General features: G+C 43.4%; 8 protein-coding genes and 2 long non-coding RNA genes across 15 annotated transcripts; 5 read left to right on the top strand and 5 right to left on the bottom strand.

Annotated features, from left to right (window-relative positions):
- Positions 1 to 319: 319 nt before the first annotated feature.
- Positions 320 to 16,552, bottom strand: SLC25A20 (solute carrier family 25 member 20). The gene is made up of 9 exons (XM_054978477.1): positions 16,357 to 16,552; positions 12,117 to 12,209; positions 11,079 to 11,206; positions 9,191 to 9,281; positions 7,043 to 7,160; positions 6,663 to 6,735; positions 5,322 to 5,431; positions 2,646 to 2,770; positions 320 to 1,752 (listed from the first exon to the last, which is right to left on the bottom strand). The coding sequence occupies exons 1-9, from the start codon at positions 16,477 to 16,479 to the stop codon at positions 1,690 to 1,692; spliced, it is 924 nt and encodes a 307-aa protein (XP_054834452.1). The 5' UTR covers positions 16,480 to 16,552; the 3' UTR covers positions 320 to 1,689.
- Positions 16,553 to 20,500: 3,948 nt separating this feature from the next.
- LOC129328891 (uncharacterized) lies at positions 20,501 to 26,951 on the bottom strand. Of its 2 annotated transcripts, XR_008596905.1 has the most exons (4): positions 26,865 to 26,949; positions 25,911 to 26,069; positions 21,070 to 21,112; positions 20,501 to 20,858 (listed from the first exon to the last, which is right to left on the bottom strand). It is a non-coding gene; the product is annotated as an uncharacterized LOC129328891 (long non-coding RNA). The 2 variants fall into 2 exon arrangements; XR_008596906.1 differs by lacking the exon at positions 25,911 to 26,069 and having other exon boundaries at positions 26,865 to 26,951.
- Positions 26,952 to 27,001: 50 nt separating this feature from the next.
- ARIH2 (ariadne RBR E3 ubiquitin protein ligase 2) lies at positions 27,002 to 70,134 on the top strand. Of its 3 annotated transcripts, XM_054976020.1 has the most exons (15): positions 27,002 to 27,166; positions 34,035 to 34,381; positions 47,064 to 47,131; positions 49,860 to 49,923; positions 52,407 to 52,554; positions 53,690 to 53,811; positions 61,011 to 61,120; positions 62,075 to 62,192; positions 63,577 to 63,627; positions 63,742 to 63,763; positions 63,998 to 64,149; positions 67,152 to 67,295; positions 67,910 to 67,978; positions 68,987 to 69,070; positions 69,640 to 70,134. In XM_054976020.1, exons 2-15 carry the CDS (start codon positions 34,133 to 34,135, stop codon positions 69,709 to 69,711), a joined length of 1,473 nt encoding a protein of 490 aa, XP_054831995.1. In that variant the 5' UTR covers positions 27,002 to 27,166; positions 34,035 to 34,132; the 3' UTR covers positions 69,712 to 70,134. The 3 variants fall into 3 exon arrangements, with proteins under 3 accessions (XP_054831995.1, XP_054831996.1, XP_054831997.1); XM_054976021.1 differs by lacking the exons at positions 27,002 to 27,166; positions 34,035 to 34,381 and adding an exon at positions 35,953 to 36,024; XM_054976022.1 differs by lacking the exons at positions 27,002 to 27,166; positions 34,035 to 34,381 and adding an exon at positions 44,034 to 44,049.
- A 5,666-nt stretch (positions 70,135 to 75,800) lies between these two features.
- P4HTM (prolyl 4-hydroxylase, transmembrane) lies at positions 75,801 to 115,164 on the top strand. Its single transcript, XM_054977229.1, has 9 exons — positions 75,801 to 76,118; positions 81,149 to 81,230; positions 90,831 to 91,021; positions 92,273 to 92,369; positions 97,737 to 97,899; positions 109,286 to 109,471; positions 109,941 to 110,031; positions 110,598 to 110,721; positions 110,889 to 115,164. The coding sequence occupies exons 1-9, from the start codon at positions 75,801 to 75,803 to the stop codon at positions 111,104 to 111,106; spliced, it is 1,470 nt and encodes a 489-aa protein (XP_054833204.1). The 3' UTR covers positions 111,107 to 115,164.
- Positions 115,165 to 118,076: 2,912 nt separating this feature from the next.
- On the top strand, positions 118,077 to 130,381 carry WDR6 (WD repeat domain 6). 2 transcript variants are annotated; one of them, XM_054978529.1, is made up of 10 exons: positions 118,077 to 118,298; positions 119,328 to 119,463; positions 120,476 to 122,927; positions 124,402 to 124,497; positions 124,886 to 125,002; positions 125,162 to 125,280; positions 125,644 to 126,124; positions 127,355 to 127,708; positions 128,395 to 128,500; positions 129,112 to 130,381. In XM_054978529.1, exons 2-7 carry the CDS (start codon positions 119,328 to 119,330, stop codon positions 126,096 to 126,098), a joined length of 3,375 nt encoding a protein of 1,124 aa, XP_054834504.1. In that variant the 5' UTR covers positions 118,077 to 118,298; the 3' UTR covers positions 126,099 to 126,124; positions 127,355 to 127,708; positions 128,395 to 128,500; positions 129,112 to 130,381. The 2 variants fall into 2 exon arrangements, with proteins under 2 accessions (XP_054834504.1, XP_054834503.1); XM_054978528.1 differs by having other exon boundaries at positions 125,644 to 127,708.
- A 315-nt stretch (positions 130,382 to 130,696) lies between these two features.
- DALRD3 (DALR anticodon binding domain containing 3) lies at positions 130,697 to 159,548 on the bottom strand. The gene is made up of 14 exons (XM_054978233.1): positions 159,509 to 159,548; positions 141,587 to 142,098; positions 139,748 to 140,046; positions 137,764 to 138,041; positions 137,417 to 137,475; positions 137,211 to 137,333; positions 136,839 to 136,909; positions 136,293 to 136,351; positions 135,685 to 135,767; positions 134,908 to 135,031; positions 134,209 to 134,267; positions 133,466 to 133,579; positions 132,676 to 132,744; positions 130,697 to 131,777 (listed from the first exon to the last, which is right to left on the bottom strand). The coding sequence occupies exons 2-14, from the start codon at positions 141,914 to 141,916 to the stop codon at positions 131,658 to 131,660; spliced, it is 1,788 nt and encodes a 595-aa protein (XP_054834208.1). The 5' UTR covers positions 141,917 to 142,098; positions 159,509 to 159,548; the 3' UTR covers positions 130,697 to 131,657.
- A 17,590-nt stretch (positions 159,549 to 177,138) lies between these two features.
- Positions 177,139 to 186,662, top strand: NDUFAF3 (NADH:ubiquinone oxidoreductase complex assembly factor 3). The gene is made up of 5 exons (XM_054975241.1): positions 177,139 to 177,263; positions 180,824 to 181,016; positions 183,911 to 183,977; positions 185,633 to 185,733; positions 186,320 to 186,662. Exons 1-5 carry the CDS (start codon positions 177,184 to 177,186, stop codon positions 186,428 to 186,430), a joined length of 552 nt encoding a protein of 183 aa, XP_054831216.1. The 5' UTR covers positions 177,139 to 177,183; the 3' UTR covers positions 186,431 to 186,662.
- A 2,022-nt stretch (positions 186,663 to 188,684) lies between these two features.
- On the bottom strand, positions 188,685 to 216,100 carry IMPDH2 (inosine monophosphate dehydrogenase 2). Of its 2 annotated transcripts, XM_054976281.1 has the most exons (15): positions 215,878 to 216,100; positions 208,840 to 208,888; positions 208,419 to 208,520; positions 206,561 to 206,635; positions 205,478 to 205,684; positions 203,806 to 203,893; positions 202,917 to 203,116; positions 200,519 to 200,609; positions 198,202 to 198,297; positions 197,689 to 197,760; positions 193,334 to 193,477; positions 191,456 to 191,600; positions 190,966 to 191,109; positions 190,057 to 190,140; positions 188,685 to 188,993 (listed from the first exon to the last, which is right to left on the bottom strand). In XM_054976281.1, exons 1-15 carry the CDS (start codon positions 215,973 to 215,975, stop codon positions 188,972 to 188,974), a joined length of 1,617 nt encoding a protein of 538 aa, XP_054832256.1. In that variant the 5' UTR covers positions 215,976 to 216,100; the 3' UTR covers positions 188,685 to 188,971. The 2 variants fall into 2 exon arrangements, with proteins under 2 accessions (XP_054832256.1, XP_054832257.1); XM_054976282.1 differs by lacking the exon at positions 197,689 to 197,760 and having other exon boundaries at positions 215,878 to 216,098.
- Positions 214,416 to 240,882, top strand: LOC129327533 (uncharacterized). The gene is made up of 3 exons (XR_008596841.1): positions 214,416 to 214,582; positions 215,344 to 215,430; positions 240,795 to 240,882. It is a non-coding gene; the product is annotated as an uncharacterized LOC129327533 (long non-coding RNA).
- Positions 219,478 to 256,742, bottom strand: QRICH1 (glutamine rich 1). The gene is made up of 10 exons (XM_054976280.1): positions 256,656 to 256,742; positions 246,052 to 246,384; positions 240,199 to 241,218; positions 231,963 to 232,140; positions 231,378 to 231,532; positions 230,592 to 230,706; positions 229,692 to 229,800; positions 228,781 to 228,932; positions 226,933 to 227,023; positions 219,478 to 220,352 (listed from the first exon to the last, which is right to left on the bottom strand). Exons 2-10 carry the CDS (start codon positions 246,361 to 246,363, stop codon positions 220,160 to 220,162), a joined length of 2,325 nt encoding a protein of 774 aa, XP_054832255.1. The 5' UTR covers positions 246,364 to 246,384; positions 256,656 to 256,742; the 3' UTR covers positions 219,478 to 220,159.
- Between the last annotated feature and the right edge of the window lie 6,147 nt (positions 256,743 to 262,889).

Raw genomic sequence — 262,889 nt, forward strand, 5'->3', positions numbered from 1 at the left:
GTCCCCCAAGCTCCCATTCCTGCAGGGAATTAAAAGTTCAATATGTAACTTGAGCAACAGATTATCTTACAGGCAGCAATCCGCATTAATCTACACACACTGGGGAGGCTGGTTACATCAAAGTCTTCCATCTTCTGTTGTTCCCCTCTGAGAATCTGGTCTAGAATTTAAATACCCAACTATCTCAGTTTTAGTTTCCATTTAGAACATATCGCTGGCCATCATGAGTTGTTCTTTTTAAACAGATACAGTTGGTCTCTACAAAAAAGCGGCAAGGTTCAGATCTCTGTAGCAAAGCAAGTAATATGAAGAAGCAGTCTAGCTGAGAATCAGCAAACTTTATTGAGTCCTAAAAAAAACAGGATATCAATTCATCCCAGTGAAACATTTTATAGACTGATAGTTCTGTCTCAATTCTTTGTGCACTGGATGGCTTCAGTTTAAAAAAATATGATTGCATGTAATAAAGTCCTTTTGAGGCAGAGCTGCAGTGAAAACAGAATTATTCTGAAGGCAGTTATCCTATTTCAGTCCTCTTCAGCTTTAGAAGCAAGTTTTAAAATTCCTCCTCGCTATGAAATCCTCATTATACAGCTATAGATACTGCATGTACCAGAATTTCTCATTTGGCACTTCAAACATACCATGTAGTTAACATGACACCAATGAAGTTGTAGCTCTGGAATACATCAAGTTCCCCAGAAAGCACCTACTAGAAGATTTTAGAGAAAGGGGGTGGGGAGAGGGAGTATATGTTACAGTTTGACTGCTCATTCCAAACCAGCATGGGAATCTGCAAGAAACATTCTGTCAACTATCTCCTTACCTCTCTAGTTCACCTGTTTGAGATTTTCACCATATACTACATTCAAGGCACATAACCTTCAGTGATTCAACTACCCAGATTCAATGGCTCCCAAGCTACATTTCACTGGGGTTCAGTCCTTTCCACCCCCCTACATTAAAATTTACATGCATAGCTCAGCATACAACATGGACATGCTATCTGACTGTGGATCATAACATCAAGACAACCAGTGGAGACTTACAGTCAGTGTCTGCCTGTGCTGTGTGAGTGCCTCAAGATGAATGGGACTTGCACAAGAGCACTTATGCTTCTGCTTGACTCCCATGCATTTCAGTGGAGCCTACCCCTGAACACTGGGAGCAGACAGTACGCAATCTATGCAAATCTAATCAAAATACTCTTCTTACAGTGGTGCAAGCAATTAAGTATTAAGTTCTATCCTGAGATTTAAATGCACAGTAACTTTCCCCCACCTCCCTTCCCCAAGCTTTTTGGGAGCACCCCTTACTAAAGAGAGGGGAGGGGGAGAGAATCAGAAACTTCCTCTTTTGTTTCCAAAGGAGGCAAATGAGAAAAGAACTCACTTCCTATTAATAGCACTAAGGTTTTTGATTAGCAGCATTACCCACTGTGGTAACTTTGGGTTCAGAAGGCAGGTTGTGTGTCTTGAACTTCTCTAGACCTCTGGATGGGAAGAGGCTCAGGATTCCAAAATGGCAACATAGCTCCACCCAGAGGGTGTGAGTAAGGCAAGAAAGGTTATTAGAAAGCTAGCCTTTTCTAGAGCTTATTTCATTTTATCAGTCCATCTTTTTCCTCACAGGTAGTTGCATTCTTGCTCCTGGTCGTTGATTTCCCTTTGGAACACCCTCTACTGGTCCTCAATATCCGGGTACAAGCCAGTTTAGGAACTTCATGGCAACTTCAAAGCCAAGGAAACAGGCCTGGAAGAAAAGTGAGAAGGGCTCAAATGAGGTTAGTAGTTGATGAGGACTGGGCAGGTCTGGTTTCAAGCCCCCCACCCCACCCCAGGCATGAAACTCTCTAGGTGACCTTGAGCCAGTCAATCCTTTTCAGCCTAATCTACCTCACAGGGTTGTTGTAAGGGTCACTTGGAGTAGGGGAGAATAATGAACACCACCCTGAGCTCCTTGAAGGAAGGGCATGATAAAGATGTGATAGATATAAATGACTGTAAATTTAGCATGGGACTAAAAAATCCCCATTGAAGGCCACCAGTACTGAGAAAGCAGTATTTAAAAATAGTTTTATGCTTATTTCTTCTTTGCTTAGCATCACTGATCTTTAATGGGGTACAATGACAGCTAGTATGAACTTAGTCTGTGAGATGACAAGTGGTTCATATAAGAAGCTTTTCTTCTTTTTGGTCTATACAGTCATTCATCCTACGAGCATTCCCTTCAAAATCAAGAAGGTCAGCTGCGTGTTTAATAACAAGATGGAAACAGCCTCTCCTTCTCTGGGGCATCAGGAAGTGCCACAGGTCAGACTGTTGAATGGTGCAAGACTTACATTCCCATCAATATTTTCCTTGGGATAGCTTTGGAGATGGAGGAGCTTTGGGTTTCTTATGTCACACTTGGAGGAGGGGGAGTCAAAAGACTGGCTAGTAACCCTTGCTTTGTAGTGTACGGCTTGGCTCGCTTCCCTGAATTTTGTAATTCTTGCAGCATGCATAAAACTGAATTGTGCAAATTGATTTGATGGAGCTGGGGGTGGATAGCCTTCCTTTGCAAAATGAATAAATAGTATCACAAAGCTCCCCCATTCCAATACTGAAGCCCCAGAGTCCAACTAAAAGTCACAGCTCACTTACAGCATTGGCAGGGAAGGCCCTGATCATCACAGCGGTGAATCCCTTGTAGAGAGACATCACACCCTCCTCTCGAAGAAGCTCTCTCAGGACATCTCGGAAGCCATTGGGATACTTCCCTGGGGGAGCTGTTGAGCAAGGCAAACAGGAGTAAAGTTAAGAGTTTATCACCTCGTGAACCTCAGCCATCGAGAGGCCCTGGACAGGGAAGCCAGCCTCCCCCCGCACCTGCAAATCACTCTGTCTTTTCTGCACCTCACTATAGTGCTCTAAATCTGCTCTTGAGAGATCTGTTACTGAGGATGATAATGCTACGCATTTCTGCCACACCATCAATACACTAAATCCAATACAGACCATGACACAAGAGATTTGGTACTTGCCAGAGTGCTTGCACATGTACATCAGGCAGATAACAGAGGAACAGAAAGAGACAAAGGACTGATACATGAGTAGAAGGGTACAGGTGACAGGGTAAGAGAGGAAAGCAAGGCTGGGATGATTCCAGGAAGTTTTTGTCAAGAAGTGTGTCTGGGTGGGGCACTCAAAAGGGGGAAAGGGCACTTTTCCTCAAAGAAAGGCCCCTAGAACCAACCACCTGTGCAGTGAGACATTTGCTGACTTAGCCAAGCAAACAGCAACTCCTTCTGGATGAGCTGCTTGACATACCTGCAGCTCAAGTTGCCCTGCAAGACATCAGCATAAGTGGGCAAAACTGATAAACTTTTTGAAAGAAACAGATGCCTTCAGCTGTAATGGCGAGAACCAGCCAGCTTTACAAATAAATCTAAAAAAAACTTCTAGACCCCACCACCCACACTCATTGAAACACTCTGCCACACAAACCAATGAAAGCCATTGAAGGCCCATGGATAGCCTGCAAGAATCAACACTTCTAATTTACAAAAGCTTCCCAACCTGCTGGACGGCCATTTTGGACTTGACACAGCTGACCAGACGAGTGGATATTTACGAGCCCTGTCATGCGAATTGGCCCCAAGTTTGCCTCTAAAAATGCTCCACAAAGGTCTCGTACAAAACTGCAAAATGGTAACGTATTACACTTCAGCACAGATCCTTATAATATCTGGAGTTGCTGGAACTGCTGTTGGTAAGGAACAGGGAGTTGGCACATTCTAGTGCAGTTGCAAACCTGAAAGATCGGGCTGCTAGCTCTGGATTACCATCAGATCTACTGATGCAGATCTAGCCTTATCTGCTACATGTAGGACCTTTAATGAACCTAATTAGTTGACCAGCTGCATCCCTTCTTGGAAAAATGATGTTTAACTGCAGTCTCCAAGGCCTGATCAGATCCAGCCTTGATTACTGCATTGCATTTTACACACGGCTGCCTTTGAAGACACAGTTTGGAAACTTCATTTAGGGCAGAAGGCAGCAGCAAAGCTTCTGGCATGAGAATACATTTGAAAAGAGCTGCACCAGCTGCCAATTTGTTTCCAAGCACCACTTAAACTGATGGTGCCTATATTTAAAGCCCTGCATGGCCCAAAGCCGGTTTGTTTTAAAGGCTGCCTTCTCCCAGAACCTACCCTAGCACTAAGATACGTGCCTGAGCCCCCATTCACCAGGTGAAGCGGCTGGCCACGAGGAACAGGGCCTTCTTGGTGGTGGCACCATGCTGACAGACCTCCCACCCTGCAGCTGTTAACCTGACAGTTTCTCTCTGTAATGCTTCAGGTGGCAGGTGAAAACACTTCTTTTCTCAAGCCTTTGATGATTAGCGTTTCCTCCTCGCAGCTGTGTTTCAATATGCAGTTCTGTTTTAATCATGCTGCTGTTTTGCTTTTTTTGTTTTCTTCTACTTGCTGTTGTGTATTTTACTGATAGCAATTTCTCGGATGCTATTCTGAATTTTTCATTTTACTTGCTGCTGTTTTGTATTTTAATTGCTGTTCTACTGATTATATAATAGTTACCTCTTTTTTGCTTTATTCTGCATCTCAAAGAAAGTTGACTGTTCAGAGATGGTATAAATTTTTTTTTAAAACACACAGCTAGCAACCAGAAGGGAAGGAGAGACAATGAGAATGTATTCTGTGCTAGCAGCCATAATGGGTTAGAAAAACTGATATGCAGCAGAGAAGGATGCAAGATTAAAACCAGGGTCTGCCACAGACTATTGCACAGGAATGGTGCTCAGAGGAGCACTGAGGAAGACATCAGCAAACCGATTCTGCAAAGGATAATCCCTGACTTTGTGTTGTTCTCATAAGAATATAGTGGTCCTAACCTCAAAAGAAAGAATATAGTGGTCCTAACCTCAAAGGAAAGACAACAAGGCACAATGCCAAGGCAAAAGGCCACTGATGTTGTCAGCCACATCCTTCATGTTAAGAAAAGAAGCACGGTCACCAAGGCAGTACGCCAGTTGTTTTAAACACCACCCATAAAAAGAATGGGTCTGAAAGAAAAGCTTTAATCAGATAATGCAACTTGTGTTCATGATGGCCAGTTTGAAGCTCACCAGATGACCTTGGACAGGTCCTAACTTCAAATCAAGAAAGCTGTTCTGAGGATAAAATGGTAAAAAAAATATCTCTCTCAAGCTCCTTGGACAGCAGGTGATATAAGAATGAACACGAGAAAACCAGAAAAGCCCATCTTCAACACTACTCCTGCCCCAAGAAATCTTTATTGGAGTAACAGCTGACTCACCTGTCTGGAAGCGGGATTTCAATACATCTGGTGGGATCCCAACAGCCCAGTTGAAGATCCCTGCCATGCCACCAGCAAAGAGAATCCTGGGTACACTGAGATCACTGACACTGTAGAAAGCATTTTGTTAAAAGAAAGACAACAAGGCAAACACTCTTCATTTATGAAGGTCAAAACTTCTCAGAACCAGAAAACTAAAAGACACTAAAAATGCTACAGACATTTAAGTTGTACCACCTGATTTGTATTCAGCATTAAACTATCCACAATTGCATGCAACTATAATATTTATATTAAATCATTATGCTGGGATTTCTTTCCCCTTCACATGGATTTTTTTTTACAACGACTTGGGAAATGAAATGAACAAGAAAAGGAGCTAGGAGAAGGGAACAGAAATGAGTAGAAGGGTAAGAAAAGACACAGGGAACTGACATACTAGAAGCATGTAGGCCACTGAAAGCCCCATTCAAAAACACCCCACTGGTTTCTTTCTTAGCTTTCAAGGAAACATTGCTCTGCAGATATTCAAATGTTTTTCTGCATCCATTAAGTTTACCAAAAAAAATTAATCTGAGTTTCTCATCATCCAATTCTGGAGTGTACAGTTTGCTCAAAATACAGATAGTTTAAAAGATGGGAAAGAAGCTATATGCTATCACAGTAATATTTGTTTCTCAAAGAAAGAAATATGAAATCAATCTTGACCGATTTGACACAAAAGCATCCAAATGGACTGAAATCAAACCTGACAGGGAAAAACAAGGCAAAACTTTTGAACAGCTTCTTAAATTTGCTGTTTGTTAATTTTGTTTCATAGAAGTATTAGCACAATGGAACAGTGCTCCTTGCAGATATCTCAGCTGAAGGGATGCTGCCATTTAACCATCCGGTCCATGGCAAATGAAAAGATGATTTAAATAACAGCCAACTGGCAGCACCATCACTGACCCATCTGAAAACTGATGAAGATGTGACAAGAAACTGCAGCACTACAGTTCCAATTTATTTATTTTTACTGCATTTCTAGTTGATCTTTCTTGCTGAGACTCCAGGTGGGTTGCAAAATATTTTTTAAAAATCAATCAGCATAAGACATCCAATAAACAATGCAACAGAACTGGGACACTGAAGCCAGTAACTGACCAACAACCAATGGAGTGACTGCAGAACAGGTGTGATATACATGCCAAGTACTTTGATCCCTAGCAATACACTATGTAAATGCTGAGTATTATTAATGCTACAAAGAAATCATCAAGACTAAACAGAAATTTAACTCTCAACAGCACAAACAAATATATTGGACGCATCTGTGGGAAAGCTCAGTGTTCTACTTACCTCTGCCCTTCAGGTGTCAAAATATTTTTCAGCCATTCATAGGTCATGAAGTACATCCCACTGGCTGGAACATCTAGATGGTTAAGGAAACAGAGGCACACTCACACTTAGAAGAGGCACAACCAAGAACTGCTGCAAAATTCTGCCATGAGGGAAAGCACTTGCCATAAGCAGCATTCTGAAAATGACACAAAAGACTGCACTGGATCCAGCAGTTAGAACAAGGGAGGTTCCACTTTTTGACTAAAACAGGGGCAGGGGATGGATGGGGAGGGAGCAAGCAAGCAAAGAGAACAATCCTCTATTCCTCTGATACAAAAGAAGCTGTCCTGCACCATTTTATTACATGGGAGCTTAAAGAACACTTTTCCAGCACTTACCTCTCATGAGAGTTAGCACCGTTCCTTTGTATACACCTCGAATTCCGGCTTCGCGATACAGTTGTTTGGCACAGTCCAAAGGCCCTCCATATTTGGCTTCACCTGAGGCTGCCTGGATCTGAAAGAACCATTTTCTCATAACTGTAACACGGAATGTTTTTCAAATGTCCCAAATTATTTATCAATCTAATTTGGTGAGAAATAATTCTGTAAACTTAGACCACTTCTTCAGAAGCATCCTATGAGACATAAGCCACAGGAGTTCAGGTGATGATTAACCAAATGGTGGAAATGAAATCAACAGATCACCAGTAACACTTGCTCCCCCCCCCCCCCCCCCCGTTCCTTAGCTTCTATTGGTAAACTTTTTGACAGTCTAACCCAGGGCTTCCCAACGTGGCACCTGCAAGAACTTGCACAGGGGCCTACCATATGCTTCAGGAAATTAGGAGAGGCCATTACGTAGGCAGGACCAGTGACTGGCTGCCTTCATATAAGTAAAGGAACTTTTGATCTTGATTGTGTATTATCCCCACCCCCTGGTCTTCTCTCTGTATATCCTCCCTTGCATCTTTGGTTATCTTCATCTTTGTGTGTGTGTACAGTAAGGAACTTGCTACTTTAGAGCCCAGGTTCCAGTAAAATGGCTGAACTCAGGTCCAGAGCCTTTAAGTATTGTTGGGATTCTGGCCTAGTGCAAAAATGTGCTGGCCAAGCTAGTTGGTAATACCTGCAGAGCAGTCTTTTTCCCCTAGAGATTCAACCTTGGGAGACACACACTCCAGTTTTCCCATATAACTGAAATGCCAGTTGACAGCTTTGCCCTGATGGATTCTTAGCTCACCCGGTCACCTTCTACTCTGTTCTAGTCCATTCCATACCATCATGTTTGAGAGAGGTTGCAAACTCCATGCTAGCATGTTGTCTCAGCATACCTCATGCCACATGGCATAACAGAGGGCTCACATTCTGTAAACGGATGAGAAACAACTAAAGATACCAGCCAGAGAAGCTACGTAGCTAGCTCTGTATGTTTTACTAAGGCAGATTTTAGCTAGCAACAGTAAGGTTTATTGTTTTACGTATGTTGCTTGTGTTTGAGCTCTTTATGCTTTGCCACACTCCTTAAGTCAAGAAAATGATTCTTATTTAAGCCTGTGTCTGGAATCCATAGCTTGAATGTGGGTGCAGCCAGTGACTGAAAAGTTGCATAAATTAAATGGACAGGTGCTTCCCTCCTGCCTGATTGTTCGAGCAGCTGTTATCAGCAGGAGGTTGGGGAGACTTGATCATAAGTCCCCATTGGGCTTCTTCCTTGCCTGTGTGTGCATTTTTATACTCCACATCCTCTTGTGTGTACGTGTGCTCAGATCTATCTCTTGTGGCAGCCATTTTGTAGCAGTGCCGACCACCCTACCTCAGAGTTCCAAAGGTGCCCACAGGCTAAAAAATGTTGCCTCAAATCTAACATTAAAAATATACCAAAATTACATAAATTTATTAAGAAGCATATATACAAACTAAAATTAAAAATATTAATTTTTAAAAAAACTTTACAAGGTAAACCATATAAAATACATGAGATTAAAATATTACATATATAAAAATGGATGACCCAATGATCAATAATAAAAACATCCTCCTCCCTTTTTTCCTTCGGCCTCAAATCTAACCGCAATAAAAACAACTTTTGGGAAGAACATTATCTACAATCAGAATCAGGTGCAATATCACCTCCTTTAGCAGGCTGGCCTTGGGGACCTTCAAAACAGAAGAAACCGGAAATAAATAGGCATGCTAGTTATATAACAGGCAGTGAATGGTTATAATAAAGATATTCAGATAACTGAAGTTTGATTAACAGGATTGCTAACTGGTGGGTGGTGATCTTTCGCTGAAGCAGAGACACCCAGGGCCTGCAAAAGCCAAGGGATGGTTCCTGAAGTTATTTCTTTTCACATGCCTGGAGTAAAACAACTCTTTCCTCAGCTGCGGGAACAATTCTGGGAAGGAGGAGAGAGGAACTGTTCTTTCTTACTAGATGGGGCCTGCATAGCTGTGAGGGGCATAGAAGCTGGTGGGAGACTCTGATCAAATATGCTTTCTGGAAGAGAGGATGGATGGATGGCTTCCTTATGGCTCTCTTACCTGTAGAAGACATTTGATTCTCTCTCCCGGAGCCATGATTGCAGTGGTGAACACCCCAGATAACATGCCTGCTGCAAACAGCTGAGGATACCTACACAGGAATGGCAGGTCATGAATCAGGGAATATTCATGGATGAGCCAGAAGCCGCTTGAAGCCAGCTGGGGAACCTTGGATCAGTCGCAGCTCTTTCAGAGCTATCTCAGCCCCACCTACCTCACAGGGTGATTGTTGTGGGGAAAATAATAACATACTTTGTAAACCACTCTGAGCGGGCATTAAGTTATCCCGAAGGGTAGTAATTCAATTGCATGTTGTTGTTGTTCTTCTTCAAAAACCTTCCCAGATCACCTTACTAACAGTGCCATCCAAAGCAGATTTACTCAGAATCCTGCTTAGGTCTATCCATTTGGGCTTACTCACTAGAAAATGTTCTTATGATTGTACTGTAAATAGAGATAGGCACGAACCCAGAAAAAAATGAACCAAGCGGTTCGTGACATTTCACAAACCACGAACTTTCACAAACCTGCCCCGGTTCATGAATCGGCTTGTTTTGGTTCGTGAAAATGTCACTTCCGGGTCAGCAAATCGCCACTTCCGGGTCAGCAGGAGGTCACTTCTGGGTCAGCAGAAGGAAGGTCTGCAGGAAGTCCATCCCCTGTTGCCTAGGAAACTGATTGATCGGCGCCAGGCTGTCTGCAGTGACGAACCGAAAAACAAAACAAACGAACCAGCCTGAAGTTCGTGGCGGTTCATCAGAATTGGGATCTGATGAACTGCTGGTTCATGAACCATGAACCAGCCTGGTTCATCACGCCTGCAGAACTGACACTCTTTTTTGAGGTCTGGTAGGGGGAAATAGAGGTAGCTCTACAAGGAAGGGGAGCAAGGGATGGTGAAAGAATGGGATTTCCCCTCTTCCTTGAGTCTTCACAGCTCCATTTCTTCTAAGAACTTAAGAGCAGCCATACTGGGCCCGATCAATAGTCCATTCAGTCTATCTTTCTATTTCTCAGTGCAGAGGGCGAGCAACCCTTGAGGTCTTCTGGGGCTGGGGCTGGACACCACATAGCTCTCTGTGACTCCATGCAATGCCATGATGTCACTGCTGGTCGTGAACCCAAAAGTGATGTCATACATTGCTGGGATGCTTTAAATAAACATTTTAAATATATATATTCCAATAAGATCCATGATCCATACCTCAGCTACTCATATGTGCCCTATATCTCTTCCTGCCTTTATAAGGAACATTTGAATGTACAGTTTGAGCCACAGTTACTCAAATTTCAGTTCCACTCAGAGCAACAAGCCTCCTTCCACATAAATATGCTTGGTCAGGCAGCCTAATCCGATGCAGACTGACTTTGCAGCATGCCCCACTTTTTTCAAGAAGAAGCCTTACCTAAGGTAAGAATGCACAGGACCAGACACTTAAGACCACAGTTTTGTAAAAAGAAAAGCCATGCGTATGACATGAGTGTGGTCTCTCCAGAACAGTCGGGGCTTAGCACATAAATGAGATTCACATGCTCAGACTCGCTATTAACAGAAAGTTAAACAGCCTCTTCTTATGTAACACACATACCTTACTCACCTAAAACATGCTTTTTCCTAAACAGACACAGTTTTGCCTGGGAAGAGAATCCAGCAGCAACAACCCACATGGTGTCTGTTTTTAGCCAGTGCAATCAGTCCCACGCTTCCAGGAGCCTTAAAACTTGCCAAATTTATTCATTTTGTTAAAAAAAATTATATTTATAGCAAGGGAAAAAGAATACAGCTGTTGGCTGCAGTGCCAAAACATGTAATTTTTTTTTTATCACAGCAGCCTGGAAGCCTCAAGAACACTTTCTCCGAATGCTCTAAACCACTCTCCTCACTCACGTCAGAATGTCGTCAGGGGTTCTCTGCTGGAGTTTTTTGCCCAAGCCAAATCCGAAGAAACATACAGCAAACATGGGGGTCACCCCAAAAATTGGAGCTGCCATGCCCTTGTACAAGCCTCGGACTCCCTGGAAGACAAAGCAAGTCAGTGGATTACTTATTTCCTGCACTGCTTCACACACACAGGTGGCACAATGTTAACCAACGTAGGTATCAAAGAAAGACACTGTACAACAGGGATTCCCCAACGTGGTGCCTGTAGGTGCCATGGTGCCTGCCAAGTGATTTTATACAGTGAGCAGGTCCAGGTGGGCCGTTTGCCCAGAAAGCTTCAGATTGGCTATACAGATTTTTAAACATGTTGCTTTGGCAGTAGCTGCTACCACAGCACAAGGATCTTCACTATTTGGCTGTAGGTAAACTGTGGCAAAAATTTTGTGACTGATTCTGCCTCCTGCAGCAGCCATTTTGCCGCTCTCCTCACCACACTGTATCAGAATTCCAAAGGTGCCCGCAGGCTCAAAAAGGTTGGAGATCCGTGCAATATAAAATACCCTCAATAATAGTCAGATTTGTGTGAGCAGGTACGGTACTTGACTACTTCATTCATCTGTAGCTGATATGGATGCAAGGGAACAAACCATAGGTGGTGCTTAAGACAAAAGTGATGATTATGGTCTTCTGCAAAAATGGAAGTGTTTAGTTTCTCAAGTCACGAGTAAAAAGGGTCCACCATGGTTCCTCCAGATTCGTTCATGTAACAATAAACCATGATTTCAGCATGTTGAGCACAATTTTTTTAATCTTTGCAAAAAACATTCTGGAATCCACTAGGATTCAAAAGCCTTCAAAATGTTATTTCCCTTTCAGACAAGAATTCCAGTTTTAAAGATTTGAACTTGGGCCATCTGGATTGATAAGTCCAGAATACTGAGTGTATTGTGGGAGGTATCATTCCTACAGACTTTCATTCCAATAAGGTGCAAGAAGAAATAACATTTCCAACAGGCCAATACATCTCAATTGATGCAATAATACCTCTCGAACAAGAGTCTTTTTGAAGCAGTCAAAAGTCCCAGAGTACAGTAGAGACTCTCCTGGCAATGGTTTTGGCTGAGTCTGTAGTCTGACCTGCAAAACAAATGGAGAGGAAGGTGCAAGGAATAAAAACCTACTTCCAAATCCCCTTTTAATTGAGGGGATTTTAACACCATTTTATAGTGTGCTTTTTAGCCTGAAAACTGTTAGTTACTCAGTGATTGATGTTTGTTATGCTTTGGGGTTAGATTTTAATTAACAGCTTTTAATGTTTTTATTATGTTTTATTTTGTAAGCAGCCTTGGGAAGCTTTTCTGGAGAGGGGGCATAAAAATAAATACAAGATTTGTGACATATGTAAGAGCCCTGTGGCGCAGAGTGGTAAGCTGCAGTACTGCAGTCCAAGCTCTGCTCACAACCTGAGTTGATCCTGGCGGAAGCCGGATTCCAGTAGCCGGCTCAAGGTTGACCAAGGTCAATCAAATGAGTACCCAATTTCCTGAGGGTTAAGTATAGATAACTTGAGGAAGGCAATGGCAAACCACTCCGTAAAAAGTCTGCCAAGAAAACGTCATGATGCAACGTTCCCCTATGGGTCAGTAATGACTCGGTGCTTGCACAGGGGACTACTTTTACCTTTTTTGGTGACAAACGTATTAAGAAATTGGCTTCAGGTCATGATAGGCCAGATACTCTTCCACAGCCCTGATTGCCCCTTTCAGTCACACTCTCCCTATCCCCTCCCCATTCCTAATCTTTTCCCATCGCACTCCTTAGCTGGAGAATGGCAGCAGCTGGAGGAGGGGAGAAAAAGTGGCTAGTGGTAATTCTTATGGGTGGCATTTTACTTATGTTATTTATATTCCGCCTTTCTCACTGAGACTCAAGGCGAATTACATAGTGTGAGATTAGTACAATTAGTGGCAAGGACAAGGGCAAGCATTTCCATACAGTGTCAAGAACATTTCCATAAACAAGGGTAAATAAATACAGTTTCAAGATCATTTCCATAAACAATGTCATGGGGTAAAAGAATATAAATTTACAAAGATATAGTATTATCAAGGATCTAGTATGGGGTTGAGGAATTGCTGAAACAGAACATAATCAATTCTAGGACTTACATTGAACAACATAAAGCACAGGTAGTATATAGGAATACATATTTAAAGCAACAAATAATATGTAAGGCATCATAATGGTGAAATCTATGGTTTCTAACTCATTTGGGGGATTGCGTAATGACAAGGCTGGAGATGACCCTCTAAGAGACGGATAACATAACTTTCAATCAAGGCTGCTGTGGGCAGTATTCCCCCAAACTTAGACCTAGGTAGTAAATCTTACTCAAACTGGGGCTACTGCAGCACAAAGGTAAGAACAGTTCCCAATTTGCTCCCGTCACACTCTTCTAAACACAGTTATTGATCAAGTTAGAGTACAATGAACAAGACATCTCAATGCTTTTTGCTAACTGTTGTTTGGAAACAGAATGCTATATCATCTTGTAACCTAATGATTGACAGACAGGATCATATAAGGGCAAGGATAAACCATTCTTCAGCATTTTCTTTTGTCTGCTAGGCAGCAAGCACTTCTAATGACCAAATAAAGGGAAAACATTTATTAGAAAGCATGGGCTTTTGGAAAACAGGATTAATGGGCTTTTATGCAAGCCATAAATGTGTGAGGAAGGGAAAGGACATTATGAAATGGTCACTACTCCTAAGAGGCCTCATGATGTGACTCTGTGCAAACCAATTCAGTACAGTTCTGGACCAAGTTAAGTGACATTCTAACCCAAGAATTTCTTTCACCTGGATCAAGTTTATTTCTTTTGTCTGTATCTGTTTAGGTTGCATAAGTGGTTTTGGTTCTGTATGACATGGGGAGAAAGAAACAGCTATGGAAGATACAGCTTGAAAATTCTACTCAGAGCCCTTCCCTCACCTCCAATTAATAACTCTCCTTACACTTTCAAAGATCTGTCTTTATTACCACAGAGGTAGAATTTTGCACTTTTAAAATAAAGTTTTAATTCTTAGGAATTTTGTGCCCCATTCTAAATTCTTCTGTTGTGCAGAATACACACAGAGACGTGCAATTCCTAACAGCAGACCACACACACACCCAATTAATGCTACTGTGATGAATTGCACTGTAACAGGTCAGTCCTGTTCTCCCACTACTGCGTGGAGAACAAAGGGGAAAAACAGGAACTACCATCCCAAATCAATTTCACCAGGTAGCCCATCTGTACAAATGGACTACCTGGTTAAAGAGCCTCAAATGCAATGCTTGAGCACATTATTTGGTAGGATATTTTGCTAGAAAGCAAGATATCTGTGTTACTTTGCTAAACCATAATCAATCAGTAAATGGGATGCTGCGGAAAGGAAACACCATAACTTCTGGTCAGAAATTTCTGAATCCAAAGGAAAATATATGAGTAACAGTGATGAAAGCAAATTGCCCAAAAAAACCCAAACAAAACCTATAAAGATAAGGGTTTTGACTGCAAAAATCAATGGAAATTGCTTTTTGTCCTCAGTCTCCCATCATACGCCAGGTCAATCATTTCACCATATGTGTCATACAGATAATTACATCTCAAAGAGGTGCTCTTGGGATCTGCTTTGCCATTGAAGAATGTGATCTCCACAAGGATTCATTAATTAGTCCAAACTCAATCATCTTCCAGAAATATCATAAAGAGGTTTTGGAGGGGGTAGCTAATTGGTGGCGGTGGAGGGAAAGCTTGATGAAGAAGGTTAGCTGAGAATTTAATCAACATGGAATTCTTACATTGGTATTTTATTGGTCACACCTGTTGAATGTACGTATCTCACCTTTTTCGCTTTTGCCTGCAAGTAACATGCAAAAGCAAGCTAAAGAGAAATGGAAAACCATAGGAACAAGGCACATCTCTACACTACAGGGGAAGTCTTTACATGAACGTTCAACAAAAGGCTACAGTCCCATAAGCACTTGTGGCATGAATTACAACACTGCCATTCGATGTATTGTCGAAGGCTTTCACGGCCGGAGAACGATGGTTGTTGTGGGTTTTCCGGGCTGTATTGCCGTGGTCTTGGCATTGTAGTTCCTGACGTTTCGCCAGCAGCTGTGGCTGGCATCTTCAGAGGTGTAGCACCAAAAGACAGAGATCTCTCTGTCTTTTGGTGCTACACCTCTGAAGATGCCAGCCACAGCTGCTGGCGAAACGTCAGGAACTACAATGCCAAGACCACGGCAATACAGCCCGGAAAACCCACAACAACCAACACTGCCATTGTCCCACCAACATTCCATCTCTTTTATATGGGAACTTTGGGAAATGTCATATTCAGCCACCTGGTGCTAGTTTAGGTGCTATGCTGGCAGAAGTTCAGCCTAGAATGTACTGTACAATACTGATAACACTAACACCAGAACTTTGCACTACGGAGCTTTGACGAACAAGGGAAACTGGTTTCGAGGAATAGCCCTCTTAGCCTGCTCCAGCAAACACAAATAGAAGTCCATCAGCACTTCAAAGACTAACAACATTTATTTCATCTTAAATTTTCTTGACTTAGATATACTTCACTTGATGTATTGGAATATTTTATTTTGCTGCTATACGGCTAACTCCAGTCTAACCTGTGTAGGGCTGTACGGAGGATTGTACTGTAACTGCATTTTTAAAAATCCTGCCATAAACTTTCAAGGACTAGAGCCCACTTCATGATGCATGAGATAAACCTTCACTTGGAAGATATTTCTATACAAGGTTGTGCAGGGAAATAAGCAAACATCTGTCAATTCTAATTTCTTCAAAATAGTATGTCGGCAGTCCTAACTTCTCCACGCGATGCACCATGGGGGCTGTAGTTCTTTGAGTCTCTCCCCCGCCGCAGAAACTCCTTTAAAAAAACCATTCATTCAGAGAACCAACTGGTAGCCTCTTTAAAAGGCTAACAGATGTATTTGTGGCATCCGCTATCGTACACTCGAGCCCACTTGCACACCGTAGTCCACGAAAGCGGATGCCACCAATACAAGCAGTAGATTTTAAAAGATGCATGGCCAGGCTGAGAACTACCACCTCGACTCATCCTGGGTTCCCCTCTGCGCAGTGCGTGCCGGGGCTGGGAGTTCTCCAAACAGCCTGGTTTGCTCTCTTTCCCCCCCTTCACAACCCGCCGCGCAGTGCATTTCGGGGCTTGTAGTCCCTCCTACTCAGCCCCTCTCCCCTCACCTTGATAGTGTCTAACGGGTGCCCAACGAAGACCAAACAGACGCCCCCGAAGCCTCCTGCGAAGAAGTTCTTTATGGGGCTGATGGGCGCCTGAGGGGGCCTCTTCTGCGCTTCTTCTGCCATGGCTGCTCCAGCAGTGAGACCGTCCCGTCCTGGTTGCCTCCCGCCTATCTACTCCGAGCGACCTTTACCCTCCTTCCCCCCTCCCTGTTAGGCTCCGCAGAGAGGAGACAAGAGAGAAACCTAACTCGATAGAGTGGCCGCAATAGTTCCTACTTCCGGCGCCACTCGCAGTGTTTATTTACCGTAGAGTAGCAACACCCGCCCTTGGTTTCCGGTGCACAGACGAGAGAGTTAATTTGAATTTCACGCCAGTTGCATGTCGTGACTCTTGTACCCTGGGACATCTTTTAAAATAATTTTTAAAAATTCTTCATAGCTATTTTTTTTATTTATAGAATGTAAAATATAAGCATTATATTGTTTTACTGCATTATTCTCTAATATTGTGCTCCAGTTTTGTTGCATTGTTTTTAGTTGTGTCAGCTATCTTGAGTCTTAGTGAGAAAGGTGGACTATACAGGAAGGAAGTAGAACCCACTGTGTGTACCTGCTAAAGTGAGTTCTAATCCACAAAAGTTTATGTATTTTGAAAATTTTTAAATTGAGCCCCAAAGCTAGCATAGTTGAGACGACATGGATTTAAAGTGCCAATTGCAGCAAACTCCTCTTACTCTCTTAGATCGTTGCATTTTGAACCAATGGAAGTTTCCAGGCTGTGTTCAAAAGCAGCCCTACATACATCACAATTGTCTGATCTGGGCATTTATGATAGTGGATGGATGTGCTTTGGCTGCCTCCCTGGAATGAAATGGGAAGAGAGAGAACAGGGTACCATAGGGTACCATAGGAATCAAAGTCAGTACAAAACAGTGGCTCTAAGGCCCATTCCAGCCGATCCAGAAGGATACTATGGTCAGTTAAATAATAATAATATTATATATTATTTGTTTATTATTATTATAAATGAAAACTACCAAGGAGTGCAGAAGAACTAGCAGGGATGCACTTCATTGACCAGCATAGATCATCCATTGAACACCTCTTCCCTTTAGCTTCAGCAGCACACTTTTTAAAAAATCGTTGGTGAGTTCTCAAAGCAATATTCTGATGCAAGACTATGGACAAAGGAGACCAAAGCCCTGGTGCATGTGCGAATCCCTGCAAATGCATCTCTGGAACGTTTGGTATCCAGCACTTTCAGCAAGAAGCCCAAGGCAGTAAACATGACATTACCCATTCTATCCTTACAATAGTATGGTTAGGCTGAGAGATCCTGATAAACCCAATATCGATCAGTGAGCTTCATGGCAGAGGGGAGATTTTTTTGGTCTAAATTACTCACTGGCTCTATGTCTATTGGATAGCTCTGAATCTAGGACTCACTTTTTTATCTTCATCCCCAGCCATAACAGGTGTGACAGTTTATAAAGTTTTTTAATGTAATGATCCTGAGAGTCTCTTCTTCGATTGAAGCCATAGAGTTGGGGAGTGTATATGAAATCTGCTTTCCTTCCATGATATTTAAATGTGTTGAATACCAGTCTCAGCATGAGAAAAATTATCAAATGTCCATTACTTGTGCAAGACAAAAAGGTTAGACACTTCAGCTTTCTTCCTGTTTCAGTTCCCAGTAAAGGACTGTCATTGGCTTCTGTGATATATCACTACCCATGTGAAAAAAATGAGCTCACTCTTCTACTTAAATAAACAGCAGATCCCAGAGTCAGAATCCTGACAAATTCCAACTATTTGTTGGCTGGCAATGACAACAGAGGAAGAAATATGGTGAGGAAGGGTTCTAAAGACTATCATGGGTATCTGCTGCTAAAAGGCCTTAAGGTTGCCAGAAAGGGAAGGATTGGCTTTGCTTGGTTGACTTCCAGCTAGATGTAGTTCCAGCTAAATGTAATGGTTAAAGCATCTAGGAGACCCAAGTTAAATCCCTACTCTGCCATGAAGCTCACTTTCATGGGCCAGTCACTTAACCTCAGCCTAACCTACCTCACAAGATTGTTGTTGTGAGAGCAAAATGAATGAGGGGAGATCAATGTACACCACCATGAGCTCTTTGGAGGAAGGGCAGATTTTTTTTAATGTAGTAAATGAGCAGGATTGAGGATAGGGCTCAATTTAGGCCTGGGCTCAACCCCAGCATCTGCTTGCAACATTTGCATGTATTTATTTAGATATTTATACACTGGTTTCCTCTGCAATCGGGACTCATATCAGCTTATATCATTGCTTAGCCTTGGATCATCTAAAGCAGGCATAAATAGGAGGCTTTCTGAATATGTACAGTGCTCTTCCTTCATTACTGAACAACCACAACCAATGCACAGATACCATTTTATGATCCGGGTACAGACTTTCCAGGACAGAGCTTGTGGCTTCCCAGCATTGCACATGTTCTCTTTTTTGAAATAACCCATGTCAAAATATTCATGATAACTTGTTTTATAAGTGAGACTGGTGTGTCTCCAAAGGTTTCCTCTCTGATGTTTTTCCACCTATGAGTGCTAGGCTACACTCTCCAGCTGTGATATGGTTTTGTTGTGTCTTATTCCCAGGAGTCAATAAGGTGCTGCTTACAGGCTCTGAAACGGATATGCTGTCATGACTTGGTACAAAGAGAGGGTATGTTTTCTCCCCTTACCTCTGGAATCTCTGTTGAGAAATGGAGGGAAGCATGAGACTCCTCAGACCTGGCTTTCAAAACAAAGCTGAGCAGCTGGGAGGCTCCCCAGTTGCCATTCCACAGTTTATCTCATCCATGTCACATTGGTAGTTGGTAACAGCAGGAGGATCTGAGCGTGGGCAAAACCCCATCTGCTCTCTTTTCTCTCCCTAGATTTCCAGGAAATGTTCCTCCCAGCAGCTGATATTGCTGCAGCCCACAGCTTTTAGAGGGATGTCCCTGTAATGAGCAAATAGTCTGCTTCCAAGCACTGAGCTGTAGGTACAAATGGCTTTGCTCAGCATGCTAAAAAAAAGATGATTAGAGATTATTGAATTAAATATAAAAGAAGACAATGAAAGTTTAGTTAAAAGAGGGGATTTTGACAGCTAGGTGCAATTCACGCCTTATTTTTAGTGGGTTTTTTCCCCACTGCAGTAGCTATTTCAAAGGCAAAGGTGGATAAAGACTTCAGATGTTACCAGTAGAGCCAAATCTTATTTGGGAAGGGGCCACAATCCTATCAACATATCAGTATGAAAGGAAGAGCATGGAAATGTATGTTGTCCTAATAATTTTAATGTTATGCAAATAGGATGTTTTTGTAAGTGAATAGGATTGTTATCTGGTGCAATGTTTATTGTAGGCGTTGTCTTGCTTTTACAGCATTCTACCTTTGTAATCCACTTTCTGCACGGTTTTGGGTGTATCTTGCCTTCGTTTGTTGTTAACATTGTTTTCTAATTCTGTGGATTGCAGTGCAGTCCTATTGCATGCTTCACTGAATGTCTTACGTTGTCTGATAGCATTGTCTTGATATTCTGTAATCTGCCTGGAGTCCCAGCAAGAAAGGCTGGGACTCCAGGCGGATTATTTAATTTATTTATTTATAATAAATAAAGTAAATAAATAATAAAGGACTAAGGTGATCACATTAATACACCCCAGTGGAGATTATTGTAAAGTCAGAACAAAAAATATCTAAACAATGGATAAACATCCATTTGGTGGATGGTCAACCTGCTGCACATTTTTGGTTGAAGGCACAGCTAGCAGGGTTTCATGCTCGCCTGGACAGAAACAGTGCAATCCTAACCCCCCAAGCTGCGCCATCGCTCGTGCACCAGTGTAAATGGGGCAGCACTGGACGGCACCCTAATGACTTTCACAGGATAGTCCCACCAGTGCCCGAGCGTGGCAAGGCGAAATGTAGCGGCCCCTGGGAGGTCCCGCCCACTGTTCCCGACAACCCCGCTCACACCAGCCAATGGCCACACCGAATGGGGTCTGCTTGATACATTTGTAGGGATGTGGGAGTGGAAATGTGTGATGGGGGTGTTGGGGGAGGGGCTAAGGACAAAGTCAGGCATGCAAACACAGAATTTTGTTGTTTTTCAACTGGTTTTATTAAACTGGAAAAAGCGCCCTTGTTTCTAGGCTGGAAAGGGAGCCAAGGCGTTTCGTACAGCCCTCCTTCTTGCTCCCAGGGGCGAGGCTGAGATGTGGACTGCGGTGAGATATTGCTTCCTGGGCTGGATCTGCATGTCACTCGCAGAGGGTTGGGGGGGGGCGGGGAGGAGCGGACATGCTCGGGACATGCCTGCAAGAAAAAGACACACATGTGGGCTTTGCCTCGGTCCACGGCCAAGGCAAACCCCACACTCCAATATCTGAGAAGATGCACATAGTAGAGAGCGGCAGTGGCAGCGATCAGCTGATGCGAGACCGTCTGGCGAGGATGCATTCTGCCTTGGGGTGCTTTTACCTTTAAGGGAGGAAACGAGCTGGTAGTTACAAACACCTGGTCAAGAGTAGTTTTCGGGGCAACTGCCTCTGGGGTGGGCAGGGGCAGCCACCATCCCCCCGTCCCCTGCCGAGCCTTACCTGAAGAGGCTAGTGGTCAGATGGGTTCAGGGGATGGGGCGGTTAGTACTAATCAGCGGGACGGGTTCACCGTCGCCCCATCTCCTCCTTACCTGTCAGCGCTCCCTCACTTCTGGAACTCCAGAGTCAGGACACCTGCAATGAAACAGGAGTGGCTGCTGTTAGTTAGCCAGACATTCTGGACTTTGCCCTTCTTCCCTTCAGCGAGTGCACAGTTCTCCAACTTTTCTCACAAAGTCCCCAAAGTGCACTCAGTGCCTGCCACCGTGAGCACCCTCTCCCCCGCCTCCTGTTCAAAGTGGCCACGGCAAACAGCAAACGGGCAGAGCTTCCCGCCATGTGCTCACTTACCTGAAGAGTGTGGACGGCCCTGGCCAGATGTTTTATAGGGTGCTTTTGCGGGTGATTGGGTGCGGGGAGGAGGGCTCGTCCACATCGGGGGCGTACACTGATTGGTCCCCAGGATAGTTCCCATCCTATGCACCTTTGGGCCACGGGGGCGGGGCAGAGCACTCGGAGAGGGGGGCCGAGTTTTCGCCATTCAATGGGCGCCTATGGGCTACACCTTCTTCTTTCGTGGCGTAGCTCTTTTGCGCTGCTGTGGGCATTCCCGCTTGTGGAAGGGCTTAGGGAGCAAACTAACTCTGGCCCCGCCCTCCTCCCCGCCCCCTCTTGCGCTGACGCGGGGCTCTATGCCGCTTCTCTGCCTCTGCCCGGCCGCCTCTTGCTTGAGCTGGTGCCAGCCCGCCAGTGCTGCAGCGCCTCGTGCCACCGCCGACGGAAGGCTATTTACACGCACATAAGAGTCAGTTGCATCGTCGCAAGCCTTAGTTCGGTTCCTAGTCACTTTCCCCGCCCCCGTTAGGATTGCACTGAAACAGGTGGATCCACAGTTCTCCCTATGGTATACTCAACCCTAAACTCCTACTTGCCTTTCCCACGTTGCACTCAGGTTCCACACCATAGTAAGATGGATAGCTTTATTTCGTACATTGGACTTGACTTAATTTAAAAATGTAGAAAATATTACATGAGGTTGTCTTTTAGTTCATAATCAAAGAGCTGAATGCCCTTAACGTTGTAAACTTCTGCCCTCCTCTTCTTAGTCCCTTGCCTCCCAAAATATCACACCCTGATTTTCAATATTCTCCATCTGTGCAAGTGATATCAGTTTCATGGGCCTGGACCAACCAAGCACCTGAAGGAAAATTGGGAAGCTTGTCCTAAAATTGTAAGTGACATAAATAAAATTGTCTTTTTTCCACAGAGAGGTCTCTTTGTATTGCAAACACCTCTGTGCCAAGCCTCTGTTTTCAAAGTAAACTGTGAAAATAATGAATGTGACTGTGTAATTGAAAATGTAAGTGACGTCTCTAAAAAGGCTGTATGATACTACCTCCATGGTTTCCACTTATGATTCCTTCCAGTTATGATGCCTGTTGCCCAAGTATCTATCCCTGCCATCACATATTATCTGTTTAAAAACACACAAACACAAAACCTAATCCAAATAATGGGGATAGGGGAGTGCCCTTAAAAATATCTGATCAGACTACATATTGCAACTGGAGCAAATCTGGGGAGTAAGGAACAAATTGGCATTGATGATATTGTAATTGTTTCTTTCTAAAAGCAAATTCAAATTTTGGCACAGAACTTGATTCTGTTTCTTAATATTATGAATACCCTCATAGATTACATTCTAAGTATTATCTGTGTCCAGAAGACAGAGAAAAGTGCAGTGTATGAATGTGCTGTGCTGACATTAGTTGGCTGGCTCTCCTTATCAAATGACAGCTGCTTATTATTTCCAAACTTGCTTTCAGGATTAACCCAGAATAGCATATTGCATTTGTCCAGACCGGAAAGAATGAATCAAAAGTTTATGAGAACTCTTCCTCCATCTAGTGGCACACCCTTTGCAGCTTGTGGTTGACCTGGCAATAGCGGAATACAAATTTGAAATTTTTGTGCTTCAAAGTGCCAGATTTTGCCTCTGTCAATGATTATTACTGAGGCACCTTTAATTTTCTGTCCAGTTAACTTATGCCTTCTGGCATGCTAGAGAACTTCAGCTGCTGGAGCTGTCAAATTAAAATGGGGAACCAACAGGTATCTTAGGTAGCTTAAAGGTTACCAAAAACGTCTATAGGAGTGCCAGGATTCAAAAAGAAGTAGCTACGTTAACAAAGCTTGTCTAAAACACATTCAGGTAGCTAAAAGCTCAGCAACAGAACTGTTGCGCTAGTTCAGGTCTGAAACAAACTGATAATATTTCCAGATGACTTATATGGAGAAACTCTACTTAGGATTTCACTGTTAGCCATGTTAGTCTGTAGCAACAAAATAAGAGTCCAGTGTCTCTTTAAACACTATCAAAATTTATTCCAGCATAAATTTTCACAACTCACAAAATCTTGTGCTGAAATAAATTTTGATAGTTTTAAAGTTGCCACTGTATCCTTGATTTATTAAACTGATGCTAAGATCTTCTTCCCAAGCCATGTTCTCTTGGTCCCTGCTTAGAGCGGTGAGGCATGTGGCAACCTGAGAGACAAGGGTTTTTTGGTAGTAGCACCTTGCATTTGGAATGCTCTCAACCATGAGGGTCACCAGGTGCTTCTTTGCTGTCATTAGGTGCCAGGTGAAAATGTGTTTTCACCTAGGCTTTTAAGGGATTCCATATTTAAAATCTGTTTTTGTGGTCTGCTTCTAATCTAAGGGCTGTTTTATGAATACCATTTTAGGCTGCTGGTTATTTTATATTGTTTTTATGCCCCTGGCTTGTTTTATGATTGATAAATCTTATATTAGTTTTATGATTTTGGTATTGTTTCTGTTTTGTGAGTTGCCTCCAGAAGGTCTCTAGAGAAGCAACATATACATTATCTAAATAAATAAAAACAGCAGTTATAAAGCTTCCTGCCCTTAGTGAGAAACCAAAAGATTTTGTAAGGGGCTTAGATCCACCAGAGTTTTTCCATAGGGGAAAGGATTGCCTGCAGAGTGTGACTTTAACCCCGCTCCCACAGCAGCCCAATATTCCCTCCTAAATCCTGCTCCTGGGGGACTGGAGACCCCCAGAAACAAGATTTCTGGGGACATTCCAGACTGCTGCAAGAGAGGAGAGACAACAGTCACATTCTTGGGGGGCAGGGAAATTCCTCCCAGCTGTGGAAAAACTGGTAGATCCAAAGCAAAGAGTCTGGAGCATTTTATGGAATGCATTCTTATCTTGTGTGGGGCACCAGCCACAACTTCTGAGCTTAATTTTGGCCTAACCAAACTTGAGAGTTTGCTGTGTGGCTGAGCATTCCAGAGAATATCAGCAATGGTGGACGAGCAGCCTTCCTAAGCATCTGACCTGCTGTGTAAAGTTGGAGTGGCAGGAACAGGCACTAAAATATTTTTGGAGGGAAAACTCTCACTCAGCCCAATGTCACTGTCCTCACAATGGTAGCATGTATTGATTCTAGGATTAACTGAGGACTACTGCCCATATCACACCAAGTACAGCTGTGAAAGAGGCCAAAGAAATATTTATTGTTTTGCCAGTGCTTGGCACTGTTAACAGTTAACCAGTAGCCACCCTTGAGGCAAATCATTATGGTATACCTGAGGTGCCCTCTCCCTTCCCTTGGTAAAACCCATTTGTATACTTTTCCGCCCTTACTATCAAGGAGGAGGACAGAGATTGAAAACAACATGAAAAACATTTAATTTACAGTGAGGGGAAAGTAAATGGGGGATGTTCGGGACCAACTTCATACAAATGTAGCCTATTGAGAGATGGAGATACAGTTACTGAAGGGAGAACCCAGCAACTGCCAGACTATTGTGGGCTCTAAAAGTTATTTTCTTTCATGGGTTTCCTAATTGTTTAAATTATTTGAGAGCCCTTTTAAACAGCAGACCCCATCCTGCCCCATAGTTTCCAAATAATCCTGAGAACCATAAACTAATGTAGGCTAGGCCACCACACTAAATAACCCATCTTCATCTCAAAAGATGAGCAAGATCCCCACTCTGTTTAAAGAACTTCTACATCTGATTTCCACCTCAATTTTTCCTCTTCCCTTAACTCCTTTACTTCCCTTTTCCCTCCAAGGGTTCTGAGGGCCCTAACTGGCTATTGCTGGCTTCCTCTCCTGATCACCAAGGTACAAATAGGACTGACAGGCATGAAAAAGAGGGTGGACTTATCTTTCTCCACCATATCATTTCCAATCCTCTCATCATCTTTTTGGGGAGTCCAGGAATTTTTTACCTGTGAAGTTTTGACAGTGGCTTAAGGCTCATGCCTTCTTAATTGCAGCCCATTTTTTTTTAACTGGACTTCTTGAGGATGTACATAAAGCTCACTTCAACACCGCTGTTATTCTTCCACATGGCATCTAAGACCTTTTTTTGCTTTATAGGGCCTTCCAGTGATTGTTGGTCATTGTTCCAGAGTTCTGTATTGGATTTTAGAGTTGCAAACTTCCAAGCAAAGCTTGAAGATCTCTGAGAACAAGTGATCTCCAGACTACACAGATCAGTTTCCCTGGAGAAAGTGGCAGCTTTGTAGGATGGACTGTATGGCATGACATCCCCACTGAGCTCCTTTCCTCCCCAGGCTCAGCCCCCAAATCTCCAGAACTTTCCAAACTCAGAGGTAGCAGCCCTAGTTTTAATATTATTGCTCAATTGTAGGGTATGATTGAGTCTTTTTTATAGTATGATTGTCTTAACTGATTATAAAGCACAGTGGAAGTGTGGAAAAACATTTTAATAAAGAAAAAATAAAATAGCAGTGTTAATAGAAATAAACAGTAGTCTTGTGCCCCCTTAAAAAAATAACCAAATGTTATTTTATATTGACATGAGCTTGGATCCAGCAGAGAGATTTCTGCAAACAGGTGATTTTTGCTGATTTCTCCGTCTTGTAACTGACCTCCAGCTGCCATGCCAAGCTCTTCCTGGAAGTCTCCGTTCACCTAAGAGTAGCATTTCAGGGGGCATTTCAGGCTACATTGGGATGGGGGAGACAGAAATCTCTTCTGTGTATAGACATCTCTGTTGGGTCCAAGCCATGGTCTCTTTTTCTTTCTTACTGGAGCAAAACAGTAACAAAAAGTGAGACAACTGGTTTGAATTGCACGAGGAAGAGGCTGCAGTTACTAACAAAGTATTGAACGACACAACACATATTGTTAGTTTATTTTTCTTAGTTCTTAGGTGCAAGTATTAGATCTTAATGCTGATATTTATATTCGGGTCCAATAGCATCTTAAAGACCAAAAAGGTTTCCAATACTGAGTATTAATAAATTCAGGTTTTTTCGCAAAAGAAAAAAAGACGAATACATTTAAAGTGCGACTAGCCTCGTATTATTTTTGTTGCAATGGACTGGGCTACATCTCCGGAGTTACTATTTTAACAGAAGTACCAGACCGCCCCCCGCCCCGGCAGTTCTTTCAGGACTCCTCATCAGGCCCTGAGGATTATTTTCAGGGCTATTTCAGCGGAAACTGGCCGGCTTAAAAAGCTCTTGTGTCGAGAACTAAGCGATCTTTTTCCGCTGGGAAGCGCTGCTGGTCTAATTACAGCTGGGACGCGTGACCTCTCCCTCACCCATAGAACTCGGCCACTTAGTAGGAGGAATTGAAACGGACTCATCCAAGCGGCTTGAAATAATATTATGGTCGCCTTTCCATTCTTCTCTGCTATCCTTTGCTGCCATTTATCGCTCACTTTAATGTTGTTTACAAAAAAGGGGAAGCTAGTCTCATACCACCTCGGCACCTATCCCAGGTAATGGTTTAATCTAAAACCTCGTTCTCACTCCCCCCTATCTGAAAGTGGTTTGCGCCAACAGTTCTTTTGCTGCCCGCCAGCCTTTTCTCACCTCCCCCTTTAACAGCTCCTCGTGCGCGACTGACGTTCTATCCTTCGTCAGCTTCCTCGCCCCTCCACTTTTCCCTCTATCCCGGCGGCGGAAGTGACGCCTTGAAGGAGGCTACGGCTTCCGGTGCGCAGCCCACAGTGGCCCGGCTAGAGATGGAGGAGCCTGCGGGGAGCTGATTTTTCTCCCCCCACCTCGACTCTTCGGCAGCTCCTCCGGCTTCAGGTCCTGGCCCTGTTGAAGACCCTTCTGTCCCTTGGCATCTCGGGGGCTTCGGCCTCCATACCGTCCTATCTGCACTCCGGGTGAGCGCTGAAGAAGAGGGGGAGAGGAAAGGGCCTTGTTTACATAGAGGGGGAGGACAGAGAAGATGCTCCCCCTTCCTCAGAATGGGTGGCTGTAATTAAGAATCAAAGCACGTTGTAGGGATGGTCACTTTCTCTCTAGACCCAAGTGTGTGGCAGGAAGGGGAGAGGGGCCTGTCGACCCCCCTCCCCTGTCAGTGCCAGTGTGGTGTAGGGGCTTCTTATTGGGCTTGAACCCTTGAAGCTGCCTTATACCGAGTCAGACCTTTGGTCTGTCAAGGTCAGCGTTGCCTTCTGTGGTTGGCAACGATATTCCACGGTCTAGGGTAAAGGTCTTTCACATAATCTGCTACCTAATGGTTTTAAATGGAAATGTTAGGGATTGATTTTGGGACTCTGTTAGACATTCTGCTACTGTATCATAGTTCCTTCCCCCAATTTGTACGATCAGATTCTCTCCCTGCACTGACCTATAAATGAAATTCTCTGTCTTGGGCAACTCATTGTCTCTCAGTCCAACTTGTTAAAGAAAATTTGTCTTGTGAGGTCTTCTGAGCTTCTTGGAGGGGAAAGGTGGTAAATTCTAGAAGTGGGTGGAGAATACTGGCACTGAAGGTGCTGTTTTCTATCCTGTACTCCCTGAATGTGATAGGTCAATGCTACCTCCTGATGTAGGCACAGAATGATCTCTTGTATTATAACTTAAGTAACAGGTGTTGCATGTGCTTGTTGACTAGAAGCATGTAAGTAGTTAGTTGTGTGTAAGTTGTAAACTGCTGTGGGAACTGGACAATTGAGGGATTTACAATCTGCAAAGAACAATCAAGTTGGTGCAAAACCAAGATTATATTATGCCACTGATTTAAGACTGACTCAAATTACACAAAATGTTGAGCAAGTGTTTTGAGAACTGTGTACTGACAGAAGAGGTCTTTGAGGGTTAGGAAATAAACACCTGGCCACAGAGTGGGGTGAATGGAAAGGTGAGGATTTTGGCTACTATTCTATGTATGCAGGCAACAGTGGGGAGGGGGGAGAGGCATTGTAGACGTGATAACGAAATTTGTCCAGCCTGATGCACTGATCTGCCCTCTTTCTTAATCATCTTTTCTATCTCTTCTTCCTCATGCTCTCCTTTTGGAGACTGTTTGCACTGTTCGGACCCTAATTTGCACTCTTAATTAACTGCCTTGCCTTCTTATCCCATGTTCACAGCCTGCCCCTTAAAGCTATTTCTGCACTGAGGGCCTGTGTAATATTTTATTTCTAGCTAAACTGGCAACTTTATTTTCCTTGTGGAAGCTAGGCTGCTAAATATAGACAGGTTTGCTACCTGAACAATTGGAAGATTTGTGACATTCTCTCTGCTTTTGAACAGCTCATCCTGTCAATGTAACAGGTTTCATTGAACAGATATATTTGGGGGAGAGAGATCTTCCAATTGACAAGGAGCCCCGTAGGGACAGGGACAGGGACAGCCCTTCTAGTTTTGTGCTGAAGTGAATATTTTTTTTAATGTATATGATTATATCCACCACTTATCTGCTGTCCAGTAATGGATAGCTAGGTATGAAGGCATGCTGTGTCCACACATAAGTATTACATTCCTCACACAATAACTGACACTTCTTTACTCATCATCACCATTGTTTGGGTTCACTGTATAAAATATAGTATGTGGGCACAGTATTGGTTGTTAAACTCATCTTAGACCATTTGAGCTTTAAAAGTATCTAAAGGACTGCTTGCACCCCTGTAAGCCTATGAACTTGCTTGTCTGTTAAGTCTTTAGTCAGATTACTCCCCCTCTTTTTTCTGCTCTCTTTAGACATTTCTTGTACTGGCTTTTACTGATTTTATTGATACGAGTTTTTAAGAGATGACGTTAAGGCTGATGACTTGTTTGTGTTGTTTTAGTACAACTGGCAGATAAATATTATACACACAAAAATAATGAGAGCTAGTGTAGTAGAGTAGCTAGTGTGGTGGACTAATTAGGAGTAGAAATAATTAAAGATAATCATTTAATAAACCCTTATTGCTACATATCCTGCTTTTTTGGAGTAAAATGCTTAGATTTTGAAGTATCTTTTTGCTAGGAGATAAGGGCTGTTAAGCTTTGATATTTCAATACTTGTTCTGCTCTAGTATTTACATACTTGTTCTTCCATTTAATTAACACTCTTTCTTCCTCCCACATATTTTCATGTCATCTACTTCCTCTGACAATTGCCCTCCCCGCCTTCCCACAAACGTTTGTGTTTGCCTTTGAAAAGTGGCTATGAGGTGGGCTGTTCAGCAATATGTTGGGATTGCAGGACTACTCTTGCAATTTTTATAGTGCTGTTCTTGATTATGAAAATCAACATTCCACTAAAGCATTGCATGCTTGAATAGCACTACCTCACATGTTCTCATATTTTAGTCCAGTAGTTTATACTGCAACAAGTAGTAATAAAATCTAATAATAGGCCATTCAGCTATGTCTCCAGATGAATGTTCACTGCTATGAGGAAAGAGACATGTGCATGAACTTAATGTAATGTTATTCACTGTGGATCTCAGTGTAACTTTCTAACAGTGTAATCCTGTGTAAAATGTAATTTTGATGTAAATCCATTGAAATTAGTGGGCTTAGATTGGAGAATTTGTGAATAGGATTGCACTGTAACTCTCCCATAAACAAGGGGCATTTTAAAAGTTAGATGAAAAATGGTTCTTGGAAATGGTCTCTATAGTGCAGTTGAAATATATTGTGGAGATAGGGTGGGGTTTTTTCCTCATTTGAGAGTGACTTTATTCTTACTGACCTGGTCAGGTACTTGGGATAAACAAGCTGGGGAGGGTAACTGATAGTGGAAGCAGGGGGAAAGCCTGGATGAGTAGACTTCTAGGCTGATTGTCCCGCCAAATATCTATATGAATCCAGTACATTTTGGACATTTGAGGAAATTCTGCTATGGAACGATTATTAGGGGTCAATAATCTCAATGTATTTAGCTTCTGATCCTCATTTCCTACTGCTAGAGAAAAATAACAGAAGTTATAGCAGGACTTCAGAGAAATTGCAAATGTTTTTGAGTGAACCACAGATTTTATTTTTATTTACAAAATTTATATCCTGCCTTTCTGCTCAATCTGGGTCACCAAAGCAAAACTTTATAAAACCTATAAAAACAAAAATTAAAATACATATAAAAACCTCACACCAGCAATTAAAACATAGGGCAGGAAGGAGAAGTCATTGAGGGAACTCCATACAAAACTGCTCACTGGTGGAGGACAGTGATAGAAGGGAGCAGACAAATGTCTCTGTGGTGGGCGTTCCACAATTTCAGTGCCATGACCAAGAATACCTTCTCTCAGGTTGCCATCCATGTAACCTCAAGGCAGGGGCACCCAAAGCAGGTCCTCACTGGATATTCTTAGTGGCCAGGTAGGTTCTTAGGGGAGTAAGCAATCCTCTTTTCTAAACAGTGAATTAAATGTAATTGCCATCTGTGCTGAAATTTTTGCATGTTCTGTAGTAAATGCATTTGATGTCAGAGTTAAGAGAACCTTTTTTTAACCAAGTTGCTAAAAAAAAAACATGATAGCTGACTCTGAAGATGTCGGTGCATCAGGAAACAAAAGGTGGGGAGGAGAGACAAAGGTTGTACATAGCTACGTACAATTGGACAAGATAAATAGAATAGAATCTGGCTTGCATGAAAAAAAATCCTGCCCTCTCTTTATAACTAAGTGGATGTATTATGTTCAACATAAAATAATACAACTCAAAAGTTGGAACATACATTGAATAAATAACAAAATGGGTTTAATTTGATTTATGTCTTATGGGAATTTTTATCCTATCTTTCTGTTTGTCTGAGTACTCATGGAAGCTGATAATTGTTTTTATCGAGTCATGATATTTTATCAATCTGCAAAAAGCTGAATTAAAAACACCATGGATTTTTGAAGTATTGGACTTTTAAATTATATTCTAGGATGATAAACACCAGAAAGGCATTTGCCTTGAGTCACTGTAATAGTTCAACTTATTATACATCTTGATGAAATTTGTTGGGAAATATCTCTTGATGTTCTGTGCCCTTTTGGTCATACTCATTCATTTACATTATCTGCAGCACATGTATCTCATTAGTTATTTATGCTGCATGTACTTATGTATATGCAGGTTAGCTATACCACAGTATTTGTAGTAATTTGAATATAAATATTTTCTTTTTTATCGTATGTAATAAAAAACTTTATTAAAATTACTTATTACCAAAAACATAATACCAGCATTACTGTGTTGCTGTAAATATGCCCCTACCGGGTAGTTTCTACATTGTATTATTTATTGCATGTCCCAGCGGTTGATTATATTGACTTATACTACGTAACCCGCCTTGAGTCTTTTTGAGAAAGGTGGATTATAAGTAATGCAAATAAAAGTAATAAATTTTTCTTAATCTTCCAGAGTCAGCTTTTCCTTTGAGTCTCTCCCATATAAAATCACTCCATGATTGGTTCAAGTAGGCAAGCCCCAAATCAATAAGAGGTAATTGAATTCTGTAGAGAAAGGCAGTCTATAAATGCTGTATAACAAATGTATATAGAATAGTCATCCTGTGCCACTTCATGACATTACTGAGTCTCATCAATGATTTCCTAGCCTTGTTGGTAAAAAGATAGCGGCTTTTGCTGGCTAAAGCCATTAATTGCTTATATTATTGATGAGCAGCTTATAGAATGTATCATTTGAAGTAGTCATTCAGTAACTAGATGTCAGTCTTGCTGTCATTTGTCTTGATAATACCTGTATGCTTTGAAATAAGTTTTAGAGGCAAAATAGTAAGATGGCCTACTTTTACACTTTCCAACTTTTGGATGCTGGGTGTGTGTGCATGTGTTATTAGCTCATGATGGTTTGCCTTTCAGCCTCTGGCATCTAAATTGGGTTAAACATGAGCACACTTCTCAGCTTTGCCATTGAACTATTGTCATTTCAGCCAATTTGCTTCCTCTTTCTGAGACAGACAAAAGTGCCTCTCACGAAGGTCATGAGAACTTGAGTTGCATACTTTGAAGGTATGAGGTGCCACAGTTACAGCACAGTGTTTGTTGAGTGCCATTAGTTACACAGTCACAGTTCTCATCAAGAAAGATTGCTTTCTTGGTAAGATGTGGTGAGAAAGTTGTGGGATGGCAAACTGGTAAAAGAAGGTAAGTAGAAGTAAATAAACCGTTAGTAAAAGAAAGGTAACACTGTGATACTGCAGGGTGGCAATTTCAGTAAAATGAATTTTGGAGGAGGAAAGGAGGATCAGTTAATGGTATTAATTGGCTTTATATATAGTCTGCCTTTCTCACTGAGACTCAAGGCAGATTGCACTGTGAAAATTGATGCAAGTCAATAGTACAATAATAAGCAATATAATAAGACTAGGCAGCGATGTTGATGAGTGGTAGGCAGATGACTTGTCATGAATAGAGTTGCATTCCTCCTGTGCGGTGCAGTTTGTCTGCCAAAATTGGTTAGGACACCAACTATTAACACAGCTTGGGGTGTTCCTGCCCTGCTATTGCTATTTGATATGTCAGGGGCAGCTGAACACTCTTCTTCCAGCTATGCCTTGTCCTCAAAAATAAAAACTTAGCCTTCATTTAATGCATTTTGGTATGCTGTAGCTGTCTCTGAAAATTGTTCAGACACCTCAACCAGTTTAAAGTGCCATGGCTAACCTGTTAATTTGATCCGAGGAAGGGGGCTACACTATTTTGAAAGGAGCTGCATTGGTTACTGAATACATTCCAGTACTATTCAGAGTGCTAGTTTAACCATTACAATCCTAGGCAAGCTGAAGGGAATACCTTCTCCCTTTCTACATGTTGAGGAAACTGCTGTATGGATGGGTTTGCCTCCACTGGATGTCTACTGTGTGGCTTACCTGAACTGGAACTTTCTCAATATTGGTATCAATCACTATTACGATCATCAGGGGCCTGTCTTTGAGTGCTCTCATCATCTGAGGCTAGACAGGTAGCATCCCAACAGCAAGACCTCAGTCATGGCACTAAAATTATAGGATTCCTTCTATCCCCCTCAATCGTTGTCTTCTGCCAGTGGGTGCTGGTAGGTAGGTAGGTCGATCGATCGATCTTGCCCAAACAAGTTTGTCTCTTACCTTTGTTAGAAGGAAAATAAAAGCTGACCTTTTTAGAAGGGTCTTTTTCTCTGTATCAGGTAAATGAATTGATACTGAAATGCTGGGCTCTTACAGATGGAGCTTTATGTTTTTCTGCTCCTGTTGGTCTGTAAAAACTTTAAAGTATTTCATATGATGTTCTTAATATTTGGAAGTCACTTCTACAAATTTGTAAGTACAGGTTTTTTAAAAAAGAAAAATAGGACACACACACACACACACACACACACACACACACACACAAATGGAGAACTGGGATGTTGTACCATTTCATTTAAAATGTCTGTGATCCTTTTCACAGAAGAGTATTTTACAGCCCTCTTCCCACTTTTAACTCTTGTGTGGTAAGCTATAGCTTTGTATGGAAAAGTAAAGACTTATCAGTAGACAGTCAATGAGGAGAGGTTTGTAGCTGCACAGTAATTTGAGCATGGATTCTTAAACAATTTAGGAAGTAGGAATAATATGGCTGCTCTTGGCCTCTTATAAAAAGGGGCTCCCGGGCTTCCATGTGTATGAGCATCACAGCTTAATGTTATAAATTGAGAGGGAGTCCTTCCAAATGAAAACTGCAGCTGTTGATGTGCATACACTTTGTGGGCATGAAAATAAACCTGTTCTTTTGTTTTTGTTCCCTTTGTCTCATCTCCCCCCCCCCCCCCCAAATTTAGGAGGCAGAAAAGTCAGATGAAGTCAAAAGAGCGGTAAAGCGTGGTGGAGGAAGAAACAGACATTGCTCTCCTGCTCTGCAGTTTGGCAGAGCATTAAGATGTCCGTGGACATGAACAGCCAGGGTTCTGACAGCAATGAAGAGGACTATGATCCAAACTGTGAGGAGGAGGAAGAAGACGAAGATCCTGGGGACATTGAGGATTATTATGTAGGCGTGGCAAACGATGTGGAGCAGCAGGGAGCTGATGCATTTGATCCTGAGGAGTATCTATTCACTTGCTTGACTTACAAAGAGTCAGAGAGTACCCTGAATGAGCACATGATCAGCTTGGCCTCTACATTAAAGGTGAGCAGCACTGTGCCATTTGGCGAAGGCAAGCCTTTAAGGCTGCAAGATATGAGAAGACAAACGTGAATCGCTCAGTCAGTTATCAGAGCAGTAAGTGACAAAGATTCAGAAGTGTTTTGGATTAGGAGTAGGTTGTATTTCCAGTGTCACTGTAGTGTTCACCTCCACATATTGCAAGCGGGTGTGTATGGTAAGCATATCTTTTTTACAGAGCTGCTCTTTGAATATAAAAGCTCCTTAATATCCATAGGTAAGCAGAATGACCAGGGGTTGTTTTTAGCTTATTCTTCCATTTGCTTACTGTCGTATATGGAATCAGCTTACAGTTAAAAAGGTTACTAGGCCTCAGTTGTACAGGTAACTCAGGTGTAATGTCAAATGGGATTTTTTGGGTGTGACTTCTATGGCTTGGGTTAGTACTTCTTCCTTATAGCTTTTAGTTCTTTCCCATGGGCTTTGATTTCTAGTAGTAGTAGTTGTAGTAATAATAATAATAATAAACATTCAATTTATATACCGCCCTTCTGGTCAACTTAACGCCCACTCAGAGCAGTTTACAAAGTATGTTGTTATTATCCCCACAACAATCACCCTTTGAGTTGGGCGGGGTTGAGAGAGCTCTAGAAGAGCTGTGACTGACCCAAGGTCCCCAGCTGCCTTCACTTGGAGGAGTGGGGAATCAAACCCGGCTCTCCAGATTAGAATCCTGCTGCTCTTAACCACTACACCAAACTCCTTACCTGTAATACTCCTTCTTTGCTTTTTAAAACCTTACCAAAAGGCCCTATAAAATGCAGTATTGTAACTGGAATAAATTATAGTTCTACTGAAAATGCATAATGTGTTTGACAGACTGGTGCATTGCCCAGTGAGCTGAAGTTTCAAATACTTTTTTTTTTCCATTTATTCCCCATGCATCTTTTCATTTATTCCCCATGCATACATCTCTCTCTCTCATATGCACACAAGCTGTTTTCATCCTCCGTTTCCCCTTCCGGGTTAGGACCTATGCAAACCAAATCAGAGGAAGAAGCAGCCACTGGGAATGGAAGAGAGGGGTCGTTCTCTGTGCTTTCTATGCTGTCCTGGGCAATCCCTCTGAACAAACTCCCACTTTTGTCCATGCATGGAGAACTATCTGGGAGCCATACACAAGGCAGAATATGGCCTTATAATAAAGTCATTTAGGAAATTGGCAGCAGGGATAGATAGTTTATGGTCCTAATGGTATCCATTGCTTACATAGACAGGATAACATGTTAAGTTTTCTACTCTGCCCACTTGTGCAGAGCTGAATGTTTTATTGGATTCATGAATGGTTCCATGTAACTTAAAAGCATTTGTAATTCTTAGCATGCGATCGCTATCACGTTGAAGCAGTGTTAGGATCCCCCCCTCCCTGCCACCCTTTATGTCGAGCTCCAGAAATCACAGCCAAAAGGAAGCCCAAGATACTATGCAAATAACTGGATCTATTTTAGTTCACAAAGTGAGTGCTCAGAGACATGTAACAGAAGTTCCAGTTTGACAATTGGATATTATGTTGTGTTTTTTGAGGGGGAATAATCATAGACTTCAAGAGAAACAGATCAGAGCTCCCTGAAACCCTATCATTACCATGACAAATGGCTTGTTTAGAGGTAGGTGCTCTTGCCTCCTGCTGTATGAATGACTAATTGTTCCGGGGCGGGGGGGGCAGGGGGGAGGCAATTTCTGTGTGCAGTGAACTGAAGAAAGCAGTAATCTCCTTTGTTTAATACTGCTTGGGCAGTAGACTTAAATCAAGAAGCCTGTGAGCCCTATTGCTCTAACTTGGAGGAGAGAAACAGAGGTCTTGGAGAAGAGTTCAGTTCTTAAGCTTGTGCCATATTTGGCACTTGTTCCAAGCCACCTGGCATATTCCTAACATGTGGTAGTGACTTGCCATAAGTTTGAAGCCAATAGTGACTATTATAGCTAAGAATGTCATATGCAGAATCAACATCAGTTGCAGTCTTCTGAGGTTTTTATTAATACTTGAAACTTGACTAAATCTCCACCAGGCAAAACTCCTTGTGTCATGTAAACACACTGACCCTGATAAATTCTGTGAAGCTTATCAAGACACTGTTAAGATACACATTCCCATTCTCTGAGTGCACATTTAGTGTCTGTTGTTCTTGGAAATGAAAGTGAAGCCCTAAGTGCTCTGGGGCCGTCTATAAATCCATGGGCACATTCCATTGTAAAGGCCACCGCTTCATTGTGCCTCCTCCTCTCTTAATAGTTGTCTCATTTATTTTGCTCGCCCTAACCATCCCCAGTTTTGGTTTATCTGGCTTTGAGGTCAGTCACTTTTTTTGAGACCTGGCAGATACTGTCCTTCTCAAAGATAGTTTTGACAAGCTGTGTTCATCCTCATTCTTACAGACTAAAAATCTGTGCCACAGAAGAAAAGAGGATGATCATTTCTGGTAAAAATGATGTTGAAAGAAATCTGGTGTGAAGAACTTCAGCAATTCGTACCTGAGAGGATACTATATTATAATATCCTTGTAAAAATTTTCAGTGTGGCTGCACTTGGAATACTATGCTCAGTTCTGGTTCCCTCATTTCAAAAGGATATTACAGAGCTGGAAAAGATGCACGAAAGAGAAATCCAAATAATTAAAGTGTTGGAGCACCTTCTTCTGTGTGAGGAAAGGCTCAAGAGTTTAGGGATTTTCAATTTAGAAAAAAAGATATTTAAGGGTGGACATATCGAGGTTTATAACATTATGCATGGATGGTATGGAGAACACAGATGGACAGTTGAGGGAAATTTCTGCTTCCATAGTGCTAGAACTCAGGTTACCTAGTGACTGTGAAGGGAGACATCCTGTGCCAAATCAACAAATGAGGGTTAAATCTTATTAAGGATTTTGTTGATTTTTTGTAGTTGTTATATATATATTTCAATGTATCTACAGCCACAATTTTAAAAAAACCTGTCATTGGGGTTGATAGCTGTGGCATTCAGCTTGTGGAGTAGGAAACAAACTCCAGTTTGCCCAGGTTCCTGTATTCAGACATCACAATGAACTGGAGCTTGATTCAAGGTTTCCCAGAACTTGAATCTTCAGTTGCATGGGGAGAGATGAGCCCAGCATCAAATTCTTTTTCTGTCTGTCATGGAGAAACCTCTGTTTGGCCATGTCACCTGAAATTCTGGTAATTCTTGCAATATATAGAGAATGTAGGCCAATATTATCCATATGTTACACTTGAGGAGGCTAAAAGAGTGTTTGCATGCCCATGGCTACCCACACCTGCCAAAGATGAGGCTTAAATTAGGGATTTCTTGTTGTTGCCCTTGGTTTCTCATGTAGTAGGTCTGCATGTTAAGTGTCTTGTTCTATACCACTGAATATACATTATTGAACATGCAGGCTAGTGTTGTTTAGGCTGTTTTGGAACAAGATGGATTACATTTGGGGTGTCTCCAAAATTTTTTAGATACCATGCAGGGATGTAGAAATAGCAGACGTTATGCATATGTGTACAAGTGTGTGTTCAAAAAAATAAAGATGCTGCAAATTCTTAACACATTTTGTGTGTGTCTGTGTGTATGGTGTCTAAACTTAGAGGCAGAGGTCTGGGTAGTAGAGGCAGACGAAACTTCTTTTGGCTGTGAAGTCCTTTGTGTCATTGCCATTCTTCCCATACTTGTGTGTGTGGGTGCCGCAACAGGACTACGATCAAAGCAATTCCTTTCCACCCACCCCTTTTTTCTGCCCATGGGCGTCCTGGGGAAAGTTTATCCTTCCTGCTCTAATTGTTCCAATGGCCTGTTAAAGAGAAGGTCTCTTGCAACAGCCAAGTAATATTGGTGTTCTTATGGCCAGTACAGTAATTCTGTATTGAGCCATTTTGATGTGTTTGTTTTTGCAAATGTTGCTCATAGGTTTTTTAATCTTGTGGAAAAGGTGACCACTGGAATCCAGTAAAAGGTCACGGAAACTTTGTTAGTGGTTCTTCAGTGCTAGCAGTTGGTGCTGAGGGTGGGTGGGTTGAAATATTAAAATAGCAACTGAGAATTAAAAGGGGAGGGCTACCTTGCAATTTGGATAACAAAATGTTTGCAAAGGTTATATACTGTAATTATCTGATGTGGCAGCATAACATTTTTTGGTCATACCAAAAATCTGTATGGTGAAGAGAGTTCATAAAGCAGCAAAATATTTCAGAAGCATTCATACAACTATGAATTAGCGTGTAGTGGCAAATATATATAGAGAGAGATTATGCTGTTAGAGTATATTGCTTGATTTCTTGGGTCAGTACAGACAGCCTCTAACTTCCTTGCTGCACTTCAGCTGTATTATTTCTGGTGCTTTTCCTCTGATCTGCTTTAAATGGTGCAAGAAACGCACTGGGGCAGAAGATGGATCTAGGGCTGGCTCGTGGTAGATCTGCTGAAGCTCCCGACTCAGGAACTATAAGAAATCCAGCACTTCTTGGCCTAAATGTAGCTCTTGGAGTAAGTCTAGTCATTTCCTTATATTCTTTCCTGTGAAGTTCTCACCCCTGCAAGGGATGGCCCCTATGGCCAGGACAACCAGTCTAGTTGGCTGCATTTTAGCTACATCTCTCTATTAAGGTCATAAGTAAGAATGAGATATGCATTGCTTTGGTTTAAAATGGTCAACAGGAAGAGATATTCACTTATTCCTCTGCTTTCTCACTGTTAAAATAGACCTGTCATTTGTGTGGCATTTTTAGAGTTTGATGTATAGAAACTCATATGTGAACTTGTACTTGTACAGGTAGATACCACAGTGTATATACCTTGAGTGATGTTGTAGGTAAGTGGTGCCACACTTTGGGAAAGCTATTTTGCAACTGGCTTTGACTGGTGGACCTTGGAACTCTGGAAAACAAGGAAGTAGATCCCTCAGACCTCAAATCTGGCCATGCCTGCTGGCCATGCCTGCTATGTGCATTAGGGACTGAAACCATTAAAAAATTGGGATTCCTCTTCACATTAGTGAAAACATAATGAATGTGGATGTGCACACAAAGCATGCTGATATATTCTATATGTAGCCTCACTTCTGCAATAGGAGGAATTGTATTGAATGTTTAGTAGCTGGCTGTTTAATCATGTAGGTTGCTAAGCCTAGTATCTCATGCTTCCACCAAGGACCTGAAGGCAGCACACATAAATCTGTCCCCGGTTTACCCTCAGGACAACTCTGAGAGGAGGTTATTGGACCAAAGTAACCCACAGAGGTTCGTGGTGGTTTGAACATAGGTCTCCCCAGTACTAGTCTAAGACTCTTTTACACCACACTGTCTCTCTTACATCGATAAAAATTGTGACTGCATGATTACAAGGCTTAAGGTTTTTATGGGAACCCACAGGAAAAAAGCTCTCCCCACTCTGACAGTTAAGGTTAAGATGTGATATGTGACTGGGAGAATTCCCTAATAAATTCTTATGGTCTAGAGCATGAGTGGCTGCTCTGTCTTCTGGGTGCCAGTTTGGGAAGCAGAACAATTTGATCCTCTTGAAGATGGTCAAGCTGTATAATAAATTGCCGTATTCTGGAATAAGGAGTTTACGAGTGTGCAGCAGATGTGCGTAGGTGGTATAAGGTCATCTCTGGGAGAAGATAAAGCAGATGATGAAATGTATGAGTATCCAGAGGGTGGGAAGATATAAAAGTTCCTTGAATCTAAGTGAGAAAGGCAGACTGTAAACGAAGTAAATACCTAAATGTGCTGCTTGGATGGTTCCCTTGAGGAATAGATTGGCAGTGAGCTTTTGCTGCTCTCTTGCCTTCCGCTTATGAAGAAACCACTGAGTAAATATGGTGAGCCCACTGTGGGCTAACTAAAGGTGCTTCAGGAGCCAGACCCACTTGCCTACCTTGAATCTAGACCAAGTCTTGACAAATTTTCTTTGGCTCCAGGAGCGAGCCCAAAAATTCAGGTGCCAGGCTCATTTTTCAGCCTTCAAGGTTTTGTATGTTAATAATATTTTCTCATTATTGCTACCATAAAATCTTCTACTAAGTACTTCTCAGTTTCTCACCATTTTATTCCAGTTATATGACAACAGCATTGTAGTACATAAATAAATATGAAGGGATAACCCTGGTTGTCATCATAATAAAAACCTCGTAATAAAATCATTGCTGAAAATTCTGGGTACTGCAATGAAATTTCCTAGGTGCTTTGGTGACCTGGTTTCTGGGATTTGTCAAGCCGTGATCTAGACAGTTGTTGCTACGTTGAAGATTTAAAAGGATCTGACCTATTTAAAAGAAGTCTCGTCTCTGGAATGTTGTATCAGCTTACATAAAAGTTAAATTAAGTGTCTCATGTGGTAAAGAATTAGAATGTCTCTGGTCTGGTTTGGCGAGACTTAAAGTAGCATTGCCAGAAAAACCTAAACCTCTTCATGGAGAATTCTGTGCATTACGCAATTGTGTTGCTATCTTACAAAGAGTCTTTTTTATGTTGCTTGGTGCCACTCATTTGACCAAGAAATGAGCTCCAAATACAGAAGTCGGTTTAAATTATTTTTCTTTCTGATTTTATGAATTTGTAGGAAGTTAAAAATCTCCTCTCACTGCTCCTTTGCAGGCTCTGTATGGCAGGGGTGGAAGAGCATCACAAAATTGTTGAAACAATTGGTCAACATATTTGGGAGTTTATATTAGTAGTTCTACAGCTGAGCTAGAAAGTGAGTAATGAAGGCTGTGAAATACAGCCCGCAACATTTGAGTTCAACAACCTGTTAATCACCCAGAGAGTGGGGCCAAATTGAAAAGTGTGTGTGTGTGTGTGTGTGCGCGTGCACGCGTGCACACATGCACGCACTCAGGGAGAGGGGTGATAAAACTTCATGTTCAGTCTTCTGCAACTCTGTACTCTACGTATTCTTCAGTCTTAGGGCAATTAATTGCCCTATAGTGGTTCAAGGCCTTCTCCCGTTCTTTTATTTTATGTAAATTTCAGTATGTACTCCTGACAGTGTTGGGCTCATTTTTACTCTATTTGCATTGAATGGGAAACTGAAATTAATATATAGACTAAAACTGACAAAATTATAGTTTCTTAATTTTCTTATTCTTAACTTGCTGTCTTTGCTGCTGTTCTGTTCCTGTATTGCTAGTGGGAAATACTTAAAAGTTGTGGGGTGCTGCTGGCGTTACGATCAGTGTGCAGTCCCCAAAGTTTTGATTTTTCTGTCTCATTTAGGGGGGAGGTGCTTTGATTCTGACATAAGATTAGTAAAATACACTTTTATTTGGGCAAGGGTAAAACAGGAAAAGCCGTTCTGTGTCTTGTGAAGTTTAAACTGATTTTTTAAAATATTGGCATGCAGTTTTTTAACATGGTAATGTCAGTCTGGATATGTTGTCCTTTTGTGATAAGTTTAAGAGAAAAGGGGGGAGGTGACAACTTGATATTTCTTTAGCTTCTTTATTTTACTTCATTTATATCCCACCTTTCTCCCCACTGGGGGCCTGAAGTGGCTTACATAGTTCTCCTCTCCTCCAGTGAATCTTCACTTCCATATATTAGGAATGAACTTTTGGAAATCCTGAAAGCAGAAAAGAACCAGTAGTTTTTCATGCCCCCTTTTAACCATGTATTATTTACTGCTATTGCATTTGAGAGCACCTTTCTTATCTTGAATGGTATTTTTAATGCAAGTGTAATAGTTAAGAGTTTGAGATGTGAACCAGTCAATCCTGTCCTGCTCCAAGTCGCAACCCTGAATTCACCCTCAGTTTCAACTCCCTGGGGCTGTTAAGTCTGTGTCTTACTCCTGAGGAGATAAGCTGTCAACTCACTTTTCCTCACTGGGTGCTTATGGTAAAAAAGAGGATAAATTAAAGATGCCCATTTGGGGCTGCTTCTTGCATACATTTTTTGCACGCATTTCTGAGATAACATATGCAAAGCACTTTAGGGACTTCAGAAAAGTACCCTATGATGCTGGCTGCCTGGTTCAGTATATGTTTCCTTGAAAGAAAAATCCCACTGGCTTGGGTCTAAAGCTCATCAGAGCTTTTATGTCCCCCCTCCCCCTCTGTAGCTCCTTATCTCTTGCCCTGAAAAGTTAGGTGATCCTTGCAAGGCATATGATGCAGGGAGCTGTAGGTGAGTGAGGGGAAAGAAACTTACGACTATAGGCTGGGTAGTCTGTCTCTGCAGTTTGAAGATAGTAATAGACCTCACAAGGTTATTGTAAGGCATATAGAAATGTACTTGAAGGCTTAAAATACACTCCTCAAATGCTTGTTGTTAATTTGCAAAAAAAAACACACACAGTAATATGCCCATAGGGCAAATGGGAAGCCTCTATGCAGAGGCAGCAAACCTCTAAATACCAGTGTCAGGGCCTCGTCTATGCCCTGTTGTTGGTCCTCCAAAGCAACAGTTGTTGCCTACTGTATGAAATGGGATGCTGGACTACATGGACCACTGGTGTGATCCAGCACAACTCCTCGTATGTTGGAGGAGTACCAAAGAGTCCAGTAACACCTTAAAGACTAACCAACTTTATTGTAGTATAAGCGTTCGAGAATCACAGTTCTTGTCATCAGATGCAGTTCTCTTCATCACATGCATCCGACGAAGAGAACTGTGATTCTCAAAAGTTTATGCTACAATAAAGTTGGTTAGTCTTTAAGGTGCTACTGGACTCTTTACTATATAACAAGTTTGTGTGTGTTACCCTCTCTCACCATTTTGAGTCTGGCTGGTCTCATTGGTTACAGAGATTTCAGCAGTGTGTGGGGGAGCGGTTGGATTAATGCTAGTGCACACAGATTAAGTATGAGGAACAAGTTGTTCTAAGGTTTAACCAGAGATCCTCTTTCAGTCCCCAGTCTAATTTAGTACACAGCGAATAAAGTGCCTGACATCTGCTTCCTAGAGCTTGTTGTGCTTCTTAGTCCTGAAATGCACCTTTTCTTCATGAGTGTCTGGGATGGTGAGCATCTGCATACATGTGACCAGACTGGTCCTACACATTCATGGTATAGAAATAGCTGCCACACTGACCGTAACATTCTCTTTCATGACACCACACCTTTAGGTTCTTAAATGTGAGGGTTGCATGAGACATGCAAGGGTGTTGGCAAGTGTTTGGACTTTGCAAATGACTGGATTCCTCTGGAAGACTGGCTGAGACTAAACAGATGCTTTTTCTGAGAACCCAAGTAGGCTGTAGCTGAAAGAAAGAGCGGCTCTATTCCTATACTTTGGAGCTGCTAGGTGCACCTCCTGCCTGCGATGCCAGATACAGTGGAAATGATACTGCAATGGTTCTTGTAGATTTCTGCCTATTCATCTACCAAAGATGAATAGTATTGGATTCAGGGAGAGTAAATTTGGAGGTTAAGAGGATGCATTCAAAGAATTAAAAACTGTATCGGACCTCTTGTACTTTATTACATTGTGACCCCACTGTTTACCTTTTTTAATGCCCATGTATAATCTAGGAAGAGAAGGAGCCCATGTATGTGCTAGGAAGAGGAGGAGCCACTCTCTCCAAACCTGCTTGCACTACAGAAGAATCTTTTCTGCCACTAAGCAACAGCATGGCTTAGAATAGTGACAGTTCTGGCATGCCGCAAAAAGCTTGTGGCTATGTCAGCCTAGCATAACCTGGACATATTTGGCAGGTGAGCAGTTATTGGGTGAGGGGATACCTACTCTCTTAGTTTTGATGACTTTCAAGGGCTCTGTGCCATTTTGCACATAATTTGCAAGTAACCTTTCAGTGCTTTCAATGTGCAGTGAATGCTGGTATATGTGATTGCCAAATGACAGCAGCAAGTGTAAGACTGGAGGACATGACTTCTTTTGGGAGAGAGGCAACAAATCAGTTTCCTGAACAAAAACAGCAGACCTTCTGAAAGCTGTTTGTGTTTTATAGGCCACATTTGGCTCTTTATTTTCCATAGGTGTACTTCTATCACTACAGCTGTTGCAGAATAAGTGTCAGTTTAAAGGCTATGACAGAATTCTGCAGAATATTGCAGAAAGGAAACTTGCTAGATGTGGCCTTTGAACATATAAGACTTCTCCAGAAAGAGATCCAATTATTTTTCTTGTATATAGCTTTGACCTTTCTCGTGTCCTTTTACTATGTTGTAATGCTCCACAAGTCTGCCACATTTCACCATGTTAGATCTTTAAAAAAAAAAATTGTACATCTGCAAATAAATGATCCTAACCTTTGGATTTGGAACCAATGAACAAATGTTGTGTTTGCCAAAACTCTTGTGCAGGCAATTGCACAAGCTGAAACTGCAATTGAATGAAACTGCAATTGAATGGTGTGGAAAGGATAAATGTATATTTTATTAGATCCCAGGGAAGGCTTGGGGCAATGGATCCCTCAAAGATTTCTGTCTGGGACTATTTTACCTTTGTACATGATCTTGAAAAGTCAGGTATAAGCAGTAGGATAGCATGGTCTCTGTATCGCTCTGAATTGACCAAGAGAGTGTCACTTCAAAACCTCAAAATGATCTCTTCTGACTGGGTGTCCCATAAGAACAGTTGTTCTGCCAGAGTTGAATCAAACTACAAAGTCGCTGGGGTACTTTTCTACAAGACTCGGTCTTCTTCCATCCAAGGAGACCACAGGTACTTCCCCGCCCCTGCATTTGTTGCATTCCTCCAGTTCTTCCTTTCTCCAGGTAACAAAAAGTATGTGTGGAAACATAAGTGTGACTCTTTTTTTAACCTGTTAGTAGATGTAGCATAGAGTAGAATGAACCCTTGCTGTGTTCTGTACTCCCGCTGGGCCTAATGAGAGGAAAGAAGAGCCAGTTTGGTATAGTGGTTAAGAGTGCTGGTACTGTAATCTGGGGGACTGGATTTGATTCCCCACTCCTCCACTTGAAACCAGCTGGGTGACCTTGGGTAAGTCACAGCTTCCCGGAGCTCTCTCAGCCCTCACAGGGTGGGTGTTGTGGGGATAATAACATAATTTGTAAACCACTCTGAGTGGGTGTTAAGTTGCCCTGAAGAGCGGTATATAAATCGAATGTTGTTGTTGTCGTCGTTATAAGATATCAAATATTGGAATGAAGGTCACCCAGCCCATCTTGCACCAGAGCCCAGACTGATTCTAGCTTGCAGTACTTTCTTGCTAATCAATTTCACAGTCATCTGCCTACTATGAGAACAGCTAATGCCCAAGTCTGTGCTTTCTTTGCACTCTGCAGTCAGCGGGATGTGAAACCTTTTGTATCAGTCTCGTGGTGCCCCAAACACTTAAATCACTTACTATTGACTGCTTAATGCTTTTTTGGCTGTAATGTCATTTAGAGCAAAGGAATCTCCAACAGGGCTGTTATTTGTGCCAAGGGCATCAGAAATGCTGTACACTGAGCAAATGGTGTAAATTAGTTCAGTTGACATTGTTGTAAATTCTGGAGGGAGAACTGTTCAATAAGATTATTAAAAAATCCCAGAATGCTGTTTGTTTGTTTCATAGAGGGATGGAAGAAGGCAGAGAGACATTGTAGTGAGCATTGGAGATGTTTGTCCTTTCAGGTCTACCCTTGACAACCCTTGAAAGCCAGTGGAAAGTAATGTTTCAATTTTGTAAGCTATCTTGAGTCTCAGTAAGAAAGTTGGACTATAAATGAAGTAAGTAAATAAATGGAACTGAGGCTCTTTGGAGCACCAGAGTACTGCTTGGAATGCAGAAGGTCCCAGGTTCAATCCCTGACATTTCCAGCTAAAAAGGTTCAGGTACGTGGTGTGAAAGACCTGAGTGCCTGGAGAGCTGCTACCAGTCTGAGTAGACAGTACTGATCTCGATGAACTAAAGGTCTGTTTCAGAATAAGGCATTTTCATGTCTGTTCATTTGCATGGTGACTTGCTTATGTTCCTTTTGGGGAGGGGCTGCAGCTCAGCAGTGGAGCATTTCTTTGGCCTACAGAAGATACCTGGTTAAATTTTGTCATCTCCATTTAAAGGATCTGGCAGTAGGTAATGTGAAGGACCTTTACCTGAGACCCTGAAGAGCCGCTGCCAGTCTGAGTAGATGATACTAACCTTGATGGACCCATGGTCTGATTCAGCGTAAGGCAGCTTCATATGCTCACATCTTGTGTTTACTTATGGGTGCAAGTAGCCCCTGTCTAGAGTATAGCAAATACATTCTTCTACAGTGGATTTGGCCAGATTGAGGAAGCGTGTTAAAATTGGAACTATAAAAAGCAGGAGTTTCTTGTTGCTCATATTTATGATTGCATTCTGGTGCCTTCCCCTGTGTGTGCGTCTGTGTGTGGAACTGCTTTACTTTTCTGCTAACCCTGTCCCTCACTGCTTATTTTAAATCTCAGTTATGGTCAATGCCTCTTTTGACTAGCTGTGCCTTTTCTCAGCCTTGGGTTTCTTTGTTGTGCTAGATTTAGGAGGCTGAAGTGAAGAACGCACAACTCCAGCTACTTGAAATGTTTTATGGTCACATTAATGGCCTCTGTCCATGAAAATCTTTAATAGCATGGTTGGTTAATGGGGAAATTATTGATAGAGAGAATCAATGTCTTAAGGATTTATTTTACCAGTGTGAAAGTACAAATTAACTTATGTGGGGAGGGTGATATGGACCTACATCTCTCAGATTTTTTTTTAAAAATGTGCTCATTTGTCTATTTTTCCACCCTTCTCTAGGTATCTCATGCAGTTGCTAAGCTTGTATTAGTTAGCTACCACTGGCAAATCTCAGAGATTTTGGAAAGGTAAGCATATGTTTGGATCCTTTCCAGTGTGGTTTCAGGCCTGGTTATGGGACTGAAGCAGCCTCAGATGCCCTAGTATAATAAATAAAATCTAAGAAATAAATAGTGGATGACCTGCCCCGGGAGATGGACAGAGAAGTGTGACTCTGTTGGTTCTCTTAGACCTGTATCGTTCATGACTGCCTTTCTAGGCTGAGACTGGAAGATACCATTTTGCAGTGATTCCGGTCCTACGTGGAGGGTAGGTTTCAGAAGGTGGCATTGGGGAACTGCTGCTGTGCTTTTTGGCCAGTGGTGTCCTGCAAGGCTCCATCTTGTCCTCTGTGCACTTTGACATCTACATGAACCCACTCGGTGAGGTCATCTGGAAATTTGGGCTGGGTTGTCACCAATATGCGAATGACACTCATCTCCATCTTGTACATTCTGCCAATCCCAGGAAGGCTGTAGAAACCCTGAAGTGGTGCCTGGAGGCAGTTTTGGAGTAGATGTAGGCTAATAATCTGAAGCTTAATCCTGACAAGATTTAAGTGCTACTGGAGAACAGAAGATCTGACTCAGGATTTAAAATGTCACCCATTCTGGATGGGGTTACACTCCCCTTGAAGGAACAAGTCTGGGGGTACTCTTGGACCCAGGCCTACTACTGGACAAGCAGGTTGCAGCTGCAGCAAAGAGTGCTTTATTAACTGACTGGCCAGCTGCAGTCTTTCCTGGACAAAAAAGATCTGACCATTGTGGTACATGCTGTGGTTACATCAACATTAGATTACTGTAGTGGGCTCAACGTGGGGGTTGCCCTTGAAAAGTGTTTGGAAACGAGCTCGTACAAAGTGTTGCAGCCACGATGTTGACTGGAGTGTGTCGTAGGAACGTTATTGGCCCATTTACACTGGTTTTGAGGCACAATTCGGGTTTATGGCTTGGGACCAACATCCCTGAAGGACTGCCTAATCCCATATGAGCCTACCTGACCACTGAAGTTAACTTCCAAGACCTTGCTTTGGGTGCCCGTGCTTTCTGAGATGAGGCTGGTGGCAACCCAGGAAAGAGGCTTTTTGGTCATAGCACCCAAACTGTGGAACTGTCTCCCAGGGAGACTCGTCTGTCTCCTTCTGTTGCCATCTTCTGCCAGTGGGTGAAGACCCTTTTTTTCCATTTAGCATTCCTTCAGTGATCCCTCCTTGCCCTATGTTTTCATTGTTGTTTTTATAGTTTTGGAACGTGTATTTTAGCTGTTGTTTCAATTGTTTTAATGATGTGTGTTTTAAAATTTAATTTTATTTGGAGGGGTTAATTGGTTTTAAAATGTGGTTTTATTATGTCTGTTTTTAATCTGTTAGCAGCCTTTGTGGCTGTGATGATTCAGACGTGGGTCTAAATTTATAAATAAATCAATGCAAATTTACCTTTAACAGAGGCATCTGTAGACTATTACATGTTGCACTGTTGGAAGTGTGGGAAAAGTATGTCCCTTTTCTCAAGCCTAAACTAGGCGTGTGCTGTAAATAACCTCTTGCTTGGACACATGCAGCAAGCAAAAACTGCACCCAAGGTGATATTGGTTCTTTTTTAGAATTGCAAATGATTTCAATAGGCATGTTTGTACAGGGAAGCTAGTAAAAAGCTTTGCAAGCTGGTAACTTTAGTGAATCTCATGTTAATTCAGTAAGAATTAAAATGATTGGCATAGGTGCAATTGATCAAGACATTTGGTGAGTGACTGACAATACTGCACACTGCTGCTGGTTATTTTCCCCTATATCCTAGAGGAGTAGTTATCCTTTTCTGTGAACCCCTTGGCCCAGTCAGACGTAGTGGCTAAATCAGTTCAGTTGTTGGGGCTGCCCCTCTGGCTCCTGCACCCTCTGCTCCTCATCTCCCACTTCTCCTTTTGTGTTCCATTTCTCTCCCTAAATTCCTCTTTGTGGCAAACTACAGTTCATCATGATGTTCAAAAGGGCCAACCAGAACTGGAAAATCAGTTCAAACTATCCCCCCCCCCAAATTCTGCTTTGGAGGCTTGGTTCAGATGCAGTGATGACCTGTGGGTTGACAATAGCTAAATGAACTGACAGGCAGGGAGATCTTCAGGATCAGTCACTCCATTCTCCTTATACATTTATTGTATTTAATTTGGTAAATGATAGTTTGTCCTGAACATAGAACATAGAATTTACTAATTTGTGGCAACGTGCAAAGAAAGGAGGAGGGGGATCCCAAAAGACTTCCCCCCAAACCATTTGGTCTTGTAGCAGCACACCATTGTTTAAGTCTAAACCAAGTCCAAGATTTTTGCTAACTAAGGTTTGTCTGATATATTAGGGTGGTGGTGGCTGCAAACCCGGGCATCAGCTAGAGGACAAGGGGAGGGGCAGGCAGCAGTGTCTGTGGCCCCGAGAGTTGAGCTTGGTTTGGTTGTCGCATCTTAATCTGGCTAATCGTTTTGTGAAACTGGTGTGTGCTTGAGAGTAAGTCTAGAAAGCAGGACAATGTTCCTGATCCACAACAGATTACAAATATGAAGGTTTGCTGTGAGGCTTGGGCCAGAAAAGGAATTTTTCTCAGACACATTCCACTTACAACGTGGGCATATAACAGTGAAACTGAGTAAGATTGTGATCAGCATGATGCTTCCCGTGAAAATCTGGAGTTGCATTTTGATTTCATAAATTGTCCCATCATGGTTCCCGCTTTATTGACCTAGAATTTTTTTTCTGGTTTTTAGGCACAAATCTAATTCTGCCCAGTTGCTAGTGGAAGCACGAGTTCAGCCTGCCTCATCCAAACACGTAAGTAACTGGCTATTGTGGTGCATTTGGTACTTAACTAAACAAGTAGTTTTATCTGAAGACCAATCCATTTGCCTCATGGTCAGCTTTCTGCTGATTTCTAATCCATGCCACATCTGTGTACAAGAGCATTTTTCTCCTGGACACTCAGCCAGACCTTTTGAATTAATTTGGATCTTTTGGGGCTTGATGTCTGAGATTTTGACTGAACGTAAGCCTTCAGAGAGATCAAGCAAATACCTTTGTCACTTCTCTGAAACAGCAGCTAATTTTACTGGCATGGTAGCCTGGATTTAAATACACTTGCTGTTGAACATTTAATAGTTTGATCTCTGGCCTTGTGACAACTTTTGAAAGTAATTACTCTGAGCTGTGGATTTGTTAGAGAATGGCTTATTAAGCCAACATGTCTGAAAATAGGTAGTTTTTTCCCCCATGGAGGCAAAGCCTCCACTCCAATCGCCAGCAGCCATCTTGTCAATGAAAAGTCTCAAACAGCCTATCCTACACCTGCCTCTTCCTGTAGCCTCTGAACTGGCAGCTCAGTTTTCTGTAGAGGTTTCCTTTCTCTTTGCATCCTGCAATTTTCAGTATGAAATATTGCTTATAATCTCCAGCAAGTAACTTAGATGTATTGACTGCATTCTGATGTCATGAACAAATATTGGTTTGTGATGAGAAATAGCCAGGGAGTTTTCTGTTTGTGCACTCCCTCTCCTTTTTTCCACTCCTTGCACACAGTTGAAAAACTGTAGGCTCTCTGGCTCTAACCACAGTTTATCGTTATGTCCAAATCAGCTGAAATGACAAATAACAGTTTGTTCTCTCTTAGAAAACCTGAGGTGTAGACAAGAGAATAAATTGCAGTTTGTTGTTTTGCCCATTCAGATGTCACGGAAAACTGCATAAAACCAGGAAGTCCTCAATTTTCCAGCCATGTGCAGGGATAGGAGGAAAGCATGCATGAGTTGAACTGGCAGTTGAACATGGCTCTATTGATGGCCATGAGCATAGTTAGTTTTAAGAGGGAATTGGAAAGATTCATGGCCTCTGTGTATGGACATTTCCTTTAGCTATGGTGGCTAAAGGAAAATTCCATATACAGAGGCAGCAAACTTCTGAGTACCAGTGCTTGGAGGCACCACTAAGGAAGGCATTGGCTTCTGTGCCCTGCTTGGCCCTCCAGGGCAACTGGTTAGCACTCTGTGCTGGACTAGATGGGCCATTGATCTCATCCAGCAGGCTGCTGTTATTTTAGGACTTTCTGCCTGTTCTCATCAGGAACAAACCAAGTTTTGTTCATGACATTGGGATGCAGCCACTATTTTGAGACCTCTTTCACAAAATGTGGATCACTTCCTCACATCCAGATTAACTGGGTAGCCTTTTAGTAACTGTTGCAAAAGTCTAGTTTCTTTTTGCCATTCTGCAAACCTCACAAACCAAAAATCTTGTCACCTGTGAAAGCAGTTTGTCGTTATGCATTTGTCAGTAGCTAGATTTGGGTCCAGTGGCACCCTGGAGACGAATGTCTCTGAAGAAAGGAGCTCTGACTTTGAAAATCGTGTCGGTCTCTAGAGTGTCACTGGACCCAAATCCTGCTGTTCTACTGCAGACCAACATGGCTACCCACCTAAACTACTTGTACTGGTGTCACAGCAGATCACGGAAAGGTCCCATATAACTTTACTGTGCAAGTTATGAAGAAAAGTCTAGCAGTACGTTAAAATAGCAGCAGCTCTTGAATGCAGAAGCCTTTGTATCTGTTGCCACTTTAAAAAATGGTGAATGCTGTTCCCTGGCAGTACATACACAGTAAGGTGGAGCTGGACTAAATGGATGTGTACAGCCTTAACGGGTGTCATGGGTGTTAATTTTAAGATGCAGGATTGCAGCTAAAACATAAGGTAACAAAAAGTGTGTGTGGAAACATTATTTATTTATTCAATTTATATAGCGCCTCTCCACATAGTGTGACTAGTTGCTAATAAACATTTTTGGTCAGTTCATATCATGGATTGGAGGATTGGGAATGAGCCATGTACTGTCCCCCTCCTTGCAGAGTACATCTGCATGAGCAAACTATGGTTTGTGTTTGCTCTCTGAACCAATGGGCAAATGCAGACCATAACTTGCTGGCTTAGGTATAACTTTCTGTGTTAAGTTTGCTTGAATTTCTGAGATAAGTAGATCAAGATGGGTAGCTGTGTTAGTCTGTCTGTAGCAGTGGAAAAGAGCAAGAGTCCAGTAGCACCTATAAGACTAACAAAATTTGTGGTAGGGGATGATCTTTCGTGAGCTGTGGCTCCCCCCCCCCCAATAATTTTGCTACTGGACTCTTGCTCAGATATGTAGTTACAACTGTTCCAGACCTTTCCCCACAAAATCACTGAGCAAAATAATGATAGCATTAGAAGTGTTGCTGGGATTCATTTTATTCTTGTTGGTAACCTTTGATTCCTGCCCCGCCCCCATCCTCTCAGGCCATGGTACATTCCTCCCAGCACTGTGCAGTATGTATGCAGTTTGTCCGGAAGGAGAACTTGTTGTCTCTGGCTTGTCAGCACCAGTTCTGCCGCAGCTGTTGGGAGCAGCACTGTACAGTACTCGTCAAAGATGGAGTTGGAGTTGGTGAGTTTAGTACAAAGGAGCGCATTGGGGCCTTTGGGGTGAACTGATCCCCTTCCTGATTCTCCTTCCCACGCACTGAAAACCTAGCCAATCTCAAACCCTTAACATTGAAAAATGATTTATTTATTTATTTTTGGTCCGCCTTTCTCGCTGAGACCCAAGGCAGATTACATAGTCAGTACCAAGGGCATTTCCATACGGTATCAATGACATTTGTCAAGGACATTTCCATAAACAATGTCATAGGATTTTACAAAGACATAACATTAGCAAGGATCCAATAGAGATTTGAAGAACTGCTGAAACAGAACATAATCAATTCTAGGACTGACATTAGAAAACATGAAGCACAGGTGATATATAAGAGTACATATTCAAAGCAAAAGATAATATGCAAGGCAACATAGTGAAGTCTGTGGTCCCTAACTCATTAGCGACGCATCTGAGACCCCTTCCCTACAATACAGTCCTCCTATCTGAGTAAAAAGACTTTTTGAATAATTTGGTTTTGCATCATTTGCGGAAAGCCAGGAGAGTGGGGGCTCTCCTGACCTTCTCAGGCAGAGGCCGTTCCACAGGATAGAGGCCACCACAGAGGAAGCCCATGTGTGGGCTGTTGTTGATTTTGCCCATGCACAGGCTGGAAGTTTCCTGGCAGAGGCTCATATTTTGATGGTCCAGGCAAGGTCGGGGGGGGGGGGGGGTTCCAACAGAAGTTTGTTTCTCAAGTTTCCCTCACTGCGTTGAATGTTTCGTAAATCCACAGTAAAGCAACTGTTCTACATTTATGTTTCAAGCGGTTCTGTAAATTATGGAGGGTTATGTGACTGGAGCTAGTCCAATGCAGCCCTCTCTGTAGCCTACTAACTCTCTTTTGCAGATTTATTGCCATTCTTCCATAGGATAAACTAGCCCCTTGCCCTCTCTTCAGTTCACTTTGCTTAAAGCTAATAATGTTTTTTGCTAGTAGAAAGCATCTGATGATAGGTGTCCAGGCCTAGCTTTCACAAAATTCTGCTAAATTGCATGTTGGGAATTTAACTCTCTTTTGGAACTACTATACACCTCTGTTTTGCACTAGTAATGTTGGTAATGACTTCACTTGTAGCAGCTTTTCTGGGTTTCATTTTAACAGGCATCTCCTGCATGGCTCAGGACTGTCTGCTTCGGACGCCAGAAGATTTTGTGTTTCCACTGCTACCTAGCGAGGAGCTGAAAGACAAATATAGACGCTACCTCTTCAGGGATTACATTGAGGTACTGCTTGTTTATATATCATGTGTTCTATGCCAAGTAAATGAAATCATGTGGGTTCTCCCTCTGAGGCGGAGGACATCTTGGGTTGTTTCCTTTTGCCCAATCAGGGAGGCAGGAAGTCAAAAAAATAGCTCTTCCTCTTCCTCTTGGAGCCTAGGAACGCCCCCTTGTTCCAGTTCTTTCCTGCCTCCAGGGAGAGCAGTTGTGGCTACAGTTTTCTCTGTCAGCCCACAGTCCTGTCTTTTTTGTCTTCTTTGTCCTAGCTCTAGTTTTTTTCCTTCCCTCTTCCTCTCTTATTCTTCTCTACTCTACCTTTCTTATCTCTATCCCTCCCCCCCCTCTTCAACTCTTTTTTTTCTCTGGGCCCAAGTCTATCAAGACGATGGAGTCCAGGGACTCCGAAGATAGCTTTATGGAGGGTGAGGAGGGAAGCTCACCAACGGCCGCATCGGCGGCAGAATCGGCTGCTGTACCCGGTACCGTCTTGCCGCCCAGGCTTGAACGGCATCCCGGCACCTTTCCGGCTGCAAAGCCGCGTACTTCTTCAAAAAAATTGCGACGCAAGCAGAAGGACTCCCAGGCATCAGGGCCAGTCGAGCAGGCCACCAGCAGCCCGTTAGATGCAGCCGCGGTTTTGGCGGGAAACCAAGATGGCGCCCGCGCCGATTCCCGCGCGGCTCCCAGTGCCGCGGTCGCCAACCTCCAGCCGGGAGAGTGCCCTGCAGGCCCTTCTACAGTGACGTGGCCTCCGCAGTCGATCGGCACCGGAGCCCATGGGACGGGTAATGTACAGGGCGACCTCGGTTCCCTCCTGAGAGGCGAGTTCATGTCCTTCCTACAGACCATGCGGGAAGAGATTTTTCATTGGTGCCAGCCCCCTCCCGAGGCAACAAGCCAGTCTTCCTCCCTGCCTCCTTCCCCCCCCAGTAAAGTGCGGCGTACATCCTGCCAGTGGCCTACCAAGGCAGCCCAAAAAGCACACCCAATCCCGGCCAGAGATGGGGATATTGTTGTGGGGGGGGAGCCTACTCTGATAGCGAGGAGGGTGAAGAAAGGGAGTTCCTTTCAGAAGAAGAGGAGGAGGAAGAAGTCATTATGCCTGACCAGTCAAACAGGCTGTTTAAATCAGAGGACTATCCATACCTTCTGAGTAAGGCTCTGGCTGCCCTAGAGCTTCAGGAGAAACAAGGAGGGGAAGAGGCATCTAGTGGTACCAGTAGGGGTTCTTCAAGACCCAGAGGGTGTAAAGAATTTTTCCCAAGGGGTGATACCCAGGAGAAGGTCTTCCCTTTTCCGGAATATTTTGAAAGACAATTAAAAGCAGAATGGGTCTCCCCTGCCTCTAGCAAACAATGCTCAAGCGCTCTTAAAAAACTGTATGCATTACCTTCTTATGCATCTGAGCTTTTACAGGTTCCTCGAATTGATGCCCCGGTGGCGGCGCTTCAGTCACCTGGGCTGTTGTCGGAAGATGGCCAAGGCTCAGTCAGAGACAATCTGGATAGGAAGGCGGAAGCGGCACTCAAGAGAGCGCATGAAGCAGCAGCCATGGCGATTAGAGCATCTTCCACCGCGTCCATCGTGTCCCGGGCGGCGGTAGTCTGGCTGCGCAAGTTAATCCAGCTGCTACCTGAAAATCAAAAGCGTCTGTTAGAAGGGGCTAGTAGAGTCTTAAAAGCAACCACCTTCACGGCAGATGCTACTCTGGATGCTCTCACCTTCTCGTCCAGAGCCATTGCCTCTGCGGCAGTGGCTAGAAGGCTTCTCTGGTTGCGCGCATGGCCAGCTGACATCAGATCCAAATTTATCCTGATGGCGTACCCCTTCCAGGGGGATAAACTGTTTGGAGATGCCCTGGAAAAGGTTCTCATCGAGACCAAAGACAAGAAAAAAGCCTTACCCAAGTCGGTGAGACGGTATGACAAACGACCCTTCAATAACCAGTCCTTTCGTACACACCATTCCTTGGCGAGACCACGTCCAGATACCAAACGGTCCTCCTGGAGTGCCAACAAACAATCGTTCAAGAGAGCTAACTTCGGTTTCAGGTCTAACAGACAACACCAACAACGAGGGGAAAGGCAGGACTTCGACTCCAAAACTCAGAAGTCCTGACTCACGGCCGCTTCCGGTGGGGGGAAGACTACAGTTCTTTCTCCAATCCTGGGTGGACTCAAAGGCGGATGCCTGGACACTGGAAGTAATCTCAAAGGGTTACTCCATAGAGTTCAAGTCGCACCCACCGGATCGCTTTCTGTCATCCCCCCTACGCCGAAACCCTCAAAGGAGATCCATCACCTTAAACGCGGTACAACATCTCCTGAACATCCAAGCAGTCGAACCTGTACCTCGTCAAGAGCAAGGCTCCGGTGTTTACTCCCTATTCTTCACCGTGCCAAAAAGAAACGGAGACTGGAGGGCCATTTTGGACTTAAAGTTCGTAAACCGTTTCATAAAGCTGAGGCACTTTCGCATGGAGACTCTAAGATCTATCGCGGAGTCACTACGACCCAAAGAATTCCTCACCTCCATAGACCTCACAGAGGCATACTTACACATTCCGGTTCATCAGGCCCATCGCAGATTCCTGAGGTTTCATGTGAATGGTCTCCACCTTCAGTTCAAAGCCCTCCCATTCGGACTTGCCACAGCTCCCAGGTTGTTTTCCAAGATCCTGATCAACCCCATCGTTCGACTGCGGGAGAGGGGGATTCATATCCATCCCTACTTAGACGACCTGCTACTCAGAGCAAGCTCCAGGGAAAAGGTGGCGGCCGACACACAGACCACTGTTCTCTTCCTGCAAGCGCACGGTTTCTTGATCAACTTATCAAAATGTTTTCTTCAGCCTTCTCAAAGACTGCTTCATCTAGGAATGTTGGTCGACACCAGGAAGGGTCGTTTTTACCTACCACCGGAGAAGATCCAGAAAACCAAGGAGATGACCGCTCTGGTGCTGAGCCGCAGCTCCGTTTCTCTGATGTCGCTCTCCAAGCTGATGGGAACCCTCGTAGCGAACTGCGAGGCCCTGGACTGGGGCCGTCTGCACACACGGGAACTCGTGTCCTTCCTCAGACCGTTCCAATCTCTTATTGCACTAAGATGCGATCGACAACTCACAGTGCCCTTGAAGGTCAAGTCCAGCCTCAGATGGTGGACCTCAGCACCCAACCTGCGGCGGGGGAAGTCGTTCCTCAATCCTCCCAGGCTGCAACTATTCACCGATGCCAGTCTCACCGGCTGGGGGGCAGTTCTGGAAAACCGACCTGCTCAGGGTACGTGGTCTCCGGAAGAGACTGTCCTGCCAATCAATCTCCTGGAAGTCAGAGCCATTCGCCTTGCTCTCGCTTTCTTCAGCCAAGACCTCGTCGGCAAGGATGTTCTGGTACGGACCGACAACGTCTCAGCCAAGGCATATATCAACCATCAGGGGGGCACTCGGTCCCCCAAGCTGCACAGAGAGGCCATGAAGATCTTACACTGGGCGGAAGCCAATCTCCTCTCTCTGCAAGCCGAACACATCAGGGGCGTGACCAACATTCAAGCGGACTGGCTCAGCAGGCAGTCCATCCACCCAGGAGAGTGGGCACTCAAGAAGGAGGTTTTCCATATGATTGCGGAACGTTTCGGGACACCGATCATGGACCTGTTTGCCACTCCTGCGAACTGTCAAGTTCCGAGGTTTCTCTCCAGGTTCCTGTTACCCCCAGGCAGAAGGGATAGACGCTCTCTCTACTCGGTGGCCCAACGGGCTACTGTACGCCTTTCCACCGATCCCGGTTCTTCCCAAACTTCTACGGCGGATAGCGGAACGTCAAGCGGAGGTAATCCTAGTGGCTCCATGGTGGCCTCGGAGACCCTGGTTCTCCACGATACAGGCACTGACGATTTCCCCTCCGATGCAGCTACCAACGATACCAGATCTTCTGCATCAGGGCCCGGTGTGGCATCCCCATCCAGAATGGATGTGTCTGACCGCGTGGAGATTGAGAGGCAGTACCTTACCAGATTGAGGTACCCTCCGCAGGTGATCCTTACCCTCCTGGCGTCTAGGAAGAAATCAACTATTAGGCTATATAACACCACCTGGAAGGCCTTCGCTCGCTGGGCTAGGAGGAAGAAGGTTAATCCTCTGCGCCCGTCCATCGTTATGATTCTGGACTTTCTCCAGCAGGGCCTGGAAGCTGGACTCAAGCCGGCCACTCTCCGCAAGCAGGTAGCGGCTCTGTCTTCGGTCTTTCCTGTCCTGGAAGGTTGTCGACTCTCCCGGCATCCTCACATCCAACGCTTCCTCAGGGGTGCGACCTTGCTAAGCCCCCCAGTTGTTCATCGTTTCCCTACTTGGAGGCTTCACGTTGTCTTATCGGCCTTAACCAGGCCCCCGTTTGAACCTCTCCATTCAATTTCCTTGAGATGGCTAACCATCAAGACTATTTTCCTGGTAGCTGTCACGTCAGCGAGGCGGATCTCGGAACTGGGGGCTCTGTCAATCAAGCCCAACCTGTGCATTTTTCACCGGGATAAAGTGGTTCTCAGGACTGACCCCACCTTTGTTCCCAAATCCTGTTCCAGATTCCATAGGGCTCAGGAGATCAATCTGCCATCCTTCTGCCCTAACCCTTCTCATCCTAAGGAAAGGGACTGGCATACCCTCGACGTTCGTAGAGTCCTCAAGTCGTACCTATCTAGGACTGAATCTATCAGGTGTTCCGACTCGCTCTTCATCAATATTTCTCCTCCCAACCAAGGGAAGAAGATGTCCTCGGCAGCCATTGGGAGGAACATTCGGTCCTGCATCATGGAAGCGTACAAGGCGTGCAACAGAGACGTGCCTCAGGGAATTACTGCTCATTCGGCGAGAAGCGCGGCAACTAACGCAGCATTCCTCAAGGACGCCTCCGTGGAAGAGGTTTGCAAGGCAGCCACCTGGTCATCAATTTCCACATTTGTCAGACACTACAAAATGAACATTTTCAATTCAGCGGACGCTGCCTTCGGAAGGAGAGTTCTCCAGCACGTGATGTTCGACGGGGAGCCTCTCCCACCCGGAGAAGACTAACTGCTTTGGGAGTACCCAAGATGTCCTCCGCCTCAGAGGGAGAACGGACCTTTGGACACTTACCGTGAAGGGTCCTTCTCCTCTGAGTGCAGGAGGACATCTTGCCCCTCCCAGGCTCCCCCGTCTCCTGTTACTCCTCTCTGATACTTCCTTATAAACAACACCTCTCCGGCTGGAATTTCCTGTCTCTCCTTCCGCTCTCAACATGCCGCAGTCGTTTTTTCTCACTGTTTTTTACTTAACATAGTTCTGCACACCGACTAAGTTTTTCCTTTTTCGGGTCGGGTGCAAGTATTTTCTTCTTGAAAGTTCTAGTATTTGATAGTTTTTTCTTCTACTGCTTTGTGGAGTCACCAGAACTGGAACAAGGGGGCGTTCCTAGGCTCCAAGAGGAAGAGGAAGAGCTATTTTTTTGACTTCCTGCCTCCCTGATTGGGCAAAAGGAAACAACCCAAGATGTCCTCCTGCACTCAGAGGAGAAGGACCCTTCACGGTAAGTGTCCAAAGGTCCGTTTTCATGCATTTGCATAATTTATCTCAGATTACTGAGATTTCTTCAGATTACTTAAAGCATTTTTTAAAATAATGATTAGTGAACTGATGAAAACAGGAAAGTGTAATCATAGGGCTTTGGAAATTGTAGAGGTAGGCTGAGAGAGAGGAAATTATGTAGGCTGTACCCCTGACTACCAGAAGCCCGGTCTAATTTTTTCTTTTGTTATTGCCAATTTTCAATAGAATGTCCTATTGAGTTCAGTAGAACTATCAGTAAGTAGGTGCAGGATTACAACCTTAATACATAATTGGTTGATAATGGTTTTAGTATATGTGCTTCTTAGCATATACACTACTGGTAGTTTGGCTATCTTTTAAAGTAAGAGCCGTTTTTAGATTCAGCTTTTGTTCAAGATACGGTTCTGTAATGAAAGTCTACTTTTTGACTTCTATTTGTCACTACAAACCTTTCATCAGAATGATTATTACAAAAAACTGACACCAGTATCTAACCAGTACTATTATATTATTTACCTTGGGCAATTTTACCTAAACTTGGTGTCCCCACAATATCAACTATTCCCAAATTTTGAACAAAATTCTAACCTGTTTTTCCTTAGGTTTTCTGCTGAAAACTGCAGTCTTCTCCCTAAATATCATTGGATTATTGTGCCCAAACAACACTCCCCTGAATAAAAATCTATATAGAGGTGTGATAATTTTAAGCACATCGCTTTGCTGGATCAGAGCAAGGGCCCATCAAGCTGTGGTGCCCTAAAGGGGTGCCTGCGGTAGGCTGTAGGGAAAGGGAATAAAAAAAAGAGAGTGGCAGAGAGAAGAGACTTTCCCTGTCAACCACAGCAGGTATTGGGGACCCAGGGGACTTTGACAGCAAGATAGCAACCTCTGAAGGATAATTAACCCTTTATTTCCTGCCCTGAGATATCAGGGCTGTGCAGGCTGAGTTCTTTTAAGTCCTTTTGATTACAAGGGAAGAAAGTTAAGCACATGTTTAACTTTCCGTTAAAAACTGTGTGAATTAAAGGTGCTGAACTCAGCCTGGATTATATCCTCTGTGTGTTTGCAGCTCCAGTAAATTTAACACTGTCTGAGGAGTTATGAAATACCTTGGTTTAACTACTAATGCCAGCTTTGTTTGATCAGTACAACATACAAAGCCTTCCAATATCTTATTTTCCCAAGGTTTATTTTTTTTAAAAGCAAAAAAATGCATTTATTCCCTTTTCAAAAAACTCTGCCTTTAGTGACATGCAAGAACATCAGTTAATCCCTTGCCTGCAGAAGAGACATTATATCTAACATCCTCCTCAGAAAGAAAAGTTATCTTAAATAAACGAACATCACTTTCAGCTAGAAGAAAAATTGTATCCGGGATAGTAAAATGGTAAAGGCAACCATGAACTAAATTAAACACCTAAGTACATTAAGAAGCTTTACAGGTTTTATAAAAGCTTGCAGAGACTTTCTTTGATAAGAATTCCAGCAAGGGCTTGCATTTGGTCTTGGCCAATTTTTGATCCAATGAGAATGGATGGAGCTTTAACACATGGAAAGAAGGCTATAACTGTGTTTGTGACTTCTAGAATAGTTTTTAATAGAGCTTTTTGGTGTGTGTGTGTTCCAGAGCCATTTCCAGCTGCAGCTCTGTCCTGGTGCAGACTGCCCTATGGTCATACAGGTACAGGAGCCCAAAGCCCGCAGAGTACAGTGCAATCGATGCAATGAAGTTTTCTGGTAAGGAAGTGAAACTGTGTATTGAACTAAGTATAACAAGAAGTATTCTAGGCTTGGGGTTTCCTTAGCAAGCTAATTAAGAGGAAATAAAATGATACTCACAAGGTACCCTAAGACAATAGGAAAGCAAATAACATGTAGAGTTCAGAATGATCATGTCAGATGATCATTCTCAAGGCTTCTTCTCACATCTAGGTGTGTGTTCACACTTGGCAGTCTTTTGCATGACTGAAAAACCTTTCCAATAATGATATGCACAGCTACCTCTAAGACAAACCTGTAAATGGCGGAATGAGATTGTATTATAAAGCTATGACTCCTAGAGTTGAGTTGGGCTACCTGATAGCCAACCTGTTCTCCTCCCCACCAAAAAAAATAACTTTCATGGGGTCTAAAATGCACAACTGGCTTTTCACATAGCCATTTTCTAATATTCTGTCTTCTGACATCTGTGTTCTGGTTTCAGAGGAGAAGAGAAGAGGTAATTGTTGCAAAAACAAATTTCAGAACTCTGGACTAAGTTAGCTAGAATGCTATCATCTGCAACTGGAACACATTTATTTGTCTGAGGAGCTCTAATTCTAAAAAAGCATTGTAGCCCTGCCACCTGCCTCTTGGAAATTTGACCCAACTCTCTCCTTGGCAATTTCATCATACATTGCTCACATGCATTTCAAATTTATCTTTGCATACAAGGGCTAGAAACTTGCTTTTAGGTGATTTCATATTTTATCTGAAATGTGAGTGGGATTCTCTGGACCCTAGATTGCGTGTACAGTTATCAAATTATGGATTTGCATGAGATACAGACAGACCTTCCACTGCACTTGCATAAAATGGTAGAGGCCACACAACTCTGCATCAGAAGTGCCTCCCTTTCATACTTACAAAGCGTGATTTAGTCACATGTATTAGTGTTCGTGAAAAATGGGCCTGTCTTTCTCTTTGCTTAAGTTTCAAGTGTCGGCAGATGTACCATGCTCCCACAGACTGTGCCACCATCCGGAAATGGCTCACCAAATGTGCAGATGACTCTGAAACAGCTAACTACATCAGTGCTCACACTAAAGATGTAAGACATGGAGCGGGGGGTGGGGGGCGCTATGGGAGGTTTCATTTGTAACTTTGACTATGCTGAGAGATTGGAGGAGAGTCATGCTGTATTTAAAGTTTCTCATTTAAATCTAAAATATAATGTTAAGTTGCCAACAGCTACTTTATATGTAGTATTGTACTTAATATTAATAGGAGACTTGATATTTCAAACAGTATATCCATATTTCTGTCCTTCCTTTCCCTCTTTTGACTTCTCACTCATCAACCAAGCTAATTAAGTCCAAGCTTTTCAAAATGGGTGGAAGGGCGCTGTCAGTTGCTATAGCTGGCATTGGTCTCATCTCTCCCTGAAAGACCCAATTTTTTTTTTTTTTAGTTCCCAACAATTTTCTAAAGACCAAATTTGTTTGTCTTTAAGAGTACTACTTGGCTCAAATTTTGTTCTACTACTGCAGACTAATAAGGCCACCCACCTGGAACTATATCACAGACAACAAGACCAGAATCTATTAAGTTGTTCAGATGAACCTCATCAGAGCTCCTGTCCCCTTTCCTTTAATGTTCAGCTTGGTTTGAGATGTAAACAATCACTTAAACACAAATAAATAATGTAAATATCACCCTCATGGAAAGAAAAAAAACTTGTTGAATTATTAAGTAGGATGGGAGAAGTATAAGGACTGATGTAGAAGGTAAAAGGGAGACCAAGTATGATTGGGCACACCCTGAGTAATGGAACTAATTCAAATAATTATCGAAGGTAAATTTGAAAGAAGACAAGCAAGAGACCCAGGATTGCCCTCGGCACCAACAGTACCTGGAAACTGCCCCCCCCAAACCTCCTCAGCCTTGGAAATACATTGCAGCCATGTTGCAAGGTTCTTCCTGTTTTGGAGACCTTCCAAGTTAAGGTACACCATGATGGCATGGGAGAGTAGAAGAAACGAAGAACAACCAGCAGCCAAGTGGAACCACAGCAACATAAGTCAGTTGGGAATACACGTCAGTGGTTTTGGAGATTATCACTGTGGAACTGAGAGTGGAAAATCGTGGGGACTCCATTTGCTTTTAATTGATCGTGAGGAAAATGGTGCAAACTGATAAGAGTTCACTGATGTCTGGCTTTTAGGTTTTTTGAATTGATGGGTTTACTGTTTGACTCTTGAGCTGAATTGTACACTGGATTTTTATGTTAGCCACTTTTAGGGACCTTTAGCAGTTGTATAAAATTGATAGCCATGTATAAGTTGAATGAATGAATAGACTGAAATACAATTATGTAAAGCCAGTTAAAGGAAAAATCAATCTGGATCTGAAAAAGTCTTGCACAAGATATCAAAGGATGGAAAGGTTTTAAAAGGATCTAATATATTTCTCCCTCTCTTTTGTTACCTCCCCAGTGTCCCAAGTGCAATATCTGTATTGAAAAGAATGGTGGCTGTAATCACATGGTAAGCTATTCCTGAACAAGATCAGGATTCCTTTAAAAAAGTTCTTCACTTGCTGGCTGAAATCTTTGTTTGCTCCTTGCCTAAAGCCTTCTCGTTCTTTCTCCTCTCTTTCAGCAATGTTCTAAATGCAAACATGGTAAGTAGACAGAATTAAGAGGTTTATAGCAGAGGAGGGAGGAAGGGCAAGGCTTATCTCTCTTTCTGCTTTGAACACAACGCTGATGGTCCATTGAAGCGCTCTTAACAGTTAACTGTGTACAGCGACCTCTTGAGTAGGATTTTCATTTAATGTGGGGCAGGGGATGGGGTTGCTTTTGTTGCTTTTTCATAAATGTTTCAGTGTAACTTGTGCTTTCCTTTGCAATAACAGACTTCTGCTGGATGTGTCTGGGGGACTGGAAGACTCACGGCAGTGAATACTACGAATGCAGTCGGTACAAAGAGAATCCTGATATTGTAAACCAGAGTCAGCAAGCACAGGCCAGGGAGGCCCTTAAGAAGTACTTGTTCTATTTTGAGAGGGTAGGAGACATCTCCTTGGCCAGAGCCAACTGTAGCCTTTTTAAAATGCCCAGCCTTGTGCAAAGGTCAATGTGAACAATGACTGTGTGAGAAACTGCATGCAATAAAATGTTCTGTGTAGTCACAGTAGTTTCAGAAGTCAGTGTTAAAGGCCTTTAAGTCCGTTCTTCCAGATGTAGGCTCCTTTCTAGAGAATCCCTGCCAGAAGTGTCGATGAGAGTGTTTCTTTATAAAGCCCATAGCAACAGCTGAATTGCCTGTGTTATGCAGTAGAATCTTCCTACAAGGCTACAGTTTGGATTCCCTTGCACCAAAAATGCTCAGCTCTTCATAGCATGCAGTTCTTTCTCCGGTGGTCCTAGGAGTGGGGCAGTCCTTACTTTTGGGATATAGCTCCTCCTCTCCAAAGGCAGGGTCAGTCAGCTGATTTTGATCCTGGAAGGGAGGGGCTTGTCCCTGGAATCACCAGTCTTTCTGGCCCTGCCATCTGAGCAGGACATCTTCAGCAACGCTCTGCAGAGCGCAGCAATCCCTTAAAAAAAAAAACTCACTACCTTGATATATATAGAGATGTGAAATTCCACTTGGGCAGGACTAAACAGTTTTTCACAAGTCTGGGACGCTAGTTGTGTATTTGCAGGAAGTCCTCCTTGGGACACAGAGTGTCCTTTTCTTGGCTAAGTAGGTAAAGCAGAGGGTACATAATTCTGGCACGTCAAGCCAGATGTCTGGGGATGCCCATAGACGTCAGGGTGCACTCACTAAGGGAAACAGCGACACAGGCAGCCTATAAATCCTTTAGTCATTAGAAACAATCGATAAGGTAGTCACATGGAAATCAATATATTCTCTCATCAAGAAATATAGGATAGATAAGTTGTCCTCCCCAGAGACAACCTTCAGCAGGAGGGTGCTACAACACACCCTCTAGGCCTGGAAGCCGGACTACCCACCCTGGGGCACACTGCTCTTGTATGTCCCAAAAGTAAAGACTGCCCCACTCCTAGGACCACTGGAGAATGGAAGATTTGTATTCACTTACCATGAAGCTTCCTTTCTCGATGGTCCAGGAGTGGGGCAGTCCTGCCCACCCGAGTTGCTTGTGGGGCGACTTCTAGGATTGGATGAAGAGTTAGGACAATAGTCTTCCTCTCAGTGGATTCAAGGGAGGGACCTTTCAATTTTTTTTTTAAATGAGGGGAGTTATTATTTTCCCTCTTGGTATCGTGATGGGAAGTCAGGGCTTGGGAACTGACTGGTGATTCCAGGGACAAGCCCCTCTCCTCTGGGATCAAAATCAGCTGACTGACCCTGCCTTTGAAGAGGAGGAGTTATATCCCAAAAGTAAAGACTGCCCCACTCCTGGACCACCGAGAAAGGAAGCTTCACGGTAAGTGAATACAAATCTTCCATTCTAGATTGTTTACTTATATAAGAAATACCGAATGGATTCACAAACACCTGCACTCCTGTTGTGCCAGTAAGGTGTGTAGATATATGCTTCTTCCACATCAGTGAAGTTTGGCATAAAGCCTCAATTGGGTGAATGTTCTCAGTATCTGGAGCATTACTTGATGCAGTACTTACACACAGTTCCTCTGAGTACAATCAGCTTGCATTGGGAGCTGTACTTCAGTGTTTTTGTGCAGACGTCTTTCTTCACTCTGGTATCTGTGGTCCCTTTAAATGCCAGCTATTTGATTTAGAATTGTTTACTTTCAAGGTGTGAGGTTCTGCTATTGAGTTGGGAAAAAAGATCATATTCCTACCAGAGGTGATTATCCTTTCAACAGCTGTTGCGCTGATACAGCAAATTGGAGGAGGGAATTTTGTACAATTTAGGGTTTTGGACTATGATCTGGGAATCCCCAGTTTGAATCCCCACTCTGGCATGGAGGCTCGCTGGGTGACCTTGGGCCATTCACACACTCTCAGCCTAACTTACCTCACAGGGTTGTTGTCAGGATAAAATAGAGGAGAGGAGAACAACATAAGCAACTTTGGGTCCTTATTGGTTAGAAAGACAGGGTATAGATGAAGTAAAATAAAATAGGAGAAACATGGATAAATGAAGTAGTAAGCAGAGGATCCCATAAGGAATCTGTAAGATTGAAAAGCAGCCACTGTCAAACTCAGAAGCTTCAACAGTCACCAGCTTTTAGCTTTCATGTTTTCATCCAGTCCTTCCTTCAAGACTCAAGGCTTCATACAGTTTTCCTCTCCTTTCCCCCCTCATGTCAATCCTGTGAGGTAGGTTAGACTGAGTGCGTGGGTCTGGCCTACAGTCACCCAGAGCTTCTATAGGAGGTTGAGTATTCAAATCTGGATCTCCTCATCACTCTAACATTCTGGCTCTGGTTTGTAGATTCTGCCTGTTTGTTTCCAAATATTACCAACATAACAGTGTTCTTGTTGTTAGTTTTTGAGAATTTTTACTGTGAATAAGTAACTGATTAACATTAGTACATTTTAATTGAGTTGTAAGCTAGAGTGAGGGCCTCTTATGGTTCAAAAGTGGGGTGTAAATTAAAATACAGTAAACAACGAGAACTAGAAACTTAATTTCATGAAACTAGACTGTGATCCTGCTAAAAAAATCACTTGGCATATCTGAGCATAATCTGAACTTTTTTTTTAAAAAAAAAAAAAGCAAAACACAAATGATAATGTTTTGGAAAGTTGTACAATATGTTCTAAAACATACCCAGTTTCATCAGCCATTTTCCTCAGAGATATCACAAATACAAAACAAGACTATTAACGCAAATAGCATTGTCTTACCCTTTCAGAATCCATTGCTAAAAGATAATGGGGTGGTATCAGATAGGGACTGAGATGTCATTGAACTTCAGTACAACTTGCCTCTTGAGATGCAGAGGCTTAGAATAGCTATGTGCTTCTCAGCTGTTTTTTAATTGATCTGGTGGACTGAACCCCAGCCTTTTCCCTACTCCTAACAAAAGATTGAACTCTCATCTCACATCATTTTCTTGCTTCTGCAGTGGGAAAACCACAACAAGAGCTTACAGTTGGAGGCCCAGACGTACCAGCGAATTCAAGAGAAGATACAAGAACGGGTGATGAACAACTTGGGAACATGGATAGATTGGCAGTATCTACAGAATGCAGCAAAGCTACTTGCAAAGGTGGGATTATCTGGCTTATTAGCTCCATAGAAGTTTTTGTCAGAAGGGTGAAGAGGGGGTTCGGGGGGGGCAGGCAGCTAGTCATGGACTGTATTACAATGAGATGCTACCCCAGAGTTTGAAGGGCCACCAGGTGCTTGGCAGAAAATGCAAACCATTCCTAAGGCTGGTTTGTGTTTCATAGCACATTGAGTTGATCTCTGCTAGAAGTCCAGAATTTATATTAGAACATTAGCCACATTGCATGCACGCTCTCTCTCTCTCTTTCTCTCTCTCTTGGCTTTGGAAGGGATGGAAAAGAAGCATATTCTGTAATTTTCATTGTTAATGCAGCCTGCTGAAGCTTTAGGGCTGATATTACAAGCCCTGAAAATCCCCAAGTACTCCATCGAGCCATTCAGTATGCTTTAATGGGCATGATTTACCCCCACCTCCCCCTACCATATTGCCTGATGCTACTGTATAGCACTCTGGGCCAACATAGCTGCTGAAAGCAGATGTCGTTTTTTAAGGATTAATGCTGACAGTCCACCATCCCTCAGCATTGCGAGAAGGGCATGTAGATAGTCAATGCCAGCATGCATCCCAGTCTTTCTTTTTCTCTTTTATTGTAGTGTCGTTACACGCTACAGTATACATATCCTTATGCCTACTATATGGAATCTGGTCCCCGGAAGAAATTGGTAAGACATATGACTCTTATGCTTGCTGGCATCTAGAGTTCCAAAGGAACTGGGCTGGGAAATAAAGGAGCCCTGGCCGTATGGCTTGGGTGGGTTGTTTCTGAGAATGGCGCAGAGGCGTATGATGCGGCTGACTTCTGGTGAAGTTAGTTTGTCTTGCCAGCTGCCTAGCTGAGTGACCACTCAGGAATTGTCTGTTAAACGTCTCTCTTGAAGAGAGAGAATACAAACATAATAGTAAAAATCAGTTTGTTGCAACCATCATCTCCTACCTGAACAGAAGAAGCTCACTATTTCAGGTGTGACCTGGTAACTTTAAAAAAAAGAACTTCCTAGTTGGTGATCTTCCTGACCTCTGCAGAGCTGAGTAGCAGCTGCTTTCCATCCTTATTCTTTTTAACAAAAACATTCATTTTGCCAGAAGAGAGGCAGGAAACACAATGAACTGAATTTCACTATTTAAAAAAGAGCAAATGTACTCCCTGTTTCACAAATGTGCTTTTGTTTACTGACCTTCCAAACTCAATACTTTGAAAAAGCAGGTTGAAACCTGAAAGTGACTAAGTGTAGTCCTATAGAAAGAAAATATTAAATATACATATCTAGCATGTAACAGCCCTGTTTCCCTTTTGAATTCAAAAGATTCTGTTAGTCTTAATTTATAAATCTTTAAATTTCTGGTCATGCCATTCACGTAAGAACCCATGATGGGTGTTCTCAGATAAGCAGGGAAGAGTGATGGTGATTGGGATCTGAACTCACTTTTAAGTTCAACACCTTTCCGGCATGCATGTCAGTTCAGACCAGATGTGACAATTCCTCATTCTGGTTTTCTGAACCTCTGTCTTGGCTTGCAGCTTCTTGTTCCTTCAGAAGTACATTTTGACTGTGAGCAACAGTAGCAGCAAGATGTTTTTCTCAGAGCAACAAACTGGGGATGGGCTGAGGGTGGCATAAGCCGCTCTTTCTATCTCTGTTTTCCCAACAGTTTGTTCTATTTGGTTCCAGTTTGAATACCAACAAGCTCAGCTGGAAGCTGAAATAGAAAATCTCTCATGGAAAGTGGAGAGAGCAGACAGTTACGACAGAGGGGTGAGTAACAACCTTTGCCCAGCCCTTTCCCACCTAATCTTTCAATTCCATTCATCCAGACAGTAGATCTCAACCAGTCCAGTGTGCAAACGGAGACATAGTCATTGAAATGAAGGAAAACATACACAACTCCTGAGGCCTCAAGGTCTCATTTGGACAGCATTCAAGAGAGACAACATAAATTCTTTAAACGGTTCGCAGAAAATGCTCCCACTTTTTAAAAGTTGCACTTGACTTTGACAGCCAGGGAGGCTAGAAATAGACTGATTTTAGAGATCAGTTTTAGGCCTCTGCAGGACTCACCAGCTACATGCCATATTCAGCAGCCATTGAAGTGATTACCGAAGAAAGACTTTGGGTGTAGCAAATAAGCCCTTATGGGGTTCTTACATTGCATTCATGCTTCATCTGGTGCTAGAAAAGAGGCGGGAGTCACCCCCTCCCCCATTTCTAGAGTTTCTCTCTCTCTAGTTTTTTTGTTCATGTAGTGTGTGAAGATCCATTCCTTTGCCAATTCAAAGGAGAATACACTTGGTTCTATTTCTTCTTTCTCTTTTCCCTCTGCATAGGACTTGGAGAATCAGATGCACATAGCTGAGCAGAGGAGGAGGACCCTGCTGAAAGATTTCCATGACACATAAAGTAGCAGGAGACATCAAGGCACGGGGTGAGAGCAGAGAGCAAGGTAGCGGCGACAGCAGCAGCGTGAGAAACTAGCTCCTCCCCCTCCACAGAGAAGGACTGAGGACAACACTGCACCCTCCCCTTGCAAACCAGACATGAGCTAGCACCACAGCTTCTGTTTTTTTTTCCCCCTCCTTCTCTTTCCGTTTTTCATTTCTGCCAGGCTGGAGTTCAGATGTGGGCACCTTTTCCTGGAACATTTTCTTCCCTGGTTCTTGGGGTTGTTCTGGGAGGAAGTTCTAATTTTCCTCCTCTAAATGGTTGTTAATAGTGTTAGATCATTACAGACTTGTGTAATTTTCAACAGTTGTACAATTATACAAAACAAACCCTAGAATAACACAAAACCCTTTTTAAAAATAAATTGGAATTGGACTGTTTCATTTTTGATAAGCTGCTTGTAAAACTAATGGCTTATTTCTCTTCTATTCATCCCTCTTTCCACTCCTCCAGTCATCTTTTGCACTGGTGATTATGAAATATCCCAACTGGCTTTCTGTTAGCACCTCTTCTGTGCACTGTTTGTGTTGCTTGGTTTGTGACTGCATGAGAAGAAGAGTGCCTGGGCCTGAAGACCATCAGGATTGGCTAAGGATAAGCTTACAGTCAAGTGGCTCTACTGTTCTTTTCTGGCTATGCAGAAACAGTAGGGCAAAGCTCAGGGGTGGCAAGCTCAGTTCGCTATTCCATACATTCTCTTGCTAATCCATAAACTTGAGCTTGTCTTCTGCATGGATTTGTTGCATGGCTTTTGTTTTTCTGGACTACTTGCCTCTGCCAAAAACTAAAAATGTTTGTGGGGATTACAGCACTGCAATCTCTCTCCTTGATGGCATCATAAGCAGGTGTTAGCTTTCCTTGAGAGCAGTAGGAACAAGCCATGTTCTGTCCATGCCTTTCATATCTGTGCAACTCAATCACTTACAACTTGATCCTTTACATGGCCGTAAGTTTGATCCCTCTTGGCCAGACAAGACCAGACTTCCCTACTGCTACATCCTGGGAAAGGTGTTACACTTAACACGATGCTTGATAAAGATCTTAGCCTGCATAAGACAAATCTTTAGAAATGTGCCAATGGTAAACATACAGTTTCCCTGGAAACTACTACACTGCTGGTTGTAAAGCCGCTAGTAAATTTGGCAGCATAGGGATGTGCATTACTTAGTATGAAGGTGGTGTGTTATGGGCAGAGGACTCTTGAATGTGTTTAAGTGTAAAATTTCCTCTGTTTGGTTTAGCAAGAAGGTAGCTTCACAGCCACCATAAAAGAATGTCTAAGGTATGTACAGTATTAACATACTAAGGAAGATGGAACAGCTGGCTTTCTCCTAGTGTTGCTATGAGAGCTAGATACAAATGAGAACATTTTGTTTCTTTGCCACTTTATGTGGCCATTGTTGCACTGAACACTTCTTTGTTCATGGATCATGACCTTTTAGATTGGATAAGGAGGATTGACTAGGATTATTGTTCTGTGCTTACTATGCTTGTCTTACTGGCCATTTCAGTGGAAATTTTTATTAGTGTTAGATTTTGTCCTAGTTCTTAGGACAACCTGCTCTGCCGCCTTCTCTCTCTCCACCTGCTATTACTACCTCAAGCAGTCCCAGGAAAATGATTGCTCCCATCACCTACTTGTTCACTTAAATAAATGACCCTGGGATGAAAAGACACCCCCCCACCCCCAGCAGCTAACTAATCACAGATTTTAAAAAGTAGGAGTAAAGGAAAATACCAGGCTAAAAGTTGTAATAGAGAATTCCCCCAAACTTATTGTCCTCTTGCTTCCTATTGTGTTTACTCCCTCTCTAATTCTCTTTGTCTCTTGTAGCTGGCAGAGCATGATAACCTCATCAAGTTTTCTCCTTTGATCCTATCCTTTCCCTTCCTTGATACTGAGCAGCTGTAAGAAAGGGATCGTGTGATTGTGTTCCCTTGGCTTTAGATGTTTTCATTTCTCTGCATGAAGTCCACATTTGGACCCTGATACTATAGAAAAAGAGGAAGAGACAATCTTTTAGCAAGAGCAAAAAGGGATAGTTCAGTTTGTGTGTGATGTTAATCAACAGGATATGTTGACATTCATTCCATTATTGGTTTGAGATGCGGTACATAAAGTACTAGGGCAAGATTATATAGTTAACTACTGTTGGCTAAAGAATTGATAGGAGAGTTGCAGAAGGGGTGTGGCTGTTAATTGTTGCTGTTAAATGCTGGCCTAATCTTCCTTGTTCATATTTATGCTCAGTCTTAAAAGTAGTGAGCATTTCCTCATCTGTACAAGTTTAATTTAGGTGGGAGCTGCCTGGCTCATTGAACTAGCTTAGCTAAGGCTGCACAGCTCTATAGCTCAGAACTTTCTGTTGCAAAAGATCCAGTTGCAGCATGTTGATTAAGATGGTGGCACATAAGCAGAAAAGTTAAGCAAGTATCACGTTCACAACTCTCAGTTGCAGCATCTAATTCTGTGACCCTGTAGTTTTTAACTAAATCAGATGGCTGGAGCCAATCCCATATATTGCTTTTAGGTGTGCTGTATAATAAAAGCCCCACTTTGTTATCACATGGGCTGCCACCTTTTAGAACAAGGTAGTATTCATATATGTTTGTTTTTGTTTAGTTCCAGAGAGTTTACAGATCAGCACTGTATGTTTCCAGTACATCCTTCCTATTTCAGAACTGCATGATGTTCAAGCTTTACCTAAAAAGATGTTGTCATTGACAGGGATAGGATGTGGAATATAGGCTTTCCCCTCACCCACCCCATTTTGGAGAAAGTAGATGTCCTTGCAGCATGATTCTGGTGTAAATTTTTTTAAAAAAACGATATTCCCCCTCTTTAAAAAAAATTGCAACTCAGTATCAAGTCGATTGCCATAGCAAGACTTCAAGTAAGAATTAATGGCACCTGAACCCAGTGTGTGTAAACAGGTACTCCCTTTCCCCCATAGTAAGTTAACATCTTTATACTGGGAGCACATCTTTCTCTTTCTGCAATGCTTGAAATAAGCCAACTGGCAGCTTTCTTCATTGTCACTGGAATGCTTTTATTTTTTAAAACTGGTTTGGCTCACCTTTGACCCCAGTACTCATTTTTAATTTGGCTTGGCTTACATTTAATGTGTTCAGTTCTTTTGAAAGAGATACAGAACAGCTAAGGCAATATCTCTGCACCAGCTTCTAATAGTGATCACTGGAGACTTTCAGGTTATACAGAATTCTGTTGGGCAGGAGAATCTGTAATTCCAGAGTTTGTGCGGACATGCTGTCCAGCCAGGAGAAGAAATCCTCTAACCAGTTGTGTATTTGCTGTCTGACAGCACACTTCAGTAGCAGCAAAGAGGAGTTCTCTGACAACCTAAACTGCATGCGCACAGTATGATGGACTAGTGCTCCAGGAAGAACCAGAGACTACTTTCTATAATATTGCACTGTCTCAATTCTCACTGAACAAGGTTTTTTTTTTTTAAATCTGTTTCATTTCTCAAACTTTTTTCATAGAAAAGGCTCCTCTGTGCTCACTCAAGTCTGGACTGTTCCAAGTTTCAGGTAGTAGCTTCTGCTGTGGGAGCTTTTTTTAATTATGCAGAGTGCTACATTATCATGGCTGCCTTTGCTCTCTCCCTCACTGAAATATTGGGGAGGGGGACGCAATCTCAAGAAACTGCCAACACTTTTCCGGCATTAGGAGGGGGAGGGGCAAAAGAAAGAGCCCTTGAGGTCCCCCCCCCAAATTGTTTATTTGAAATAAATTGTGAATTTCTAATTTTAAAACATGTGCTGTGTCTTTCTTTTTGCCTCACTGGTGTCCATTTTTCTGTCTAATAGAAAACGGAAGGAGAAGGAGAGGAACACTTAGATTCTTTTGTAGTTTGAAGAAGTTGCTGTCCACCCTGTATCCTTGGATGGGCCACACTAATGGATGGGGAAAGCTGTGCCTTATGAATTAGGCCAGGAGTCTCTTTAACAGTGAGCTCATTATTCTAGCTGTGCATTCACCTACACCATTTGCTAATTTTTAGAAGTACTTTATGTTGGCAGGTTTAGCTTCTGCTACCACTTTATTCCGGCTATAAAATATTTAAACCCCATTATCTCCTTAGACTGAAGGTGGTTCACAAAGCTGCAAGTTACAAAATGTATAAAACACGATATATTTTATATAGCTATAGCTTCTCTCCATTTGTAGCAAACTGGTCAAGGCAGATCTGAGTTGGGGAGGTATGTCTGAGAGGTAACTCATTGGCATAGAAATTAAAGCTAAGCAACTCATCTAGGAAAGTGAATTGTGTTCTTAAAGGATTTCTGGAAAGACTTGTCCTGAGACTGAAGGACAGAAACAGATTGCACAGAGGTAGCTGTGCTAGGCACATACTTTATTTTAGGTCTTGTCTATGATTCAATAAAATATTTACTCACAGGGAAGTTGTTTTTTTCTAGGTCCATCATCAAGAAAAAGAGATCTTTGAGTATAAGTAATGTACAATATTTTTAAAAATCACGGTCCTCTTTTTGAGTAAATATAGAGGTGATTTCCTTTTATGATTCTGTCAGTGAGAACTGTTATTCTGTACCTCATGCATAGGATAAATACTGGCTGAAGTGGATGGGGATGTACTAAAAGGAATGACAAGAACGTCCCAAAATAGTAAAAAGTCCAGTAGCACCTTTAAGACTAACCAACTTTATTGAAGCATAAGCTTTTGAGAACCACAGCTCTCTTCATCAAATGCTATGGTTTTTGAAAGCTTATGCCTCAATAAAGTTGGTTAGTCTTAAAGGTGCTACTGGACTTTATATTACTTTGCAACTACAAACTAACAAGACTAACTCCTCTGGAAAAATGTCCCAGAACACTTACTGTGCTCCTCTACCACCATTTCATTCCGGGGGGCTTTCATTCCAGTCCCAGAGCAGGTTTTTCTAAATTAGTTCTTTATTTTTTTTGTAGGGTTGCCAACCTCCACCTAATGGCTGGAGATTCCCGGAATTACAACTGATCTCCAGGCCACAAAGATCAGTTCACCTGGAGAAAATGGCTACTTTGGGGGATGGACTCTATGGAATTATGCCATGCCAAGGTCCTTTCCCTCCCCAAAGCCCACTTTCTCTAGTGTGTAACCTAGTGTGTAACACACCCACGCACCCCCCCCCCCCCGATCTCCAGGAATTTCCCAGCTTGGAGCTGGCAACCCTATTTCTTTGCCAGTTTTGTGTTGTATTATATTTCAGTGGAACCCATGCCTCTTACTATATCCAATGAGTCTTCAGGCATCTCCCATTATTCCCAGTGAACATTCTTTGAGATGAGCACCTTGTTAGTCTGCAGTAGAAGAGCAAGATTCGTGTCCAGTAGCTCCTCTAAAGACCACCCTGGGATGGCAGGCTCGCAGTGTACGTGACTTCGGTCGGTAATGGCCACCCTTCCTGTGTGAGGAAAAGGCGTTCTGTAATTCCACTTTTAAAAAAAGTTCAGTGTTCCTTTTCCTCTTGTAATTTTCAAGAAAAGATGCGCGTACGCTCGCAAGCAGTTCTCTTACGTAGCGCGCTTTTTGTCGGCAGCCTTGCCGCAGCAGTCCTATTAAGACCCAGCCTCCCCGTTCAGCAAATACGCGCATCAAAAACAAAGCAGCACGTGAGAATGTTTTGCCTTTACTAAAAATGGCTCTAGTTCCATATCGGACGAAGGAAGGCGATGCCCTTTTAAAAAATGGCTTCCCTTTTCACGGCTATGTAAAACGGGAAGGTTATCCATACACAAAAGTCGCGCGTGCCAGTAACCAAAATGGTCGCATCCGTCCCACTTAAGTTCCTGAAGCCAAAACACTTTTAGCTCTAGCGCTTGCCTCTGAGGTGATTCACGGGCAACATGGCCTCGCGCTCTCGCCGTGCGTGATGACGCACCACCAGTCGGCTCCGCCTTCCGACGCTTGCCATGGCGCTAGTGGGTAGAGATTCCCGCCTGTTCTCCCTCCCATCGCTGTTCGCGGGGTGGTTGCCTTGGTAACGGCCCGGCGCCTGGTAAGGCTGGACTGGGCCTAGGATGGCTGCCGCGGCGGGGGCAGCTGTGGCTGCGGCGGCGGCGACTGCGGGACAAGACGAGGACCCGCCGCTGCCAGGGCCGTCCCTAGGGCGGAGAGCGGTATGCTCCCGACCTTACTTCGTCGTGCTGATGGTGTTCGCGCATCTCTACGTGCTCAACGTGTTGGGCTTGCTACTTTTCGTGCACATCAGCTCCGACGATGGAGATCCCGAGCGGGGCAAAGAGTCTCCTCCTAGCCCCGCTCAAGACCCGCCTGCGTTGCCCTTCTCTCCGGGCGGCCCCAGCTCTCACGCCCTGCCTCGCCTGGAAGGCATCAAGGCAAGCGCGGAGGGGCCAAGCGTAGCCGAGCTCGCATCGTTTACTCTGTGAAATCAGAACAAGGGGGAGGGGAGGGGGCTGACTCGCCTCAGTTTGCTCTTAGGCGCTCGTCTGCTGGGGATGGCGTGTGGTGCACTGCTTTGGCTCATTCTGAGAGCAGGAGTGCGTTTTGTCTGGGGCTTCTCTGGTCTTTCTGTGCCTTTAACGACTTCATGGGAAACAGAAATTCTGAAGGTGAAGCCTGTCCTGACGTTCAAAAGAAGGGGGGTGGGGCATGTGCCTGCTGACTGGTTGCTGAACAGCGGTTAAAGAATGCAGAAACCGTATTGGGGAGTGACGAGTTGCCAACTTTCTTACTCTCTCCTAGGACTGTGCTTGAAATGTGAAGGGGATAGTTTTCACTCTCAGTGCAGTTATGGAGGGAAGAACAAGCCCTTTTCTTGCATTCCAGGACCTACGGTGTTAATGCCTTTTCTTTAAAGGAGAGCTGGTATAGATGTTCTTTATTCATCTAAAAATGCAAAACAACGCTTCACTGTAATTCTGTTTAGGCTTGCACAGTTAAGGACTTAGAAATGTGTTGGCTAAATTTGCAGTAACGGTGTAAATCCAGTCTTTGAGAGCTAACTGCTTTCTTGTGGCATGCCCTTTTATAGGTGACAGTCTCTTTACAGGCATAGCACAGCACTGGGCTTGTTGCCATTGAATAAGCAGAGTGACTGGCCACCGTCAGAACAGATATAGTCAAGGTTGGTGTTTTGTGAGGCTGGATTGCCTTTGATTGGCATGACCGGGATGGAGATGGCTGCACTTGATGTATTGTGATCTGATAGAAGGCACAGTGGATACAATAATACTTTATTTAGATCATAGATTGGTGTAGGAAGATGCAAGCTTTTGGGGGTTTCATGGGGTTCTTGTATCAGTGAAATTCAGAAGTTTGTTCAATACTGGAGCATGGTTCTAATGATATCATTTTGTCTGTTGATCCTGGATAGGTATATAATGTCCTGTGTTTGTTCTGGGGGAGATGTCACTAGGACTGGGGCAGTGTGGCCAGTGGTGGACTGGTTTGTTGTGATTTGTACAATGAATGACATAGACAAGATTTAACACTCCAAAGTTATTGTTCTCACTGATATGTTTATCATCTCAGCTAGAATTTCCGTGATATGGAATGTCATAGCAATGGTGGGCATAACTAAGGTTAGCTCAGTATTCTTTTTAAATTTATGCATTTTAAAATAAAAGCACACAAATTTATTTATTTAGTTATAGTCCACTCACCCCACAAACAGGCTCAGTATTTGTAGAAAAAAATAAAGAATAGGTTTTGAAGGGTTTGGGAGGGGCGGGGAAGACATGACTGGGACTGATGCTTTATACACTGGGATGGAAATGTAGGTTAACCTAGTCATTATCCATTGAACTCATGCTGGCACAATCAGGATTAGCGCAGCATAATAATTGAATTGATAGACTTGGTATAGCCAGGGCTGTTGCAATGATATTGTCAACCTGCTAGGACAGGTCTGTATTTCTATGCTCTGTTCTGTGCATACTTCAAAGCCTAGCAGTAAGTTGCAAATGATAATAGGAAATGATACAGTAAATCTGGCTGGATGAGCAAATAGTCTACAGAGAGGCTAAATAATCCATAAATCTAAATAATCCATAAAAGAATTAGTCTTGATGTACTGTCCGCTTTTTGAAAGAAACAAGTCCTTTCATTAGGTACAACAGAGCAGCACAGGACCTCCATTTTTTAATCTTTAGGAAAGAAAGGTAATACTCAGAATAGTATAACTGGAGTTAGATTGGGTGGTAGTAGATGATTTGCTGCCATGCATATGAGAGCTGCTGTAGCACAGTGGTTAAGTGGTTCAGTTGCGAATCAGCACTCTACTGGTTTGAATCCCACCACTGCCATGAACTCAGTAGGTGGCCTTAGGTAAGCCCCTCCTCTCAGGCCCAGCTGCATTGTGGGGATAATAATAACACTAACTTGTTCACCACTCTGGGTGGGGCACTAATCTGTCTAGAAGAGCAGTATATAAGCGCTGTTGTTGTTGTTATTTACAAACACCCTGACCGGGATAGCCCAAGCAGGGTGTTTAGGATAGCCCTAATCTCATCAGATTTTGGAAACTAAGGAGGGTTAGCCTTGGTTAGTAATTGGATGGGAGACCTCCAAAGAAGACCAGAGTTGCAGAGGCAGGCAATGGCAAACTACCTCTGTTAGTCTCTTGCCTTGAAAACCCCAGCAGAGGTCACCGTAAATCAGCTGTGATTTGGTGGCACTTTTCACCACATATATTACAAATAATTCCAGAGATTTAGTTGGGTTACTCTATTGCAGGAAAAAGTAAACAGGAGTCTTGTGGCACATTAAGGACTCTAGTCCGTGTGCGCTCCAGTCTACGAAAGCTAATACTAGAATAAAAACTTGTTCTTAAAGTGTCACAAAACTCCTGTTTATAATTGTTAATAATGGCCAGTAAGCGATGGTGAAACTCACACACTTATATGCCAACAGTGATCCCATGAACACTGCATGAACAATGGAGGTGGCAAAATACAATATTCCTGCAACTGTAAGAGAAAAGCTACTGCCTATGTGTGTAGCAAATCCTCATTTTTGGTGTTTAAAAAACGTAGTATGGAAGGGCCCAACTCTTCTGAGCAGTGATAGCATCATTACTGTACAAAGCTTCACACACAACATTCAATTGTTAAAATTTAAATAGTCATATTGTTTTGTGCTGCATAAGAAAGCATTGTGTGGTCAGTGTTAGCATTTACCCGGTGGTACTTTTGGTAGGGCATTGCCTGATTTAGCCATAAAGAAGTTGACCATAGACAGTAGTATTTCATGTCTTATGGAGAGCCACATTTGCAATTACGGTGAACCAAAAGAGCCACATTTATTTCTATCCCTGGCATGAGGCCTGCATATGAGGCCTCGAGGCTATGCTGCGTAGGATTTGTCATTCTAAAGGGTATGCAGTGATGTGGATATTCTGGAACAATATGATTTGGGAAAAACTCCCATGCCCTAAACAGAGCATGATTTGAATTGGCATATGTATTTTGACATATCTAATAAGCAAATTAAAATACCTTACATCAATTTTATGTTCCAACAAGAACAACTATTGAAACTGAAATATTTGGTTAAAGAAAAAGTAAACCAAGTGAGGTTTAAATGTTACAGTCGAACAAATTCAAAACATGATATGGAAATTATTTTCATTGGAATAATAATCCATAAATACTTAAATGCAATATAGCCTGTACTTCCCTTACATTGTTTAAATGTAAGGGGGGAACCCCAAAGGTACTGAAAATTGTTGTCGTGCATTTAAGCACACCCAAAAGAAGTGAGCATGATGTGCCTTGGAAGTGGTTGTCCATTCCTCTGTGGAAGTCACTGGGGCACCTCCATTTCACTCTCACTCTCCACAGTATAACTTGCACTAACTCCTCATCAGATTAATTATTATAATATGCTATCCTCCATGTGAGAGGAGGCATTGGTTTTAATTTGACCTGCATAGCAGGGTGGATTTGATTTAAATCAAACTGATCTAAATCACTAGTCAGTAAGGCTTGTTTTAAATCATAGTTTTCTACATAAAGACACATTCGGGCCACCAGGCCTTGCATTTTTTTGTTGCAGTGTTTGCATTTTGCACGCATGCCTGCCTTACCGATAGGTAAAGGAACTTCATTAAAGTATTCCCAAACTGGGTCTCTTTTACGGCCTGCTGCCATTATAGGTTTTTTCCTCCAAGGAAAGAATGTGATAAACCTCAGGTCATACACACAAAAGATCCAAAGACTTGTGCATTATTGTGCTCAAAAAGTTTAACTTTCATTTTGTACTGCTTGCCCCTCCCTCCTCACACTTACTTTCTTCTTGTGCAGATCTATTCCACTCCAAACAATCAGAAAAATATTGTTTCTATTCACTGAACTTCTTGAAACTTAGCACTGAAGGGGTTGATTCTGTCTTCATAGGTTTGTAGAGCAATAGGATTAAGGTCTTTTTCTCAACTCTGTTCATGTTATAACGTTTTTGCTGTGAAGAAGAGGCATGTGATCTCTGCTGAGCTGACACAAATTCAGTTTTGAGAACTGCAAAACCAAGCATCTGTGATAATATCTTGTAGGCAGAGAAACTGCCCATTAATCTTACAAAAACCTCTGGAAGAGCATGACATTGTGAATGGATTAATGGAATTTATTTACCAAAAAAATTAAACATATACAGCCTTATTCTACATAATTAAAAACTAATCTTTATTTCATGATGGAATAACCTTTGGATGGTAATATATTTTCCTCAAAAAGCATTTTATTTTAAAAAAACCAATTTAAATTTTAAAAATCCGATTTAAATCAAAACCGATTTAAATAAAAAAAAATCTGATTTTTAAATTTTTTTAAAAAAAATCATTGATTTTTATCCACCCTGCTGCATAGTCTATTAGGTGAATTCATAACTTGATTTTTTTATTTGGATCAGTATATGTATTTATGATTTTATTCCACCTACCTCCTGTCTACAAATCAATAAAGCATGCATATACTGTCTCACACCAGTCACAGGGATAATTACAATTTTGAAACTGCCAAACTTGCCTAATATTGTATAGGCGGTGGTAGCCATTCACGATTGTTTCTACAAGTCTTTAAAAATGAAATGTTTTCTGTGGAAAAATAAAGAACTGAAAAATATTCTGCCCCATATCTTTCTGTGTGTGAGAACTTGATTGAAATATTGTAAGTGCTGAAAACATGACTGCAAAACCATGGGCAAGCATGATTTTCAGCCTGCCCAAAGAGTTTTGTTCTGAACTTGATATGGGGTCAGAGACTTTCTGAGCAGGCCAGAATTGCTCCTCCTACCCTGAACTCTTTCAGCCACGTGTGTGATATGTGTGAATGTGTGTGATACAATTACAAATGATGGAGTTAAGTATTTGTGTTTGGGTCTAATCATTCATTCCCTTTGCTTTCTTTTCAAGGTGGGCCATAAACAGAAGGTGGAACTGGTTCCTAACAAAATCCATGTCATGAAAACTCTTAGCCTGAAACCTCTTCTTTTTGGTAAGAAATGCCAGCTGCAGGAAATGTCCTGTTGTAAGCTCCTAGCCTGTTACTGGGCGAGGCAATGAGACACACCAAGTATCTATGCTGGAAGTTGTTGTTTTCTATTAGATCACTTTCTCCCCCTGGGTTATGAGCAATCTGTCACGTGCATCACAGTCATTATGGATCACTACTATATCCAGTGCTTTTTTTTAAAGTGCCAGTACTCATGATGGTCACCAACTTGGGGGCCCTATTTGGGTGAAAAGGAGGCACTGAAATGTTTCAAATAAATAAATTAATACAATATATGGAATAAAGAGATTAAAATATAGTCGCGCCCAATCCTTGAAATGACAGGAATGCACAGGTGGTTGACTTGCTTAGAGGTGGCTTGCTTATAGGTTCTTCCGAATAGTTTTAAGATAGCCTATTGCTTTGCAGATGGACAGTCCATTCCTTTTGCCAAGAAACCCAAGAGCAGGTGCCTTTTGATATCCACTTAGGTCACTGGAGACAAACTTGGCCCTGGCCAAGAGCAATGCTAGGCTCTCACTGGCCTGGCAGAGAAAGGAGAGGAGAGGGGAAGGCACATAACAAAGAGGTACCAGTGGAAGCTGGAGTGGGGGCAGGCAGGTTTGGTCCAGACACCCAGGCAGCCACAGCTTTGGTGGTGGCACTTGAGGCCTCACAGCTGCTGCCAGCCAGTATTGCTTGGGCCCAGCAATGCTGTGCCATCTCCTGAGCTTGGGAGTGCCTAGAGTAGTGGTGAAGGCAGCAACCGCCAAGGCAGACAGCAGGAGTCTGTGGCAGTCAGACTGGAGCCCTGTCCCCAGAGTTGGCCATCACAATGGCACTGGAGGCTGCATGCGACTCAGTGCCCAGGAAGGTGGTGCCAGTAGCAATTTGGGGTGGTGTGGGCAGGCTGGAGATGCGCTGATGGGGAGTCGGAATGACAATGGCATAGGTGGACAGCCTCATGCCAATTGGCACTGCAGCAGCCACTGGACCTGAGAAGGATGTGCCTGAGAGCCAAACTAAATGTGATGGCAAACTCATGGCTTCAAGCGGAAGAGTGAGGAATCAGTCCCGGGTCTCCAGGTTAGAGTTCTGCCACTCTTAACCACTATATCAAACTGGCCAGGTTATAATATTTTGTTGGTCCCGCAGCATGATGTGATAAGATAATTTTTATACACCACAACTTCTTTGACTATTTACTCAATGTAAAAAGCTTGCGTATTATATAAAGTTCTAGATCTGCAGCAATGATCAATACTGGGGGTGGAGGTGGGATGGGGGGGGAGTAGTAGCCAAACATCAAGTTGTTCAAATCAAAATTAAGTCTGAAACTTCCCACCTTTTCTCCTCAGCCTCTCTGCCTCTTTGAATTCTCAGTTTGACTCCCTAGTCTACCATCTCCTAACCTCCAAAGCTTCTTTCCCCCCCTATTCCTAGACTATTTTTCATTCTCAGCATCTTTTTCTTGACCTCTCCCTTTTCTTATCTCCCTACCTCTTCCAGCATCTATTTCTTTAGATATTCCTATTCCTCAGTGTGCTTACTCTTTCCCCTTTCATTCAGGCATCCTGCATCCCATATTCCTTGTCTCTTACCTCTCCTGTTTCCTGAATCTTCTTTTTCTCTCCAACTTCCTTTCTTCCTGATCCCTGTTCTTGACAATGTTGCACAGTCTCCCATCTTCTGACTTCCCCTCCCTAACCATACTGTTCTCAGAACCTGCACAGTTTTCAGTGTTGTGTTAATAGTTTCACCTGTAGAATTGGAATGTTCATAAACAACCAAATGGAATCTTAGTGAGAGACTAGATGATTTTCTTGTTAAATCTCTTTAATGCACAAGCATTTTTAAGAAATATACCACTGTCATTGTTTTCTAAATACACAGTATTCATAACTTGCATATCCCAAAAAGGGTTTCCTTGTGTGCATGTGTGTGTGGTTTGTGTGTGTGGTTTGTGTAGTTGCAGATATAGCAGCCTAAACGTTGGATTATAGCGCAACTGAGAGATTATCATTCCTATTACTGTAAGGAGTTTTGTTATGCCTCAGTTATTGGGCTTTCCATGAAATGGAATAAAGAATCCAATACATTCAAATTTACTATCCTAGGAGCAGTAATCAAGAGTGTGTTTTTCCCAAGTGAAAATTTTCCGCAGCATTTTCTTAGTCTGTGATTTTTAGGACTTCTACTTTCAGGAAATGGTTTCCACTTGTGTTTGAGCTCTGCATGTCTGCTGATGAATACCAGCACACTACAGAGGATTCTGAAGTATGTTCTAGGGTGCATAGTTGGGGGAGCTGGGCACGCCTTTAAGGTCTCATTATTGCCCTATGTTATAGAATGCATGCCCTATGACACAGCCAACTTGCGCTGGAGCTACACATTGCCAGGGGAGCATAAGCATAGATGGAATTTAGCAGGAATGCTCCTCTGTGATTACTCATGTTCTCTTTGAGGGACCTTTGATAAACTTCTGAAGAATCCAGACAATTCCCCAGAACACCATTTGAAAACCACTATCTTGGTGCAAAGGTGTATGGCGTACTTTTTTGGCTATCCATTCATTTTAACCCTACTGCAAGTATATATTACACAGACTGATGTGCCCGAAGCCTTGGCACTTGCTAGATATAAGAATAGAAGGAGTTTTCTAGCACTTAGTTGGATTTCACACTAGGGCTGAAAGCAGTTCATGTTCGGCACTTGTAGTGTTTCCACCGCCGAACAGCAATTTGTAGATTTCTGTTCTTCTTATGCCATGCATAGGCTTTATTCACCATCAATACTTTATTTTGCACCTCCCCAGTGATCACATAGACCCCTGTGTTTGTGCCCCTCATGATGTTGTGAACACAGGTGGCATCTAGATCCAGCCATTGCTTGAGCCTGGGGTGGGTTTCAGTCTTGAGAAGGGGACCGTGTTTCAGAACTTCCAACTTTGAGTCAAGGTCAAAGTCAGCAATGGCAGAGGTGGTGTTCTTCCTAGAAATTCTAATTTTCACACCTAGGACAAGCAGTATTGGAGAAATGAAAAAGTCAATGAAATTGGTTTCCTCACTATTTCCTCACTAATTATTTTATAGCTATAGAGTATAGAGGATAGGCTAGGCTAGCCAGATCTCATTGGATCTCAGAAGCTAAGCAGGCTGAGCCCTGATTAGTTCTTGAATGGGAGACCACCAAAGAAGTCCAGGTTTGCTATCCAGAGGCTGGAATTGGCAAACCTCTTTAGTTCATCTCTTGCTTTGAAACCGTACAAGTTGCTGTAAGTCAGCTATGACATGACAGCACTTCACACACACACAGGGTAGATACACTATCCATTCAATTGTAGCTTTGCTCAGCATCCTTTGCAACTTGGCAGACAGCTCTCAGTAAATCTCTTTTTAAAAACGGTTTTATTTTAGGGAGAATAATTATGTGCTGATATTAGCAACACATATGTTCAAGTATCTTTATTAAATTCTTAGCATTGCAAGCCTTCTGCCTGTGGCTGCAACTGCCAGGCACCTCATGTCGTGATTACAGTTGCATTAATATTTTCTTTATACAAAGGAATCCTAATTATAAATAGCAGGAATTAAATTCTGTCCTGTCTGCTTAGTGCTATATTTCCTCCCACCCCAATCTGGCACAGTGCTATGAAAGAATGAGGATTCAGATTATCTACCTTCCTTTTGTTTCAGATATTACTTGTTTGAGAACTTTGATGAATATTTGTTAAATGTAAATCATCATCTAATGGGAATGTCCGCTTATCTCAGTGGCCCAGCATTTCAAAATCATCTGTTAGTTAAGAAATCTCCACACAGGAATCCTAATCTTGTGTAGGAAATTAGAAGTCTGAAAACTGTTTACCCGAAGTCTACATAATCAGCTTAAATGAATTTAATCTGTACTAGGTGCTTGACCTCAGGTTGGAGCAGCCCTTAAAATACAGTGGTGGAGAACAACTTGGAAGAAGGGGAGAGCTATCTATATCCTTGTTCCTAGGACTGTATTTTTACTTCAGAATTTAATTCACAAGTTAGACCTATTTATGATCTGAATCTAGGAAATTGTACAGTTTTTGTAACAAAGTAAGACTACTGCCTTGGTTTTGCCAAAGAATAATATTCTTTTTATTTCGGCCTGTATTTTATATCATAATAAAACATGTCTCATTCTGTGTTTTAAATAAATAAAACAATATTTAAAGAAGACCTTTTCCCCTTGGAAAGTTAATTGATATTTTAAAGGGTTTCCATGTTAGCTCAGTGTTTTCTTTTCCTTAAAATACCATTGGATGTCCTAGTGTGTTTTGACTCCAGTTGTACTGCTGTTCTATTTTAATAGAAAGCAGTTGGCAACTCTTTCAGTATTTAAATGTCTAGATAATCTTTATTGTCATTATAATTTTTGAGACCATCTCCACAGGTTTAAAAAAGGGAGTGTGTGGGAATACCAGTGGCATCTTAAGGATGTATTCTTTCTGTCTCTCTCTGTCTCTTTCTCTTTCACGCACACATTTTCTGTTCAGAAATGTCTCTGGCTGAGTGTTTGAAAGGCAGGAAGCAATGACTTACTTACCAAAGTCACTGATGCAAAGGTTTTCCAGGATCTCCTTGGCAGAAGTTGGTTCTTCTAGTTCACAGTCTCTGCAGCTGGCTCGGGGAATTGCTGGAACACATAAAAAGTTATAAATTTTGGCACTAATGTAACCAAGGGAATTTTGGAGCCTGCTGACATGTAAGCAGAGCCACTCTTGCTTCCTTGCACAGGAGGAAGAAAGTTATTTTTATATGTTCCCTCGAGAGTTTCTTCTGATTTGTGTACCCACAGGAAAACGGCAACATGGTTTACATTTCTATCTTGTTGCTTCAGAAATCTGCTTTCAGCCCAAAATGGCCACAGCCTACTGAAAGCTTTATTTAGTGTTGAAATAGTTCAAAATGGGAAAACTTTGACTTCTTTTTCTTATTACAACTGCTGCTTTGGAAAAAACCAACCTTGTTTTGATGTTGGAGTTGATACCTTAGGGTATGGGGTTGATAGGATAGCGGCAGGACTCTAATCTGGATAACTGGTTTTGATTCCCCACTCCTCTGCTTGAATCCAGCTGGGTGACCTTGGGTCAGTCACAGCTCTCTCAGAGCTCTCTCAGCCCTGTCCACCTTACAGGGTGATTGTTGAAAGGATAAAAATAACATACTTTGTAAACCACTCTGAGTGGGTATTAAGTTGTCCTGAAGGACAGTATATAAATTGGTGGTGGTGGTGGTGTTTCTTTCCAAACATTGTAGATCTGCCCTCTTTCCCCCCTCTCCGCTTCCTTAAAGGCTACATTCTCCTAGCCAAAATGCCAGTGCAGCATTATATGAGGATATTAATTGTAAACTCTATGATTCTTCCAAATTGGTCTGTATTGAGAAAAGCCCAAGCAGAACATTTAACACATAGAACCCTGTGATCTCATACCCCTGCAGGTTTGTTTTGTGAATTTCTATCAAGTTGTGCTGTTGTGACTTTTTTGTTACAACCATGTACAAAGAAGTGCAATGCCTTACTTCTCTTGTTTGAAGTGTTTTCATCAGTAATTGAGGAGATGCACAGCTCATGATCTTCAGGAAATTTGTTACAGGTCAGGATTTCAGGCCAAGGGTACCCATAGCAAGCCATGACTGGGGCACAGCTGCTCCTTACAGCTTCACAAAGGCTACGGCAAGGATGGATGAGCCTGACAAGAAACAGAGCATTGTATTAGTTCAAAACTCTTCCTCGTAAGGATGAATGGCTGTTACTTGTTCTAGATCAACCTCATTCCATTATTGTGTGTTCATAGTTTAAGATAAAAATAGTAAATGAGGTTTGATGTTTGTCTTGAGGGATGAAACTGGCATGAATTGTTTGACCCTTAGAATCTTGTGGTTTCACTTTGTTTCATTCTGATTCTGCAGTGTGCTCATCATTTGTACAAGCTGTGTATAGGTAGGTGTAGGGGCTCCCTGTCAACCTCATTGTACCTCTACAGGATCCCTGTTAGTGGAGGCTGAGCCCCCCAGCGTTGGACATTGCAACGTTTGCCCCACAATTACATTTCCTTATGGCAGGGAATGACAGCCATTCTCCTTGTATCATTCACCACATTTTTTTCTTCCTCTCAGCTGCATCTCAAGTTGTAGAACAATGACTTTTGTGTTACAGAACTTGGCTGGAGCCAAGTCCCACCTTGGTCTCTCTCTCTCTCTCTTAAGTCATGCTAGAATGTGATTGTACACAGAAATTGGTTTTTATGGATACAGATATCTGCATTAGAAAGAGATGCAAGTATGATCTTGGTAAACTCAAAAGTACCCAAGGGAATATAGTGTCCCGTATTACATTCAGTTAACAGTTAATGTGACTAAGCATACATTCAAAGGAATGTTGGGTGGGTGTGTATGTGTATGAGAGGGTTTTTTTCTGATACTTTCCTAACCCATTTAGGTATGGAAGGCCTGTGCATTTGAGATTCTGAGTCTGCAACAAGGGAGTAGAATAAAAATAAATGAACGTGTATATCTACATTACTTTAAATTAAAATCCTAGTGCTGGCTTTGGGCTGAAATATGTTACCTGAACAGAAGCAGAGTATCAAATTTACCTAAATAGAAGCTATGCTGGGATTTTAGGATAGTGCGATTTTCCCTAATATGGACTATTCTTATGGCTTTCGTTGTGTGTACCTAGTGTACTGAATACAAACTTTGAGGTACAACAGATGCTCTCAGACTTGCAAATTAAGAAACCAAGCATCCATAAAGAGTATTGTAGGACAGAGAATGAAGCAAAACCCCATGAATTACAGGGATCATGTCTTCTCCCGCTATCTGGCATTGTTAGGATGCTTTGGTGTTCCAATGAACTATCTTTAGCCTGAATTGACATGCATTATCTTTCCTCTGAAGATAAAGTGCACTGTTCCATCTCTGTTGTAGTAGCTATTTCTCTACTAGCATGGTAAAATGGCATAGTTTTCTGTTCCCCTGTTATGCTGGCTAAACAAAATTCTCTTTTAACACATGAGGAATAAGTGTGCCTAGGATCCTCTTTTATACTACTTGTGCCAAGTGTTATGCATGGGAAAGAAATCAAATTATTTCTGACGGCTGTGTAGGTTTCACATTTTCATTAGAAGCTAGAGTAAGCCAAAGGTCATTTAACTGTGTGAGTGTGTGCTCGCGTAATTAGAAAGCATATATATATATATAGCAGAGATACATTAGGGAGCGCTTACTTGTGGTAGGGGGAAGAGGCAGAGACAGTAAGAGTAAACAAAGACGTTAGAAAATATCCTTACCTGTCCAGGCAGATTGGAGCAAAGAGGGAGCAGAGGAAGATCCGGGCATCTGGATGGCACTCTCTGGCCAGCAAGGGCAACCAGCTGGCAGACTGCTGGATAGCCTCAGCCATGGTCTCATGGTCCAGCAAGTTGGGGAGTCTCATGTCACTGTACCCAATGTCATAGCACAAAGCCATGCTTCTTGGAATTGGTGTGCACCTGGAAGAGCTTCTCCAGTAGCTTCCCCAAACTTCTGGGGAATCCCAGATTAGAAAATACCCCCAAAGAATCAGTAGCTGTTTTGTGCTCAGCGTGGTTGGATGTTGGCTATTTGCTGCTCTCATTGTCATTCTGAACATGCCCCACCCCAGTGAAATCTTGCTGTCCCCAAAGCTATCTAGACTGATGGTTTCCTGGTGCTGTGAGCGTTTATTATAGCAGAGAGGCCATCTCTGTATGAATGGATTCTCATTAAGCCCCACAGTGTCACTGTTTTGCTTTTCCAGTGACCCCTGTTGTTTTGGGCTTTGACAGAGGTTTTGGCTTAAACTAGCAGGTGCCAAAATGAGGGCAATCAAATCAGCTTGGACCCCCCCCCCATCATTTACTCTGTCTTGGAGTTCTGATTGAATCCATTGCTCAGGCCCATCCCTGTTTGTCAGGGATTCGTTCATTATTTAAGAAAACACCAATGTTTTCTTCTCTCTCTGAGGGCTTTGCCACAAAACACAAAAGTTAATTAAGTGCCATTTGTTTAGCTCTCTTGGCTCCTGCGTTGTCAAACAGGCAACAGGGTGTGTTGTAAACCCCGTGATCTAATTGTTAACTGTGTGGGTGAGATTTCCTCTAGTTTGGATAGGCTCCTTTGCTTATAGCCTTGGAGGTCGTTGTTTACACACAGGATGTAATTGGTAAACTTTTTTTATCTTGCAACAATACCACAGGAAATTAATTGTTGGCAGTGTGTAAACATCTTACTTCATCATGAAATGGTCTGCTGTGATATGAGTGGAGAGCTCTTTTCTCATGTAATTATCAAAAACATCTATCATCATCTCCTTGCGGTTTAATGTAGGTCTTGTGTAAAACCTTAGGGGGGCATTGCTTACTGGGCTGGCTCATTGTTAATATGTTTTATGCCACTGATTAATCACTGGGGTAGCTCTGGAGAAGTGCCTCGTAAGAGGATTATGTGCTCCTTGTAATAGAATGTGTTCTCTGTTAGGGGTTTATGTGGCTGCTGTCCGTTATCTTTCTGTGCCTTTTTTTGCCTCCTGTGAAATAGGAGGTAAGCTGTTTCTGACCATTTCAGTGCCAGGTGAGAACTGAATTATTACAGTTTATTGGGATGTATAAGACCTTACTTTTTGTGTATTTCATTCTTCAGGTGTGGTCAGTGTGGTGTAGCAGATAAAGTGCTGTATTAAGTTTGGAACTCCCAATTCTATGACAATTGGCTCTGATGTAATGTGCTTACCTGTAATAGTGTTCTACAGCAAGGTGTAAAACATTAGCCATTAAAAAGTGCTTGAAAACTAATAATCATTTGGAACTTTGTTGCCTAGAAGTTTAACTACAAAAAACCCTGGTTGATTATTGATTAAAGAATCATAGTAATCTAGCCACTCGGTTACATGTTTTCCTTTTTGAAATCTCTGACTCTTATTGCAAGTGAAAGCTAATTATTTTAATGTATGGATTTGGTATTATGGGGTCATTCTGCACTCACATAAAAGCCTAAACTTGCTACCCATGGGGCCAGGGAAGACCTGAAATTTTTTATTTTAAAAAGTGTCTTTTTAAAGAGAGTAAGAAAAAGGGAGATTATTTGGTTTCCAATAAGGGTTTTACTTGTTTTTTTTCTACAAGCCTCTGTCAAGTAGTAAAAGATTCTTATTTCAGGGTGGGGGATAGAGACTGCAAAGGAGAAGCCCTCCTTGAGGACGAGTAACCTGGAACCCAAGCCATCTAGGTTAACTCCACACCCCCTGTGATATAATGGAGGTATCTTCAAGGGGCCATTCTGTCACCATATGCTTTATTATTCCTGTTCTTAATAGGGGTTGATACCTTCCTTGCTGATTGGTTAGATCTGCGAAGCTTATTGTGTGAATTGCTTCTATGCCAAATTATGCTTAGATTGCTGTGATAGAGAGAATGTGCATGAAAATGGATGGGATAATTTTAGAGAAAAAAGCATTGCACCTTTTTATCCTGTGGCTATTTTGTGAAGCTTATTTGGTGTTCAATTTTGGTGGTAATCTGTGATAAAATACACATTTCTCCCTTGGCAGAAATTCCAGACTTTCTGAGTGAGGACGAATGTAAACTAATTATCCACCTGGCACAACTAAAAGGGCTACAGAAAAGCCAAATCCTGCCCACAGACGATTATGAGGAAGCAATGGAAATGATAGATATCAGTCAGATGGATATCTTCAACCTACTAGACCATAACCAAGATGGACAGCTGCAACTCAAGGAGGTATTCAGGAGAGAACAATCTGTCACTCTCTTGGAGATATACTTGCAAACAATGATCACTTTTACTTGTAGAAGTGTAGATACCTTTAGTATAGTTGCACATGATCATCTGGGCATAGTCCTGTATGCATTTTGATTGACATTGTCTGCAAGGACAAATTTTTTATATAGGGCAGAAACCTGGAGGAGAGGAAATAATGGTCTACTGTGATCTTGCTGAGCCCATAGTCAAAAGAGTCATCAGTTGTTATTTGTAACTGGTTGTCTCAAGATGAGGGATTGATAGGCTGTCCAGCTTGTTTCCACATTTTTGCGGAGGAGTTAGGCATGTTAGTCTGTGGTAGCAAAATCAAAAAGAGTCCAGTAGCACCTTTAAGACTAACCAACTTTATTGTAGCATAAGCTTTCGAGAATCACAGTTCTCTTCGTCAGATGCATGGAGGGCAAGAAGAAACTGGTCAGATATATAGGTGGAGAGGGGAGGGAGGAGTAGATGCAAACAGATGCAAACATCATCTTCCTTTCTAAACTCCACATCAGAAGCTACTGTTTGCATCTACTCCTCCCTCCCCTCTCCACCTATATATCTAACCAGTTTCTTCTTGCCCTCCATGCGTCTGACGAAGAGAACTGTGATTCTCGAAAGCTTATGCTACAATAAAGTTGGTTAGTCTTAAAGGTGCTACTGGACTCTTTTTGATTTTTCCACATTTCTGGCTCTTAACAGTAGAACTGGTTGCATTTCACCAAGGTTACTTTACTCACAGAATGTTGGGCATTGCATTTGGCTTTGCATGCTATGGATAGATTTTAGCTCTGTATTAAAGAGGTTTGGAGGATTTGTATGCACTGCTTAATCCACGTGACTAACACATATGTGTGCATGGTTGGGTCTTATCACTTGATGACTATCTTCTGAACTCAAGAAGTTATGTTTTTTGTGTCTGAGGGATATGAAACTTTTCTCTGTCGTGTTCTACGATATGGTGTGTACAGATCATCGCTTGATTGTGTCGTCCTTAAGAGATTAACATGATTGCCTGAATTTAGCCTTAGTAACCTCCCAGCAACTGCAGCCATATTTTTTGAATGACACTGCTGCCTAGCAATGATAGAATAAATTTGAGAGATCTGGATACAGGCTGCTTAGCTGTGTGATCCTGAACAAATCTCTTGGCTTTGTTGCACTTCAGATTCTGGGGATGTACAGTCAATTTAATATACCCAGAAGCTGACAAATTTGTAATTTCAGGTGCTGACACACACCCGTCTAGGAAATGGCAGGTGGATGACCCCAGAGAGCATCCGGGAGATGTACGCTGCTGTGAAAGCGGATCCAGATGGCAATGGTGAGATGGAGTCAGTGCTGCCTTTTAGCATACTGTGAGTCATTCATTGCTCACTTCCCACCCTGTGAGCTTGTCCTGTGATAATCCAGTTAAGAAAGAAGCTCTCGAAATGAGCACAGCATAAGAATTGTCCATGAAATAGTGAAGAAACAGATTTATTGAAAGTTTAAAAACAAAACAAATTGAATATAAATCTGTTCAAAACCCCATTTTGGATGATAGAGTGCCATTACTCAAGAGCATTTAGGACCGCCTCTCCCCATATGTTCCCCGGAGGTCGCTTCGATCAGCCACTAAGAACTTGCTGATGGTCCCTGGCCCCAGGGAGGTCTGCCTGGCCTCTACCAGAGCCAGGGCCTTCTCAGTTCTGGCTCCGACCTGGTGGAACTCTCTGTCTGAGGAAACTAGGGCCCGGCAGGATTTGTTATCTTTCCGCCGGGCCTGCAAGACGGAGATGTTCCACCGGGCATTTGGTGGGGGCTAGGCTGTCCTCTCGCTGGCCATACCACTGAAGACCTTCCACCACCCATGCAGGACAATGCTGCATTTTAATATTTAATATTCGACACCCGCCAATTTTAATGGTTTTTTATACGATGTTTTAATGTTTTTATAATGTTTTTACTGTTTTTAATTTGTTGTCAAACCGCCCTGAGCCCGTCTGATGGGGAGGGTGGTCTAAAAATGTAATTAAATAAATAAATAAATAAGCTTTAAATATGCCGGAGAATCGAAAGGTATGCTTTGTTTCACCAAGCCTGTTCATTGAATGAAAAACTGAGACACACGAACCAGAAGAGGTGTTCCCAAGTCTGCTGCTTGACATATTTTCGTGTTGATACTTGTCCTGTATCTCTTTATAAATTTTAATATTCAGACTGGGTTATTCTTTGTTCAGTCTAGGCCTCTAGTTTCAGTCTGTGCAGATGCAGATATCTGGTCTTTCCCTGGCAACAGTGAATATTGCAAGTGGGAAAGCACTGCAAGAGGACCGTGGAAAGTTATGGCTGAACTCTACCATTGTTACATGGAAGTTAGGTGGTGAGGAAACTTACAGATACTCTATTCAAGAAAGCTAGCAAGTTTTGAGTATTATAAAATGAAAACTACTTGATGAATTATTATCAGTCCAAAATAAGCAGGTATCTTGGCTTGAGAATAAAAGCCAAAGTACTTGGCTAATTAAACTGATAGCAACTAAAAAAAGAAAGGCTTTGCATTACTTTCTAAAGTCTGCAGACAACGGCAGACTTTCCAGCTCATTAAGGCTGCTATTAAAAAGGCCCTACTACAACTCCCCTTCCCCGTCCTCAAATGACTTTAACCCCATCACAAATGGAAGGAGCTTCCAATAGGGCCTTATGAACAGATTAAAAAGCCAGGACAGCTTCTATGAGGTGAGGGGCATTTCCTGAGATATAAGGGTACAGTGCATTTAGTAATAGCCTATATAACGTGTTTGCGCATAATTCTTTAAAACATGTCTTTGTTCTGCTCCCATATAAAACAAGTATCTGGGATGTAAATGTATTTCTCTCTCCCTTGAACCTGGTAGGTACCTTCTTTTGCATTTGTGTGACATGTTATTCCAGAGAGAGATTTTTCCCAGCCTGCTAGTTGCTGTGTTGGTGCCTCTGGTATATGAGGGGTAACCAGATACTGCCTCTGCCTGCTTCCCCTCTACCCCTGCAACTTTACACTAAAGGGTAACATGGGTTCTGACTCTTTAAGCATCCCGTTGGCCTCCCCAGACCTCCTGCAGGCCCGGATGTCCACTGTGATCTCTCCTGCTCTAATTAGAATGTCATCAGTTGAGAAGCAATCCAGTTCCTAATCAAATTAATTAAAGGGGCCAACTGTGCTCACTTGCTGCCAACTTTCCTGATGATCTGCACAGCCCTAGAGGACTTGCTTTGGAATGGGAAGCAGCACTTCAGTGAATGAGAGACGAGCTCCAAAATCCGGTGTGTGAGCCCTTATCCTTGTGCCCTTTCAGAGTGTGACGTCTTTGGTGGAGGCTTGGGAGAATGCACTGTTTGTGGCTTTACCCATACGGAAAACATAAGTGAACTAAAGAGCTTCAATTAAGGTCTGAGTGCCCTCAGTGTCTGAGGTGGGCTTACTTCTTGGGCACTGCTCCTTCCATTGTTAGCAGTGTGGCAGCAAGAAAACTGAGGGTCATAGCCTGGATGTGGCGATAAACCATGGGGGGCTGAAGCTTATAAAGAAGTCAGTGGGATAGACAACAGGTGCAGCCACTGGAAATAAGTGACAGTTGTGACTGTCCTCAATGGACCTCTGTATGGCTTCACATTACAATGAACTATGGGCCAGGGTTTCTGTTCTTCTGCAGTTCCTTCATATGTAGCATACTGCAAAAGTTTTTTACTTGCTAGTTTTAAAAGCAACTGTGGTGGTGATGGCAGCAAAGAAGCAATATTTCTCCACCACTATTGTATCTGCTCAGTGTACACCTGTGGAACTCTTTTGGATCATCAGGAGGCTGTTGATTTCCAGCATACAGAAGGAGGTGGACTACTTTGCAGCCCACTGTGATCATTTAGCCAAACACTTTGCGGATAAAATCTCTTGCATCCATTCCAGCTTGGACTCTACATTAGCAGTTTCAGGATCAGGTGGGCCCAGAGTGCCAGTTTGTCCCTTCCTTGTATAACCCTTCCTTGGAAAAGATGAGGTAGATGATACCAAAGTAAAGTGCAAAGTGCAGGACAGGCCTTCACATAACCGTTCTATACATGCTGTTTTCCTTCTTCAAACAGACCTCCATACCCTACAGACTATTGGCCACATCTGTTTCACACTTTTGTGCGACAATTAGTTTGCCCTTGAAAAACGTTTCAGTGAAGCGTTTGTTCGCTGCAAACAAGCAGACTGGGTTGGATGGGAACAGGATAGAGAAGTGTGAGTTTACAGATTAATTGTTTGCCCTTCGAAAAGCACAAACGTGCAAAACAGATGTGGCCGATAGTCTGTAGGGCGTGGACGTCTGTTTGAAGAAGGAAAGCAGCATGTATAGAACGGTTATGTGAAGACCTGTCCTGCACTTTGCACTTTACTCTGGCATCATCTGCCTCATCTTTTCCAAGGAAGGGTTATACATCAGTTGTGGACCTAAGAGCGTATTTCTTGATTGTTATTGATTGGGGCATATGATGGTTTTCTTGATGCACTTGTAGCACTGAAACACCTTTAAAATTTAAAATATAAAATACAGAAAAAGCTTATTTATTGTATGGTTAAGAAATCCAGTACCGGGAGTCTTCTGAACAGTAGCATTGAGAATTACTCTTTGGTTTCACCCTTTGGTAGAGTCACTGTCTTAGGATGTGGATAAGATTCTTGGAAGCTTGAGACCTGCCACCTTCTTGTATGACCCTTGTCCCTCCTGGCTGCTTAAATATGCTGGGGGTGGGGTAGCGAACTGGGTCCAGGGTACAAAAATGCCTCTTTTAAAAGAGGGCGTGGTCATCCCTGCCTTGAACTTGGCAGTTGTACATTTACTGCTAAAGAAGCATACTCTGGACTCAGGAGAGTTGAATAATTACTGTCCAGTCCCAAATGTACCATTCTTGAGCAAGGTGATTGAATGAGTGGTGGCTAGGCAACTTCAAGGGTTCCTGGATGAAGCAAATTATGTAGATCCATTCCAGTCTGGTTCCAAAAGAAGAGTTGGTTTTATACCCTGCACTACCTGAAGGAGTCTTGGAGTGGCTTGCAATCACTTTTGCTTCCTCTCCCCACAACAAGCACCCTTTGAGGTAGGTGGGGTTGAGGGCTCTGAGAGAGCTGTGACTGACCCAAGGTCACCCAGCTGGCTTCAAGTGGAGGAGCAGGAGTAACAACCCTGTTAACTCTTCTGGTCCTCTTGGTAGCTTTTGACACCGTTGATACCCGTATCCTTCTGGACTGCCTTTCACAGTTAGGACTGGGAGGCATTGTTTGCAGTGATTTCGATCCTACTTTGAAGGTAGGTTTCAGAGTGTAGTGCTAGGCGATTCCTCCTCTGCCCTGTGGCCTCTGTCCTACAGGATTCCACAAGGTCCCTTTGTGTCCCCCGTGCTTTTCAACATCGATGTAAAGTCCTTGAGAGAGGTCATCTGGATATTTACACTGAGTTACCACCAAGATGAAGATGACATTCAGCTCTATCTCAGGCTTCCAGCAGGTTGCAGAGAGGCTGTGGAAACTCTGAACAGATGTCTGGAGGCAGTTTTGGAATGGATGAGGGCCAACAAACTGAAACTTAATCCCAGCAAAATGGAGGTGCTACTGGTGGGGGAGGGTTTGACCCAGAAAATGAGATATCCCCTGTTCTCAATGGGATTGTACTTCTAAAGGTGCGTGTTTGTAGTTCAGGCATGCTCCTGTACCAGCCTTCTGTTGGATAAACAGGTGGCTGTTACCAAGAGTGCCTTTAATCAATTTTGGCTGGTGAGTCAGCTGCGGCTCTTCTGGGGGTAGGGGCAGGCCACCCCCATCTAGGCTAGATTACTGCAATGCAGCCTGTGTGGGGCGGCCTTTGAAGACTTTCCAGAAGCAACAGTTGGTATGGAATGCTGCAGCCAGAATGTTTAATGGAGTGGGTTGTAGGGACCTGATATCCCTGCTGTCTTATTTCATCCACATTGGCTCCCAGTTTGCTTCTGGGCCGAATGACTTTTAAAGCTCTCTGTAGCTTGGGGTCAGCTTACCTTAAAGACCGCCTTCTCCCATATGAATGTAACTGTCTAATTTGGTCACATTTTTTTTTATCATATGAAATTATATTGTCTTGTTCTTCTGTGGATTAATAAGTAACATCTTTTTTGAGGCTATGCAGGCCAGCTTTGAGCACAAATAATGACTTTCTAGCTCTGGGACTTCATAGCTACCATTCTCTCGTAGATCTTGTACTATCTTTACCCAATGTTTTGTTTACCAAATGAACTTGGAAATAATGTTCTGCCAGTCTTTGAATATATTTTTAGAGTTCAGTGTAAGTAGACATTGAGATCGGAATGGCCTGTCTCTGATACAGTTTAGTTCTGTTTTTAATTGTTTAGCTTATTGCTAAGTCACCCAGTTTTATTTTAGCCAGAGAGAGATTTTTTTTCTGCTCACGATACTATGTATTCATCTGTGACAGTGTGGTTAACATGTTAAAATGGCAGACATCTAACAGATGTTGGAACTGGCATACTGGTCTCCAGTTGAGACAAACTAATAATACAGTAGTAACTGCTGGAAAGCGGCTAATGCAGCTCTGATCTGGGATCTGTTCTTATAGCATATTTGTAAACAGCTGTATGCTTCGTAATATGCCTAATGTATCAGTGGCCTGCACTTTTTCTCCTGTCCTGTCTCTAGGAGTTCTGAGTTTGGAGGAGTTTAAACAGCTGAACATCCGGGACTTCCACAAGTATATGGGAAGCCAAAAAGTAAAAATGAGCGACCTAGTGCGGAATAGCCAACACACCTGGCTGTATCAAGGCGAGGGAGCACACCAGGTCATGCGTTCCATAAGGCAAAGGTAAACTCTCTCCTAGGGCAAGAGCAGCCCACAAATAACTAACCAAAACAGAGGGACTCCGTCACTTGTGATCATACTAGGATACTGCGTGATCAGGCCACTTTTTATTTATTGCAGGCTTTCTTTTAAATTAAATGAGTAATTATCTAGTTTTTAGATGAATGATCCATCTTTTTAAAGATCCAGTTTTATGAAAGTATGGAAGAACTCAAAAGCTTGCACCACTATGTAATGATGTCTGGGTTGACGTTAATTTTCGGATCAACGTAAGTACCTGCAAGTCTCTGTGTATTCTGAGAAATGCTGAATTTAGCTATAAAAGAGGATTCCACAACAGGCAGGGACTGTAAGGGTACAGAGGGTCCATTTCTGTTGCCCATTAGTTAGATTCCAAGAGACAGGCCAATAGTTTAACAATACGTTATTTCTTACTCCATACCTACTTAGGAATTCTTTACCTAGTGCATCATCTAAATTAATCTCCAGTATTTATTAATATAGTGATTACCATGTTTTCCTTCTACTCTTATCCATTTAAGGCACATGTGTTCTTTTGCCCGTAGAATTTGATCAACTGTTGGATTTTATATTTTCAAATAGAGGCTGCTGTTCCTTTTTCATCTCAGAAGACTAACAATCAATCTTTTACTCCCTCCACCCCAGGCTACCTAATTTTATCAAGTCTGCAACACATCAGTAACAATTTGACCCATTTTCACAGGCTATCAGTATGGTTAAATCCAGATTTAAAAATTGGGAGAAATCTTTCTTATGGAAGGCTTGGACAGATAAGGGAATTTTTACCGTAGGTCAATTAATAGGTAATGATGATAAGTTCTTGTCATTTTATTAACAGAGGTTTAAATATGATTTGCCAGCTTCTGCGGAATGGCAATATTTATAGTTGCAACATTTGTTGGTGTTCAAATATGGCCCGGCTGCTTTGAGTTATTCAGAATCTCCCCCACTTTTGGAAACTCTTATTGAATCAATATAGAAAATGTAACTACAATATTTGTATATAAATATTTGAAGTCGGTCAATAACTATGATACACAGAGTCTTAGAGATTAATGTACTAATGAGTTAGAGCATCCAGTTTTGCTAAACTAGTGGGATAAGGCCTTAAGCTGCTATGTTTCCACTATGGATCTTAAGTTGTAACTGATACAGCAAAAAATTGTTTAGGGTATATTGGACACCACAATGCCTTTTTACTAAAGGTTTAAGTACAGTGTTGGCACTATAATTCACAAGCTGCATCTCTTAAGCATATGCTTTGGACATGTTCAGGCATTCAGCCCTTTTGGGAGGAAGTCATTATATTAATTTTATATTAGAAAACTCATTTATTTTTGAGGATAATGTATTGTTAAACTATTGGCCTGTCTCTTGGAATCTAACTAATGGGCAACAGAAATGGACCCTCTGTACCCTTACAGCTGCTAAAAGACTTATACTACAACACCAAAGACAAAAGCCTACTTCCTGTAATTCACTGGATTGAGAACCTTTTAAGAACATAAGCAAAGCCATGTTGGATCAGGCCAGTGGCCCATCCAGTCCAACATTTTGTCACACACAGTGGCTAGAAATCCAGTGCCATCTAAAGGACTGTCAGTGAGGCCAGGACACCAGAAGCCCTCCCACTGCCTTCCTTCCAGCACCAAGACAACAGAGCACCACCTCCCCACAAAGAGAATACCATCTATCTCCTGTGGCTAATAGCCACTGATGGACCTCTGCTCCATATATTTGTCCAGTCCCCTCTTGAAGCTGGCAATGCTTGTAGCTGCCACCACCTCCTGTGGCAACGAATTCCATGTGTTTATCACCCTTTGTGTAAAGTAGTATTTTCTTCTATCTGTTCTAACCCGACTGCTCAATAATTTCATAGAGTGCCCACGAGTTCTTGTATTGTGAGAAAGGGAGAAAAACACATCTTTCTCTACCTTCTCTAACCCGTGCATTATCTTGTAAACCTCTATCATGTCTCCCCTCAGTCGTCTTTTCTCCAGGCTAAAGAGCCCCAAGCGCCTCAATCTTTCCTCATAGGGAAAGTGTTCCAACCCTTTAATCATTTTAGTTGCCCTTCTCTGTACTTTTTTCAGTGCTATGATATCTTTTTTAAGGTGTGGCGACCAGAACTGTACACAGTACTCCAAATGAGGCCTTACCATCGATTTATACAGAGGCATTATGATACCGGCTGATTTGTTTTCAATCCCTTTCCTAATAACCCCTAGCATAGCATTAGCTTTTTTTATGGCAGTCGCACACTGTGCTGATGTTTTTAGTGAGTTATCTATCATGACTCCAAGATCTCTCTCTTGGTCAGTCTCCGCCAGTTCAGACCCCATCAACTTGTATTTATATTTTGGATTTTTGGTTCCAATGTGCATTACTTTGCACTTGGCTACATTGAACCTCATTTGCCACATGGATGCCCACTCTTCTAGCCTCGACAGATCCCTTTGGAGTGCCTCACAATCCTCTCTGGCTTCCACCACCCTGAACAATTTCGTGTCATCTGCAAATTTAGCCACTTCACTGCTTAATTCCAATTCCAAATCATTAATAATCAAGTTAAAAAGCATTGGACCCAATACCGACCCCTGTGGCACCCCACTGCTCACCACCCTCCACTGTGAGAAGTGCCCATTTATACTCACTCTCTGTTTCCTATTAATTAGCCAGTTTTCGATCCACAAGAGGACTTGGCCCTTTATCCCATAGCTACTGAGCTTACTTAGGAGCCTTTGATGAGGAACTTTGTCAGAAGCTTTCTGGAAGTCAAGATAAACAATATCTAGCGGGTCTCCCTTGTCCACTTGTTTGTTCACTCCCTCAAAGAACTCTAACAGATTGGTGAGACAAGATCTTCCCTTACAGAACCCATGCTGAGTTTTCCTCATCAGCTTTTGGTCATCAATGTGCCCACTAATTTTATTTTTGATAATAGTTTCCACCAACTTACCCGGTATTGACGTCAGGCTGACTGGCCTGTAATTTCCCGGATCTCCCCTGGAACCTTTTTTAAAGATGGGGACAACATTTGCTACCTTCCAGTCCTCAGGAACAGATACAGAGTTTAATGACAGATTACATATTTTCGTGAGGAGATCTACAAGTTCACACTTGAGTTCTTTCAGAACTCTTGGATGTATGCCATCTGGGCCCGGTGATTTATCAGTTTTTAAATTATCTAGCAGTCGCATAACCTCCTCTCTCGTCACCTCAATGTGACTCAGGTCTTTCAAAACCCCTCCCAAAGTCAGTGCTTCCGGAGTGGGCATGCACTTCTTATCTTCCACAGTGAAGACAGAAGCAAAGAACGCATTCAGCTTCTCGGCCATTTCCCTATCACCCTTTAGTAATCCTTTTACGCCTTGGTCATCCAAGGGCCCCACTGCCTCCCTAGCTGGTTTCCTACTTCTAATATATTTAAAGAATTGTTTATTGTTTCTCTTTATGTTCTTTGCAATATGCTCCTCATATTCCCTTTTTGCCTGTCTGATCACAGACTTGCACTTTTTTTGCCACAGCTTATGCTCCTTTTTATCAACCTCACTCTGACTAGTTTTCCACTGCCTAAAAGAATCCTTTTTACCTTTTACAGCTTCTATTACATTGCTTGTTAACCATGCTGGCCTTTTCCTAAACCTATTTGTGCCTTTCCTAACCAGCGGTATATATTTAATTTGAGCTTCCAGGATTGTAGTTTTAAATAGTCTCCAAGATTCCCCAAGTGTTTTGACCTTTTTTTACTTTCCCTTTCAGTTTCTTCTTCACGTACCCCCTCATCTCAGAAAAGTTACCCCTTTTGAAGTTAAACATGGCTGTGTTGGTCTTATTTGGCAATTTCCTATTTATACATATGTTGTACTCAATAACATTATGGTCACTGTTCCCAAGTGGTGCAATCACATTTACATCTCTCACCAGGTCTTCAGCATTACTGAGGACCAAATCCAGGATCACCTCTCCCCTAGTAGGTTCTGTAACCATCTGTTCCATAGCACAGTCATTGAGACAGTCTAGAAACTCACTTTCTCTCCCCCGATTCGAACACCCATTGGCCCAGTCAATGTGTGGGTAGTTAAAATCACCCATTACAACACAGTTTTTTTGTTTAGCAGCCATCTTTAATCCTGTCATCATTTTATAATCCTCCTCTATTTTCTGATCTGGAGGGCGATAACAAACTCCCACAGTTAAGTTTCCATTTGGGCCCGTAATTTCAACCCATAGCATTTCCAGAAGCGAATCTAATTCAGTTACCTTCTCAATCTTACTGGAATGTATACCTTCTCTGACATATAGAGCCACCCCACCACCAACCCTTCCCTCCCTATCCTTCCGATATAATTTATATCCAGGAATCACCATGTCCCACTGATTTTCCTCATCCCACCAAGTTTCTGATATGCCCACAATGTCTATGGATTCGCCCAACACTAAACATTCCAGCTCCCCAATTTTACCTCGGACACTTCTAGCATTTGTATATAAACACCTGTAACTTCCCCGGCACACTTTGCCTCGAGACGTAGTTAGGTCATCTGCACTGTTTGTCTCCATCTCAGTTGACAACTCTAATCTATCTCCCTGTAGAAGTGTTATACCTAGCCCTTCATCTCTCTGAGATGAACCATCCTGAACCAGAGACACTTTATCTCTTTTCGGCTTTCCCCTAGCATTTAGTTTAAAAACTGCTCTGCCACCTTTTTGATTTTAAGTGCCAGCAGCCGGGTTCCTTCTCGGGACAAGTGGAGACCGTCTCTCTTGTACAGCTCCCGCTTGTCCCAAAAAGAATCCCAGTGCCTAACAAACTTGAACCCTTCCTCCCCACACCATCGTCTCATCCACGCATTGAGACTCCTGATCTGCGTTTGTCTCTCTGGCCCTGCGCGTGGAACAGGTAGCACTTCTGAGAAGGCTACCTTGGAGGTCCTGGCCTTGAGTCTCCTGCCTAACAGCCTAAATTTTTGTTCCAAGACCTCACGACTGCATTTCCCAACATCGTTGGTTCCAACATGGACCACGACCGCTGACTCTTCCCCAGCACTATCTACCAGCCTATCTATAACACGTGTAATGTCCGCTACCTTCGCACCAGGCAGGCAAGTCACCATACGGTCAGAACGCGGTTGTGCCACCCAGATATCTACTTGTCTAAGGATCGAATCACCAACTACCAAGAGCCTCCCTCCCGCCCCACCCAGGGATGGTTCCTTGATGCGAAAGGAAACCTGCTCACCAACTGAAGAAGAGGTCCCTTCTGAGGGCATGTTCCCCTTATCCTCAGTACGGTGCCCTGATTCCACAAGATCCTCATTCTCCTTGACAACAAGGACGCTGCCATTTTTAGAGTGGGGCACATCTATCCTGTCCCTGAGAATCTTGTCCTCGTGCCTATCTAACTGTCTCCGCTTCTCCAGGTCAGCCACCTTGGCCTCAAGGGTACGTACTCGTTCCCTGAGAACCAGGAGCTCCTTGCAGCGAGCACACATCCAGGACTTCTGACCAGAAGGCAGATAGTCATACATGTGACACTCAGTGCAATACACTGGAAAGCCCCCAACCCCCTGCTGGCATTCTGACTTCATTATTCTGTTTTAGGAATAACACACTAAGAGGAAAGAAAACGGCTATGATCCCCCGGCTAAGAGCCACAGGCCAAGAGCCCTTTAGCTCTCGCCCTTCGGCTCGCGCCAAAGGCTCGCACCCCTGCCCAGCAGTTGCCTTTTCAATGCAAAAGGTCACTTCCTGCTAAGCACAGGAGGTGAGCACAAAGGGGGTGTGTGGCTTGTACTCCAGCAACCCCCAGCAGCCTTACAAACACACTCACCCTCAAACACAATCAAGCCCAAACACACTCAGCCTCAAAACTACACTCAAATCAACACAAAACTACACACAAAAAGCCCCAAAGCTAGAGAGGACCACCCTTAGCTTCTCAGCTTAACCCACCACAGCCAAGAAAGGCAAAAAGCCCTTACCTCCTCTAGCAGCTGCAGACCATGTGCTCCTGAGCCCAGGTGACTTTTAAAAGTATCTATATTTGAACATATCACGTATAGATGGCAATTGTGCATGGACTTATTTTAGATATTTGGAAAAAATGTATAGATACCTATGGATTCAGAAATGGAAGAAGCTCTAGAGATCACATTGCAAATTTATGATGTCTAATGGAGCATACCAGGGAATGTCAGAAGAAAATCAGCCTGTGTTTTATAGATTACAGCAAAGCTTTTGACTGTGTGTATCATGAAAAGCTATGGAGAGTCTTAAAAGAAATGGGGTTGCCACAACCAGGGCTTTTCTTGAGGGGGAACACTCCGGAACGCCGTTCTGGCAGCTCTAGAATCTGCCCACGTGATTCCTTCTTCCTTCGGCCCTGCAGGCTCTGCAGAGGAGGTTTAACTGCTTAGCTGCTTTGTGTTCATTCTGCTTTTTTTCCATTCCTCTGTGAGTGAGAGAGAGCGAGCGAGCTGGAGCCCGGCAGGAGCTCTGCAGAGGTTTAGCTGCTTTGAGTTCATTCTGCTGTACATGTATATGTTTGTGTGTGGGTTGCTTTCATTTTTTTGTTAACTGAAGTTGACATTGTTATGGTTCCCACAGCATTTGAATGCAGATTGGTTCTGTGTTAGTTAAATATATCAGTTATGGTTATTTATATTAGTTAAAATATGAGTTATGGTTATTCCACTTTTATGCTAGGAATGGATAGCTGTGTCCCACTCACAGAAGGCTTTCATCAGTATATTAATAGCTGTAACTCAAATGGTTCTCCCCACCCTCAGCTGATTAACATCACTGAAATTGCAGTGGACATATGGGTGTTAAGGAAGTTTTTGTGAATATTTTTTGTCTGGGACATTGGAATATTTATGAGCATTTCACAATGTCACAACGGCTTAGCCATTGGTAAAGTAGAGTTGGCAGGCAACAAAAAAAAGTCATTTTAAACTAAGTATAAATCTAAGGCAACTAAAGTTGAGAGTCTAATTTTGAATTGCTCCAGTAAAGCAAAACCCCGCCCTGAAAATTCAGTATTCATTAGATTAGGATTTTCAGACTCTGTGGAATTTTGAGAAAGAATTTTGGATTTTTTCCCTACTCTTGCAGAGGGAATCTGTTAGAATTTAGATTTGTGAAATGGGTTTTTTATTTTTAGAGCCCCCCCCCTCCTTCTTGCATATTTTAAAATATGATTCCAATGAAATGAAGTGTTTGGGAAAGGGAATGGAAGATTTCACTTTTTATAGAGGATACAGAAAGGAAACAAACCCTTTCTCATAATAGTGTAATTTCCCAAGCTTACTAACATTTATATCGTCTTAATGCATTGTGCTGGGTTCTGGGAAGCGGCAGCACTTCCGGGAGTGACGTCACTTTCAGAAGTGACGCCATCACGCATTTCTGGGAGCTTGCGTGTGCACGTGTGATAATACAGAGTTCCACCACCTCTTTTCCCAGAAAAAAAGCCCTGGCCACAACATCTGATTATTTTGATGTGCAACCTGTACTCTTGTAACAGGCTCTCTTGCCTGTGTCTTAACTAAGCTTCCACTATTCCAAAGGAAAGGTTTATCTTTTCTCTTGGATAGCGTTCAGCAATTAGTTCAAGACCTGTCAAGCAAAATTGTTCTTTCGAACGGTTTGCTTATCAGTACATTTATTTGTAAAAGGTTCTTTATTGCTTTACCACTTCTAATCAAAGTACTCAGACACCTGTTAGGGTTTATTTCTTTTATTGGAAACAAACTATTATTTTAATGAAGCAATTAAAAATATATATAATTATTAATATAAGTCCTACAAAAATAGAACACAGAAAGGCAATCAGAATTAAATTTGCTAACATTTCCTAATTAACTCTTAAATTTAAAATAATCAAAGTTCTTATGAAATGCATTAAGATTTTCATAGCCTACAATGTAAAGGTAAAATCTCACCTAATCTTCATGAGATTTCTTCCAATCAGAACTCTAACCCATTATCTAGATTAGCATGCTTTATAGGTTATCATATGCAAATATCTAAGATCTTTTCACCTTATAGCATAAGCAACTATGATTGGTTTAATGCTTCATTGAATATTCATAATTTCTATTGTATAACCTTCTAATTAGCCAAAAAATGATGTTATAGCCAACTTGCAAAATAAAGCTATAAATCTGTGAGAAATGACAGGAAGAGTTAAGATACTTCATCACTGTTGGTCCAGTCTCTGATAAAGAAACAATCTAGATGGAGTCCATTATTTTAATTAGCTGTCAAAAGATTAAAATGCACTTGTTTTGGTTACCTAACACTCTAAAAAAACACATAGTTCATGCAAAGTTTAAAAGTTCACCCAGAATACAAGCCATTACTATGTATTAGCTTAGTATTGATTAGTATAATGTGCTTTAATCTATATTATTGCAACACTCTGGGCAAGAGGCCCAGGACAGAATATGGAGAAACAGAATAGTTTCTAATTGGCAAAGGTATCAGACAAGGATGCGTATCTCCTTACCCATTCAGCCTTTGTACAGAGCGTATCATAAGGAAAGCTGGATTAGATCTAGAAGAAGGTGGAGTGAAAATTAGTGGAAGGAACATTAACAATTTGAGATATGCAGATGACACCACATTATTGGCAGAAAATAGTGAAGACTTGAAATGACTACTGGTGAAGATTAAAGGAGAAAGCACCAAAGCAGGATTACACCTGAACATCAATAATACAAAAGTAATGACTACTGAGGAATTACACAGTTTTAAAGTTGACAATGAAGAAATTAGATCCAGAGGAGTTAGCCGTGTTAGTCTGTAGTTGCAAAATGGCAAAGAGTCCAGTAGCACCTTTAAGACTAACCAGCTTATTTGTAGCATAAGCTTTCAAGAATCACAGCTCTCTTCATCAGATGCATGAGGAAACTGAAAATTGTTCAAGCTTTTCTATTCCTTGGCTCAATCATCAACCAAAAGGGAGACTGCAGTGAAGAAATCAGGAGAAGATTCAGACTCAGAAGAGCAGCTGTGAGGGAGCTAGAAAAGACCCTCAAAGATAAAGATGTCACTCTGGGAACCAAAATCAAGATAATCCGAACTATGGTATTCCCCATTACTCTGTATGGATGGGAAAGTTGGATGGTGAAGAAAGCTGACAGGAAAAAAATTGATTCATTTGAAATGTGGTGCTGGAGGAGAGTTTTGTGGATACCATGGATCAGGGCTGGATCAAGGGGGGGCAGGGGGGTAGTCTGCCCCCGGCGCCACCAGGGAGAGGGCACCGGGAGCAGCTGCCAGCTGCCAGAGGGCGCAAGCAGCAGCACAGGCAGCCTTGCAGTCCCCCGCGCTGCCTTTCGCCTGCCCCGCGGGATGGGGTGGCCGGCTTGCCACGCACCCCCTGTCCTGCAAGGCAGGCAAAAGGCAGCGCGGGGGGCTGCGGGGGCGCCCGCGCCATTCACCTGTCCCACAGTTCAGGGGGCGGCCCTGCAGGATGGGTGCGTGGCAAGAGAGCCGCCCCCTGTCCCGCAGGGCAGGCGAAAGACAGCGCGGGGGTCTGCGAGGCCACCCACGCCATGCACCTGCCCCGCAGGACGGGGCAGCCGGCTGCCCCCTCTCCTGTGGGGCAGGCGAATGGCGTGGGCGGCTGCGCTGCCCTTTGCCTGCCCTGCAGGGCAGGGGGTGCGCGGCAAGCTGGCCTTCCCATCCTGTGGGGCAGACGAAAGCAGCGCGGGGGGCTTCGAGGCCGCCCGCACGCTGCCTCTGCCATTCCGCTCTGCGTGATGACATCACCGAAGTGATGTCATTGCGCGTGCGCGCATGAGGTGGCGCGGGCAGCCCTAGATCCGGCACTGCCATGGATAGCTAAAAAGACAAATAAGTGGGTGCTAGATCAAATCAAGCCTGAATTCTCCCTAGAAGCTAAGATTACAAAGCTGAGGCTATCGTACTTTGGTCACATCATGAGAAGACCAGATTTTCTAGAAATAATGCTAGGAAAAGTGGAAGGCAGTAGGAAAAGAGGAAGACCCAAAACGAGATGGCTTGACTCTGTAAAAGAAGTCACACCCTCCAGTTTGCAGGATCTGAGCAAGTCTGTTAATGATAGGACATTTTGGAGGGCTCTCATTGATAGGATCGCCATAGGTCAGAGGCAACTTAACATTACATAACACACATGTATAGATTTGCTAATAGTGTTTTTATAACCAGCACTGTTTTTTTGTTTGCTTTTTTATTTTTTGCTTGTTTTGCATTAATAATTTTTAAAGTCTGCAGCACATCCTGTATGAGATACAGACAAGAAGCCTTAACATCATGACCTGAAATATTTTCCCTTTTTTAAAAAATAGTGCACCTGATTTATTTGCTTAAAATATTTATACATGGCTTTTCTGTCATATACCCAAAGCACTGTAAATAAACTGATGAAAAATTCTGGAGAAGTCAACTATTTTGGTTGGTCCTAAAATGTATCATGTGGTTTTCTTCATGAAAATGACACTTATTTATAAGTAAGTGTGTGTGTGTGTGTGTGTGTGGTGCGGGGGGCGGGGGGGAAGAAAACAGAAGCAAGCAATTTCAAGAGATAAATGTTTAGTGAATTGTGTCTCTGCATGTTTTGTTTATATGCTGGCTTTCTTCCATAACTGAGCTCAAGGCAACATACTTTAGATTCCCAAGGGGTTTCCCATCTAAGCACTGACCAGATTTGCTTAGTGACCAAGGCTTGAATGGCTTGAATGGAGCCCTCATTTACCCTTTTAATGTTAGAGAAAACTAGGGGTCCCTCCATAACCTTGTCGAGCCTGTGAGCACTTTTGGAATTCTGAGATAGGGTAATGGAAGGCAGTTACAAAACATTGGAAGGTTTCAAGCCAAGCATCCTCCTAGGATAGGAGCAATTGTTTCTGAATGGATACTCCCTGTCAACCCTTTTGGGATCCCCTGAAACACCTCCTGCTCCAGTAAAGTGGAAGAAAGCCAGGCTGTTTGTTTTGGGTAAGAAATGCAGTGGATGGAAGAAGGACGTAGATGCTGGAAAACCCATTGGTGGGTGGGCACAATGGCATCTGTGGGCACCACATTGAGGATTACTGTCATAGGCTCTGCGGTAGTTGTGGTGAGTCTTTAACAGTATAGATTGATCTCATCCGCTTATAAGTTTTCTTGGCTGCAGCCTTCCAGTTGTCTTAGGGAGTGGGCATGCTCTAGGCATACAGTCGGGCTGGCATTGGATGGTCCAGTAGAGGCAGAGTTGGCTTTCTTAGACAGAATAATTTCATTCATCTCAGTGGCATGGGTAGTGGAAGTATATATACATAGTTATCCTGATGGAATGCCTCTTCTTCTACTTCTTCTTCTTTCACTTCTACTTCAGGGTGATTCATTTAACTCGCCTTCCCCCAGAGATTGTGGAGCACAGTGAACCCTTGCAAGTGGTGCAATACAACCAGGGAGGACACTACCATGCCCACATGGACAGTGGACCAGTATTCCCAGAGACTGCCTGCAGTCACACCAAACTGATCACCAATGAAACTGCTCCATTTGAAACATCATGTCGGTGAGTCTGGTTTGTGATGAGGAAATTGATTTTCTGGGCTCTTGCATTGCTCCATGTTGAGTGTTGGCAAAAAAAAAATCCAGAATGTTTTCAAAGATACAAATATTCATGAGTAAAGGCTTAAAACTTCTTGTCTCGCTTAATCATGTGAGTACCACAGATCAGAATATATGGTTGCTTTCACATGACTTGGCTTTCTCAGCTGGTATCAGGAGTTATAGGAGAAAGGCCCCGAGGAACCAAAAAAGAAGCACTGATCAGATAGGGAAAAAGGATTTACCATTTCTGTTGGCTATTAAATTGGCATTCCAAGTAGAGATGGTCATGAAATGGGCACCTATACCCTTTGCTCTAGACTTACCTCGCCCTCAAATAAGTTCTGAATTATGGATATGGCCAACTGTATAAAGGTGAGTGCTAAGTAATTTCAGTGAGCCTTACCTGCTGCAATTGCACCTGTCTTTTGCAGTTATGTGACAGTATTGTTCTACCTAAACAATGTGACTGGAGGAGGAGAGACTACCTTTCCTATTGCTGACAACAGAACCTATGAAGAGTTGGTATGTATTTGCACATAGTCCTGTTTCTGGAGTATGCCTTCCTTGCAACTGCTTTCTTTTAAGTTAAAGGTCATTAGAGAGGTCAGTTTACTGGATTGTCAAGAGGAGTGTAAAATCTTAAAAAGAACAAGAGATACCAAAGTTGTAGGAGGAACCATGGGAACAGGAGCAATTCAAGATGCTCATTCTGTGGCAAAATGGGGCCCTACAGGCACTTCTGCTTTACTAGGGGGATATGGAATTTACCAAGTTGGTCCAGGTTCCAAGTGGTTCCCAGCCTGGGAGGCCAATGACCTCTGAGGGATGGCAGAATTAGAGATCCGCAATTCATATGCACACTAAGCATTGTAATTTTGATCTTTTTATCATGATGTATTTTCTCAGTCAACAGACACTAATTGTACAACTGCTGTCATGGAGTGGGGGGTCCATGATATTTTTTGACTTTACAAAGGGGTCTTCATGCTTGAAAAGATTGGGAACCACTGGACTGTACCATAACAAGGAGGTCACATCATTGTTCCACCATCCTCAACATAAAAAGCATTTTCCTCTTTCTTTCCCAGTCTTTGATCCAGAATGATGTTGACCTCCGTGATACCCGTAAACACTGTGATAAGGGAAACCTTCGTGTAAAACCCCTTCAAGGCACTGCTGTCTTCTGGTACAATTACTTGTCGGATGGGGAAGGTAATGTGTCACCTCACAGCAATGTGCTGCCAAGCATTCCCAAGATACATTTTGCCTCTATTTGAATTCTGTTTATCCAAACAAAAAATAATGATTGAGGGGTGGCAGTAGTGATCTGAGGCTGGGATTCTCTGTGAACTGTTCCATGGGCTTTTATCTTCCTGCAGGCTGGGTTGGAGACCTAGATGAATATTCCTTGCATGGAGGTTGCTTGGTCACCGAAGGAACTAAGTGGATTGCCAACAACTGGATCAATGTTGATCCCAATAAACGACGACAACTCCAATTCCAACAGGAGATGGCCCGATACATAAACACTGGGGATGAGGACCAAAGCGAGTGGACAATGGACAAATCCTACAGCAATGTACATGTAGAACTGTAGTGCTTGGAGATGCCCCTTCATTGACTTGGAAGAAACATTTTTGCACTAGCCAGTTCTAACCCTGTAATCTCTTACCATTCCCTGTCCCCACACATCCCTGCAGCATATGCAAGTGGTGCTCCAGCCTGGCATTTCTGACTAGACCGGGAGAGGCAAAGACTGCCTGGATAGGTGTGTGGGGTCATGGTTGTAGTCTGAAGGGAGAACCGGTACTCTGACATGGTGGGGGAAATGACAGCAGTTTGCTTTCTTGGGGATGATTGACATTTGCATCTCATGGCTCTCTTTACCAGATGAGGTTTTAAATCTCTCCATGGAATGTGCAAGTCAGTTAGCTTTCAGGATTTTAACTTTCCTTCATCCTGGGCCATTCGTTCCAATGGATTGCAGTTCTTTTTGTTCTCCTCTTGCTGGCTTTGTAGCTGCGCTCCCTGTGCCTGCCCCATCCTCTTTTGGCATCACAAATCTCCCCTCTTCTGAGCAAGCAAACTTAGGTTGTACAGCTCAGGAGGTGGTTAGTAATTGGCAAAGCCAAATGACAGGAAGATCTTACATTAGTCAACTAACTTTTGAAATTATCTGCTGCTCATTCTGTGTTACTCTTTATGGAGTGGAGCTTTAATTCCTAGCCCCTACAAAGCTCAGTTCACCATCTCAGTTACATGGTGATAGATGTCTCTGTGCTATGGGACGGGCAGGGACTGAAGGTACTTGAGTCATACTCGGTGGTTTCTGATGTTCATCGTGGAGAAGTTTTCTCAGGGTCGGACATGGTTCTGAAGCCTTTTTTGTTGTGTTAATTATCAGGGAAAAAAGGGAAGTATTCAAGAGTGCAATAACAGCTGCGGTGCTGTATTTTTTGATATTTTCACTTGAGTAACTTGATTTGTGATTTGAGTAACTTGATCAGTTTGGTGTAAACCCATTTTGTTGAATGGTTTGTTGGCAGCCTTTGCCCTTCTGCCCTGTTTGTTGGCCCACCAAGGTAATTTGATTGGCCACTGTGTGAAACAGGATGTTGGATGAGATGGACCACTGGTCTAATGAAGTGGGTGCTTCTGATGTACTTGGGGTTTTTGCCCAGAAAATCTTTTGCTTACTTACTCCTTGGTTTACTCAATCATACTCTTCTCTGCAGAAGAGATGTGTGCAAATTTGAAAAAAACGAGTCTGTCAGTTACAACTAACTGAAAGGGCCTTTCCTGGTATCTGAACCTGATCCATAAGCCAGCATCTGTTCCCTTCCTCTTGTGTCAGCATAATCAGTAAGAAAGAGTGAAGGGAGCTGGAAAAGGTGACCAAGAAAGTGGATCAGTGAGAAACAGAAGATTCCTTTTGCATCTTGTGCCATATGAGACTTCAAGCTGACATAGAACAAATCCATTCCTATTGAGAAAGCTGAGCTTATTCATGGCTTGCTTTTTAGACAGGGAAGAGGGCTTTCAGCTGCAAAAGAAATCCTCAGAACAGTGTGTGATCTTTAGGGCAAAATGCAGGGTTTAATAATAGCTATCACTACAGAGGATTCGAGCTGTTTTGATTTAGATGATGCAAAATGTGTTGTCCCTTAGATAACTGTACAAGCATCTAGTTGCCATGTAGTTCACCAGGAAGCACTTATGTTTTGATGCTAAAGTCATCCATTTTAAAATGATTGGTGTTCAGTCCTGATAAGCAAATGGAAGGTTTCCCTGTGCTCTTTTTTCCATGTGATACAACTGTTTCCTCCTGACACCTTGAAGCTTCTGAATTAGATGAAATAGCTCTAAGTTGGCATTTTTTGTGATAGGAGTTCCAGCCAGATGTTTTGTGGAAGCAATTTCCCAGGCTGCAGAAAGTTGTCGCCCTCCCTTTCTGGTGGGATTCTCAGAGGAAGAAAAATGATGTTGGTGTGAAATGTCAGTTGTCATGTACTGAGTCAGTTTATCTTAGCAGTTGAACTCTCATTCCAAGGTATGAGTAGTGTGATGCATCCCTGGTTCTTAACGAATTGCCTTAGCAGTGGCCTGTATGGTTTGTGTCTCACCAAAGCAAACACAGTCCACTAGCCATGTAGTGTGTTCTGGCAAGTGCTACACAGGCACACATCCTGCAGTTTTTGCAGTCCCATACGACAGATGGAGGGGAATCTCCTGACAGGGCTATAACTTGAGAAGTTACACTAAGACAAAACCACTACAAATAGAACAATTAATTGTAATACAAAAATAAATATATATAATTTTATAATTCAGATGTTCAGTGCTAAAGTGCAAAGTGTTCAAAGTGCTCATACAAATTCCTATACATAATTGTACCTTGATACTATAAATATCCCAGAAACAATATACAAAACCATGTTTACAGTAATATTACTTACAACAATATAAAAGTTCACAGTGGCCATAAAGGACTTTCTGAAGAAGTTTTCCTTTTGTTGAACTACTCTTCTTAGATATTGCAGATGCACCCGGATAACCTGTTCTTCGCAAGACTGGATCCAACAGAGGTAAGTATTTACATAAAAGTTCCAGCTTAATTTGCACAAGTGTCACTCATTTCCAATTAATTCACATGTAGGCACATCGGAAGGACACCAGGGGCTAGATGCCTCCCGTGGCCCCACCCAACGACAAACTCATTGCCAGCGAAGAATACCATTTTGCTTTATAGCTTTGTCAAGGGCAAACAATGATGCTGAAACCTTTCAGTCCCTAAACTCCGCTGCGTGTATTAAGGCGCTTTGCTTACTGACGGCTGTTTCCCATTCTATTTGAAATGGCCATCAGTAAGTGAAGCGCTTCGCTTACTGACAGTCATTTCCTATTCTATTTGAAGCAGCAATCAGTAACAATGAATTGTTCTATTTGTAGCGGTTTTGTCTTAGTGTGACTTCTCAAGTTACAGTCCTGTTAGGGGGTTCTCCTCTGTGGTATCGTGCTTTTCAGGGCAGCCTCTTTTTTGGTTTTTGGTCTCTTTTTTGGTTTTGTTTTTGTTTTTGCAATCCCAGGCAAGCCATAAAAACAGATTTATGAAGACCCTCACAAATTGCATTCAGCTTGGTGAATCACAAGTTGTGCAAGCCTGCCTTAGTGTTAGCTGTGTGCTTTATAATTAGTTTGTAAGGCTTCTTGCCACTGCACATTTCTCCCATATGAGGAGACCCCTGGCACCTTGATTTTTTTAAAAAAAGGTCACTCCAGTTCTAAACAATTTCAATATAACTTATATCCATCTATATATGCTTAGGATTGCAGTCTTGCTGCAGTTTTTTTCATCCGGAAAAAAAACTCCAGTACTTCCTCTTCTAATAGGATACTGTAGAAATTAGTAGCCTATTCATTGAATCTTTTTTGCTCTTCCAGTTGTGCCCTTGATACGGAAAATGCTGCCACTTAACAAGTGGCAAGTTCAAAGACTCCTTTAAAAAGCTGCTTAGTAACAGGAATCTAGATTCAGCCTAAAGGTCGTGTCCCATTTAGTACATCTCCAGTGCAAGGAGGTGGAACCCATAGAACCCCCTACTGGACTATCTATTCTGAAGTAGGACCTTGTGGTCTTGTTTTGGATGTGTGTGCCTGTGTGTCTGTGTTCTGGAGGGTTTGCTGTCCCCTTGCCTGTGGTATATCTACTAGCAGAGCCTAGTATCTAAGGATGTAGGATTTTTGTATGCTTTTGAGGCAACATTAGTTGGGACTGTCTATCCACCAGGAAATGTGATGTCACTTTATTAAGAGCATGGTCCACAAAAGCAAAAACTTCTCATCCAAAAACTGGAGAGTGCTCCAGGTAGTTGCATGGCCAGTGACTGCATGGCCAGTTTGGCACCCAGGAATGCACGGGAATTGCATTACACTGGAGAGAGCACAGCAGTGCACTCTGTGAATCATGTTTTTAATTGGCCTCAAGGGCCAAACGTGTATTCAAGCTTGAATCTTGCTAACAGGCTAGTTTGAGCAACCTGATATTGCGGGTTGCATGTAAAGGTAACTGGCCAGATTTGGATTTTGTATTTCTGCGTGTTCCTTACACTTGTGTGATTCCCAATAATTTATTCTTATTATTTAATATTTATTTAATTTATTGTATCCTACGCACATGTCAGGCTGTCTGTCCTGTAAATAAAGGTTTGAAACCTGTGTGTTCTCTTTTGGACTGCTTTGAGTTGCCTGTTCTTCTAGCATGAGACCTGTGGTTTTTCACTCTTACCGAGAGTATCATCCCTAGCTGATGCTGTTGTCTACTAGAGTAACAAAAAAAAAAAATCCTTGATTCTAGCTGCTGAGTATTGCCAGCTGCAAGAAATGTTAAACTGCAAGTGACCTCCACCCCACAAACACACACATCTTATTTTCTTTGGGGATTTACTTTAGAAGCATAAGTGATAAAAAGATTAGAAAGCTGAGATTTGAGTCAAGTTTATTTGCAATCTAGTGCTATTATTTCCAGTCTACTGGAATTGCAAATGTGTCAGAATTGCATAGTTTTCCTACCACAAAAAAATGTAAATTTAATCTAGCTCATGATCCAGCCTGTCAAGCACATAGTTTGTAGGCCTTGATGGGTAGCTGTAATTTGGAGTTAAAACCACTAAGCTAAAGTGGGGCTATAAATATACAGAGATTTACAGATTAAGAAACTGCCTAATCTGGCTCTGTAAATTGAGTTAATCTCCAATATTACTCTTGTTTGGATTCCACAAATCTACTTTTTAAAATACAAATCCGCATTTAAAGTAATTTGCATGCCTTTTTAAACATACAAAGAGTTCCAAGTCCATGTGGATTGTTTATTTCATAAGTAACAATCTAAGATTTTATATCCTTAAGATTGTTTTTGAAGCCTTCTATCCAGTTCTCCTCAGTGCTTATTCCCTTCACAATATCTGCTACTTACAGCTTTTCATGGGATACTGTAAGGCTAAATCAAAAATTTACAAACTACTGTCCTGTACAGCTCTAAAGCAGGACTCATTCAAATCACCTCTAATATGTTGTGAATTCACTTCGGTACAAACCCTCCCAGGAGTGTAACTTGAGCTGTCTTTATAGGGATCCTTTAATAGCCATACTTACGGTTGCTTGAGAACTTGATGCAAATAAAATTAAACATAAATATTTTAAATGCTTCATGGTTTAGAGAACTACATTGTTAGGTGTCCTGAGTTTCACTGTCAGCCTTCATGAGCAAAATTAGTAGGCATGAGCTCTTGCATTTTGATGGAACGGACTGGAAACATTTATTTCTATTCCACCTTTCTCACTGAGATCCAAGGTGGATTACACAGTGCAAGTGAAAATACAATAATCAACAGCTAGGACATTCACTGAGCAAATTACAATAATGAACAATAGTTAGGATGTTCAGGGAAACAGATACCATAGGGAATGGTAGGAGATAAACTTTAAACACGCATAAAGCCAAGCAGAGAGATGAAATCTATCTGAAACAAAGCATAATTAATTTCCATGGCATGTTTAACAGAGTGTAAACTCCCTAATAGGCACATATCTACATCAGCAGACAGTACCTAGTAGTCCCCATCCCTACCAAGACATCTCAACTGAGGCAAAATGTGAACCTCTGGCAAGGCAGAGCCCTCTCCGCCTGTAGTTCTTGATTCTTCATTCTACAATCCACCCAGTAATACTGATACTTAAACAGCTCTGCCCCGCAAAATAACCACCGTAATTCATACATCCCCAGGCTCCGGAGACTCTGGCCCTGCAAAGTGCCATGCAGTGATGCACAGTCGAAAGCCTGTTTTTTGTGCAAAGTGCTCCGAAGTGCAGCCCGCCCCCCCCCCCGCAAATCCCTTAGGTTTGCTTTGCTAAGAACGAGTAAGGAGGCTACTGCCCCAAATACGCTTTGGACCACCTCAGCGCATACATCTCCCGACTCTGTCTAGCTCTTGCTGAAGGTGTCTGTCACCTTGCAGGGTACAGTCTCCAGAGGCCATGGATGTTTGCCTTTGCGTGGTCCAATTCTTATTTTGGATTGCAGAGCTGTTTGTATATCATTAATGTTGTTGGAGTAGAAAACCAGGAACTGTAGATAAGGACTGGAAAGCAGCTCCAAGCTCTGGAGCATTGAGTAGTACTCTCTAAAACTAAGCTGCAAAAGGAAAACTTACCAAGAGGCCCAAATCTCTTCAAACCGGAAATGATACACTTTGAAATGGGAAGTGGGAGTGATAATGAGTTTGAGACCAATACCTAGACCACGAACCACATTGTGCTCTGGACTGATGGAGGGGGGGGGGGGGAATAAACCTTGGCATTTCGTAGGAGCAGTACCAATAGCATCTTAGCAGTCCCATTTCACTGTAAGCGTGACAGGAGAGAATGGCTTAGAACTTAAGATGGTCGGCTTGGTTCCTTGGGGGACCAAGGTGAATACTGGGGCAAGTCACTCACAGCCTAAACCATCGCACAGAATTGTAACGAGGATAAAACGGAGAAGGGGAAAGAATCGTGAACTCATTGGAGGTAGGGCGAGATAGGAATGTATTAAACATATAAGGAAGCGATATTTATGCGTCTCTGCTAGGGGATCTGGGCACTTTATTGCCTCTTTCATATACTTTCTGGCTGGATTAACATTTGTAGGGGGAAACCTTGTCTGCCTAGTACGTTTTTATCCCACCCTTTCTCCACGGAGCAGGAAGAAAGCCAGTCTCTCCGACAGCACTCTACCACGTCATAGCCCACCCAACGCTCGATTTACAGCCATCAGCCAACGCCAAAGGCTTCGCCCTGCCTTTAAAAAAAATGCTGCTTTCCAGACTGGGGTGAAGCCCGCCCTAGCAACCACGAGCCAATGGCTGCATGGGAGGTAGGAAGGCGGGCTTCCGTGGTGCTCTCTGATTGGTAGTTGGGCGGGGTCGGCGCCTGCCTGTAAGGTAAGAGCGACTTTCCCCCAATGTGGCTGGGCGGAGTGGTCCGTTGACTTCCTCCCCATTGATTTCTCGCGCTGGCGTCTCTTCCCGCCGGCGGTGACGATTTCCCACCCACCCCCGGCCCACTTCTAGGCTTGTAATTAAGCCCCGCTGAAGCACTTGCGGATCCATTACACTGCTTAGAAGGCGAACAAGGACGCGTCCTCTCCCTCCGGAGTCGCAGGGGCACGTAGGTCCCCGTTTCCTTCATGCGCCCGGCTTAATGCAGCCTTCGTTGTTTTTGCTTGTTCCTTCGCTTTTCCCTCATATCGAAATGTGAGTGTAAGTTCCTGGACTTTGCTGGGCGCGTACTGCTTTGCCATGTAAGGCGGTGGAAGTATGTAAATTATAGTAACACAAGGTGAAGATGCATCTGACGAAGAGAGCTGTGGCTCTCGAAAGCTCATGCCACAATAAAGTTGGTTAGTCTTAAAGGCTGATACTGGACTCTTGACCAGGTGAAGTGAGCTCTGAGTCATCAGATCTTAGGCTGGAATAAATTCTGTTAAGTGTGCAGTTAATAGGGAGCTTCAAATGTTAGCGTTAATTTAGGACTTCGCAATATTTGCCTTATTGGTAGAACTGGTGCTTTGTTCCAATCCTTAATGTCTCCAGGTTAGTTGCTGCTTGGAAGGACTTTTTACTGCCAGCAAGCCACAGATAGATTAGTGGTCTGACTGAGGGAATACTATTTTATTCCTTCACACAGTTTTCACTTTGCTAGTTTATGTAGCAAATGATTTCAAACAACAAATACCACTATTGTGGGTTTTCCAGGCTGTATTGCCCGGAAAACCCACAACAACCATCGTTCTCCGGCCGTGAAAGCCTTCGACAATACAACAAATGCCACTGCTTATTTTCCTGCTGGTCTGTCTGACACCATCCTCACAGAGCCGTGCAAGAGTTGACACTTTTACCATCACCACCCCGGGTCATCATTTCTCTCAGGATGGTACAATTATCAGCCATATCAATCTCACACATATACCAGTCTCTTGATCATTTTGACTCAGGAAAGCTTATACCCTGGGAAGTGTTGATCTTTAAGGTGCTACTGGACTCAAATTTTGTTACTCCTACAGACTCATATGGCTACCCGCCTGAAACATGATCGTGTTGACTGCCTTTCTTTGCACTTTTTCAGATTCAGTTATATCCATTTTGAGATCCAGCAACCAAAAATGTGCTCAGTATTCCAAATATAGCTGCACTATAGATTTGTACAAGATCATTATGACACAGACTGTTTTGAGCTGATACACATTTGGAGCATTTGTTACAGTTTCCCTTCTCTTTGAATAGATGTCGGCATCCTGTTATATAAGAGAGAGAGAATTGGCAAGGGGCCTCACCTCCCATCCTTTTGCAACAATGGAAACAGAATTGCTGTTGGCTCCTATCACAGCTCTGGAGATCATACAAGATCATCTGGTAGCAGGTAGGCGTCCTATACGCTACTGTGTAGTTTGATATCTCCTTAAGGACAATGGATCAGAATCTGCTCAGAGATTTTCGTCAGTGAATGCCAAAAACAGTATGTTAAATAAGCCAATTATCAATTGCATATGGCCAAGCGCAATCCACTTCCATTAATGCAAATATTTCTCTACTGTTTTTCTTCGCTTAGGCACATTTGTAGGAAAGTATCAAAGCCACCTTTCTGCCCTGCTGAATAGCCAGACACAACAGGAACGGGGGAGGGGGAGCTGGCTGAGTAAAGTGGGACAAGGATGCCATTCTAAGCAGAGTTGTACTCTTCTAAGCTCATTCACTTATGTGTACTCAGGAGGGTTTAACACTGCTTAGGATGGCACTGTTAAGTCAGAGAACGGGAAAACTGTAGAATCCTATCAGGCCAATTGCTTAGGAATATGAGCAGATTACTGCCCGGGAAATCACAGAGATCGCTGGAATTAGAAAACTTAATTGGAAGTTGTTCTGTTTTCAGTCAGGAGCAAAGGTATGAGTGAGTTCCAGGAAGTTGCCAAGGGTCTGTGGTATGACATATGACGCCAACTTATATTGAGAGAGAGACTTGTTTCATCTGAAATTGGCCACTCTGAATGGCAGAGGATCTCCAGACTTTCATGTGCCAGCGTTTGAATCTGAGGCCTTGCAATGCCATTTACATTGATTTGCCACCAAACTATGGTTCCTCCCTGCGAATTCTCTGCCCTGATCCATAAGATCACACGAAGCTACCTTTTATAGTAATCTAGCCTAGCACTGTTTACTCAGGCTGGTAGCTGCTTTCCAAGATCTCTGGTGGAAGGGCTAAAAGGTGTGTGACGGAAGTACCATCAAAAGCAATGCCACCCTGGGCCTTTATGTTGGGATCAGACATCATGCACCATCTGTTGATGTTTGTAACGGTGGGCACTGTTGAAAAAAGAGTGTGACATTTTGATCCCGTTTTGGTATGGTGATTCTGGCCTCTTGTGCTCTTTCAGGTGAAGGACCCAACATAGCCATCTATGCTTTAGAGCCTGGCACTGTCTGCTCTCCAAGATGCTGCAAACAGGTCCTCCGGCACTCTAACATCCACAGTATCAAAGAGCAACCAAAGCAGACTCCAGGAGCCGGCGAAGCCTCCACCCTGGCTGTCTTTGGGGGCAAAAGCCTTGTCATTGTAGAGTTTGGCCTCCAGAACAACAGGATAAAGTTAGCTGAACTCTTTCCTCTCTGTGAGCTGCATGATTGGATCTGGGACCTGCAGTGGCTGGAGAGCAGCACTGAGACACCAAGCTGTGTGGCAGTGGCTCTAGGCCATAACTCTGTGGCTCTGTATGACTATGTTGGCCAAAAGATTCTCCAAGAAGTACACTGCCAAGAGAAATGCATTCTCTACTCCGCCCATTTGGTTGGGAGCAGCTGGGACAGTTTGGTTCTGGTGGCTGGCACTGTCTTCAATCAACTGGTGATCTGGTGTGTTTCTGACCTGGCTGATGAAACAGGAAGGATAAAACCCCGCAGCAGGATCATTGGGCACCACGGTGTTATCTTCAGCATCTGCTACTCGGAAAGCAAAAGCATCTTGGCCTCAGCTTCAGATGATAGGAGCCTGCGGCTGTGGGGCATCAGCAACCTCCAAGCACCTCTGGACCACATCCCGTGCTTGCTGGTATGCTACGGGCACCAGTCCAGGGTGTGGTCAGTCCAGCTGCTGAACGACTGTATCATCAGCATAGGAGAAGATTCAGCTTGTCTTGTGTGGAACTACCAAGGTGAGATTGTTCGCAGCTTCAAAGGACACACAGGCCGAGGTCTACGCACAGTGGCGGTGCACGAGGCACGGGGCTGTGTCTTCACAGGCGGGGCTGATTCTGGCATTAGATGCTGGCATTTGAAAGGACCGAGGACCAACAGGAACAGCCTCTTGCAGCTTAATTTCCCATCACCTCAAAGGAAAGGATTACCCAGAGCAGTAAAGCTGGTGGATACTGGCCATCTCCTTGTAATGACTGATGCTGGGGCTGTATACTCTTATGGCTTGACCTCTAAAGACTGGACGTTGATCCTGGAGGATGCTGCTTATCAGTCCTACAGCCTCCTAGAAGTGTGTCAGCTCACTGGAGGAGATACCCTGTGTGCTATGGGCAGTCTTTCAGGGCAGGTCAAAATATTCCCTCTCCACAATCCTGCGCTAAGCAAGGACCTGAATCTGTACGACGGGAAAGTGCACAGCCTGAGCTGGTCCTCATGCCCAGGCCAGGATCTCAGCACTTGCGGTCTCTTTGTGTCTGGCTCAGCTGGCATTCTGCTGTGGCTGGAGGTCTCTTGCAGCCCACTCGACAGCATGACTGTGGTGGTAAAGCAGTGCTTCAGCCTGCCGCCTTGCAAGCAGCGATGGCACACGTGCACCGCCTTCCTTCCCCATGGAGATTTTCTCCTTTGTGGTGACCGCCGGGGCTCTCTGATGCTGTTTGCATGCAGGACCCGTCTTGACTTGGAACAAGAGAAGGCATCAGGGGGAGGAGACTTACGTGGATTAGGTTCAGTGACAGCCTGTAATGTGCCAGGGCTAAACCTTCCTATTGGAAGAGAGAGGCCAGACACCAAGGACCCTGTTTCTCTAATCTTTGGACTTCATGGGAAGACTGGCGTAACCTCTGTAGCCTGCCATGGTGACTTCCTCTACAGCACAGGCCGTGATGGCTGCTACAGGCAGCTCCAGATTTTGGGCCAGCAGCTCCAAGTGCTGAGGAAGCAGAAGCCATGCAAAGGCCTGGAGTGGCTGGAAGGGCTGCGTTTCAGCCCTGATGGCAGCATGTGGGTGCTGGGCTTCCATGCTGCCTGCTTTGTGCTCTGGAATGCCAACAGCAATGAGACGCTGTTGAGCATCCCTTGTGGGGGTGGCCACCGCTCCTGGAGCTACACTCATTGTCCCTCTGCTGAGACCTTTGCTTACATCAAATCTGGGGACGTGGTCGTATACCAAAATAGAGATATGCCCAATGGGCAGTGCATCCTCAAAGAATCTTTGCATGGGCGAGAGCTGACATGTGTGTGCCATGTTGGAACTTTGAAGACATCCAGGCAGGACCTAGTAAGCATCTTTGCCACTGGCAGCGAGGACAACACAGTGACTATTCTAGCCTTTGGAGCACAGTTTCATACGTTGAGCCGGCTCACAGCTCTCAATGACCATATCTCAAGCGTGAGAGCTCTGGCGGTGGTGGAAAGCACTGCTGTTCTGCAGGAGAAAGGGAGTATCTCCTCCATCCTTTTCTCAGCAGGGGGCCGAGCTCAGATTGAATGTTACCGTCTGCAGCTCAGCCCTGACTATGGTTCCAGCAGTGGTGTGTTGTGCCAGCTGGCCCATGTGGCATCACATCGGCTGGATGAGCAGTGGGATCGCATGAAAAATAGGCACAAGTTGATCAAGATGGATCCAGAGACCAGGTAGCAGCAATGGCCTGTAGCTATAGCTGATGATCTTGAGTTGAAAGCACAGACAACTCACTCTATGGAACCTATAACTTCTCCAGCATCAGGGCTGAGCTACCACCAGACACACAGTCTGTTGTTGTAGAGGAGGGTACAACATTCACATCCAACTGGCTTTGAGAATAATGTTCAGTGTGGTGCAGTGGTTAGCATGTTGAAGTAGCACTGCGGAGACACACATACATGCTTTATACTGAATCAGATCATTGGTCTATCAACGTCAGTACTGCCTACTTTGACGAGCAGCAGCTCTCAAGGTTCTCAGGTTAATGACTTTCACATCACTTACTACCTGGTCCTTTTAACCTGGGACCTTTTGCATGCAAAGCAGCTGCTCTACCACTGAACCACAGTCCCTCCCTTGAACTTCTGGATTCAGATTCTCAACCTGGGAATTGGAGAAGTACACATGGAGGTGACCCCTGCATGCAAAAGTCCCTCTAGTGTTTAATCTCTTTGCAGGTCTTCCCCAGATAATTTAAAATTTTCTTCTCTATGACGACTAGAAACATGCACTTTAAAAAAGAAATAAGTATTGAGTAAAGTATAACACATGCAGCATAAATAGATAATTGGTGTATGTTACCATCATGCACAAAGAAAACATCCCTATATTAACTACATCCCTACGTATGTACTTCGTGCAGAATTGAAGGATTCTCTGACAGCATCTTGTAAGCTTGGGATTTGACACCAGACATAGAATTCAGTATTCTGATCATCTTAGCTGCCATGTCAAACTCTTAAAGCTGTGGAGTTTGAACATTTGTGGGCAACACATTGCCAGAGCTGGGCGCAGAGTAGGCATACCAGTGGTTCAGTTATGAGGCTGCACCACTCTTTGCCTCTCCCATGATGGGAAGTAGCAGAATAAATTATTTAAAAGGAAGCGCATTTGCTTAATTTGTACCCATCACAGAATTTTCTACTTCCCATTGTGCTGGCATGTGATTCGGAATAATCATGCATGGATATAGCATGTTTTCTTCGTGCTTGGTAGTATCATATGCCAATTATTCGTTTAGGTTGCAAGCTTTATAGTCCTTTATTCAATACTTCTCAGTGTTTGTTTATTCAACAGGTAATTAAAGTGTAAGGATGTGGCCATGAGCATAGATGGTTTCATCAGGAATTAGACAGATTTCTGGAGGACAGGTCCATCAGTGGCTGCCCCACATCCACAGGCAGTAAACCTCTGAATGTCAGTGCTAGGAGACAGCATCAGAAGAAGGGTCTTGGTCTTTGTGCCTTGTTTGTTTACCCTCCTGGGCAACTGGTTGGCCACTGCATGGAACAGGATGCTGGTCTAGATGGACCGCTGGTCTGATTTAGCAGGGCTATTCTATGATCTTTTTTCTTCCAACCTCTCCCCGGAAGCTGTCAGCAGGAAGGGCCAAAATTAGGGTGACTGACTTCTTCTGTGTTCCAGGTATATGTCTGTTGCAGTGTTCGTTGGGACTGAGGATGCAGAGCTGCCTGCTCCCATACTCTTTCTAGCTGCTGCCTGCAGTGACGGATCTGTCCGGTAAGAAGGGGCATCGAACTCTCCCTCTTAAGGTCCTGGCAGGTTACTATGGACTTACTTTGACTGCCAGAAAGAAATCTGGAAAGGATAGATGACGGGGTGAGGGGAGACAAGAGGGGCTGTATATTGTCTATGGGATGGCTGCTTCTTTACTTTCCCAGTGCAGCCCTTCCCAAATTGGAGAAGGGAACTTGAGCAATAGAGAGCCAGCATGTAACTACAACCATTGATACATACTTCTGAGCTTCTGAGGAAGTGAGCTCTGATTCATGAATGCGTTTGCTGAAATAATTTTGTTAGTTTTTAAGGTGCTGTTCAATTCTTCTGTGCCCTTGATACCCACTGCATCTCCCATTCTTATATATTAACGGTTTGCCTGTCTGTATAGGCTTTTCTTGCTGCTCGAGTGTGCCCAGAAACTCTGGCTTGTGGCAGAGTCCTTTTACCATCAGCGCTGTGTCCTGAAAGTCCAAGTGTTTACCTGCAAGACAGCTGGTGGAGGAAGGTGAGAATGGAGCAGCTACATTCCCCCAGGGTGCCTGAGGATGTGTCTCATGAACAGTACACTCTTCAGCCTGGAAAGATGAAACCCAAAGGTTGGACTGGGCTGGCCTGTCCTTGGTACCCTCGCAAGCTAAACTTTGCAATGCATCTTATTTTGCAGGAGACAGTTCTTGGTCAGTGCTGCCACTGACGGGGCCATTGCATTTTGGGATATCACGGCTACCATTGATTGTGCCATGGAGGCTGTAAAGGCAAAAGTCAGAGAGGTGGAGCTTCTGGGTAGGCGATTGTATTGAACGTCCTGTTTTGTGTGTCCTTATTGCTTCTCAGTTGTTTATGATGAGGAGACAAAATGCTATCTTATAATGAGTTAGACCCCTGGTCCATCAAGGTCAGTATTGTCTGCTCTGACTGGCAGCTGCTCTCCAGGGTCTCGTCTACTTCCTGAGCGTTTTAAGTGGGGATGCTGGGCCTTGATCCTGGGACTTTCTTCATGCAAAGTAGATGCTCCTACCATTGAGCCATGGACCCACCCATTCCCCATATATGCTGCTTATTGCAGGAACCCTGGCCAGCATTGTGTTCCTCTCTTGCCTTGTACCCTTCCGGTGTATTGTGACAGAACGTCTGGTTTTTTTCCAGCTCTGGAAACTCCGGTCTTTACCATCCAGGCTCACAGCTGTGGTGTGAATAGCCTCCATGTCCAGGAAACAGCGAGTGGCCATTTCCTCGTGGCCAGTGGCAGCGATGATGGTTCCATCCACATCTGTGTTATAGAAGTGAATGTCAAAAGCATAGTCAACAAGGGAACCATTGGTGGGGCTGGCATCCACGTCCTTAGAAAGTTCTCGAGGCTTTGCGCCCACGCAGCTCATGTGACAGGAGTCCGACTCCTACACCCCAACTTCCTCCTTTCCGTTTCTGTGGACCAGCGCCTGACACTGTGGTGCCTTGATGAGGACAGTCTGTCTTTTGTGTACAGCAAGTTTTGCCACGTAGCTGATGTGGCTGCTCTAGAGTGTTGGGAAAGCAGGCAACACGGCTGTCATACTGTGATATGTGGCCAGGGCCTGGAGATTCTCCGGTGCAAAGTATGAACAAAGGCCTGCTGGAAACATGCCAGGTGATAGATAAAAGCTTTTGTATGAAAAACGCCATGAAGTGAGCACATAATTGCCTTTGTAGACTGGTCAAATTTCTGGAAAATGCACAGGATTTAGTAACAACCAATATACCAATATTTTCTTGGTGAAAAAGTATGGTAAATTCAGAAATCTGATTGCCAAATTTTAAGCCGTGTGATTTGGTTGTCATCGTGGTGGTCATTTTTCAGAAATTCCTATGGAAGGAGGTGCTAGCAACAATCAGCTCTTCCTTAATTCTAAAAAGTGCTGAACTGAAAAATCTAGGTTGCCAAATGTTGGTTTAGTCACTATCATAGAAACTGTCTGCTTCATAACCTGGTGTTGTATATAACTGAGATCTTTGTACAAGAGAACTTTATTAATCCTAATTAGTTCTCCCTCACAGAGATAGAAATGGCTGAATTCCCCTGTTCACTATCAGTACCAAGGACAATGAGACATTTATATCCATTCATTTGTTTGCTTGATGCTTTTCTTTATGCCTTGTTACTCAGTGTAACTATTCCAGGTTGGGCGCTGTTTATATCAAATATTACCATCAGAAATACTTACCAATTTCAAAAATGGAAACTGTCATAAAACAAGAGATTTAGTAGGGTTGATTGTGATGAGGCTCAAGTGTGGACCAAAGGGAACTTGAAAGACCAGAGCTGGAATTGTGATCCAATCTCAAAACACATACATGAGTCAATATGTATAGAACTCCAATCCCAATAAGACAAGGCGCCTATGCTTTTTATGATACAGTCTTACATGTTGAAGTTCTACATAAAGAAGCCAGAAACTCTCAGAAACGATGTGATCATCCAGATGACCTCTTTACCATGCTGGTGGTATCTGCAATGTGTAATCTGTCTGTCTTGGTAATTATGTATGGAGATGAGAATATGCTCAGGAAGTTTCTGCCGGCCTGTCCTTAATAATTCATCACTTGAGCCCTGGACAGGCTGGGGTTACTGGTCTGGTAGCCCCATGCATATTTGATGGCCCCAAGTGCAGCAACAGGGAGATCACAACAAGGCCCTTTTGTGTCAAGGTTCAGTACACAAGGTGCATCTGTCATGCACTGCTGCTGTCCAATGGCCTTTGTGAGCTGCTGAACTCACAGTGAACCAAAGCAACATTGTTCACTTGGTGGCACTTGCAATAGAAGAATGTGGAGTGAGTAGCCAGGTTTGGGCTCTTGTCTAATAGGCACTCACCTTTAGCCTGGGCTATCCTGCAACTATGTTCAGGAACTCCTAAGCACACTTCAGATGCCGTGGACTAACTTGGGGAACTACAACTGAATCAGCTCAAAGATGCCATTCCAGCCACGTGTCATCCCAAAAGCCAGGCAGAAACAAATAGTCTCAGAAGGGACCCAGCGAATGGCATCCCTGGAAGCAACTGGCCTGCTCCCTTCAGTGGCTGGTGCCGTGGTCCGAAGGTCATTCCTACCCACAGCAAGCGTCGCCACCCACCTGGGCTGCTCCATGAGGATAAGCGGAACCCCTACCTTCAAGAAGTGTCAGCTCCATGCAAGGAATAAAGAAGATCCAACCAGAGGCTGGCTGGGGAAGGTATGGAAACCACTAGCGTACAAGTTGCTGCATAGGAGGGTATGTCCATGGGCAATCCTTGGGGGCAGTGGTTGGAAATTAGATTTCAGAATGGCTGAAATTTCAGGATGGCTCTGGTAGTGAGATGGTTAACAAGGTTGTCCTTCAACTTGAGTGCACGCCTGCCACTTGCTCACCACTGCCTTGTTAAGGTTCTGAGGTTATGCGTGGAATCCCCGTAAGGTAGCAAGGTTAGCCCCATAACTAGTCCTGTACAAAGCAGGAGGAAGTTGCCTAGACATGCCTTTTTATGCCTCCAATACTGGTTTACTGCTGCAAGTTTTGCTCATTCGTGTCTAGGGGAGTGGGGGAGGTACATGAAAACAATACCAGACTATTGAGAACTTGCAGGATTGCATGAGAGAAGCCCCAGTTCCATTTAGCAGAGTTGCTGGAGGATATGAGTGGAACTGGGTTAAACTGTGTATGATCTCTCAAAGCAAGGTGTAGTGCATTTTCCTAACACTATTCCTATATGATTTCTTTGCATTCTATACTGTACCAATTATTGAACAAGACAGGAAAGTGATGTGTGTGTAGCTTACCCCCAAGACTCTCACCCCACGTATCTCAAGCTACTATTTATAATTCTCACTTTTCTTGACCTCCTTCACCCCAAACTCATCTGCATTTCCTCCCACATCCAGGTAGGAGCTGCAATCAAGGACCGGGACAAAATTGTGACCGAGACTCCTTTAAGTGCAAGGCAAAACAAGATGGTTCTTCCTCAGCTTTCCAAAGGACAAAAAGACGGTGAGCAGAGCTTAACAGCATACTTGGTGCAGGACTACCATTCCCGTGGCAGTATTTGGAATTCTCCATCAAAGAAAGAAGGGGCTTCTAGTGCTGTACAAGCAGAGGTTGGCATCCTATGATTAGCGATCTCAGAGAGGACACTGGGCAGCCAATTAAGCAGAGGTTTTGTATTGGGTCTCATACTAGAACAAAGATAGCAGGGAGCATGTTTGTACGCTAAAATTTCCAATAAAAGGGGACTGGGGATGGTATGGATTTCCCCGATCTCAGTCAGCTAAACCTGCTTTCCCTTGTAAGTCCCAAATAGAGCCAGTGTGTAGTAGTGGTTAGACTGTCAGATAAGCTGCTTGAAGGCCCAGGTTCAAGTCCCCCTGTTGCCAGAAACCTTTCTGGGTAACTTTGGGCCAGTCTCACACACATACCTAACCTACTTCATAGGGTGGCTGTGAGAATAGGGAGAATGCTATATGCTTCCCTTGCAGAAAGGGTGAGATAAAAATGTACCAAACAAATCAGAAAGGAGTTCTAGCCTCCAGCTCCTGCTGTTTGCTCTCATCCTTTTGCTAGCTTCACTAACACTTGCTCTACTTGCTTTTCTGTTCCTACAGATACGCCATATCAGAAGTTGCCGTGTCTCCCTGCCTGTTTCTCCCAAACCAAAAAAGCTCCACCGCCTAACAGTGACATGGCCCCATGGACTGGGGCCGCTCAGTCTGAGGCCTCCTTCCACACCCTTTTCACACCTGTGGTCTCCGTCTTGCATAGTGTCCCTTGCTCCACAGCAGGCCCTCCTGCCTTCTGCAGCTTTTCCCCAGAGCATGGAGAGAAGGCCTCAGCCACAGAAAGGGAGCAGAGACTAAGAGCCAAGCTGCTGCAAGGCAGGGCTAAGCAGAAGGGGCAAAGCAGAGGCTTGCCCAGGCACTTCAAGAGCAAGCTGCAGGTGACGAAGCTGCTGCCCGTGCCCCGCATAACTACCCTCAGCTTCAGCCGCAACTTCACTTTCTCCTTCTTTGAACTGCCGCCCCATCAAAGCCACCAGCACTGGAAGCAACGCCAGCAGCTCCTCAGCCTCCTCATGAAACAGCTGCAGTAGCACACCTTTGGCAACAGGCATGGAAAGAGGGACCCAGCAGCCCTAGAACTACCTTTGGAACTGCCCACTTGCAGTGCAGGAGGCCAAGTTGAACTCAATCCACAGCCCCAGAGAATATGCTTGCCTGCTATGGAAATACCACCTTGCATCCATCACAACAGTTACCCCCCTCTTCTCTACTTAAAACCACATTAGATGAAATCCTGGGAAGTTTCCAGACTGATCTGCTCAGCAGTTTTAAAAAAGGTATGTTGCAACCATAACTATGACCAACATTGGATCAAGGGACAAGGGGGCTTAGACCTCCCTCCTCCTTATGTGCATCCCTTTTCCAAACACCACCCATACCAGTTGCTAGCTCTACCTTTTTAATAGCTGAGGATGAAGAGGGAAAGGCTGTTTTAATCAGTAAAAACTGTATGCACTTCCTGGTGAGATTCTACAGCTCCTCTACATAACAGACCATCTTTGTCATAGTTCTAAATCTGCAGAAATTTCTAAAGCTGCCACCTGGTGCAAGTTACGGGGAGAGGACCCCACTGTTCTTAAACATTGATCTAACAATGATATGTGGTGTTTGATTCATTTACTGTGATATATAGCTATATTTTGCTTTTTTAATAAGCAATAGAGTTTATCTATTCCAAAGTCTCTTACTGTGTAACAGTTTATACTTTGGACCATGTACATTTCCAATTTCACAATAAAAATAAATAAAAACCTGCCAGGAACATCCTGTCACAGGTGATTCAATATCTTGTTTGGTTCTTACTGGCAGCTCAAGTAGGACAAGAACCATAATAACAACATTCGATTTATATACTGCCCTTCAGGACAACTTAACGCCCACTCAGAGCAGTTTACAAAGTATATCATTATTATCCTCATAGATCCAGAGGAGTTAGCCGTGTTAGTCTGTAGTAGCAAAATCAAAAAGAGTCCAGTAGCACCTTTTAAGACTAACCAATTTTACTGTAGCATAAGCTTTCAAGAATCACAGTTCTTTTCATCAGATGCATCTGACGAAGAGATTCTTGAAAGCTTATGCTACAATAAAATTGGTTAGTCTTAAAGGTGCTACTGGATTATTATCCTCACAACAGTAATCTCCCTGTGAACTGGGTGGGGCTGAGAGAGCTCCTAGAAGATGTGTCTGACCCAAGGGCACCCAGCTGGCTTCAAGTGGAGGAGTGGGGAATCAAACCCGGTTCTCCAGCTTAGAGTCCCGCACTCTTATCCACTTCACCAAACTGGCTCCCATAAGCTGAAGGAAGTAGCAACTAGGGCCCGCTTTGGCCATGCTGGTGGCTCACCTCAGCCCCTTTCCTCCCCACCATAACCAACCAACTGCCTACCTTTGAAGAGCAAAATGCTATTTGTGGAAAAGCATACCCCCTTTCAAGGCAATGCCTTTGTCCTCTCCCCAAACTGCAGCCAAGAATCCTTGCATTTATTTGCAACCTCTTGCAGCCACAGCTGATGCCAAAATCCTTTGTAAAGAGGCAGTAACAAAACCAAAACATTTTAGCTATTTTAGAACAGAGTTTAGTATTTTAAAAAGTGACCCATATTTACATCCATCAGCTGCAGACTCTTAGCTTGCTTGAACATGACCTCCAAGCGATTTCTTCGATTTCTTCTTACTCCCCTTGAGGCATCAGGGCCAGCTGATTCTTCAAGTAGTGCATTCATTCCCTCCACCCCACCCCATTTTGTTTCCTAGTCCAGATTTAGTCCTTTATGTTGCCAACTAGCATTTGGCAACATTGGCACCAAAAAAATTTCCGTAGCTTTTCAGCTTCAGAAACATGCAAGAAGTCATTGCTGTCTTTCTGGATCTTCTTTCTACCAACACTGAGGAAGAGGAACCCTTTGAGTCCAAACAGTAAGATTACGTTCTGCGTGGTGATTGTCAAAGACAACAGTATTCTCTTCGCTCCCTGCCCCACACCAACCATGTTATTCCAGTCCTCCCATTCATCTTCACAATGGAAATGGCCAGCTCAGAATGGCTGCTGCAGGGTGCCCGTGAAGGCCACAGCAAGTGTGAACGTGGCTTGCTCAGATCTGGTTAAGAGGAGGGAGGTGGAGGGTCAGCAGGGCACTGTGGAACACTTCTCTAACTGCGCTCATAAGCTGCAACCGGGCAAACATCTGGCTGAACAAGTGGGGACGTGACTCCTGCAAGAGGCATACAAAAAAAGGATAGTCACCCAGCAGTGTCAAACAGTAGAAGTAGCCTTTTGTGGATTGTAAGGAATTTCATTTCATTTCATTTGTAGTTGTCCTCTCTCACTGAAATTCAAGACCTTCCCATGAATCCTTCCAAGCTTCCCCCATTTCAGCTTTCCATGGAGTTCCTGGCTAAGACCTTCCTCCCACACCCACACACCTTTCTGCCATACAGGGGGCAGGGTAGAGTTTCAGTTTTTTGAAAAACAGTTTAAGGGGATTCTATTGCTTGCAAGTGGAGAGAAGGTACACACTCTAGGGGACTTCCCAAAATTGGGTAGGAGTGACCCCCCCCCATCAACTCACTGGAACATGAAATTTGCGCTTTTTGCTCTCATCTCAAAAAAAGGGTTGCTGCTCATGAGCGATCTGGTTCAGGAAGAGGAACCTTTTACCTTTGTCAAGTACTTGGAAATCTCAATCTAACTGAACAGTAATTACCAAACTCTCGGATGCAGAGAGCAGCCATAGAAGATAAGAATGGAAGCCCATGTCAGGAAGTCTTCTGCCCACATCTTCCTCTTCACCCCAGAGTCTGCCCCCCAAACCCAGATTTTTATACCAGTTGCAGAACTTAGGGTAGAGTTTCCACCTGTGCTGTATATAGCTCATCCTTTAGCACAGGGAATGAACTGAGCACTGAAGCCAACATCAAGCCTTGACCTAAATTCATTTTATTTCAGAGCTAGCTTTAAGCCGATTACAGGCTTCTCGAACGCACAGCCAGTCCACTTTCTTGAATCTATATACTTGCGGTGAGCTAAAACAATGCAGTGGGGACTTGAAATGTCTTTGAATTTCTTGCAAAGCCTTGAATATCCCTGCTTACCAAACCCACGACACTTACCCCCAGTATGTGCACCCGGTTGTAGTATGAACTGAAATCCATGCTCAGTTGGATCAGGAACTTGCAAACCTAGGACAAATCAGCACAGTTCCATATGAGGTTTGCATTCACAACCCACATTCCAGTGATTTTAGGTGCTTAGGACTGTAGAAGCTTATGTCGAGGGGTCCCTGAGAGAGTAACCTGCCCTTGCCCATTTAACCAGTACCACACAAGTCAGTCTGTGTGAAGGAGGGTGATGGTGCAGAAGTGCTTCCCCTACTCAGAGCCTGAACTCGCATGTTCAGGGACAAGAATTTTCATTTAATTGCCAAATTCCATTAGCCCTGTAGGATTCTTCTACAGCCTCTGCTGGTATATCTAAGTGAAACGCTTCAGCAGAGAAATTTACTTTCAATGAATGAAAAGTTAGCTTAGCATCTAGAATGTTTCCTCAGTACTCCCATCTGTGATTAGGATGTGCAGTAGCTGATCTGACAGGGGCTCTTCTACCTCTTGGGCATGCAGGCAGATTCAGACTCACTGTGAATGTTGTAAGAGTCTTAGCTTCAGCTCTGCACAGAACAGTGACTCCTCATTAGACCATGAGACCCCTTCTGCTCCTGCGGTCATCCACCTTCTGGCCCACTACCCTGCAAACAAAACACTGATTTCCCCAGAATGAGCTCTGCAAAGTGTCTGCAAGACAGGATGTGCGCATGTATTTATGCTCTCACAGATGGTAGCTAAACTGACAGAGGGGAAGACCACCAAGCAGCCCCACCCTCCAGGGCTTGGAAAGTCCACTCACTGCCTCAGTGCTGGCTGTGATCCTGATTCCACTGCTGGAGAACGGGAGCTGGATTGCTTGGCTCAAGACCTCCTGGAAGGGCAGGATACTGTTGAACAACAAGAGCCATTCACCCTGGCAGGTTAGCAGGGAGAGAAAAAACAGACATTTCTGTGTAAGTCCTAGCAGACCAATCTTTGTCTCCCCCCAGCATATGAAGTAGCAGAAAGATGGCCAAGGAAGTGGACTCCTGACTCGGTGAGCACCAGCCACTCTGTCCACATCTTATTGTGGCACAGACTCTCTATGGGTATGTACATGAATACATGAAGCTGCCTTATACGGAGTCAGACCACTGGTCTCTTGATGCATTTACTCTGGGTGGTGCAACTGTCCAGGATCTCTAAGCAGAGGCTTCTCACATCACCGGCTAAATGATCCTTTTAAGTAGAGATGCCTGTGTTTGAACTTGGGACTTTGAACTTGGGACCGTTGTGCAAAGCTGACACTCTGCTACTGAGCACAGTCCCTTCTCTGGTGGCCTGGATTGCTTGGACCCATTTATGCAAGTCTAGGTCCTGTCTTATGGCAAGGAATTGGATGAAACGATCTTCTGGTCCTTTGTACGCATTCTATGTGATGTTGGGTTGACTAGAACTTGACCCAGTTGCCAAACAGACACATCTGATAACCTCCGCTGGTCCTGTTGGCATAGCCCTCCAAAGCCCCACATCTTTGTATTCTTTTTCCTCTTGGTTGCTCACCTCTTCTCTGAGGGAGGAGTAGTTCAGCTCTGAAGGCAGTGGAAAAGCTGGGTACACACCTGCAGGTGGAGGGGAAAGGTTTGCTATTGTAAGCAAAGCAGCTAAAGTAAAAGCATTTCATGTAATGATCCCACAGGTAATCCAAAAATAGGTATATTGGGGGAAGTTTTCTGCACCAAATCTGGCCACTAAAATAAACAAAGCAAATTAAACCAGAGTTCCTAAAGGTACTCAATGTTTATACATTTATCTCAAGTGCAAAGGCTGGGGTTTTGCAGCATTAGGAGTTCTTAAGCAAAAGTGGGATCGAGGAAAGCAAAGGAAGCACATTTTTCAAGAGGAAGGGAACCACAGAAAAGGATGCTCTGTGTGAAAAGATACCCATCCCATATCCAATCGAAGTATCATTCAAACTATCAGTTTCTGAGGTTCTGACAAAAGTCTGCTCCAATTGTCATGAAGGCTAGAAAAAGAAAAAGGCAGGAATGCTCAGGAATCTGTCTGGTTGGAGGTTTATATCCAATACCTCTTAGCACAAGCAAATGTCTCTTTGCCTACTGGATGGGACAACCTCGCTGCAACTCTAGCTTGTCTGGGAACAGCTTCCAACGAAACCTGGACACAGTATCATCTCTAAGCAGCTGAGTGAGTCAGGGCCAGTTGAGGAAGGCTTGCACGCAGTGTGGAAAGACCTCTCACCTTGCTCTGCTTCCCGCTGGTATGTTTCAAACAGTGTAGCAAGACGAGCACAATTGTACATTACAAAGGTGCCACTCTTGGTCCCTTTGGTAGAGATGCTGGCCTCCTCCAAATCCAAGAGAATCTGAGGGGTAAAATCAACTCAGTCAGTGCAGGAGCAGGTAGGGAAAGTTGGGCTGAGACTTCTTCTCAATGTGGCCTTTCTCTTGCCTACTTTCTCTTGCATGTTGCCCAGAGGTTCCTCTTTGACAAAAAAAAAAATGAGGAAAACACCAGAAACTTGTTGAGGCCAACACAGACAAACTTCTGGAAGAGGAACCATAAGCCTACACAATGCCAAATGCAAATGAATGGATATTCATTCGCAGCTGCTCCCTCTTTGCTATCGGTCCAGAAACCTTGCTTCCATGGCTTAGATCATGCTTCATATTAACACCAGGTATAATTTTATTTATTATCCACGTTTCAGCCTCCTTTGGTTAATGAGTAGCTGAAGCTGTACCGATGACCTTCCCATAATCCACATATCCTGCAATCTAGCCCCCTATCCCAAATTCTACCTTCAGAAGATATTTGCATAATATTCCAGTTACAACAGGACTCCCTCCACTGGTGGTGGGTATGTTAGCATTAGCAATGTTGTCAAGTATAATCATAAAGCCCCTTCAATCCACAAAAGATGGCTGGCATTTTAAATCACACAGCTGATGTAGAGCCCCAATCTCCTTCCCAACAATTGCCAACAAGATGCACTTTTAGAAGAAGCCCTCCATCTACCTGGTTCCGATGAGCTGTGCTCAGCATCTCAAATCGGATGGCAGCTGATGTCAAAACATTGATGGTTTCTGTCCAGACATCATCTGCAGAAAGGAAGCCAGAAGGAAAGACCCCGATATTTTTTTTAAAAAGAAGTTCATTGAAGCCGGTGTTAAGAGCCTTATACTCATTGGTTAAAGGGCCATGAAGGTCTAGGAGGAGGAAATACCTGTCCCACCCTGCCAAACAGGAAGACTCCATGGAGGCTCGCAACACCATCTTCCAAGCAGTGGAGTAACAGGCCCAAGCATAGGCTCATTGTCGTGTCTTCTGTGCAGTTCCCATGTGGGACTGCACAGAAGAACACGCAATTAACAACCGTTACAGGTAGGTGCAACCCTGTTTTAATCATTGTGTCTTCTGTGCAATTCCCATGTGTGCCTGCACAGAAGAACAAGCAATTAACAAAAATTACAGGCAGGTGCAAGCCTGGTTTTTATTCATCTATCACCAAAATAAGCCAGCAGAAAGGAGCAGCCCCAGTGCTGTCAATTGTTGAAGCATCTAAACCTCCAGAGAGCAACTCAGCAAAAAGAAGCCAAATGACAAGCAAAAGGGTGAGATGTTACCCTGAGAGAGGTCTCCATACTTCAGCACTGAAGCCTCATACATCTGGGAGTGCCGCAGCCTATCAAGATAAAAAAGCATTAATAAAAGGCAAGGAGAGGCTCAAAGCACTTAGAAGAGAAACCAAGTAACTCACATGTTCTGTACAAAACTGGTGCTAATAAATGGAAGCAGTAAGAGCAGAAGGCGGAGAAGAGACCCCATCCACACCCTAGAAACACTGCATGCTCACTGCAGCTAAGCTTGCCTTAACATTTCTCACTGCATTCTTAGTTAAGCAGATCCTAGGACCCAGATCACTGGGCCTCCATTGTGCCCAAGCCAGAACTGCGTTCCTGCACCTCAACCAGGCTGCACTGCAACAACAGGAAATTCCTTCCCCTACTGTGCTGTGCAATCAGCTGACCACCGGCCCAGGAAGGAAGTGCAGGTAAGAGTGAGCTACTGTCAACTTGCCCAGAGGCTTGCGGAAGAAAAAAATGTCCCACTCTTATTATCATTTTAACAAAGTTCAACAATCTTCTGTGAGGAGAAGAGTGGCCACTCACTGGAAGTACTGGAGAATGCTCACAGGAGAAGCACTGGCAGTGACTTTCACTGGCCCACAGACAAGGTGTTTCTACGGAATGAAGCAGAAAGGTCAGTTCAGCAGACACCTCGGTCAAACTAGCTATCTCCTCAGAAGGAATGAGAAATTATGAGCAGGGTTGCTCATAGTTTTGGCTATGGAAACAATTATGTGAAAGGCTCCCCCCCGCCCAATATTTGCATGTATTTTTCAGTATCACGTTGCAGGGATTAGTATTGATTCAAGAAAGAAGGAAACTTGTCCCTTCCATCTTGAAAGCAACCCAGCACACACAAAGCTTTACACACACTCTGTGCTGGACATCACTCCAGACAGAAGGCCAGCTCATTACCTGGGGGGTAGGGGGAGCTTGTGGAGCTATCAGCCTCCACAGCAAATCCACCTTTTGTTGCTGGAATGCCTCCTCATTGCTCAGCACATGTACAACACTGCAGCATCTTCCTGGTGCCAGCATCTGCAGAAGAGCAATGGATCCCATTAGACCTGGGCCTAGGGAACAATCCATTACAGCTCCAAGGCAGTCAGTTCTCAACTCACCGCACACTGGGAGGCGACCCGTTGCAGCTGAGCCACATGCAGCAGCTTCTCCTCTGTTACTGCAATGGAGGAGGAAAGTGTTTCAAGGATGTATGTATACTGCTGAAGTGGCAAGGCCCTTTCTTCCCCAAGGGCTCCCTCTGCTGAGATTTGAAGCAGCCAAATGGAACTGAGACTCAAAGGAGATCATTCACGGCTTGGAAAGTCATTTGATCTCAACCTCATTTCCCTACCTATAAAACATTAGTGTTCATGATGACCTACTCTGCAAGACTGTGAGGACAGATACAGAAATATCACAGCCTGCCTTAGGGGTAAGATGAGTGATGTACTTGAGTGATACCTACCAAGAAATACATCCAGGTTAGGGTCATATCCTTCCAGGCTCTCTTTCTGCTGCTGTTGCTTTCCCAAGAACCCTTTCAAGTGCAGGTTGCACACGACTCCATCCTGGTCTGTCTTGGCAAACATGGCATGAGGACACTGGCGAAGGGCATCCTTCATGGCGAGAATATCCTCAGAGCTGGGGAAAGTTTCCAAAACTGAAGGCCACTCAATTCGCAACTGGTGCAGAAACCTCTGGGTTTCCTCATCAGCCAGAGCAGGGACCAGGTGTACATCCATCCTACAGGGGCAGGATCATCCAGCATTAGCCACAGCATTTCCAGAGTGAGCAAAACCAGCAACATTTTCCAGATTCTAAGACAAGTTCAAGGATCAGCACAGCAGGGTTGGATGGGCCATAATTCAACAGTCAGTCAGTAATACCTTCTACTGGCATTAAATAAATAAACAATTTATTCCGAGAAGGACAAACCAAGGATACAACAAGATCAGCCGGCAGTAGAATTAACCATATATTCCCTAATCCACATAGCAATAGAGAGATACAGTGCAACTGTATGTGTGATATAGGGGCACTGGTCTGATACTAACAAAAAGACTAACCTTCCATCAGATTGCCCCTGTCAGTTAAACAATCAAGGAGTCCCGCACATGGACATAAAAGTCACAATAAAATAGAACATGAGTTACTGATTCAGGTTGCCTCCTTCCACAAGGACAGAGTCTTTTAAGATAGGGAATATCTGTGAATATCCCAAACAAAATTCAGAGGGTAAAACATAAAAATGCGTGAGCATAAAAGCTCGGCGTAATTGAGGGGAAGAATTCAACAGCAGAGCCTAAGCTTTCCAGGCATCAAGTCCCAACCATTCAAACTTAGGTGCTATAGTGTCTTAAGGAACTAGACAGAGGCTCTGTCTACACATGCAGCAGAACGACAGGACAGAATGCTGAAGCCCGGTAGGATGGACCGTACCACATCAGACTGCAGGGGAGGAACTGCATTTTTCAAAGATCCCTTACATTAATAATTCCCTGAATCTAGCAAACTAAAACGACATGCAAAAGGACAGCTTTTCTTGATTTGCTTTTTTTTCAATTTGCAAAGTGTTTTTATGCAGAGAAGCATAAAGAATGGGACCTCCTTCTCCAGAGCACATCATTTCATTTTAGAATTCTACCACCTCATTTGGCTGCATGTCTAGACCAAGCTTGAGAGCACCACCTCTGCCAGAGACTCTGGAGAGCCACTGCCAACTGCAGAATGGTGGTGTGCTAGTATCAGATAAGATTTCATTCAAGGCAGCTGCACATATGTGTATGTTGACCTAGATTCAAATCACACCTTCACCAAGACAGGCCTCCACCTCTCCGCTAAACTTCTTTATTATGTAATTGCTAATAAAACCACAAATTTAGTACCATGTGAATAATTCGGTCTCCTTAAAATCTAAGCTTTGTTTTCTCAAAAAGCAAATTCGTAGTCTTTATAGTGTAGAGGGAAATGCCAGACAAAATCTCAAAAGTAGGGGGCAAAGATGGAAAATGACAAGTAGTGATTCCACCAGCTGTTCAGTGCCTTGCTGCTCCTCTTGATTAGCAGAAACAGAATGTGCTGTATGGAAAAGGGGAACATGTGTGCACACTTCCGGAATCTGATTAACTTGGCCCAGGTTGTAGAAGTTAGGTCTAGGGAAATGCCCTACTTTGAAGAGGGTGACAGTGAAGTTGTCCTGCTTCCTGATCACTAGATAACCAATCCAAAGCCCTGTGCTTTTCACAGAAATCCTGCCCTCACACGGCCAACTTCTCCTGCACAACCATGAAGGCTGGGATCACTTGTTTTCCTTCTGCAGAAGCCACTAAAAGCAGCAAGAACAAGCCATACCGTACCCACAATACGTACACAGTCTTGAACCATGGATACACAAGCTATGTACATTTCTAGATTCATTATTCGCAATAAGTGCAGCTCCATCCACTAACCCTTGAGCCTGGAACATGCCTGCCAGGTGGTCGGTGACCAGGATGGCTCTCAGATGACTCAAGCTAAGCGAGTTCAGGCTCTTGCACCCATGCAGAGGCACACAGTTGAGCACAATGCTGTGCCCAGGGGCTATTTGGTGAGGTTTGGCATATAAAGGAATGGCTTTCAGGATCTCCTCAAAGACAGCAGGTCTGTCCAGCTGCACAGTCAGTCCTGTTGGAGCGTTTTGACAGTTCTGGATGGGTGGCACACCTGGACATTTAAGCGCCCACACACTCTCCATTATACTCTTGGACACCTGTTATAAAACAAGATAGAAAGGACAAGCAGCACTGGCTGTTTGAAAGCAGATTTGTATATAGTGACAAAAGGCTAAGCTACACAAGTTTGTTCACGAGTTTTATCTGGGTTCACCACTTTGATCAGTGTCACATGTCAGTTCCAAGAAATTCTCTTTAAAAGCCTCAGAAGGTGATTTTGCTCACAACAGGCTGCGTGGGATCCTGCTCCCCCAAGTTTTTTTCCCCAAGCCTAAAGAACCTTCAATGGGCAAAACATTCCAGAAGGGTAACCATATTAGCCTGTGTTGCAACAAAATATTCTTCCCTCCCCACTGCAGGGGCTAAATTAACAAAGCAAAGCTAAGAAGATGATATTAATTTACAAAATGTGCATATCACTGCTTCAGAGACCTGCTCAAAGCAGTTCACAAAGAAAGAACAAAGATAATCAATTGTTAAGAATGGACATTGTATGTTATTTATTGAACTGCCTTTTTATCCCACCCTTCCTCCATAGCACTCAGGGTGATATGCATGGTCTTGTCCTCTGCCATTTTATACTCATGAGAACCTGTGAGGTAGGCTAGACTGAGAGTGACTGGCCTGAGGTCACCCAGTGAGCTTACCCATGGACTGGGGTTTTGAACGTGGGTTTTCCGGGCTCTAGTCGGATATTCTTTAACTACTACATCACATTGACATTGTATTAAAATGTTACATGTGCTGTGCACTTCCTAGCTATTTTCCGTTTTTACTCATTTGGAAAACGAATACCCCACTTTTCTTTTTAAAATACCCAGGCAGCTTTGGGTGCCACTGCTTCTATTTTGTACCCATGTGTATCACTGTCAACTGCCACTTTATACATCTGACTTGAAATGGCAACTGGCAGCTGCTGCAGCTCATCAAACTATATTTCACTTGATCCTACTCATGTTAGAACGAAGTCTTGTGTAGAGACTCTTACAAGTGAAAGATCTTACACGTTTTCTTGTGGATACACGAGCCGCTAGGGAGACAAGACTACGCTTGAATATAAGATCACACAGAAAGTCACTGGAACTTCCGGTGTGTAGAGACTCTGAGAGCCAAGCTACAAGTGACGCCTGACACAGGTTGGACACTTGTCAGCTTCCCTCAAGTTTTGATGGGAAATGTAGGCATCCTGGTTTTACAGCTTGTCTCTCCATTACAGCTGCAAGACCAGGATGCCTACATTTCCCATCAAAACTTGAGGGAGGCTGACAAGTTTCCAACCTGTGTCAGGCGTCACTTGTAGCTTAGCTCTGAACTCCCTCAAGGCTCAGCTCATGTTTGCATAACTATCAACAGCTTCAGACGGGTGGCCACGGTGTTAGTCTTTTGCAGTAACAGCTAACATTTATTACGGCGCGAGCTTTCCTAACTCAGAGCTCACTTCACCAGAGGCAAAACTAAATCCTATTAGTCTTCAGTGTACCACTGGCCGCCCGCTTTAGTCTACTGCTTAACAAAATCACTTCCTTCGCCCTCCCTAGAAGCCTCTTAATGCCCCGCCCCTTTTGGGTGCAATCCTACCTGTCCATCCCCAAACACCGCCTTCAGCGCAGCCTGCGGGGCCAGGAAGTCGCGACTACGCAAGTTCCGGCTGCTGCTCTCCTTGAACCACATCAACCCACCGGCTCCATCTCCGACTTTTCCTGGGAGGACGCTATTGAGAGCTCGCAGGGTCTTCGACACCGACAGCCGGCTTTCGGCCGTCTCCATAGCGACGGTGCCGCAGCAGCACGCTCCGGAATTCTTTGCGGGCAGGGTAAAGACGTCATCTCCGCTTAGAATATCACCGGAGATGACGTTAAAAACCATAGAGGGTTTTTGCCTCTGCGGAACCGAACAGCTGGCGGCCATCTTAAGAGTGGCATAGTTGTCTTTTGACAACTTTTTAAGTCAAGAATGAAAACTAGCATCTCGTCTCTTCGCTTTCGGTAATGATGTCAGTAGACGGTAATTGTATGAAAAGTGACTTTCCATGCTTTAGGATGCAAGGCATTGCCCAGAACTCTTCCTCAGCCGAGGTGGGGGTGGGGAATCTGCATAAAGATGATTAGATAGCAGTACTTTATTATATGGTTTTTATTTTAAGATTTAAAATGTTTGAGGGATATTTTAAACATTGTTTTTCTTTAAAAATATATCCCCCCCCGGTATTTATTTTCTGGTTTCCTGCTTCATTTATGCTTTATTATCATACTTCAGATATTCTGGGACTTCTCCCTAACACCAGAAATAGTTTGAGGACTGAGTGAGGCCTGTCCGGTTATATTCTGTCGACAAGAAAGAGGAAATAATATTCATCACTCTTCACCATACATAACCTCCTTCACAGCTAATACATACGTTTAAGGATATTTTAAAGTGCAATCCTATGCAGACTTACTCCAATCTAGCCCTATTGATTTAAATGTGCTTAGAATGGAGTGATTCTGCATAGGACTGTAATGTTAATGTGCTACTATCACAATTCTACTCAGAAGTATGTCCTGCTGATTTCAATGGGACTAACCCCCAAAGTAACAGAATTGTAGCCATAACCTAAGAACAGTGCAATAATTTCAGAGGCTCCATCTAAAAACTTGTTTGTTTGTATTTTCATTTACAACAAAACATGCACACACAAACAAAATCAATTTGAAATAAGCCAGAAATGAAATGTCCCCAACAAGTCCTGTTGCCAATGGAAATACAAACAAAGCACAAACAATAAAATCTTCCCTGTGAGCTTTTTCCCCCCGGTCTGAATAGTATTTTCTGTAGACTGTAGTTCACAGAACAAGTGTGGTGTTTCTAATGTCTATAACCAGTGAGTTAGGCAACAGGCTCACTGGAAAGACTGAAATTCTGAAGAGACAATTTTTTAGACTTCATAGCCTTATAACTTAGACCAGTAGTGTCCAGATGTTTCACATTTTGTCTTAGCCTTCCATCCAGCTGCCTGGCCCATCATTCATTTCCTTATCTGTTAGCAAATCACTTGAGTTGTTTCCTGTTAATCTGAAGATCTAGCCACAAGAAACCTACAGTTAGTATTTGGTGGTCCTAGGGTTGTAGTTGGAAGAGGAATGAATAGCTGGGAAGAACAGAGTTAACACCCAAATTAGAGCAGCAAGATTTGAGTCCAGTAGCACATTAAAGACCAATAAGATTTTCAAGGATATGAGCTTTTGAGAGTCAAATCTCCCTTTGTTGGATGATGAAGGGAATTTTGACTCTCTAAAGCTTACACTCTGAAAATATTGTTGGTTTTTAAGGTGCTACTGAATTCGAATCTTGCTCTTCTATCGCAGACTAACACAGCTACCCCCTGAAACCTAAATTAGATTTGATCTGGCACAGCAGAACACTGATGTTGCTGCATCCAGAGTGAGCAGTTGCAGACCAGTCCAGTGTAGCATTGATCTGCTGGCTCAAAGCCATGGGACAGTTGTGTACAAAACTGATGCATAACGGCTCTAGGAGGAAAAAAAAATGTGCTGTGTGCTTTACCGTAGCTTCCCAATTCTATGTTGTCATCAACAAAAGGCTGAAAAACATATGTAGCATTGTCGTTTTTAGGCAAAAATAGTAACTGGTAAAAGGGCACAGACCGTCTGGCAGAATCAATGGAAGCTGCACAGTATTAGATCATCTATTTCAATTTGATGCAGGTATGCCATGCAGGGATTGGCTCCAAGGATAGCAGCTGGAGTCCCTCCAAAATGTTTCCATCTCTCTGTTGCTTTCTCAGCTCTTTAAAAATTAAAATTAAATCTTTAAGGTATATCGGAGGAGCATGTAGGATGCTAGAATGACCAGTATGTGATGGGAATGGCAAGCAAAGATTTCTATGGGACTGAAGGGCTTCTCAGAGATGCTTTGCTGAAAGGGAAATGATAAGAGGTGAACAGTAACCCATTTGCGTATTTATCGTAGTGTGCAGCCACAACTGCACAGGGTGTGAGTGTGTTGCTTCTTCATAAAGGACTTAGAACAACCCGTGCGTCAGTTGGAGAAAACTTTACGGATTATTAATCAACATGCCGATTATCAGTAATGTAAAGTTGTATAGTTTCAATTATGCAAATGGAATTTCTTATATTGGCTCTTTGCTGATCATTTGTTCTGAATCTTGATGTAGTTTGGCTCTAGAATTATAAAAAGGTGCAAACTTTGATCATATAGTATGGGTTAAAATTTACAAAGCTTGAAGGTATTTAAGAAAATTTACAGTGCAATCCTAACCAAAGTTACACCCGTCCAAGTCCATTGAAAAGTCTTAGAAGTGGCTTACACTTCTAATAGGATTGCACTGTTAATTCCTCTACTCTGAGCTGAAGCTGCAGCTGCCTCAAACTCTCAGCCAGGCCAGATCAACCTTGCTGATTCTGCCTGGCCAGGAGCAGGGCTAGGTAAGTATATCCCTGTGCACGACAGCCTTCCTAAATATATTGTGTGACTGATGTGAGTCTTCCTATATCAAGAGCAGCAAGTAGAAGAATATTTTCATAGCTTTCCTTTTCCTAAAAAAACCTCTACATGACAAATGACCAATGATGGACTGGCTGTCATAGCCATTGAAAAAAAATCATGGTAAGGCAGGATTTAAAAATCTCTACAATAAATAAAATCTGTGTGCTGTCAGCATCAATGATTGTACTGGAGCACAATATAGAATTGTAGCTAGGGGTATAGATGGGTCAACATGGTGGAATAATTACTGCCACAGGACGGTGAGTTACAGAGCTGCTCTGCACATGCAGTGGGCCTTCTGAAATCAGCACCCCCTTCTGAAGACAGCATTAACCTTCAGGGGAACAAAACAGATCAAGGAACTGTAATGGGTTCAGGGATTGTGCATGCCCTTTGAATCATGTCCAGTAGCTTTAAGTGGCAGACAAGTCTAGGGAAACCTCGTAACTGTTAAACATTTCTGCAAATTTTAGGGTTACCCATTTGTTGAGAACACTCAACCTTATTGTAGTGTTTCTGTTATTAGGACACTATTTTTCTAGCATTCGACATGCAACATTTTGTACCTGAGCAAATAGGACACTTTTTTCCAGAAAACACATTAACTTGCCATTGTGTGGTGATTGCTGTGTGGGACAGGATAACACCAGTCACTGGCATCCTCTAGTTATTCTTTCCATGCAATTCTTTGTCATTCCCCCATGCCAATACCAGTTTGTAAACGTCTTCATCAGCACTTGACAAATCCCAGGCACAACCATGCCATGGCACCTAAAAATTACATTGTGGCACCTAGTATTCTCAGCAGTCACTATTTTCAGTAAGTGCTTCTTGATGATTCTCAGTAGAAGTACAAAGCTTATTTAAGGTGAGGGATGGAGGTTAGTTTTTTGTTGAGATGACAACCAGGTATGTTTATTTATATGCTACAACACTTCTGTTGAAGCTTTAAAAAATGACAAGAAACTTTTAACTTTCAAAAAATTCATTGCTTCAGTGATTTGTGCACATCCTCACCCTAAATCCTTCAGTGCTGAACCACTCAAGAAAAGAAGCAAGCAAAACAAGCTGGGCTTTCTCTTCCAGCTCGACCATCTTCCTATCTACATTTCATCATCCTATTATCAATTGGAAACATGCCTTTAGCCTTCAGAGTTTTGCATTTCTTGTATGTTCAGAATAACATCATGAAATAGACAATTCATCTGGATGGTAGAAACATGATTTTCTATGCATGCATGCACACACTCTCAGCACTATATGACTTACAAACTTCTCAGATCTAGATTCAGCAAGGTTGACTTTTCTATATAAGGAGACTTAGAATTTGAATTCATTCCTTGATTCAGTGCAGGCAGAGTAGAATAGCAATGCATTTTCATTTACTCATAATAGCTTCTACGCATGCCAGTGTGTTTTGTGTGTCTTTGGTTTTATTATACCTTATTGCCTCACATTTAGTTATACCACTTTAAAATAAAGGTTTTTTACTAGAATATTGAATGATAATTGGCTTGGAAATCAAAGTGTTCACAGCTGACCTGGAATAAATAAAGTTCTCATTTTCCATTAAAGTCAGAAGGCTGGGCCCTGAAAACATGAATGACACAGGAAGCATTCATTGACCACTCATTCCTGTGAGCTAGTGGTTTGTGTGTTGCTTTAATTCAACCAAAGAGACATCTTAAATCTCAACGTGGTTCTTTGTTGGCAATTACCCCCTCCCAGTGAATCTTTTAAGATGGGCATCTTGCAGTGCAGGATCCAAGCTTGTGGTAGTATAATATGAATGCGGTTGGGACATGTGTAGTTTGTGCTGTGTAGAATATTTTTGAGAGGATGTGGCAGAAATTATTTGAAATATGATAGTCCACAGCCTGATTAAAGCAAAATCTTCTTTCTCAGTCTTAGCACCTCAGTCACGCTGGGAAGATTAGATTAGAAAAGCTAGCTTGATCTGAACAGCCATCTTCCTGTTTTTCTCTTTTCTGCTGGGTATATGTGGGGGGTGGGGAGGGGTGAAATCTTGTTTTCATTACCTTGTATGCAAAATGAATTTTCACAAATAGTCACAAATGTGTCATTTTCTTAGGATTTAATTTTGTTTAAAGAGATCAAGGATCTAAATATTCCTCCAAACCTAAGAACTAAGGGAAATAGCAACTTTACTGCCCGTGAATGGCTACCATCTGTTTCTAGGAGCAACTAGGCCAGCAGCCTATTTTGTCACCATCTCTATGCATGATTTATTCTGAGCCTGAAATTGAAGCTGAGACAATCAGAAACTAGACACCTCCAAGTCTCACTTCATTTCTGTGGTCTTGAAGATGAGTAAATAGTTGACATGCACAATTAACAGGGAAAACTTTACCAAAGGAGGAAAAACTTCTACAGTTCATACTGCAAAAGGAGGAATTAAAGAGTCCTGTTTCCCAGTCTGGGACTAAATAGCCAAGCTATATCGTAGCTGGGAACCTCAGAAGCTATGCTGGGACCAGGTAGAAAAGCCTGGGGGCGTTTGGACCACAGACCTCCAGACTAATCCCTGTGCTATATGATCCACCCCATATAATGCTAATGTCTGGCAGGTTTCTGACCAATCCCTATGGACAGGATTTTGTATCATAAGTAGTAGAGATGGGCATGGCTTTGCCACTCCCATCCCACAAGGCTGTGTGTATTCCATGATTCCCTATAAACACACAAAAGCAACAGAATTCAGCACCCTGAGAATTGGGCCATCTTGAAAAATGAAGCTTCTAGTTCAGGAGATTGCCCAAAGCTTAGAATCAGCATTGCAGGACTCTCAGCAGCTAGGGTCAGAATTTCAGCACCTCGCATTCCTAATTTCTCCTCTCCAGAAGCAGAAAGTTTTATGCCAACTCTGGTAAGTGCCTCCTTTGCATACTGTAAACAAAGCAGAACTATCAGTTTTTCTACATATTTTATTTTTATATAGCTCAAGAGTACACACAAGCAACATCTTCAGTTGGCTTCCCATTCTCATTTCACCCTAATTCCCTACTTCTGTTACTTGACAGAAGCCAGTGGCCAAAGAGCAGCACTCCACACCACTCACAGCCAAAAGGTGATCTGAGAATTCCTGCTCACGCCAGACCAACTACTGACTGTCAGCAGTGGCAAGAGAAGACCCCTCTGGTTGCTTTAGCGTTCCTGTGGAAATAAGCTATTAACATCCAAGCTGGAAAGGAAGGTTGGGAAAACTGGTCTAGGCCTAGTTCACTAGGATATTCCTACCACCCCAGGACACTGGTGTGGACAAAGCCTACCACATTCCTTTTGTAATCCAAGGGCTCCATCATGTGTTACACTTTAAAAGGAAACATCTGTACCCTCCACAATGTAAAGATGCCGAGACCTCTTACAATGAGGATGCTCAAGTGAAGGGAGACATTAGCTGGAAGTGTAGTTACTCTGTCAGTTTCACCTCTAGAGCTGGCAGATTGCTCCTTAGAGGATTTATTCCATCTTCACCTCCCCTTTGGAGAGGCGCAGATGAAATAAACAAACCCCCTGAGGAGTGATCTTTGCCTGCCCTTCACTTGAGCGTCCATGTGAAAGAGGTCTCATGTAGAGACTCCAGGCATGTACTCTAACCTGCCACTCAGCAAAGGACGATGCCTTCCTCCAGCATAAGGAGCCTTCCGCTGGAAGAAGAGCCACTAAGTAAGGGGCTGTGGCCAAGCAGCAGAGCACCTGCTTGATATGCTAAAGGCCCCAAGTTCAATTCACAGCATCTCCAGTTAAAAAGATCAGGTAGTAGGTGACATGAAAGATCTCTACCAGAGAGCTACTGCCAGTCTGAAGAGACAATACTGACCTTGATAGACCAATGATTCGGTGTGCGTCTATGCGTCCCAAATTGGAGAAAGACTTCAAAACCTGCTGAGCAGGGAGGTAGGATCTATGCCTATGTAGCTAGGACTAAATAATCTTGAGTGTCCCACTGGAGACAGCCATTCAGCCCCTTTACCTTCAACTTAAGACCCAACCTTTGACAAGGCATCTTTGTCACTAAAATCCCCCACTAGGACTGTCCTCATGGCTCACACCACAAGTAGGGAATACCCTCTTGGCCCAAGTGTCATTTCAACCGGGAGCAAAAGCTAAACTGTCACAAGCAGAGGCCTGCAAATGCTAAGACATGAAGCTGCCTTATACCAAGTCAGGCTATTAGTCCTCTAGCCCAGGATCATCTATTCTTGGCTGACAATGCCTCTCTAGGAAAAAGTCATGGAGGATAGGGCCATGGCTAAATGGGACTACCATGTCCACAGGGAGGATGCCTCTGAATGCAGGGTTGTTTGAAATGCCCTTGGCCATCTGGTTAGCCACTGTATGAAATGGGCACTGGCCTAGATGGGCCATCAATTTGATCCAGCAGGGCTGCTCTTCTTTCATTTTTATCTCACTCTTTCTCCATGGGGCAGCAAGCATACTGCCACCTCCCATTTTATACAACACGGTCGGTAGGTTAGGCTGAGAGAAAGAGCCTCAGGTCACCAAATGCAAGTGGCAGTGTGAATTTAGTCTGACTCTCTAACCATTACACCACATTGACACAACGGTAAAGCCTTAGCATCTTCTGCCAAAAATGGATCTTGGGTAAGCCAAGTAGGAAAAAGTCTTTGCCTGAAAACCAAGAGTGCCTTTCTCTCAGAGCTTGCTCATTCAGCTGAAGCAAAGGTCTGAGTTGCCCGAAGGCCTCTTGTTACCATTCGCAGGATTCTGCTTGTGACAGAGACAACGAGGAGGATCTCTCACGCTTATTTTCACATTTCCTTTCATTACTAAGAAAAGACTGGATTTTTGCATCCCCCTCCCTTTCTTCAGAAGGCATTTTTACTTTTCATTTTTTAATACCTATTTTTCTCAGTAACAATAATACTGGTTAAAAAAACTCATTTTTTCCCTGTAAACCAATCACAATAAGAAAGAATGGATACATTTGTTGTAACTTAAGTGTTTATTGATGGTTATTTTATGTATTTTAACTTAAATCCTTTATTGTGCTAGCATGTTAAGCCATGCAATTTTCTTTCCTCCCACAAGTGTTCACGCCTCCCACATATATTTCTACTTCATATTACGCAGTGGCAACATTTATGCAGAAACGTCGTACGAAAGGCCCCTCAACTTAACGTAGATGAAATTTGGCCCAACAGCTTCTGCTTTATTTCCCATGGCCCTTTGAGTCTGTGTTATCTCTTTTCACGATTCCACAGAATTGTTCTGCAGTGAGGCAGGCCATGAAATTAGAGAAAGAGGTAAACTTGTGGACAGGCTCTTCTTCCAGTATGCAAAGTTAATCCATTCGTGATCATGGAAACAGGCTATTCATACAGTAACTGCAAAGAAGCTGCATTTCATGGGCCCTGTCAGGATCCACAAAAGAGCTTGGGACAGACACGACATCCCCGTGGCTGTCTGGCTGCTCGCTCAGCGGGAGTGATCGTGTCATTCCAAAGCAATTTCTTTTTTCTGATTTTCCCTGGGCTTATAGGCCTGAAAACATCCATCCTAGGTGCTTCTGCACGTATGTGCCTTTTCATGCCCACCTGCCCGGTTTGTCTGACTAGAAGCTTCATCCCACAAAGAAAAGAATTGTTGGAGAAACATGTCAAATCCAGGACAACTTCAGGAAGATACCCAAGCTTGTATTTACTGCCATGGGTATCTTCTGCATGACCAAGTCCATGACCCCAACTAAGGGGAAAGCACAAACAATTTGTGTCCATGAGGCCCAGGTTCATCAATTTATGAAGCTGTTGCAGAAGAGCACTGGGGAAGACTCGAATTTGAGAACCCCTGAAGAGATGTTCACAGTACTGGGTAAAACATATTAATAGTCAGGAACAAGAAGTCACTTCTTTTCATCCTCTGTACACCCTTAGAGGCAACTTTAGGAATAAAATACATTGAAAAGGGGGAGTTCACCGCCTATCATCTTGTCACTGGCCAGAAGAGCTAATGGTGTGGTGGGAGGGCTCTCCTAGGGCTGCCAAGTCTTCAACATATGGTATGTAGTCACTCCAAATAAACATGGGATCTTTCCCAAATGGAATCACATTTGGCTGAATCATAGCGGTTTCCAATGTTATGAGGTAGAATATTGAGAAAATGGAGGGACTGAAAAAAAATTCTGCATGTTTCCATGTCCTGCACGCACACATGGCTTAGGAGGTAGTCAGTGGGTAAAGTTGTGGTTGCCAGGGGCGGCGATTATATAAAGCCCAGGTCTTTTTGTGCAACACATTAGCAGGTTTCCTCCATTTACTCTGAAAAATATAACAGCCTGTGAGTCTAAAGACAGACTGAAGACTGATGTTCTACAAAAAGCAATCTCACGGCACTATGAGCTCCCTTTCTGTATTACATCTGTCTTCAGGCATAGTAGTCAGCAACACTGAGAGAACTAACTTCCTTCCCCCCTTTTCAAAGCTTATCTCAAGGCTTCTAAAAACAAAACCCTGTGAACCACATCAACTAAACTAAACTTTAAAAAAGCAATCTTAATTAAAATGTTCCTATTGCCTGTACATAGACTACAAAAGGTCCTCTCTCAGAGAGCAGCTGCTTTTCTGTAAGGCCACAACTCAAAATCCAGTCATTCTCACTCCTTGGCTGGAAGGGACCTTACATTGGAAACAGCAACTAACTTCCTTATTGTTTAATACAGATAGAGGCCAGCTGAACAAGGAAGGGAAGAGTCCTGGGAAAGGTTTCAAAGCTGCTCATAGAAACAGAAAAAAGAAGTATCGCACAAAAACCTGAACTGCTGGTGTTCAACTGAGGACCGCTTTTGGCTGTTACTGTTTATGGACACAGAGTGGCATCGCTGTGTAAAATTGTCTGCACTGGAAAACAGTCATTTCTATTTTAGCCATACACATAGGACACATTGTGGACATGAACGGGGGAGCCGGTATGGGCCAGAATTGCCTAGCAGATGTCAACAGAGTAGTCTTATACTGAGCCAGACCACTAATCCAACAAACTCACATTATGACTAGCAGGTTCTCAGGCAAAGGTCTTTCCCCTCACCTAGTCCCTGATCCTTTTAACTGGAGATGCCAGGGATTAAACTTTGGACCTTCTGCATGCAAAGCCATTAAGCCACAGCTTTACTCCATCCACTTCACATCTCCTATCACTAGACAATTTTGCTGTGGGGAGGCAGCTATGCAAAATAATGGTCTTGTAGTAAGATGGCAAGTAGCATGTTTCTCCACCCCCTTTGTTCTCCCCCTCCTGTTCGTTTTGGGCACACATGGGCATGTCTTGAGGGCACGTTCCTTCCAGGCACTGTCTGCTCAAGCTGAACCCCAATCTCTATCTTACCTCTGTCACACTCAGAAGAGGAGGAAGCTCATGTGTGCATTGCTTGATTGGGCTCTTCCTGCCCAGCTTACAGATGGTCTTATCCACTTTGTGGCTGCCAGCTGCTGCAGACAGACCCAGCACTGGTGGTTTCTCCCCAGGAAATCAGCCTCTATCTTTAGAGAGCAGAAGGAACATGAAGAAACCCAGAGAAGGCATCCCACTGAACTGCCAACATGGCACACAGTCCCAGTGGATCCACCCACAGGCTGTTTCCTCTGGTATGTCCTATCCTGTTCCCTCTAAGAGTCAAATATATATTCTTTCTCCAGTATCGGGAAAGCACTCCCCCTTACGGGTACAATTTAAAAGTCTGGTAATGGCTTTCCTGGGTCGGACCAAAGGTTTATATAATCCAGCAGTGGCTCCAAAACAGGCCAGATAGCTACCAAGAGGAAATTCATAGTAAGCACATGATGGAGATAACCAAGACAGAATGGAACAGTGAAGAAAGGAACCTCCATGTTTATTTTATGATGTTCTAGTGAACAATAATTGATAAACATACCTACTTTGAGTTTGACTCATATTCTGAGAAAGCCATATACACCGGAGGTCATCACAACACCCTTCAGTAATTAATTCCATCCACTGACTATACATTACATGAAGACGGTTAATGAAGAGCCAGTGTGGTGTAGTGGTTAGAGTGTCAGACTAGAATCTGGGTGACCCAGGTTCAAATCCTCACTCTGCCATGGAAGCTTGCTGGGTGACCTTGGCCAGTCACTTTCTCTCAGCCCATCTACCTCACAGGATTGTTGTAAGGATAAAATAAAGGAGCGGAGAACAATGTAAGGTATTTTGGGTTTGCTCTGGGGGAGAAAAGCAGGGTGTGAACAACAAATTAAATAAAGGAGCACAGAGCCCTCATTTTCAGGACATTCCTTAGATTTCTACCTAGTTGATTTCCAGACAATCCAGAATATTTTTGCTTGCTTTTGTCTTATTTTTATTACCTGGCCATCTTGTTTATCTTTTTATTTCATTTATACCCCACCTTTCCCCCCAATGGGAACCTAAAGCTTCTCACACTGTTCTCCATTTTATCCTCACAACCCTGTGAGGTAGGTTAAGCTGACTCAAAGTTACCTAGCAAATATGCATGGCAGAGTGAGGAATCAAATGCGGGTCTCCTAGATCCTAGTCTGATACGCTCCAACCATTACACCACACTGTCTCAGCCTCAACGGCTTGCTGGCGTAGGAAACCCATCTCTTCATCATGATCCCTTTGCAGAATACTTGTCTAGCAGGAAGCTGCATAGCATATGAAGAATATCAAGGATCTTGGTTGCCATTTTTAAACTTTCTAGATCTCATGGAGATTATCATTTTGACACTTCCTACGAAAACCCAATGCCCTCTCTCTCCAACCCCCTTCCTGTGCCCCAAGACAGAGAAGAGCAGCGAACAACATCCAGGCGAGCAGAGCAGGAGAGCAGGAAACGAAATCCAAGCGCAGCTGGGATGCTCAGAAAAGAACAGCTGCTTTTGGGATTCCGTTGCCCGCTATCTCGCCATCACAGGAGCTGGTTAGATGCCAGGGTGGCGACAAAACTTGATTACAGTGGTGGATTTCATCCTTGGAGAAACCAAGCTGCGTGTTGTTAATGTGATGTGCAAGAGTAAAGAATTTGCCAATAGGAAGGTGTGAAGTCCCTCCCAAAGAGCAGCGAGACCTTTGCACAGTAGAGCAGAGTAAGAATGCTCAGGTCCTGTAAAAAGAGAAAGCCCAGCCACAGTTACTAAATCCTTCTGCAGATTCCTAATCAGCAAGGAACAAACTCCCAGTAGGGGGCATACTCCCATCAGAAGCACCAAGGCACCCAACATTACCTCCCAAGTTGTATTTATTTGGACAACATGTAAAGCCCTGAACAGGCTGGTAAGTGGGAGGATTTTTAAAATAATGCAAAGGCAAGCTTGTGAAATGACCACTCACCTGGGAGCTGTGCTTATGCCTCCCAGGGGATCAGGCAATTCAAGCAGCAGATCTCCTGGGCAGCAGAAAGAGATGACAGAGGCGGGGAGGGGAGGCAGCGTCAGGCAACACTTCTTGTTGAACTGTCACTGCCAAACCACCACTCCATGTGGTGCCCTTTATTTCTGCCAGCACTTTATGCTGTGGCTTTGGATAGTGTTTCAGAGTATTTGTTGTTTTTGCTATTAATATAGTAATGAATCACGTTGAAAGTCACTTAGGGATAGAAAACCCTATTTTGATAAATAGGGTGCTTTGGCAGTAGTGGCTCCACTAGGGCTGCCTCTCCTTGCCCCACCTGCTTGTCACCATCACTACTTATGCCCCCTTGCCTAGACAAATATGCTCCACTCCTCACTATCCTCTTCCCACCCAAGCGTGGGAGCAGCCAATACCCCCTCTTTGCTCAGGTAACAAAAGACAGCCAGGCAAACTGCAGGCTCAATGGGGCTTCCCAAGCTGAGTTGCTGTGCTGCCTGTAAAGATGCCCACGGAAAGGAACATTAGCTGCCTTGGTGAGGCAGGGTGGGAGGAAGCGTGCAACAGGGTGACAAGAGGGTGGGGAAAGCTGCCACTCCCTCTGATGCCTGGGGACACACCCCATCTTGCCTCACCGTAGAGCTAGTCTTGTGGTTTGGCACTCCTCTTACAAGCTTTTGCACTGCTGCGTCTGTGCTGCCCACATTTTGCAAGTCTATTTCAGCTGTAAACGACCAGCACTGTCCTTGTGAACCAAGAAGCTTCTATCGGGAAGGGTATGGAGAAAGCCTCTTCGTCTACATTGCTTGTGAAGGCTGCTGACAGCCTTTTGTGAAAACAATCTACATTCCAATCGCTATAGGTACCCCCTTCAAATTACAGAAGTGGGAAATGATTAAATGTCACTTGAGATAACAGGTTGACTGGCAGCTCTGCCCAGTAAAAACTGAATAGTTTCTCCCTGTCACCAGTCACAGGCAACCGTCCCTGGACCTCTTCTAGGCCCTTGGAGCTCCCAGGAGACAAGAAGCAGGAGGCCCCATTCTGTGCCCTTCCTGGTGCCTGTTGCCACCCAACTCCTCACAGCTATTATGCCTGTGGGTGCAGCCAGGCTGAAACTTCAGCCAACCAGGAGGTAGGTTTGACAGGGTCAAATTTCAAATCTTTTATTGTTCTTCAACTTCCTTGTAACCCTTTCCTTTGAAGAGCAGATGTGTGCATTGTATTAGCCAGAGAACAGGGGGAAGAAAGAATCAACCCAGAATGAGAATCATGGGGGCTGGTGGGGGAGGAAGGATCTCATTTAGAAGTTTTTTTTTTAACCTAATCTGTTCTTGAAAAAGCAGGTTGGGTAACAGTTAAAGAAGAAACACCCATACACTGTGTCTGTGTGAAGTGCTGTCAAGTCACAACTGACTTATGGTCACCCCATGTGGGATTTTCAAGGCAAGAGCCAGTGGTTTGCCATGACCTGCCTCTGCATTAGCCCTAGTGGTCTCCCATCTGAGTACAAACCAGAGTTGCCCCTACTTAGCTCCTAAGATGTTATAAGACTGGGCTAGCACGGGCCATCCAGGGCAAGGGACCCAAACACTACATATATATAAAACAGAAAAACACCAGCCACTACATAATCCCCACAATATGCTACACAACAAACCTAGCCTGGCCCACCCATGGATGCAGTTGCTTACACAAAAAATGAGTACTAACCTTGGTCCAATTATATCCCCCCCCCGAGCCGTCCCAAGTCTCCACCACCATTTTGTATGCGCTATCCCCAGTCCAATCCTGTAGGATGGCGAGTAATCATTTCCCAAACATGGGTTGGTTGATTTATGATAAATCTTCCTTCCCCCCTAATGCTTTGTGTCATCCTGGTGGTGGAAAGTGCACACACACACAGCTCGGAAAATGAGCCGAGTTGGAAAATTAACAACTGGGGGAATCCCACTTTCTGATTCTTACCTGCAGTGTTTCTTGTCCCCACATTAGCAGGAAGAGGCAAAAGCTCCAGGAACAACAGAAGTCAAAACTGACTTTCCCCTTTTGCCTGTCCTTTATACCTAGTGATCCTATGCTCCCAGTCCTGGGAGCTTGCCCACTTCCACTCCTTTCCTTTATTCCTCATCTTGTCTGCCCCTTTGAGTCAAGCCTCCTTGAGTCTACTACTGCTTCAGTTTTAAGGGTTTTAAAATGTTTTTAATTTGAGTAACATCATTTATACCCTGCCTTGCTCCCCAATGGGAACCCAAAGCGGCTTACGTCATTCTTCTCCATTTTATCCTCACAACTACCCTGTGAGTAAGTTAGGCTGAGAGTCTGTACCTGGCCCAAGGTCTCCCAGAGAGCTTCTGTGGCAGTGTAAGGATTCGAACCTGGGATTCCCTGATCCTAGTCTGACACTCTAGCCACTACATCACACTGGCTCTCAAGTTGCCTACTCTGTATATTTCCTTCAGCTGCTTTCCTGGCCAACTTTCCTATCCCCTAGGGTCTCTTTTCCAGTCCCCACAAGAGCAACTCTTCTCCTTAGGGCCTATTCATGGTTTTAAATCCTAGCCAATGGGCACCTTTCTCTTCCTGCACAGAAGCTGAATAGCAAACATTCTGGCAGCACTTGGTTCTAAAGAATCCAGAACATTCATGCTGATTCCATCCCAGCTCACAGAATGTCTGAGGTTTCACTGCTGCAAGCACCATACAATATGGATGCCCACACTGGCCTTAGTAGGAGCTTTCAGGTTGAAAGGAGGGCCATGAATACCTATCACACTGCCTTTTTTCTTTAAAGGCAAAGCAGTCATCATAAGTGCCCCCATCACCCCCCCCACTCTGGCTGGGTCACAGGGAAATTCCCTGTAGTAGACTAAAACTTGACAGTTAATTAGGGGAAGTTGCCAGCAAGTCATCCTCACAATCAAAATCTGATGGGCTGAAAACAGAGTAAAGACAGTGGAGTACAGTTTCATGACCAAGTAAAGATTTAGAAGCAATATGTGGATCCTGAAGAGATGGTGGTAGATTCCCTTCAAGAAAGGTTTAGCAGAGACTGCTCCATAGCCTGGGTGGGAACTGGAGATGATATCATATTCCTGGGATACACAGCATACAGTAGGCCACACTGAGCCTGTTGTGTGAATGTTCTATGACCTGGGTTTGAGGAGATCTCATCAGGGGGAAGGTTCTTATTCCTCCCCTCCCAGGAACCCTCTTGCTGTCTCTCTCACTCTGTACAAGGTGTACCTCCCCAGGGCCAGTTCCAGGTTTTGAGGGCCCTGGGCAGAGAGTGCTAAGGGTGCTCTCCCATCACCTGCAGTCACAGCTGCCCACACTGCCTGCATGCCCTTTCCCCAATGGTTCTGGGTGGTGGGTGCAACTAAGAGCGCCACTGTCGTGGCTGCCAAAGATGCTAACCTACATGTCCTCCAGCAACACAAGGCTGCATATGCAGCTGGGAGATGAGGTGACTAAGCACTCACAAGCAGGCACTGGAAGGGTGTGAGTGTGGGTATCAGAGGAGGTGCACGAGTAGTGAGCCAGCAGCAGTGGGCCCCACCAGAATCCACGGGCCCTGGCAGCTGCCCCACCTTGCCATGTGCTAACACTGGCCCTGGTGCACGCACACACCCAACTGGCAAAATCTGAAGTAGCTGGCAGCTTTCAACTCTGGCAGCTTTCACTCTCACATACCAAGAAATTATATGAGGCTCCCTGTGCTCATCCAACTGCGCAGGCCAGTCCCTTGTACAGCAGCTGTACACTAATGCTCAGCCAAGCTGCATGGTTTGCATCAAAGATGTGTGGGACTGATGTGTTCATTCCTGCGCAGTTCCAGGAGAGATGTTATCGGTCACACCCCACACTTTCTAAGAGGTATAATGTGTACCATAGCTTTTCTTTCTGCTTTCTACTGTGGGGAACTGCAGCTTCTGTCAGGTGCAAAGGCAACTAACAACACGGAGGCTGCAAGCGTATGTGCACTTACTTGGGAGTAATTACTACTGAGTTCCATAACACACACTTCTCAGAAAATGTGCCCAGAATTGGGCTGTTAGTGGAAGAATCGTAGAACAAGGGACTGGTCCAAGGCCCCAGAAACATCCCCCCCCCCGAATTTCCATTTCAGAAGGGGTTCCTATAGAATCACTATGACCTCCCACAAAATCAAAAGGCAGCTTGGGGGATTTTGCACGATTTTTTTAAAATAGAGAAAGAGAGGGAAGGAGATACAGAAAGAGGAAGTGTGACTATTTCCTCTTTTTAAAAGGCACTCTCAAGCCAGATCTCTGAACTGCTTTTCAGTCTTGTGGGATAAATGTAGGCTATGCACCTGTCCCTTTGGATCATGACCAGCAGGTCCGATTTGCAGCTCCTGCTCTTAAACCCACAGCCCTACCCTCATTTTCATGCATTTGTATAATTATGATTGTGATAAGCCTGGATCTTACATTTAGGTTGTAAATTTTGATTCAAGGAGTCAAATTCAGCCCACGAATTGGGGCTTGCATCAATTCTGATTAATGGCCTCTTCCTTTGGCCTTACTCTGCGGTCTTAAGCAGCAAGCGGACGTGCAGAAATATGCAGACCTAACTTTAAGGGACGGACCTAGTGAGGAAGGGAGAGGACCTCAGGGATCTGACATCAAGAATAAACTTTTCTGGGATCAAAAAGCCTGCAGGAGGGAGAGGGACACTGGAAAGATCCACAATGCTTGTATCCACCCCATTTCTATACATTGCTACTCAGAAGTAAGCCCAATGGGTTCAACTATGAGAAAACTACGCAACATTTTGCAAACTTAAAAAAACAAACAAAGCTAACCCGCCCAAATTTGTCTTTTGTGCCTTAAACCGCAGGTGTTCAAAGAGAACACCGCAGCTTTTCCTCATATGGAGATAACAAAAATGAAAACTAAAGTTTGATCGCTCTGCTTGCTATCTGGCTTTTAAAAACAAGCCTCTGTGCATGGAAGAGGAACAGCTTCAGTTCTGATCCAAAACATAATATAGGAGGGACATATAGAAAGGGGAAAAAATTATTCAGAAGTATGACTTTTACCTCCTGCAGAAACTCCGAGACTAGATCAGCGCACTTCCTGCTCATAATTCCACCTCGGAGGCATGTAATAAATATTACCTCTCAATATAATCTTCTCCCCCCCCCCCGCTCCTATCCATTGCTGCTGTTATACCCATTTTACAAGTCCACCACCGAGGCAAGATTAGAGCTGGGGCCTTTTCGTTTCAAGACCAGGACTAGATCTTGCTTTCGTTCTCCCTCCCAACCTCAGGCAGGAATGAAAAAGGAAATCTTGTTTGATATGGAGAACCGAAAGGAATCCGAAGGCAACTGCCCCGACTTCCATTTTTGCCGTCTGCTCACCCCAAAGCCTTGAGGTCCCGTTGTCTCTCCTCACCATCGGTGGAGGACGGTTTGCTAGGTAAGGTGCACCTGATGCGTTTCTGGCTGGCTGTGCTAAAAGCACAGGAGGTTGCGTAAAAAAGAGGGAGCCCTTTAGCACGAGGTGCTGTTCGCGGCACTTAATTTCTGCGGTCCGTTTCTTTCCTTCACAAGCTGCCTCCTGCGGCACCCCCCACCCTCCCCCTCAGCCCTCTTCTGTTTATTACCTGCTTGCATGTTGGTCTGATAGACTGCCGCTGCTTCAAGGGGCGCTCCCTGGCACTCTACGCTGGAGCGCTGCCCCTGCCTACCTCGTGTTCCTCTCCCAGCCCAGACAACGCTCCCGTCTCTCACCTGCCGCCAGTGCCTGGAAGGGGCAACCCCCCATGGCCGGGCTCCCAGCCGAGCCCCCTCAGGGCAGCACCAGCATGCAGGAGGGCTGCTCCCGCAGTTTCCTTGTCGCGGGCCAAGCGCACAACCGGCCCGACGGGCAGGCTGAGGCCGGAACACGAGGCTGGGTGTGTGCCTGCACGCCCTGGCAGCTTCCAAGCCTCGCCCGCCTGTGCCCGGGCCCTCTCCCTGCCACTCCCCTCGTGCCGCTTTATGGCGAGAGGGCCAACGAATTTCCCCCTTCCTTCCCCTGCGGGGGAAACCACCTCAGCCAATCAGGGCCTGGGGCAGGCTGGAATCCCCCCGCCTTCTGTTTCCACCCCAAACTTCTCCTTTTCTCAGCTGCAGCTGCTGCTCTTCGCAGCCGCTCGGCCAGTTTCGCTTTTGCTATTACTCGGGCCAAGTCCCGCCCGGACGGAGCTAGGCCTGCGTGTGAAAACCAGGCTGCAAACTCACCAAGGCCCGGGGCTTCCTCTGCCCGGGGGAGCACGCTGGCTGCAGCAGGTCTAGCTCATGTGCTGGACCTGCAGTCGACAAGTTTTTTGGGGCTTTACCATTAGGCCCCAGAAAGGGAAAGCAGAGCCTTTTAGGAGCCGGGGAGGAGGGGGACACACAAGATCAGGTTCGCCGTTTGGGTGTGCTTTTGGACATTATCCAGAGAGAGTAAACAGGTGACTGAGGTTGCTAGGAATGTCTTTTATCAACTTGAACGGGCTGTTTGCTACCTGTGGACAGTACTAGAAAAAGCTGACCTAGCCACTCACATACAAGCTTTCATAATATTCAGACGAGACTACTGTAACACAATGCGTTAACGCTAACCAGGGTTCAAAGTTCAGTTGCTAGAGTTGTAACTGGGATTTGCCATAACAAATCTGTGAAGCTGGAGCTTTTCCAACTAGGGCTGTCTCAGTGTCTGTCCGTCCCCCGCCCACCCCCCATCACGAGTTGATTGTTGTGAGGATAATAATAACGTACTTTGTAAACCGCTCTGAGTGGGTGTTAAGTTATCCTGTAGGGCGGTATATAAATTGAATGTTGCACGTGGTCTTTGGGTGTATTTCTAGGTGCCATTCAAGATGCTGACCTTTAAGGCCCTAAACAGTTTAGCCCAAAAGGCTACCTCTGCCTACATCAACATGCTTAAGATCGACAGAAGGGTTTTTCCTGAGGAAACATGCCTTTTCAAGGTTAGTTTGGTGTGAATCCACGGGGGGCATTGGCAACACGTCTAGTTTATTTCAGATAAGACTGGCACTGTTTTGGGGCCTTCTGGAGAAGACCCAAGATATTTCTGTTCTGGGCAGCATTTGAATTATCATAGACTCATAGGCTTGGAAGGAACCTCTAGAGTCCTCTAGTCCAACCCCCTGCAGAGTACAAGAAATTCACAACTACACCCCCCCCACACACACACACACACATACCCAGTGACCCCTGCTGCATGCCCAGAAGATGGAAAAACACCATCAGAATCCCTAGCCAAACTGACCCCAAAGTGATCAGCATTACCCTGGGTGTATAAGAAAGGCCCAGGAGAACTAATCACTTATGTAACCTTTCTTGCCCTTACGTTTTATGATTACTTCTTGCTCATTAGCACATTTGGCTGCTGCTTTTAGCATTCAGATTGGTTTTGTGTTTGTAAGATATTTTATTGTGATGGTATTGATTTTCTTGTATTGTTCACTCCCTCGGGGGTTCATACTGGGCAGAAATGCAGTTTTATAAATGAGCCAAATAAATAAAGTGCTGCTGTGAAGTAATATCTTTGCAAACTAGTTAGTAGCCTATCCTCAAACTTACCTGGCCATCCTTTATTGTATGTAATGAATTTGCCCAGACCTTTGTTATTTGAGTCTGTCCTGCGTACTCCGGATTCTTTAGGCTGTTACATTGGACAGGGGTTGGACTAGATGGTAAGGACCCTTCCAACTCTATGATTTAGTGGTTATTGGCTGCCCTAACTTTATTGGACCTGTTCTCACATCTGCCCAGGGCTTTTTTTCTGGGAAAAGAGGTGGTAGAACTCAGTGGGTTGCCCTTGGAGAAAATGGTCACATGGCTGGTGGCCCCGCCCCCTGATCTCCAGACAGAGGGGAGTTTTGGAGGGCAATCTAAACTCCCCTCTATCTGGAGATCAGGGGGCGGGGCCACCAGCCATGTGACCATTTTCAAGAGGTTCCAGAATTCCGTTCCACCGCATTCCTGCTAAAAAAAAAGCCCTGCATATACCTATGACAGAGTGCAGACCTTTTGGTGGAGGTGCTCTCTGTGGTGGTTTTTTGTGTATGTGGCTGGGTTATTGGGTGTGTGTGTGTGTTTATAGTTCTGCTGACTGTGTATGTGATGCAAAACTGAGCTGTTTGTGTCCCGGGGTTCTGCAAGAGCATTACTCTTGAGCTTTCAGCTATAATATGTCACGTTTCTAAACACAGATGGCAAGATTCATTCTTAATGGGGTCCCAACAGCCAGCATGATGTACTGGTAGAATGTTGGACTGGGATCCAGGAGACTCAGGTTGAAATTCCCACTCTGCTGTGGAAACTTGCTGGGTGACCTTGGGCCAGTCGCACACTCTCAGCCTAACCTTCCTCACAGGGTTGTTGTGGAGATAAATTGGATGCATGTAAAATCTTACACACCTAAGCTCCTAATAGAAATGTAGTGATATATAATAGATTTCCATTAAGTGCTATCATCATTTCTCACACATCACACGGTGTCTTTATCCATATGATCTTATGCCTAAATTCTTTACATTGGTGCAAACAAAGGGAAGACTGAGACAGCAGACTCTGTCCAATTTTAGGTCAGAGTGTCTTCTGGCTTTCTTGGCTTTGGCTCAGACCCCCTAGTTTTCCACTTCCCTATCTCCTGATTCATTTGGATTGCTATATGATCCACATTTCAAACAATGAGCCATTATTCCACAAGCCCCTGTACTAATGGATCTCCCTTGTTTCAGACATCACAGCTGCGAAGAATCATAGTAAGCACAAACCTCACTCTATGTTGCCTCCCCCTCTTGTAAACAAATCCCCACCATAAAACAAATCTGCACCTCCATTCCCCCCACGTGCTGAATGCAACACAATAAACTCCAAATAAATTAGCAGGGAGGAGGGGAGCTTTGCTTAATTGCAGCTCTTGGCTTTAGGTGAGGGGATTCGGCCACAGAGGTGGACGTGTGAAAGAGACAAGGCGGTGACGAGAGGCGCCAAAGTGGCTTCAAGCACACAGTGCGTCCCAGATGGCTTCAAACAATGCCAAGTGGTGGAACAGAAGGACTCTGCATGCTCCCCTCCCCATTAACACAGAGGCTGAGGGAACCCAAGCCCCTCATGGAGCAGCTTAGCAGGTTTGGGTTTCAGCTGGTGGCTCTGATCCAGCATGCAGGTGTGCTGGCTGCCTCCCCCACCTGAGCAGCTCTTAGAGGGTCCCTACAGCAAACCGGTGAAAGTGGTGTCAGTGTCTGTAGCACTGTATTAGTTCTTATCTTGTACCTTTACACAAACATCTGAGAGGGACTAAGCTCCTTCTTACCAGAATGCCCTTCAAATGGCCTGTATGTGTATTTTAAGAAAATCCATCAGCTAGCAGAAGGCTACCCTAACTTGGATAGCCCAAGCCTGATCTAATCAAATCTCAGAAGCTAAACAGGGTCAGCCTTGGTTAGTAATTGGACAGGAGACTTCCAAAGAAGGCCATGGTTGCAGAGGCAGGCAATGACAAACCACCTCTGTTAGTCTCTTGCCTTGAAAACCCAGTAAAGGATCACCATAAGTCAGCGATGACTTGATGCCGCTCTCCACCAGTGTAAGGTAAAGTCCTACAAGTGTGTCTTGTTTGCTTTGGCGGCAACAAACATAAGCAATGATTTTATGGGTTCAAATTGACATTTTAAAAAACTTTTTTTTTGTCCATTTCCATTGATTTTTATTGATATTAATTTATTTTTGTATCTTAATATTGCCATACTGTGAACATTTATGTCAAGTGATTTTGGCTGTAGCTTCAACCCTCAAAATAAATCTTTTAAATATATATATATATTTATGTTACATGGTCTGCCCTTCTCGCTGAGACTCAAGGCATAATGTAAATTAATTTAATCAGTGGGATGTAATAGGACTGGGATTACAAAAATCTAAAACAAAATCATAAGTATTAGTCATGATAAGAGAGCTTTTGATACCATACCTAGGAGTAGACTGTCAAGATAATTGGAGTGTACTTCAATTGATAAAAGATTGCTCTGGCTAATAAAAAATTTCTACTTCTCTTGTGTGGCTCAAATTTGCTGTGGAGAAAAGGAAGAACTCACAGTGTGTTTTCTCCTTGATAGAGGAATGAAGCAAGGCTGCTTCTTAGCACCTCTGCTTTTCAATTTCCATCTGCGCCAGACCAGGCAACTTGTCCCATATCTGTCAACCCGTGACTTAACTACAGTGATCCAGGCAACGGTCATCTCTAGACTAGATTACTGCAACTCGCTTTACGCAGGGCTGCCCTTGAGCCTGACCCGGAGATTACAGATGGTACAAAATGCAGTGGTGTGCGTTATTATGAGAGTGCCAAATGGGGCACATACAACATCGATATTACACGAGCTGCATTGGTTGGCTGTGGAGTACAGGATCAGATTCAAGGTTTTGGTACTGACCTATAAAGCCCTATGCGGACTGGGACTAGCGTATCTGCAGGACCGTCTCTCCCCATATATTCCCCGGAGGACACTCCGATCAGGGGATAAACAGCTGTTAGTGGTCCCTGGCCCCAAGGAGGCCCACTTAGACTCGACCAGAGCCCGGGCCTTCTCGGTCCTGGCTCCCACCTGGCAGAATGCGCTGTCTATTGAGACCAGGGCCTGGCAAGACCTACTATCTTTTTGCCAGGCCTGTAAGACAAAGCTGTTCTGCCAGGCACATGGCTGAGGTCTGGGCCTCTGCCAGCCTGAAACAACAAGGGATATATAAAATCTAACCCTCCCTGCAAAGGCTGTCCACCATCCTGTTTTAGTTTTGTAAGGCTGATTGCATAATTAGAAATTTGTCTTTATTTTAATTATGTTTTTAATGTTCTATGGAAATGGAATTTTATTGTATTTTAATGGGTTGTGATCCTCCCTGAGCCCGCTCGCGGGGAGAGTGGAATAGAAATGTGAAATAAATAAATCAATGACCTTGCAACCGCCCTCTCTTCAGCAGAATTTCACCATCCGTATTTATCTTCAAAGGCACTAACCTTATTTCTCTATGCAGATGATGCTATCCTTATGTCCTACACTCAAGTTGGACTGAGAAGACTCCTAAGATGTTTTTCAAAATATTGTAAACACTAAGAACTTAAGATGAACTATTCAAAATCCAAGGTTACGGCCTTTTCTAAAGCCAAGAGAATTACCCCATCAGTCTGGAGAATTGACGGTGTTCAATTAGAACAAGTCTCTACATTTCCATACCTGGGTGTGGTCTTTGAGCCTCATCTCAATTGGTTATCCCATTTCAAATTTGCAACAAATAAAATCAAACCTTCTGTGTTAGCGATTAAAAGCTTCTTTTTCTCTAAGGGAGGCAAATATATCCCAGGGGCTCTGTGTGTGTTCAATATGAAAATCATTCCGCAGCTCCTGTATGGGGCTTCGATATGGATTTTCCAAGTGAATGAGAACCTTGCCATTTTCTGAGACATATTACAGGAACTACAAAACATATAACTGGGATAGCCTTAAGATTAGAATTGGGCCAGGGCGCTATCGAAGCCAAAGCATGGCTGCAAGCATTTAAACATAGGCTAAAGGTCCTTTTCTCCACTAAGAAGGAAGGTCTGCTCTATGAACTAAATCAAGACCAATTCTACTCCCGCTGGATGCAAAAAAAATAGACAAGAAACTAGTCTCAACCTAGCAAGGGATGATATACTGAGACTTGAGGAAAGCAAATCTTTACTAATGATTAAGAAAGGCATAAAGGATCTAGATTACTCTAGCTCAGTTATACGATCTCGGAGAGTATGCGCCACCAAGTTCTTTGGCATCCTTCCACCTCCACCCATCCCAGCCTGCGTTAAACACCTAACAGTTCCTTGTTACGGTAGAGCATTCGTGCTTGCATGCCTGAATGCTGCCCCCTCAGCAGTCCTATATGGGACATGCTGTAATTTGCCTTACTCGGATAAACCCTGCTGATGTGTTTTGAGAAAGCTCCCTATCCCATATGAGATTGGAATGCCCTCATTACAAATTTTACTGTGAATTATGGATTGCCCCTATTTTAACTAAATTATCTTCCACTGTATTGAAAGATAATATAGTTCCCTATCTGTTGGTGGATAGAGACCCAAGGACTACGATGGCTGTAGCCAAGTATCTCTCCACCGTATTTTCCTTAAAGAAATAAATCCTTATCTGGTGCTCAAGATCATTGGATCAAAAGAGCTTGAAAGAAAAGAAAAGCAATTGAAATATGCTTGGAATTGGACAATACAGAAAAATGGTATTGCGTAAGTAGAAAAGAGCGCAAATAGAGCAAGATAATACATACAGGAAACTGATAAGACATTCTACATGCAGTAGTATAGTGTATAGTCCCATTTTCTTTATTAAAGCATCTTCCTGAGCCATTTTGTTAGAACTCTTATAACCTTTATAGAAATGCCCTCCTGAACAAGGCAGTTTTAGTTTGTGGAATGCAAGAACTCTGGGAGCCCTCCTGACTTCCTCGGGGACACAACAGAAAATGCACATGTGCAGGGTGAGTGTGTTGATCTTGCCCATTTGCAGACTGGCTCTCCCAGAGGGCCATGCTCAGATGAGCAAAGTTGTGGTGGAGCGTAGGAGGGGAGGGGGATCCTGTAGATGTGAGACTCCAAGCACATGATCACAGGCATTTATTCCCAGAGGCTGGCAGCACTATCCCCTTCCGCATGTGCAAAACTGGAACTGCACTCATGCTCCCATGAACTGATGCAATGCAGCCAGTTGCTCCTTTGCACTTCAACAGCCCAACCACAAGCTGTAGTTTACCTGCACAAAATACCTGCCAGCCTGCACATGGGCGAAACCAACAGCAGCCCGTACACAGGCTTTCACTGTGGAGACCCCTCCCCTGTGGAACAGCCTGCCTGAGGAGGTCAGGAGAGTCCCTACTCTCCTGGCTTTCCGCAAATGATGCAAAACCATATTATTCAGAAATTTAATTTAATTTAATTTATTAGATTTATATTCCACCCTCCCTACACCAGCAGGCTCAGGGCGGATCACAATTTACACACACATTTAAAATTACATCAGATAATTCATATATAATTCATACAGTTTAAAACTACAAATTATAAAACATCCAAAGGTTAAAACATACACACATATATATATATACACATTTACACAGCGGCACGATAAAATAACTATATATATACATACCCTTTAGTCAGCACCAGAGCATTAGGGAATATTCAACAGATAGAGGATGTTACCAGTGGGGAGGGCACAACCCGTACTTAACCAGACAGGAGGAGCTCTGCCTAGCATCAACCACAGGCCTGGCGGAAAGATGTTCAAGGTGTTAACCTTGGCGTTTAAAGCCCTTCACAGACTGGGACCTGCATACCTGCAGGACCGCCTCTTCCATTACGTCCCCTGCAGGGTGTTGCTCTCTGCAGACAAGCAACTCCTGGTGGTCCCCGGCCCGAAGGACATCCGTCTGGCCTCAACCAGGGCTTTTTCTGCCCTGGCCCTGGCCCTGGCGGAACACTCTCCTGCTGGAGATCCGGGCCCGGCGGGACCTGTTACAGTTTCGCAGGGCCTGTAAAATGGAGATGTTCCATCGGGCCTTCAGCTGAGTGCCAGAGAGTGTCCTCCTTCCATCTAAGACCACCACTTCTGGGGCTGCCCTTGGCAGCCATCTGCTATGCCCATATACGGACTCCCAATATTTGTCTAAATAGCCTGCTTCTGGACTATTTTAATGATTTTTTAAATTTTTTTGTTAATTTTATGTTTTTGTGATTTTAATGTATTTTTTTAATGTTGTTAGCCGTCCTGAGCCCATTTGTGGGGAGGGCGGGGTATAAATAGAATAAAATAAATAAGTCCTGCCGGGCCCTGGTCTCATTAGACAGAGTGTTCCACCAGGCTGGGGCCAGGACCGAAAAAGCCCTGGCCTTGGTCGATGCCAGGTGGGCCTCCCTGGGGCCAGGGACCTTCAACAGATGTTTACCATTAGAGCGAAGAGTCCTCCGGGGTTCATATGGGGAGAGGCGGTCCCACAGATCCCAGTCCGCATAGGGTTTTATAGGTTAGCATCAAAACCTTGAACCTGATTCGGTTCTCCACCGGTAACCAGGCTTTTTACTCAGATAGGACGACTGTATTGTAGGGAGGGGGGTCTCAGATGATCTGCTAATGAATTAGGAACCATAGACTTCACCGCTATGTTGTATTGGATTCCTACTAATGCTATGTCTTTGTGAACTTGTATCTATTTACCTTATGTCATCGTTTATGGAAATGTTCTTGATATTGACTGTGTAATTCACCTTGTCTCAATGAGAAAGGCGGACTATAAATGACATAAAATAAAATATGCATATATGCCAACCTGGCTGCCTGGTATAAGACCAAATATGTGTAGAGAAGTAGACAAAACAGCGTTATGTCCCAAGACCTATGTATCTTACCTTTCCTAATACAAGCGCTCTCTGTGTTCTTCAGTGTAGGCCCTGCACCTATGACATTTTGAAAATCTGTCAGGGCTTTTACTGTTATGGCCCTGAGGCTTTTGTACTCATTGCTTGCAAGAGGTCCAGTACTGCTGTTCCCACCTTTGAAAGGGGTGTAAAATCTATGTATGCTGGAAGGTGTTAGGCAGATCTGAGTCATGCTTCTTGCTACTTAAAAAAAAAAAAGGTGTTATTAATTTTTGACTATTGTTTTGATGTGTGTCTAAATGAGCGGTCCTGAGCCATAGAAAATGAGATACAAATGAACTAAATGGATAAGTAAAATTAAACCGGTGTCAGTGCAGCCAGATTTATTGGTACGCTATGCATCAGCTCAAGATTGGGACAACATGTGTTGGAGTATTGCATAGCACATGAGTGATCAAATCATACCACTGTAGCGAGCACCACCTTCTAATCTGTACATTTCCCAGCTGCTCCCAGTTTTCTGAGTTATACCAAACTCAAGAGTTGCCACCAGACACACAAATGCAGGAGGAGGAGGTATGCAGTTCACACATCAAGCCATGTGGCACAGAGTCGCATCACTTTGCTGAACCGTTTATGAAACTTTGAATGTACTCAAGACAGGAAAGTGGTGATGATGATGACAAGGCACAAGGCACACACATCTAAACTGGAGATCACAAATGGCTGGAGGAGAAAACAACCTTACTGGACTAAAGAAAAAATGTTGGATATATTTACAAAGCATTTTCATTGGTATCCCCCAATCTATTTGCAGTAAGCAGGAGAAGCAGGTGTGGTGCAATTGTGTGAGGATATGTTTATATGCAGAAAGTCCCAGGTTCAATTCCCAGCATATCCAGTTAAAAGGATCAGGAAGTAGGTGATGTGAGACTCTAGAGAGCCGCTGCCAGTCAGAGTAGCCGATACTAACCTCAGTAGACCAGTGGTCAGACTCTGTATAAGGCAGCATCTGTCAACTGGAGGGACTTGCCCCCATTTCTTCTGTATCACATAAAAACAGTACTCAGCTTGCTCGCTCCATTGAGAGCCAGTGCACTGTAGTGTATCAGACTAGGAAGGATCTGGAAGATAGAAGTTTAAATTCCAAGGTTGCCACAGACTGTCACAGTCTAACCTGCCTCAAAGGTTTGTTGTGAGCATAAAAGGGAAAGGAAGAACCGCATATGCTGCTCTGAGCTTATTAGAAAAAGAACTTGATAAAAATGTACAAGATAGCATTGTATGTGCATTTTGGACTAATGACGAAATACACACACGCGCACACAGCCTGTTTTGCCTTCTCAATAACAGACTTAAGCTTGTGGCTTCGCAAAGGTGAGGCTGCCCATCTGCCACTAGACAGGGTGGGGTCTGTCAGCGTCTCACCCTGTTTCCAATTAACATACAGGTGGTGTGTGTGGAAATACCCCAATGTCCCCAAGGATCGGTGTTTTCCAGACACTCCGGCTCATGTTTGGGGTGGGGGGACAGGTGTCAGAGGGTATGAGAGGAAGGGAGGTGCCTAGTATCCGTAGGGGGAAAGAGCCTGAAATCTAACCCTATGCTTCATCTGAGACAAGGCCTGAGCACAGTCAAAGAACTGATTTCTCCTTAATGTATGTTGTCTCCATTCTTTCCTCCGTTCGGTGCTCTCTGTCCCAGACACATACACCCTCCTCCCAAGCCTCTATCTTATTGAATACTGTGGGGATGTTCATAATCTCATGATGATGATGAATATTAGGGATCAACAACTGGAGGCCCAAGGCCCAAATCCAAACTGCAGATGCCCATGTAGTCTCTCAACTGCAATCCCCCCCTCCCCCCCACAAACAAACAATTATGAATTTCTGGTCACTTTCTCCAAAGCTGAGATGAGCAGGTTGCTTTTTAAAGCTGTACATCTCCAACGGTGAGCCTGATGTAGATCAGTACTCAGCACTTTCTGGATAAGTGTACTAACAGCCAAATTCAGAGGCAACCATTCTTGTTTTCCAGAGATAGCTGTTTAGTGTGCTGATTGGCTAGCCCTTTTAACAATCATAAAACCACTCCTGTTCAAAAATGTGTCAATTTTAAAATAACCAAATTGATTGGATCTGGAAAGAAATGATAAAAGGCTTCTAAAACTATTTCAGCAGTTAAATATACTCAGAGCCTTAAAAAAGAAAAACAGCCTGATCATCCTATGTGGTGCCTTCCTTCACAAACCCAATGTTTATCTGTTTATTTTTAAATCTATTCCATCTTTCTTAAAAGGTTAGCAGGTTTTATAGGAGCTCTGGGTGGGGGTGTGATTGACACCACAAAAACAGCTTGGGAGGAAAAGATTAACCCCCACCCCCACACAAAGTTTTTAAAAGTGGGGAGAGAGAAGACACAGATTTTCCTTCACATTTAGCTTGGCCCTGTCAGCCAGTGTTTTTCAAACTTAATTACAACATTGATATAGCACTTTCAGTGTTCAAAGCCCTTTGCATATATCATGCTGTTGAATCTTTACAACAACCCTGTAAGGTACGCTAGTATTCTTATTCCAGTTTTGCAAATGGGTAAGATTGATGCCTATGGCCACCTTAGTGAATTTATGGCTGAGATCACTGCTTTTTCTCTGAGCAACTACACTGCTCTTAAAACTAGACAAGATGAGTAACCAGCTAGGAACTTTTTGATATGTAGTGGCAAGTTTTAACCCAGGGAACAGAAAACAGTGATCTGTGAAAGACATTTTTATTTGAGAACAGGAGTAAGCTCCGAATAAACAAAATTCACAATGAAAGAGAGATACACAGGGAGATATATAGAAATACACACATACACAAGGTTTCACAGCTGTGGACCTGCATCTCTATCAACCTAAGAAGCTGACAAGATGTAAGCTGTCATACACACTTTCAGCACACATTAAATACCTTTGCAGACAAGAGAACTAATGTAAGGGCAGTGATGAATCACACGGTTTCCTTTATCTCTGAGCTCAGATCAGAACTTTTGTTTATCTAAGTGCACTGTCTGTTTGATTTGAAACTTTCCATCTCTCCTTTAGGACAGAACATGAGATTTGTAATCTCTGGTGTCATATGTGACAAGCATTTTACAGGACAAAGAACATGATACAGAAATTAAATGATACTACTGTAAGGCTGGCCACATCAAATGTGAAACATGTGCTCATGAGCACAGGGCCTTTCCCTTAATAATTTTCAAACAAAATGGCTCCTCTTTATTATATCAGAATATGTATACTAATATCACCGATCTTCTAACATTTTTCAGCTTTCCTTAACACACGCATACACACACACATAAAATTTATAATTATTTCATAAAGATTGTAACTTTCAGAAGAAGCCATATACTTTAAGGTGTTTTGTTAAGTGGGAAAAACTGTTGGATTTGTGTATTGGTGTTGTGTAATTTTGTTCCTTAGTTGCCCTTTGTTTAAAAGTGAAAGTCTTGTTCAAATAAGAAGGAACACCAGTTATGGCCAAACAAAGGCATGTTAACAATAAGGGAAATTAAAAATATATTTGAGAAGAATATTGCTAAAAACATTCAGATATACAATTTTTAAAAGTACTTTAAATACACCAGAAGCAGAAAACCAGCCACTAGGCTTTAAAACATCTATATGCGCCCCCTCGCCCAGTTGGTGCGGAGGTTTGGGCTGGGTTGTCATCAATACGCGGATGACACCCAACTTTTTCTGTTGATGGACGGCCGGCCAGACACGGCCCCAGACAATCTGGCCAGAGCTTTGGAGGCTGTGACGGCATGGTTGAAACAGAGCAGGCTGAAATTGAACCCAGTGAAGACGGAGGTCCTGCAGCTGGGACGGGGGCTGCCAGATGTTGGGATCCAGCTCCCTGCCCTGGATGGGACACCACTGGCAACTTTGCCAGTGGTAAAGAGTCTGGGTGTGTTCCTGGATGCCTCCCTATCGATGGAAGCCCAGGTCATGGCAGTTGCCAAGTCTGCATTTTTCCATCTTCGTCAGATCAGGCAACTTGCCCCCTACCTGACGCCCCAGGACCTGGCTACAGTGATCCATGCAACGGTCACCTCCAGGCTAGATTACTGTAACTCACTCTACGCTGGGCTACCCCTGGGCCTGATCCGGAAACTACAACTGGTCCAGAATGCGGCGGCACGGGTCCTGACTGGTATACCTTACCAGTCACACATCACACCTGTCCTGCGCCAGCTGCACTGGCTTCCAGTTGAATTCCGAATCAGGTTCAAAGTGTTGGTTCTTACCTTTAAAGCCCTGAGTGGGTTGGGACCGGCATATCTTCGGGACCGCCTCTCCCTGTACGTTCCCCGGAGATCGCTCCGATCAGCGAATAAATATTTACTTGTGGTCCCCGGCCCTAAGGAAGCCCGCCTCGCTTCAACCAGGGCCAGGGCTTTTTCAGTCCTGGCCCCAGCCTGGTGGAACGCTCTGTCAATGGAAACCCGGGCCCAGCGGGACATATTATCGTTCCGCCGGGCCTGTAAGACAGAGCTGTTCCGCCAGGCGTTTGGTGATTGAAGGGGGCGGTGCCATGTCGGCCTCCCACCTTTGGGGTGGGGAAGGTTCTCCCCACCACTGCACCTTGTTAATTTGTTTTATTATTTGTATATTGATTTTAGTTTTTGTTTTTATCAATTTTAACTGTTCACCGCCCAGAGCCCCTGGGATGGGCGGTATATAAATTGAATAAATAAATAAATAAATAAATAAAACAGGAGCCCTGTGGCGCAGAGTGGTAAGCAGCAGTAACTGCAGCCCAAGCTCTGCTCACGAGTCACGACTTGTTTGATCCTGGCGGAATCCGGGTTCAAGTAGCTGGCTCAAGGTTGACTCGACCTTCTATCCTTCCAAGGTCGATAAAATGAGTACCCAGTTTCCTGGGGGTAAAGTGTAGATGACTGAGGAAGGCAATGATAAACAAAAAGTCCCCATAACAAAAAGTCTGCCAAGAAAACATCGTGATGTGACATCCCCCCCGCCCCCCGTGGGTCAGTAATGACTCGGTGCTTGCACCTTTACCTGGGCTTTAAAAAGGGAGTAAACAGACTCATGGAGGAAAGTTCAATCAATGGTTTGTAGCCAAAGTTAATACAAGGAACCCCAAATCCAGTTAATCTCTGAATATCGGTGCCAGGAGACATCATCAGCAGAAGGCCTTGGCCTTTATGGCCTGTTCGTTGGCCCTCCAGGGAACTGGTTGACCACTGTATGAAATAGGAGGCTGGACTTAACTGAAGAAACAGAAAGGGGAAGAGACTTGAGAGATTAGGGCCATGTATTTGCTGCTTGGGTGACCTATGCTTCTTCATATTAGGAAAAAAGGGTGTGCAACTGGGACACAACATTGGGCAGCGAGCGGAGCGGAGAACACCCCACAGGTGCATATGAGTGAAGGTATCTGGTGCATATTAAGCAATAAATACTAACTCAGTCAAAAATATAGTTGACCCTCCCTAAGCAATAATAAAAGTCTTGATCCCCCCTCCCCATTCCAATTCTTACACTTTCCCCACATTGTCCCCATTGAATTTATCCCTTCTTCTGTCTCAACCATATTGAGGCCTCATTGCTTCTATTTCCTTCTTTCTGTCTACTCCACAAGATTGATCTAGCCTTTCTGATTTCTTTCTGGGGTCCCCTTTTTTCCTGGTAGGCTCCCATGCTCTTAAAAACAGAGACACTTTTTATCAGGACCATCCACAGTATCAGTGTCCAAGTGTTCCAAATTGTGTAGAATGATTTATTACTTAGTCTGCATGCACAATATAAAAAAACAAAAAAGAGAGGAAGATGTTAGATCATGCCATGGCAGAAAAGGCCCCCGACTTCAGTTGTCTTAAAATAGAATATAGGATGTGTTTAATCTATAGCCAGAGCTTGTATGTAGAGTAACAGAACTACTTGCAATGTTATGCTTTTAAAACTGTGTTGACAGGAAGAAAGGCAACAGCTGTTGTTTTCTCCAGTGTGTGTATATGTTATGTGCCGTCAAACTGTCACCGACTTATGGCGACCCTATGAATGAAAGACCTCCAGAATGTTCTATTGTTAACAGACTTGCTCAGATCTTGCAAACTAGAGGGCATGGCTTCCTTTATTGAATCAAGCCATCTCATTTTAGGTCTTCCTCTTTTCCTCCTGCCTTCCAGTTTTTCCAGAGGGTCTTGTCTTCTTAAGATGTGACGAAAGTAAGAGCCTCAGTTTTGTCATTTTACCTTCTAGGGAGAATTCAGACTTGATTTAATCTAGAGCCCACTTATTTGTCTTTTTGGCTGTCCACAGTATCTGCAAAACTATCCTCCAGCACTCCATTTCAAATTGATCAATCCTCTTCCTGTCAGCTTTCTTCACCATCCAACTTTCACATACATACACAGTAATGGAGAATACCATCGTTTGGATTATCTTGATCTTGGTCCCCAGACAGAAATCCTTATCTTTAAGGATCTTCTATAGTTCCCTCATGGCTGCTCTTCCAAGTCTCAGTCTTCTGATTTCTTCATTGCAGCCTCCCTTTTGGTTGATAATTGAGCCAAGGAATAGAAAATCTTGAACCATTTCAATTTTCTCATTGTCAACTTTAAAATTGTGTAATTCCTCACTAGTCATTACTTTTCTCTTCTTGATGTTCAGCTGTAATTCTGCTTTGGTGCTTTCTCCTTTAACCTTCATCAGTAGTAATTTCAAGTCTTCACTATTTTCTGCCCGTAATGTGGTATCATCTGCATATCTTAAGTTAATGTTCCTTCCACCAGTGTTCACTCCCACTTCTTCTGAATCTACTCCGGCTTCCCTTAGAGGTTGTTTTGCATAGAGGTTGAACAGGTAGGGAGGTAATATGCATCCTTGTCTGACACCCTTGCCAACTGGAAACCATTATGTTTCCACATATTCTGTCCTAACAGTATTCTCTAGTCCAGAGTCCAGGTTATGCATCAAAACAATCAGATGTTGTGACACCATTTCTTTTTAATAGTAAAGAATCCAGTAGCACCTTTATGCCTAACCAACTTTATTGTAGCATAAGCTTTCGAGAATCACAGCTCTCTTCATCATGCATCTGACGATGAGAGCTGTGGTTCTTGAAAGCTTATGCTACAATGAAGTTAGTTAGTCTTAAAGGTGCTACTGGACTCTACTATTTTACAACTACAGACTACACGGCTAATTCCTCTGGATCTATGCCCATTTCTTCTAACACTATCCATAGCTTTTCATGATCCACACAGTCAAAAGCTTTACTGAAATCTATTAAAACATAGGCTGATTTTCTTCTGAAATTCCCTGGTATGTTCCATTAGCTATCATAAATTTGCAATGGGGTCTATAGTGCTTTCCTGAATCCAGCGTGAACATCTGGCATTTCTCATTCCATATATGGTAAGAGTCTTTGCTGTAGAATTTTGAGCATCAGTTTGCTTGCATGGGAAATTAATGCAATGGTCCAATAGTTGCTGCACTCTTTGGCATCCCCTTTTTTTGGAATTGTAATGTAGACTAAGCGTTTCCAGTCTGTGGGTCATTGTTTTGTTTTCCATATTTGTTGACAGATTCTTGTTAAGATTTCGATGGACTCAGTTTCTGTAGCTTGAAACGGCTCTATTGGTATCCCATCTACATCAGGTGCTTTGTTTCTCCCAATTGCTTTGAGCACAACTTCACTTTCTAAAATGTCTGGTTCTTCATTGTTCTCCAGTATAATGTGGAAAACGTTTGTTCTTTTACTGCCCTTTAAATGCACAAGAGCCCTGCTTGAACCAAAGGCGAACATGTAAAACGTTGTTAGTGGGAAGCAGATATTTACTCCATCAAAGCCCAACCGGAGAAACAGAAAGGGGATAAGACTTGTGGGGCTATTTCAGATATTTGAATTGCTTTGGTATGGTTACTTGTAAAGAAATGCACTCTGCACATGCTTGGAGAAAATTTCTTAATTTATTGCTATTCATTTATGATAATGATAATATGTACACCCCAAGGTCACATGGAAAGGGTGCCCCGCTCCCAAATCTCACTACCCGAAATCCATTTTAAGATTGGACCATTTGGGGGGTGAACCAGTGGCCTCAGGCATTTAGAGCATATACTTCCCTTTTTCCATTGGCCGCTCCCACTGGGACTGCAATCAGGTTTTCCACAAAACTGAATGAAATCCTGCTTTCAAGTCATAGTTGACTTACGGCGACCCCTGGTGGGGTTTTCATGGCAAGAGACTAACAGAGGAGGTTTGCCATTGCCTGCCTCTGCAACCCTGGTCTTCGCTGGAGGTCTCCACCCAATTACTAAGCAAGTACTAATTACTAAGGCTGACCCTGCTTAGCTTTTGAAATCTGACGAAATCAGGCACTCCTGGGTTAGCCAGACTAGAGCCCGCAACAAAACGAAGAGGAACTAAAGCCGCCTCACGCAAGTGCCAGCTCTGCGCGCTACCACCTCTCTCTCTCTCTCAGCTACACGGACAACTTCCAGAGCTCCCGCAGGGTTATTACAAGTTAGCAAGAAAGCCACGACATTCCCGCTCGCCCGCCCCAACGTTGCACTGGCTTCCCGAGACTCTTCGAACAGTCTCCAGTCATGAACTCGAAAAGCGCCTGAGTCGCGCGGGCTCGAACTGCCAGGCAGCCCGTTACTTCTCCCGCCTTCCTTCTCGTAGGAAGCAAGACATCCCGGCAGCTGCAGTCCCGCCTTCGCGGAGGTTACTCTGCCTCCATCTAGCGGTAGCCCAGGGCAGAAACCGGAAAGCCGGGGGTGGGATCTACTTTGCTGGGGCCTGGCGGGTTCAGCGGCGTCGTTTTGCTCGCCTCCTTATGGCTGGAGCGCTCAGGTTGCTTGGGCCGCGTCTGGGCTGGAGATTCGCGGCTGCAGCAGAACCCCTTTACTCCAGCGGGTAGGTGCAAAGCCCGAAGGGGTCTGCCTCCAGTGGGGAGACCTTGGCGCCTGGAACTGGTGGTGGGAAGAGGCGGAGCAGCTCAAGGTCTTCTTTTCAGACTATCGGCAGCTATGTTTAGGGCTGACCGCTCCACCCACTCCCAGTCTGGGCTTCTGTCCCTTTAATAGCTTCATCATGTCAGGCAAAAGTTCAGCTGCTCAGATTCATCCCAGCTCTTCCGCTTTATTTTATTAATCACGTTTTTAAATTCCACTTTGTTTCCTAGCAACTTGGAACTCGTGGTTCTTTTCGCCGTCCATTTCTCCTCACAACAACCCTGTGAAGTAGGCAGAGTTGAACGAGGAGGATTAATACGGCGTTGCATTGGGGATTTAAATATGGGTCTCCCCGATTTTGTCTAAGAATGACTCTAACCACTATGTGACATTGTATGTCTTCATTTTGTGAATACATTTCTGGCTGACTTCGGGCTGTACAGGATTTCAACCTTACCTTCTGTTGCCAAGGTATGAGAGAGGTTACTGGGACAGATCAGTGCCCAGAAATTCTGATCCCTTAGCTATCATTAGTGGAAAGGTTGCTCTCTCTCTCTCTCTCTCTCTCTCTCTCTCTCTCTCTCTCTCTCTCTCTGTGTATGTGTGTGTCTATGTGTGTGTGTCCACTGTAGAATATGTGCTGTAATAACAAAAAGTGGCCCCTGAGTATGTGCAAAGTATATTTCTATCGATACTGAGCAACCACAGCCATTTTCTGTGCATCTGCAGTTAGAAGACCAGGTTTCCAGAAAAAAGGATTCAGTCCCTGGCAAGTATGAGCCGCCATGAGTTATAATCTGCAACGCCTACTATTTAATCCTGGGGCCATTTCAAATATTTGGGTTGCTTGGCAATAAGCACACTCTGCACATGCTCTTTATTTTGTGATAATGATATCTCACCTTTAAAAAAATACCTCAATGTGTCTAACAAGTACAAACTGGTGAAAACAGAACTCCCTCCTCTGTCCCACAGAATGGCAGGCTGCTAATGGGGTTGGGATGGGTTTTTTTGGTTGGGCAGACTGTTTGCTCTTTCCAACAGAAGGTACTTTCTCCCTCTCTCTTTCTTCATTACATATTTGAGGCCTGACTTTGGCACTGAACATAGGCTGAGCCCTGGTCATATTAAACGTTCAAGGTTTTGGTTCTAACCTTTAAGGCCCTTAGCAAACTGGGACTGGCATACCTGCAGGACTGCCTCTCACCGTATGTTCCCCAGAGGGAGCCCCACTCAGCAGACAAACATCTGCTTGTGATCCCTGGCCCTAAGGAGGTTTGCCTTGCCTCAACCAGGTCCAGGGTGTTTTCGCCCCTTGCACCTATCAGGTGAAACTGTGGAGACCCGGGTTCAGCAGGATTTGCACTCATTTCACCGGGCCTGTAAGACAGAGATGTTCCTCCAGGCATATGGTGGTTGAGGTGGGCGAGCCACCCATCCAGCCTCCTGCCATAGGGGGACGCAAATCCCCCTGGTTTCTGCTGCTATAACAACTGATCACTCTGTCTCATGGGCTCTGTCAGTGTTGGAGAGATGTTGCAGTATCTGTGCACGGCTGTCTTAATGATATTTATTGTGATTTTACTCTTATGCTACTATGTTTTAAATTTTGTATTGTAATCTACTCAGAGCCTGCTTGCGGGTGGGCGAACTAAAAAATCGAATGAATGAATGAATGAATGGCCAAGTGGAAGGTATCAGTTTGGCTCTGATGCCCATGTGGCCGTGCTCCAAAAAGTCTTGAGTAGAATAGCCCAGAATGTGGACATGGTAGTGGGGTGGAGCCAGTCATTGTCGATGAAACTAGTCTTTGGTCCCAAAGGCGTCAAAGAGCTTGGATTGGGGTGCAACTCCCCTGCCTATTCTAATATGAAGAGAAGTTCTAAAATGAATCTGTCTCCTGTCACTCTTTGAACCCTTGTTTTGGGCATCGCCAGCAGAGGATCTTGGGGTTTCATGCCATAGTGTGTTAATACTAAGATTCCACTGAGTTTCTGTGGTCAGGACTTGGGCCTTGAAATTGTAGTCAGTGCTGGGGCTTATCCAGGAATTTGTGAAGTAATAAGATCGTGACTCTGAAAATACCACTACTAACCATAGCCAGTGTCCACACATTTTGAATGAGGGAGCAGGTATTCTAGGTCAAAGAACGTAGCTCTCAGCGAGCGCAGAAGTTTTTGAAATCCACCCTTGGGTTCAAGAGTCATACAAGGAAAGTGTTAAATACTTTTGAGTGAGTACATAATCGCTGTAATGTTCCTAGTCACATGCAATGAGATTGTGGCATTTTCAGTCCCACTTGAAAGAGTTTTGTGCTTTCACTAAGATCCTAATTATACATTATATATTCCTTGTGCCCCGCCCCCATCCCAGCCCTCTCACCAGTCCTGTTGACCAGAGACACACTGTGTGCTCTGAACTTATTTCTCATGCTTGTGAGGGCCTGATTTGGATTGGGACCATGGCATGCGGGGAAAGGGAAATTAATACCCGCTGTACCATTTTCCTGACTCGAAATGGCCTCCTCAAGGAACTGTTATTTGCCCAGTTGGGAAACTTATGTATACTGGTTACACTTAAATTTCCCCAAGGGGGAAATGGCTCCCAGGGCTGTTTCAGGTCAGGAAAATGGTGCAAGGGGAAGTTTTAAGACCCATGCCTGGGGGGAAAGTTTCAAACACAGAACCCTCCAGTTCATCTGGTCAACAGGACCAAGGTGGGGGCCCAAGGACCTACATACTGTATAGTTAGGACCTCAGATTTCTCTTTTATCCCCGCTTATCAGTTAAGGCCTATCTCCTCCAGAGTCACTGTTAATTGCTGCCTGCTAAAGATCATTTGACATGGAATTGTAAACACTGCTTAATCACTCTAGACAGTTAAAGGCTGAAGTATTACCCACACCCCCATTTCCTTTTCTATATCTGCTTTACAGTTGCAGTGGAAGAGTAAGATTTGGGTCTAATAGCACCTTAAAGCCAGTTCTGTGTAGTGGTTAGGAGCGCAGGACTGTAATCTGGAGAGCCAGGTTTGATTCCCCAGTCCTCCACTTGAAGCCAGCTGGGTGACCTTGGGCTAGTCACAGCTCTCTGGAGCTCTCTCAGCCCCACGCACCTCACAGGGTGTTTTGTTGTGGGGATAATAATGGCATACTTTGTAAACCGCTCTGAGTGGGCATTAAGTTGTCCTGAAGGGCAGTATATAAATCGAATGTTGTTGTTGTTGTTGTTAAAGCCAACTAGATTTCTAGGGTATGAGCTTTCGAGAGTGAGAATTCCCTTTATCAGAAAAGAGTGGAAAAAAGAAAGGGGCTCTTATAATCCAGGCAGAGGGTGGGAGGGAATCTGTGGGAATTCCCACAGTTGAAGTGGGAATCTTTTTATTTTTACTGGTATTTTCAGTTACAGCACATCATCCTTTCAATCATAGTATCCCTAATATTAGGGCAAAGTGCCACGAGATGATCTTGTGGTAATGTAAATCGAGTCTCTTGTATCTTTTCCACACTCATGTTGTTGACAGGCAGCCTCAACGAGGTCACCGCCTCACACCTTCAGATGATGAGATGTACCAGAAGACAACCATCCAGTCCTTGGAAAGAGAATCCAAAGACATCATGTTTGTTGAAGGTTACACTAGCCGGGGCTTCACCATCAGTGGCAACGGGGTGATCGGGCCCTGCGCCATCTTGCCACGAGCCATCCTCCAGTGGAATGTGAGTGTGTAGAGTTTCAACCCCTGAGTGATCCTGACCTGGATCTATGCTATGGTAACATCAAAACTTGACTATTGTAATGCATTATACATTGGTTTCCCATCTGAGGAGGCTCCAAGTAGTGCAAAATGCTGCAGCTTGACTGTTAGAAGGAGCGAGCAGGAGCATCACTCCCAACCTACAGCCACTCCATTGGCTACCTGTCAGTTACTGTACTCAATTCAAGGTATTGGTTATTACATACAAAGCTCTTCATGGCCTTGGCCCAGCATACCTTCGGGACCACCTCCCTCCCTATGTCCCACCACAGCAGCTTTGCTCATCTGAACAGGGTCTCTTGCAGGTGCCAGCCTGCACATGGGTGAAATCAACAGCAGCCCACACACGGGTTTTCTCTGTGGTGGCCCCTACCCTATGGAACAGCCTGCCCGAGGAGGTCAGGAGAGCCCCCACATTCCTGGCTTTCCGCAAACAATGCAAAACTGAATTGTTCAAAAAGGCTTTTTTCTCAGCTAGGAGGGTAGTATTGTAGAGAGGAGGTCTCAGATGTTTTGCTAATGAGTTAGGAACCATAGACTTCACCATTATACCGCCTTACATATTATCTGTTGCTTTAAATTTGTACTCCTATGTACTACCTGTGCTTCATGTTGTTTAATGTCAGTCCTAGAATTACGTGCTGTTTCAGCAATTCCTCAACCCCATACTGGATCTTTGCTAGTACTATGTCTTTGTAAACTTACGTTAATTTACCCCATAACATTGTTTATGGAAATTTTCATGACACTGTATTCATTTATCCTATGACATTGTTTATGGAAATGTCCTTGACACTGTATGAAAATGCCTACCCTTGTTCTTGCTACTGATTGTACTAATCTCACACTATGTAATCCGCCTTGAGTCTCAGTGAGAAAGGCAGACTATATATGACATAAATAAATAAATAATAAATAAGCTCAGGACTGAAGCTTGGTTTGTACATGCAGAAGAATGAAGGCGCGGAATATTCTAGGGTGGACTGTGCTGCTTCAGAAAGTGGGTGGTTGATCACATTTTGGAATGCTCCCCCATGTTCAGAACTCCCTAAAAATTGAAAACCAGTACAACAGATAAAGAGAGGGGAAAATGTGAGGGAACGTTCAAAGCCGGAATCCACCACCCATAGTCTGAAGAGTGCCCCCCCCTTGCCCTGCATTTTGTAAACTGGCCCAAAGCTGGCATGGCTCTGTATCCTACCCCAGTCTGGACAGGAGAAATGGCAGGTACTTTTCTGGCTGCCCTCCTCTCCATATGCAGGTCAATAAGGATGAGGAAAGGAAGCAAGGCCTTGTCAAATATGGAAGGATCTACAGCCTGTTTTCTTGAAAAAAAGCATCTGTTGAACTAGACTACTGCCATGTGTGAGAGATGGAGGAAGGTTTCCACTAGGGGTGTGCACCCCAAAAAGATTCAGGTTTCGAAAAAAAAAAATCAGAAAAAACTGAATCCCAAAACAGCAAGCCACTTCAGGTTCAGGTATTTAAATCACTTCAGGATTATTAGGGAAGATTTGGCCATTGTTTCCAATGGGAAACTCTGCTCCTGGTTATCCGGGGGGGGGCATTTTCTTCCCTAATAATCCCAAATTTGCAGGGGACCATCTCCTAACCTTCCTCTCATGGCCCCCCAAGTTTCAGGGAGATTGGAAAGAAGGTGCCCCTAATTTTTTCTTAGTGTGATACTCGGATGTGAAGGTTGGTCCTCATAGGGAACAATGGAGATTAGCGGTGGATAGGGGCATCTTCTTTGGAGGGCCATAATGTGGCCCCTGAAGTCCAGTCTCCCTGAAACTTGGGTGGTTGTGAGAGAAGGGTTAGTAGAGGGATCCCTGCAGGTTTGGTGCATTTTCCTTGCAAAATGCCACCCCCAGCCACCTAGGAACCTCCCCCCCCCAATTTCCCCCATAGGGAATAATGGGGATCGGCGGTGGATAAGGGCACCTTCTTTTGGGAGCCATAACATGCCCCCCCCCCCGAAGTCAAATTTCCCTGAAACTTCGGGGTTCTTGAGAGGACAGGCAGGAGTAAGTCCCCTGCAAATTTGGTGCATTTTGCTTGAAAATTACCACCCCCAACCACCTTGAAACCCCCACTAGCAGCAGAAGCACTGTTTCCTGTTGGCGTTCCTTAGGAACAGCAAGGGAAAGACTGCTTCTGTGCTACCCAAGCTTAACGAAGCGTCCTGAAGCATTTCAGTAAACTTTGCTTTGGCATTCCCGAATTGCTTCAGCAATGATGAGGCTGATTTGGGAATGCCAAAACATTCCAAATCGGGCCCGACCCAGCTTAAAAACCCAGATCTGGAACCCAAAGCGCACATCCCTAGTAGCCGGTTGTACAGCTTTAAACTGCATGTTTACTAGCTGTGGTCAGGAAAATGGCTGCCTAAAATGTTGGAGATTGGTTTTCTGCAACCGCCCCCCCCCCCAAAAAAACCAAAAAAATAAAAATCAGTGCTGAAGGCAACTTATAGAAGGAATTATTAAGGCATTGAATTAAAACCATAAACAACACAATATGAAAACAGATAAGTTGCCTGCTTCTTTTAGGTGTCTTTATTGTAAAAATGTGCTCAAAAGCAATCAAAGCAAGCAGATTTTTTAAAACCTAATAGCAGCATAAGATGATAAAAGTTGCGTAAAATCGTGCTCTCAGGCTCTAGGCTATAATAGAGCTAATGCATGCAATTGTTCAGGGAATGGCTAGACGGGCATTTGCCGGCTGGTAGCGCTTTAGGGAACAAGCCCACTTGCCTTAAGGCCAAGAGGTGGGGCTAAGTGAATCACTGGGCTTTTCTCACTCCTCCCTTCGTTTTTATGTGACCCCTTGACCTCTCTCCTACGTTTCTTCCAGGTTGGCACACACAAGGACATCACGGCTGAGAGTCTTGCACTATTCCGCCTGCTGGAGCCCAGGATAGGTACATGTGCAGATCCCAGATAGCTTCCTTCCATTATGGATGTTGCGTGTGCTGGGAATAGATGAGGTTTGCCAGTACTGGACTGGACTAATCTAAGTTTTGATTTAGTCGTTGCCTAGAAGTTCATGCTGTCAAAATGCATGCATGAAAGCTTTCATTTTTTAAAAAAAATTCTCCCTCCACTTTCTTTGCTGCTGCCTTTTCATGTGAATCTGGTGACGGCAATCAGACGCCACGTTGCTGAGCATCATTTCTTTATCTTTACCCACAAGATGGCTGAGCTGGGCTGGAAGGCAATGTTTGTTGTTTGGATGTTGTCATGTAGCTTGAGCCTAGTGGCTACATGGAATCATCATGAAGCCACGTGTCTGATGGGTAAAGAAAAATATGTGCCCAGCAGAGAATATGACGGCTGCTGCTAGTAAATGGGTTTAATACTTCATTGTAGTTTACGTATCCCCTCCCATCACAGATTTAGCTTGTGAAAAGGGTAGTGATGTTAGCATTTCAGCTCAGCCCTGCTAAAAATGGGCTTATATATACTGCTCTTTCTCCAAAGAGCTCAGAAGAGCTTACATGTGATCCGCAGGCTATATAGGGGGCCAGTCCTGGCTCGGCTTCCGCAGCAGGCCTGCAGTATGTGCTTTTAGTTCAGTTTTGTTTGTTTGTTTGTTAAAAGCAGTGCTTGGTGAACCTGAATTGTATGGGGGAATTGCACTAGGGGAAGTGGCAATCCTAAGCAGGTCTACTTAGAATTCTATTCAGTGGGATTTATTTTCAGGAAAATGTTTTTGTCCACCTACACTATTCAGCTCTAGGTACTGATATCAGAATTACAGTCAGCCATCTAGTGCAAGGGGAAGTTCTGTACTGGGATAACCCAAATGCAGATGAACAAATAAGCCATGATATGCTGATATAATTCCATTGAATTGACTTACTTAGGGCACAGTTTGAACTTTCAAGGGGCATCTGCTGTTATTCCACACGTACCTGTATGAAGTTGCCTTTTGTGAAAGGCCACTCCCTACTAATTTGAGAACAAGCAACAAGCAGATGCAGTTTTATGTGTGCGTTTTGCATGAAAATTGTGTGCACGGGTGCCAAAGCCCTGATCACCTTGCCCCTCTGCCTTTCAGTGCCACCCAGTACCTTAAGTGTTTTTTATTTTTTTTTACAAATGCTGAGATTCACGCACACACAGGATGCTGAATTTTACAGCCACCACCAGCCTTGTAAATAAGTCTATAAAACATATTAACCAACAAACACATATACCTGCTTGCCTGAACATACCCAGACTAGTTACATACTGCCTTTAAAAAACTGACTTTAATGAAGTGTCTTTGGCTGGTTGCCTGGAGGCAGTTTTTACTCATCACAGGTGATTGTGGCCTGTTAAATAGCTTGGCCAAATCCAATTTCCAGGCTCATATGGAATGATCACAGAATATAGATCACTCTGGCAGTAAGCAGTCAGAAATGAGACAGTGGACAGGATTCATAGTCTGGTCAGAGCCACATCTATGTCTGCCTGTTGCCAAGCTAGTTAGTTATAACTTTCACCGTCAGTCCTTAAAGGGTTCACAGGGACTGAAGCATGTCAAGTACAGAAGTTAAGCTGGGGTGATATACCTTCTTCTCGGTGTCCATAGAAATCGTGGTACTGGGGACAGGAGACAAGGTGGAGCGGCTGGATCCTGCTGTCATTAAGTTAATGCGTCAGTGTGGGATTGCTATAGAAGTACAGGACACGGTAAGAGATGGGGGGAACTGTGATGTGGGATGTGTTGTAGGATTGAGTGCACTGGGTTTTCAGTTTCACAGAGACTATCTGAAGCCTCTGTGTAGGAGCCGTGAAATCTTTCATGTTCAGACTTAGGTTTAAGGTTTCTAGCCCTTAGTTGTGTGTATGTGGGTGGAGGGGGGGGGGAGCTTTTGGAAATGCCTGCAAATCACATGCACACTGAAACACCCGCACAGACCACTGTGGCCATAGCCTCCTTCCCACATTAGGATTTCGCACTGTCAGAAGTCTGGTTTGTGTTTTGTTTCTTCTCCGAGGACTAATAGAATCCCCCTTTCTTCTAAGTGCGTATTGATGCCTTGGCAACAGGAATAATCAGCTGCTTAAGCTGTGTAAGGCTTTTACTCTCCCTTAGTGGTTTTGAAAACAGAAAGGGCGGGGGGGGGCAGGGAATGGACACACTTAAATTTGCGTATTAGTTCCTTTCATATTACAGCCTGTTGCTCAGAGGTGCTTTACTCTCTGTGGCAGTTGTAGTTTGCCTTGGCCCAGCTTTCTCCCTGTATCTCATTCCTTTGTCTGCTTGCTTTCACAGCCCAATGCCTGTGCAACCTTCAACTTCTTAACAAATGAGCGGCGAGTGACAGCTGCAGGCCTCATTCCCCCTCCTGGTATCAGAGAGGACAGTGGTGCGGCAGTTGGCTGAGACTCTGTGGGTAAGACTATGAGTAGGAAGAGAGACTGTCAGCACCAAGAAGAGTGTTCATCAAGTTTTCTGCCGCTTTCTTAATGGCTGTGGCTGGGGGCCACTCATGTTTGAGGCTGACGGATGAGAGAACTTTGCCACACCTTCCTCCAGCCGTGAGGTGTATAACATTAGTATTGGAGCATGAACTATACAGAGGAAGATCAGAATAAACTTGAAGCCACATAACTCAGCCTTCCTGTTGGTTGTTTTGCTTCTGTTCATAAAAGGAACAGGAACCAATTATCTCTCTGCTCCTGAGAACCTACAGCTGATATCTTTCTTACAGGTTGAAAGATTTTTGTTGGAGAGAAGAAACAGACATCTTAAATTAGGCTGTTTAATTCTGAAAGTGATCACTCAACTGTTTGCTTTAGGAAGCTCTTTGGTTTGGAAACCACCTATAATTTCTACAGGTGCAAGAAGGGGAGTGATTTTTCCTCCTCTCCCCCCCCCCCATTCTTGGAGCAACATTTCAGGAGGGTTTGTGGGGGGGATTGGTAAAATTCCTTCCTTGTGCCTCCAGAAATTTTAGATATAATCCAAGATCTACAGCTGGGATTCTATTCCACCTCTTCTGAGCTCTGTGTTTGCATGTCATTTTACTTAATTTTCAAAACCACCCTCTGAAAATAGACTTCTTATAAAGTATCTAAATCTGAGTTTCTGTTTAGCAACGATGGTGCACATCAGCCAGTTTGGTATGAGGGAACCAGAACAGTGTATATCCCCAATTGTTTGTGCATGTTTGGTAATTTGAGTATTGAGAGGAGATCGGGGTGGCATGGAGGTGCCACGGGAGTCCATAAGGGCCAGGGTGCAAAATTCTGACCAGAGAAGCTTTGTTTGCACAGCCCAGGTAAGATTGTCTTGGGACCATTTTCACACAATACAGCAAACCCAGATTTGACACTAAGTGTACAGGTTGCAAGCAGGCAGTCGCCCTCATGCCAACAGGTCTACATGATGCCACATACTTATTATATGCCTGAGAACTCAGATCACTTTGGTTCTATTGGGCTTTGTTGGTTTATCCTGTGTGGGAGCGGGACTTGCCCTTGGCTAGGGGTTGCCTTTGCTCGGAAAGCCTTGGCAATTTTTCCCCCATAGGGGCACCTTTTGTTCAGGGGCCCATAGAATTTGACCCCAGGGCCCAATTTTCCTGAAACTTGGGAGGGTCTTTAGTGGACAGGAAGGAATAGGTTCCCTGCAAATTTAGCAGTTTTTTTTTTTAAAAAACCTCCCTCCCCCAATAAATTCAGGATTCTTTAACTGGAGTAGAGAATCTAACCTGGGCTTCAAGGATACTAATTTTTTTTGTTATCCTTAAAACCTGGATTGGGATCATTTGAAATTTTTTTAGGTGCACACTCTTTCCACTTACCTTCTCTTGAAGTGCTTCATGGGCATGCTTAGGAGAGCCACCATGAGAAAGATGGAATAGGAAGACGACTGGTTTGCTAAACTAGGAGAACATTTCTTACATGGTGCATTATATGTAACTCTAGCTGGGAGCTGTTTGTGTGAGAGGCAAATTTATTTTTGGACAGGTTACTTGGATGGATGCCTGTTGTCTTTTTACTTTTGATAGTCTGTCACCTTGTGAGAAAGAAAAGTGACTTCTAAGTTACTTTTTATTTTTACTGTTGCTAAGAGTTCAAGTTATTAAGACTGGTGATTTTCTTCCAAGAGCTAAGAGTCAGGAGCTCCAGGTTGCCACAGATGTCAGTGATGTAAGGTAAGAGCACTAGAGCAAAAACTGTACATTTGGAGGAAAAAAGAAGGCCACAGATTTGATGGTTAGGGAAATGGGGATTTTAGTCAAGCTCATTTAAGCTTAATATAACAATTTTTCTCTGGTAGCTAGCTGTTTTGGTAATTCAATCTAAACATGCATACCTTGGTCACACATTTCATTTATGTAAGAACAAGTATTTGTGACTAAACACAGTTCTCCTTCTAGATGTGAGATTTAGTAGATATATTTATTATAACTAGGCCTGGTAGAAGAGCTATGAGTGACATAATAGGGTTGGTATGCAGGATTATTGCTTACAAACTATGTAAGGTGAGGGGGAGAATATGTACAAATAATAAAAGGGTAAACTTGGTGGAGCACCCAGGAAGAGGCTTCTCTGCAGGTGGTCGGAGAATACCTGTCCTAACCCAGCCAGCCCTTGGAAGCTGCTATGGGTAAAGACAGACCACATCCCTGTTAACGTTTCATCAGGAAGAAGGTGGAAAAGGCTCCCCCTCCTGTTTTATTGTAAAAACGCACATCAACACCTACACAGGGCCCCCCTCTCAAGAGTTCAACCGACAGCACTTCTTCTGGAAGAGGCTGATGCATTCTCTTCAGCCTTGGTCAAAGCAGCTGATGCACCGGGGAGAGCTGCAAGAAGCCCCAGCCCCCCCCAGCAAAATGGCAGTTCCGTGAATGGAGCAGTTCATGAGAAGGGCAGCGCAGGCCCCCACAGGGCAGAGGCTTGACAAGGCCCTTCATCAGAAAAGGCGTTTTTCATATCTAGAAAAAGAACAGAAAGTGAAATTATTGTCTGTTCAGTGAGGAGCTAATTCAGGGGCCTGCGAGAAGAAACAGCGTACCTTGGGCCTAAATGCTGGCATCTTACAGCCACATACCCCCTCCCTTCCAGAAGACCACAGCAAAAGCAGCACCCTTGAACAGGAGGGTTCATCACTCCCAGAAGCAGCACGTAAAATATGGCAAAGCAATGGGGCGTTTTTTTTGAGGTGGGAGAAAACGATAACCCCTATTTAGAGAGTAATCAACAGTATTAATACTGGGGGTGGCCTGTATCGTTCCCACCCCCTGCCACTGCCTCAGTAACCATTTTAAAGCAGAGAAACCTGTGAGAAGCTAGCTTCATTACATGAACTGTTACTGAATTACTAGGCAGCACCAGTTCCTCCTCTGCAGGTCTGCTCAGAAGCAATCCCACAGAGTTCAGTGCGTGCGAAGTCCCAACTGTGCCAATGACCGCACCCTTCAAGCCTTTTGTGACTGCAAGCTTGATTAGCCCCATCCTGATTAAATCACATCCTAACCCCTCATCGAGTAGCAAGCCATGCCTTGGAAAACCCTCAAAGGTACCACACAAATTACTTGGAAAAAACTTAACACACAGTAAGGGTATAGTCCAGAAGAGCAATGCCCACTTCCTCTGTTCTTTCCACGAGGCCCTTTGAGTAACTTCGGAGGTGACCTAACAAACAAAGGCTCTCAAGCTCTTGCTGCCGCTTGTTTGCAGAGGAGAAAACAGTCTGGTGTGAGACTGCTTCAGAAAGTACTAACAGTGGAATCAATTGACTTAGCTGCATTGGCTCATAATATCTGAAGCAGCTCTCAAATGTCTTCCTGCACCCAGGAGCTAAGCCTATGTGAGTTTCGTTCATACTGGCCACATGTATTGGTTCTGCACTGCAACACACTTGCTGGCAGGAGAGTCAGAGCACTCTATAAATCAGCATTTCAGCGAAATGACATGTGTCAAATCTTCCCGCCTGCTGGGATCTTATTTACCAGGATGGGCAACACAGCAGTGGTAAATGCCGCTCACAGAACTTACGAGTGGAGACTATGAACCCCTCCTTCCACCTGAGCAGACGTCGTCCTCTTTTCAAATTTCAGCTCTCCTGAATACATCATGGCCCTGGTGATGAAAGACAGGAAACGACTGAGAAAGTGTTCCCAATTTACCACAGAGAGTTACAAATTTGAATTAACACGGGGCAGGAATTTCAGCATTCTAGAAAATTCCAGGCAGGCAACTTTCTCCATATGGAAGTAAGTCTTTATAAGCGGTATGGCTTCCAGTTATACTGGAAATTGTATGGTTTTGAAGAGAGAGAGCCCCCCCCCCCCACAGTTCCTAGAATTCTTCAACTTGCGTAGCAAGAAATCCACATCAGACCCATCAGGAATATCCTCCCAGTTTTCCACACACAGGCCAATCGTGGGGGATGGGCAGGAGTGCTGAAAGTTTTGGTGGCCTGGATCTTGGGCCTTATGGTATATGTCCTTGCTCCAGAGTGCCCTGTGGCTCGTAAATGATAACTTGACATTTATGGGGTAGTCCAACCAACTCCTTTGGACCAGTAATGGAAGTAGGGTCTCACCCAGTATATTCATATGTGCCATTATTCCATTATGCTCATAAGGCAAATATATACAGAATTTCTAATATTTATTTAAACAAGCCTATACCCAACTGTTCTCCCAATGGGGACCCAAAGCAACTTCCAGCATTCTTCCTTTTTCCATTTCATTCTCATAGCCATTATCCTATGAAGTTAGGCTGAGAGTGAATGGCCAAAGGTCTGCCAGGGAGTTTCTATGGCAGAATAGTGATTTGAATTTGGAGCCCCCTGATCCTAGTCTGACACTCTAAAGTCTACCCCATGCCCACTCCCAATATGATCCTGAAGTACTCTGGAGAAAGGGAGCAAAAGACGAGAAGACATATCAATGCTCTCACCTAACTTGGGTCACACTCTTGGCCCCAATATCTTGGCAGGAGTGCTGGATGCCAGCAATCAGGTATGGCACAAACTTGTGGATGGAGCCTTTGTCTTGCACAGCCCCGGAGACGCCCTGTGCCACTTTAATTTTATCTGTCTCACTGGAGAAATCACAGAGGAAAACAATATCATGTGAGAATCGCCCAACAGGGTTCACTCTGCCTCACAACTATTCTCAAAACATTAACAAACAAATCCATCAATTAAAAAGGTGGCTATATTTTCCTCCATCCCAAGCTACACCATTACACAGTTGTTCAAATACAAGGTCGTTCATTTCCTTTTCAGTTCATTTAAAAGAAGGTTGTGACAAAGCTATCAGGAAACATCAGACAAGTTTTTAAAAAACTGCCTGGCACGTGAAGGTTTACAGGCCTCTTCCAGAATCTTCATGCGGTTATTTTGCATTCTCCAGTCAGTTCTTACATAAAGCCAAACTCTTCCTACCTGAAGTATCTGTTCTGACTACCAAGGTTCTTGTCCATGGCATCAAGCGATCCCATGCCCCGGTATTTCTTCAGTCGGATCCCATCAGAGAAGAAATACTCCCCAGGGGCCTCTGTGGTGGCAGCCAGAAGGGAGCCCATCATCACTAGAGCCAAGGAAGAAAGCAATGTGAGATGTTGCAGGTAGGAAAGAGCAGACAGAATGGGGTTTGGCAGATAGTCTGAGCTAGGCACCGAGGACCTGGGGGCGCAGTGGCAGTTTTACCGCTGTTTTTGAATCAAGGAGACTTGTACTGCGTCCTTGAAGATGGCAACAGTACAGACAAATGACCACATGAGTCCTCAGATTAGAGATGGGCACAAAACGAACTACAGAACAAAATTCCATACGGAACGGCCGGTTTGTAGTCAAAGAACCGTACGTTCTATGGGACCGTGTTTTTTCGAACCGAACGAACTTTTCTTACCGTTCTGTTGCCAATTCGGACACTTTTGGCGCCAAATACTCCTTCGCCCAGGCAATGGTGGCAGTCTTTAGCTTGCCCCCAATCTGAGGCCTCCAGGCTTGATTGGCAGCTGTCCCTGCCAACTAGAGAGCTCCCACTCTGGCCTATCCAGCCAGGAAAAGGGTGGGAGTGTTAGAATCTCCAAGTCAACTGAGGAGATGGGCCTTCAGCAGCCATGGTAACACCAATCCCTTCCTTCCAAAACCATGTTAGGCAGGTTTTTCTGCCAACCAGAGTGCTCCTGTGTTGTTCAACTTTTCCTTAAATAAGGGAAACCGTGTGATTCCTGGTTTCAGTTTCTCTAGAGTGAGAGAGGGAGGAGAGCTTGGTGGCTGGCTGTGGTGTTGGGATTGGAACTTGGATCTTTGGCCTGCCCTTCTGGCTGCTGGAAAAGGGGCTGAAAAGCCTCTTTTCTCTTGCTTTCTTGTTTTTCTTACTGACCGGGGACTGAGGAGGTGTTTAGGAAAAGGGTGCTTTTTTCTGAGCATGAAGGGGGACGTCCTGGGCCCCCCCGAACCGGTTCAGAAATTGGGCGTTCGTTAAGTTTGTGTTCCATGGAAATTAACGAACCGAGCGGTTTGGGTTTTTTCATTCCGTGCCCATCTCTACCTTAGATTATTAAAATTAGCTACACTATTTAGGGAGGTACAGTCCCAGATGTTCTGGTAGCAATTTCTCTGCACAGCTGCAGACATTTGCAAAACAGGAAAATTTCTCTTCTCCCACAACTTCCCTAGATGTTTGTGCAAAAGCTACATGGCAGCTGCCTGTGTTTTCGATGTAGTACTTCAAGTTCTAAACTAGAATCATACAAAACAGTCGCTTAGAAAAAAAAATAACTTCCCCAAGCTACCAAATCAGAAAGTTGGTTGTAGCAATAGCAAGATTAATGTTGATTTCTTTCTCAACTTGTTGTGAGGCATTCTAGGATCAGAATGCCAAAGAGAACATCAAATGCTGTTCAAGTGTTTCCAACAGCAAGTACGTGAAGTGTGAAGGAATATGTTAGTGCACACACACATCTTTATGCATGTGTTTCTAAAATCGCCTATGTCAGGTTTCCCAGATCCATGGTAAAGAGATGTGAACACTAGGGTTTCCCTCATGAGAGACTTGCTCCAGTCTTTCTAGTGAGCCACTGCCCCCTGCAGGACAGGATGTGTCCTAGCTCAAAAAGGACATGGTGTCTTTGAAAGCAGAGCTCCCTGGAGATAATTTCAGGTGGGTAGCCATGTTGGTCTGTAGTCGAAGAGCAAGATTTGGGTCCAGTAGCACCTGGATCCAAGTCCCCTGGAGTATCCCAAAAGGCTAGTTCCCAGTAGGGATTATGCTCATGAGAGCAAAGAGCAAGTCACTTGAAATTAGCGTCTCACCTGTGGAAGCACCTAGCGCCAGAGCCTTGGCAATGTGCCCAACATTCTGGATGCCACCATCTGCAATCACCGGCACACCAAACCTCCGGGCGTACTCAGACACTTTGTACACTGCTGTGGCCTGAGGCCTCCCACATGCCAACACTAAACCCACAAAGAGAAAGAAAGAAGAAACAAAAGTGGTCAGTCTTTGGACCACTGGTCCAAAGTGCCTCTTAAAAGGTCCCTTTCCCCACCTCTAATCCATAAGACCAAAAAGTGCATGGTGTTTTTAGTGACACTCTTAAGCAGAAGAAACTTGCAGGAGAGAGGCTCTTAATCTCAGAATGCATCTGGCAGGCACATGAGCTGCTCTAATGACTCACAGCAGCTTCTCGCACAGCTCAGAGGGCAATAGCCCAAAGAACAGATAACATCCATGCAACCTTGCTGATCAATCTCTGGGGCTATTGACCCAGACTGCATGTGGCATCTAGCCAGCCAGAATTCTATCTTGAGAACCTCTGAGTGTAACAAAATGTTTGTGCCTGGCACGAGGACATGAAAACTGGGCCGGGATGGGAGTTCTCATCAATCCAGCAGCCTCCTGACACACATGATGACCCAAAATATAAGGCGATTTATCCCCTCCACCCCTCACAACAGTATTCCATTTGCAGTTTGAGATGGGACAGGAAACAGACACAGGATGTGGAAAAATCCAAAAGAAAGGATCTTTCAGCACATGGTCATGTGTGAACAGAGACTCCTTTGTGCCAATTAATTTGTCCTGGATTTGCTTGTGGCTTCCACTTATGTAGCAATTTGATATATAGGCTAGAAGTGGGGCACACTGTACAGCCAAGGTCATGCACAAACTTTGCAAAGTGTCCCTCTCAAATGAGATATAACCCCCAGCCCCCCCGCCCCCACTTCACAATTAACTAAAGGCCTTTTTCTCTGTCATGGTTAGTATAGTGTACCAGCTGAAATCACAACCATGCAAGATTAGTCATTCAGAGAGCACAAACTTTCTGTTGAATGCAGGTTTCAGACTTGCTATCCGCACTGCCAAAGCTAACTCAGGGCTCCATCAGGAAATAGAGCCCAACAAACCATTTTTGTACCAGCTCAGCTGTGATCTTGCTCTCCTTCCATTTCTAGGACTCAATGTAAGCAGCCCTTGGTGCACAAATTTTGTTTAATTCTAGAAAAAGTTAAATTTCAATTTCACTGAACTCAACTGCATTGAACTGGAACTCAAACCAGCCATGAAACTGGCCTCCAGTGAGAACGTAAAACCGATTTAGTGCTAAAGAAATGGTCTCACTTTTACAGAAGCAAGATCAAAGCTGCCAAATGTTGCAATCAGATTGTCCACATTAGGAGCCCCAAGCCGAGAGAGCAACACACACACAGAGGTCCTGAACTTGTAACCAGTTACGTGGGCAACTAAACTTTATGATGCAATATACAGAACTATATGCTGGGGTCCAGCCCTTTATGAATTAGCATGTTGATTCCAGGGAGCAAGAGAAGGTCACACTGTCCCAACACTGAGCCTCACACAAGGAGGATTTGGCTTCCAAAGCAGGGTTTGAAACTCCACTGTAGTAATTTGGGTACAGCATGGCTTTTGATTTCCAGAGAGTACGAAATACAAAACAGGTAAATCCAGTCTTTTGCCGGGCCATCATCATAATCGTCATCTTTATTTCAAAGACCATACATCTCCTTTAGGAGAGAGGCCTGGAAATACATTCATGGAATCTTGATAAATGTACACATCGACAAACAAGCAAGGGATCACTGGATTCTTGGCGCATAACACTGCTGGTGACTATGTTGTACAACTAGCCATGATAAGAACTGCCTTGTCACTAACTATACTGACTGGTGATGGCTCTCTAGGGTCTCACTAAGAAGGTTCTCCCCCCCACCCCTGCAGCACAGCTTCCCAAGATCCTTTAATTGAATGTACCAGGAGCCGCCCTCCCATTAAAAACACATATTTAGGGATTAAACTGTTAGAAGAGTATGCAAGTTTTGGGGTTTCACAGAACTCTTGCTTTGGCAGAATGGAAAGGTAGCCAGCCAGTTCTCAAGTTTGTTATAAACATACTGTAGATATTTTTAAAAGCCATTTCAGATAAGCACTGGCCTATATCACTAGCCAATGGGTTTGATATGCATTTGGAATCTTATTACATCAAACCTAGCAGGATCTTACAACCCAGTATATCCATTGAGAATTTGCAATATTTACTGTGAAGGGATGTTCCAACTCCCCTTTTAAAAGCAGTAACAGCATAGTGGGAATGGAGCCAAGGCTTTGATAGGCACAATGGAAAGAAGGGAGAAAGCCCCTATCAAAGACCTTTTTTCCTTTAGATTATTTCCCAACTATCTAACAGATTCTTCATAGATAGCTGTATTGAGAAATCCTCAGTGGATTTTGAAAAAGCAACATAGTTTCCAAGAGAGCCCTTATTAAGTTGTAAGCTGACAACATGGTCAGAATCAAAGCATCACAACGTGTGTATCTTCCCCACTGGCTTGTTCCATCCGGAGTAATATTACACTTTGGATATACAGCAAAAACAACAGTTGCCACGTTGGCCTAAGAGATCAAGACATACAGAATAGGTAAGATTTCCCCCCCCCCTCTGGATCAACCAGTCTCACTGTGCAGAGATTGCAAGTCTATAGAAAGAACATCAAAAGACATGCCAGCGAAACAAAAATCTACAGTCTTGTTGACAACAGTCTGTGGGATCCAAAGAACAGACAAATGCACATGGAAAGAAATCAATTATGTGGCTGGGAAGCTTTGTTTGCTTGTCTGAATCCTGGAACGTAAGCAAAAACAGAGACCTTGAATTACAGGAATTGCTATACATGAGAACAAACTGTATTCTGGTGCTTGAAAAGCAAAATACTTTTCAGTCAGATTGTTCTCTTGGGGTGTGGGGGGGGGAGGAGTAATTTTACATTTAAAATAAATTTAACAAATTCTGTAAATTAGCCCAAGTGGCCCAATCGTGGAAATGGAAAGAGGCATTCCCTAGGCTAATGATACACAGCCTAGCAACCTGCAGCCTGTGTTGCTTACTGGGCTCAATTGGGAGGGCCGTGGCCATCATGAGAAAAGGCATGGTTGGGGTGCTCCCTTCCCTCAGGAGAACCCTCTGTGCTCCCCAAAAGGAACATCATCCACTCTCTCTTCCACATGGGATAACAGCAGAATGGGCTGAAGCTCCCTTCCATTGTGTACTGTGGTGTTTTCAGCAGCGTAAATATGTCACTAACGGGGAACAAAGGGACCAGGGCTTCGGGTACTATGGATTTCAAATATCTAAAATGCAGAGGAGTTAGCCGTGTTAGTCTGTGGTAGCAAAATCAAAAAGAGTCCAGTAGCACCTTTAAGACTAACCAATTTTATTGTAGCATAAGCTTTCGAGAATCAAGTTCTCTTCGACAGATGATGGTATAGAAACTGGTCACCAGTTTCTGTACCATCATCTGACGAAGAGAACTTGATTCTCAAAAGCTTATGCTACAATAAAATTGGTTAGTCTTAAAGGTGCTACTGGACTCTTTTTGAAATATCTGAAAGGATGTCTACAAGGAGAGGAATACTTAACTTACTCAAGATGAGGGTTTTATTGCATGACATTTGGTATAGATTTAGAAGAAAAACCTCCTATCATTACAAGTCCAGCAGTACAACAGGCCCTTTAGCGTAAGGGTGAAATCCCTTCCTTGCAGCTTTATAAGGAAAAATGGCCTGCTACGATCAAGCTGTTCTACATGGAGCTGAATTGCATAGTTTAAAACCAGTCAGAATTCCCTTCTAGCAATAGAAAAAATATACCTGAGAGCTCGCAATTTTCCACCAACGAGTGAACCCAAGCAAGTATCTCCCAAAGATAGCGCTTTACCTATTTTGTATGTCGTAACTTCTTCTGGCATTAAGTGATTCCAATTCACACCTGTCCTCTCATATGTAAGCAAGTAAATCACAGTAACTTTGCCCATAAAGAAGCAAACAGGCAAAGTAAGGAAGTGGACAAGGTAAGCTTTTTAAAAAAAAAAAAAAAAAATTCACGTTCCAGATTTAAGGAAAGAAGGAAAAAGCTTCAACTGGTACCAAAAAGGACAAAATCAGAATCCTGCTTTAGATAAAGACACAGAATCAGGAAGCTTCTCTGTTTTTAACAACCAGTATCCAAAGCCACAAAACCCCAAGTGCGTCTACAACTAGATTACTCTTCAAACAAGCGGGGGCAGGGAGGAAGGGGCAATTGGCAGCCAATCAGAGCCTTGCTCCAAGACAGAATTAGGGGGAGGGAAATGGGGGGGGGGCAATGACTTACTATAGGTGCCAGTGACTGTGGAAGGGCATTTGGGGCTGTGGGACTTTAGGTCTGGAGGGATCTTTGGCGCAGCTAAACAAGACAAAAACATATAGTTTAGAGGTAAGAGAGCAAGACCCAGAGGGCACCCCTGGAAAGTGACGCAATGCCAGCACACAGCTTGGCATCGTGCAGCCAGGTTGTGCTCCCATTCACTGCAAAAGGGGACAAACTAGATGACCCTTCTCTAAGGACAAGTGACCCTGGCCCAGCGACCCATCTCTCCTCTCTGTTCCAATGTTGACTCAACACGTAACCAAGCCAGCGCCTGCTCAGAACCAAATTTCACTGCCTCGGTCACTCAAGGGTCGCCAATCTTCAACTAGCATAATAATCGGCATGACAAATGGTATAAAAGCCCATCCCAGTGACTCAGCACACGGGGAATATTTCCCCCCTTTCCCTCCATTACTAGTACACACCCAAGCCTCAAACATTTTCTGACTCAGCTTGATGCACAATCTTTTCTGTTACCTTCCTGAGTGATGCAGATAGACCCACTGCCCATGCCGACTCTCAAGGCATCAGCACCAGCGTCGATCAAGTTCTTCGCCTGAGCTGCTGTCACCACTATGAAAAAAGGGTGAAAGAAATTATTTTAATTGGGGCCAGGAAATTGATTGGCCACAATCCGGCACCGTTCCAGCGCTCTTAAGTTTGCAACTACACACACTTCCCTTCCAACAGATGGGAATGACTGTGAACAAGTCCTGTGGTCAGACAGCAGAGTGAGAGGTCATCGTTTCAGTTGGAAACTCCAATTTCAGTTCTGCTAGACTCTCTCAGCGTCACCTTGGCCAAGTTACTTCCAGCCTTATTTTTTTTAAAAAACAACACTTCACCAATCTAAGAGATACTGCCCTGATTAATGAGATGAGGACTGGAAAGCATACACACCAAAGCTGCTTAACATGACCAAAAGAACGATGAAAAATAGTAATGACGCTTGTTTGGCATCTATGACGTCCTTTGTCACAAAAGGCATCTCTGGTGAAAATTCCACCCTCATTTCCATTTTTCCTGTGGCACACTAGCCTGTTAAGGGGGGGGGGTAGGAAAGGGGAATATAGAAGTGCCTATGATGGCATTAGTTATTGTAGAATCTCTGTGGCAAAATAAGATTGCCCCCTAGTGCATGTAGGATTTTGGATCCCTGTGGTTTATATTAGAATTACTCATTCGTTCCCATTCCACAATGGGCTACCTTGCAAACCTTAATCTTTTTTTTAGATAAAAGAAAAGCCAGTCTGCATGCTGGGACCAACTCTTTGTCATGGTAGTTCAGTCTCATTAACAGCTACTTGGCAGGTGGGAATCTCATTTTGGTAATTTTCTGACTGGTAGTATTAGCCTCTGACATCAGAGATGGAGAGTTACATTGGATTGGCTAAATCAGCTAATCATTCTTAGAGAGGAGGCTGGCTTGCGCCAGATTCCATTCTCCATAAAAATGGGGGAGGGGGGGGAGTTGGGTCTGCTCTGTACCTTCTGTTACCATGTGAATCTGGTGAATACAGGATGATGAGTGTTACAGACTCCTCTGTCATCTTGATACTGCAAGGAACTCTGCACATGCTCTGAGGAACCTACCACAGTCTAATTAAAAGTGTAACTAGCTAAGATAGACTGACTTTATTGGTTTTATTTGAAAGTTGTGTGTTGTGTCATTGTGTTTTTCTCTGTATTTTGATTTGTTCCCCTTTGCTACCTCTTTTTAAATCCAACCACACATTTAGTGCAGTATATTTCTCAGGGATATTTCTTTCCCATGTGCCAGACTGCATGGACGCTATATAGCTTTCAATAAGGTATTCTCCAGGGTTTACACCTTGCCATTTCTTTATTAGTCTAGTATGTGCCAGAAGAAAACTGTTTTAGGGTGTCAGTCTAGATGTTCTCACAAGATCCCTTAGCGGTGGCAGCATTTAATAGGTTTTTTCCAGGGATAGTTTCAGATAGGAGGCCTGAGTTTTTACTTACACACACACACTTGGACAGCAGGATTTGAGTCCGGTGGCACCTGAGAGACCAACAAGGTTTTCAGGGTATACTCTTTTAAGAGTCAAAGTTCCCATCTTCAGATACTCAATAGGCTAGTGTGCCACAGATTGAAAATTGAAGTGAGAGTGGCATTTTTGCCAGAGATACCTTTTGTGACAAAGGATGTCACAGAGGCCAAACATGTGTCATAACTATTTGTCGCTGGTACCTGAAGGAAGCTTTGATTCACAAATGCTTATACCCTAAAAATCTTGTTCGTCTCTAAGGTGCTACTGGACTCAAATCCTGCTGTTCATCTAAGGGAGTTTCCCAACAAGGCAAGGCACCTCCCACACCATCACATTCTTCAAGCCCTGAAATTCTGCGAATAAACTCTGCTTTTCAAAAATAAATAAAAACTATTAATGGGGACATTGCCAATTTAAAAGGAAAAAAAGTTAATTATCAGAACTTATATCCTTCACATGATAACTGCTCCCCCAAGAACTGAAGACTTCAAAAGGTTTCCTCCTTTAGATCTTATACCCGAATAGAGACCCTTAAATATGCAATGGAATACTGTGTTTTACAGTAGATATTCAAGACAAACTATTACATCACAGACAACAGAACCTCCCAGGTCCGTTATCAAACTGAGCTCATCATAACTTATATATAAACCTCACAGTAAACTGTTTGGTGGCTTCACCAGCTAACAAACCTTAACCACAGTAAAAGCGTATCGATCTCTCAAGAACCCAAGGAGCAGAATTCCATTTTAACAGTTAGCTTAGCAATAAACAATCTTTACCGTTGCCTCCAATGACCTGCAGTTCGGGATATTTCTCCTTGATATATTTTATCATGTTGATTTGGAAAATGGAGTTCCCTTGGGAAGAATCCTGGAAAAGGAGTGAAAGAGTCCAAATCCATGTTACTAGGCAGATTTTCTTTTTTTCCATAAGGGTAAAAGACCCATCAGTTAAACTTCAGCGCAGCCAGCCTCAACACACACTTCATGAACTTCTCTCTGTCAGCACAAACTCATTATGATTAACTAGAACCAAGCTGCGTGAAAGGTGCTCTCTAAATTAATACCCGGTTTTGTTGCTATATTTGTCAGCTATATTTGGCTTGCCTTATAAAAAGAGGTACATGTCGCTGGAATAGAGAGTGAAATACCTTAAAACTTGCTGCATATTTTTTCACCTTCATTTGCTAGCCTGAACTGTTTCAGACGTGCTGTACAGCAGTTCCATATAAACATGTTTTCAAGTGATTTAGATCTAAGTCAGAGTGCTAGTAACCCATAAACCACTTATTCTGAGGGAAGGAGAAAGGAAAGGAAGAAGCATTCCCTCTACCAATCACAACCACGGTCTAGCAGAATTGGCAGAGGAGAAAGAGCTACTGTCATGGTTCACAACAGCAATAGACGTAGCACCGCCTCCAGCCACAGGGCACCTGGAAGAGCTTTGATACACTTCCTGCTTCCTTTCTATAGTCACTGATGGGAAAGTCTTTCTGGAGTGCAATGACTCCAGAAAAAGGACCAACCATCCAACAGTTTCTCTGGACAAGGTCTATCTGTTATGCTGTGGCCACAGTCTGTCCTCACCTCTTTTGTCGTAAGGGCAGCAGATTCACATATTTCCATTTTTATTTAATTCTGCACCCTAGCTGACATTCCATGGTTTTTGTATCACACTCTTTAAAAGAAATCACAACCCAAACCAGGATCAAATAAATGATTAAGCCATGCTTGCTCCATCTCAGACAGAAGACGAGATGACATGGCATAATTATTAGAGTCAATGGCGTAAACCTCAGACACACAATTCCCTTAACCAATCTAACTAAGGGACAAGAATGGAGACTGATACCCCTTGTATTATGAGCCTGCATATTGCACATGATCCTGCATTAGTGAACTGTCACAACCATTTCCACATTATTACTTAAAAGGCACGACTTGTATGTACTGGCATGTATCCTACTTCAGGTTGGAGGAGCTAAGGTGCCTTCTTCTAACTCAAGTTGTTCTTCTGTTAAAGGAAAAGCCACTTAATAAGGAGGGAGGCTGGGGGAAGGCTTCAAATTTTGCTCAAGGAAGTGGAAGGATACATGCCACTGTGCCCTTAGACTGGCCACCATTTGAGAGCCTGTGAATTGAAATCAGCAGCACAAACTACCTGTATTAGTTTCTGTAGGAAGGGTGTCTAATGTCTTTACTCTAAATAAACACAGAACTCTGCAATTAGAATTATGCAAAACACACATGCGCAAAACTTCCTAATTATGTTAAACTTGCTGTAAAATCCTATTATTTTATTTATTAATGTGTTTTTATCTGTATGTTGTAATCCACCCTGAGCCCGTTCATGGGGAGGGCGGACTATAAATTTAATAAATAATAATAATAACAACTCATCAGTAGGCAGCTTATTACCTCTCAGCCTGTTTGCCATCAGTGAAATGGGATGGCCTCACCTCACTTGTTGATTGCAAAAAAGGGAGGCAATTATTAAAAAGCACTGTGCATATTAGTATTGTTTATGAACAACATTTATAAAAATCATGTATACTTCATGGAGAGGAAAGTATTTGAAAAAGGGATAGATTGTTGAAGCATGGAGATTGAGGGGGTAGTGTATATGAAACACAAAGCGTGCTGCAATCATTAAAAATCCTACTTCCTGACTACCTCTAACAGCTCTACTGTTTCTCTAAGCCTGAACAGCTATGCATATACTAACTAGGACCAATTTAACAAGAAGATCTTTAATAGGAACACATTTCTGCAACATATTATACAAGATGGTTACAGGCAGCTTTATGGATGTCTGTGTTTCTACCTCTTACACATAACAGGCATTTTTACCATGAGCGTACCGTTGAGCTGACGGGGCCCATTTGGTTTAATTCTGTCTCTCTGCAAGTAAAGCTTGAACCTTTGCAATATAAAGTGTTTCATGTTGCCAACCAATCCAAGTACTTTACAATAATAAACATTTCACAGAAACAAAGCAGACATTCCAAGAAAAATCAATAACATTCAACAATTCCAGGGAAGAGCAAGAAGGCACAAAATAAATTCAATTTCTATAATTACCAAAGTAGTGATAAATGTAAAAGATACAATATCCACGTCCAGCTAGCTAGCTAAGTTCTCCAAAGCACTCTCCTGCAAACCCAACCCCGATACTCACCAACACAACAACATCCACGCCAGCTTGCACAAGGAGGTCGAGACGGTATCTGTCATCTTCATGGGTCCCAATGGCAGCCCCACAGAGCAGCTGTTTCTTGGCATCTTTGGATGCCAGAGGGTAATCCCGATTTTTCTTCAGATCAGTGCGAGCAATTATGGCCACCAACTCATCCTGTTCATTAACAATGGGCAGCTTGCCTTGAAATAAACAGAGGGCATGCTACGAATCACAGCCAAGTCACAACGGTGCCCCCCTCCCGTTTTACAGAAGTTCAGAACATACAAGTATAATAACATTCAGATTTTTTTTTACCCTAGAGGGACAATAATTTGTACTCATAACCACTGCCATTGTTTTTTTTTTTAAATAGCCTCAAACCAACAAAACTGGAACTTGCTGGCACTGCAGCCCTTTATACTCTTTATGAGAATCCATGCCCCAAGTACGGGGGGAACATGCCATCACAACCAGCACGTCAAGCAATGAATTGTATGCATACATGTCACACCCGGCCCCAGGCAGGAGCACAGTGTGCCAAGTCAAAATACCGCACAGCTATATCCACCTACAGATGGGAGGGGAATTGGGGGGAAATGGCTGCCAGCTGTTTAAAATCACAGCCGAGCTTTTATTTCCCTCGTTGCAGGTACTTCAAAAACCCAGGTGTGGCCAAAAGCATAAGCTTGCAGCTTGTTGCTTTAATGAGCCATCCCAGTGGATCTCAGACCAACTTTTAGTGTACCTTTTGTAGGTTTTTCCTCTGTGTGTTTATTTACATTATTTTTTAAATTGAAATTGCTTGTTTAAATTGTATTGTTCTTTTTGGGTAAGTCACTTTGGGCCCCCATTGACAAAAGCAAGGTAAAAAACGCCCCTATTCAAATACCTTTTTTACTCCTCTGCAGAATTTCATTGGCTTCTTTTAATGTAACCCCTGCAGGTGCTACAACAAGGTCTTCCCGCTTGGTCATGATCTAGGAAGAAGAATCGGAAATTAACTAAGTCTAGGATTGTCTGTACTTGGGCCAACTCAAGTAGTAACGTCCAAGAGATAGAGGAATGCTGAACAGGGTGTCCAATGATGAAGACAGTTGCAAGAAACACTCTTAGCCAGCACTGCTGTATTTTATTCACCACTAGGGAAAGGCTGACGGTGTCTCAATCAGAAGAACTACCAGAATCCAAAATCCCATGGAGGGAGACACAGCATCATTGCTCAAGCGTCACAACCAGTGCAACTCAAAAAACTGTCTGCTGTATTATTTCAGTCTGCAAGTGGGGATCTCCCTTTATGAAATACTCCTTCATAAAAGAACTTCCCCGCACACAGAAAACTAGCATATCAGGGAGAAAGTTGGACTAGAACGTTCCTCTCCAACAACTCAGAAGGAGCCTCACTGGCAAAGCATCTGCTTGGCTTGCTAAAGGTCCCAGGTTCAACTCCCAGCATCCGTAGAAGGATCAAGTATGTAAAAACCCAGTGATGAGATCATGAAGAGCTGCTGCCAATCAAAAGAGACAACACTGACCCTGACAGACCAAGGCAGCGTCATGCGTTCACTTTTCTATGAATGCCGGAACCTTTTTGCACAGAGGAGCATTCCTTCAGTGAGAACTAGGACAACATGTTCTAGTTTCAGGAAAAGCTGTTCAGCTGCCTGACTTTCTATAATAGTTAATGAGCGGGGAAGGCATAAGTATTTTCTGGGCTTAACTTGCCTGAAGAATCATAGGGAAAGTGCAATCCGTAAACCGCTTTTTGAGTAGCCCCACTGACTTCCACACACAACAGGATAAGCAATCCGAGGACAGTAACATTAGGAAGTCTCACAATGGTACTGGGTTTGGACAAGGATAAAAGAGTATTAAGCACCAACGCGGAGAATCCAGCCCTTGCTTAGTCTCATTTCAAGCTCTTTTGCAAGCATGTCACAAACACACTCTTCCCCTGTGGGGGGAATCAGCAATGATTTAAGACCACTCTAGGGAAGTGCACATAATGCCCGCTTTTGTCAGCCCAGCCTAAAGATAGCTCAGGAGGGCAGAGCTGGCACTAAGGCTCCGCAGAATACTGCAGCAATGAAACCTGATGCCCAGCTACAGAGCCAACATGAATGCCAACCTCAGACAGTTTTTGACAGCCAATCACTTCCCAATGCACTAAGTGAGAAAGAGGGGAAAGACAAGTGCTGTGCTCTAGCACTGCAAGACAACGTGTCCATTCCTTTAGCCGATGCAAGAAAAACAAAAACAATAATAATCAGTTTATATACTGCCCTTCAGGACAACTTAATGCCCACTCAGAGTGGTTTACAAAGTATGTTATTATTATCCCCACAACAATCACCCTGTGAGGTGGGTGGGGCTGAGAGAGCTTCAGAGAGCTGGCTTCAAAGAGAGGGGTGGGGAATCAAAACCTGGTTCTCCAGACTAGAGTCCTGCCACTCTTAACCACTACACCAAACTGGCTCTCTGCAGGGACCTTCTTCCAACTGCCCCAGCACAAGCGCTGGATTTTCCCACCTTACCCACCCCAAAAGTTAGGACCCTCCACTGACCTCACTGAGAGGCAAGTCGTGCTCTTCTTCCTTCAGAAAGTCGATGTCTCGGGATGAGATAATCCCCACAAGTCGGCTGCCCATCTTCCCATTGTCTGTGATGGGGATGCCACAGAACCCATGTCGAGCTTTCGCTTCAAAAACGTCTCGGACTCGATCTTTGGGGCTCAGCACTACTGGGTCTGTGATAAATCCTTGTTCGTATTTCTGAAGCAAATCACATTTAGGAAAAAGAGTTGTTTTGAACAACAGGCAGGGATGAGCAGGTGGCCAAGCAGCACTTCCCTAAGCAATGGGCCTCCCAGGACTGCAGAAGTGCAGAACTGGGGCTTTAAAATATACTGAAGAATTTAGCCCCACAGCAGCTTCCAAACTTTGAATTGCAGCTTCCAAGACTGCTGAGAGTAAAGCAGTGCAGCCCAAAAGAGCCAGGAAGCCAGATGTGCACAGCTTATTAGTCAGCAAAAGCCAAAGCACCCTGCCTGAATGCTCTGCAGCTATGAATATTAACCAGGGTTGATAACTAACCACCACCAGGACCATCTCAGCTCATCCTACAGCTTTAGGGATTCTAAGCAGAAAAACCACAGGGTTCAAAACCTGGTAAGGATTAACCATTTTTAATATTGTTGATGGTACAATGAATAACCAAAAGGTGGGACAATTGGTGGATGAGAGAAGACTCCTGCATGGAAGGGTCTGGAGAGGGAAGCATACAATCTTTCAGCCGTCCTCTAATATTTTACTCGCTGTTAAGGAACAGACAATTGTCATGTTTGTTATGTTTTGACTTGTGCTACAGCTCTTGTCCAAACTGAAACACAAGAAAAGGACTACGGTAGCAACTTCAGCCAAGTTGACTTTATTGTATCCTTTATTGTGTTCCCACAAGATCTTGTGCTTCCAATTTCCGGGCTCTATAATATATAGGAAGGAAGGTATTAGGTGCTGCGCAAGATTCTGCACATTCTGTGCAACTCTAGATCCAAGCCACTGTTTACTCAACATCACTTATGACTCTGCCCCCTGGTCCATCTCCCCAAAAGCACTTGCTTAGACATTCCTCAAAATGTTGACCTTTACCTTAACTTTTCGTACTTCGTTGGCCTGGAATTCTGGGGTGCAATTATGATGCATGAATCCAATCCCGCCAGTGAGCTGAGAATATACAAAAGGAAAGTGTGAACTGTTCATGAGAGCATCGCTTCTTTTCTACCATCAACCAAAGAACAAAAAGGAGGCTGGCAGGAGTGGGGCTCACAAGCTGGAATAGTTTTTGTACGAAATAGTTCCATCTTAAGGAAGGACACAGCTAAGGATGGAGAGGGTAGAACTGAAAAAGATTTGTTGGCTGGAAGAGACAAAGCAGAAGCAGAACTGGAAAAGGCTAGAATTACTCCAGCTAACATTTCTTTACTAGCTAAAAGTGCTAGGCTCTATACAGAACATGTAAACAAGGCAAGATGGCGACAGTGTGGAAAAATACCTCTGAAGAATATGGAAAGGCTCAGCTTTTAGCCAGTGTTTGTTCCAGCTGGAGTCCCTCAGCATAGGCAGTTTATGGAGCAATTAAGGGAAAAAACACATTTTTTAAAGTAAGTCTGCAGTGTACACCAAGATGCTTCATCACGTTAGAAAACTCGATCTAAATGATATTTCTGAGCATTCTCAATTAGTGTTGAGACATTCTTTTTTTCTAGCAGGGATTGTTTTGACTGCCTTGAATGCCGCCCCCCTCCCCTCCGATAGAGACAGGACAGAAATTCATAAATGAGGAACAATCCAGGAGAGGGGTGTGTGTGTGTGTCAAAATTCACAACAGATGGACAGCGCAACACTGGATAGGAAGTTCAGGAATGGACAAGTGTAGGGTTAAGATGTAGCACAAAGAAGAATAAAGCGGCTGTGAAACTTCAGGTAAACCAAGGCTAAGGTGGTCTGAGAAAACTCCTGCTGAGGAACACAGCATCAGAGACCCAGGTTCAAATTTCCCACTCTCCCATCGAGTTTGCTTGAGTCCATCACACTCTTTGCCTAACATACCTTGTAGGGTGGTTTTGTGGTTAAAACACAGGAAGATAAAACCACTCATGGTCCTGAGCCCCTCAGAGGAAGGGCGGGATAAAAATGGACTCAGATAGCCAGACACTGCACACAGTCTGGAAAGGGGATGTGTTCATAAGAAGCCCAGTGAACAGCATAGAAGGAACAGCAACAGGTGTGGGCAGCAAAAGGGGGCTGACTAAAGAGCTTTAAATAGTGTCAGAAGCTTATTTCTTCAGGCAAGAAGCTTGAAAGACTAGCCAGCTTCCAGATTCATCCAGTCCTACCCACTAGCAAAGAAGGGTTTCTAGCTTTCAACAAACCATAAGTTTGTTAAACCAGGTCTCCTGTAAGGCTACTAGGAAAGGAAACTCTGTATTATCACTGATAACGATAGACTGGGAATAGTGACTTGTATCCAAGCATCCACACACAGAAAAGCACACAGACATTTTTGGTATTCCTCTCCAACCCTGCTGACTCCTGAAAAAATTATTCCCAGGGTCTCAGGACCCATGCGGTAGAATAGCCATGAGTCTCTGGGACAGGACAAGGAAGGAAACGGAACAAAAATACCACTAACAGATGTAGCTGTTCCTCTGCACAGGTTCCACAACTCTGAGAATGATATTTCTAGGGGTCAGAAGAGCCACAAGAACGAAGAAGAATGTAGGAAAACTCTGCATTCTATGAACGGATGGCTAGATACAGGCCAACGAGATTAATTCTGCCTACAAGGCAATTAAACAAAAGTGGTATTAAAGCAACCATCTGCTTTGTAAAAATGAATAGTAACGAAAAACGAGACAGCTCTCATTTTCACAGGCACATAGCTCAAAAACAGATATTCTCCCAGATTGGATGAATCCCCCTTCCGCTCCTGTGCCAAATTACTTACCGCCATTGCAATGGCCATGCAGGCCTCAGTTACAGTGTCCATCGGGGAGGATACCAACGGAGTCTTCAAGGTTATTTTCTTGGTCAGAGCAGAAGTCAGGTCCTTAAAACAAATATACAATTTGGGCTGAAACAGCATTTCACCTCATTTATTTCTTGTATTCTGCCATCATATTTTCCGTTTTTTTAATAGCCATGGGAATTAGATTTTTGTTTTTCAAAACAAAAGCCATAATTCTTAGGATTCCAGGGTACAGTTTGCTCAGTTGTGCATGAGATGAGTTGAAAATATAAAAAGCATTGAAAGTTGCTCAATGCGTACTATAAAGAGAGGTAAACAGAAAGAATTTCTGCAGAGAAGAAAACATATTTATCCCATCATGTTATTTTTTACATATTCTAAAACGTAGCCTCATACTCACCACTTGGTCTGCAGTGAAGTCTATGTAGCCAGGAAGTATAAGGAAGTCACTGAACAAAGAAGACAGAAAATGAATGTGTCATTGCATGTTTAATACCAAGCTTTGCAAACAAAAAATATTTCATCATACATCTTATGGATCCTTACAGCAACCTGGCAAGATAAGTCAATATTACTCCTATGTAAACTTAAGAACTGACAGAGTCAGCATGTTACAGTGTCTGACTGGAAGACCCAGGTTCAAACCCTCACTCTGCTATAAAGCTTACTAGGTGACCATGAGCCAGTCACACACTCTCAATATAACCTACCTCACAGGGTTGTTGTTGTAAGGATTAAATAGAGAAGGGAAGAGCTGGAAGCTGTTTTGGGACCCCACTGGGGAGAAACATAGGGTGTGCTATGTGTTATCATTGCCTCTGACCTATGGCGACCCTATAAATGAAAGACCTCCAAAATGTCCTGTCATTAACAGACTTGCTCAGATCTTGCAAACTGGAGAACGTCCCCCCCCCTTTTTTTTAAGTCGAGCCATCTAGTTTTAGGTCTATTTTCCTACTGCCTTCCACTTTTCCTGGCATTATTGACTTCTCTAGATAATCTTGTCTTCTCATGATGTGACCAAACTATGATAGCCTGAGTTTTGTCATTTTAGCTTCTAGGGACAATTCAGGCTTGATTTGGTCTAGAACCCACTTATTTGTCTTTTTGGCTGACAACTGTATCTGTAAAACTCTCCTCCAGCACCACATTTCAAATAAATCAATTTTCTTCCTGTCAGATTTCTCCATTGTCCAACATTCACATTCATACATAGTAATGTATGATGTGAGTCAGTTTGGTGTAGTGGTTAAGAGTGCGGGACTGTAATCTGGAGAGCTGGGTTTGATTCCCCACTCCTCCACTTGAAACCAGCTGGGTGACCTTGGGTCAGTCACAGCTCTCTGGAGCTCTCTCAGCCCCACCCACCTCACAGGCTGTTTGTTGTGGGGATAATAACAACATACTTTGTGAACCACTCTGAGTGGGCATTAAGTTGTCCTGAACGACGGTATATATGTTGTTGTTATTATTATTATTAATGGGGAATACCATAGTTTGGATTATCTTGATCTTAGTCCCCAGACAGAATCCTTATCTTTAAGGATCTTTTCTAGTTCCCTCATGGCTGCACTTGCAAGTATCCATCTTCTTCTGATTTCTTCACTGCAGCCTCCCTTTTGGTTGAAGATTGAGCCAAGGAATAGAAAATCTTGAACCATTTCAATTTCCTCATTGTCAACTTTAAAATTGTTTAATTCCTCAGTAGTCATTACTTTTCTCTTCTTGACGTTTAGCTGTAATCCTGCTTTGGCTCTTTCTCCTTTAACTTTCATCAGTAGTCATTTCAAGTCTTCACTGTTTTCTGCCAGTAACATCGTGTCATCTGCATATCTCAAATTATTAAAGTTCCTTCCACCAATTTTCACTCCACCTTCTTCTAGATCTAATCCAGCTTTCCTTATGATATACTCTTCACAGAGGTTGAACAGGTAGGGTGTCCTTGTCTGACACCTTTGCCAATTGGAAACCATTCTGTTTCCCCATATTCTGTCCTAACAGTAGCCTTTTGTCCAGAGTCCAGGATGTGCATCAAAACAATCAGATGTTGTGACACCCCCATTTCTTGTTAATAGTATCACTATTACTCTGGTATCACTTTGCTCTGCTCTGGTTAGACCTCATTTGGACTACTGTGTAGAGTTTTGGGCACCACAGTTTGAGAAGGATGTTGACAAGCTAGAATGTTTCCAAATGAGGGCAATGAAGATGGTGAGGGGTCTGGAGACCAATTCTTATGAGGAAAGGTTGAAAGAGCTGGGTATGTTTAGCCTGGAGAGGAAGTGACTGAGAGGTGATAGGATAGCTCTCTTCAAGTATCTGAAGGGCTGTCACATAAAGGATGGAATAGAGTTGTTTTCTGTTTGCCTTAGTGCAGGGGTGGGCAATTGTTTTGGCTTGGGGACCACTTTGTGGGAGCGGAGGTTAGCGGAGGGCCGCACCTTTTAAACACACGACATTCATCACCGATTTTACGTTTTTTCGGAGGGTCCATGGTTTCACTAAAGTTGGAAATTTATAGATTTACTGTTGCAAAGACAAAATTGAAATTAACCAGATCAACCGGAAAAGTGCGTATCTACACTGTGCATGCGTATTGACGTAGCCGTCCTAGTGGAAAATACGAGACGAATCTTTGGTCGCGCACGGGAAAGAAATCTCAGTTCAAGGCGGATTTTTCTGACTATCTTGGCGGGCCACAAAAAACTCTGTAGCGGGCCGCATGTGGCCCACAGGCCACAATTTACCCACCCCTGCCTTAGTGGGTTGGACCAGAAACAATGGGTTAATATTAAAGCAAAATGTTTTTGGCTAAACATTAGGAAGAACTTCCTGACAGAGCGGTTCCTCAGTGGAATAGGCTTCCTTGGGAGGTGGTGGGCGCTCCTTCCTTAGAGCTATTTAAGAAGACAGTCATCTGACAGCTATGATGGTTATCTAACTTAATATGAATGTACACAAATCAAGAGAGGGAGTGCATGAAGGGATGAGCTGGTGTTTAGCTCTCGTGGCCCTTTCTTACATGCCCAGAGTAATGCTGATTGCCACTTTGGGGTCAGGAAGGAGTTTTCCTCTAGACTAGATTGACCAGGGATCCTGGAGGTTTTTTGCCATCTTCTGAGCATAGAGCAGGAGTCACTGAGGGAGGGGGGGAACAGCTGTGAATTTCCTGTGTTGTGGGCTGGATTAAATGACCCTTGTGGTACCTTCCAGCTCTTTGATTCTATGAAGTAAGAGAAGACATTAGTGGGCTTGATAGACCTACAATAAGAATGAAATCTATGTAACACTTTTTATTAGGACCAACCAAACTGATACAAACCAGAGACCTATAGATTGACTCAGTAAAAGGAAATTTCATTTACATGCACATATAAATTTTAAGACCTAGTACCCTTGCTTTTCATAAATTATCGAATGGCACTTTTTTTTTAAACCTCCAAGGAACACCGGTTGTGAAATTATTCCATGGAAGTGTTTGTTGATGTTTAACCAAAACTGTTCCTAACTTGCATGCTTTCCAAAATAACCGACAAAAACCTTCCTCCTCTACCAGTTATTCCTCAATCCACCACTATTAGCCATGTCAGATAAACAGACGGGCTCCATGAATATCAGGCACTGGGGATGAGGTGGGGCTTCATGCAAGCTTGAATGGTGCTGAAGACGAAATGCCGAATGAGAGAGACCCTTGGAGTGACTCAGCAGCACAGTTATGTTCCTTCCTGAGGCATGAGTCAAGCCATCAACACAGTGTTGTAGTTTATATTTATCCTTGTTAAAAATCAAACAACTTCCTGAAATTCAATCCAAGATATTCCTCTCAAGGACAAAGTACATTTGAACTATATAAGAAAAAGCTTGTTGGAGAGTCCATTTCCTTCCCAATACTGGCAAGCTAGATGACCTAGAAATCTTCTAAGCACAAAAGATGAGCCTCACTGGATCAGACCACTGTTTCACAAAGCAGCCAACGAACAGGGCATGGAGTCCAAGGTCTTCTCCTGGTGCTGCTTCCTAGCACTGGCAGTCAGAGGTTTACTGCTGATGAATATTCAGGGTCCCTTTGGTCACTATGGTGAGTAGTCACGGATGGACCTATCATTCATACATCTGTCCCCAGTTTCTGGCCCTACATGGGCCTGCCTGTATGGAAGTTGATAGACTGTGACTAGGTTTTTAGAGAGAAAATGGCTGAACTTTGGGTTCAAGCCGTAAGTCGCAAGGAATGTGTTTACCAGAGCTGATGATGAACACCTGCAGAACAGTTCCTAGACTACTCAACCTAGAAGGATTGTTCTCATGAGAGCTCGGTACTTTAATCCCTATATTCTCACAGCTTTAATGCTAATTAACAGTTTAACCCTGATTGGTTTCTGTGTTGCCAGGTAGGCCAGTAGGGCCATGACATGCGATTCAGTAAAGCCTAGAAAGATGGCTTCTCAGTTCACTCAATAGAGCAACAATGCTATTCTATCACTCTTAGAATGTTGTTATGCTGGATCAACAGAGTGCAAGACAGATGGCTCGCTATGTAATAGAAGGGTGAGATATGCAACTCTGGAAACCAATTAGAGATGCTTAGTTAGCTAGCTTTTAAGTTCAGACAGACAGATTTTAGTATTTAGCAACAGTTAAGAATGTTTTGTTTTATTGCTTGTTGCCTGAAGAGTGTTTCTTGTTTTGCAGAGACTCTCCTTAATTAATAAACTTAATCTTTTATTAACAACAACAAGTGCTTATATCCCGCGGTTTTAGACAGATTAGTGCCTCACCCAGAGCGGTGAACAAGTCAGTGTTATTATCCCCACAATACAGCTAGGGAGCTGGGGCTGAGAGGAGTGGCTTACCCAAGGCCACCTACTGAGCTCACAGCATAGTGGAATTCGAAGCTGAAGTCATGTCTTGTGCACAGGTACACCCTAGAAACGAACCTGAGATTGGAAAGAGTGGCCTTTGAGAAAGGGAGAGCTTTCAGTCTTATAAATAACTCAAAACTGGATTCTGCCTGCCTGGTTTCTGGAGTGGCTATGGGTCTGCACCCTCAGAAATGGTGTGTGTGAAGTGTACTGCCTTTAAAGAAATGCACTGCCTTTAAAGAAATCTCAAAAATTTCTATTAATTCAGAACAGGGCTGCCACAGGAATCATGTAACGCTAATCTTGGCCTGATGGTTGTTCTAAGTGTCATATTGTTTCCAGACCCAATTCAGAGCACCAGTAATTGGCTTTTAAAGTTCTAATCAGCTTAGGAACAGGGCACTTGAAGGACCTCCTCCACACATGTAAACGTGCCTATGCTTTGAAACTGGTTTAGGATGCCCTTCTCTACATGCCTGTGGTAGCTGAAGTGAGGATTATAGGTACAGGGCAGAGCTTTTTCACCATTGGCCCGCAAACCGTGAAATTCCCTTGTTGTTCAAGCTCCTCAGGACCCCCGCCCCCAGAACTCTCAGATTGGTAAAGGCTTTGTGTGTGCTAGTGTGTATTCATTCCAAAGGATAGTTAGTGTTTTTCTCTCTGAGAAAAGGAAGTTATTTCTCAACACCAAACCTGGTTCTTAAACAGAAACAGCTTATTTATAAGCAGCTTTCCTCTCAGAGTGGGCTGGCTGCCTGTAAAGAGAGAGTCAGCTCTTTGCTATAAGAACTATTTCCAGAGCAACTTGTCACTTGGCTCATACTGCACATTTTGAGCATGTCTGCTGGGGGAGGAGCTTATAGAGCGTTTGCAAATGCATTTCACCTGCTCCTCACCTTCTTGAGATCATATGAATCTCCATTTGCAGACAGACTGGCAGGGGCGGGGGGGGGGGGAGGACACAAGACACTGACATATGATTCTAACAAGGAACATGAATCATGAGCACAGCTGTTCAGAGCACAGAAAAAGGAGTACACGGACTACTGTTTACAGGTTCTTATGCAAGACCACATGCCCTTTTACAAAAAAAACCCTACGTCAGAATATGCTCCAGTTGATCACATGGAGTAACAGGTGGCTTCAGAACACCCTGGGTCTACCCAGGTCTATGATCTGACTCAACTGGCAGAGATAATTTGGACAACACAAAAGGGAGTTCTTAAAGTGATCTGGGCTGGCCACATCAAAACAGAAGAGGAATGCCCCCAAATGCCCTGCCAGGTTAGTGGGGACTCTTGGGGAAAGATAAACTTAAAGCGGGAAACGAAAAAACTCTGTGGAGCAGGAAGGATTCTAATCCATGATCCTTAACAGAGTAATTTGGATTGGAGGATACCTCTTCATAGAGCACCGTAATACAACATTCCCAATAGACAGAATTACCACCTCACAGCCTTCCAGGATTGTTGCAGTTCATCCAGTGAAGTAAAGAGGATCTGCACTAAAGTGTGAAGAAAGAGCCACTCTACAAGGTTTTGCAAAAGTCTTCGGGGGGGGGGGGGAGAAGAAAAAGGACTACAACGCCGATGATGCGTGTGCTTGCAATGGGGAGGACTTTCCTTCACTTTAAGGTACCTGCTCAACAAGGCCTCCAACCTCTGCAGTTTTAGGATCCTGGGTTCTGCACAGAATGAGGAAGGCACTTTTCCTCGCTATGGAACAGGCATCAAGTTGCGTTTCCATTTGCCAACAGAATGCGAGATGGCAGAAGACTTGGGGATGGAGAATACACTTGCTGAATGTTTCTAGAGGGAAATGCTTCCCTGTATTGAGTATCTCAGCAGGGGGTGGGCTAGGTAAGAATCATTCTCTGGGATATCCCAGCTTTTTGCTTGCAGGGAGTTTTCAAGAAGTGTCTCCTATGCATTGTCTCAAGAAGTACTGTCAGTTCTTCCACTGGCATTCTGTCACTTCGTTGTGCAACATGTGTAGACCAGACCATCCTCCTAACCCCGCCATGCACATCACCATTTCCCTTACAGGACGCGGCCTGAATTCCTGACTTGGGCAGCCTCTAGACGTGCAGCAGAACGAGTGAAGAGAATGGACAACACCACTTCGAACAGCAGGTGGGACACACACCATTTTGAATTATTTCCCACCCCTTGTACAGAAAGGTGTCCTACTAAGAAAAGGGATCGGGGGAAAACTTTTCGCCTAGACTTTGAGGCCCCTTTTCCATTTGTAAACAGATTTTTTTTTCACAAGGCGCATTTTTAAAAGTTTTCAAGTGGCCTGAGTTGGTTCGCGCCATTCCACCTTAATTTTCCTACCGCTTCGTTCAGCGGCATGCGTAGATCAAGCCTCACCGTGGCGCCTTAGGGCCAATAGTAGTAAAATTATTGTGTGTTTCCTGATAAGAAAAGCGGGGACGCACACACGCGATAGCTGCCTACACACAGACCGCGTACAACGTCGGGCCACCGCTCAGCCGCTGGCTGCTGCCCTCCAAAAACGGCACCGCGTGGAGGGAGGGGGAGGACAACCGCCGCCGGCCGACGCGCCCGCCTCCTTACTTGTACGTGAGCCCGTCTCCGCAGTTGAGCATCTGCTGCGCCGTCAGCCCGTCGTCCGGGACGTAGCCGGTGCCGCCGCTTATCAGGTAGTCGGCCATGGCGAAAGCGCCCGAGGCGGGAGCAGAACAGGAGCGCGCGCGGACACGCACAAAGCGCGCGAGAATCCCTGGCCGGGCAGCGCTCGCGGGAGGAACGGAGAGAAAGAAAGCGCGCCGGCGAGCGCCGCAAGAGGACAAAACGCCCAAGCCCCGCCTCCCCACTTACGCAGCAGCGCCCTCCCCTCCTCGCGACAGGAGACAACCCCCCTCCTACGCAGAGGCTAAACTTCCGGCCAAAACCGGAAACTTGCCAGGATTCTGGAGGGGGCTGGAAGTCTTTGCCGTTTCTATAGTTGAGACTTCTTCGCTACTTGGCGTAGAGTTCACTCCGATAAAGCTGGTGAACCGCGCGCGCGCCTTCTGCTTTCGCCCTTTTCCCTTCTAACGCCCGGCAGACTGAGACGGAAGGGCGATTAAAAGGGGCTTGTTCTGCCAAAAGGCTTCATCGAAAAGCTGAGGGGGGGGGGGATGCTTGGCGCGGGTGTTCTGGGAAGCAGGCCCCGCTTCTATCGAAGGCTCGGAAAGGTATACGGGGAAAGCATTGCCGGATCCTTCCCGCTCTGCCATAGGGTTGGGGAAGAGTGGAGAGGAGGATGAATTCTGAAAGTTGCACGTGGAAGAGGCTAATCTCCCCCTTCCCCCGGGCTTTGAGGCTGTGTAGTAGCTTACGATAAAAAGTGGTCCATGCTTTGTCATACACTCTTCAATGTTGCTGTAGCGTGAAGGATAATGCATGTCCTCTGTACATCTCTCCGTGCTGCAATAAAGACCTGTAGCCGTTTCATGCAGAGCGGCGTATTGTGTTTTACAAAGACATTTCTATGGCATAAAGGTAAGGAAACCCTTTGATTTATACTTCATTAGTATAAATCATTAGTAAGAAAAATGCAACGGTAATATTTAAGTAGAAGTTAAAGCAGTATTCAAATCTAGTAACAGATCTACCTATAAAAAAAGAAAGATTGCAAAAGGGCCTGATTATTGGGTGTTTTCTAACAGGTTGCTATTCCATAATAATAAATTCAGGAGGGTAGCTACATTAGTCTGCAGTAAAAACCAAGATCTGAGGCCAGTAGCACCTTAGAGACCAACTATATTTGCAGGATATGAGCTTTCAAAAGTCAAACGCAAAAGACACTTTAAAGCTCATACCCTGGAAATCTAGTTGGTCTCTAAGGTACTACTGGACTCAAATATTCCATACGAAGAAAAAGTATTTTCTGTGGTGCTTTGTATGTGGCAGACTTGCAAGTGACATTGGACCCAGCATGGTTACTGGAGAAGCAAGTTAATGCGACTTCAAAAAATGCTTTCTTCCATCTTCATTTAGTCCAGATTATACTCACTGCCCTGATTTAGCCAATCTGGCGACCTGGATCCATTTCACAGTAAATACAGAGCTAGTGTAATATACTGTACATGCGTCTAACTTTAAGAGTGCAACCCAACGACTATTAGGAGCTAGTTGAAACATGCGTATTGCACCAATTTTGCAGTTACTGCATTGAATCCTGATCAGTCACCAGATCCATATTCAAAGTACATGTACAAATCTGTTCATGACCTCAGACCCACATACCTGCAGGTCTGCTATTCCTCGTGTTCCACCATATGATCTCTACTCAAGTGAGCAAAGCCTTCTGAGGGTGACCCCCTCCAAATGGGTAAAATCAACAATGGCCCATATACATGGGATTCCCTGTGACATGTATCTCGCAGAACAGCTTGAGATGATGCCGCACTATTATTTTGCAGAATGAAAAACAGAAGTGATCAGAAGGGTAATTTTATAAAATGACAGAACTGCAGTATAATGGAATGGCTCAGGAAGACACTTTTATAAGGAAAAGGATTGTTGTCTACTGCGGTATTGTATATATTACTCTGACTTCCTCCTTTGTAGTCTCCACTTTCTGCATTCTGCATTAAGGTATATCATGCCTTAGACAGGGTTTGTTTGCATTGTTTTCTAATTCTGCATTTTACTGGATGTCTTATGCTGAATGCATTTTTTTATATTTTGCAATTCACCTTGAGTTTCAGTGAGAAAGGTGGGCTACAAATTAAGTAAATCTTCTCCCTCTTGTTATTTCAAAGGGCTAGAGGTGGCACTAGTACATAGTAGCAGCATGAGGGCAATTATCAGTTATCCAACTATCCCCTCTCCCCAAACACAATATATTTACAAGAAAAAATATTGTTTAATTTGATCTGAAACAGGAGAGCAACTACGTTCCTTGACTCCTAACATTCTCTTGCTGCCTCATAGGTCTGCTCCACAGTTTGACGCATGTTCTTTAGCTTGACTAAGAACAGTGCCCTTTTTTCTTTACTGGCTGCTGCTTTCAGGATCTTGTGCCATAAGCATTCTTTTCTCATATGAAGCTCCTCTTCCCAAATAGAGCTGGTGGTTGGCTGGTTGCAAATGTCCAGGCTGTCCTCCGCTGCAACTTAACTGTAACTGCAGCCTTTTTATATATGTCGGTTCAATAAGCAGCAGTTATGAAACTGCACAGAGACTTTAAAATCAAGTCCTCTCACATCACACTTCATCACATTCAAACACAGAACTGATTTTTAGACTACTATTTGTGTTAGGACAATTTATAACAGGGTCACATCCTAATTACTAGTCAGAAACTGATGCAAAGCCAAACCTAGCAGAATGGAGTTTTCAGAGACAGAGATACAATACCAGTTCCAAAAAGCATGATGATGATTCAGTTTGAGACAGAAGATTCTGACACTGTTACTGGACTGTTTCCAAAAGTCTGGTGGTTAGAACAGGAAGCAATAATAACTGACAAGTGAAGATAGTATCAATTATTCAATTTTACAGTGAAAGCAATAAGAGAAGTTCTCTACAGGCTCTATGCAGATGAAAACAGGTTAAGGAGTAAGTCATCACACGACTCGCACAAGCAAGTTGCCCCTTGTAAGTGAGGTTGGCATGATGTGCAGCACTCACTATGACAACCTGAAATTAATTATCCATAGCCATACATGATGCCAAATCTAGGCGGGGGGGTGGGTGGAAATGGGCCACACTAACTTGTACATCTGCACTAGAGCAGATAAAATGAAGTAAGCACTGACTCACCAAAGCTGCTACCCTGGAAAATCGTTGGTCTACTACTGGATTCAAATTTTGTTCTACTAGGTTAGATGCCTTTCCCCCCCTTCCCTCAATACTTATTCCCTGTTCATTTATTTCAAAATAGTTCTGCAAGAGGAGAGCTTATCAGGTTACTATGAAAGCCCCATGCAGATAAATAGATACAATCCGACAGTAACATTTCTTATATAAGGTTCACTGAAATAAATAGAGCACATTTTTGTCCATGGGTGTCCTATTTAAATGTGATCACATCAAAGTACTGCTAGTGGAATATGAACAATGAGAATCAATAATCACTGGGACACCCTCCATAATGTTAATATTTTATGTAGAACCCCGTCCATCTCATTTATCTCCTCCCCAATAAAGACACGTTCAATAGCATGTTGAAAAGACGTGCTCGTCATTCTTAATAAACAACTAGCGTAAGAATACATAAGAGAAACAGGGTGGTATCTTTATATGATACACAAGTGTATGTTACAAGAATTCCATCAGGCACAGAAGCCTCAAAGTTTTAAGGCCTCAACATCAGGCCAAAAAAGTGTGGTAGTTTGTACTTAACATCTAAAAATGTCACTTAAGGTCTTAATAGAAACTGATTTTTTCATCTTCTTATAAATCATAATTGCAGTTCACTCTCCTCACCCCTCCAGGACGTGTCAGTGTCTGAGCACAAGGAAACTGCAAGCTGCCTCTCTGTAGGTCAGGCAGATATCCACCGTTCTCTGTTCTTTCCAGGTGCATGAGAGCCAAGACGAAACAGCCCAGCCAGGCCAAGTCTCTCAATTTTCCACTTCATAAGATCCCCCAAAGTCAATCTACGGCACCTCACAGCTCTCACAGAAAGAATGCAGCCCCAGTGTGTCCAGAAGGCTGATGCAGTTGGGTCAGATACACGATGGGGAGGGTCTCTGTTTAAACAGAAGAAGCCTAAAAGGGCTTCATAACTACACCAATTAAAAAAAACTTAGGCATCTCCTTTAGTGTAAAAGGCTGTACAGTTTATCCTGGCCTCATCGCCCCCACCCCATTCCCCCCCCTCTTTCTGAGCTGGCAAGGATGCTTAGTGCATGGTGCTGACATTTGCCACAGCAATAGCTTCCTGAATCTCTCGTATCACCAGAATCCGGGTGAGCATCTGCTCCATTTGCTCTCTGCTGATTGGCTGGATGGAATACCAGATAGGGCTGTTGGGAGCCACCACTGGCTCAGGAGTCAAATAGAATGTGTCATTCCGGCCTTTCACACTCTGGGGGCTGTGGAGGGAGGAAAAAAGGTAAGTTATTTTGATAACTGTTCAGAGACTTCTTTTTCTATTTCATCTTTCTCCTAAATCAGTGACTCAAAAGATTAAAATCCCAACATTCCATCACTAAAATATTTAAATACAACAGAACAACCAACAACTCTGTCCTACTACTCAATTCTCTTTCTTCATCCAAATACAAGGATCCTAGTCCTTGAAGAGCTTTAAAAGATAATAACCAGCACCTCAGTTTGAATTTGGAATCTGGAATCAATGAAGATCTTTTTGAAACAGGTGTCACCCTGTACACAACATTTGACTGCAGTTAATAGTTAGGCCACTGCATTTTACATTAACTGAAGCTCCCCAATTGTCTTCAACGGTGGATCCAAACGGAGTGCACTACAGTAGTTCGCCTTGAGTTTATTGTGATACGGAAGTGTGGCTAGGTCAACAGAATCCTAATATTCCCTCTTTTTCCCAGTTCACAGGATTCAAGATGATAAAAAGCATTTTTGCTGCCAGATTCAGATGCTTCTCCAATAGAAGCACAGCATCTGGCATGAATTCTGACTGAAATGGCCAAGGTCAGTTGCACCACATCAAACATAGGGAGCAAGAATGTCAGACTTCCTCACCATCACTTGTGCACTTGTCTGCACTTAGCCTCAGCTTGTTAATTCTCAGCCACTTGAACAGATTTATGAGACACTTGGCTCCATACACGGATTGTAACATCTGGAGGCTTAAAGAAATAGAGCTGGGTGTCACCAGCATATTGAAGATACCCAAACCTCTCAGCGATGGACAATTTCTGCCAAAGTCTGTATGTGAAGACTAAAAAGCATCAGGGAACCACACACACCAACTTACATACAGTTGATTCTATACCATCATCCTTTAATGCCTACTTCAATTTCTAAACATAGTAGTGACATTGAATGATTGACCATATTGAAGGACACAAAGATCTTGCAGTATCAAAAATGCTCTTTGTCCATACACTAGACAGACATCATCCACCAGGGCCACTAAAGTGGTCTCTATCCTGTAGCCAGGCCTGAAACCAGACTAAAAAGGATCAATAGAAGACACTAATCTTTAAACATTTGGAGTTGCTCTGCTGCCACAGTCTCAAGTATCTTATGTTAAATACAAGTCAGGTCTACAGTTTATGACATCCTTTTTATCCAGCAAGGATTTCTTTTTCAAAGGGTGAATAACCACCTTTGAAAGCTTTAGGAAATACCCCCTTGTGACAGGGAGGCCTTGATGCCTAAAACAGGTTCTCTTACCCTCAACTGGCATAATTTTACCATGATCTACACAGACCAAGTACACAAGCAGTAGTCTTCACAATATCCACAATTCCATCAACATCATTAAGGGTAACAAAGCCTGAGCTATCTATAAAAGAATCAGACCGAGCACCAGACAACTACTAGATTTATTCCATAATGGAGAGTCCAATCTGGAACAGACCTGAGAGATTTAAATCAGAAAAAACATTACAACAAAAGTATCACAGCTAATTCCCATTCCTCTCCATTCAAAACTTCACTATGTCATCTGGACAATGAAGACTGAAAGTACTCTGCATCTTCATAGGATACCCAGGTGTATGATAAACACCACACAGAAACTGATGTCCTAATAGTCTCAACTCCTATTTTTAGAAAAAAAAATTAAGCCACGTTTTCTTTGGAGATTAAGAAATAACACAAAGCATCCAGGGCACAAGCTTCCGTGCCCATACTACTGTGTCTTCATATAATTACACTCTACCCTGCTTTCATTTCTTCCTTCTCCTTTAACTTCAGCCACCAAGTCCTTGGTACAGTATTCCATACATCTGAAAAGGGAAAGTACGGATGTAGAGCAATGCAAAAAAACCCGGTTTCACACTTACTATGTTGTCAGCAACTTAGGGATTTTACAGGATTTTGAAAACGAGTGTGATGTTACAAATTGATGCTCGATATGAGTGTACAACAGCTAAACCTTTTCTCCCATTACCATGCCAATACATCTGTGTCTACTCTACATTCCACTGACAGGACAAAGGAGAGGAGTTCCAGCCTAGCGGTAGATTCATGACTTCTCTGTCATCTACATCAAAACTTTAACACAGTGTGTAAACCCAAGTTCCATGCAGAAAACTAGAACTGTATTAGTATTATTCTTTACCTCTTGTATATTGCAAAAGTCACAACTACACAAACACACAAGCATGTTTGAATTTTTGAAATGAAACATAGTTAAAGGTGGAGCATTATGAATAGAGGGATCACCCCGGGGGAGAGGAAGAAGTCATGCAGTGCAACAGAAGCTTGATCTCCTGAACTATGAAGTTTCCTACAAATGTCATACATATCTTCAAAGCATCTCGTAAACATTAATGCTTATGCAAAAGTCTCATGTCTGAATCTAAAGAATTTAAGTTATGAAGAATTGAGAACTAGGGATGCTGTTGAATTCTGCATGGCACGTGAGACTGTGAGCAGATCAAGGATATGTTCAGCTTGTACTGAACAATTCAAACAATTGCTGAACAAGTCTACAGCTGCCTGTTGGTCAAAAGCTGACTTACAGCTGATCAGGGCAACCAACGGGGCACTTCCCTGTATTCTAGCCTTGTGTTTGGACATAGTAATGTTTTGGGGCGGGGGGGCAGAAGCCAACGTGCAGCTGAGGGTGAATCAGCTGATAAAGGCTTCTGATCAACCCTCCCCTCCCTGCCACAAAACATCACCACATAATCAAGCGAGAGAGGGGGGGGGAAGCAGATCTTTTCCCTCTCCTCCAAACTGGAGGTGGGGGTGGGGTCAGAAGCAATGCTCCAGATCTTCCAACTGCAAAAGGTAGACAAGGAAGAATGTTTCCTCTTTTCTCTGCAGCCCAAGTCTAGAAGCAATTGATTTCTTTTCTTCCATTCCAAACAGAGCTTAGGGTGGGGAGAAGAGAAAGAGAATCAACTGGGGTTCTGATCATTCACTCACTGATCACTCACTCCCTCACACGTTGCTACATATAAGCAAATCTGGGAAGCAAAGCTTTCAGGACGGGAGATATGAACCTTGAGTTTGGAGTCAGCTCCTGACACTGCTTCCCCCATCCCAACTAATTTTCTGTTGGTACAGACAAAAATGTTCCCGAGCAGGAGATCAGAAGCAGACTGCCAGCTGCTCTCTCATCACCTTGGAGTCAACTGATGGTTGCAAGTAGCCTGCCCCTGCAAAAAAGACGTGAACAGGTTGCAAACAGCCATCAACTGACAAAATGATTGCCACTGGCAAATAGTATGTAAGCTAAACTGGCACGTGCTTAAGTATCCCTGCTTCTAGCAGCTATTTTACATAATCTATTTTCTGTTTGTGTAAGCATTCCAGACAATGTTCAGATACATACTGATGTGACTAATATATAGCGTTAAGTCTCCAGGATTCCGTTATTGCATCCATGGCTTTTGCAGCCATGAGCCACCACATTTTTTTTTTACTTCCCTGCTTACATAACCCACCTTGTATTTGGCGGCATGTTCCCCATTTGTGACATCTCATAAAAATATTAAATTGCCAAGTAGAACACAAGCCGGTACTGCTAGAGAGTCAGTGACAGGGGGGGGAGGGGGGTCTTGTACAAATGAATATAGCACGTTATTGTCATGCCTCCAAGAGATGCTCTGATTGATACATTTGCATGCTGAAAGCACTTGAGAAAGAACAATTTGAAGGGGGAGATTCTTATGTGGCTATTCTGATGAAAGCAGAATAAATTGCTGATATAGTAGACTGCACAACTGGAGCCGAAAGTGTGACAAAACTAATTCCTATGGTGGGGGGGAGCAATCCTAAACAGGACTAGCATGTTATTCTATGGGGTTGACTCCCAAGAAAGTATCCTTAGGATTGACAGCCTTTGTTCTCATACAGATGCTCAGGATTCCAAGGAACAACAGCTATCCAGCTATTAATCATAAGATACAAATTAGAAAAATGGCACAAATATGCACACTAGACCCCCTCTTGGATACACATCTTAATGCGTTGAGGGGGCTTGAGTGTGTCAGTGAAGCTGAGAGCAATACCGTCAGGAGCACAGGATTGGTCAAGAGTCTAAACTCCTAGAAGAGTCACTCGAGGCGGAATGGTCAAAGCTGAGACACCAGACTAAGATGCCTTGAAACGACTACTGATGAAGGTTAAAGAAGAAAGTGCAAAAGCAGGATTACAGCTGAACATCAAGAAAACAAAAGTAATGACTACTGAGGAATTATACAATTTTGAAGTTGACAATGAGGAAATTGAAATGGTTCAAGATTTTCTATTCCTTGGCTCAATCATCAACCAAAAGGGAGACTGCAATGGAGAAATCAGAAGACTGAGACTTGGAAGAGCAGCTGAGAGGGAGCTAGATAAAATCCTTAAAGATGTCTCTCTGGGAAACAAGATCAAGATAATCCAAGCTATGGTATTCCCCATTGCTATGTATGGATGTGAAAGCTGGACAGTGAAGAAAGCTGACAGGAAGAAAATGGATTTATTTGAAATGGGGTGCTGGAGGAGAATTTTGCAGATACAAATGACAGCCAAAAATTCAAATAAGCTAGTGGATCAAATCACGCCTGAATTCTCCCTAGAAGCTAAAATGACAAAACTAAGACTATCGTACTTTGGTCAAATCATGTGAAGACAAGATTCTCTGGAAAAGTCAATGATACTAGGGAAAATGGAAGGCAGTAGGAAAAGAGATAGTAGAAAATGTGGCAGGACACCTGAGTGGCTAATTGACATTGACAGAGAGGTTGTGGAGAAGCACCTGGCTGCACTGGATGAATACAAATCCCCTGGGCCGGATGGGGTGCACCCAAGAGCACTCAAAGAACTTTCTAGAGAACTTGCAGAACCCCTGTCCATCATCTTCAAGACCTTCTGGAGGACTGGGGATGTGCCGCAAGATTGGAGAAGAGCGAATGTTATCCCAATCTTTAAGAAAGGGAAGAAGGATGACCCGGGAAACTACAGGCCGGTCAGTCTGACTTCTGTTGCTGGGAACATATTAGAGCAGATTTTAAAGGGATCAATCTGTAAGCATCTGAAGGCCCACTCAGTGATCCGGGGAAGTCAGCATGGTTTTGTTCCTAAGAGATCTTGCCAGACCAACTTGGTTTCCTTCTTTGATCGAGTGAGTAGCTTACTGAATCGGGGGAACTCTGTTGACGTGATTTATCTGGATTTCAGTAAAGCTTTTGATAAGGTTCCCCATGACATTCTGATGGGCAAACTGGAAGACTGTGGAGTAGACTATAGGACAGTTTGGTGGATAGGGAACTGGTTGGAGGACCGCACCCAAAGAGTGGTGGTCAATGGCATTTCATCAGATTGGAGAGGTGTCCAGTGGGGTGCCGCAGGGCTCGGTTTTGGGCCCAGTACTTTTCAATATTTTTATCAATGATCTGGATGAAGGAGTGGAAGGGCTGCACATTAAATTTGCTGATGATACCAAATTGGGAGGGGTAGCAAACACCCAAAAAGACAGAATTAAAATTCAACAAGGCCTGAATACTCTAGAGAAGTGGGCAGCTGTGAACAGGATGCAATTCAACATAGATAAGTGCACAGTATTACATCTGGGCCACAAAAATGGGAAGCACAAATACTGGATGGGGGATACACTTCTGGGCAGTAGTATATGTGAAAGGGATCTTGGGGTAAGAGTGGACTGTAAACTAAATATGAGCAGTCAGTGTGATGCGGTGGCAAAAAAGGCTAATTCAATCTTGGGTTGTATCAAAGGGGCCATAGCGTCGAAATTGCAGGAGGTCATAGCCCCTCTCTATACTGCCTTGGTGAGGCCACACCTGGAGTATTGTGTGCAGTTCTGAAGGCCTCACTTCAAAAAGGATGTGGACAAAATCGAGAGGGTGCAGAGGAGAGTGACAAGAATGATCAGGGGTCTGGAGACTGAGCCCTACGAGGAAAGGCTAAGGGCTTTGGGAATGTTTAGTTTGGAGAAGAGGAGGTTGAGGGGGGACATGATTGCTCTCTTTAAATATTTGAAAGGCTGTCATTTGGAGAAGGGCAAGGAGCTGTTCCAGTTGACAGCAGAGGGTAGGACCCGAAGCAATGGGCTTAAATTACATGCACAAAGGTACCGGCTGGATATTAGGAAAAACTTTTTCACGGTCAGAGTAGTTCAAAAGTGGAATCAGCTGCCTAGGGAGGTGGTGAGCTCCCCCTCACTGGCAGTTTTCAAGAAGAGGCTGGATGAATACTTGTCAGAGATGCTTTAGGCTGATCCTGCACTGGGCAGGGGGTTGGACTAGATGGTCTGTATGGCCCCTTCCAACTCTATGATTCTATGAAAAGAGGAAGACTTAAAACAAGATGGCTTAACTCAATAAAGGAGGCCACGTCCTCCAGTCTGCAGGATCTGAGCAAGTCTGTTAAAGATAGGACGTTTTGGAGGGCTTTTATTCAAAGGGACGCCATAGATCGGAGGCCACTTGATGGCACATAACACACACACACACTAGACACTCAGCCAGCTATACTACTGTGGACCTGGCCAGTAATGGCAGGAGTACTTACCATTTGAAGAGGTAGAAATCATAGAGCTTTATAGGACACCTCAAAGGATTCTCGGGATTCTCAGTCTGCTCTGCATACATGTCATCTGTAACTGTAAATCAACCCCAACAGCAAAGTTGGTTACCATACAACATAAGCAGAACCAGTAAAAGGAGGAATTGGTGAATACACACATGAAAATTAATGTGAAAAAATGTCAGAACTTTTTTTAATATGGTATTGTTTATTGGATGCATTTTTATTTCATTGTTCTCTAATTTTATAATCCAGTTTATTGTATTGTTTGCTTTATGTATTATACTGGCCTTTTTCATTATCCTCTAACTCTGTAATGTGCCTTAATTCTCAACAAGAAAGATGGACTATGAATTAAGTAAACCAATGATACATCAGTGGGTTTGGGTTTTTTTTTTTGCTGCAAACAACTGTGATGTTGCCCTGAAGAAGAGAACATCCTTTCAACCTGCGTTTGTTGTTTGTTCCATTTACAGCCAAATTCAGACCCTCTCAGAGCGGGACCACAAGTGACGCCTGACACAGGCTGGACACTTGCCAGCTTCCCTCAAGTTTTTATGGGAAATGTAGGCAGCTTAGCGGAATGTTGGACAAGTGACAGTTGAAAAGTCCATTGGACAGCAGTCAGAGAGTCAAGCTGCGAGACCAGGATGCCTACATTTCCCATCAAAACTTGAGGGAAGCTGACTAGTGTCCAACCTGTGTCAGGCATCACTTGTGGTCCCGCTCTGAGTCTTCCATCCAGTTCTCACCAAGAAAGAAAGCCTAGTTAATAAAAATCCAGACAAATCCAGCAATGGCTGGAGGATAAAGCTTCAGCATCTTTGTCCAAATCCATGACATTAAGTGTGGAGAGGCCAAAATGCCTCCAAATAAGACAGGAAGGCAGTTCAGGAACTGTGTCACTATGAGCAGCTGAATTTAAAGATTATAAAACTTAAGATCACTGCTGTTCATGAGCAAGGCAGGACAGGAGGCACCACTTCACCACAACCTATAACATAATAGGTTAGATCGTAACTATTCTCATGAGTTGTCACACTCCAAGGCCTAGAATTCGAGGGGCTGTGAAACCTACATGGATTAATAGCCACACTGGGGGGGGGGGGCTGCAGTGTGGAAAGAATCACCTCCCCTACATCTTTTGTCAGCCACAGAAGAGGCAGGAAGAACAAATTCATCCTGTCCCCATTGCATCCCCTCAACCTACATTGCTATTAATCCACACGTCCTGACCTGTACCTCATAGAATTTAGTTACCAGGGGTCAGAAGGTGAAGAAGAATACAGCAAAGATCCAATTCCTTCTACCAATGGTAGTTAGAATCCAGCCCAATGCTTATAGATACTTTTGAATACATTTAATGCATATCACATTTTCCCATTTCATGAATATGTCAACATTTAAATTAAAACTACTATTACATATGCCTAATGTCATCTAACCAAATACCAGGAACTAACACACTGAAGTCTGTATAAAAAAATTTTTAGAGGGAAGGGAGGGCAGGACTATTAAAGCCCATATGTGATACTATGCCCCAAGAAATAACTGGGTTCAAACCACAAAGGATTAGCTTAGTGATTACCAGCAACATCTGAAATTGTCAGCAGCTCTACTGCTGAATAAATACCCCTCTGTTTGGCAAAGAGCAGCTTGCAACTGGGTTCAAAGGATAAGCCCCTTACTATGCTCACCCAGGCTTATTTGACTCCATATTTTATAAAGAAAGCCATTTATCATTCCACAAATCCTGAGCAGTGTTTTCAGAGCAGTGCAAATCAGCATGAGCTACCAATTCAAGTAAGATAACTCTCTTCATGATAGTTCTACCTTTCTGTCCTGCCTGGTGTATGCCAAGAGCCTTCAGATACCGGATACTTGTACTCTTGTCCTTGGGATTGGAAGGGTTCTTCTTGGTCTGCCTCAAGACCTTTGAGAAGGCCAGCTTCATATGCTGGTCTACTGTTTTCAACAGGAAGTATCTGAGCAGCAAGCGGGGGGGGGGGGGAAACACACATACACACTTGACAGTTAAAAAGACCTATTAAACCTTACATATCTTTTCCAGCAAAGGGAAATTAATGACCTTCAAGTTGGCAGGAATCAAACAAGATTCATCACCACCCAAGATTTAACATTGAGCTTCATTGGACTTTTTAATTCTAGGAAAAGAATACTTGATGAACTAATGGTGGTTATAGTGCTGGATCCGGAAGACCAAGGTTTAAATCCCCACTCTGCCACAGAAGCTTGTTAGGTAACCTTGGATCAGTCATACACGTCAGTCTAACCTCATAGGGTTATTGTGAAGATAAAAATGGAGGAAAGGAAAACAACATATGCTGCTTTGGGTCCCCATTAGAGAAAAAGCTGCCATATAAATGAAGGAAAATATATAAATCAAATGATTAACACTTCAAGAGTTCAAGTGTCTTCACATAAATCACTTTAAAATTACTTCCAACTATGTCAGTGTTATGCCTGAACTGCAGATTGAGGATTAATACTGACAGCAAGCAAACTGACCAAGGCCACCTTGCAAACCCACGGAAGAGGAGAAATCTGGGAACTTGCTGGTTCACAAGCTTTGTCTTATAGCAACTACAGAACGCTAGCTCGATTTGTTTTTGTTGACAGATGAGTGTGTGTGTACACACACACACACACACACAGTTCAGTATCCACCTCATTTCAAGTTATTGCAGAAGTTCCAGTGAGGACACTGTTCCATTAATACATACTTTGTGTTAAAGAACATCAGAGTAGTCAGCAGGGTGGCAGGGGAATGAGCTCCCAGCTGCTTGCACTCCCACAACATCTCTTCTGTCACATGACTGGGAAGAACATAGCCTGTGAAGACCAAAGATAGCATTAACACATATGAAATCTAGGAAACATTTCCAATCAAGCAACCCAAGATTTCTTAGAAGACTGGAAACCAGCAATCAGTTGTACAGCAACCTGCTCAGTGGCACGACAATCCAGAAGTCATTACAATGATTAGAGCAGAAATTGCAGCCAATGACATCAAACCTACCCAGCTATTAATACTTCTGCTAAATATTTAGTATGCACTTAACTGTTTGCAGATGATCTATATTGTCCTTTACAACAACCCTGTTAGCATTATTCTCATGTGGAAAGGGAATAAGGTTAATATTGCTTTGCCAAATAAGCTCATAGATCATCTTATATTTGAAGAACTTTGGGCTCATAATATTGTGGTTAAGAACATGAGTTATCACTAGCTAGAGGAAAAATAAAGCTCTGTTATGGGAGGGAAAAAAACTCATGACACATCAGATGTGTTTGACTGAATGGGTCAAGAGATCCAGCAAAAGCTACAGACTACATAATGTGTACCCTATATGTAGCTCCATCTACAGTGAATAATGCAGGCTTGACTTCAGCATAACTAGAAAGGAGCAATATGGAGTAGCTCAGCTGTAGCTCTTGATATTTGTGCCCTTTGCAGAAAAGCTGGAGCTATTCGAGTATGCAAGCTTGATTTTAAAAACCTCAGCATTTGCTTCTGAAGTAAGCTTTACCGATTAAAGAACATGCTTCTACAAATACTTTCTAGAAGACTTTCTAACTGCAGCTGTGGTTCAAGTATGTCTGCTGATTGAAGACTCTCTTACCAAGAGGAGTGAGCCGGGGCTGCACATCCTTGAGAACTTCATGCAACCACTCAGTGAAGCGTATGTAATACAGATCAGAGAAAATGTCATCGACTCGCCCATTTTCAAATAGATACTGCAAGAAATGGAAACATACTAAGGTGAGAGAAACTCTTCCCAAGGCATTCTCTCTCATTCTGGTATCATTCATACTTTAAAGTGAAAGACCAAGGCTTTACAAGATTGTGTCAGTATTTTAAGAATGAGCATTTAAAATAACAGAGTCAAAAAAGTTGCACTCTCTGACAGGGACAAATCTACAGTGACAGAGTCACCCACATACAAACACACAAAAAAACATTTTCAGATTAATTCTTAAGTCACTATCAGTGTGGACTTCCTTTTTTTCTGCTGGATAATCCTAAGAGATACGAAACACAAATCTTTCATTTTCCTCTCAAGAGTTCAATGGTCCACCTTCCACTGATGTGCAAATTGCCAATATAGGTTTCCATTCCTCACTGCATCAAATTGAGACAATTTTAAGAATACTAAAGTGAGAACAACTGAAAGTAAAGAGCTAATTTATAAGTTTACTTGTATTAGAATACACTAATACGTTCAACATGATAAATTTATATACCTTCCTTCAAAAACTTACAGTGGCATCACACGAAAGGAAAAGCTAAGCAATTCAACCTTAAGCCCATGACTTCTGTCTCTTCTGTGCCAGACGTGTAAGAGTATCTCTTTCAGATCATAATGTATGCTGCTACATTGATAGTTTTGTAGTAAAAGCTTCCATACCTTTTGAATACACAGGAATATATAGTACAGAACATCTGGATCATACGGCTCCCCTTCGTTGTTGCGAGCTTCACGAGTCATTAAGCATAGCCCATAATTCAATTCAGCTACAGCCGAAGATATAAGATCCTCCTGAAATCTCAACAGCTGGCGTCCTGCAAACCATGGCACAAAAGATCGCTAACTGGCATTTTTCAGCTGGTCTGTTTTTCTCAGATTTGATCAGTCACAAACACCCCACCAATCATTCTTCCTGTAAGCCTACCCTGGCACTCCCAAACAAGATTCTTTCCAGCACTTGGTATCACCCAGTATGCCCCAAAATTCTAGAAGATGCTCTTAAGCTATGCCATTGCACAAACAAATGAAAAAATTCCAAGAGCAGATAACTGAGTACATATGCAGGTTTTGTGTACATGCATAATGCTGGACAATTCTACTGTCTTACAGGCATTTTCCACACTAAGTAATGCCCAAAAGCTATTCCACGCCCTCAGGATTCAGTAGCCCAAAAACCTCAAAGCTACAAAACAAAGATCCCTTTTGCTTGAAACATGAAGCAGAGTGTTGCTGCACAATACTTACTGCCTATAGGTGCAAGCCTGTTCTGCGACTCTTTCTCTAGCTCTGCATTCTTAGTCTGTGCCCAGCTCTTCCACACTTCCAGTCCCTCCTCTGGCTTGAGAGAGTGCGGAAGCAGCAGTTCAGGTGAAGGCTGAGGCTGTGGTTGCTGCTCAACTTCAGCAACCTGAACAGTTTGAGCCTGTCGAAGAAAGCCACTTCTAATTATATAAAAGATAGCAGAAGTATTTAAATGTCTTTTTTCAGTCTTAACAATACCATCATCCAGAGCTAGCGTACCATTCCACATTGCTAAACAGTTGCTGTTCATGCACAGCAATAATTCTAGCGCTTGACAGTCACTGATGTGTATTTGCCACATCTGGTGTGAAAATTGCTCTCTGCTTGGACAACGTCTCTCACATTCACTGCAAACAAGTCTCCTGAAGTTAAACTGAAAAGACACCTGCCTAGACATGAAATTCACGTATATACCAACAACACATGTTAGAGAGTCAAAGTGTACAATTTCTCAAAATGCAAAAGCTGTTTACCAAGTCTACAAAAAGGCCCATTAAACATAATTTCACCCATTCCACAAGTAAATCTACTAACAGTCTCCACCGGCTTCAATCACTTCTAACTGGCTATGAGACAATAACTGCATCATTGTAAGATGTAAAGAAGATATTCTCAGATTCAACACAAAAGGTATCACTTCATGAACTTGCTCTGGTGAAAAGCTTTATCTGTTGCAATAAAAATCCCTCCAAAGGCTACTATGGGCATTGCTCTGGAATATTTAGAAACATCAATGATGAAAAGATTGCCTTCTGCTAGAAGAAAGCTGACCACAGTTTTAGAAAACACAATGGTTTAGCAAATATCTGTTCTTAAGGTCACTGTGCCTTCACTTTGTCAACAGCTCAAGGGCAACCTTTCCAACAAACAGCTTCTGTACAAGAAGTCCTTGTGCCTAAGTGTAGCATGCAGTAAAGGTGCCCCTGCCAATCACTTCCAATACCAAACTATGTAGTAAATCAAGTTAACAGTTGTAACTCATATAACATCCACAACTCTGGGTACATTTAGAAGTCTATCCCATATACTGGCAACAACTGAGAACAAAATTATAAAATATAATAGCAAGAAGAATGTTTCCTTCTTGCTGCTCATAACACACGGTTATCCAGTGACTAAGCTTTATCTAACCCAGTAACAGTGAGGAAAGCTAGTTTATCAGCTTTAATACAGATTACCTCATTCAGTTGATATTCACACTTGAAGAACCAACATACCAACAGTCTGGGAATGTATATATTTCAGAAAGCATGGAAACCTAGATGCCTTTGAGGAAGAATATAGATGAAAGTAGTATATCAAAAAGAAGCTCATAGAGCTCAGAATGTGCATTGAGCTCTAACATATTTATAATTGTAGCATAACAACAAAAACACAACCAATACATTATAGGCACTTCGTCCGTAGCAGCTCCTTCCTCCTCTCCCTTTTTTGGGAATGAAGCAACCTCCTGAGATTACTTGAGATGGGCCACTTCCATCTCAGATACTCAGCAGCAGGATGTTTTTCCTTTTCAGCAGCAAGAAGTAGCGGGGGGTGGGGGAGGAGAGGGAAGAGGACTGAGAAAGAAAAGAGGCATCCTACAGGGAAAAGAACAGTTGACTGCAAGGTGCCATTTCTGTTTGCTCAGGCAGGTGACCACAGTGTGCTTCATTCCGGAACAAGATGAGGCAGCAGTGGGAAATGAGGGGTTCTGGACTGGTGGTACAGCATGTTTTGCATGCAGGAAATCCCAAGTTTAATCTATGGCAACTCCAGCAGCTATGGTGCTGCGAAGACAAATGCAGCTCCAGGGAGCTTGGGGTGACTTGGTTAAAAACCTTCAAATATACACTCCTTCACCTTATTTAATAAGCTTAACAACCCTGGGAGTTCCTCAAACGGCCTTGTTATCTTTGCCAGTAAATTCTCTGTGATGAGTTGGGATCAACGACACCTTGAGAGAAGAAAATGGTGACAGCAGAGACAGACTCCGGAACAGAGAGCGAGTCGGATATATCTGACCAGAAATTTAAGAGTAAAAAATCATAGTGAAGCAAGGATATTAAAAATGCCACTGAGTGGCCATGTTTCTGGAATGACTTTAAATTAGATACATTAATGGAAAGATTAGAGAAAGTAGAAGCTTCAGCAACAGAAGCCTTTGACTGAGCAATCTCTAATAAGGGTTGTTTAACTATGACAGAAAAAACCTTTCGGCTCTTGAATGTGAAAATACTGTTATAAAGAATAAATTAACAGAGATACTGAACAGACAAAGATGTAATAATATCCAAATTTGTGGAATGGAGGAGATGGTGGGAAAAGATAATTTACTTGAGTTTATGGCTGAATGGTTAATGTCTTTGCTATCAGAAATTCCAATAGTTGCAACGGATTTTGAACATGTGCATAGAACTATTGGCCTCAAAGTCTTCATAAATAAAAATTCAAAGCCTCAATAAATTATTATATGCTTTCACTGCATTACATTGAAAGAAACGGTTGTCCATGGTCTTAAAGGGAAAGAGCAAGTATCTCATAATGGTACCCCCTCTGCAAATTTTATCAAGACTTGGCTCCTGAGACCTTAAGGTAGTGTCGGGGATTACACTGTTTTACTGGTATTTTAAAAGAAAAGGGAGTCAAGTTTAAATGGTTTCCCTTTTGTGTTGATTGTCCTAAAACTGAAAGTTATGCTCCATTAATGGTTGTATCCCACTCCAACTTCCTAGGATTCTCCTCTTCCCTTCTTTTCATATAATCTGTTTTAATATACTAATGGTTGATGTTATGTGTTTTTTTCCTGTTTAAAGCCTATGAGATTGGCAATTTATTGTTTTGAGATGGTCAGACTAAATGAATACAGATGTTGTAAGCCTCTTAAACAAGCCCTATGAAGAAAAAATGATGATCCCAACAGCAAATGAGTCACAAACCCAATACTGAAGGTTATCGGTTGTCTGATGTTTTACTAGAGCATATTTATAGCATTCACCAGTTTCTCTAAGCATACAGATTTCATTAGACATTTTGGTTTAGTTATTTTTTTCCTAACCCTTTTTTTCCTAACCCTTTCCTAACCCTTGGAATTCCTTGGAGGCGATTATAAACCTGTCCTTGAGCTCTGGGGTTTTTCCCAAGGCGCTGAAGGAAGCTGTGGTACGGCCTCTTCTGAAGAAATCATCATTAGATCCTGCTGACCTGCTCAATTACCGACCAGTTTCCAACCTTCCGTTTTTGGGGAAGGTGACTGAGCGGGCGGCAGAGAAGCAACTGCAGAATTTCCTGAAGGAGACCTCAGCCCTAGACCCCTTCCAGTCTGGTTTCCGCCCGGGACATGGGGTCGAGACATTGTTGGTTGCCCTCACAGACGATCTCCGCAGACATCTGGATCAGGGCGGATCAGCACTGCTGATTTTGCTGGATCTGTCAGCAGCGTTTGATACGGTCGATCATGAGCTTCTGACCCACCGCCTTGCCGATGTGGGGATTCAGGGGACAGCACTGCAGTGGCTGGTCTCCTTTCTCCACGATCGGGGACAGAGGGTGGCGCTCGGAGAGAGGGTGTCATCTCGTAGGCCACTGGTTTGTGGTGTGCCACAGGGAGCGATACTCTCTCCATTATTATTTAATATCTATATGCGCCCCCTCGCCCAGCTGGTGCGGAGTTTCGGGCTTGGGTGTCACCAATACGCGGATGACACCCAGCTTTATCTGTTGTTGGACGGGCAGCCTGGATCGGCCCCTGATGCCCTGGAGCGTGCTTTTGAGGCTGTGGCTGGTTGGTTGAGACAAAGTCGGCTGAAATTGAATCCCACGAAGACGGAGGTCCTGTATGTGGGTCGTGGGGAGATGGCTTTGGGACCCCAGCTTCCTACACTTGATGGGGCAGCACTTACACTGGCCCCGAGGGTTAGGAGCCTGGGGGTGATTCTGGATTCCTCCTTGAAGATGGAGGACCAGATCACTGCAGTTGCCAGGTCTTCCTTTTATTATCTTCGGCAGGCCAGGCAGCTTGCCCCTTATTTGTCTCCCCGTGACATGACTACAGTGGTCCAAGCAATGGTCACCTCTAGGTTGGATTACTGTAACGCGCTCTACGCTGGGCTTCCCATGGGCCTGATCCGGCGGTTACAGCTGGTACAGAATGCAGCAGCGCGGGTCATTGCTGGAGCACCGGTGTGGGAGCATATTACACCGGTGCTACGCCAGCTGCATTGGCTGCCAGTGGAGTACCGAATCAGGTTCAAGGTTTTGGTGTTAACCTACAAAGCCCTACGCGGACTGGGACCGACGTATCTGAGGGACCGTCTCTCACCATATGAGCCCCGGAGGACTCTCCGCTCTGGCGGAAAACATCTTTTAAGTGTCCCTGGCCCTAGGGAGGCCCGCCTGGCGTCGACCAGGGCCAGGGCCTTTTCAGTCCTGGCCCCGACCTGGTGGAATGCTCTGTCTTGCGAGACAAGGGCCCGGCAAGATTTGCTTGCATTTCGCCGGGCCTGTAAGACAGAGCTATTCCGCCAGGCATATGGCTAACGCCGGGCAGTGCCCGCCCCCCCCCCCGTGAAGGGGGGGGTTAAACCATCACCCCTATGCAAACACAGAGGCATGTATGAACCACTGGGCAGCATGAATTGTTATATTTAATGTTTTTAAATGTTTTTAAATGTATTATTTAATGTTTTTAAATGTTTTTAAACATGTTTGTATTTGTTATCCGCCCTGAGCCTGCGAAAGCAGGGAGGGCGGAATATAAATATAATAAATTAAATTAAATTAAAATTAAATTAACCTTGCTGGATAACACCACAATATGGAAGTATACCGGTAAGGGTTCATAGCTGGCCAAAACAGCAACTACACAAATTCACACAAGATTGCATGAGGAATTATTTCCTTCTGCAGTCATGAACTTGTATCAGCTGAAATTACACTTTCAAATTAGCTTTTGCTGTAAGCTTCGCACTGTAACACTTTATACCTGGCATTACATATCATTACATTTAACTAGCTTTCTCCATGCACCACACTTACTAGAAAGAAACACCCATAACACTATATTATTGTACCCCTTCAATTTAGTAGTCAGAATGGCAGTGAAAAAAATTTTTTTATTAGAGAGGGATATGAAAATCAAAGAAGAGTAGTAACACCTTTGAGATCACTGCTCTTTAGATGATGACAAGTAGAAAGGAGGACCTCAATCAGGCTTGCAACAGTCAATCATCTTTGACAAGTAAAATTGGGCTACAGGCAGACATGGAGGCTTTTGAAAACTGGAAAACAGACGCTTTTTCTTCTTGCAGGCCAATGCAACACAAAGACATTTCATAGGTATGCATGTGCAAGGTGAACTAGTAACCATTGTGGAATTATTCGCACAGCTGGATGTTCTCACTCTACCTGGACACTCTGTTCACCCCCTAGGGCCTTCCTCCAGATGCTAACTCCTTGAGAGGCTCAGAGGGTGAGGGAGAGCCTTTTCAGTGGTGGCCCCAAGTCTTTGGAACAACTTCCCTGCTGCAGCCTGCTTGGCACCATCTTTTCAGCACTGGGTTAACACCTCTTTACAGAGGCTTTTAAAAATCTTCTTGGTCATTTTGGGGGCCTTTTATGATTAGCTTGGTGCCTCTGTAAATTGTTCGTTATTGCTTTTACTGTTTTAATGTTCTTATGTTATCTCATATTAATTTTAATGTCTATTTATTGTACTATATTTGTTGCAAACCGCCCAGAGAGCTTTGGCTAAGGGCAGTATAGAAACATAATAAAATGGAAAAAAAATAATAGTAATAATTCTCTGGGTTTTTATTTCTCTCTCTTCCCTACCCAACCGTCACATATGTTCCCTGGTTGCGGTATACACCTGTACACGTATGTATATCACTGGTTTTGCACCTAACTGGTGGGAACTCGTAATGATTACCTTCTTGGTCGCACTATTCCATTCTGTGCGATTCAAGAGTCATGTCAACATCACTTATACTGACAACTATGATGAATGAGCCATTGGAGCCTAGTCAACCCCAGTAACTTGAAATAGAGTGGGTACCCACTCCTACCGAAATAAGGCTAAATGAGGCTGGCGTATAGTTGCCAAACTACTGACCTGAGGATGCCAGGAACTATAGGGGAGAAAACATGCCACCTCTACAGACTTATTTGTGTGGGGAATTTGCAAGTGTTTCCATTTCACTCATGAAGGAGTTGTGTTACCTACTTAATTAGTAAACTTACTTTGCATGTATCCATTAGGGCTTTGAGTAAAGATTCCCGCCGTAGGAGGAGGAGTCTCTAAGCATAATGATTTTCTATTGGATTTTCTATTGGGCAAAGTGTTTATTGGGGGGCGGGCAATTAAGTCATGCTATATACTTAAGTTTTATTGCTCTTTGTTCAGTTAAGCAGTTCAGTCTTCTTTCAGTTCTCTTATCTATCTATACTAGTAAGATGTAGCCCATTAGCAATTTATTATTTTCTTCCAAAGTAACCCTATTTTATCCTCATAGGAAAGGAATTTTACAGAGCTACACTGGAGTCTGTGTCAATTCTCATTACTTCCAATGCACGATCACTGCAGTTACTCTGCTGATTTCCAACAATTTGGCATGGGAGTGTGCTAGCTAGCATGCTGCAATTACCTCAAAGTAAACAATCTCTCAGAATTCTACAAAGGAGCTAATTCCAATGCAGAAAAATGAGCGTGTTGCCTTAACAAAGGCAATAAATTAAATTCTGAAAGGCCTGTGAGGTAGTACTCTTTGAGTTTTTCAGACAGGCTCTGTACTGAATAATTTGAGAAAAGGGCTTGTTAACCACAAAGCCCAGAGGATAACAAATCTGTAGATCACCTGCTTGACATTTGAGCAATCCTGTGCCACTTAATTTGTATGCAGGCAGTCATCACTGCCATCACCATCACACTAGACACCAATTTACAAGATAACCAATTTAACTAAACCAGTCTTCCTAATGCACAAGATGTCCAATAAGCACACTGGGAAAAAAAAAGAAATCAATTTGGGATTACAGTAACGGCTGTCAGTTTTCTATGAAAGGAGAAAACCCTGCAGTAACAGCAAATTCTAGGTCTTCAGATTCCTCCGTTTTACAAGTGTTTGGCTACACTAGCTTTATTCCACACTGTCTAGAGCCTCTATTTTCAACTGATTTTGTAAGCAACTCAAGCAACAGCTATTCTAGTAATCATGGACTTAGCACCCTCTGTATAACACCAGAATTTAAAAAAACAATTGCCTTTCCTTCATCTCAATTATATGTTTTCCCTGTTTTATTCTTTTTTACATTTCTTTCTATAATCTCTAGATAGAGCTATGCTGTTTTAGAGAACAATCCTAAACATGTCTACTCAAAAAAGAATCCTATCCAAACCTATTACTGGAATAATCCCAGGAAAAGCTTTCTTAGAACTCCACTGTTAGTACCCAAATTCAAGAGATTAAAATGCATTACCTCACCTCTATATCTATCAATGTTGATTATAATTTTGGCACATAAAGAGTTCTCTAATACAAATGCTCTTGGTAACAGAAAGGGCAGATAGCATGCATGAAGTATTTCTGCTAAAGGCAGGAAACTAAACTGACCACCATGGGCTTGAGTAATTCTAAAACAAGAAAATGTTTAATCTCCAGCATACTATAAAACACCACAATATCAAAATACTCCACCAATCCCACTGGTTGGTAAAATCGAAGCTCTGGGACGCAGACCATTAAAGTGGCACACGAGACAAACTGTACGTTTTCTCACAGAAAATCAGACTATTTTTTGCTGTCTAGCTTCCACAGATTGCCACAATATAAACAATCTGCTGAAGAGATACAACTAAATTTCATATTATAAAAGTTGTGTTTAAAATTCAGAAAAAATATTCTAAGGGCTGGATCCAATAATTATGAAAATGAATTTGTGTACTGGATTTCTTCTGCAGCTCTCCTATTAAGTTGCTCCTGAAAATCAGAATATAATTGAAAATTGAGTGAGATGCAGGCTGTGGAAAGAAGGGTGAAACCAGCAGTCTGAGTATCAGGAGACAAATTAAGTTACTTCACATAAGAGTACTCTGGCAAGAGCTACAATAATAACTTTTGCACAGAGGTGGCAACTGTTGTTCCCCAGATTCTAAAACACTTAACAGCACAGACACTTTGCTCATTAAGATCATTTTACTTACAGCACAAGCAACTTGCAGCTGTTGCTGTTGTTGCTGCCCCTGCTCTTGTGGTGTGGGCTGCTGCTGCTGCTGTGGGTCCCATATATGCACTGTTTGAGCTGTATTCTGGTACGTCCCTGCTACAGCTTGAACTGCCACTGGAATGTGGATGTTGCCATTCATAAACTGTGCTGGGAAAAGGGAGTTGGCAAGGGTTTGCACTACTTCTTCATGAGAGTTTTTCACTACTGATGTGCCTCCCACCATCTTATCCTTGTCGTCTTCCAGCTTCACAGTGGCCAGAGCCGTTGGGGAGCCACTGACATGGACGGCATTGTAAGCCTCCTGGGGGATGGCAATGTGTGTTATGTTTTGCTGTTGTAGGTCACCACGTGGTTGTGCAGAGTAAACAGGGATGGTCCAAGTCTCTCCAGTAGGGCTTGTTATGGTCCCAGTGGCACTATACAGGTGAGCACTATCCACTGTTAACAAGTCCGGCCTTAATGATACATAACTCTGTTGCTGGCCCTGAGGAATGGCCAGGACTGTAGCAACTGGCTGACCGGAAATAGCGTATGAGACAGTAATAGGCATATCCACTTTGCGCTTCTTCACAGGCTGGAGGACGCTGGCTGTGCTGATCCTTCGCTCACCTTCCCGGGGTGAGCCCTGCTGAGATGGTGGTGGAGAAAGTGCCCCAACCGTCTGGATCTGGATCTGCTGGCCTCCAGCAATAGCCTGCCCTGCTACTAGCTGTGCCTGGATCTGCTGGTGCTGTATGTGCTCCTCCTGTATTTCTGCACCCTGGATTTGCTGAGCAGTCTGCACATGTTGCACCTGGATCTGAGCCGCCTGCAGCTGAGAGGGGCTAGGGCTCTGAAGCGCTTGACCCTGTATTGTCTGGGAAGCCTGCTGTTGCGCTTGGCCTTGGATCTGCACCTGGACCTGTATTGGCTGTTCCGAGGCTTGGTGAACAGTAAGCTGGGGAGAAAGCTGCTGGGTGGAGACCTGCTGAGGGGACTGCTGAACCTGCACTTGCACCTGCAAGAACAACGGCTCAAGAGTTAGCATTCTTGAACATAAATATCTTTGCACCAGTGACTCTGATTACACCAAGGAATTCATGTATGTTAGATCCTCTCAGCTAAACATGTGCCCTCTGTACCAAGTAATCAACCATAGGAACACAGAAGCAATACAGATGCTAGAGTCTTTATCTAGGATGTGTGCAGAGAGTGCACATGAGAGCACACACACAAAGTATGTCCCAAGAAACCAACAAATTATGACCAATAGTTGAAGTGGGTTAAGATGAAGGGACTTCATATCTCTAAGATATAATAACTCCTGTCTTAGAAGTCAGTTACAAAGCTAATAAAAAAACAGGAAAAACTTCTGACATTCCTGAATGATTCCCAAAATGTGGCATAGGATGCAAATGTTATTAAAATGTCTGGAGACTCTAAGAACAAAGCTATCAAATTTAGCAGATATGGAAATTTGTCCAATAAAGTAAATTTTAAAGTAAGTTTGCTTTATTCGGGTCATGGTTCACAAATTGCAACTAATTCCAGTGCCTTTGTGCCTAGCTTAAGAATTTATATTTAACATGTACTTCAGTTTTAAGCAACTATTTCAAAAGTCAGTATGTACTTAAAAGGTATATTCCTATCACAGTAAGATTTTTCAAGTGTCATCTTCCAGCTCCAGGCGAGCCCAAGTCACCTGGACAACTAATAATTTTATGACATTTATTTTATCCTCACTCTGAACTAATCTCATCAAGGAGAAGACAGTTGAAGCAACATACCAATAAAATTAATATAATGAGAAGTTACTGGTTTTGTTTTACTTCGTTTATACCCCATCTTTCCCACTATGGATACTCAAATTAGATTAATCATTCTCCTCACTTCCATTTTTTCAAGTTAATCCTCCATCACTAATGCAAATATCAATAATGCAGCTGTCTAAACAAGTATTACACAGAATGCAGGGCTAAACGGAAAATCTGACAGATCAAAGTCCTTCAGTTCTTTATATTACCAAAATATGAGGAGGGGTTTTGTTTTAATCCTCTACTTTGGTAACTGTCTAGTGATAAAGAGGGGGAAAAATGCTTTCCAGAACCCTAAGGATTACCTTTAAAACTTCAGGGATGGGGCGCGGGGGGGGGGGGGTAGTCGCTTGACTTTTTAATAAGATAGTGGGACTAAACTGACTTGGAGAAGTAGGCGAAACCACAGCTCTCTACTCCATGTATTCCTCAATTTTAATGAGATCAATTGCCCTGCAATGTTTCATAGCCCACCACCACACCTTTTAAAAACAGCAATGAAGACTGACCATGTTAAGGGTAACTTACTCCAATTTCACTGAATGAGAAACTGAAAAGATCATATAGGTGAAAAAGACAAAATACTATACATTTTTATGTTCTTTACAGCTATTCTATTCTTGTACTTTTTTCTTTGTGATGCTCACAAAAACAAACAAGGGTTTTTTTAACGTTCAAGACTTGTTGGGGGTCCATTTCACCTCCATGCTAGGTTAGCAGAGTACAATTCTGATCCAATATGGCTATCACAACATGCAAGCCTCCCAAAAAAGTGTTCCAACAACCCACATTACTTTTCAGAATTTAAAAAGCTTTTAAAACAATTTTCAGAGACAAATGTGAAGACTACGCAAGATGTAATAAGATAGGTGGATTATTTGATTAAAAAATATTACAGCCCTCCACAGCTTTTCTCCCTGAATCAGAAAAGAAATATGGATTAAATTTAAGTGTGCCTCAAGAGAAAGCGACTGATCACCTTTGAGATACCTTCAAGATGAACAATGATGAAAGGGTTGGTATAAAGAGCTGTCCCACTCTTTCAGAACTTGGTTTCTTACAAGTTCTCATCCTTTTTTACCTATACAAGGAGTTAAGACTGATTTAATCTCAGTGGAGCAGCCTGTTTAAAAATCTGTATTAATACCTGGTGTTTGTTCAAAAGTGGCAGCAACATCCAGGGAAGGCACATTTTCAGCAAAAATCTTCAGTTTAGACTTGTAACTAAACATTTATGCCTAAGCATTGATGCACCTAATAAAATGTCAAGGGCACCCAATTTTGCTGCATAGGATTTTTCTAAAGCAAATAAAGCCCTTTGAGGCAGATTAAATTACAGCAGTAAGAAATAGTCAAGTATTTTTAATCCAATTCCATTAAAACAAAATCAGAGCTAGACAATTCTAAAGAATATAAAAACTTGAGATGTGGATATGCAACCACTGAGGTCATCTTTGGAGGCTCTGCTCTGGGTGCCCCCCCTCCTAAGTTCAGAGGGTGGCAACTCAAGAGAGGACCTTCTTGTGGCACCAAAACTCTAGAACTCTCTCCCCAGGAAGATTAATCTGTCCTCTTCTGCTGTCATTTTCCATCAATGGGTGAACAGTTTTTTGTTTCACTGGATGTTCTCTCAGTGATTCCTCCTTTATGCCCAATGCTTTTTAATTGTTTTACATGTTTTAATTGTTGTTTTTATATCTTTGTATGTTTTTATCTCTGGTCTAACTATTTTAATGATGTGTTAAATGATTGTCCGGGTTAGTTTTAATCATTTAAAATGTTATTTTATTACTTTTAATTTGTTAGCTACTTTGCTGATCCTTATAAAGGCAGAAAGGTGGGATATAAATTGTGTTAAACAAACAGATAGCATCTCTGCAATCAGTTTCTAATGCTCTGTTCCACTTGCTCAAAGGAGGCTGACCTTCAGACCATGGAAGTACAACCCCCATGAGTTTTGTCACACACTCAACCTCACTGAACTTCAGAAGATTTGTTTTAATTAAGCAAGACTTGTAGTGCTTATTCTGGATTTGTTTTAATCTATATTGCTAGTTTTTATGCAACTGCTAATGGTTGATTTTATTGCTGATTTTTATCACTGTAGTTCTTCTTGACTGCTTTTATTGGCTTTGAACTTTCTATGAGATTTAATTTTTTTACTGTCCAGATGTTGCTGTTCTAGGCTGCTGCACACTGTTATGAAGGTTTGGGTTTGATTTTAAAACAGTGTTATTACGTTTGTTGATGCAAGATCCAGGACCAATCGCACCTTAAAGACCAACTAGATGTACAAGGTATTAGCTCTGACTCTCAAAAGTTCATAACCTTGGACATCTAGTTGATCTTTAAGGTGCTACTGGAATAGAATCTTGCTCTCCAACTGCAAACCAACATGGCTACCCACCTGAAACCTCATTATTTATAATATAAAGGCAAGGTATATATTTTCAAAATGCATACAATTTACCTTGGACACTTTATCCTGCTAGTTCACTACCATCAACTATTCTTCAAGACAATATGATCACAAAGTGTGCATTTGTTCCAAGTAATGGATTAATGGAAAATAAGGATTAAATTCCTCACTAGGAAAAGCTCACTTGGTAAATTAAGGTTAGATTACACTACCCAAGGCTAGATTACACTACCTATAACTTGAAAAAACATTTCCATTTCCTCTGAAAGTATTTAAAAGTTAGTATCTGATTTTTAATATGCTTTAATATGCTTAATTCCTTCTGCTAGAAGAGTAGACTCTCTCTTCAGTTACTCAAAGCTATATATTCCAGATATGGTAGAAACTGGTGGAAAACTGCCAAATGAAGTTCAAGTGCCAGTACTGACAATGCTCCTGGCACAGTATCCTCTACTAGCAACATTTTAAATTAAGATGCTGTCCCAGACTGGAAAGTTACACATGGTTACTGTAAAGCAGCACTGAGAAATGTGCTGTAAAGCAGCATCCCAAACACTATTACCAGTGAATAGTCTTGTAGATAGCCCATGGCCAGGGAAGAGGCATGCAAAGCCCCCTGTCTTAATATGCAGCACTAGACTGGTTTGCTGGGCAACCTATTTGCTCACTATGAAAACAGAAAAAGGGAAAGGTCAGCTATTCAAGATATGACCCACTATACAGTTTTCTATCTTTTTTTCGTTTTTAAAGATACATTTTAGTGTATTATACTATTATATGTCTGTACCTATCAAATAGTTGTGATTCGGAAAGTTTCCAAGTGATAAGACTAAACCAGTCACTTCCTTCAATAAATTGGCCGGTATACACTGGCAATGAAACATAAGCAAATGCCTAGGTGCTTCTGTGACACAAAAATTAGGTGCATGAATGTGCTTAAGATCTGGAACATAAAGCTTGAAGGATATTGGAGGGGCTGCTTTTCAGATTGTACTGCCATTTTTTGATAATCTTTTCTGCATTGACAGACTACACGTTTCAGGAGTTGCGCACTGCAGTTCTCTGGAGTCCACTAGTACACTTTTGGGTATGGCATGACTTTTAAAACAGGGTTCTGTGGAGTATCAGGGAAAAATGCAATCTCATTTATTATAGCCCAAAAGAAAACTCCGTACGTAATGCAAATACTTATACACTACAGAAATAAGAATCAGACTTAGCAGTGTAGAGATTGAAATAATCACTATGAATCAGATTTTTTATTTGTGCTGAATGAAATATGAAGTTTGATTCAAGAAATCACAGTTATTTAGCAGCTTTTACTATAAGTATCATGCACCTTTCTTCCACCATGGAACTCATTCCAATGTACACAGGATTCCCAGGTGGGCTCCCAACCAAGCACTGACAAAAACCTATACAGGCTTAGCTTCCACAAGATCAACATTACCTGTTTATCAACTGTCTAGGAGGACAATCCGCACACATACACCTCTTCAACATTTTAGTGGATATGAAATGAATGTTTCAAGTTCTGGACTGAAATCCACCGAGAGTTCACATTCCTGCCCATTAATGCGTATGAATATAGGAAATAATAGTTATAAAGCATTATTACCTGAACCTGCTGAGGCTGCTGCACCTGTATTTGCTGTTCTTGCTGGGTTTGCTGCTGGACACTTGTTGTAACAGGACAAGCAAGTTCAAGCAAAGATCCAGCCACCTCTGTGCTATCTGTGTATATACAGTTGCCACCCTGCTGGTATACCATAGTGGTGGTAGCAGCTGTCTGCTGAAACTCCTGCAGGGCTTCAGGACCCTTTGAAGCAAGGGAGTCCAGGAACTCCTTCATCCTATGCTGGGGGATTGTTCGTGCTTTCACACGGATGTACTCTTCAAAGGAGATGGTGTTCTCCAAGGAATTATTCATATTGCAAGGTCCTCAGGATTCCTTAGAAGAAAAAATAAGAATGTATTAGCCCTCCCTGATAGTTACCTCTACAAAGATATTAAGCCTCTTTCTTACACAAACACAACAGATACCTCTTTCTAATCAGGCACTACAGTTCTTCAGCTCATCTTATGCAGCTGCTTAATATTGCCAGTTAACCTGTTGAAAGGGTTATACATAACAGTCATATGCTGCTGTTAAAATTCCCTAAACTACATTGTCACTTGCAAGACGATCCAGAGTGATGCTCAACTCAAGTCAAGCTCTGCTCACAAGACAAATCAAGTGGTCAAAATATGCATCTCTATCATCTGATATATGGAATCCTAGAGAGAAGTGACAGCAACTGAGAAAGTTTCTTTAATCCTGAAACAGTATAGTCTTTCCTCACAAATCCTTCTAAAACATTTTTGCAGTATTACTTTTCAAGAATGGCATGCATATCCCCCATTCATACAAAACACCCCAAAAAGTCTACTATGTAATATATTTGAAGAGAGAGTAGCTGAAAAACAAATCTCCATTTGCAATGAAAACAAATTGAAATCCCTGGACTCACATACATCCTTTTCACAGCCTACAGCACTGGAATTGCAAACAGCAATTTGCTGCAATGCCCAAACTGATGCTTAAAGAACTGCTAGAGCATCTGACAGAACTTCACAGCAAATTGAGGTTTACTGAAAGCTTCCTGGTTTGCAATTTTGGGGCTGCACAGGGGGAGGGGAAGCCTGAGGACCTCCTTTGCAATGAGAAGAGGCCAAACAAAGAGGGTGGAAAAGAGGAGAACACAATCCCTTCGGAACTCCCACACCTTGATGATTCTCCATTCCAAAAGACAACATTCAGCTCTTTTAAACAGTAATTCTGATTCAAACATGATAACCTAGCAGCTAGGCAAAAATCACTGATTCAATAATGTCTCATATTTTGAGGGCTTTCTGGAGAATTGTCTCACTGAGCACATTGGAAATTAGAAAGCAAACAGTGAGGGTTGAGGGAACTCTGCACAAATGCACCAGAATTTCGTGTTTTGAAATTTACCACTTTCACTGGGGGAGGGGGGGATCAATTTTCTATCTTTGGAAGTGTGTGTGTGTGGGGGAGGGTTAAGGTGATAATGCTTGGCACAGGTTTCAAAACCTGGGGCAAGTAATTAGGCTTTCTGAGGGTTACGGCTTTAATCTTCAATATAACTCCTGTTCATTCATATAACCAATAAAAATAATGAAAATAATTTAATTAGCATTATTTATGCAAATCACAGAATTTAAGCTTCTCTTTTTCAGTGTAAAGCACAAACTACAAATAAAATGGGCAAATAATTTTTCCAAGGCACAAAATTCTAACAGGAGGTACAGTGGGGTTCACAACTCCTAAGGGAACTTGCCATTCCCTGCAGTGGTTCTCCTCTCTGTAATTTCAACCAATAAAAATAAGGTTAACAACAGAATGAAAAAATCCTGAGGATATGAAATGATAGGAAGTAAATGAAAACAAACAACACACTCCATTTTAAAAATGGACACACTCAGGAAACTGAAGAAACTTAGGAAGCTAAACAAGGAATTGCACTTTGGGTTGGATCCCAATTTGTATTTTGAACTTCTGCTCATAGTGCACAATTTTCCAGTTTCCCTGTTCCCAGTCCACACACACACACACCCCAGCCCTGGAACTCTTTGCACCCACAGAAATGTTGGTCAAGATCCAAGCCTTTGTCAGAATTTCTGATTTTTTAAAAAAATGGCTATAAATATAATACACTATACAGAACGCAGCATGCACTTCTACATTCACATCTAAGTGAACCAACTATTCTGGCCCTTATACACACATAAGGATCTGACAGCTTCACTCACTGGTTAAATTTTTGTGAATTAGACAGAGCCACAGGACCAGTTTTTAAAACAAGACAGATAACCTTATTTAGATGCAAGCTCAGACAGTCACCATTTAAAATCTGGCTGTTACACTGTCTGAAAGTCACTTAATGAATTCTTGATTGGATGTGTTTATTTTTCATATTTAGAGATTCACTGTGCAAATGGTCACCCAATATAGCTTTTTATTTGGCCAGTCACCAGGAAGGAATAAATTCCTTTTTGCATGTAACTTGCCAGACCCAATGTTCATACCCCTAATGACATTCTAGTATATGCAGTCATGCAAGCTTGCAAGATTGTTTTGACTGTTAAATTCATTGTATTATTCTGTAGATGCAGGGAAAATGCACAGGATCCTAACATTTATTTGTTTTTTTTAAAATTTATTTAAAAATTAAAAGACAACAGAAAGAGCAAAAAAAGCTTAGATAATATACATACAATATAGTAAAAGAAAAGCATAGACAAGATATATAACTGGCATTTATTTGTTCACAATACATTTATTCTAAAAAAGAAGGCTGGACACAGACATCACAAAGCAACCACTTTTTGTTCGTGATGACAATGAGACTGAGATCCTTGGCCCATATGTTCCCTTGCCTTGCACGCAGCACCAAATTGAAGAGTTCCTGGACCAGGAAGCCCTCAATCTAACTACAACAGTTATCTCAATTTAGAATCGTGGCAAATAATTAAGAAACAACTGCAATTAGCTGAAATGCCCCGTTTTGAATGTTACAACAAGCTACAGTTGGACCAGGAAGTCCACAGCACATGAGTGCAAGAAGGGAGGCAAAATCTGGGTGGCATGTTCTCAAACAAACTGCAGGCTGTGATATTTGAATATAGACTTAGTGTCTGCATGTTGCCGAATTCAGACATTTCAACAAGCTGCAAATAAACTCCAACTGGACATGAACACAGCCGCTTTCTGTGTTCACACACACACTCCTCACTCTCACCCTTTGCATTTGGACCTTGGTGAAACACTTTTCCTTCTGATCAAATTCCAAGTGATCATGTTGCCAACTGACTTCAGATGTTAGTGAAATGGAGCTTGATCAGACTGAGAAGCTTTGTATGGAGCTTCATGCCCAAAGGGAGGAGCAAGAAGTATGCATGATCACAGCAAGAAACTGTGTTCATGCTCAACTGTAGTTTAATTGCAGCTTTCCATGATGTCTGAATGGTGTTACAGATATAAATGGACATGGTCTTCGGCCCTCTGTCATTCGCCTTAAAATATGTCAAGCAGGTACACTGGGCCCTGTATGTAAACATCCTGGGGCAGGCAGAAGATACAGAGGTTACCAAAGGTGATGTGGAATCTAGCATGAGATGGCAGCAGTAGACGGACCATCTCTCTTCATATGAACCCATGTGCCAGTTGCACTCCTCAGATCCGTTTCTCTTTACCACCTTTCCACCCAGGAAGGCATGCTTATCTATTATAGTCCATACTTCTTCATTTATTCCAACCACTTTGTGATATGGGCTACCAAGGAGATTAGGAGAGTTCTACTTTGTAAGAGAAAACGTAAGACAGTTTTGTTAAAACTTTTACTGTGACATGAGCTAAGATCTAGACTCACGGAGTAAGGGTTTTTTGCAGCTGTTTTAATACATTTTATTGTTTATTATTTTAAGCCATTGTTAACCTAACCACCATGAGCCCAAGACAGGAGAAAGACAGGATAGGAACATCTTTTAAGAAATAAAAGCTGCACTTGCTCTACGTAATGCACAAGTAAGACCTTGGTATCACAAAACACTCCAAAAGAACTATACAATTACATCTCATCTATACAGCAGAATTTGAGTCCAATGGCGTCTTAGAGACCAACAAGATTTTTAGAGTATAAACTTCTGAGTCAAGAGCTCCCTTCCTTCTTCAGACACAAATAGGAATTAGAGATCCCTAAGACTTTATATCCCAGCCAAAAGGTTGAACCTTGAAAGTTTACACTGAAAATCTTGTTGGTCCCTAAGGTTCCACTGGACTCAAATCATGTTGTCCTACTACAGACCAGCACCACTACCCACTTAAAACTAATCTTATGTATATGAAGCCCACTGACTATGGGAATTGCTGCAAACGTGCAAGGTCAGTATGTTGCCGAATGCATATGAACCCAAAAGACAAAGAAACCATGTTAAGCATTTTCTTTAAAACATAGAAGTTTAATTGTATACAATCATTTAGAGTTTGCTTATTTTAAGTCTGGTGTGTGAGCAAAATATGCAAAGTGGGTCTGCTTACTGTTTGAGAAAATGACTACTAGTAGTTAACCAGTAAAATCTGATCTATTTAAGAAAAATATTAAACATTTCTTAGCTATTAAGTTTTCAAACGGAAAAAGAATTATTACTTTTCCAATTGGTGGATGTATTCTGGCTAGCTCAATGTGCACAGCAGAACTAACGATACTATTCCCTTTGCTACTGACCTAGTAAACACAATTTCCCAAGAGCAGAGGAGATTAAATCTAATATCTTTGACACACCAAAAGCTAAAGGGATGCAATTGGCAGTCTTTAAAAAAACAGCCAATTTGTGTCAAAGATACATCTTCGACAAAACACAATGTCACTGTCGCAAAGTGGGACAACAATTCTCAAATTAGTAATAAGCCTCACAATGGAGAAAGGGAAATTTTACTCTATCCCTAAATATACTTAAATATACTTAAACCCCATTTATATAGCCAACCAAATGGCAGAACATCTAATCAGACTCTAAAGCTTCACTGCTTCCAAAATTAGCGCCTTTTGGAAACAAGAGATCTTTTATCCTGCCTCTGCCTTTTGCACATTGACACAAATATTTGAGTTACAATTTGCTTAGTCACTTATAAGATATGGTGCTATGATGGGAAATGAAAAGTTCAGAAATCAACACTGCCTATTCCAATCAGACAAAATGTTAGTAAATATGGGAAGCTCAATTATCATTACACTCAGAATTAAGTAAGATTCCAGTTATTTTTCTCATATGTCAGTGAGTCTCAAAGATAAGTGGAGAACTGTGGATTACCTCATTATGGTATGTACCTGGTAAATAAACTTGTTTAAAATATACCAAAACAGCAAGCTTAAAACAATCATTGTTGGATTCGGTAGTAGTAAGTACTACCTAGAGGTAGAGATTCTTGCCCTTTTTATCTAGTGCTATTTAGAGCCTACATTAACAATTTAAAGAGTAAACAACATATAAGCTGCAAATTTGTAATTAAGGTCAAGGTAAAATAAAATTCAAATGAACAAAAAACATAATATAAATACAAAACACAAGGAGTGCTCAAATTTTGGCATCACTTATAAACTCTAAGTAGATTCACTCTGATACATCAACGTTCATTAAGACTTTTCCAGTTCTTCAGAAGAATTAGTCCACCCCTCACCTCTCCCCACCAAGATGTAAGAAAATATGAACTGCTTTGCTGGTGGAGCTAATCTTTTACCAGGCCAGAGTCAAGACAAAAACTAGAGTGGGGGGGGCATGAGCTATGAGAGAGATGATACAGGGAAATGGGAGTGGAAGGGGAAACTCTGATGGAGGACAGAGAAAAAGCAGACACGCTTAATGACTTTTTTGCCTCTGTTTACTCCCTGAAGAGCTTGAGCCCATCTAGAGATCGTAGTAGACACGACAGGAAACCTGGGGGGCTAGTTGACATTGACAGAGAGGTTGTGGAGAGGCACCTGGCTGCACTGGACGAATACAAATCCCCTGGGCCGGATGGTCTGCACCCAAGAGTGCTCAAAGAACTTTCTAGAGAACTTGCAGGGCCTCTGTCCATCATCTTCAAGGCCTCCTGGAGGACTGGGGATGTACCGCAAGATTAGAGAAGAGCGAATGTTATCCCAATCTTTAAGAAAGGGAAGAAGGATGACCTGGGAAACTACAGGCCGGTCAGTCTGACTTCTGTTGCTGGGAAGATATTAGAGCAGATTTTAAAGGGATCGATTTGTATGCATCGGAAGGACCGCTTAGTGATCCGGGGAAGTCAACATGGTTTTGTCTCCAACGGATCTTGTCAGACCAACCTGATTTCCTTCTTTGATCAAGTGACAAGCTTACTGGATCGTGGGAACTCTGTTGACGTGATTTACCTGGATTTCAGTAAAGCTTTTGATAAGGTTTCCCATGACATTCTAAAGGGTAAACTGGAAGACTGTGGACTAGACTATAGGACAGTTTGGTGGATAGGGAACTGGTTAAGACAACCGCACCCAAAGAGTGGTGGTCAATGGCGTTTCATCAGATTGGAGAGGTGTCCAGTGGGGTGCTGCAGGGCTCGGTTTTAGGCCCGTTACTTTTCAATATTTTTATCAATGATCTGGATGAAGGGGTAAATGGGCTACTCATTAAATTTGCCGATGATACCAAATTGGGAGGAGTGGCAAACTCCCAAGAAGATATGAGTTAAAATTCAACAAGACCTGAATACTCTGGAGGGCGGTTGTGAACAGGATGCAATTCAACATAGATAAGTGCACAGTATTACATCTGGGCCACAAAAATGGAAAGCACAAATACAGGATGGGGTATACACTTCTGGGTAGTAGTGTATGCGAAAGACCTTGGGGTAAGAGTGGACTGTAAACTAAATATGAGCAGTCAGTGTGATGCGGTGGCAAAAAGGCAAACTCAGTCTTGGGTTGTATCAAAAGAGCCATTGCACTGAAATCACAGGAGGTCATAGTCCCTCTCTATACTGTCTTGGTCATGCCGCACCTGGAGTACTATGTGCAGTTCTGGAGGCCTCACTTCAAAAAGGATGTGGATAAAATTGAGAGGGTGCAGAAGAGAGCAACAAGAATTATCAGGGGTCTGGAGACTGAACCCTACGAGGAAAGGCTGAGGGCTTTGGGAATGTTTCGTCTGGAGAAGAGGAGATTGAGGGGGGCACGATTGCTCTCTTTAAATATTTGAAAGGCTGTCATTTGGAGGAGGGCAAGGAGTTGTTCCAGTTGGCAGCAGAGGATAGAACTCGAAGCAAGGGTATTAAATTACACACTGAAAGGTACCGGCTGGATAGTAGGAAAAACTTTTTCACAGTCAGAGTAGTTCAAAGGTGGAATCAGCTGCCTAGAGAGGTGGTGAGCTCCCCTTCACTGGCAGTTTTCAAGAAGAGGCTAGATGAATATTGGTTAGGGATGCTTTAGGCTCATCCTGCATTGAGCAGGGGGTTGGACCAGAAGGTCTGTATGGCCCCTTCCAACTCTGTGATTCTGTAAGGCTGAACGTAGTCCATACACCTGCTAACAGCACTGCCTAATAAATATAAATCAGACAACAACTTGTATTAATTCTGAAGGATCACGGAACAACTGGACAAATACCTCAAGGTTTTCTGACAGAATTTATCTGAAAAGTTGCAATTTCCTTCAATGAGAATCATGATACTCTAGCTGAGAATCAAGGAGCAATGGTTTATAAACTTTCACTGCAGGGGACTACATCATATGGTTTTTCATGCCCCCTTACTCTTGACATCATTACTAACAGTAAAATCAAAAAGAGTCCAGTAGCACCTTTAAGACTAACCAACTTTATTGTAGCATAAGCTTTTGAGAATCACAGCTTTCTTCGTCAGATGCACTGACGAAGAGAACTGTGATTCTCGAAAGCTTATGCTACAATAAAGTTGGTTAGTCTTAAAGGTGCTACTGGAATCTTTTTGATTTTGCTACTACAGACTAACACGGCGAACTCCTCTGCATCTACTACTAACAGTGCAATCCTAAACAGAGTTATTCCAGTCTAAGCCCACTGAAATCCCATATGTACAGAAAATATTATTTTGTAAATTAAGCAAAAGAAAAATGTAAATGGCTTAATGAGAACATAAAACACTGGCGGTGAGGAGAGTCAGACTACTGATAGCTGTTGAACATCAGTTAAAGGAAGGGAAAGGTAGAAAGTGTGACTTAGTCTCTGAGAAATACTAGAACGCTGGAGGGGAGGGATTTCCAAATTGTTTTTCAGAGGCATCTAGCTTGTCTGAACTGACAGCAATATTAAATTATGATACTTGGAAAAGCCTTTGAAGATCCCTTTTAAAATTAATTACTGTTTAACTGCAGAAGTTCACCTTAACTTCCACAACCCTCTCTGCAATGCCAAGTAATCTAACAAAAAGGGCCCTTATCTTTTCCGTCCCACTATGTGCCTTTATTGCTATCACTACTACACCTGAAAGGGGGTATATTAGACATGTGTAACATGTTAACCCTCCACCAAATATTATATACTGGTGGAACCCAAGGTAAGTGAGTAAATATTTTTTTTCATGAAGGGGCAAAGGGAAAAAAGTAATTAGCATGTGACTAGCATGTTTCTTAAGTTCAGTCTTTAAACACTGACAGCTTTTCAGGAGCTTACTTGCTCCCCAAATAATCCATGAAAATGTATTTTACTACCTTGGTATCTTCTAGCCTATGAGCAATCTCCTATTATTTTATCTTTAACCGCCATCATTGTATTCTAAAATCCAGTGCCATACCAAGGATACCATCCAGAAGTTGTTCACCTATTCCACTGAGCATTATTACTATAGGCAGCATGTAAAAATACTAACATTTGTATATTTCTGATGTTAATAATCTGATGTTACCTCCCAAGCCACCTAGATATATCAACGACAAGCAACTACAGTAACATACAATATATACACTCTTACAAGGTCATACCATCATATGCTTTCATTAAAAAAAATTGTGAACAACTTTTCCTTTCTTACTCTTATCTACAAATAAGTTAGAAAGAATAGGATAAACTGATTACCAATAAGTTTAAAGAACTTAAACATAAAAATTTGCAGCAGGTGACCATCTAGACTCCCCAATCACAACTGTGCACATACTTGTAATAAGTCCTGAATTCTCAGACTTCTGATGTTCTGGAGAACTCACCCACTCATTTTAATAGTATTGTTATACACAGAAAAGGCAATGCCATCCTATAATGCTGCTATATCTCTTTAAAGGCTAAATGTTCTACTCCCATCTTTCTACAAAAAGTCCTATAAAGTATCCGTTACAAAAAGGCCTTCCCTACAGAACTGTGCTGAATTTGAACAGTGTAAGAGCTACGTTTTGGCATAAAAGAGCTCACAAATAGTAGCATTTGTGAAGCTTCAAATAAGGCAGCAATTAAAAACTAACTGACAGGCATCAGCTCTGCTTTCTTCTACTCATATCACTTTTGTAGTGAACCACCCTAAGGAAGGTAACACTTCCATTTAGAGAAGTGCCCTGCCTGCCCGCTAGTCTGATCAGACACTATGTTTCCACGTAGTGGTGTGAGCCCCTTATAAATATGCAAGCTCCACCCAAGAGTCGGATACCTTTAAAAGGTCCCAGGAAAATAGACATAAAAGCTAAAAGAGCTCAGAAGATAGGCCCTGGCTTTCACCGACCTGAAACCCAGAAAAAAGGTTTGAACACATCATTATATCCAGAGGTATGACAGAACACAATTAAAAAGAGGAAAAGGTTTAATCCTACAGACAGTTAGAAAATATAGTAACTTAACTCCCCCCTCAAAAGGCAAAATCCAAATTGCATGCTACTAAATGACAAAAAAGTTACTTATTTGTAAGGAATAATGCATACAGCCTACCTGACCTATTTGACCTATCTCACAATACACCTAGATCAACGTAGAACGTCTGGCTAATTACAGGCGCTTGAGAAATAACAAATACGAATGGTTCCTAGAACAAGGAAAGCCCGCAAAGCGCAGGCCCCGCCTAGGCCTGCCTGATCTTCAATATTACAGCCTCCTGGCCAAGGTAGGGATGAGCAGGCACCTCGTTCAAATCTAGCCTAAATGGTTCGGGAGCAAGAAGAGCCGTGGCTGCCGGCGCGGCTCACTCCGCCTCCCTGGGGACTCTGCAGCATCAGGGCCCGCTGGCCTCATCCTGGAACCTCGCCGGCTGCTCCCGAGTCGGCGCCTTCCAGCGAACGCGCACGCGAGCGGCTATGTTGGAACGAGGCGCGCGTGCACGTTCTAGGTCTCCCCGCGCGGCAGAGACGGCGGGAACGCGCCCCGCCTAGAACCATCGGGGTGGGCGAGGCGGGGCCCAGCACAGGGGACGGCGCAGGCCGCAAGCGCGCAGGCGAAGGAAGAGTGGGGGGCAGGAGTCCCGATCCGACCCCCGCCTCAGAAGTCTGCACGCGCACGCGCGCTACCGCCAGACAAGAGCAGAGGCCGGGCTGACGGGAGCGCGCCTCCGCCCCGCTACCCCTCCCCCTCCGCTTCTCCTCCTCCCCCACCAGCCTGAGACCGCGCCTCCTCCCAGGACGCCGCGGCCCTCTCCCCTCGTCCACATAAGCGCCGCTTGAACCCCCGCGGATTGACTCAACGCCGCCTCACCCCGGCCCCTCTGCCGCCTCGCGCCGTCGCCACCTCAGGCCCCGCGTCTTTTTTCCCTCACAGCTCCCTGGGCGCCATCTTACATTCAACCCGTCCCGACCAATCAGTGCCCGAGCCCGAGCTCGCGACAGCACCGCCTCTAACCCGCGCGAGAGCCGGGAGGCGGGCCACGCCCTGCGCCTTAAAGCGGACCAGCCCCGGGGTGCGGGACGGCGCGCAGGGACTGGCGGCGAAGAAGGGAGATGAGAGGGGCGGCTGTGAGAGAGAAAGAACTTTTCTTTAGGGAAACTCAGGCAGCCCTCTCAACAAGTCCGTCACTTCTTATGAACTCCTAGGGTCTTTTTCTCCTTTCCAAAGCCAGGATATGAGACTATTCTGCACCTAGTCGGTAACTCCCTAGAGTACACGTGTATCATCTGTTATATTGATAGTATGGGAACAGGATGATTAGTGTCATATGTCATACTAAAATCCTCTTTCCGCGATATTTCTTTTGTGCAGCTCCTTATAGCCACCCAAAACTCAAAGGGTCACTACGAACAAAGGTTTGTGATTCAAACCTTTGTGATTCAAAGCCTTGCAAACAGGACAGTTTGGGGACAAGCTGTTTGGGGACAAGGTTCACTAGATACCTGCAAAGGATTTTTTATTGTTAAATCTAAAGAAATTAATAGTTGCAACAACTATTCCATGTATATACATTAATAGTTGTAACAATATTCGATGTATATACTGTCCTTCAGGACAACTTAATGCCCACTCAGAGCCGTTTACAAAGTGTGTTGTTATATTATTCTCACAACAATTACCCTGTGAGGTGGGTGGGACTGAGAGAGCTCTAGAAGAGCTGTGACTGACCCAAGGTCACCCAGCTGGCTTCAAGTGGAAAAGTAGGGAATCAAACCCAGTTCTCCAGATTTAGAGTCCCACCTCTCTTACCCACTACACCAAACTGGTTAGTTGCAATCCTATACAGAGTTACTCCAGGGTCAGTTCATTGAAATCAGTGGAGTTAGATTAGAGCAATTTCATGTGATTACATTGTATATCTTATTTCTAATGAACAAGCCATGAAAACAAACAGGATAATTAAGAAAACACACTTCAGAACTTTTGAACCAAAGTAGGCTAACCAATAATTTATTGGCAATCTTTTCATAACCATCTCCCTTTAGTAGGATTACCCCATGATCTTCAATTACAGAGTTTCATCCTAAATGCCCAATATGTAACCAAGGGCATTATGAAGTGTCATAGGAAAAACAGGATCTCCTCCACCCTGTTCACTGACCAATTCTACAGGTTGAGGATTAGAACTATATTTTCTTGAACTATATTCACAGGCAGTAAACCTCTGAATACCAGTGCCAGGAGGGCCTCTATACCTTCTTGTAAGCTTTCCAGAGGGCTGCTGTGTGAGACAGGATGCATCCCAGTTTTGATCCTGCAGAGCTCTTCTTATGTTCTTATAGTGTGTTCACACTGATCTTTGTTTCTTAGAGACCTCCACTCTCAGAAAATTTGGTAGAGCAAGACATTTTTGCACTGTATTGTAATGAGCAGCACACAGATTCCAGAAGGGGAAAGTCTCTAAATCCTGCATCAGGGATAACGCAACAGCTATTGTGTGTTGAGAGATCCAATCAACCAAACAACCATGATGGTTTCCCCAAATAGATTATATTTTTAGTAGAAATAATTGTGTTAGCTAGGCCAGGAAAAACTGATGTCATGTTGTATGATGCAAAAATTTTGTGCATCTTTCTCTGGATGGAATTATCTTGTGAAACATTCCTTTCTTCAACAGATCTGCCATTGTTATACATCATATTTTAGCACGGATTTCGAATACCATAACATGCTGGATTGAAAAGAAACAACACCCACACATTGTCTCCATCAGCACCAGACTAAATGCACTGTTAAGATTTGCAGTGCAGTGGTTATACAAAGCAAAGTGATCTCCTGTTTCAGTTCAGATAAATTTCAGGCTCGGAGTGAAGGAAAATAAAAATTTAGAAATTAAAGATAAATTGTTCATCCTCCACTTGAACAAAGAAGTATCCATTTCGGGGTTAGTGGCTTGCATAGAGCTGTTTTCCAATATGAAACCTTGTACTTGAAGGGTTGTGGTAATAGTAAAAAGAAAGTAGTTCAGGGAAATGAGAAGAGTTTATGAACTCATTTTCTCTGTGATGAACATTCTAAGATGAAGCTCCTGATCAGCCACATTTGCCTCCCCACTATCACTCCTTAACTCTTTGCATCCATAATTAGCAAAATCCAATTAACAGACTTAAACAATATTTCTTGGATTCAGGTAGAGCTCACACCCTCTCTATTGCAAGACAGTACAAGCAGTTTCCTTAATTAAGGTAACTTGTTCATTTGAGTTATAGGCAAGCAACTGACATCCAAATTCATCAAATGTCATTTAAAGAACGTAAGAGAAAAGTTGACAAATCCTCATTTTTACTCATTAGCCTATTCAATGCAAAGGGATTAAGAGAGGCAAAAAAGTGCAAGCTAGTACGTAAAAATTTATCTTCATCAAAATTCCACAGCACAAAAGGGAAATTGGAAAGCACATTCTTTTTTCAAAACAGCATTTCCTCTCCCTTTCGTCTTGCAGAGGGCAGTTATTTCTGACATCAGGGAACAAAGCACTGTAGATAACAAACTTACCCCCAAGTAACTGCCAAATGGACTCACTGGACTAATTTGAGCAGCAGAAACTGCTGGAGTGTAGCTTTTCTTGATGTAAATACCACTATTGACTGTAAATCCTATTTCTATAAACATAAACTCCAAAGAAAGATGAATCACATTTGTTCTTCAAAAGACTGCCCACAGGAAAGCAAACCTCGCTATTAGAAATTCACAGTTTTTTACCCAAACCTGCAATTTAAACACAGTTTCAGCAACAAATCTGTCCTTAGAAGAATATCATACAACTCATAAAACAAACCACCCCCAGCTGGCTCACCACTCTCAGTGTCTGGCAAACATTTAATACTCCTCCATCCTAGTTATGTAAGAAAGAGCATTAGAGCAACTAGGCTATGAGATGCATTTTGGCAAATGGCAAATTTTAGGGACCCACCTTCCATTTGCTGCTTCTTTTGTCACGAGTTTTTGTATTCTACCAGGTGGAAGAAAAACACTACCTGCTTCTCTATCGCTCACAGCCTTTGTGAACAGAAATGAGTATTAGGCCTCCAGCTCCCGCCTCCTCAAAATACCTTGCTGTACAGCATCTCGGCTTCAATTCCTTATCTATATACTGTAAGGGGAGTAACAAGGTTGAGGAGAGAACATGTACTAAAATGTGCAAGGAATAGCATACGTTGTTAATAACAACAACCATAATTTTCAGCTACTCACAAAACAGGTAGAGACCCATACCTGTTATATGGTACTTACTCTCTTATTGGATACAGTTCTGGCTTGTTTGCCACTTCAAGAGTTCTAACCTATTGCCCTGACCTCCTAACAAAGGATGGGGAAGGCAGTTCCTTGCCATAGCCCTTAGGGTATCGCCCCCTTGGCAGTTGCATGTGCCCAGGGATAGCGCACAGCAGTGCATCTTCCCACCGTTACTTTCCCCCTCTTGCCTTCCCCCGGGGCCAGTCCCCAACCAGAGACAGCCGAATCCTCCCTCTCCCGTCCCCAAAGCCCAGCCCGACAGAGGAGAAGCGCAGGCTGCTTTAATATCTCCATGTGCTTGCTGACAACCTCCCACTCCACAGCACCAACAAGCGCTCCTTAAGGTGGCACGAGCCCATCAGCCGGTGGCACTTCAGCGGCCATTGCTCAGGCGAGCTCAGCGCCCCGCTGTCTCCCTGCTGCGCCCCCGAAACCGAGTTACCGGCCGCACCCCAAGGCCCGGGTCCGGTGACCTTTAGCAGCAGCGCCCGCTAGGGAGGGGGGAAAGAGAAGACCTAGAACCACCCAAGTCACTCTTAACAGCCCACCTTAAAAAGGGCCTGGAGTAACCAACTTTGCCATTAGACATCGGTGTTTGTACACAGCAGAAAATGTGCGGGACTTTAAAGGTGCAGGCCAGCTCCCCCCCCCCCGCCTCTCGCCTTACCTCGGGGGAGACGCCAGCAGCGCGAAGAGGTGGGCGCCACGACGGAACCGCGCCGCTTCTGAGGGCCAAGGTTAGCGATGGGGAGTAAACAACCGGCGTCCTTTCGGCTGGCGGTGCGGCAGACCGCCTGCCGCTCACGCCCGCGGTGGTGTCGGGTTTTTGGCTGTTCCGACTGCTGACCTCGCTCCTCTTCGGGGCCAGTGGGGGCAGTCTCTCAGCAGCCAGGTAGAACTGACGCCGCTTGGCCCGGACACTAGAGGGTGAACGAGTAGGCGAGAGCGGCGTTTGGGGGATCCAGAATTCTGCAGCTGGAGGAAAAAATCGTTCCAATTCGATGCATCCACTTCTCTTGGATGGATGGTCCACGGGAGTTACTTGTTTTTTGCAGTCTTTGGAATGTTTCAGATGGAGCTTCTGATGATAGACACAATCATAGATCTTTGAGAATAGAATGCTAACGCCTGTTTTGGTGTTTGTGGGTTGTACCCGGTTCACACTGGAGAGCTGAAAAGGATCAGTGTGCTCTTTGCCTTTAACAATGGGCGCACAAGATTACCCCCTTGAGGCCTATCAGAGCTGAGATTCTGCAATGCCCCAAACCACCACCTTCCATCCCGCCTATGTGTTGCCTCATGTTTTGCCTTAAGAAAGTTCCTATCAAATTCTAAGCTATTATAGTTGTGTAACGCATATTTTATTCCTCTGAGCACAGGGTGTGCCATGCCTGGGGAATCTCAACGCACTTACAAGTTCCTGGGGACATGTGCTAATGCTCATGAGAAGGGCCCTGGCTCAGTGGTAGAGCATCTGCTTTGAAAGCAGGTTCAGTCCCCAATGTCCCCCTCAAGAGCCATTAAAAAGAAGACCCCATTCACATTTGTATGAGAAACTGTTTTTTTTGAAGCCCCAAAATTAAGCACATTTTTCCCCCTTAATGTATTTAATCGTTACATTCAGTTGCTGAATTTAAGTGTTGCACTTCTTGGTTTACATAGTGCAGAATTCTAAAGCCCCTGTCCAGAGTGAGCCTGAAACACGGGAATGATACTAATTCTAAATTCATCCCCAAATGGTAGAGAGATACCCCTTGCTTCAAAAATGAGGGGGACAAAATACTCTAGTAGTCAAAAAATGCCCCATTTAGTTCTGCATGACCTTTCTATGGATTCCATTTACGTATCTTTAGCTTACCCTTCCTCCAAATAGCACAGGGCATATATGCCCTCTCCCATTTTGTACCTCTGAGTGATAAGTTAGATTGAGCGACCTTCCAAAAGTCACTCAGGATGCTTCATGGGAAAATGAGGATTTGAAACTTGAGTCTCTCAGGAGCCAGCCTATCACTGTACCCCCTCCGCCACACTGCATGTGTTTCAGCATCTGGGGCTGTGTAAGAATCTAAAACCAGGGTACCGAAACAAGAATATCCCATTCAAGGCCATCTCTCTTTATATTTACCCTTTGTGGACATTATCTGTGGTATAACAGGTGAGGTGATTCTCATAGAAGCTTTAACTACGCCAGCAATGTGCGATTTTTTAGCCTGCTGAGTTTTCCTGCACTTCTCTCTCTTGATTTATTGGCCTGTTAGTGCTAAGCTGAATGTGAAAGGACCAGAGCTGTCCTAAAAGATTGGTCTGTATTGGTAATATTTGTATTAAGTCCTGTATTATGAGGACTTGCATTTGTACAGCTCACGTGAAATGCAACTTTTTGTGTGGTTTAAACCCTACAGAGGGATTTTTTTAAAAAAGGGAGAAAATCACCAAGTTGTGCCTATCAAATTAGCTGTCACCTACAAGCTGATGTGATTGTCTCACTTCTCTCTTGCTTTTCTCCATTGCTTTGACTTCACTACACATAGTATCATCCACCCCTTAGTACGTACCCATCATTTGTAACTTAATGCAGAGTTGTTCCCAGTCCCCAGATTCAGCCAAAGGAGTTGAGTTGTTCAATTCCATTATGTTAAAACAAGTTTCTAGCCTTCATGCTTACAAAAAAAACCATTGGGGGTGGACACACTGTTGGAAATTACCTAATATGTAGAAATGGCATCTTTCCCCTCTCCTGCCAGAGCTCCCTGTAGTTTGAGCCTCCAACCACTGGCCCTGTAGTTTTATAACCTTCCTTTTGGCAAC

This window comes from Eublepharis macularius, chromosome 4 (assembly GCF_028583425.1).
Source record: "Eublepharis macularius isolate TG4126 chromosome 4, MPM_Emac_v1.0, whole genome shotgun sequence".
NCBI classification, from domain to species: Eukaryota; Metazoa; Chordata; class Lepidosauria; order Squamata; family Eublepharidae; genus Eublepharis; species Eublepharis macularius.

Coding starts and splice junctions, on each gene's coding strand:
- QRICH1 (XM_054976280.1), bottom strand. CDS start 246,363: ATGAATAATTCCTTGGAGAACACCATCTCCTTTGAAGAGTACATCCGT. Junction 229,801..230,591: donor GCCCCGGCTCACTCCTCTTG/GTAAGAGAGTCT, acceptor TGGTCTTCACAG/GCTATGTTCTTCCCAGTCAT. Junction 228,933..229,691: donor CTGATGTTCTTTAACACAAA/GTATGTATTAAT, acceptor CTTGCTGCTCAG/ATACTTCCTGTTGAAAACAG.
- NDUFAF3 (XM_054975241.1), top strand. CDS start 177,184: ATGGCTGGAGCGCTCAGGTTGCTTGGGCCGCGTCTGGGCTGGAGATTC. Junction 177,264..180,823: donor GAACCCCTTTACTCCAGCGG/GTAGGTGCAAAG, acceptor TGTTGTTGACAG/GCAGCCTCAACGAGGTCACC. Junction 183,978..185,632: donor CCTGCTGGAGCCCAGGATAG/GTACATGTGCAG, acceptor CGGTGTCCATAG/AAATCGTGGTACTGGGGACA.
- WDR6 (XM_054978528.1), top strand. CDS start 119,328: ATGTCGGCATCCTGTTATATAAGAGAGAGAGAATTGGCAAGGGGCCTC. Junction 119,464..120,475: donor ACAAGATCATCTGGTAGCAG/GTAGGCGTCCTA, acceptor GTGCTCTTTCAG/GTGAAGGACCCAACATAGCC. Junction 122,928..124,401: donor AAGATGGATCCAGAGACCAG/GTAGCAGCAATG, acceptor TCTGTGTTCCAG/GTATATGTCTGTTGCAGTGT.
- IMPDH2 (XM_054976281.1), bottom strand. CDS start 215,975: ATGGCCGACTACCTGATAAGCGGCGGCACCGGCTACGTCCCGGACGAC. Junction 205,685..206,560: donor ACGAAGTACGAAAAGTTAAG/GTAAAGGTCAAC, acceptor GATTTGCTTCAG/AAATACGAACAAGGATTTAT. Junction 197,761..198,201: donor TATCTGCATCACTCAGGAAG/GTAACAGAAAAG, acceptor TGTCTTGTTTAG/CTGCGCCAAAGATCCCTCCA.
- DALRD3 (XM_054978233.1), bottom strand. CDS start 141,916: ATGGCCGCCAGCTGTTCGGTTCCGCAGAGGCAAAAACCCTCTATGGTT. Junction 135,032..135,684: donor GCACAGCTCATCGGAACCAG/GTAGATGGAGGG, acceptor TTTACCCCTCAG/ATTCTCTTGGATTTGGAGGA. Junction 131,778..132,675: donor ACCGGGTGCACATACTGGGG/GTAAGTGTCGTG, acceptor TGCCTCTTGCAG/GAGTCACGTCCCCACTTGTT.
- P4HTM (XM_054977229.1), top strand. CDS start 75,801: ATGGCTGCCGCGGCGGGGGCAGCTGTGGCTGCGGCGGCGGCGACTGCG. Junction 91,022..92,272: donor GACAGCTGCAACTCAAGGAG/GTATTCAGGAGA, acceptor TTGTAATTTCAG/GTGCTGACACACACCCGTCT. Junction 92,370..97,736: donor AGCGGATCCAGATGGCAATG/GTGAGATGGAGT, acceptor TCCTGTCTCTAG/GAGTTCTGAGTTTGGAGGAG.
- ARIH2 (XM_054976020.1), top strand. CDS start 34,133: ATGTCCGTGGACATGAACAGCCAGGGTTCTGACAGCAATGAAGAGGAC. Junction 64,150..67,151: donor ACTTGTTCTATTTTGAGAGG/GTAGGAGACATC, acceptor TTGCTTCTGCAG/TGGGAAAACCACAACAAGAG. Junction 67,296..67,909: donor CAGCAAAGCTACTTGCAAAG/GTGGGATTATCT, acceptor CTTTTATTGTAG/TGTCGTTACACGCTACAGTA.
- SLC25A20 (XM_054978477.1), bottom strand. CDS start 16,479: ATGGCAGAAGAAGCGCAGAAGAGGCCCCCTCAGGCGCCCATCAGCCCC. Junction 6,736..7,042: donor GGTGCTAACTCTCATGAGAG/GTAAGTGCTGGA, acceptor TTAACCATCTAG/ATGTTCCAGCCAGTGGGATG. Junction 5,432..6,662: donor TTGACACCTGAAGGGCAGAG/GTAAGTAGAACA, acceptor TGCTTTCTACAG/TGTCAGTGATCTCAGTGTAC.